Below are 245,678 nucleotides of genomic sequence, written 5' to 3' on the forward strand. Positions count from 1 at the left end.
CATTTACCTAGTAAGCAAGAGCTTCAAGCCTTAGTTTAGCTATACAAATTTAATATTTTATACATTTTAAACTACAAACTAATGGTGGTTTTGTCAAAATTTGAACTTTAAATGCTTAGGTATAAAAAATAATCGTGACCTATGTATCGTTAATATTTTTAGATAGCAACAATAATATAATAAAATTAGTTTAACTTGTATTACATTTTTATGCTTTTTGACCGAACAAATATTTTTTTATTGACGTTTTTAGAAAAAAAAACTAAAGTTAATCAGATACGATCCAAACGAAGACGGCCGACCGGATCAAAGGCTCGAACAAAGGTTACTAAACAGTTTTAACAAATTTGTATTTATTGATTTTTTCAAAAAATACTGATAATTTAAATCTGACCTCTAAACGTCACAACTAGATCCAATTTTCTTTTAAAAACCTCCATCGAAGTTTATGATTAGAGCATTTTTTTACTAGAATAGTTGAGAAGTTTTCAAATACCTCACCTAAACGTCTAACATTATTAGACTGGAAAAATAAAAATAAAATTGTAGGTAATTGTTTTTCAAGCCCCCCCCCCCCTCTACTGAAATAATATTGATTAAAATACGTATTATAAAGATTTTAAATTTTAAACCGCTCTGTTGTACAGTAGTTGTCGAGCATGTCATTATAATGGATGTATTATATTTTAATTAAATGATAAATCATTGATTACAAAAAATGATTTTAAGCGGAGATGTTGTGTTATCCTAAACAATTAAGAAAAATGAAACATCTTATGGCTATACATACTTTCCGGTAAACTTGTTTTTTTATTAAAGGTAGACAAATTAGTGGGGAAGGAATCTTTTATTAAAATTCCCGATGTTAGCTCTGGAAAGAAAAACTTTTATGAATTTCTAACTGAAAAATAATTTACAAAATTAAAATAAATTTATATGGATATAAATAGCTCAATACAAGTCAAAATAGTTTGTAAAATTTTACCATGTGTGGAAAATGATAACATAAATATTTTTTGAAAATGTCAAGTGTAGGTATACGGTTCTTCGTTTTTAAATTACAACAATATAATATGGAAAATCGATCGATAGGAATTCGTTAGGTACACCACTTGTATAAGTTTTAACTTTGCAATCTTATATTATTTTACAAAGAAAATCTTCTCTTCACCGTTTCGGTTGCTTAAATTGCAAAAATTAGACGGTATAGATTGTTAGAAACCACATTACCATGACATTGATAATTAGTAATACTACCAATTTGTCACTGATGAAATGATAATAATATAATTTATTATTGTAAATTATTTTAATAATTTAGCAAAAGATAAAAAATCTTATGTTTGTAAAAATTACATTTTAAAAGTAAGGCACCAGAAATGTTGGTATGGGCAGCTGCCCATACACTAGAACCGCCACTGTATGTAATGGTTGCGGTCGGGTATGTCCGCTCACGATTCGATCTCTGGTGTGTGGTTAATGCCCGGAACGGTAATGTACGGGCACTAGTCGTTCGATGATATTGGACTGTATAAGAATGGAAACTAGAAAAATTATTTCCAGCAATACAAATAGGTAAAAGGTGTATTATAGAGTTAAGACTCTTAACTCTATAATACACCTTTTAGGGACTGGAACCTTTTCAAATTACCAGTACCAGTGCCGGTACTGGTTCTTTAAAAATAAAATAACTGTTACGGTTCGGTTTTGTTTTTTTGATAAAACAAAACAAAGGTACCGGTTCCAGATAATTTAGGTACCGTAAAGTATAATAATTTTAAATACCTATCCAGAATGCGAGTTTAATTAATAGTATGAGAAATATCAGAAACATCATATTATGATTATACATAGGTAGTTTATACACAAAACAGTAGTACCATTAAATTATGATAAATAAAACTATTTTATTTTGAACCTAAACTAACCTATTTAATGTAGAAATTCCGGTTCCGTCCTGGTTCTTTATTTATTGAAATAAAGGTTTCGTTTCCAGTTCCAGTTCTTAATATTTTAAAGGTTCCTGTTCTAGAACCGGTTCTTTTAGGCTCGGTTCCAGTTTCTGGCTTAAGACAGACGGATACAATACAAAATAAATAACTGTAACACGATCTTTCGATAGTACAAGTACGATAGTAATTCAAAATTATAATATAATTATAATTAATAAGATTATTAATTAAGTAATTTAGTGTAGAGTAAAACACCAAAACCAAAATATATATTATAATTTATAATCGAATATTGTATTATAGTAATCAGACTATCTATTCTGTATTGTTTGGAACAACAACATTCGTATTTTTAGACGAAAAACTAGCTGATTGTAATAAATTGGGTATTAATTTATTAGGTACGTAATATTTACCTACTACTATTAGTAACTACTGACTTCTATTTTAATATTAGTTAGGTTTTGGAACTTGTGCCTAGTGGTGTACTGATGTAAGCTGGTAACTGTTTAGTTATTTGCTTCTTTATTGTTTAAACAATAAAAATATATGTGTTATGGTGAATGACGACATTTGGTGAATGTTGACATTCACTGCTGTTTTTGGTGAATGTCAACATTTTGAATGAATATTAAAAATTTGCCAACAGTCACCGGTGAATGTCAACATTCGCAACGATTATCGGTGAGTGTTGACATTCACAATTGAGTTTTGGTGAATGTTAGACATTTTTAGTTAAAATTGGAGTATAGACGTTATCGTGTCAGTAAATGTTTATAGATATGATATTGTTCACACAATATTTAATCGAACGGTGTTTAATGATCTATATAATATTATATCATAGACATTTAGGCATTTAACGTTACGGTATGTGTCTGTCTGCCTGTACCCACTACCTATCTCTCTCTCTCACACACACACCAAGCTTTTGCTTAATCGCATAATTGGCGATACGTCAGTCATCGTACCTAATTTAGTAGTGATGAAAAATACGTTTATATCGACCAGTGTCGACGTATTTCATTTACCTTGCTTACACGAACGAAAAGGTAGACTGTTGTGACTGATTGAATTTGTGATACGTTCGAGTTACCTACTAATTGTTCACGTGTATAATGGAGAACATACGAGAAGTTTTTTACGAAAAATTTAACGCTATATTAAGTACAAAAAGAGAAGACAACAATTTTATTTGAGTACTGAAAAATATAACAAATGTGTTGAAGACGTTCTCAAGTTTAAGGGGAAAGTCTAACCTAACTTATGGTTAATTAATTTGTAAAAATTATTTTATCACTAGGTATTCATCTTTTTTTACAACATGTTAACATTCACCAAAAACAGATGGTGCATGTCAACATTCACCAGTGAATGTCTACATCTAAGAAGAGATTGACATTCACCAGAAATTTCGGTGAATGTCAACATTCACCAAATGTCGTCATTCACTTTAACATATATAAATATTGATGTAGTTATTGATAAACTAATCACCAAAGAAAATAAACTTGATTTTTTACTGTATTAGACCTAACAAAAATCATAAATAGGATATACTAAAAATAAGAATTAATTGTGTCAGTTGGTATTCAATGTAGAATTTTGTGTGCACGAGGGGAGACTGGCTTGATATGACATACTTACTAGTGAAATATGACACTTTGATGTTTCGATAAGAAATATTGATATTTAAGGCTGTTGCGTCCTAAAGATATCTACGAAAAAAAGTATAATCCTAATTGCAGCCCGAGTTTATTTTGGGTACAGACGAGTTGCGGCACGGGTATTTTTTAGGTAATTTAAGTATTTAATCTACGAATTTTACTAAATTATACTAACATTTTTAACTAAAAATATTATATACGTTTTTACCAGTGCCAACATTTTTTAATAAAAACAAAACATTTTAATATTAGATTTTAATGTCAAAAAACATTTATATCCTTAAAAATATCATAATATACGTTTTACCAGAGCCAAATTTTCTTTTAATCTACTAACAGTATCTACTGATGCTACAGACGGTCCTAAGTCTGAATAAAAATGAGAAGGAAAATGTAGCTTTTTCAATTTTAATCAACATATTTCAATTAATTTAATTTTAAATTTCGGACCGCAATTCGTATGCACCCCAAAAAAATCCCGGCCGCAATTTGGAAGACATTTTTACCGCAGGATGCAATTAGTAGCCACCCATATTTAAGATCCAATAACTCACCAATTAGATACCTATATGACTTATAACCTCATATCCTTGATCTTACATATGTTACCTTTATGTTTGTACCTGTGGTATACATTATTTTTTTTCGTCAATCTAAATACTTAATTTTTAGATATTGCATTTTGTCGTTCTTAAGGTATGTATATTATTTTAAGTTGTATAAAAAAAGTGAGCTATAGTATAGGTCTGTTATAACTTATAAATAAGCCTTAAATTTGCATTAAGAGACTTAAATAAAACTATTGTAGGTACTACCTCGGGAAAAATGACGTAGCGATAATTTACTTTTATTAACTTTATTCTTTACTACTCATGTAAACCCGGGTAAAATTATATAGTTCATATTTTTTTTTAAAAGTGAACTCAATGGTCTGCAGTACAATAAATTTATTATTTTAGTGCAGAAGAGTATGCATATTATTAGTACTAATATGCAGATATATTTTTAGGTGTTAACTAATAAAACTATATATAACTTTATATTACCATTTACAAAAATACGGTATGGCATATTGTCATATTAATAGCCAGTATCCTCTATACTGTAGAGCAGTGGTCAGCAACCAGCGTCTATTGTAAACGGCCCGCTTTAAATTCTACAACGACAACATTTAATTGAATATCATATCAAAATAATCATATTGTAAAAAATATATAATTGAACGTTGCAATGGACTGAATTATAGACAATTTCAAAGTTTTTTGCTTGAAATTAAAGCAGACTACGGCGATGTATTGTACTACCTACTGGCTTTTTGTGTTGATATATTGAAGTATATAAATGAAATTACATAAAACTACAAGGTAAAAATCAACTTATTCCTGATATGTGGTTTCATGCTAAATCTGTTGAAATAAAGTTGAAACTATTGTGGTCCCACAATGAAAAAAAATAAATTAACACATTTTCCTAAAAATAGTAAAAAACTATTTGAGTTATCAGAATTTTCACCATCAACAGTTAAATTTGTTGAAGCTATTTCGACACTCCATCAGGAATTTAATAATAGATTTCAAGATTTCAAACGGCATTCACAATATTTTCTAATATTTTATTTTTGTCTGGCCCGCGAACTTTTTTTTATTTGTGAACGTGGCCCGGGAGTCCAAAAAGGTTGCTCACCATTGCTGTAGAGGTTCTTAAACTGTGCTCCGTGGAACCCTATGGCTCTTCGATACTGCAATAGCCCTAAGCCCTAAGGGTTCCCTGGACATATCTAAATTAAATTTAAAAAACAAATTTGGTTTATCATAATATTCATTTTATTAATAATAGCCCACATATTTTGTTTTGTAGTCGAAAACGATGATAGATACGAGTTGGTTGAACAATATAATATTGTTTTATCGTTTATGTAATTTATGATTATAATATTATTACGAAACAAATAATAAGTAAATATATTTTATGCATAATTTTTCTTGAGATGTATAATATATTAAGATTTTACGAGAATTCAAAATGTTTGAGGCTCAGAATCTTCTTAACGACATAAGGGTTCTACGGAGAAACACGTTTGAGGACGTTTGATATTTAGCAGCAAAGTATCAGAAACCCAAATCGGAAGGAGAGGTGTGGGGGGGAAATGCCCCCATTTTCACGTTTATGATTCAATGCTTTTTTCCTTTCCCTTAAACAATTCCTAATTAAGACGCTGCGGCCTTACATCATTACACTGACGCACGGCATCGGTCGGACTATTATAATATTATAGTGATAGGCAGCTGGTATTACAGAAGCAGGTATTACCATGTATTAGTTACCTATGTGCTATATTATAAATATTTATTGAAATAATATATTTTAATTTATACCATTTATACAATTTTTAAATTATTCCAAAAATATTATTTTATTTTTACAATTTATACCGAGATCATAATATATTATACCATAATTTTATTTAGAACATAATATTATGCAACATAAAATTTTATAATATATATAGATAGGTAGGTCCTCTGCTGTCGGTTCAAACGGAAAAAAAAAAAAAAAGGTAGGTATGTATAATTTAATTATAAAATTTGAATTCTAATAAATATTAGATATTAAAAAAATGGAATGAACATACTAACATTTTATATTCGGGACTTAATTTACCAATCCCGGAAATATATTATGCTTCCGGCCCGTATAGTATTTATAATAGATAAGGTATTAACTTTTGTTTCTAAAAAAACTTGATTCATTCAAAATTAAAATAGGTGTATAAATTGTAATGTTATTTAGTAAATTATTTAAAAGTAAATACCAGCTATAATATTGTAAAAATAATTTTTATCTTAAGACATTTTTTTTTCAATTTGAAGAAAAGTTGGTAATTATTGTTGAAAAAACTCGAAATATTAAAAATAAGATTAAAAATAGCAGTAATATGTGTTGAAAAATATTTATTTTGTTTACAATAATCGGTACAGCAACAATTACAAATCATTTTTCCTTTAGCTGGGATCTTAAACATTGGAGCCAGTGTATTGGTTGTAGCTATTGGTCCTGGTGTTGTAGTTGTTGAAGTTGTCTGTTGTTATATTGCTGATGATCTTTATTAATTCTATTATGTGTACATAATAATCGGTTTATCTCTGCTAGTTCTGTAAACATAGTAATAATAAATTATTCTACTACTTATTGCAGTATAGAGTCGAAGCCAAAAGTATGTGTAGTTGGTGACTTGGTCAATATTGAAACATTTTAGGTAACGTTCACAAACCAACAGCTCGCGAATTTCAAATGTATATTGAATAAGACAATTTATGTATATATATTATATTATTTATAAATATTCATTTATTCATATAATAAGTACCTAAGTAAAATTATTTCTCAAATTGTAAATTTCCCGCCAACAGCTGTACTTGATATCTTTTGTGATATCCTCTCGCGGTAGCTGGAGTCACCAACCACACATAGTATACGTTTGTCCCAGATTATAAATATAGTGATTAATGTACGATATATAATCTAATTATTAAAAAATAAATGTAAATCGGTATTATTTGTAAATAAGTACCTACTAACCTAAATTTCTTTAAATTTTATTAAATATTGTACAATATATATATATTTTTTAATAATAGGATAATAGAATTTTCGTTTGAATTCACTCAGGCGTGTAAAATAGGGCACGGGTGCTACACAATTTAAAGGGCAAATAACAAAAATTGTTGGGGAAAATTTAACACATGTAGATTATTTATAAAATATTAATATATTTTATTTTGTTTTAAAAAAATATTGAATGTACGTTAAAAATGTAAATAAGTACCAAGTTACAACCAACTTTCAATCATAATTGTACAATATTATAGATTCCTAGTAATTGTAAGTTGGTAACAATCTGCTGTTCATTAGGTGTCTAGAGTCTTTAAATATATAATAAATAATATTAGGCAATTATATTTTAGGGCAAGGGATGCTATAGCATCCCTGCATCCCAGTCAGTCCGCGCCTGAATTCACTTATCCGTGCCACACTATTCCGCAGAGTATACTGTACCAATAAAATATATTATGCTTAATTATTATGTATTATTGTGCATTGCCATTCAACAGGTTTAAAATTAGGTATTTTAGTATTCAATTTATGAACAAGGCATAGAAACTAATTTTAGTTCAAATAAACAGGTACTTTATACCTTATGCAAAGATCAATTGAATAATGTTCAATCTTCTAAAATTAAAACTTTGAAAATAAAATAATTAACAAAAAATTTTATAATTTACCTATATTTGAATAGGTACATCAAAAATTTTGAAAATGTTACTACTTCTGATTGTGTAACTTAACATATTATTATAGGTACCTACCTAATTAAATTAAAACTATTAAAAAACACTAGATATGGGTGATGCAAATATCTCCGTTGTTGAAAATGTAGGGGTTTTTTTTTATTGAACTATGGCCATTAGCAGTCTTGTTTTTTTTAAAGTGGGGGGGGGGGGGAGTCGGTTGGTTGAAACACGTTTTAAGGTTTGTCAGAATTTAAAGTTGGATACCCGTAGGTTTCTGCCATGCCCGGGTGGGGGAGGCGACATCTCTCTCCGGACACCGTGACTGTCCGTAGAAAAATGCCGCCCGTGGCCGGGTTCAAACCGGCGTCGGTCCAAGTCGAAATCGACGCCTTAGTCCGCTCGGCCACTCCGTTCCCCAAATGTAGGTTTATATATTATACTTATAATGTACCTATATCTAAATAAAAGCTTTTATTATTTAAAAAATTTGTGTATTCATTTAAATTGAATTGGACCAATATTTACTTACATTAAAATAACTTAAAAATGTTTTATTACTGATGAATGTTAAAACTTTTTTCTAAAATAACTATTTTATATTAATTTATTAGTATTAAAAATTGAAAAGTTGTGTTATTATAATGTAAAATGACGAGCTCTTAAAGTTATTTGTCACCTTAAAAACAATAATTTATACCTACCCCCACCCGTGAAATAAAATCACTAAAATAAAATAACATAAATTACTTTTCGAGATCCTCATGGCAATAGGATTGCATGTAAGTTAGGGTGCAAGCAGCCTTACAGCAGTCGTCGACGATATTGCGCCGTACTCGATGATTAGTATCTGAAATGAACAACATAAATAATCATTTTATACTGGTAAAGGTATTATTCTTATTAGTTATTACTATAATAGCTATAGTGTTTTAAATAAGGTTATTTACGAGTAGCCTAATTAACTTCAGCCTTCTCTTTGATAATAATTTGTATTTTGAACATTTAAAAATTATAAATCATTCTCATAATCCAAATACCAACCTATATTATCATATTATACCTATTATAATATATCGATAATATATTATTAAAAAAAGTATAGGTTTCATTGTCCTTAGATTACCAAATTAACGATGTGTTAAAAATAGGAGTAATTACCAGTGTTCGGAATAGATAACTAAAAAATTATCTAGATGAAAATAAAGATAACATAAATGGAATTTATCTTTTTTTTCTATTTTAGATTCTGAGCGGAGCGAGGCATCCTGTGGTTTTAAAATGGTGTTTATTTTTTATTTTTTTTTTATCCTGTATACAACATTTCTAACAGAAAGAGTGCTTCAATTTCAACATATTGTTTCTTATATTTTAGAAAATTGGATCAAGGTGGTACTTTAAAGAGGTCATTTTTCGATTTTATCAATAACAATTTTATGCTACGGGAAAAACCACCGAAAAATTACAAAAAACCACTAAAAATGGGGTTTTAATTTCTAACGCTTTGTTTATCACTATAGAAACGAATAAAAAAAAATAATATTATAATATCAATGCAACTTACAGGCTATAATAAAAAATAACAATATAAAATATCCAGACTGACAAGCTGTCTCCGCTCAGAATCGTTTTTCTTATACAATGATATTATATAATTGGGTTCAAGTTTAATACAATCCGTTATACATGACCCACTTGTAACCTATTGTACATCCACTAACCCACTTTTTTTTAAATATTAATCGAGTTGTAAATTGCCTATGTACCTATGCATTAAAATATAGCCACTTGTAAATCATATTAAACTAATTACCAATAATGAAGTTACTGACATTCTCCTTATCAAATATAAAAAATCTAATGGTCTAACGATTAAGATGCTCATGCCTTAGTAGTTCTTGTTTGTAAAATAATACTGTAGGTAATTAAAAAATATTTATAATTGTTCATTAATATAATTTTTGTAGAGGCACATTTTATATTAAAATTTCTAGATACATTTATCTAAATATGCCAATTTTTAGGGATCCGTACGGTAAAATGGGACCCTATTACTAAGGCTCCACATCGCCCGTCTGTCCCCAGGCTATATCTCATGAACCATGAAAGTTAGCAAGTTGAAATGTTCACAGATTATGTATTTCTATTGCCGCTATAACAACAAATCCTAAGAATATATAATATAAGCAGTGTTGCCAACATGTTTATAGATGATGGTACGGAACCCTTCGTACGCGAGTCGGACTCGCACTTGGCTGGTTTTTTTTATTTAAGCTAAACATTAGATAAACCGTAACATAATTATTTAGATACTTTGAAAGATAATTTATTTAAAAAAATGTTATCCATATAATTCCCAACACTGGTAGTTACTCAACTAGAGTTCTGATTTAATGTTTAAAGTATCCAACAAAACAATATAATTCAAATGAAGATGCGATTATTAATTATACCGCTTTACGGGCTTACCTTCAACCTGTTTAGGAAGGATACGCTCGGGGACTCTGCAAATCAGCCCCATAATAATCGGGATGGCTGAACCGCAAAAGTGATTTTGGGTGCCCCATTCTATAGTTTCAGGGACCCTTGGTGCGCAGTTTACCATCAGATTGAATGTTAATATCATAACTACCACATTCTTATAACACCTGAAATACAAATACTTTGAAACTGACTATATATATAAACATCAATACGTTAGGTAGGTATACATAGGTTATAGGTACCTATAACCTAATCTATGATAAGTAATAATAATATTATGTTTTACTATTTAATGATTTACTTATAGACTTATACAATTTCGAGAAATTAAGATTGGTAAACAAGAATTTGGTTATAGAAATCGTACAAGATTATAATTTTGTGTAACGCTAATAAAGTAAACGCTACCTGTGGTGGCTCGAATGATGCTCAATATCTAATGGTGAAGTGCAGTGCATTTTTTAATAACAAACAAATTAACGAATCACATAACTTTGAAGTGCCGGTGATTCGAAATTGATTAAATTCACAATTTATTTTTGTCATTTACATTAAAAAAGATATAGTGAAAAAAATTGACGAATAACGAAATTATTGAAACACTTTTAGAAATATTTTGATGATGAATAATTTCAAACCTAAATATTATTGTCATAATTGTACATCGATAATACAAGCATAACTTGCAGTATCACAAAAACTACTGGTGGTTCACATACCTATCACAGTTATTGTACCAAATGTGAAATAATCCCTAGCTATTTTGTGTCAGTTGATACATTACACAGAAATTACTAACATAGTTATTCCTTATTACCTACACCTAATTTAGCGCACAGGGAACGGGTATGTAAAATATAGGTAGATAGGTACATGGTGTAATAGATTTTAATATAAAATACAGGGTAATAATGTATTTAGTACCAGAGACTGGTACCGGAACCTTTAAAATATTAAGAACCGGAACCGGAACCGAAACCTTTATTTTAATAAATAAAGTACCTACCGGGACCGAACCGGAATTTTTACATTAAATAGGTTTTTTTAGGTTCAAAATAAAATAATTGTATTTATAGAGAACCAGTACCATACCGATACCGATAAATTCAAAAGGTTCCAGTCCTTATAATTACTAGTTAGTACAAAACACAGTATTATCACCCAATGGAAATTTTATATCTGAATTAATGATATTATACTACTTATAAGACTTTATAGAAATATTATGCACTGTTCTCTTACCAAAAAATATTTAAATAAAAACACAAACAAATATAATATGAAACTATTAATTAAAATTTTAATTATTTACTCTTCTGAAATCAATAATTTTGGTATTTATTGTAAAAATGCAATGACTATTATGAATACAAAAAGATATAGGTAGGTATTAAATAAATATTGAGCATTTTACTTACATCATAGTTTATACATTTAATGAATGGATATCGTCGTTCAAAACTGTAACCTATAAAATTAAAGTCGACAAATTAATTCAAAGATTAATTATCATTACAATCTTCTGAAATCATCGTATAATTAGTGAAAACATGCAATATTTAAAATCATATGATTTTTGTTCGAGATTTTGTAAACACTCGAGTATTTGTATAATACATTAGTAATATAAATTACTTGGATTATTAATTATAAAAAAGAATATTATATTTAAAAATGCATGACGATGGTTCTACACCTAAATTAGCTATAATATTGTTGATAAAATTTTAAGATTTGGGCTAAATATTACAAGAAAGTCTACAGTTAAATTTTTATGAGCGTTTGATGTTCATATTTTTACAACATTGCATATTCACTCGATTTCTCATGTAGTATTTTTCTTATTTTGTTGTAATTCAAAAACGAATAACCGGAATAACTGTAAATACATGAAAACTTCACTGAATATTTAAATTTGTATTTTCTAAACACCATACAATTTCTAAAATAATATGTTAAATAGTTTTGAGTTGTGTACAGTTAATTTCAAATTTCAAATTTCAAGTTTTTTTCTTTTTTTTTTCTATAAATGTCAATACAATTTCATTGGTTGGGTTAAAATGCGTGAACAATTAAGACAAGGCTCCTGATGTACTGTTACAATAGCAGATGAAAAATATTAATAATCCATTGGCACGCTTTTTTTTTATAATTATTTCGTAGTTAAAAATGTATAAAATGTTTAACTTTTATAGCTAAAGATAAAATATTGAAAACCAAGTTCTACGTAAATAGGTTAAATATAAAATAATTTATTCATAATAATAACATCATAAAATATACTTAATAATATCATAGGCTGACTATATACTATATCTTTGAATTCAAATTTAACACAATCCATTACAGTGACCCACTTATAACCTACTGTACAGCAGAGCGACACCCACTTGCCCACCTTTTTTATTAGATACACCTGTTATTTGTATAATAGCAACATTTTTTACTGAAATTAACTACCTATATAATTGTCGAAAAATTATAGTTGGAATAAAAATTGTTGACCAGAATGAATACATTGTATCACTAACCGTTCTGAGCTGTGTTTGGACAAACTTCTTGACTTGACGATGATTTTGTAGGTGAACGTGGTGGTGGAGAGGATACTTGCACAGATACGACAGCTGCCGGCAGACTAATATCGTATCTGTAATATTGACCCGGTCTTTACCCCAAATGAAGATGGTAGGGACGACCCAAAACACGACAGGTAGTGTGGTAGGGGGTGGCTAACGTCGGCCTTGCCAAGGGACGTTTGAAAGGAGGGGGTGGACCAATACTGCCTATATCCTGGTCAATTTTTCATAATAATGATATTATTTGTTTTGGGAATTATTGGCCTTGTTACTATTTAATTACAATGGAAATAAGTCATTAATCCACGAATTGGGTAACCAGAACTGTTCAATCGTCTTTAAACATGACGTGCCGATATTTTACAACATATTGCCAATTATTTGTTACAGTTTTCTCAATGGCTGGGCGTGACAAATTGTTTGATTATGGCCAAATTCGTAGCTACCTGAATCAGTGTACCTAATCATCCAAGATAAATCATTTTTCGTTCGACTAAAACTTTGAAAATTTAATACAATGTTCCTTGTACCAGTTACCGATTATACTATCTCTTTATATTATACATATGTTGTTTTTTTATCTCATAATTGAATCATTTTTTTTTCAATAGTTTTCATCGCATTGCTTTTACTACTTATTAACCAACATTTTACATAGCTACTTGGTATAAAACTAAATTAGTGAGTGAACCGACACATTGTGTTAATAAAAATGATGATATTATAATATGTTTAGGCGTTAATGTATTTATTTTCTATGTAACTATATTATTCCTAGCACTAATACTTCTTTCACATTCAGAAAGAGGAATTTCTATTGTATTAATTTAAATTATTAATCATATTAATGAATGAACTAGACAGTGAAAATGTATTTGTGTCCTTGAATTCGTGAACGAAAGCTTCTAACGGTAGACACTTTTACCGGATGTTTCATCTACTTGAAATTGTATACTCCAATATCCGATAAATGTTTGAAATACTTGTACTTATATATGAGCTTATGCTATTAAATTTAAATTAATTGAAAATGTTGCAGATGATTAATTTGTCTTTTTATATTAGACACAAAATTAGTAGGTACCACCTACCTACTTAGGTACAAACAATATACGACATGAATTATACGATGTACTCTTTATAGTTTTTTTTTAAGTAAATGCCTGTGAAAAAAAAATATTACCTATCAGTTATCAATCTTGTTTTTTAAATTCAGATAAGAATGATTTTAATTATAACATAGAAAAAAAATTGTAATCCGTGGATAAATGTGAAATTTGGTTTGATAAAAAATAATAATATTAATTTTTTCAAATATTTATTTCGGAGCAAGTAAAGAGATGCACTTAATATATTATATTGAATTGTAATGTGTAATATTATATGAGCTAAATTGTGCGTGTATCACTACCGGCGACATATAGTTAAGTCAAAATATTAAAACATCTAAAATATTAAAATATCTAAAATACTAAAATATCTAAAATATTTAAATATTTATTTTATGTTAGTAATTCAAATAGACAATAGTAAATACCTGATCGAAGCGATGTAGTCAGATGTCGAACAAAATAATTTTGAATATTGATAAATGTAGGTGTTCTGTGTTCGTTGTTAACACGAAGAGTGCCCGTAGTAAGTTACGCGCATTGATTATGTAGCCTTTTTTTTAAGCTGTATCAAGATTATTTTCGTAGTTCGTTACAAAATACTAATATAAATTTCGATAATAATTAATTAACGAAAGCAATACAACACTATTATACTATGTTATAGGCCAGTGGTTTTCAAACTGGGTGCCGCAGGTTAGGTTTCAACTATTCATCCAAAAATAAAAATATAATTAATGCAAATTTGTTAGCCCATCAAGCCCACATTTCTCATTAAATGTATACGCGTATAATCAAAAACAATTTTGTTCGTCTAATTATTAAGTGGGAAAAAAAGGTCGGTGTGTCGTGAACATTTTTGAGGAGCACGGCGTGCCGTGTTTAATAAAAGTTTGTCAACCACTGTTATAGGCTATAGTAATGTTGTGTACCGTTATCGGTCGTCGCCGACGATAAACAATTTTCCAAGTACTTACGAGCTACCATTGATTATAAACTCTACTGATTAATTTTTCTTATAATTAAATGAAGAATATTATAAAATATGTTTGAGTATTTTCAAGCCACTGAGTAAAATGTAAAATATTATGTATAATATTGCTACTGTTTAACTATACTCCAAAACTGACCTCGTAGGAAGAGACACCTACTAATGGATAGCTACTAACAGATACGTAGGTATGAAACTTTGACTTTGGGTGGTGTAATGGCAGAAAGCCAAGTCAAAGTTTGGTACGAGCGTCAAAGGAAACGGCGAACGGAAAGCACAATGGCTGCATGCCGTGGACTATGACCATGCACTTTTCAACGCCTATCACTGGTGTCTCCCGATATAAAATAATGGAAACACTATTGTTTTATTACTATAACTATTGATCTGGCCGGATCCCTATCGAACGCGATAGCAGCAATGTGAAGAGGAAAATACTATTTATTCTAGAACATTGTCCTATGCGCTGCCGCATGCAAAACGGCTGATGGACGCCGTAATAGAAAACGAGACAAGGTTAAACATTTTTTTTTTTTCATCCCCCAGAGTATATACCAAATAAATTCACTTTCCCGTCAAAACAGATGCTGAAGTAGAACGTAGGAAAATCATTTTTACTGCCCCAAAAGGTGATGACAGACACGACGAATAAAAGTAAAAATAATAAAAAACACATATTATGTACATTGTTGTAAAATTAATATACATTCATTGCTCTTTATCCATGGATATTAAATTGTGAACGTGAATGTGTACAATTTTTCAGTAAAAATCAGTCAACATTTTACTGACAAACAACATATTATATTTAAAACAATCATTGTTTAAATTACGTGCAAGAGATTTCTGGTATTTTGACATTGATACCATTATTTATTTAAATAGGTCGTTAATAATTTAAGCAGTGATCTTTAATATTATAATATTGTCATGGTTTAAATTTTATTACCTAGCCGATTTTGGATTTGGGTATATTAGGCGTATAACGTATATATATATATATATATTATATATATTACACATGTTTTCGTAGAAGGTTGTAGAATTTAATGCCCTGAATACCATAATATACGGTGTAGAGGTACCTAAATTATTTTTATTTTTTTTTTACTAGAAAGGTTATCAATATATTTGTAGGCATTGCTTTTTTTTATCGGCCACACATTTTGTCTAAAATTAAATTATTACCGAATCTTTAACTACACCTATCGGTTAGGTTAAATAATATATAATATATAATAAAATATACTGATTAAATTTATCAGTTCCACATGGTATAATAATATTATAATATAACGTCTATATTATATTTATCATTAATAAAAAAAATACATATATAATATGTGAAATTGTGTTTTTCAGCAAATGATTTAGGTATTGGATTTACTCACACAATGTAACGAATCATGTTATTAAGTTTACCGTGGTTACAATAATATGGGACAGGTAGTCGGAAAGATGGAAATTCGGTCGTATGTGAAGGGGGGGGGGATATAATGGCCGTTGTTGGCCACCGGCGAAACTAGTCCCTAACTGTTATATAGACAGACGCTGACAATGTTGACATGCTACACTATCTCACAAGTTATTATTCTACTATCGAGGTAGTGTCTCGTAGTTGTGTTGGGTACTTTAATGTACTCATATAAGTCCCATTTGGTAACCAATCACCTACGCATGAAAATTAAAATGTCGTACCTACCAAATTATACTAACAAACACAAGGAATAGCCCTTTCATTTAGGCCAACAATGACCATAGATAATCTAACAGTCAAATTTGCATGAATGCGTGGTTTACCGGCAGGTAGTGCATGTCCTATAGTACCTACATATTAATATATTATGTGGGTTGACGGTAGGTATGTTATAATATAATACACTCATACCTGGTAGGGATATTATTTTACTAACTAGTTTAGTGGACCGGGAGCAGTAAAATTTCTGTATCAATTTTACACTATATGCAATTTGACTACCATCATCAGAATTCTTACCTACTTGTTGGATAATAAATAAATTGTTCATTGTAAATTTTAAAGAATTTGAATACATCAACTAGGTAAGTAGGTAAGTATAACTAAAACTATCATGATTTAAAAGTTACTATATAATATCAATGGCGTGCACCGGCATTTTCAATGAAGGACGGGTTAGTATTAGTTCCTTTTGTTTAAATTCACACTTTTACAAGACACCGATTCATTACAAATACAAAACCAATACCTAGCATACTTCGGGTAACTAAATATACTTAGCAACAAAATATTTATAACTATAGATAACTATTAAAACTGTTAACATTGATATTTTCATGTTTTAATTTATAAAAATATCTAATGATAGAGAAGTAACTACCAAGATCATATGAACGCCTATTGTGTTCCTATTATGTCATCGAACTTCCAAAAATATATTCAACTTTTCCTTAACATTTTTGTCCATTTTCATTCTGAGTCCTTGGTGCCAATTTTTTAAATGGAATTGTTGTTTCGTACACATACGACATACATCATTCATTTTCCTATACTAAAATCAATTATTTATGGTAAATGTTATAAAAAATTTAATAGTTTACCATAAAAACATTTTATATTTTAGTGTTAATTAAAAACACCTGTTTTGAGAAATATTCCCCACTTAACGTCATAACCAGATATTCTTCTATATATTCTTTTAGAACTAGGTTTACTTAATATTATAATAGTAACTAGTAATAGCCATTCACAACGATAATCAATGTATATTATTTTCCGATCGACAAGGATAATATTATTATTATTAAAACCAATAGCAACCATATTTTGTAGACAAAAAAATCTTAATTTTTAAATCTCTTGTTTGAGAACCTATCCGGGTTGGACACTTGGACCTCTTATTTACATTTTTTCGCGACAAAATGTAGCCCACCTTCTTCCCAATGTCTCATTTATTTCTGTACCAAATGTCATCGCAATCGGATGAACAGTTTAGGAACGCATAGAGGTCATAGAAAACATTTTTTGTCTTTCACATATATAGATTCGAAATTCTCGTAACATATTACATAATATTATATAATACATTATATTATTATGTTGTTACAACTAACAACTGACTTATCATATTATTACATTATTCGTTATCGCAATCTAATATTACCTATATGTTTTAATTAAAATGTAATATTTCACTCAATATGGTGTTTGGCTCTTTTGCTCATAATTAAAATATAGGTACTGTTACAAGTAAAATTTTGTGCTTTTAACTCAGTACCAAAGATTGTATGAACAGCATTAGCTTCATATAAATATTTTCTACCTACCAACATAATATATTTTGAAAAAATAAGAAAATCAAGTATAAATATATTATATAGCTACAATTTTTATTTAACTTCAAAAGTGGTTTTCTATCAACAGTACACTCAAAAAATTCCTGGGAAACAATTGGTAACCGAAAGTATTCTATTATGTCAGTTAAATGTTTATTACGATTATCTCTATCATACTTGATCCATTTCATTAGAGATTTATACACGTCCTATTCATAGGCGAAACTACCGGTCAGGTCAGTCAGGCCATAGCCTGACCTAATACTGACTAAAAATTTGTATATATTTTAATAATTATTTAGGCAATATAAATAATAATATTTTTATATTTATACAATATGTCGACGTATACATTTGTACGTTGTATATAATACCACTCGTACCTATTATTATAAGTGTACAAATATGTGGACTTGATATGATTTCTCAAATTAAATTGTACACACTACACAATGAACATAATAAAAACATTTATTTTTAACATTGATTATGGAAATATGGAGTCACATAGTCTATTGAATAATATATAGACTCTATTGTCTCTATTCTATGTACTTGAATAATTGATTTTATCAGTTATTGTTTAATTTAAACATTTTACGTTTATTTTTATACTATAGCAAGTCATAGTTAATTTTACATAACAAATCGCCAATCGGTAATGTTGTTACCCGTAGAAAATTATTATTGTCGATTCTACGTACTATTCTACGTATTATTTCTTTTAGACTTTAGTATAAATTCTTGTTTTGTCGTTGACCGGCGATTGTTCACAAATCACAAGATTCTTACATTACAAAATCATGGAGAGGTAATTATTAATTAGAATATTTTTTTATAGATAGAAGATAAGTTAAATATTTTAATTATTATTTAAAATATAATACCATATTAGTTATTATTATTATACACATTAGTATACATCACCAAATTATTTATTTATTAGGTATTAGCCCCCCCCCGCCCCCGTCGCATCGCTGTCTAAAAGAAAAATATAAAATTAATTTTTGTTTAGATATATTGTTTAATATACCGTAATGAATAAAAATAATATTTTATTATAATTAATAGATTTATCTATTTTATACTTATTTATAATTTTAAAATAAAAACTAATATTATTAATTATTACTTAATAATTAATTATTAATTATAGGACTCCAATTAATAATTGGAACATTATTTAGTTTTGGTCAAGCCGTTTCGGAGGAGTTCAATAACAAACACTATGACACGATATGTTTATAGATTATACTATACTTATACTATATCTACCTACTTGATATGCTGTCGCACATTGTCCGCGATAGTCGGATTGCCTACCAGGGTGGCTGAATTGCACTTACTGTTGCGAGTTACATCCAAAAGGATTTGAACAACCGCAATTTTTTAAAGGGTTGTCACTTTTTAAAGGCCACGAAGTGCACAGGGTCAGCTAGTATATTATATAATATATTATATTATTATGTTGTTACAACTAACAACTGACTTATCATATTATTACATTATTCGTTATCGAAATCTAATAGTACCTATCCATATGTTTTAATTAAAATGTAATATTCTGCTCATTATATTTTGTAACTGAAAAACTTAATAAAAATGTTAAAATATATAAAATCGAAATAATAGGGACATATCATAGGCAATCTCTAAATAAAGTCCCGCCTTCTCAATACCATATTATTAAGAAGAAAAAATCAGTTTGACAGAGACTTGATTTATTGTCCTTCACTTGTGTAGTGAGGGTGGTCGTGATTATAATATATTGTACATAGTGGGTGGTCGGGTCGAATCAATGGTTGCATGATGTTGGTTAGGGATGTAAGTAAGGCCACCTGCAAAACCGGTCCATATGCTGCTACAATGTATTATTCGATTTTCGTGCTTATACTACCATAATAATATATTACATTTTACTGAACCATTTTAACCTACAACGTACATCAATGTTATAAAAGTAATTTTATATCTACTCGCTGAAGAGATAAGAAACCTTTTATACTGGTGTTTTTAATAAATCATTTTTAATTTATTATTATTATTTTATTTTCGGTATAGCTAAATCGATAATTAGTGATTACATATAGATGGATGCTGCATGTTTTTCAAACGTTTTAAGTGTTCAGATCCGTAAACATTTTTATTTTAAATGTATTACATTACCATCCATAAAATATTTGATTTATGCTACGTAGAATAAATATACAAATTTTAATTTTGATTTTTAGTGTTTTTTATTTTCGTTTAAACATAACAATTTGACTATCAAATTTACTTTTTAATAAATAATGTTTAATGTTAAAAAGAAAAGAATATATAACTGCTCTGTTAAGACCAAGGAGAGCCCAGAAAAAAAGAACAATTTAATATTTTATAACAAATTAATAACAATTAATGAAATAGTCGTAGTAGCCGCTGATTAATATTAAATTAAAGAATTAAATCAAAAACCAGTACGTCATATAATAGGTTTCAAATAAAAATTTGTTAAGTTATTTTTTTTAATGAGTTAAAACATCCTAACGTTTATAATGTTACAATTCATTCCATTGCACTACTCGGTCACGATCAATGGTGTCCGCAGTGGGAGGACTCCCTTCCACCTGTCCATATTATGATATTTTATTTTAAAAAATAAATGCGCATTCTTGACTTTTGTATTCGTCCCTCTCCGCTCAAAATTGTATGTTTCAATATAATAATGTACTTAACATAATTATAATTATATTATAATATTTCTGCGGACTCCCTTGGTCACGACTCACGATAACAATCACATAATTAAAATGTAATATGTTAGGACATTAGGTATATAAGTAGGTACAGTATGTTCATTATAGCTGTACACGCTCAATGTCTTAGCATAGAGTGACAGTTTAAAAATACTAAAGAATATTCATATTAGTTTTATTCAGTGATGGGAAAGAACGCGTTTATAATGTGTGAACTTGACGAATTAATTTAAGTTCTTATTTATTATGATTTTGATTTTTGAGCGTTTTTGGTTCGTTCATTAACAAATTAATGTTCATAGACCGTAGTTATATTATTTATAACGTTTAATAAGTTCAATTCATATTAATAATATTACATAAGGAGGAGAAACTAAAGAAACTTTAAATTTCATGCAAAGACTTTTTATTACCAGAGAAAAAAATCTTACTTACAAATAAAATTCTTTTATCAACGGTTGTCGGTTGTGTAATCGATTATTCGTTTATTTTATCTAGAATTCTAGTATTTATAGCAGTTGGTAGAGTTAATTAACAAAAAAACAACATATTAAAATATATTACTATTTAGCATGGGTATAGTCACCTATAGATAACACAAAATCATAGACGAACCATATTTAATTAGTAAATACTTTTATATACGGCTGTTTTTAAAAATGAAAACTGACAAAGTGAAAACATCTCAACGGAATAAAGACCAAGTAATATTTATGCCTCGTTCTGCTGTGCATTCATATTTATAATTAACAGTGATAACTGTAGAGACCGTACGCCTGAAAATTACTAAAAAATCACACCCAACTAAAAAACCAAATTCAAATTTGACGAACTTGAATTATAGTTTATTTTTAAAACGAAATTGAACTAGTTCGTTTTAAAAACTATAAACTATAATTTGAACTAGTTCATATTTAATGTTTTGAACTTGAACTTGAACTAGCTCATTTTTAAAAAGAACTTTCTCATCACTGCACTCTTATTTTACCTCTGTGATGGTTCTGGATAATTGTATACTATCATACTTTTAGTGAAATATTAATGATTTTATTTTCGATTTCCATAAACTATTAATCACGTTATATCAGTATAGGGGTCTTACATTCGAAAAATGAAAATCCTAGAAGTAAATTTGTTGATTTTGTAGTATCACTCAATCTGGAATGTAGGTAGCTACCGTAAGACCAAATTACTATCGATATAGTCCTCTCGGCCTTCGAACGTATGCGGCTTACTGCTATGATGTACATAAACTCTGATATTAGGCAGGTGCACGCTCACAATCACAAAGGATATTGTTACACGGCAGGTGATTGTATGTATAAAGTATTCGTGTATTGTATCTTGTAACTATATATGACAAGGAGCACCTGTAAACCACTACCCAATCCACGTTACCCCAGACTACAGTTTCTGAATAGGTAGGTTAGGTTTATGGTCTCCACGGACGGCTCTAAAACGATTTACCACTCGTAAATCAAAAATGCACATAACTTCAAATAGGTACTATACATAATTTAACAGAAGGAACTGACAAAGAAATATTTCGTATATAGTTAGTAAACATATAGTTATCACTTATCAATAGTTTTACTAGAGTATGGACATATTTATATAATACACATTATTGCTGAGTTTGGATATGCTCATAAGTCATAACTAATAAAAATATTAGGTACCTAACACTCAGCACGTACATAATAAGTAATAACTATTAATAAAATAATATTAACATACTACCTCTATTAACTATACTCTAGATTCTATATTATGACTAATTTTTATTTTTTAGGTCTATATAGATGTTGTATTCTACTGTTGGTCTGTATAACTTTTTAAAGTATAACTCAATTTTAGTTTTTACTATTAAGCTAAAAATAAATTATACATATAAAGCAGTCGCCAAAGTAAGAAATCTAATTCACATACCTACGTAATAATGGGATGGATGCTTACCTATATTTTTATGAAAATGGTTAACTATAATCTTAGTAAAAAATCTGCGTTTAACTAATTGCTTTAGGTTCCTTATAATGTACCTTTTAATGAGAATTTTCAATAAGATATATTATTGTTGTTATAAATAATGTAAGGTTTTTTCCTTTTATCTATTAACGAGATTTGGCATAGTATAATTAGTAAATAGTTATATAACATGTTATGTTATTTTACATATCAGTGATGAGACGCAAACAGCTCATTAAAATTTGATTATTTAATATAGAACTTTTATTCAAGAGTTTAGATTGCATGTTAATAGACTTAATTTACTATAGAATAAATTATAATAAATTATATTAACAATTTATATATAACAATATTAACAAAAAACTATTGTACATAATATAAATGTGTATGGCTATAATATTACCTTAAATTAAACGAAATCTTTTAACTACCTACAGATTTTTACTTTCGACAAGTTCTTACAACACCTCAAAAAAAGGTGTAGCTTTTAAGAGGTTTAATCAACCAACGGATGAATGGGAAAAAAGTAACGGAACAATTCTTAAATAAAATAGTTTTATACATTTCTAAATATTAAATCATTATAGACTGTTATATAAAAATAAAAATTTATATTAGTTCGACGTATAAAAACAAATTAAATTTATGAGGGTAATAATAATGATAATGATGAAGATTTACTTAAATTTGAAAATTACCATGTAGAAAATGTTGTATTTTTACTTTCCAAATTAATGAGTTTCTTACACTCTTATTTCTTACTCCACAAGACATTTGACATTTGAAAATATCGGTATTTAAAAATAAAAAAAGGTAGGCAAGTGGGTGTCGCTCTGCTGTACAGTAGGTTCCAAGTGGGTAACTGTAATGGATGGTGTTAAATTTGAATTCAATGTTATAATATCATTGTATAAGAAAAAATATTCTGATCGAAAACGGTCGGTCAGTCTATGATATAGCTAAGTATATTTGATAATATTTTTGTGAAAAAAGTAATTTATATATAACCTATTTAAATGGAATCATGTTTTAAATTTTCAATCATTAGCTATAAAGTTGAACATTTCATACAATTTTAACTACAAAATAACTATTAAAATTAAAATTTGATAAATTTAGTTAAAATTTGAACATTAAATGCTTATAAAAAAAAACTGTGCCTTTGTATTTTTAATATTTTTAAACTGCTATTGTAACAGTATATCAGGAGCCGTGCATTACATTTTCACGCTTTTTTACCAAACAAATAAAGTATTATGACATTCATAGAAAACAAACCTAAAAAAGTTGGAAACTGAGTATGTACACAACTCAAAACAAGTCAAAATATTTTGAACATTTTTTCATGTATAAAAAAGGCTATTATAAACATTCAGTAAAAATGTCATGTATTTGCGGTCATTTGTTTTAGAGTTACACCAAAAGCTAAAATCTATTTTGTCAAACACCGATTTTGCGTAAAAATTTACATTTTTCCTTAATTTATATTTTGTTTTTCCGGGCGCTTTTGTAAAATGATGGGAATTTTTAATTTTGACCTCCTTAAAGTACCAACTAGATTCACATTCCTATCGAACAAGATACTGAAGTTGAATATCGAAGTATTATTTCGACTACTAATCTTGTACACAGACACAAAAATTAAAAAATTAAAAAATTAAAAAAAAACACACATCATTGTAAAACCAATACACTCATCGCTCCGCTCAGAATCTAAAATAAAATGTTGTACCATACGCCCTTACGTGATACATGTGGCGTATAAATTATACGAAAAAGAATTTTAAAAATGTATTTCATTTTTAAGTTTTTTGTGTTACACCCCATAAATTATAATATAATATCATATAATGTTTAGAAAAATGTATGTATTGTGTACCTACCTGTCTATACGAAAGGTTCACACACAGATAAGAAGTAACAATATAGCACGCAGGTGCACATTAAATACAATAGGTAACCTAAGTAACAATCACTACCTTAGGCCCTCTGGAACCCTGCTGTGTGAACAATGCATTCCACCAGTGGCGAAGCCAGGCATTTTTTATGGGCGAGGGAGGCTAAGTATACAAATACAATATATCTTTTATTTACATTTTTTATTTTTTTATTTATCTTGTTAAAATTCTTAGATCAACACGATCAATGGGGTGGCTATCCCGGCTATAGCCCCCTTAGCCACTCCCCCTGGCTACGCCACTGCATTCCAGAATAAATAACATGTACCTACATACTATAATAATTATTGTTCACTATCAAAAACATCTTTCTTGTAAAAAAAAAGTAATGTCATTTTTCTCGTGTACATGCGCTAACAATAAAATAACATACTATACGGATGGGTTAGAGCAAATACAGCACAACATTGTCATAAGGAAATATAAGTTTCGTTTTTCCTTGTACAACCGGCACATCATACGACAACAAAAATAAATTAACAAAAATTAATCTAAATAAAAAAAAGGTGGATAAGTGGATGTCGCTCTGCTGTACAGTAGGTTACAAGTGGGTCACTGTAATGGATGGTGTTAAATTTGAATTCAATGATATAGTATCATTGTATAAGAAAAACGATTCTGAGCGAAAACGGTCAGTCAGCCTATGATTTTACCAAGTATATTTGATGATATTATTGTGAATAAAGTAATTTATATATAACCTATTTACGTGGAGCCTTGTTTTAAATTTTCAATCTTTAGCCATAAAAGTTAAATATTTTATACATTTTTAACCACAAAATAATTAATAAATTATAAATTTAATAAATGTTGTCAAAATTTGAACTTCAAATGCTTATAAAAAAAAATTGTGCCTATGTATTTTTAATATTTTTCAACTTCTATTAGAACGATATATCAGGAGCCTTATATTAAATTTTCACGCTTTTTTACCCAACAAATAAAAATTTATTGATATTTATAGAAAAAAAAACTAAAAAAATTGAAAACTGACAATGTCCGTAAACAGCTCAAAAAGAGTCAAAATATTTTCAACATTTTATGGTGTATAGAAAATGCTAATATGAACATTCAGTGAAATTTTCAAGTATCTACAGTCATTCGTTTTTTAATTACAATAAAATAAGAAAATTGTTACATGAGAAATCAAGTAAATATCAAATGTTGTAAAAATATAAATTTCAGACGCTCATAAAAATTTAATTTAAGTTTCTTCTAGACATTTTTTTTTTGATAAAGGTAGACAAACTTATGAGTAATCTTATATTACATTTTCAAATCTTAGATTTAAAAAGAAAAATTTTTATGAATTCTCAACTCAAAATAATTTGCTATTTTTCGTGATTTTTCCGTATTTTGTCAAAATTTGAACTTTAAATGCTTATAATTAAAAACTGTGACTAAGGATTTTTAATATTTTTCATCTGCCTTTGAAACAATAACCTAGGAGCCTTCTATTAAATTTTCAAGCTTTTTTAATCAACAGATATAATTTTATTGATATTTATAGAAAAAAAAACTAAAAAAATTTAAAACTTACAACGTCCGTAAACAGCTCAAAAAGAGTCAAAATATTTTCAAAATTTTATCGTGTATAGAAAATGCTAATATAAACATTCAGTCAAAATTTCATGTCCCTACGGTCATTTGTTTTAGAGTTACACAAAAAACCAAAATCGATTTTCTCGAAAACAGATTTTGCGTAAAAATTCCCGTTTTTCCTTAATTTTTCTTTTGTTTTTCACGTCGCTTGTGAAAACTACTGGGAAATTTTTACTTTTGACCCCCCAAAGTACCAACTAGATTCACTTTCCTATCAGAAAAGTTACTATTGAAGAAAATCCAAGCACTTCTACTGTCCTAAAAGGTGATGACAGACACAAAAATAAAAAAATAAAATAAAAAATAAAACACACATCATTGTAGAATCAATACATTCATCGCTTCGCTCAGAATCTAAAAGGTGGGCAAGTGGGTGTCGCAAGTTTGTGATTTTTCAGTATCTTGTCAAATTTCGAACTTTAAATGCTTATGAAAAAAAATTGAAGCAACCGGACACGGTACTCGCATTTACGATAAACGATAAGTAAAGTCGTTGGTAATAGGCGATACCCAATTTTGTTTATTTTTATCATTTTTCCTATTTCACGTTGGGCATTATACATAATACTAGGCAAAGCTCGTATTATGTATATTTCCGAGTGATTTTTTGTATTTTATATAATGCCTAGGTATTTTGCTTAATACAGGATTATCCATTATATAGCCGGTAACATCGATGATTATTCACATAAACCAGACATTGTATAAAATGACCAGTACTGAAAGTACCAAGTGAACACCATACATACATTATTGACAATTAAAATTGCATTTAATATGTATTTAAGACAATTTATGGGCATATTGAAAATACCCATGAAAATTCACTATTATCTATACTAATGACCCAATTGGTAAAACGTATCGTAACCTATAGGACGCAGTGCCTAATTTCGTTTTAAAGTAAAAAAATTAAATGCCTTAACATAAAATGTTCCGTACTTCCTTTTGATTACGTTGTTAGATATTTTGAACATTTAGAAGCTTTAGAAGATTTCCTTTTACAGAGAACTGGAATCTGATTTATCATGAAAACTTGACTATTTTGAAGAAACAAAGGGTTGGTAAAATGGACAGAAATTGGAATAGAAAAAATCCAAAATTTTCAATTACAATTTGAAATTAATTTAAATTCATGGCTTGAAACCGATATTGAATACCAGTTAAAACCGTTAAAAACTGATTGAAAATCAAAACGAAATCGGAAAGTATAAATACCAATATTCAAAACTGAAATCAAAATCGGAAAAAATAAATTTTTATAACCGAAACCGAAATCGAAATAGGAAAAAATATTTTCAGTTTTTAAAGCCTTGGCTTTAATAGTAGAACATTTGAGGAATATAATATATCAGGGATAGCTCATAAGTCATAACTAATACCTTGTTATTTTCACATACCTATTATATTATTATTTTTTCATAATTTATAGTTATTTGTATACAACCCTATTATTTTTTCATAATCTGTATACAATTTGACACAGGTATTTTTAAATTTTTTTACATAATACCTTACCATATCATTAACGACAAATTTAACACGACTGTACCCCGTACTACCCAACATTGGAATGTGTGTTAAGTTGCATATCGATTGGAAATAGATGCTGTCATAATGTCGTTGCCTGGAACTCAAACAGGCATGTAAAATTGGTTGCCTTCCCTGACGCCTTCAATATTTTATTTTCGGTAGAGGCACTTGCTACAAGTTTACCCTATATAATGGTAATTCGAAATAATAAATGACAGGAGTTACTGTCACGTCCGTAAAGTCGACTCAAAATCTTCACCAATAATTTGCGAGTTAATTGCAAGAATTTGCGAGTTCACTTTCAGAATTTGCGAGTTAGCCGTTTTTTAGCTGCAAATAAAATAAGAATGGGTGGGCCAAGTTCTCTTAGCCTCAAAAATTTTGAAATTTATACCAAAAGTTGCGTCGACATTTGCAAGAATTTGCGAGTTCACTTTCAAAATTTGAGAGTCAACTCTTTACCCGCAAATCTAAATTTTCGACCGTGAAGTTGGCCCACCCATATTGTCCTATAACTTCGAAATTTATAGCAAACAATAGCGTGTTATTTGCGAGAATTTGCGAGTCCACTTTTAAAATTTGTGAGTCACCCTTTTTATCACCAAACTCATTTCCACAATTCTTTATAAGAATTGAAATTTGGTATTTACCATCAGGTAATTTGCGGGTATTATAATAGTTATAATACAAAAATAAAAAACACTTTTCTCTAGTACTATAATATTATACCGTGTTTTAAAAAAATATTCTTAATATAATTATAATTAAATTCACAAACACTATCTACGAACAGTCATAATAATATTTTGTCATAACAGTTCAACACACTAAAATGGCTCATATATAATATTATTATTACTATTAATTAGTATTTTATATAATGTTTTTTGTTATGCTGTACAATACTTGAACCTCATAAAGTTAGCAGCACAACTACGACAGGAAATACATTCAACAAAATTGTTGGACATTGTTGAACTTTAGTTTGGCCGTTAGAGCTTTAGACACTTTTGTGCTGCCAACTATATTCAAACAGCACAACTTTACGTTAGCGAAATTTCACCCTGATAAATAATGTTCATCTTGATTTGTTGGACACAGTTAGACCACTCTTTAAATTTGTTGGACATTATTTGGACAAGTGCATATTTAACTTGCCCTTGATCAAACAATTCATTTCAGTTCAGTTTCGTATACATTGTATAATATTTTATAGCATTGAATTCAAAGTTAACATATCCATTATATAGACCCTTCTAGACATCTATTGTACCACAGATTGGCATCCACTTTCCATTTTTTTTTAAATTGATATACATATTAATATATCATTATGTATCTTATAAATTATTCAATTTAAATTAATTTAAACTAATATTATTAACAATATTCAAGATATTTCTGAATAGTACAACTTTAATTGTTTTTTTAGTTCAATAATTTTTATTGCATACATTATATGTAATTATTAAAATAGTATTAGTTGCATAGTCCTATTATAATTGAAATAGGAAATATTTGGATTTTTTTTCACAAATGTATATCTTTTTTAATATCATTAAGTGATAAATATATTATGATCCAAATTATGTACCTATAGTATAGGGTTTGGTTTAATAGTATATACACAGTACGTAAAACGATTCTGAGTGAAGACAACCTATATCAGTATATATTACTAAGTATATTTTATGATATTATTGCTATTAAAGTAATTAGTTTAATAACTAACTGACTAATATTAAACTATTTATACTGTGTTCAAAATCAGAAAAGCCTGCAGCGGCTACCAGGTTTAGTCACCGACGGTCAATCGATTAATTTAATTGTCTAAATAAAGAGCAGACTTTTCTGCATTGAAGATATAACTAGATGTAGTAACTAGTGGTACCTACTTTTATATGTAGACTTTTTTGTGTAGGAACTTGACCCTTTTATTCCGGTTAGTTTTTTGTTGGATGTCATTTATTTTTACTGGATTCAGGCTGAATTGGGATTAGGTATTTTGAATTCTTCTTCTTGGGTTTAGTCATAATAATATGCAGGAGACCATTAGAACCCGTTTTTGCTATACTTCACGGTCATCGATTCAATCAGTGGCAACATTTTGAGAAAATTGCAATTTTTAGATTTTTTTCTTTACATATAGTAGTGTAAAATGTCACGTCCCTACTGCTGTGTGCTCAGATAATTATATTGATATCATTACTCATTAGAAAAATCAAATTTGCAACCTCTAATATCTGTTGAATAACATTAGGTAAATTATAAAAACTAGAGGTTGAACTACGTTATAGATTCATAGTAATGACTAAATATGTATTAACATGTAACGTACAATGGTTTTTGTCCTGGTTTTCAAACCTAGATATCTGATACTTAGAACTGTGACATTTCAGCATTTTTAGGGGCTTAGTTTCAATTTCAATTATGTAGTTTTTTCACGTCATACACATATACCTCCTATATGAACGTGTATATCATCATAGTAAAATAATAATTTCTTATTTTTATGTATAAAAATGTGTTATTATCAGGGACTGGAACCTTTTGAATTTATCGGCATCGGTTACGGTGCTGGTTCTCTAAAAATAAAATAACTGTTCCGGTTCGGTTCTGGTTTTTTGATAAAGCAAAATAAAGGTGTCGGTTCCAAATAATACCTATCCGGAATGTGGGTTTAATTATTAGTATGAGAAATCGAGAAATATTAGAAAAGTCATATTTTCATACATAGTTTATATACAAAACAGTAATACTATTGAAAATTCCGGTTCGGTCCCGGTACTTTATTTATTAAAATAAAGGTTTCTGTTCCGGTTCCGATTCTTAATATTTTAAAGGTTCCGGTTACAGAACCGGTTCTTTTAGGTTCGGTTCCAATCCCTGGTTATTATACTTGATAGTGGATAAACAAAATACTATTGTTAGTACGTCGTTTGTGTAATAGAAGTATATAAATCATGATAAGTATTATGTGATTAAAAAACCCCAAGGGCGCTGTATCTTTAGCAAGTCCTGGGTGACGTGGTCAGACAAAAAATCGCTTTAAATGATCACGGACGACGAATCTGTGGATGAACACGGCGCCGTTGGCTTCCATCGGCAACGCGCACCACGCGAAGAACACGATCTTGGCGAGGAAGTAAAACGGTATGATCAGCAGCAAGTCGCCGCACAGCTGCTGCACGATGAGCACGGCCGCAAACGTTATCCAGTACGTGAGCCACCGGGTGGCCGGCGTAACAGGCGCGTTGCGTCCGGTCCGTTCGGTGGGTACCGGCGGCGACGGAGTCTCAGGCTGGACGTCTTCCTGCACCATCAGATCGATGGTCGCGTACATGGGATACACGAACCCCAGCAGGTTGCTGATCAGCATGACCATCCGGCCGGACGCGATGACGAACGCCAAAGTGGCCAACATGCTGCCCACTAACAGTGTCATGTGGCCGATTCCGGTCCGATCCTCGAGCCATACGAATGGCGCCATCCACGGTCGGGTTCTGTCCCGCAACGCAGAGTCGATCGCGTTGTAGACGTTCTTGATGGCCATGCTGTGTCCCTCCTCTCTTGATCCCTTTGGTTATCCTATTATTATGGTTAAACAGACAATTACTATATTATTATATTGTTACATGGGAGGCGCCTGCGTTAACTTACCACCCTCCTCAACGCAGTCGTAAACCGAAGGTGAAATCTTTTTCGATAACGATAATTTTACAATACGAATTACCATTAATATATTGTATTTATAATAATATTAACAGTGATCGTTGGCAAGTGTTGATCGTATACAGTTTCCATGACAAATTTACGACGACAAAAAAAAAATGCTGCCAAATCGTCCGGACATGGTTGTTAGACCGTGGACAGTGTTTAGTATCTAAATTGTGTAGATAGCTACTTTTAATTTATCTTATTTATTTTCAGCCAGCGACTATTCCTTACTAAAAAAGGTATAGGTTTACAATTTACACATTTTTTTAAATTAAAATTTATGTTAAAAAATTCACACAATATATCTTTATACATTGTAGCCTATATGTTATTCTGATGTATAAGATATATTATTGTAAAGTTTCATTAAAATCCATTCAGTAGTTTTTACGTGAAAGAGTAACAATTATACTTACAAACTTTTACGTTTATAATATTAGTAAGATAGACGCTTGCGCATCTAATAAAAACTTTTGTATGTTTACTTTTATAAACAGAAAATACAAATTTTGAATTTGGATAAACATTTTTTTGGAAAAATTCAAAATAGCCAATTTATAAAGAAACTGAAAAAATAATTTTAATGTTTACAGTATTTAATTTGAGTTATCTATTTGCGACCTATGAACGTTTAAATATTCGTTCAACTTTTTATTACTGGGCAATTTATCAAAACCAGTCGTCAAAACCAAATGTTATCTTTAGTTAACGATAATCGATAATATGTATATAATATAATATAATATACCTAATATATACAATAGTAATCATATTAATTTAACTTTTCTGTCTTGTACATAATATTATCGGTTATAGTTAACTATATGTAACATATAAATTAATTGTTAAATTAAGTAAGTTTATTATTGGACTTTTCAATAATGTCATATTTTATGAGACAACCGTTGAACTGTAGGAATAGGTAACAATTAACCAGTATTTAAATATAGGCACTCAACAGGTGCTGACTTTAGCAAAAGTTTTTCTTGATGAGTATTTGTTTAATTAATTTTGAGTTGTAGATAATACAAAATACAATTACTATTGTATGAAATACGAATACACAAGGTATTTGCCTATTATATAATATAATATACGTGCCAATACAGAAGTATTTCGGTACATAAAAATTGAATTTAGGATAAGTATAGTTTATGTGAGTTTTGGAGTTATAAGTTCTAAATTTGTAATGTATAATATTTAGACTTAAATAAAAACACGGGATAACTAATAAACGACGGGCCATGTGGAATGCAATTTATTACAATAACCAACGCATATGAGGTTAGTGATTATGTTATATACAATATATTATTACAACATAGACAATGTAAATAACATTAGATAGGTATAACACAGTAGTAGAACTATACCTTACGCATACACATTTTTAAAGAAAAAACGGTTTTATAACTGTTCTGTTAACACATACACACGTATGCCCATCAAAGGGGCAAATTGCGTTGAGGGTTTGGGGAGGGGGGGGGAGGGTGGCTAAAGCCTTACTTTGATAATATTGAATATTAAGAGGATGTCACACCCGCATGTGTTGTCTCCGTCTTGCACACGTATGTTATAGCAAATTTTCGTTCGCTAGTTTCAATAGGGTGCTGTCATTTTTGATTTTAGAGTGAATTGACCTATTATCAAACTTTTAGGTAATAGCATTATCTATGCCCTCTCGTTTTTTTTTTACAATTTTTAATTTTTAAACGAGTTAAGAGCATTTTCAAACATTAATATTTTACATACTGATAGCTCACTTAAAAATTAAAATATCGTAAAAACCAAAAAACCAACGGGAGGGCACAGATAATTTTGTTACCTAAAAGTTTTATAATAGGTCAATTCACTCTAAAATCAAAAATGGTAGCACCCTATTGAAACTATTGAAGGAAAATTATTTTTCGTACGTGTGTAAGACAGAGACAACACAGTGGGTGCGACGTCCTCTTAAGCTTAAAACAAAATGTAGGAAATGTTTGGGGAGTGGGGTTAGCCCCTAAAGGTCCCTTTATTTGCGCCTATGATGACCATAGTCCCTCTTAGATTAATATAATATATAAGTCTATGCTTGTCGGGTATGTATAAGTTTTCTATATTATTAACTTAACTGAACGAGTTTAAAACAAATAGTTTACCTGCCCAGCATTGTATATTTAATAATAATTTACCTACTATAAATTATACCTAATTTATAAAAGTTTTGCTCCGAACCTTAGGTTTATACAAATAGGTAGGTATATCGTTACAAATTTTTAAGCAAATTCAATCATAAATTTCGTTTTCTGTCTGTCACCTAACGATGCGCAGGTAGAGTTTTTCCTAACTCTAAAACGGATATTGATAGGTACGAGCCTGCCCCCCACACTAAAACGGAAATTGTGGAGCACCGAGTGATTTGCAAATTCTGAAAATAAGTTTGCAAATTATTGCAAACTATTTGCAAAATATTGGCATTGACCGAGATCGATCGGATGATGTTGGGAGACTACGTGAAGTTGGTCCCCCTAATTTTGAAATAATTCCCACACCTAAAGTTGAAGTTTGCAAATTCTAAAAATAGTTTTTCAAATTATTGCAAAGTATTTGCAAAATATTATTGCAGGTTTGAAATTGATCAGATAAAGTTGGGAGGCCAACTTCACTGACATATCGCTGGTCGGGTCATTGAACGATCTTATCTCTGAAAGACTCATCCGGTCTCACCCGCTAAATCCCTCTCCTATTATAACGAGTCAACGACCACAAATCATATTATTACACATTTACACGTCGTCATAGCCCCTTACTACACTATTTTCTGTTATTTTCATTCTACTACAAAGTTTTTAAAGTTTTGATGAGTAGTGTGAAATGGTATATTACGTGGTTATCGCAAAATGTTGGTCCACTACTCTGCTTATAAAGCTAAATTCGAAATTTTTATGTATATAAATCGGAAATACTTAGAAAAATATTCTGTTTTGGAATGTAAAATTAAAACTTTATGCTGTGATTTAAACAAGTAAAAAACTTGATTAATGTTGAGGATAATAAATGTCAATTTGTTAACAAACATTGTTTTAACCGACTAGAAATAATGTGATTTTTTTTAAAAAAAAATCCAATTTTTTGATATAATTAGTGTTTAATGATAAAAGATTCACCTGATATTATAGAATTATGTTTGATCGTTTTATTATTAATTTTTTATGTCTTAAATATTATGAAATAAATAAGATATAACTATGTGTAAACTTAAAATACTCCGTAAAAAGTTAATAGTAATAAATTAGTAGGTACTAGGTAACCACTATAACCACTCTGCTGTAAATTAGATGTCGAGTGTAACTATCAATGAGTAAGCCATTTTAATGTATGTGTTAAATCTAAATTCAATGATAAATCATTGTATTTTAAAATTTTAAATACCTTTTCAAAGTATATGTTTTTAAAATCAAATACTTTTAGTTTCAAATAATTTTTTTTTTTAGTTTATATATTAATTTCTATTTTCAATTTAATATTTCAATCACATAAAATAAAAATAAAAATATTGACAATTAGAATAATAATATAATAGTATTATATTTTATGTGACTTACTCACAACCGAAAATTAAAATACCTTGACGTAAAAAACAAACGAGTAATTTGAGGTTACAATAAATTAATACCTATAATTACTTATAATTTTTAAAATACTCAATAAAATATTAGTGTACATTTTTATAAACTGTGATATTATATTCATATTTTACATTGATTCTAAATTCAAACTTACATTTTAAAATGTAATTATTACTAATTAGTTTTACTATAAAAATTTTAATAGGTACTCATATTTACCTACGTAAAAATATACCTTTGCTCCCTAACAAAATGAATCGAAATTGTTCAAACTTGTATTATTGTGTTCCAATCTAATAACTAGGTACCTGCTATCTTTACACTCGATAAACATTGCAATCATTACTAATTTAATTTACATTAAACACATACTAACCTAGACTACCTTTAAATAATGCAAATGTATTCTCTTTTTATAGAGCAATGTCATTTTTAATGCTTTTTTAAATATCATTACACATGGTTTGTGTAAATTAAATACCGAAGCAATAATTATCTGCATTGTAAATCAAGGATATAACAGATGTAATTAAAAGTCTCCAAATCTAATTTAAACGAGCTAACATATTTCGAACAATCTGTTATGTATTCAACATTCATGTCTTCAGTGTCAAGCAGATACCTAGATTACCAACAAAATATGGAAATCGTTACATGAGAAATCGAGTGAATATCAAATGTAGTAAAAATATGAATTTCAAACGCTCATAAATATTTAATTTGACTTTCTTGTAGACATTTTTTTTTTTTTTTTGATAAAGGTAGACAAACTTATAAGGAATCTTGTGTTACGTTTTAAAATCTCAGATTTAAAAATTAAACATTTTTTATGAATTTCTAACTCAAAATAATTTGGAAATTTACGTCATTTTTACGTATTTTGTCAATATTTGAACTTTAAATGCATATGAAAAAATATGATAAATATGGGCTTTTAATATATTTCATTTATTTTTGAAACAATGTATTAGGAGCCTCTTATTAAATTTTAAGCTTTTGTATCCAACAAATGACATTTTATTGATATTTATAGAATACAAAACTAAAAAAGTTGGAAACTGAAAATGACCGTAAACAGCTCAAAATAAGCCAAAATATTTTTTAAAAGGCATGGTGTATAGAAAATGCTAATATAAATAATTAGTAAAAATTTCATATATTTGTGGTCATTTGTTTTAGAGTTACACCAAAAACCAAAATCGATTTTGTGGAAAACAAAAATAGTCTTTTTTTCTACGAATGACAATAAAATTTTATTTGTTGGGTAAAAAAGCTTGACAATTTAATACAAGGCTCCTACTATATTGTTACAATGCTATTTAAAAAAATATTAAAAATCCTTAGTCACAGTTTTTATTTATAAGCATTTAAATTTCAAATTTTGACAAAATACGAAAAAATCACGAAAATTAGCAATTTATTTTAAGTTAGAAATTCATAAAAAATGTTTTTTTTAAATTTAAGATTTGAAAATGTAACACAAGATTCTCCATCCATTCCTCATAATTTTGTCTACTTTTATCAAAAAAAAAATCTCTACAAGCAAATCAAATTAAATGTTTTTGTGCGTTTGAAGTTCATATTTTTACAATATTGAATATTCAATCGAAATTTTTTTTGTTATTTTATTGTAATTCAAAAACGAATAACTGTAGATACACGAAAATTTAACTGAATGTTTATATTTTCATTTTCTATATATCATACGATTTTGAAAATATTTTGATTCTTTTTAGGCTGTTTACGGACAGTGTCAGACAATGTCAGTTTTAAATTTATTTGTTGGGTAAAAAGCGTAAAAATGTAATGCAAGCCTGGTATATTGTTACAATATCAGTCGAAAAATAGTAAAAATACATAGGCACAATTTGTCAAATTTAAAATTTAATAATTATTTTGTAGTTTAAAATTTATAAAATGTTCAACTTTTATAGCTAAGGATTGAAAATTTAAAACAAGGTTCTACGTAAATAGGTAAATATATAAATTACTTTATTCACAATAATATCATCAAATACTGAGTAATACTAGTAATACTTAGTATACTTAGTAATACTATAGGCTGACTGATAGTGATGATCAAAATTGGTCTTGGTCTTACGGTCTCGTAAGACTCTTGCTTCAAGACCAAGACCAAGACCAAAATGGTACTGATCTAGCAAGACAAAGGCCAAAACAAGACCATCACTGCAAGACTCTTGTAGTCTTGCAAATTTTTTTTCCCCGAAAGCACATTAGTGTATCTAGATTTCATTAACTAATAAATTATAATGAAAATAATAAGAAATTATCTGTACCTATCGTTATTAAATTTAATCAGTATTCGAGGAAATGTCAAATTAGTGAAAAAAAGATTAGAAATAATTGGAATTAATATTACAAAATAACATAGTTGTTTCATACTAATAAGCACGCACTGAAAAATAATTTTACTTTTCCAAAATTGATATGATGGTTAATTGCCAATAAGTAACTTAAATATTAAGTACCTACTACTGTACTGGACACTAATGAATAAAAAAAAAAAGATAAAAGTTTAATTATAAATAATAAATATTATCATTATAAAAATATAATTATTAAGAGGACGTAATACCCGCTGTGTTGTCTCCGTCTTAAAAGTGCATAATATAGCAAATTTTCCGCTCAGCGAAAAATGAGTAGCACGAGGTTATTTAGATAATAATCTTACCTTTAGATTTGATAAGATCAATTCACTCTAATTTTTAAATCAACAGAGCTAACGTGTTTTTCTGAGCGTAGAATTTGTTATGTTACGCACTTGTAAGACGGAGACAATACATACGTGTATCACGTCCTCTTAAGCAATTTAATATTTGGAACAAACCATACAGTTTTTTTAATATTATTATTTGTTAAAGTGAACATTAATAAAACAACAATTTAATTTTTATAAACATTATTTTGGTCAATAATTACTAATTAGTAATTAGTTATAACTTATTGATATTTATTATAAATATAATAGGAACTTACCAAGTTAATTACGCTGGTAAATTGATTCGTCAAATACAAATACAAGTAAAATAATATAAGCATAATTTAAAATGCAAAGTTTTAAACGAGTATAATAAAAATTAAATTGTTTGACTTGTTTTAAGTGTCAATATTTGAATTATTAACTACTATAAAATATGCTGGACTTAAGTTTCATCTTAAAGATCATAGTAAAAAACCTACACATACATAGGCGTGAATTGGGGGGGGGGGCTAAGCCCCCCTACCCACAAAAAAAACCTAGGACATCCAATTTAAAAATGCTATGTTGCAATAGTCTGCTTGTTTTAATATATTCTACCCCCCCCCCCCCTGTCAAAAATTGAAATTGCGCCATGTACACACAGATATAACAGGTATTTAGTTTTTTTTATATATATTTTGTGAAAATGACAAGAGTCTTGCAAGAGTGTTTCGCAAGACTAAGACCGAGATTTTGAAAGTCTGGTTTTGATCATCACTAGTGACTGACCGTTTTCGCTCAGAATCGTCTTTCTTATACAATGATATTATATTATCATTGAATTCAATTTTAACACTATCCATTACAGTGACCCACTTGTAACCTACTGTACAGCAGAGTGACATCCACTTACCCACTTTTATTATATTGCTATTATAGTAATTATTTTTTGTTATTTATGAAATATATGTAGTGGTTGAATTCATTTTAGCAAAATGATTGTGTTATGAATAATTAGTTATTATAATAGTAGGTAACATAAGTATCCATTCCGATGATACCCGGGCGAAAGATTTGTCTTTTAATATATGTCATCTGTTTTTGAAACAATATATTAGGAGCCTCCTATTAAATTTTCAAGCTTTTGTATCCAACAAATAACATTTTATTGATAATTATAGAATACAAAACTAAAAAAATTGGAAACTGAAAATGACCGTAAACATCTCAAAATAAGCCAAAATATTTTTTAAAAGGCATGGTGTATAGAAAATGCTAATACAAATATTTAGTAAAAATTTTATATATTTGTGGTCATTTGTTTTAGAGTTACACCAAAAACCAAAATCGATTTTGTGGAAAACCGAATTTGAGTAAAAATTCCAGGTTTTTAATTGTTATGTTGTTTTTCCCGGCGCTTTTGAAAACTATTGGAAATTTTAATTTTTAATCTCCCCAATGCACCAACAATATACTTTCACATCGAACAAGATACTAAAGTTGAAAATCGAAGCATTATTTCGACAACTTATCAAAAGCGCCGGAAAAAACAACATAACAATTAAGGAATAACGATAATTTTTACAAAAAATTGGTTTTCCACAAAATCAATATTGGTTTTTGGTGGAACTCTAAAACAAATGAATCTAGATTCATGACATTTTCATTTGTCGTTATATTTACATTTTCTGTACATGATATAATTTTCAAAACATTTTGATTTGTTTTGAACTGTTTAGGAATATTTTCTGTTTCCAATTTTATTAGTCTTTTTTTCTATGAATGTCAATAAAATTTTATTTGTTGGGTAAAAAAGCTTGACAATTTAATACAAGGCTTCTACTATATTGTTACAATGCTATTTAGAAAAATATTAAAAATCCTTAGTCACAGTTTTTATTTATAAGCATTTAAATTTCAAATTTTGACAAAATACGAAAAAATCACGAAAATTAGCAAATTATTTTAAGTTAGAAATTCATAAAAAATGTTCTTTTTAAATTTATGATTTGAAAATGTAACACAAGATTATCCATAAATTTGTCTACTTTATTCAAAAAAAAAAAATGTCTACAAGAAAATCATATTACATTTTTATGAGCGTTTGAAAGTCATATTTTTACAACATTTAATATTCACTCGATTTCTCATGTAACAATTTTCTTATTTTATTGTAATTAAAAAATGAATGACTGTAGATACTTGACAATTTCACTGAATGTTTATGTTTGCATTTTCTATACACTATAAAATTACTATTAATATTTTGATATGTTTTGAGCTGTTTAGGAATATTTTCTGTTTCTAATTTTTTTAGTTTTTTTTTCTATAAATATCAATAAAATTGTATTTGTTGCGTAAAAAAGCGTGAAAATTTAATACATGACTCCTGATATATCGTTCCAATAGCAGTTGAAAAATTTTAAAAATACATAGGCACGATTTTTTTTTATAAGCTATAATAAAACTATAAAGTTCGAAATCTGACAAAATGTAGCAAATTTAAAATTTAATAACTATTTAGTAGTTAAAAATGTATAAAATGTTCAAATTTTATAGCTAAGGATTGAAAATTTAAAATAAAGGTCCACGTGAATAGGTAAATATATAAACTACTTTATTCACAATAATATCGCATCAATATACTTGGTAATATCATAGGCTGATTGACCGTTTTCGTTCAGAATCGTTTTTCTTATACAATGATATTCTATTATCATTGAATTCAAATTTAGAACCATCCATTACAGTGACCCACTTGTAACCTACTGTACAGAAGAGCGACATCCACTTGCCAAACTTTTTTTATAGTTATTTTATTTTCAAATTTCGACGTAATTAAATATTTAAGCGAAGAAGAACGATTTGTGTTATATTTAAAAAATAGTATTCGTGGCTACTTAAAACTTCTAAAGTACATTATTATATACAAATATGATAATAAACAAATAATAATAATTCGACTTAACCGGCTACTGTATTAATAGTAACAATGTAATAAATAAAGGTAATATAAAATATCGTTGGCTGACAAACGGTCACCACTCAGAATCGTTTTTCGTATACAATGGTATTATTATGTCATTGAATTAAGAGTTAACACCATCCATTACCCACTACCCACTTGTAACTATACACCGGAGCGACACACACTTAACCGCTTTTTTAAACTTAAAAATGAATTTTCTGAAATTAATGTTATATACTAATAATTAATATGTGTTATATTAAACTTTGTACAACAGGAATATTTTTATTTATGTGTCTATAAATAAATTATACCTACGATATATATACCTATTATTCCGGTGACATAAAGTATATTATATTATACTCATATTATATACTTATATTATATTATACTCATTGAATGAAATTTTTGTCAATTGACATTTTTTTCGACAACATGACGAAAATCATGATCTCTAATTAAAACTCATTTAGGTACTTGTTCGATGTAATTAAAAGCACAATCAAAGTAATTTATTCGTATACTCTAGTGATATTATAGACGACCTGACTCCGAAGGCCCTGCAACACACAAATATATTTTAAAATGAATATTTTCAGGACAAAAGTTAAATAAATTACCGAATAATTAGTTGCATTCCAACAAATCTCGTTTTACTCTATAATCATTAGATATGACGGCATTGGGATTTTGCACATGAACCTATAACCTTGGGAGGTAATGTAACAATATAATAGGTAAAATGAATAACTGAATATTAAAATACCATAATAACAAAATATGTACATACGATAGGCAAACAATATAGTTTAACTGAACGTAATAATGTTATACAAGGTGATCATTTAAGTGTCTACATGACTACATTCATTGTTTTTAAAAGTTTTTTTTATTGACAACATACATTTTAATTTCATATTTCAGGATAGAATATTTTTTGGCGTGTTTCGGTACAAGGAAATAAACATCAAAGTAAAATAATAATATTTTTTTCAAGAAAGTTACATCAAAATAATGAGTGTAGAATATTGAATTGATCGGCTTGTATAATATTATGTCGTATTCGCCGATTAGTTCAGAAGTACATAAATAAACGAATAAATAATATTACAAGCACTTTTATCAACAGCATTAGCGTCTAATGGTAATCGCGTCACACGATTACTACACCTGACCTTCTTTCTGTCTTCACATATTTATCTTTTATATATTAATGTTTTGATCAGGATTATATACATATATATATTTTCTTGACATTATGTACATTTAAAAAATATTTAAGCTATATTTAAGCTAATAAAATGTTCAATGGTTTTCAACTTTGACATCTTTTCTGATAGAAAAGTGAATCTACTTATTAGTACTTTTGTGAGGTCAAATTTGAAAGTTCACTGCGGGAGTTTTCACGCAAAACCAGTTTTTGACAAAATCTTTTTTAAACTTATAACCGTAAAATATACTTTACATTTTCACTGGATATTTATTTTATTATTTCCCATATACTATTCAATTTTCTAAATATTTTGTCTATTTTTCAGCTAATTATTATAGGCACCAACATTTTTTTGCTCCATCAAAGTACTTGTAAATTAAATACAAAGTTCCTCATAAGTTGCTGTTAGTGAAAATTAAAAAAGAAGTTGAGCTTAAATCCAAACATTTTTTTATGAGAGAGAAAGGTAGAATTTTGATAAAATTCGTAAAAATCATGAACATTTTCAAATTATTTTGATTTACCTATAAATTCAAATTTTTTTTTCTATTTCTATATAATATTTTAAAAAGAAATATCCTTATTTCTCATAAGGTTTTCTAATTTTTACAAAAACAAAGTTTACTGGAAAGTCAAACAATTTTTTTATGAAAGTTTGTAACTTAGATTTTCTCGACATTGCAGGATTTTTAGCGGTAAATTAACGAATTCTCATTTAACGATATTCTTACTTTGTTATAATTCGAAAATGAATAACTGTAGACATATTTATTTTGTTATTTTTTATTATACATGATAACATTTTTAAAATATTTTGACTCGTTTTGAGTTATTTATAAACATTTTTATTTAAACAATTTATATTTTTCTATAAATATCGGTAAAGATATTAAAGATACATCGGCATAATTTTGCCTACTGTTTTGTAATTAAAAATGTAAGTATAAAATGTTCAGTTTTTTAGCTTGGTTATTTAAAACAAGGTGTCTCATAAGTAGCTCATATTGTCACAAAAAAGTCTAAATATATATATATAAACACAGTTTTTTATTGCCATTTTAAGTTCAAGTTTAGATTAAATTAGATATTTAAATGAAGAATTACGATCTTAGTTATTTGAATCGTCATTTTTAAGTATAATTATAAAATAGGCCAACTGGCGACTGGACAGACCTCTCCTGGTTATTGGTGGCCATTGCTTATATAGGTATTATATTACTATTATAATTAGAAGAAATATGGCATATATGCAGATCTGTTTATACTTTATAAATATAGGTATTTAAGAAAAATTTAAATCTTACGCACGAGTATCATCGGAATGGATACTTATGTTACCTACTATTATAATAACTAATTATTCATAATACAATCATTTTGCTAAAATGAATTCAGCCACTACATATATTTCATAAATAACAAAAAATAATTACTATAATAGCAATATAATTAAAGTGGGTAAGTGGATGTCACTCTGCTGTACAGTAGGTTACAAGTGGGTCACTGTAATGGATAGTGTTAAAATTGAATTCAACGTTAATATAATATCATTGTATAAGAAAAACGATTCTGAGCGAAAACGGTCAGTCACTAGTGATGATCAAAACAAGACTTTCAAAATCTCGGTCTTAGTCTTGCGCAAGACTTGCAAGACTCTTGTCATTTTCACAAAATATATAAAAAAAAACTAAATACCTGTTATAGCTGTGTGTACATGGCGCAATTTCAATTTTTGACAGGGGGGGGGGCTGAATATATTAAAGCAAGAGGACTATTGCAATATAGCATTTTTAAATTGGATGTCCTAGGTTTTTTTGTGGGTAGGGGGGCATAGCCCCCCTCCCAATTCACGCCTATGTATGTGTAGGTTTTTTACTATGATCTTTAAGATGAAACTTAAGTCCAGCATATTTTATAGTAGTTAATAATTCAAACATTGACACTTAAAACAAGTCAAACAATTTAATTTTTATTATACTCGTTTAAAACTTTGCATTTTAAATTATGCTTATATTATTTTACTTGTATTTGTATTTGACGAATCAATTTACCAGCGTAATTAACTTGGTAAGTTCCTATTATATTTATAATAAATATCAATAAGTTATAACTAATTACTAATTAGTAATTATTGACCAAAATAATGTTTATAAAAATTAAATTGTTGTTTTTTTAATGTTCACTTTAACAAATAATAATATTAAAAAAACTGTATGGTTTGTTCCAAATATTAAATTGCTTAAGAGGACGTGATACACGTATGTATTGTCTCCGTCTTACAAGTGCGTAACATAACAAATTCTACGCTCAGAAAAACACGTTAGCTCTGTTGATTTAAAAATTAGAGTGAATTGGTCTTATCAAATCTAAAGGTAAGATTATTATCTAAATAACCTCGTGCTACTCATTTTTCGCTGAGCGGAAAATTTGCTATATTATGCACTTGTAAGACGGAGACAACACAGCGGGTATCACGTCCTCTTAATAATTATATTTTTATAATGATAATATTTATTATTTATAATTAAACTTTTATCTTTTTTTTTTTTATTCATTAGTGTCCAGTACAGTAGTAGGTACTTAATATTTAAGTTACTTATTGGCAATTAACCATCATATCAATTTTGGAAAAGTAAAATTATTTTTCAGTATGTGCTTATTAGTATGAAACAACTATGTTATTTTGTAATATTAATTCCAATTATTTCTAATCTTTTTTTCACTAATTTGACATTTCCTCGAATACTGATTAAATTTAATAACGATAGGTACAGATAATTTCTTATTATTTTCATTATAATTTATTAGTTAATGAAATCTAGATACACTAATGTGCTTTCGGGGAAAAAAAATTTGCAAGACTACAAGAGTCTTGCAGTGATGGTCTTGTTTTGGCCTTTGTCTTGCTAGATCAGTACCATTTTGGTCTTGGTCTTGGTCTTGAAGCAAGAGTCTTACGAGACCGTAAGACCAAGACCAATTTTGATCATCACTATCAGTCAGCCTATAGTATTACTAAGTATACTAAGTATTACTAGTATTACTCAGTATTTGATGATATTATTGTGAATAAAGTAATTTATATATTTACCTATTTACGTAGAACCTTGTTTTAAATTTTCAATCCTTAGCTATAAAAGTTGAACATTTTATAAATTTTAAACTACAAAATAATTATTAAATTTTAAATTTGACAAATTGTGCCTATGTATTTTTACTATTTTTCGACTGATATTGTAACAATATACCAGGCTTGCATTAAATTTTTACGCTTTTTACCCAACAAATAAATTTAAAACTGACATTGTCTGACACTGTCCGTAAACAGCCTAAAAAGAATCAAAATATTTTCAAAATCGTATGATATATAGAAAATGAAAATATAAACATTCAGTTAAATTTTCGTGTATCTACAGTTATTCGTTTTTGAATTACAATAAAATAACAAAACCGCTACATGATAAATCGATTGAATATCCAATATTGTAAAAATATGAACTTCAAACGCTCATAAGAATTTAATTTGATTTGCTTGTAGAGATTTTTTTTGATAAAAGTAGACAAAATTACGAGGAATGGATCTTGTGTTACATTTTCAAATCTTAAATTTAAAAAGAAAATTTTTTATGAATTTCTAACTCAAAATAATTTGCTAATTTTCGTGATTTTTTCGTATTTTGTCAAAATTTGAAATTTAAATGCTTATAAATAAAAATTGTGACTAATTATTTTTAATATTTTCAAATGGTATTGTAACAATATAGTATAGGAGCCTTGTATTACATTTTCAAGCTTTTTTACCCAAGAAATAAAGTTTTAATCATAGTAAAATTTTAAGACTAGTAAAATTGGGAACAGAAATATTTCCTAATCAGTTCAAAACAAATCAAAATATTTTGAAAATTTTATAGTGTATAGAAAATGCAAATATAAACGACGAGAGAAAATTGCATGTAAAAACCAAAATCGATTTTGTGAAAAACCTATTTTGCGTAAAAATTCCCGGTTTTTAATTTTTATGTTGTTATGCCTGGCGCTTTTGAAAACAGACACACACAAAAAAAATAAAAACACAGCATTGTAAAATCAATATACATTCATCGTTCCACTCAGAATCTAATATATCATAAAATATTATAGCCAATGGGTACTAAGTTATCAGTCGTGTAAAAGATACTTTTTAAAAGTATTCAAGTATAGATACAGACGAAACTTTTTTTGAAAAGTATTTATAATCTCGGTAAAAAGTAGATATTTAATGCAGAAGGACAAATACTTACCAATTTTTTTACAAACAATTTTCTTTATCTTTTTTCATGACTCAAGAAAATGTATAATTTTGTAGTACCTATGGATATTTTATGTATAGAAGAAACCTACTATTAATTTTTAAATTACAAAACAACATACTATGATAATATTATTATGTTCCTATATAGGTGAACGTGCAGGCCCAGAATGTAATTTGCTTAACATATTTATATTTTGCGGTTCAGTGTACTTCATCAGTGCAGTTGACTTTAATTCTTTTTCCTATACTTAGATAGGACTACTACTATACACCCAAAATATACGATTTAAGACATTTTGTGTAACATAATGTTTTAATATTACAAAAATCATTTAGTCATCTAGTGCTTGCATGGAGTTTTCTCAACTCACATCCGCTGGAATATATTTTTTATTATACCTACCTATGTATCGACATGCGATCTAGGCACCGCCCACTTCCGTCCGCTTATACAGCACGTCGTATTGGTCTGGCGAGAACCTTGTAAGACACATAATATTTTTCACGACAGACTGAGCGTCCTTAGGAGCGCGACGACATGGCGCGTACCATGTGCCGTCTCATTGGTAGCGGTACGTCTCCCGCTCTTGACGCGTAGATAAGTAATTTACATAATAAGAATATTATAACATAGACAGCTCACCATGTACAGTGAAAGACCGGAGATGACCGTCGTATTATGGTTTAAAATTTTTGTTTTTTTTCGAATAGGTATCTATCCTAGTGGTGCCCCAAATATTTTAATACCTACATTCTCCATAAAATGCAATTTAATAAAATATAAACATTTTGTACTAAAAACGTCAAAATATTTCGTATTTCACTTTTAACCAACCATTTCTTAAGCCAATTATTAACCACGCCCCGGTAATAAAAACCAAACCCTAGCACTTCTCCCACGAATACGGCTAGCACACAGTTCTATTATGTGCATGTATGATAACATAATAAACAGGGTGATCCATTCAACGACAGTAATTATTTCGGAAAACACTATATTAATGGTTTCAAAAACAAATCTTTTACATAATTTTATCTCATTGTAAATCAACATTTTTGGAAAAAATAAATATTTCTTGCTATATTTTTTATTATTATAATTTTGTAATTATAAAAATATAATAATAGTAATTTACTCATATATTCTGCGCGGTAGGTACTCCGCGTATCAAAACTTTAGATACTCACAACTCATATAAACCACTCGTTTAAAATTCGACTTTTATATATAAAAGTAATCCAAAATATTCTACTTTGGAATAAGCCGATAAGGAATTAAAAATGCACTTCGCCAATTAAAAAAATATAAGGATTAAAACTGATGGTGATAAAAAATGATACTTTTTACGAAATTGTTTTTATCTAGGTACCCGTACCTACTTAAGATTCTATTATAATATGTAAAAGAAAAATATTTTCAAAAACTTTATATAATGAGAGTGTTAATGGATCACCCGATATATATATATATATATATAATATATAATAATGCGTATACATATTTTATGGACAGCGATAGAAATGTGTGCGGTGACAGCTGAATCGGTTCGACGAACTCACGATATCGGTCCCCTCTGCAGCATTAAAAAAACCACACATTCACACACACACACACACACACACACACACACACACACACACACACACACACACGTGCGAGTTCACACCTCGCGGAGCCGGCGGCGCTATTTTCCCGGAAGTCGGATCTCCCGGACACAATAGTCGCGCGCACTTCCGGATTCGTGCGTGGATGTCGGTCCAAGGACAGTGGATATTCACCCGTGGAGATCCCGGGCGCCTGCCGCACAGTTCACAGCGTCCGCCGATCTTTTAGCTCCGCGCCGTCGATCCGATCGGTTGTGTTTTTCAGTCGTCCGACACTCGACCACCCGAGTACATACGCCGCGCGAGTCTCCCGAATATAATTAATAATAGTTTTTCGTTTGATTTCCGCGGACATCGACGGCGCATCGAACGTATTTTCTGTAACGGTTTCAAGATAGTTTTCGATTTCCCCCCCCCATCATATTTTTTATTTATTCGATTATACATCAGATCCGCGCCGAACACGACTCCACATCTATACTAGCACGGGACGCCGTCAAACACTTGTTGTTCGTTGTGTCGGACACTCGGAACATGTGCTAGCACTTTTCAATTTGTGATTTACGCGAAAATGACATCAACAAATTGTTTACCAAATATGGTTCAAGCTATCACGGTTCTCACTGTTCTAAAAATGTTAACAAACGGTATGTTATAATTATATTTCCATACCTATTTATTATATCATTACGATAAATTTATTCCAGTATTACTATTTACTATAATATAGAAACCCAAAATTATTAATAATTTTGTGCACACGGGTCGTACCTATTATAAGCAACTGCAAGTGATCACGTTTTAATAAAGTAATAACATTTGTTATAAAAACTGCGCAATACCTACAAACTCCACGCGGTAAAAGTTTTTTTTATTAGATATTATGAAATTAGAAATATTACGGAAACGGATTTCGTTTCAATCGCTGATATCGCTATTATTATCGTTTACAACATATTTTAACAGCGTATCCTGCAGGTATAAACTCGGGTACCTAGTTATACGGTGTGGTCAAAATATCGTTAACTTGGATGTTTTTTTTTTTAAGTCTGATCTCACCCTCACCCTCAGCACATCACCCAAAGTATGTGTTGCAATTTCGCGGAATATACGCGCTGAATTCGGGGGGGGGGGGGCTGTATACTGGTCAACAATAGTAATTAGTCCTTCCGGCCGGTGCAGTCACAGTGGTTGCGCACACAATGCAAACTCAGGGTCCAATGGCCCTGTAATTAAATCACCAAACGATCCGTGGAATTCGAATAGAACAAAAAACGTACAATATCGTTCCCATATACTCATTACACGATTTTATGGCTCGTACATACAGAGTTTTAATCATTATAATTATTAATTTGTCTGTGATTTCACAACGATCGACGCGTTTGGGCGAAAGATTTGACGGGATGACGCGTACCTCCGTATCTGTGGCTATATATATATTTTTTAAATACAATATACAATAATTGTCCTTTTTTACGCATGCCTGTACGATTTTTTACTGGGCTGGCCACGACAGTGGGCTTAGTGAACCGGTAACAGGAAAAAAAATGCAATTAGGGATGTAACGTGGTCCTTGACACAAATACTAATATAAGCAAGTTAATGTTCACTCTAACTTGGGTCATTGTTTCTGCTGTAATTATTGTATCATTTTTATTAAATTGTTATTAGATTTAAAAAAAAAGTATTATTGGCTGTCAATTTGGTTGCAAAATGTGAGTCGTGTTTGCAATTTATGAATTTGTATTATAACACGTGAATTCAAATAATGCCTAGAATAAGGTACAATTTACTTTTGTGTTGAAAAGGTTTTTTTGCCCATTTTTTGAATTGAGCACATATTTACCAAACATAATAATTTATAAGTCTATTAAGCTTTTTAACTTAGATGAAATTAAAACTATGTTGTACTTCAAAAAAACAAATATAATTTTTTAACAAAAACGTTGTTTTGTAACGACTAGGAACCATGTAAAAGAAAAAAATTTCCAAAAACATTTATACGTTTTGAATAATGAGTGTCTCACGTTAAAATAATCACCCTGTTATGCATGATAGTAGTGCATTTTCATTACACTACTATCTACTTATTAAATTATATTCAAAGTATTTGAAACAATGTATGATTTTAGTAATAGCTAACCTACAAACCTGTAATATTGTTTTGTTTTTTTTTCACCTTTATAAGAATACCCGTAGGTATAAATAAGGAGAATAATCAATTTTTTACTTTTGCTTTTGCTTTCGTTGACTAATAATACAAATAAATTATTATAAGCTATTATTATGTATTATTAAAGCTATGATCCTTATAAATCCAATGGTTCTATATAGGTACGATTAATATTATAATATTTATCTATGCTATAAAATCATATAAATTCAATTTACTTTTGTAGTTTGGTCGTCTTCAAAGACTTTTATAAATTATTTTTTTGGTATATGTAAAATTACTCTTTTCTTCACAATAAGTTTTGCATAACTGTAAAAATTCTATAATTGGGTCTTATACCAATACTTACTTCTGAAAGGCATAACATAATAATTAGATGTTATGCAGTGAAATAATAGAACGACAATGAATTAACTATATGTAATGCAGCATAATATATAGGTATATAAAGGAGTTAAATTATCTCTCATTTTTAGTCTCTTAGATCAACCAAAAAGACGGCCATCGCACAAACTAGGTGTTCAGTGGTATATCATGCTGAGGTGGTAATGTTTTTTTATAACTTTAAATTATATTCAGTATATAAATTCACTGTCCCCAGTAAGGTTTTTGGACACAAGTTTGACACAGTTTTTGAACACTAAATTATATTTAGATTTTAGATAAAACATTTTCGCTTTGGAACTTGTTTCCTAGGCATCATCCATCGGCAAACTATTGAAATGGACTATCTCATAACCATTACGTGATATATATTTATATAATATACACTGTTAGTAAAATTAAAATTAAATTTGTTTTTCAATAGATATGAATTATAAAGGTGTGTTGAACTAATTTTCGCCCAAAACAAATATAGGTAGCATATTTATAACGATGTAAAATATGTTAATGTTAAATATATATTGTAGTGTATAGGTAAATATTATACATAATCATTATAAAATTAGTTCATTGAATATTACTAACTGTTACTAACTTATTAGTACCTATGAAAACGTAATATAATTGAAGATTTAAATGCGAATAGTTGATCATAATAATATACAAAATGGTTATAGCTTAAGTCCCTACGAACAATATTCTTTAAATTACGATGTTTAGTTATCAAATTTCGTAAAAACTAGAAATCTGTATAAAAAAACTACAAAATGATTTGAAAATTTTCATGGTTTGACGTATTTTGGCAAAATTTTAACTTCAAAGATTATAAAAAAAACTGTTCATATTATAATATGTACATTCAATATTTTCAAATTGCTATGAGTGCAACTCATATAATATCTTTTTTTAAGTTTTCAAGTATTTTGACATAGACATTTTTACTATACATCGACATTTATAGAAAAATAAACTAACAAAAATTCAAAAATTTTAAATGCCTATAAGGTTATAATTAGTTTAAAGTTAATCTAAATATTATTTAAATATTTTAATGTGTATAAAAATTATCTTTCAAGTATTAGTGGAATGTTTCAACAAATAATAATTATTTTTTGAATTACAACAAAACAACAATAATTGTTTAAACTACGAACACTATAAAAAACGTATGTCAGTTTAGTCTAGTTTTTTTTAAATTGCATAAAAAAATTGCTTAGTATTTTATTTAATTTTCAAGTCTTATATGTTAATAAGTTAAACATTTTATGAATTTTCTAATTTTGAACAGTTATAAAAAAAAAATTCACAATAGTTACGTGTTTTAATTGCGGTAAGCAAAAACTTATCAGGAACCCAGTCTTATAATTGTCAAACCTTTTCTCTCACAAACAAAATGTTTTCATTCATAAATTATAAAATATCAAAATTCTATAAATCGCTCATAAAAAGTCAACATTATATTTTTAAAATTGTATTAACATGTGTAGAAAAATGGCAAATTGCAATAAAAATATTTGGTGAAAAATGTACAAAAAATGCCCACTGGTGCAGATATGGGCACCATATTATTATTGCGGAGTAAATAATATCAATAGCGATCGAAATTAAATTGTTGCGAACGGTGAATACCTACGCGTCATTATAATATCATCCATAAAATATGTGACGGCCAATAATAGAGCATTGTGGCAAATGTAATTGTGTAAATTATTTAGATTTCTAGCCCCGCGTATTATAATAGAGGACATAATTTTATTGTGAATCAGTCCTGACTTTGCGAACGTTCCATGGCCGTCGAGAGTGCGTATCCTAGATCGAAGCGATAACACCCCGCGCGGTTCGTTGCACTCTTTTGTCGTATAGATCCGAACTCCATAAGTTATTGCATGAGTGATTCGCAATAGCCAACAAGTGTTAAAGGACCAAATTATTATAATAAGCACTTCACATAATACTACACACATTATAGTTTGTGTATTGTGTGTGTGTGTGTGTCTGTATTTTTACGATTTTATTGTGTCAATCGAAGAGGAGATTTTATACATTACATAACAATTAAATAATTATGTATATACATAATTTCATTTTAGAATTAACTTAATATATAGGTTTAAAGTTTAAGCTTGTCTAGACATCGATAGCGAATGAAAATCCATATCATAATATACTTTATGAAGTCATTGAATTCACACGAATTCCATATTATTGACTACGAATCGCCTCTTACTGTTTATCGACAACTTCATAACCTCAAAATATCTTTCTCATTGATTCACTGGAAACGAGGAGCAACATTAAGTCATTTATTGTAGTGTCTAAAGTTTAGATTTTTATAATTTTATTACTGATTAGCGATTCATCATCGACATTTGCCACACGACGAACAAATCGCAAAAATAACTTCGCGAAGTTAACAATAATCAAAACTAATAATATTAAAAATGGATAATTAGTATTTATGATATATTATGAGTATAAAATAGGTAGGTACCTACAAAATTTTATAAATTCAAAATGTCAAGAATTTCTAAAAATACTGGTATAGTTTAAACACGGTTTATTATTTCTGAATCAAAACCAATTATATTATAACAATATGGTTTCATTGATGTAGGTACCCAGAATAAATTTTTTTTGTATATTTTTCATCTAGTTTCTGTAAAGGTTAGAACACACCAATAATAATTAATGATTACTTAATATAATCCTTTTTTTTCATAAACACAACTGATGTTTTTTAGCAAACAATTTTCTAAGTATGTGATAAAACAGCCAACGAGCATCGTGATAGTTAGGAAACATAATAGTTTATTATCTACAGCCTACGCCAATGTTGCCAAGAAACTAGCGAGAATACATTTATTTTATTTATCAAATAATATGATAGTCGCCGAGGTTTGACGAAACCGTGGTCCACAATAAAAATATATTTTGTCATAAAACGGCCGGTTCTGTGATATAACCTTGGTATAAAAATTATTGGTTACCTATTATAAGTATATTTGGTTAATCGTTATACGATTTCTGTGGAATTTATAAAATTATAAATGATATTATTGTAATGATGATAATAACAATAATAGTATACAATATTTATCTTGTGCAAATACATATTACACTGACGAATGAAATTGTTTTTCATCATCGATTCACCTTGTAGGTTCTTAATGATGTCAAGTACTGCAGGAGTTGTACTTCTATGGCACAAACTAAAACAATTTTATATTTTAATGAAATCATAAAGAGTACTTGGAACATGCACCGATAGCGTGTGAATAAAGTACAGTGTTTAAAATATAAATAATAATTTATCATATTGTTTTGTATTTTTTTGTATAGTTTTGATTAAAATTCATTTGGAACTATTTTGCATATTATTAAAAAAATCGTCCTCGTCGTTTCGTTCTCGTGTCCTGAAAAGAGTCAAAACGTTCACTCCGACGAGGACCTAACGATCGTATAGGGTCTTGCAAGATCTCAAATTCCGTTCCGTTGTCTTTGATAATCGTTAGCAGTCGCGAAATTCAAACACCGCACACAATACGTATCATTATTGTGACACGTTATTGTGAGTAACCGGATTAACACATGGTTATGGTGGACTTTTGTGCACAGTAACGGATTTCGGGCATTGTGCTTTTTTTTTCGACCAACGCTAATGGACCTGGCAAACTGTGTCAAATAACAATCGAACGTTGACCGGCGGTCTGCTGCGCAGGAAGTCACGGCGAGTTTTCCTTGTTTCCGGTCCTGTTACCGCTGGGTTTACCAACCTCTGCAAGCAGACGTTTCCCCTCGTCTCCGCCATTGACCTAGCCCAAAAAAATTTAATCAAGTTAAATAATCATTGTGTAATATTATAATGAAAAAAATTACGATTTTTTTATAGCATCGTTGCTGCTTTACGATAATGGGATAATCGCTGCAATATTATGATTATTATAGATCTTGAACGTCTCGAACGAAGAAAGTCGTCGTAGTCCAGCGCGTATCACATTTGCCTATTCGATACGCCGTCTTAAAAAATCAAAACGGTTGTAAAATAATATATTGTAGTCATCTATATAATATGCATTAGCATTTTTTAAGTTAACGAACGTAACTTTTAACAAAATAAATAACTATCTATAATCATCAAAACAATATTATTGATAAAAATTAAAGAAAAATGTTTTGAATGTTCTTAGAAAATGTATAATATAAAGAGAACGTAAGTTCGTACCTACATACTTCATAAAACGTTATCATTAATTATTTGTATATTGTAATTTTCGTCGACACGTTTATAAGATGACTGACAGAGAAATATTTTAAGTTAGCTCACTGTCGTCACTTGTGTTACGTAATATTATGTTGCTCGTTGTTATTTTATTACATAATAATATAGAACATATTTTACTGACATTTTGTCATTTTTTGTAAATTTATCAGTACTGATTGTCTGTCAGTATATTAATAACTTAAATATAATTATGTTTATTAAAAAAAAACCAAAACTGTTGATAACGTCAGACAAAAATAATATTAATTTTAACAGTAGAAATAATAATATTATAATATGTTATTATAATTTAATGCCGATTTGATAATTTTTATTTAATGAGTAATTACAACGTTAATTTAAACATAATATTAATTACCTATATTTTGTATTACAGTGCAATAATAATAATAATAATAATAATAATAATATATTCTATTGCATTAAAATTATTTACAGTTTCAGTAATAATGACAATCGCAGTATAGCATTAGTTTTAAAAAACGCATTTATCGATAGTTTAATTGATAAATGTACTTGACACAAATTAATAAACCCCTACCCACTGAAACCCACACCATAACTGACACGTATGATTTGCATTTATTTGTCTTTTCATACTATTGGAATTTCCTATAGCTAAACACATTATACCAAACCATAACTAGTTCTCATCACACCGCGACGACGAAAACATTATTTACTGTTTTTAGATTTCATATTATATTATTATCATGTATCGATCCTACATTTATTATTATATTATAATATTATGTTCCTAAACCGTTAATACTCGTACTGCTCCAGCAGTATATTTCTTCATCGTTACAAACAATTATCCGTTCGAAATTCCATAAGTCTTTCATATTTGTTTTAATTTCAATACAGATCTGCGTGCACGCAGATTTGATCTAATAACCAAACCTTTAACGTCCACGATAGCTAAAATGAAACTAACTCATTACTTGCCGTACGTGGCGAGTTTCGTGGTGTTTTCAGCAACATACTCCGCCGGTAATAATAATATGACTTCTGTACAAACGAGCGATTTCGTTTTTTATTCGATTTTAGAGGCACAGCAAAATATAACGGATGAATCCGTATTTTTATAAATTAAAACGTTTATAATCATATTATATGTAGCTGAGAATGTTGTAATATTATACTCGATAATTCGTTTTTTCCAGCACAAACAACGTGCAACCAAGGCATCGGCCGAATCGTTTACGAAAGACTACCAGACCAACAGTTACAAGGATTCGACGACGACGTAGTGAGTATATTTTTTTAGTAAATCGACTATCACCCACGTCGTTTATGTGAGCTTGGCATGGTTCCTCTTTAATTTTTACTAGTGATCGATGTTTAGACAATTCAATTTTTTTTTTGAAATTCGTCGATAAACCGATTTTTGCAACAATCTTTGTTAAAAAACTTAAACTATAAACGATTGTACGTCTTTAGTTTTTAAAACTTTCGTATAATATTATGATAACTGACTAGGTTTCAAATTTCAAATAATCGTATATAATATTATGTACATTTTTTGAGATCTTCACTGTTGACCTGCAATTTTTCTATCAAATTATTAAATTTCTAAATATATTCGTAATTTGTGCGTCATACGAGATTACAAATCATAAATTATTATAAATAATTTTACTAGTATAAAGTTCAATATATTTTAAATTCATAATTTTTTTTTAAAAATAATATTATATAAATGTTATTACAAAAATGTTTACACTAAAATATAAAATAACCAACTATTCAGAAAATTAAGAATAATTACAGTGATTTTATATGTTGAAGCCCTGGCCTTTTAAAAGTAACATTTTCTTTGTTTATTAGTTCATTACGTTGAATTGGTTAGTGTAAATTAATTTTACAAGCATAATATCATTATAGCTATCGCAACACACAGATTATTTGGTGGGTATAGATTTAATGTAATGTAGTTGGCATAATAATTTACAACGGGAACAACTATAGAACCAGATTAGAATTGTAATTTTTATATAAATAACATTTTGTTTGAATTTACAAATTAAATTTACATAGATACGCAATTGATATATTTGAAAACGAAAATGTCTTTAAAAATTACTTAAACAATATTGTTTGATAACGTACATTAAATTTTAATCGTACTTTGCAAGGATTATTTAAATTACATATTATTATATTTTAGTACCTAAAATCCTGAATGATTTAACTGAAAAAAAATATTCACAATGACTGTATTTCAACATAACTAAATAAACTCGTTAAGATTTTAAAAATGTTTGTTGGTAAATTTCACATCTCTTTTTATTATAAAAAAAAGTCAAACATCTTTTTGTCGTTATAAAATGTTACAAGTCCCCCCCCCCTTCCCACTCAAGTTTTAAAGTGTAATCTCGATCGAGTTGGACAATATTCTAAACTCGGCTCCTTACACACCATAATACGGATTTGCCGTGTACGTAATAAATGTATACTTATATATTACATAGGTGCGCGACACGGCTCCGCCATTCCGGGTACTGGAAAAATGCCAAGAGCTGTGTCTTCGTGACCGCACGGCTACCAACAACCTGGTAAGGACATGCACGTCGTTCGACTTCCAGCCAGGCAGCAGGATCGCGTCGTTTAGTGGCACTGTGGAGTACGAAGAGTCCACATGCTATTTGACCAGGGAACAGGCGCACCCCGAAGGCATTGGCGTCCTGGTACTAGTGCCCAATAGCGTGCACTACACCGAAGTCTGTCTGTCGTGTAAGTACAATGATGCTCAGTGTGATATTGAGTTTTATTTTGTTTTTTATCGTTAAGTATAGTATCTTACGCATAACTCCAAAACGTGGTGAGTGCCGAAGTCGCATGAATATCGGTACTTATAAAATTATAACCGATCAATCTAGATATTATAATATTTATTTAAAAGTGTTACGGCCAGACTTTTCTTTTTTTAAATATCGATTGACAAAATTATCATGACCATGCACCTACAGTATTAAACAATAACAAAAATAAACGAGGAACAGTGGCTAGACGTAAGTTTGATGAGGGAGAACAACTTTTATTTAAAATATTATAAAACTGCCTGTTTAACAGGTTGCCGCTACAATGGTGACACAGTATACACAGACATTATAATATTATGTTATCGGTAGAAATACAATTCGTGGAGTTTAAAGACAAATAAATATATAGTTGAATATGGTAACACGGAATAAAATATAAAACACAATATGATAAATAGTGCTAACTTAATGCTAATCATAAATAATTAATCATACATAGTGTACAGATGTCTATGTGTTATATATTTAAATGTGTCTTTCATTAGTTTCGAGCACAACATTCTTAGGTCTTTTTAGAGAAAATAATGGGTTTAATAGACAAGCCTCGATTGACGGCTAAGGGGATATAATTGGCCAAATTGTCAGTGGGATATGAAAAAGAACAGTGTTTCAGGTTTGACGTATAGGGATTTCGATGCTATAACGTCAGCTATAGGTAGGTACCTAGTGAATAAGAGGAATCAATAGAATTAGAAAGGGGTTTGGAGAGAAATTTACGATCGGAAAAACTAGATAAACAAAGCACTTGACCGATCGGCTCCTAGTCACGGGGAGGGAATAATATTGTTAATTATGATAGTCATGCAAATTGACATTGGACGAGATCTACTGTAGATTTCGTAGATATTATTCGTTTAATCTATAATTTCAACAGCTGATATAATATAAATGTGTTCGTTCGATATATTATGAAAAAATAAGATAGATCATATAATATGTTTAACATGAAGAACTGTCATTTTAGGTTTAACGGGTTTCTATTGTTAATTCCTACCTATGATGATAATCATTTTTTTGAACAATGGCAATGGCCATTTTATATTTTTCTTTTTTTAGAATGGAATGAACTGTATGGTGGTGAATAGGAAGGTATTCAAAGTTAATTAATTTTTTTTTCCATATAAATGTCAAACATTTTCACAAATGTTCAATAAATTAATTTTTGACAATTCAACATACAGAATAGTTAGCTGCATAGAAATGTAAAAGTTATTTTTGTTTTTCAGAACCTTTCAAAAAGTGAAAGTGAAAATATATTTACATATTAATTTACTTGCTTAGAAATCGTATTCCATTTGAATTTTTTATTTGAAATCGCATAATGTGCATCATAAATAAATAAATAATACCTTAGTACATTGAGTATGAATAAAATAAAATAAAATCAGAACAATTATATCCGTATTGTATAATATTTTATAAATCATATTATATTGACACTAGGCGAATAATATTTAATTTATTATTATATTTCAATTTTGTTGTCGTCAGGTTTTCGTGATTCCCTTAGTAATATAATACTAATAATAATATACTATTATTGATACGCTTAGGTTTTCGTGAAAAAATAAATAACCTCTTAAAAGAAGCCATTCACACTCAATTTCCTATTCTCTATATTCTACATAAGAGTCGTTTGGGCCTATCCTAACCTAACTCAGGACACCCATAAAAGTATTTTCACAAAAATATCATAAACAACTTCATTAAGTTAACATATATATGAACTATGTATATATCAGCATTTAAACTTGTTATTTAATCTTTTTAGGTAGGTATTAGATTGATAGATTTTTTCTTTTATACTAATATATTATCATGTCATTGGTTAGACTGAAGAATTAAAGTGTGCATCAGTGCAAAATACTCCCCACTGATCGCAAATTGACCGTATTGTAAATGTGACTAAGCTCCTTTACAATTATTCTTTCAATAACATTAAGTCAAACGTCATGACTATAAACGGTGTAAAAATAAAAAAAGATAGTAGATAATTTTTCCTTTTTGTTTGCAATTTAATATTATATAGTAACTATATCTACATAATATGTATCTGGCTACCGAAATTCCTTGGAATTGCGTGTCCGCTACGATTGAAATTTCTTACGCACAACGGCATAGGTAATAATTATTATAAAGAAAAATCTAAATACCGGACACACTGGGTCATTGAAATTTTGTCCACTATTCGGAGATGTCGAATATTCAGAGGGTTCAGTTTTTAGAAAGTGTTCTCTAAAATAACGATCGCTATTTGGAAGTGCCCTATTTTCTATTCAGACGTGTTCGTTGGGGGAATTCATTGTATTATATTGGCAGCAGAATTAGGTATATTTTATCTAATAAATATATTTATTATAAATAAATACATATAACGATATTATAAGCAATTAACGGTTAATACCCAACTATACGATGATTTTATGTAAGAAAAAGCTGCTTTCGCTCCATAATACATTACATCCTGTGACCTATAAATTTGTTTCCTGACAATTCGGTTTTCAATCATTAGACAATTTCCACTTACCTATTATTGAAATAAGAAAATAAATCCTAAATAGGTATATATATTATTTTGTTTCACTCGGTGTATGTACCGATCGATTATAATTATTAATTTAGTGCACTGTTTTAAACTCAACGTGTAGACTAAATAATCAAGGCTTTCATGTCAATAGTGGAGGACGATGTTACATATAGATATACAATATTTATAATGTATAAATAAATTTTCACCTATCCCGGCTCATTAGACACGTCCATCCATAGAGGTTCGATTATAAATAATTGATAGATATTGTACTAGTTTACCTATCGCCGATGATCGATTCCATATTATAATATCGTTGGGTTATAGATTTTTGTCATTTGATTCGTATAAAGTTTTAACTCAATAATTCGTTTTATTATAAAGTCTTACAACTATTAAGGGCGTTGGAGGTGGTGTGTTTTATTGTACAAAAACATGTCTTACAGGAAAATCTCTCACGCCCTGTAGATTAGTCTGATTTTGTTAATTTTTTTTTTTTCAAAAAAGAAAACATTTTTTTGGATTAAAACCCGATTTTCAAAATCATCATAATTATAGAAGCTAAAATATGCATTTGAATAATGCACAATAATTAATGTTTTTTTTCAAACGTATTTTTCTACCACTGTTTAAAGTAAAATAAAATTTCCGACCTGAAAAATGTTCTCTTCTTTTAAATTAAAATAAAATAACAAAATCCAACTATTCTACAGACCGTGAGAGTTTTTCCTGTGAAGTAATTTTCGTTGATTTAATACACCGTACCCCCCTCCCCCCTCCTAAATAAGTATCGAGCTGTAGATTAGTAGAAAAGTATTATAATTAAGGAAGTAACTAAAATATAAAATAGAATATCAAATCGTATAGAATTTCGGAAAATTGGAAAAACCGGCACTGACACCCTTCATAGGTTAATACAGCTCAATATTATACTTTTGGTTTTAATATTGCAATGTTAAAATGTTCTAATTTATTAGTCATAGACACTAATAGTAGGTAGGGGGTTGAAACATTAAATACATGTTATAAAATCATTTTAAATGTTTAAATATTTTATCACAATATATTTTCTAATCAGCAGGCACAATACATTTTAAAATATAAAATATGTTGACAATTTATTTTGTTATTGTTATTTTTTTTCATTCAAAACTGTGTTGTTTAATGCCTACTTAATTAACCAAACATTTTGACTTCAAAATATGGTATGAAATACATTATTATTAAAATTATTTTTTGCTCGCTGTAAATTGTCATGAGAGGTTGTGTTTTTGTGCTCAATGATCACCCAGAGATGTCACTGGCACGCTTAATGCCTAGTCTCGCGAAGTTACTGCATGCGATGTCGCATTGTAACTTCCATGCGCAATCAGGTTCAGATCCATGGGTCTAGCCATTTTCATCACACTGACTTCGCATAGAGTGCACATGCAAAGTGAATATCCGGAAAAAAAACAGGGAATACCAATTTCAACAGATTTGAACCTGATACCCCTAAATTATTTGACCTACGCCTAACCTATTTGGACACGCTACTGAGATACTATCTCATTTGTACTGTAGTGTATTTAGAGAAGAATAATCGGTTTTTGTGATGTGTATGCGACTTCTCAGAGAGATAAATGATTATTAATTAAACCATGTAACTTCTATATAAAGTCACAAAAGTATTATCTCGGGGATTTTTTACCGCGAGTTCTTTGGGACATCAACAATTAATTATAATTATATGCAGTCTATTTACGGTACATAGAAGTTCAAACGTGCACTTACATTTTATATCACTTTTGGTCGTAGCATAGATGTAAACCTCGCGTTATTGCTCATAGGGTGTCACCACTCCATCGAAAAGTTAGGTCCACCATTAAATGTCATTCTAGTGGATATCGATTTAATTTTTACGATAGAATAATGTTCATTTTAAACTTTATTCAGAGTAGTACCTAATGTTATTATATTCACTGCAATGAACTTTTAAAGGTGAAAATATTAAACTCTTTAAATTATTGGTGCGCGTTCACAAATAATATAACTATGAATATAGAATATATCGTAAATTGCAATATTTCAAAATTCTAATGTCGGTACGAGATGTTTGTTTAATAAATAAAATAGACCTTCAGAAAGTCATATTGTCCTAAAGTATTTGGCTTTTAAACATTATATTAAATTACTGTGTACCTACGAGTATTTTATTCGGCCCTTTAGTCTTGGAAGTATATATTTTGATATTACGTTTTTTCTTACGTAGGTACCTATTATTATTTCCAATTTCATCCACAGATAGGTTTACAGTATATTTTTAACTGTTATATACAAAATGACAAAAAAACTGACAGTTCATATTTTTATACACATATTACCTATGCTATTACGATAAAATATAATATTTATCGTTTTCCCGAAGACATTTTAAGTATAATAATATGAACGTAAATAATTTACATGCAATAATATAATATAATATGCATTTGGATCCACTGATATCCTATTGTATTCCAAAAGGTCTGTTTTTATTTTTTACACTGGCCTCGATTAACGTACAAATTATCTTTGTTCTGGACAATAATAATCACCCCCGGTCAAACACACTGTGTGCAACCAACCATAATGTTGCGTTATGTGATCGACATGAGGTTAATGACCTCATGTGATACCGATCGCGATTTAAATTGATGGGAAATTAAATTTAGTTCATTATTTTCGAATATGCATGTAAAGTTTTTTTTTTTACCGACATAATAATTATGATTCATAATTACATAATTTGAATTGAATAAAATTATTGTTTGGAAACGCATCTAATACCTATATGTATAATATGCGTATAATATAGCAAAATATACGATTGTTACTGCATACAAAAAAATTTTTAACACACTAAAAGCACTACATAATACATAATACATCGTTATAATACATTATTATAATTTCGTCTCATTTTTGTATTTTCGCATTCATAATAAAAAGAGAGAATAAAAAGTTAGATGGTAAAGATAACTATTGTTCATTATACGGTAGTTATACCTATTATATAGGTACTTACTATACATCAACAATACTTTTAAAAAGACGGTTAATTATGTCAATATCAAGAGCGCAAATTGTACTTGAAACCATTCAATGAAAAATCTAATTTTTTTTCTAAATTGTTTTTGACTATTGTGTTATTTTTTTCCCAACAAGTTCCTTCAATTTACAACTATTTCAACGGTGTCCATCATACTTAACAGTAGAAAGAGCTAAAATTAAAAAAAAATTAGTCTATTTGAGATGTCTACGGTCAATATTGTATATATTAGTTTATTTGCTTTTATGATCTTTATATCCTTTAAGACTAGGTAACTTTTAGTCGAACTCTTTTCGCATTCATATGGCCATATATGGGTATAACTTATATTATTGTTTTTGTTGTTTTGTTTAAAATATATTCATTTATAATATGTAACCGTCGCATATATTGGCATTGCAGCATTTGGCTTATCATTTTCTCAATTTGTTATGTAACATTATATTTGTGTAAGTAGGTTACATTGTATATTTCTACCATTATATGCCCATAAGATTTTTTATCATATTTATTCTAATATATTACCTATCCACATCATCAAATTATCGACATAAAATATTGGATCAGCATATTATTATATCGACAGTTATTATCAGGGCTAGGAGTTGTATGCTAATAAAAACAATGAAAATAAATATGCGATTTTTCCCTTCGCTTGTGCAAACAACTATGCGTTTTATTATTTTCAAAATACACATAAAATGTATTTATTAATCGATATTAATCGAAATGATTCACTGATCGTTTTAGTATAAAATATAATTTACATTAAACATTTTTAATTATTTATTTCTTTATTTTTATTCATATTTATCATTAAATTTATATTTCCTATTCAACAGTGGAAATATGCGCGTATTATACGCGACGACGACCACATATTTTTGAAAATAAATGGTTGGGGATTGGATCGTAGTATTAATTTATATTGGCTGAAGCTTTTTTTCACATCACACGATGTAGTTTGGTGTTTAATTAAAGATATTTTTCCTGGTGTTAAAATATTATATTGGTACCTACTCTTATGATAACTACTTGTGTTCTCCGTCAAACTATTCACCGTATATTATTACTCTTTTAACGTACCTATATCGTAACATAGCTAGGGTACAGATCAAGGCTGGTCATTAACGAGTTAAAAAGTTTAAGTTAAGTTAAAAAGTTAATTTTATTTTAACTTTTTAACTTAACTAGTTACTTTTGGCTTTTCATTAACTTAACTGTTAACTTACTAAATGTCTTTCTTAATTAATGTGAAATTAACAAGTTAATTTTTCGTTTTAAGAAATAAGTTAATTAATTTTGTTTTTAATTTTATAATATTTCATTATTTCAGTCTATTTCGTTTTCATGTCAAAAAATATGTATCGTAAATTGTTTAAAGTTAAAAATTTATATCATTCGAATCTAACTTATATATCCTGTATATCTGTATTAATACTATATCCTATAATTTAGTTTTGGGTTGGAAAAAAATTAAGTATGCTAGCGTTGTATAAACAAATTAACTTTTTTTTAACTTAATAAAAAGTTAACAAAAAGTGTGTATTAACTTTTAACTTACCTAAACTAATTTAACTTAACTAACCTAGAGTTAAATTAACTTTTAACTTTTAATTTTTTGTTATTGGTGCAAATTATTTTAACTTAACTGCGTTAAAAAAATCATTAACTTGTCCAGCCTTGGTACAGATTGTACATATTGTTTAAAAATAAAGATAACACTTATTGTTATCATTGACGTTTCAGTAAAGTGTTTTATATAAAGTTTACAGGTGTTTTAAAATTTAAAATGTAATATTTCATTTCAAAAATTCATTCCACATTCATTAGGCATGTTTATAAAAAATATAATTACATATAGTTGATAACAGTTGTAATGACATTTAAAACGTTTAAATAAAAAAATATAATTAGTGTTAATACACATACATAATGATAAACGAACAATTATTATAATCTAAGATTTTTGGTACACAGGTAGCGATTACTAAGACTTATAGACTAAGAGACTGGGGACTGAATTAATTAGATACATTGTCCTTTGTATTGAAATCCGTTTTTGGCTTCCCCCACCCACACCAAATTTGTGATGAAAATAAGCTAACCTTCCATTCAATATGCATTTTTTTATAATTTTTTTTTTTATAAAATGTCAACATTATAATTATTTGTGATAACTTTAAACTTATAAAATATTGTAAGATACCGACCTACGTTACATTATACATTTTTATTAATATTGGTAATACATTTTAAATATACACGGTTTTATAATTCGTGGTCATTACTACTACTACTACTACTACTACTACTACTTCTTACTAAATATTTCATGCTCCACAAAGTGTGTGCTCTTGCACATAACTTTAGTCCTAGGGTGGACACAACGAAGTCCAACAAAGTTAATGTTATTTGTTTTGTTTACAGCTAGTAGAATTGAAAGAGAATGTCCGAACAGACATTATGTTTTCGAAAGACACACCAGGAAGAAACTTAAGTTACCACCTAGTGAATACAAGGAAATGATAGCAGCCAATCGGACAGATTGCGAAGACAAGTGTTTGAATGAATTTACGTTTGTTTGCCGATCGGCTACTTACGACTCAGCATCCAAGACTTGTTGGCTAAGCAGGTTCACCAGAAGATCGCATCCGGAATTGTTAGAAGAAGATCCTAGTTCCGATTATTTAGAAAACACGTGTCTCAATGGTAATAAGCGAAATCTTCTAAGAAATAATAAAATGATTATAACTGTAATATTTTCTTTAATATTATTTACTAAACCATTATATAACGATATTTGTATATTATTCACAGTTGAAAGACGTTGTGATGGACCGGTTATATTTGTAAAAGAAGAAAATAAGCGGTTGGGTGGACCTTTTGAAGTGGACATATTTGCTAATCTATCGTTGATTGAATGTCAAGCGCAGTGTTTACGAGCTGAAAAGTGAAAATAATTTTAAAAATTTAACAACCTATTAAAGTAAAAATAAAATACAACAATTGCTTGTTTTATTGTGCATTTAGATATTTTTGTCGGTCAGTCGAGTATGACGAGCAAATTCGTCGGTGTATTATATTTGAAGAGGATTCGATGTCACAGAAGGATGACCTAAGAGTGAGCAGTAGTCCGACACATGACCTATACGACCTAGTCTGTCTAGACAACCGTAAGTCTTTATGATTTGTTTAAGACACCCCCCTTTTATCATAATATATCACCTACCCAAAGTGTGTGCGCAAATCTCTAACGAAATATCAGGTGGTGATTTGCTTACAGCCAAAGGCAACGAGTTCTCAGACAACACGTTGACGTCACACCTTTTCGCCGACGGACGAAGACCAGACACAGCGTTTCAACGGTACCGGAACAGCAGACTCGGTGGCGAATTTCATTCAGAAATCACTGGACGGTCGTTGAGTGAATGTCTGGACGAATGTCTGCGACAAGTGAGCTTCCAATGTCGGTCGGCCGTCTATAGCGAACGTTTTAGAATTTGCCGGCTCAGCCGTTTTAACCAGAGGGATGGGCATCGTGTGATATACGACGCAGATTATGATTACTACGAAAACTTAATGAGTGAGTGGAATAAATTTATAAATTTAAAATTAGTTAAAATATTACTTCATTTGTATATTATGTATAATTCTCGTATAACTCTAGTATAATTATATTCAGCGATAGCACAAACAACTATCGTTGAATGTTGAGAAATATTTAATTTTACGATAAATAAATAAAAAACTTTTATATGCATACATATATTTTTAGTATTTTTACATACAAAAATTTACTAAAATGTAATTTTAGACGGGGGTGCTACTTCACCACCGTTCACAAGACCTGATCCTTTGGGACAAGGATCGAATTTTCTAGGTAGTGGTAAACCACCTTATCCCACACCTGGGAAACCAATAGGTAAGTTTTATTATTAGAGTATAAAATAGTAAAGCCACATGAATAATTATAACCATAATAACAGGAGGTGGATTTGGTGGCGTTTATGGAGGAGGATCGTATCCTGGTTATTCCAGTACTTCTGGAAGTGGAATAGGCGGAGGAGGTGGTGGAGGAGGAGGAGGAGGTTTAAGTTCAAGTATCGGGCCCTATCCTAGTGAAGCACCTGGAGGATATTGGGGCCATGTTGGAGGTCATGGAGCGGACATACCTCCTTTTCTGGGACAAGGAGGTGGAGGAATGGGTGTCAATAATTATGGATTTGGATCAACACCAGCTGTTATTGGGTCGTCAATACCACCCTACACACCTTCGGCTATACCAGGTGGACTACCACCGATTGGAGGACCACCTCTTGGACCTCCTTTAGGCATACCATCTGTGCCAGGATATTATGGCGGAGGTGTTGGTGGCATTGGAGGAATTGGTGGAAATGGAATTGATGCTAATAGACCGTTCAACATAAGATGTGACGAATCTGATGGATTTAAACAGGTTACATTCCAAAATAAATAAAATTGAAATCGAATGTGTATTAATATATTTCCCGATACATTAAAAGATGGGTGTGCGAATGCGAATGGCAAGAGGACTGATTAAGCGTTTTATAACTGCACCTACATTATCACATTGTGAACGTGAATGCTCGATGGTCAGAGACTTCAACTGCCGATCATTCAATTACAGGTGAGCGATGTGTTTTTTTATTGAATTCAATGATTTCTATTGATCCAATTATACTTGTTAAAACGTTTCCCATAAAATAAAATGAACAAATAAATAATAGTGAACCAAAATATAATTGAAAAACGGTCTATATATATTTCAATAAAACCGTTGGACCGGAATATTCGATATTGAAAAATAATTTTGTATTGAACTCTGTAAATAGGTTATTAATTTTATATTGCCATTCACAGAACCGCACCATACGGGACGCAGAGAGAAAATTGCGAGTTGAGCGACCAGGAAACACGATTTGTCGACATGGGAAATCCGGCATTCTTCGAGAACGCGCCGGAATACGATTTTTACGAAAAATCCGCTATGGGCAGTAGAATCAGTCAAGAGTGTTTGGACGGTACGTATTTTATTCACGACGTCTGATGAAAATAACAAAATGTCTTCGAGCCAATTCACGTTGTTCACGATATTCATTCGTTTTCCTATACGGTTTCCAGTGACCCAAGTGTGCAGCGAAGACGGAATGGAATTTACGCTGCGTACACCAGAAGGATTCTTAGGGCGAATATATACGCATGGATTTTACGACAGATGTTTCTACAGGGGTAATGGTGGAACCGCAAACGTTTTACGGATTAGTGGTGCTCAGGGATATCCAGATTGTGGAACTCAGCGGGTAATATTATTGTGATGGATTTAATTACGCTTAGTTATAAACAAATTGTACCTATACCGTGAAGCCAAAGAGCGAGTGGGGATGTGCGAACACAAGCACTAAATTAATGTTGTCTACTGCAGTGTAGTTGTCGTATATTGGACATAATTAGAATAATTAGAATACAATTAAAGTTATAAATATAATTTACTGCGTACAACACACGAATTATAAATTTTTAAATTATGATTATTTTTCATAATACTATACAACTGATAGGCGTTTATCAACAATATATTATCTGCATCTGCATCTGCATCTCGATGTTTTCATAGAAGTATTATAACTTTAAATGAAATACTCCTTATACGACTTAACGATAGTAAGAATACAATAATATATTATAGGTAACTACATAGTAATATATTTTATTTATATGAAATTGTGCATTTTACTCGAAGTGGGCACCTATAAAATTATTTCGATTCAAAATGTTATACAATATTCAAAGACCATATTTTCAATAAAACCCTAACGAGGTGTATATTATTATTATTGACTAGTATGGAGATACAATGACCAACATAGTCGTGGTACAGTTCAGCGATTACGTGCAGACTAGCCGAGATAAGCGATACAACCTGACATGTTTATTTCGAGGCCCAGGGGAGGCTGTCGTCACTTCGAGCTACATGACCGCAAAGTAAGTGGCGTATACGGCGAGCATGTTGATCATCGGCATCTGTGTACTTTGGGTGCTTAACACTTGATTTCCGCTTACAGTTCTGGAAGCCCGATTCCTATCGAATACTTACCGGCCGAGAACTCACTGAGTTCGCGTGTGCGGCTGATGATACTGTTCCAGGGCCGGCCTACGCAAACCATTGCTGTGGGAGACCCGTTGACATTCCGACTGGAGGCTCAAGACGGATACAACTACGCCAGTGACATTTTCGCCACCAACGTCATTGCTAGGGATCCGTACAGTGGTAGAAGTGTACAGTTGATAGATCGTTACGGGTAAGTCAGAAAATGGTCCTTTCGACGGAGTTGGTTTCATTAACTGTGAAAATATTTCAACGAATACGAAATAATTGTTTCTGATCTTTATTCTCAGATGTCCCGTGGATAACTTTGTATTTCCCGGGCTGGATAAGGCTCGGGAGGGTGATGGCTTAGAAGCGAGATTTAACGCTTTTAAAATCCCAGAATCGAATTTCTTGGTGTTTGAAGCGACCGTCAGGACATGTCGGGACGGGTGTCAACCGGTAATAATACTTAAGTTATACTGTCGTCGACGTTCATGATCGTTTATTTAATCTCTACAGGCGTATTGTACATTGCACGCCGGAAGAACGGAACCGTCGTTGGGCAGACGTCGCAGGGACGTGGGTGGTATCGATAAAAACGAAACGACGGTAGAAAAACAAAAAGAATCAGCAGAAACAACACCCGGCGAAGAAGAGAAAGTGCGGCAAGTCATCGAGGTAATTTTAGAGAAACCGTTATAACCGTCAGCCGCCATAATGCACTGTTTACCCGATGGTTCTATTTTCCAGGTGTACGAAAGTCGATACGACATGCCTTTGGAACAACTTCTGACCTCAGAACCGGCACCTCAGAGCGTCTGTTTGACGAGCAGGGAATATTACAGTATGGTATTTTCACTGTTCATGTTTTTGGTACTCTTGATCACCGTATCCATGTCAGCTGGAATATACTACAAGTAAGCGAATTACACTGATCGCTGTAATTGTTTTATTAGCGTAGTATGGCCAATGGTCGACGCGAACATAATAATATGCCGTCCCTACTTAATACACCAAATAAAACAGTAGGGACATTGCTCTAGGTACATGCCCGATGTATTACACCTTAAGACATATTATTACCACAAACTAAAAAATATTTCATAGCTCATTATACTTAGGTACCCACTTTAAAAGTTTCGACTACACGCGTGCGCGTAGGTAGTAGACCTTGCAGGCAATTGAGGTAATATAAGTGATAGGTAAACTGGTATTTTTTTGTTGGATCAAAAATAAAGTAAAGTCTTAAATATTATAATAATATTAGTTATTAATAGCATTATATTATATTAACTCTATATTAAATGTATAATATATTATCTTGTCTAAAATGCTTAAAATCAGTCTCAAATTATAACTATTACAAGAAACATATAAATACTAATCTATCACTGCAGGATATGCTTTACCATTAAAGGTCTAATGAGATTAACAAAGTATATTCAACACTTTAAACAAAACATTTTATATTAATCTAATGAACTCAATAATTTAGAATATTTTTCATTCGTACTACCTATTAGGAATATTTAATATTCTTAGGCTTTTAGTCTTTTATCGTTCATGGTCATGAGGTTGTATATTTATCCACAACCGTGGTAACTTATCACTTTACAGGTACCCACAATGTTGACACGTTATCATTACATAGTTACCATGTATCACTATATTAGATATCAACGATCAACACTTACATACATGTTGTAAACAGTTTTTATTAAAAATTAACTTTGTAATTTTGTAAAAATTCAAAGTAAAATTAAGGTACACTTAAATAATATCTGAATATTTAGTAAGTCTTCCTGCCTCCTTTCCACAAATCAGCACTATATATTTTGACCGATGGTTTCTCGTTCAGTGTCAAACTCACAAACATAAAAACTAATAATACAATGAAATACAATGTACATTTTTATCACATACCTAGGTATGCGGAAAATCTCTGATCGAAAATAATAACCGATTAAAACTGTACCTGTAATAATAATAATTTATTCATTTGAATAAATATCAGCCCAATTTGTATTATTTTGTAATAATGCAGATGATACATGATATATTTAAATTAAATCCAAAAAACAAATAAACAGAATAAAATATATATATATAAAAGAAACATAATAATATGTTACCATAAAGTAAAACGCAAACAAGTACGTTACATTTCTTGTACAGGTTATTGCATCTGTCTCGTTCTTGCAAATATATGCAATATACCTATATAGGTACGTAATTTTTTTTCTTTATCAAATATTATCTCAACTAGATTTTTGATGGAAATGGCTTTGTCTAATTTTTGCAAGGACTCCTTCACAAATGTATAGAGGACTTATCATAACTTTAAGCTGTTATATTATATTTAAATGATCAGAGAAGAAATCAATTTCAGGACAATAATAATATTATGTGTACCTACTGTGGTACCTATCTTGTGTAAATTATTATTATCGACTCACTTACTCACGAGTGACACGTGACATTGTTCTTACAGGCGTTATTGGCTGTTGGCGACTAAAAATGAATTGGCGAACAACAGTTGTCTGGGCAGCACGGCCAACTGTAGCAGCGGATCGACAGGGAGGATGTCGTTTTCGGGCCGTAGCTTTTTCTCGAACATGTCGTTTGGAAAACGCAAACCGTTCCTGAATATAAGGTTGGTGCCTATAAAGTTAAGGAGAAATATTTGTTTGCGTCTCTGCAGGCCACGGTCATTGAGTCTGGACGCAATTTATTTTTATCACGCGATAGTATTAAATACGTATGACTTGATTAAGCATAACACTATATTATAATACTAATCTGTAGTAGTAGTAGTGTTCACACAGATCCTCCTCTGCTGTCGGTTCAAACGGAAAAAAAAAAAAAATACTTATCTGCAACCAAATTTGTTATTCAGAATATTATGTTAAAAGTTTATTTGTTTTTCAAACGACGGGCAGCTTAGTAAGCATAATCTTGAAATGTTTCATAACGTGATAATATTCACTACTCGTCTTTTGGACGTAGCACATCAGGGTTATTGCTCTGCGACGCGTTTTTAACTGCTGCAGCATTGTACATACAAATCGTATCCATCAAAATCGTTTTTACGCGCCCTAAAGTTTTTTTTTTTTTTTAAATCAAAATACAGTACCTACTAAGTATGTATAGAATCATAAGAAGGAAAATGTGTGTACCGTTTTCTATTTTAAAAATTTCCGTTTTCATGCCTACCGAGTCTCGTTTGATGGCGTATTTTTTTTTAAAAAACATTTATAAATTCAGGGCTTGTATTTGAAAAAAATTCTGTTTATGTTATTTACAATTAAAACGTCACACAATTTTTGCGTTTATCGTTACTTAGAATTAAAACGTTATTCAACTTTTGCGTTTATCATTATTCAGAATTAAAACGTTATCTAAGTTTTGCGCTTATCGTTATTTAGAACTAAAATGTTATACAAGTTTTGCGTTTATCGTTATTTAAAATAGTGTTAATACTTATTAGATTTAAAAATGATAACTAGGTAATGGCCCGGATACGGAATATAATATAATCGATTCTTAGATTGTTTGCATGAAATAAATGTTTCTACGAAACCAATAGACCTTTTAAATAAATAGATTTTAAAATATTTCGTTTTGCGACATTTTTCGTTCAATGAAATTCTATAAATAAAGTTTTGCGTTATTTTTCGTTTAATGATATTCTATAAATAAAGTTTTGCGTTATTTTTCGTTTAATGATATTCTATAAATAATAACGTTTCGCGTTATGTTTTGTTTAATGATGTATAATATATTTTGTTAATCGTTATGTTTTGTTTTGCGGTATATTTAATTATTTTTTTTATCGCTTTCCGTTATAATTACGTTTACAAATTACAATCGTTTTTTGTCAAATATAACGTTATTGTCATAACGTTGTTATAACGTTTGCAAGTCCTGTTTATAATAATTGCTTTTTATTTAATCTTCTCACCCCGCAGAGCTCCTGTGGAAACGATGGAAACGGGATCGGCCAATCCAACGGCAATGGTAGTTGGCGGCGGAGGTGGAGGTGGCGGCAAAGGATTCGAAGACCCGAGCGAACCTATTTACACGGACCCGTCGCTGTTCGAGCGATCCCGAAGCCTGCGCAGCATTGCGTACTCGTCGGCCGGTCAAAACGTGTTCAAAAATGAAGCCTTCTGTCACTGATGCCGATTCCATCCAAGATTTTTATAGATTTATGCCTACAAATTATTGTTATGTATCATCCAATGCGTCCAAAATATCAGATAAAACGTTACCGGTAAACGTGACGAAATAATAATATTATCATACCTCCATTCGAGTTTCGCCGAGCCCGTCACCACAACAGTGCAACACGCGTACCTACTATGATATTCCAAATATTATGATAATAATAATATTATGTTGTATTGTCCTTCCTTGCCTATCTAATTGTAATCGAATGTAATTTTTTTTTTTTGTGTGTGTTTTTGTCGATAAATTACCTATATTAATTTATTATCGATCTTAGGATTAAAATTTAAAATCGCACAAGCCGTTTTGCTACGGCACTAAGTTTACTCGAGCAATTTTTATTTTTAGATTTTTTTCTCGGTAGTAGGTTAGAATATAATATTACAATATGATATAAGTACCTACACAGTTTGAATTCAACTTACACATGTTCGTTATCACGTTTTTTTTTTTAGTTATCGTCTCTATTGAAATTGAAGCTTCCATTGTAATTTAAAATACATAAAGCCCAATTTTAGTGGCACGCGTTGAAGAATAATATAAACTATACTATTGTATAGACACAATAGCGGATTTAACCGATGCATTATCTTCGACGTCGTTTATCCGTATCATCATTTTTTTATTTACTTATTTATTATTTTTCACAATCAATTATTTTTCGTATTATTTTAGTTTTATTAAGGTGGACGTCGGGTGTCTCAGTCAAAAGTACATCGTGAATAGATTTTATTAAAAAAATACTTACTTAATTTTATATACTTACATTTCATTATTCCGTTAACGATTTATTTTCCTAAATATATTGAATACCTGATGTATTATTTTTTCTAATCAAAGCAAACATATTATTTTAATGTCTGTAAACAGTTTTATGACGCTTCACGCGTAGGTATATTGGTAATATTATAAATATATGCTTAACTTGTACTACACGACTGCTCTTCGCTGAGGTACTTGGGTGTTATTACTTTTTATAATATTGTTTTTTACATAAATATTACCATAATTTATAACTATTATTATTATTGTTATTAATACAACTTACTATATTATAATTGTTTATCCATCATAGGTTATTTATTTTATGAATACTTTAGTTAACCGTCACAGTTATTAATGCCAATAAAATATATCTTTAATAAATTATTGACTATCGTATAATTTGTTTACACACAATAACCATGGGTAGGTATTAATCGACATTTTTTGAACTAGTCTGTTAGACTTAAAAATTGATATTATGAGTGGCAAAGTAAATTAAACGAGATGAGAATAATTTTTTTTTTCACAATAAAAGTCATAAGAAGATTTTAAATTGTGCAGTCCTCCAAAACTTTTTTTTACACTTAATAAAAAATATTTATTGGTTCAAAACTTGTTTAAAATCAAAAAAAAAAATAAGTGCATTTTATACATGCATTGTTTTGATTTTTTAGGGCATATGAACATTTTTTTTTAAGGCATTAATCCATTACATTCTCAGATTCTTTACAATGCATATTATTATTATTGTAAATTAAAAACGGCAAAATGGTCTATGTTCAAGTGAGCAACGAAATCTTCTCATCTCGAGAATCAAACCTTTTTTAATAATATTTAATTTTATGTATCATAATTCATTTATGGTATCAACATTAGGCATAGGATGTTTATGACTTTTTCATATTTCTTCTTTCTTTTGGAATTTCTAGCATTCATGCACATTGCGGACTAAGTTATAAGTTCGTTTTGTATGACATCTAATCAAATACATAAAATGTTATATCACGTATTTTAGCATATTTAAGGGTTAATAGGAATAAATGCATTTTATTGCATATAGGATAGCCAGTGTTGTAAAAATTTGAATTTCTCATAAAAATTTTATTTTACTTTCCAGTAGAAATTTTTTTTTGATAAAAATATTCAACTATTTGAGGAATCTTGTATTAAGTTTTCAAATCTGAGGTATAAAAATAAAAACTTTTATAAATTTCTAACTCAAAATTGTCTGCGAATTTTCATGATTTTATGAATTTTTTCCAAATTTGAACTTTTAGACGCTCATAAAAAATATTGTGGATTAACTCTCAACTTTTTTTTTTAATTTCCACTAATACAATTTTACGAGGAACTTTGTATTACCTTTTCATGTTTTTTGACTGGTCGAAAATATTAATTTTAAAGAAAAATTAATAATAATCGAACATTTTATATGGCCATAAACAGCTCAACATTAGTCAAAATATTTTGAAAATTGCATGGCTTATAGTAAATGCTGATATTAACATTCAATGAAAAACGGTGGCTATATATTACGGTCACTATATTAAAACGTTATCTATTGCTGATAGTGGACGACTGCAGATTATTAGGTACCAAAAGAGGGATTTGGATGATAGAAAAGACAATTAATAGTTATACCGAGTAAATTACGTCTATTGAAATAAAATATAAATAATAAGAAATTATTTTACTTTACCGATGACTTGGTAGCATCATACTCCAACGCGTCTGGAATATATTATGTTTATTATAATGTATAATATTATGATAAGGGAAACGTGGGTAAGACGAGGACTAGAGCTAAACGGGTCATCGTTGTATCTCGGAAACTATTGAGTTTTTGGAAAAAATGTTTTAACAAAAAAAGTAGGATGTTGGTCACACCATATTAATATTATTTGATATCAACAAATAATTCAAGTGATACGGTGCACGGTTGCTTTGAATTTAACGGCTATATGCGATGTAACATTTTGCGAACATCAAATAATGAATAAGTTATTAAATAATTGTTTATTCTTAGTTACTATTGTATAACGTTTAATGGCTAGTCTTGTCAGGTTTCGATTAATGTGACTTTAGTAGAGTTTATCCTTATTTTAAGAATAATAGATACGTTAAATTAAAATATTACTATTTGGGGTAAGACGGGAAAAATACAATGGAGCAAGATGAACCATGTCCTATATTATTATTTATTTTATTTAAACTTTTAAATTCGGATTTATGTTTATCCTGTTGTATGAATATACCTAGTATACTAAAGAAAAGGTTTTATAAGCAAATATGACTATAGGCATTATTATTTAGACATTAGATATGAAACTTAATACTATAACTATCATTTTCCTTCGCATTTTCCTGAGAAATAACAAATAAAAACAAATATTTTAAGCTTGAATAACATTTTATCACCTATATCAGGGATGGCGAACCTTTTTGTACCAGCGTGTCAAATAAAAATGTTGGTTGGATTTTGTTTTCCTTGCGTGTCAACTAGTTTGATAATCCTTCTTTAAACTTAAAAATTCCTACATCTATGGTTTGAATGATAAAAACACAAGTCAAATATTATATTATCAAATAATTTAAATATATTAGATACCAAAAGTACAAGTAACACGTAAGTATGTAAAAAAATTTAATTTATAAAAAATAAAAAATATTGAAACGTTAAAAAATACAATTTTTATACATGCATTTTTAATGAGAAATTTGTTGCTGCATTTTATTGGCTAATGAATCAATTTTTGTACTGTAACTGGTTGATTTTAGTTGAACACACGCTTCACTTAAATCTGTTCCAAGACGATTCCTTACAGTTGACTTAATGAAATTCATTGAAGAAAAAAGCTGCTCACACGCATAAGTAGATCCAAACATTGTCAATAAAAAAAGAGCCAACCATATTTGGAACCCCGTCAGAAGTTATTGAAACAATATTTTGAATATTGATTTTTAAATTTATAAACTCTTTATGTACTTCATCCATAATATCACGACCAGTTGTTTTAGTAGAAATTGTTATTAATTTTATTAATTCTTCTTTCATAATATTAACATTAATAAATCGAACAAAAACTACTAAACGAGCCTGAGAAGTTACATCTGTACTTTCATTAAGACAAATCGAAAAAAAGTCTGCCGAAGCTAAATCAGTTTGAAGCTGATTTGATATATCACCACTCATACATAAAATTCGTTCTTTAACAGTATTTTACTAATAGGTAAATATTGAATACGTTTTATTATTTCATTTTTATTCGCAAAATCTTGAAATAAAGTATTTGATTGACAATAATATACGGAAAAATCACGAAAATTAGCAAATTATTTTGAGTCCTCATAAATTTGTCTACCTTTATCAAAAAAAAAAATTATCTACAAGAATGTCAAAATTAATATGTATGACCGTTTGAAATTAATATTTTTACAACATTTGATATTCACTCGATTTCTCATGTAACGATTTCCTTATTTTGTTGTAATCAAAAAACGAATGACCGTAGATACTTGAAAATTTTACTGAATGTTTATATACGGAAGTTGAAGGACTATTAGAGCTGACGTTAAATTTCCAATAGTTTCCAAAAGCGCCGGAAAAAACAAAATAAAAATTAAGAAAAAACGGGAATTTTTACGCAAATTCGGTTTTCCACAAAATCGATTTTGGTTTTTGGTGTAACTTTAAACCAAAGAACGTATACACGTGAAATTTTCACTGGTCATTTAAATTAGCATTTTCTATACTCGATAAAATTTTCAAAATTTTCAAAATACAGTCATACGTTTTTAATTACAACAAAATAAGAAAATCGTTACATGAGAAATCGAGTGAATATCAAATGTTGTTTTAATATAAAATATGAATTTCAAACGCTTATAAAAATTTAATTTGACTTTCTTGTAGACATTTTTTTTTTGATAAAGGTAGACAAACTTATGAATAATTTTGTATTACATTTTCAAATCTTAGATTTAAAAAGAAAAAAATTTATGAATTCTCAACTCAAAATAATTTGCTAATTTTCGTGATTTTTCCGTATTTTGTCAATATTTGAAGTTTAAATGCTTATAAATAAAAATTGTGACTAAGGATTTTTAATATTTTTCAAATATCATAGTAACAATACAGCAGGAGCCTTGTATTAAATTTTTATATTTTATTATTATAACATTAAATATTAATATTATTGGGAAACGTGTGTAAGATGGGTCACCTAACTTTAATTGTATTTAAAATGTTTATTTTATTTAATTGAAAAAACAAAGACCCTTTTTTATGTAAAGGTATGTGTAGTTACTAAATTTCTAATCAGTTTTCATATAGGACCTATATATATAAAAAACTGATTAGAAATTTAGTAACTACACATACTTTATAATCATATATTAATTTTTAAATTTGATAAATTTTACCAAAATTTGAACTTTAAATGCTTATAAAAAAAAATTGTGCTTATGTATTTTTAATATTTTTCTACTGCTATTAGAACGATATATCAGGAGCTTTATATTAAATTTTCACGCTTTTTTTTACCCAACAAATAAAATGTTAGATATTTATAGAAAAAAAAAACTAAAAAAATTGAGAACTGACAATGTCCGTAAACAGCTCAAAATAAGTCAAAATATTTTCATTATTAATATTAATATACCCTATTTACGTGGAACCTTTTTTTACATTTTCAATCCTGAGATATAAAATTTGAATATTTTATACATTTTTAACTACAAAATAATTATTAAGTTTTAAATTTGATACATTTTGTATCAAAATTCGAACTTTAAACGCTTATAAAAACATTTGTGCCTATGTTTTTTTAACATTTTTCAACTGCTATTTTAACAATATACTATCAAGAGCCTTCTATTAAATTTTCAAGCTTTTATACCCAACAAATAAAATTGTATTGACATTCATAGAAAAAAAAATAAAAAAATTGACAGTTGATAATGTCCATTAACAGCTCAAAATAAGTCAAAATATTTTGAAAATGTCATGGTATATAGAAAATGCTAATATAAAAATTCAGTGAAAATGTCATGTGTTTTCGTTCATTTGTTTTAAAGTTACACTAAGAACCAAAATCGAGTTAGCGTTAAAATTACTGTTAGTTGTATGTAATATTTATATAGCGTTTAGAATAAAATATAATAAACGTGGCTTGGCGAAGCTAACCTGCTGCGGGTTAACCTATGCTGCTACCATAGTCACGCAATGCGATTGAGAGCTATTAACGCCCGTTGCTACTATAGCTCTCGGATGGGTGACCACCCGGGTCTGTAGTAGTAAAAACCTTACCACGTGTTTGCTTACCTACCGTACCAACACCTCACCGTACCAACCTTACGAAAAATAAATAAATAACAATGATTTACAAACGTCAAACATGTATCAATAATCAGTATTATATAATTGATGTATATAGGTAAGTACATAGGTGATAATACTATAAAATGCCACGACTCGTCTGTTAACATTAATATTATTGTTATATTCGTAGTAAAACCTACCTACCACCAGCGTACACATTTCCCATTTATAATAATATAGCACCTCAGCAAGGTGCCTAGTGAATTTGGATGTAAAAGTGATATACGTAACGATGTATTATTATTATTATGCGTGTCGCGTGTGCGCAATTAATATTATTGTTTATCGCGAGACCATCAGAAAAACGACACTTCGTCGCACTCGTTGAAACCGGTGTGATAGCCGCCGTACCGGACCATGAACTTGTTGCGCACTTCGTAGTGGATGCGGCTCTTGTTCTTCTTGACGAATAAATGGTGATTGGTGCCATGCGACGCCGTGCAGTCTACTGCATCTGAGTACAGATTTATTGTGCCGACGGACGCCGAGGACCGGATCTCGAACTTTTCGCACCCGTCTTTGATCACCCTACGTTAAACAAAAAAACAATCAATTCCCGATGTTACCCACATTGGTTCTACTTTGGTTTTACATGTTACCTACAAACAAACAAACATTAACAAATATTACAGACTAAAGAGAATATTTTTTTCTTGATATTTTTAACGCAGTTTTTAAAACTTGATATCGTTTTTATTGCATTTAAATGGCATTATTTTTTTTTCGAAAGCACACTTGTTTAACCACGCACTTATTACTGATGGGTAAGTACCGGGTATTTACTCATATTTTATTTTATTAACTATTTCAACGTTAAAAAATGAAATACAGAAATATAATAAGTACCTATATACATAAACTACCTATGTAACAACCTAGGTATTTAGGCTGCACCAAAAATAAGAAATACATTTTAATTAGAAATCAAAAATAATAAAACGAACTAAAGTTGTAATTTTTGTAGGTAATACTAATAAAATTATAAAAAAACTTGATATAATCTTAGCAGGCTGACCAACAGAATGCAATTTTGTATGACTCCCCCCCAGATCAGTAGTCTCTGGGAACCCGCCTCCTCCTACACCTCATTGCTCTCCTCTTTATCTGGTTTATAAAAGTATATTATTAAACCAATTTAATTTTAATCGATTATTTAAAATAATTCAGACGTCGATGGAAATTTCGTTTCAAAACCAAAACGAAAATTGGAAAACGATTGTTATTTTTACTATATATACCTGATGAATCCGTGAACGTTCTCTTGTACCACCGACACGTCGTACAGTTTCCATTCCGTACCAGTCTCGAGAACTGTGCTCTTGATGTCTGACAGCAAATCGTTGCACACGTTTACGTACATGGCCCCATGCCGGCAATCCTTATACAACACGTCCAACGTGATGTCCCTGTCCATGCGCATAAAGTTCTCCGAGAAGTTCGTCCTCACGCCCGCTTCGTCCACCAAGTACACCAGCGGGCTTTTGACGGCCTTGAAGTGGATTCCCGTTGATCTTATTTTTGCCAACCTCAACGGACGGTAATAAAACAAGAGTTAATCGCACAGGTGTCCGTGAGTCAGTTTTTTTTATTTTAGAGCATTATAAACTATCAGCTCTCTAAAAAAAAAGTTCAATGGGGGTCGGCGAACTTACAGGGCAGAATCTCTCAGTTATTGAACAATATTTAAGATTTTCTTAAAATGTATATAATAAATTTTAAAAATATTTCTACGAACAATTCCCGTGGACTACAAATTAATGAAATTATGACAGTAGGTTTAGTAAATGTTTAATCAATAAAAATTGATATATTTGTAAATGTGTATTTTTATTTTCTTATAGGTACCTAGCTACTTTTCATAATTTACTATATTATATTAAATATATTTAATTAATATTATAATACCTAACTATATAAACTCAAAAATTATAATTAAATACTTGTTAGTTATTTGGTATATTTTATTTTATGCACGTTAAGACTTATACTCGTATGTATAATTCATATTTTATTGTATTGGTAAATGGTAATTATTATATTTGATAATAGTTAAATGGATAGGTATGGAATGTGGACAATTTTGACTTATGACAGATACCAAACTAACCATATCACTAATGTTTCATTCATCGACTATCATGCAGATCAAACTAATGAGTGATAAATAAAGATGAAATTTCGAAAACAATTAATATATTATATAAAGTTTTCAAGGTTGATTAGAAATTGATTTTTCCACTAATTCGAATTATAACATAGGTATTATTATTTTAACCTCAGCTAAATTACTTTTTAAGGTCTAATATTAACATTTAGGTTAAGTACCTATTTTATGGATTTTATATGAAATGTAAATCGGAAAATAATATGTGAAAGTCGCTTTAAAAGTAAAGCATTAATGATGAATTAAACTCTGTTTTTCGGAATATTTTGGTCCAATAAACCGTAAAACCATTGGATATCATCGATATTTATGGCACTTAAATAATATTTTCATTAGAATAAAATTTACAACACGGGTGCTCTTACTTGTGATTTCCAAAGTTAATGTCATTCGCCTGTACGTGGACGATTTCGTCTTTTTTATACATAAAACCAACAGGGTGCATGACGGCCGATATGTTACCGGTTGCATTCACGGCTGCCACAGCGTTCGCCTTCAAAAGTTGGAATCCGAACGAATAAGTATTAGAGGTAGGTCGAACCCAACATTAATTAATGGACTCGAACCGAACTCAACATTAAATGGTCTCGAACCGAACTTCTTAGTCGTATGTTGAACCTAACAATTTAGTGTGATGTGGAACTCAAACCAAACATTTCGTTTAATACTGATCTAAATCAAGCTTTTTAATTAAATTCTGAATTTTTAGATTTATGTCAAACTGAAATATAAACATTTTTTCTATTCGAAACGGTTGACTAGTTTGAATTTTTTTTCGGAGTTCAATTTTAGATTTTTGAACTTTTTGTTCGAGTTCGGTTCGGTTCAGTTTTTTTAAAACTGTGTTCGACTTTCAATTTTTTGAACTTCGAACAGTTAGACCCACCTCTAATAAGTATTAAAATATTGTACATTTAGTTTCATTTTAATATCGTTTTTCAAGTAGGTACGAGAAGAATAATCACTAACTGTTTAGGTATATATTTTTATCTTTAACAATACCGTTTGATTGGCAACTCTGATCGATCCATCGAGAGTGATGTCTACGGAAATCCCGTTTTTAAATTGAAACGATATCGTACCCTGTTCGGTATTCTTAACAATGTCACCGTTATTACTGTTCTTCAATTTCTAAAAACGAAACATAAAACAACAAATTACGCTTAACCGTAAGTGACCAGCAGATATCTTGTCACGGTTTGTTGCTTACTATAGTTGTCGTCATCACACACAATTACTTGACAAATTTAATAACAAAAAGTATTTGAACGACGAATAAGGAACAATTTCAAAACGGTTTGTTGTGTGACTTTTATCACAAACGAACAATACAATACGTAACCACAACGATTAACAATCTATTAAGTAATAATTGATGCGCTAAACATTATAGCGACCGCAAAATAACCTGTATTTTTTGTAAAGCCCGCCACCGTGAATACTTTGAAACATATTATTATTAGAATAATTAACATTTTTTTAGATTTTCCAATGACTGACAGACCGTAAAGTCTTTATAGACTTGTAATACATTTTAAACCATACAAATAAAATGCAACAATTATATTATACATTTCAAATTTAAAAATAATATCGTGGTATTCAGTATTATATTATTGTAGATAGATATAAAACTTCAAAAGTGGTCATTACGATGAATCTTTTTAGTCTATTAAATGATTTATACTTATGAGTAAGTACTGTAAGTTATAACCGATGCCGATATTTACTGTAAAGCCAATAATTTCTAGCAAAACCACAGCCACCTACTGGGATTTCGTTGAAAGCCGACAGACTGTACAGAACGCGTCCACAGGTTGCGGATAATCGAACGCCCTGCAAAGGTCCGTCCCCGGCGTCGGCGGATGAGTCCAAGTCGGTCCGTCCCTGGAGGACAAGGGCGTCGGTAAGGGTAGAGCGGGAACACCTGAATACCGCTCCGTGGACAGCTACGATTATACTACGCCTATACTGACCCATAGGTTTGGACGAGATACCCATCGGGCGTCTCAGTATCAGTCAGATCTGTTCGTGTCTCCGGGGTACAGTCAGGCCTGCTTCTGTAACACGGCTCCTTAGAGTCACGAATTCGGTAGACGTGGGTGACCGTCGAACCATGTCCTACCTTTGACGGTTTGTAATTTTTTCCAAATATCTTGAAAATACTGCATCAATATTATATAGTGGTGTTATCTCTCGTTATAGATTCTGCTGGATTGTTTATCATATGTAAATTTATTGAATGTGTCCATAACGAAAGTTTTAAATGTCTCCGATTTCTTATCATTAAAATGTATGTTAAAGTCACCAAATTGTTATTATTTATAAATTATAATAATTATAAATTAATAATATGTAGACCTAATTACGCTGTTTCAAATCCTCACGCCTTTATACCGTTTTCTATTACCTAGTCTATACAAAAAGTGACGCACAAAAAAATGTAATTCGGCAATGGCAATGCACTGTGCAGGGATATATGCAACAATCAGATTATTCTAAGAAAACAATTTCGTAAAATAAAAATGTTTACGCGTCATGCAAGGAGGTAATAACTAATAACTGTATGTATGTAAGGTGTAACCAAAAGTTTATGTTTTGTAAGGACCGTGGTATAGATTCCTGCAGTGTCTGGTTGTGCAGGGAATACAGGTGATATGCGCACCCAGCACTTTTATGGATTTCCACTTAACATATACTTATTATTTATACATATTATTCATTATAATAATTATAAATGCATAATATACATAATGTTGTGATATATTACCAATAATTATATTGTCAATATTAGACGCAAGATATTTAAAATCAATCTATCGCGGACCGTCACTCCAACTTATCACTACCGCTTTTTTTTTTGTTCCATCCTACCGATCGATATAATAATGCGATAATATTTCAGAAAACTAATCTGAATTCGTTAGAATGTCTATTTGAGATCGGTTGGTCCACATTTTAGGTTTTATGATTTATGTTCCGAATAAATCCCAAATAATCAATGTTTGAAAATTCCGAAATTTCAAAATATTCAAGTTTAATGTTTAGATGTTTGGGGGGTGAAATTGGGAATAGTGTACTGACTAATCTCAAGTAGACATAATAACGAATTAAAATCAGTTTTAAAAAGTATTGTCGCATTACTAGATCGATCAGTATATGATTGAATACAAATTGGATGTTTTGGCTAAAATAACTGTTTAATTTATTATAAATTATAATATTTCGTCAGGAACGTTTTTTCCCGGCCGGCCCGCATCGTGCCATAAAAAACTTCGTTTCAAAAAATATGTAATATAAAAATTATATACTCTGAAAGTATTCAAAACAATAAATAAGTTTAAATTCGAATACTATACAATCATATGCTAACACGTTTTAAATCGTATGTATTTAGTTACGTCTTTAGTCGCCACTCGTTATTAGTCGGCCTTGTGTAAATATATAGTGGTTAAAACGTCCCATAAGGGAGTGTAAAATATTGTCCGTCCAATTGAAAAATAAAAACAAGTTGGTAAATACTTAATAGTAAAATTGTTTACTTTTAATTAAATTATATTTATTTTTAGGAGCACTTGTTTAAATTTTTAAATTTGATTATATACATTTTTTGGTTTGAATAAATGATAATTTAAACATTTACATAAATGTATATTATAAAGTATTATAGTAAAGACCTTTTTAGGGTCCTTTTTAAGTGTGCGGTTTTTGGTTACAATAATTAAAAAAATTGATTGGTTTTAACCTATTAAAAGTATGCGGTTTTGTCCTGTACTTTTACTAAGTGTAAGGTTTTAGGAGTCAACGATATAAATATAATATAGTATAGTACAGAACTATATTAGGCACTATATCAAAATACCTATAGGGCAATAAGAAGGGCTTAGTGAATATTAAATATTTTATAACTTTATTACCTACCTAACTATTATTTTCAAGTTTTTGATTGTTGTACACTATAAAATAAGACTAATAATTTACATGAAGAAAATAAATTCTATGCACACTGGGTATAATAATATACATTTTGTTCTTATAACTGTTTGGAAATTTTAGATAAGTACTTGGTAGTTTTGCAGGATAAGGGGGGTATCATTGAGACAAATATAAACCTTATTTCAACAAACTATATAATAATTAAATAAACCAAAATAAAGCTCCAACATATTATGTTATAAGGAGTATATTTAGGCAATCACCATGACATCAACATTTGGGCTATGTCTATGTGTGAGTAGTAATTAGTAAACTAAAATTAGTGTGTTCCCGAGAATCATTGTAAATCGCAATACTCGCGCACGCACACACATGTCAATAAAAATATTTGAATATCCATAAAACTGATATAAAACATACAAATTATTAAAATGTAATATCCATTTGAATTTTATTTAAAAAAGTAAATTATTTAAATTATAAATAAATTATTATAATTAGAATTTAAATATATTTTACTCTAACCAAACATTCACCTTCGTAGAATCACGTTCATAATGTTGGTACCCCCCCTCCCTTTGAGTTATCGATGACATCAAACCAATGCCAATATTTGGAACTAATTAGTAGGGCTTGGGTTAAAAATGCCCAAAAAACTTTCCAAAAATGATCTAAAAAATAGAAAAAAATTCCCTAAATGCATTTTAACACTTCTTGAGCAAATGAAAATTTGAAATTTACGAAATAAACGTGATTCAGATGTACTACCATTCACCAACTGTCCAATTATATTTTACTGGTTTGAGTCCTAGATAACAAAATGACCAAAAAATAATAACAAAAACACTCTAAAATCCCCAAAACTGCTAATATTGAAAAATAAACGTTTAAGTTTTAATTTATCTGATGTGTGAAACAGATTTGTTCTTGCAAAGCATTTCCTGGGGCTTCCTAAAAAATAATGCGTCCTGCTGATTAGTAATAATTTGGAACACCAAATTTTAGTTTCATAACACTAACTTTTCTCGGGAAGATCCAAACATTTTAGAAAGAGCTCAAAACGTTTGTTGCTCCATGCTCCTTTTTGCTATGGATTCAACCATAATTGACGATGCACTCCCACTTTATGCGGTCGACTGTAACCTGCCAAATGTTTGCAAATCAGTTTTAAAATATTTACACTGATTTGAAGTCGACAGCTTTAATTTGAGGGGGGGGGGGTATACTAACTTCACAAACGTCGTAGTATCGAATGTAGCTACGCAAAGTCCTGTACTTCCGTGGTGGATTCCTATTTTTTTGATCCGATGTTTTTTGTTCTTCGAGACTGAAAAGAGTTTACGTTAATTTCGACGAAACGATGATGCGATGTTGTCTCACCAGCGGACGGCAAACCGCCAAACTAGCTGGTCGTAATATAATACATCGTACTACACAGTGGTCGGTGGACGACCAACGCTCCATACACGGACCCTGACGTTTAGGCGTGGGCATTCCAACATGTCTTCCACGCTGTTGGGTGGGGGGGGGGGGGGTGTGTCAAGAAGAAATCAAAGAATTGGATAACTTAGATGTATTAAATTATGTAATAACACGTGAAATTGATGCACAGTGCGTTTGGCATATTACAAACCACTACTACAGTGTGCTGTAAATAATATCTATGCTTGGGTTAATGCAAAAAAAAGAACTTAGTTAAGAAAATGAATTTTAGAATTGTCCAATTAAAAAAATATTCATTATAACAATCGTTATGCATTTTGCGTTAGGGTTTTGGAATTCCAAACACTAAATTTGTTTTCTATTCTTAAGATATTTTTATTTTATTTTGCAGGAAAATATATTAACTTTATTTCGACATTGGCTTATTGATGGATTATAAATATTATTAGTATCTGACGACGTTAGTCAAAAATTAAAATAAATAAAAAAAAACCCTTTTTAACAATCAAACAACTAAATGTTTTTTATTACAACCTTATGGTAATATCAAATTATACTGCATAATATATTAGTAACTTATATTGATAAATTATCGATTTTTATCAAAATAGCAAATACATTTTTTCAGAAACTTATTCTGTTACTTGGTCAAAAGTAACTTAGGTACAATTTTTTTCACCCTATATATATACCTAGCAAATTAAAATGCGAATAAATATACAAGTATACGTGTAGAGTATGATTAACGTTTTTAATTATAAGTTTTAATAGCTCAACAGGTTTCCTCAAAACAGTCGCACACAAACAAAGTGCTTGAACATTTTTAGATTCTGAGCGAAGCGATGAATGTAATGATTTTACAATGATGTGTGTTTTTTTTTTTTTTTGTCTGTCATCAGTCATCACCTTTTAGGACAGTAAAAGTGCTTGGATTTCCTTCAACAGTAACTTTTCTGATAGGAAAGTGAATCTAGTTGGTACTTTGGGGGGTCAAAAGTAAAAATTTCCCAGTAGTTTTCAAAAGCGACGTGAAAAACAAAATAAAAATTAAGGAAAAACGGGAATTTTTACGCAAAATACTTAATTATAACTTAATTATTTATCCCGCCTTTGTAGTAAATTAAAACGACAATAAATATAGGTAAAATAAACATTAAATGCGTACCTATAGACAGAATAGTTCACGCCACATCCAAGTGAACATTTTTAGTTATAACGACTCAACAGGTTTCCACAAAGCAGTCGTACGCACGCGTCCATGTGCTATGTAGATTATAGAAGGCACAGCGAGCTATCAAAGACTTCTTATAGTAGCTGGGCCACGTTCTATAGAATATATTAACATCAAAGTATATACTCCATAATATTTTAATTTTAAATATTATACTGATTATAATAGTATTATAGTATTAATTACTGGGAAATATATTCAAGAAGAATATAATACAAATATAGACGTGATTTTCTTCAATCCCCGCCCCTCCCCCACCACACAATTACGAATTTATTTAATTCACAAATAATCAGTATAAATTAGAGTGATTTTATTCAGATTTTTTTCAATAACAGTTAAGAGGACGCAATACAGACATTATTTTTATCTCTGTCTTACAAGCGCGTAACATAGCAAATTTTATGCTCGGTAGATCACGTTTAGCTCCGTTAGTTGTTTAAAAATTCGAGTGCACTGACCTTTTATAAAATTTAAAGATAAGATTATTATCTATTGTATATCATAGGCTTTTTGTTAGATTTTAATTTTACAGGGAGTTATGTGTATTTTAAGATGTAGAAACAGTTTACAATCTATTTCCCATTATAATAATGCACAAAATTCAGTCATAAATGCACACTAATAATAATAGACTATATTTGATAAAAATTAAACTTTGTTTAATGTTCCAGCTGGAGAAATGTGTGAATTATTTAAAAAAAAACTGTTTTTGCTAGTAAACTGGTGCAAAAAAGTCTGTATTGATCCCACAAATCATCACAATTAACAATTAATGTATGTCTAGCAGAAATAATTTGTTTTTCCGTCGGGGGCCAGCCGCCAGGTTATATTTTATCAGCTTCAAGTAGTTTTTCGAATGTACTCTTAAACTGTTACCTATATTGAATATTCTGAAAAAAGACATGAAACTTAGGCATGCAGTCAGCACACTAATGGTTGTTACTTATCAGCAAAGATTTCGTTTTTTTTTTCGTTTTTAGGTATTTTTGTCACTTTTTAGGCCATCTTTATACCTTTTTTTTAAATAATTGAGAAAAAAATTACTATTTAATTATTTGTCATTAGTTACTATATATTATTTATATTTTCTACAAATCGAAAAATAAACACAAATTTAGTATGTCAACTCTACGTATGTTTTTAAATTGATATTATAATTTTAAAATCAATAAATAATTGTATTACTAACAGTTAGGTAGTTATGAGTATATTATAAGTATTTAGGTCATAACATATTTTTTAGAGCATTTTTTAGGCCATCAACATACAAGCTCTTATATTAATCATATTTTCTATTTTATCGACACTGTGCATAAGTAACAGTATATTAACTTAGTATATAAGTAAATAAATATAAATGTTCTGACTTTTGAATATAAAAATTAAAGGAAATGCTGTGTTAATTTTGATAAATTAATTTTAATTATTTATTAATTGTATTATGAATAATTAAATATTCATAATAATAATATGTACTGATACAGAACAATAGTTCCATTTTTAGTTATTATTCGAAAGAACTAAATTTGTCAAGAATTACTAATAAAAAAGATGTCTCTAAGAAATTCTATGATTTAACTTTAGATTCTATTTTACCATTTTTAGTTTTTACCACTTAATTGGTAAATTAACCAATATTTTTTTCTACATAAGTTCTCCATATCTATAATAATATATTATAGTCAATAACATTTTATTCATTTATGTAAGATAAATAAATGTAAATCATAACGTCATTGTAAAACTAATTGAATAAAAACCTTGCTCTACACACAATTTAAAAAAGTTATAGAAACGTACTATATGATACCTTGTTTAAAATAATTATCGTGGATCTTGGACTTTTATAATTTATTAACATTCATATTTTATTTTATTTTACTGTTAGATGCTCATCTTATTTATGCATTGGCTTATTTGTCATTATTTAAAAATGGAAATACATACATTGGTACCTACGTAGGTAGCAATAATACTAATGTAGTCCACTGAAACACATTGCGTAATTTAAAAGAAAATACCAACATCATACATTTTCTTTTCAAATGTCATCGATTAAGTTTAATTTTAGATGCCGAATATGACAATCGTAGAGCGATGAATGTATTACAATGATATGTGGTACTTTGGTCAAAATTAAAAATTCCTAGTGGTTTTCAATAGCGTCGGAAAAAACTAAAACAAAACTAAGGAAAATGGAAAAACGTGAATTTTTACGCAAAATAAGTTTTTGACAAAATCAATTTGGTGTAACTCAAAAGAAAAAATAATTATTTTGTATACATGCATTTTCTATACACCATACAATTTTCAGTATTACTATTTACTATTTACTATTACTATTTAGTGTTTATAGGAATGAGAAATTTTCGAATTAAAAATTAATTTCAATAAAAAATGTTTTGGTCAGTAAAAAAACTAGAAAATGTATTACTTACAATAGAGTCCTCAAAAAGCCACTATTTAAGGAAATTATTTCTATTTTTAATATATTAATATATTATAGAAATGTTTAATAATCATTAATAGCGTCGTTACGCGTTGTAGAGATACAAGAGATAGAAGGTATAATTATGCATCAAAAAACCTTGAAATATTTCACCTCATTCCAAACTATTACCTAATTTAAATAAGCAAATTTATGTTTAAGATTTACTCAACTATTTGTGTTATATGTTGTACAGTTGTACACTATAACCACACATAGCGTCATAGGTTTTTTTTTCGTAAGTAATAGGGAAATCATTATAAAGTACTTAGTAGATTTTTTTTAGAATAACTAAATAAAGAAAAATAAATGAACGAAGGTGAAAACGGTTTTATGCAAAAACGTATAAGTATACAATACTATAGTGGCTTGGCGTGGCGCGTTGGCTGCTACCAGTCGCGGAATGCGACTGGGAGTAAGTAACGGCCACAGCTACTAGCTCCCGGATGGGTGACCACCCGGGTTCATAGTAGTCATAAACCTTGCCACACATATACGTGTTTGATACCCACCGTAACAACCGTTAAAACAATCGTAAAATCAACCTACCGTATCAACCTTACCCCTACCACAGTTCATAACCCCTACAACAGCTAATGGCCATAGTCGCCGGGCTTAAGTTCAATAAAAAAAAAATAAATAAATAAAACACAATTTCTTTGAATAAACGAGTTGTTAAATTTATTCACATTTAGCATCAGCGTCCGTTTAATACATCAACAATAAAAATATACAAGTCCGTATTGTATTTTAGATTTTGAGCGGAGCGAGGAAGCTAGGGTTTTACAATGATGTTTATTTTTTATTTTATTTTTTTTTCATCCTGTATACAAAATTTCTACCACAAGGAGTGCTTTGATTTCATCATATAGTACCTTATCTTTTAGATAGGCTATTTTTAGATTTACTCAATAGTTATTTAATGATATGGGAAAAACTACCGACAAATTACGAAAAACCGCTAAAAATGGGATTTTAATTTCTAACGCTTTGTTTATCAGCATAGCAACGAATACTGGCAACTGGGGCATTTTTCCCAGTCTAGTATTTAAATCAACCTTAAGTCAGCACATTTACCACCTACTATTCTAACATCCGATTTTAATATAACTATCAACATGAGTCGTTTTTATATTCATCGTATTTTTACATTATAACAATTATATTATATTGACTCAAATGTAACCTACTGTACAGCAGAGCGACATCCACTTACTCGCTTTTCTAGATACCTATTTGTTAATAAAATCGTTTTGGAATCTATTTCGATTAGCCTCGCAGAGCGATATCAAACTAATATATTTCGATTTAAATAATTTAATATAATTCCCTATTCATACATAATACTATAATAATATTATGTCTAATTATTAATTATTATATTGAACGCTTTTTTTGCAAAGAGAAAAATAATAAATTAGTAACTTTACACATATTATGTACAGCCCCGCGCACGCTCATCATTATGACAGTTGGCATCGATGGTACTATACCTATATTATAGGCCACCGGCCTTAATCACATGTCGTATGCTATACCTATAATATAAAAATAATATAATAAATAATAATATATGTGCATATTACATAGGTACTGTCAGACACACACACACACATATATAAATTATAAACCTATTTTGAAACGGTCCGGCAGGCAGGTCGCTGGAGTGTGTGTTTCGAGACCATATTTGGCTGCGGCGGATTTGTAACGGTTAGACCTGGTGCAGTGTTCGGCATAATATTATAATTTATAATACACGTTCACATCGGTACAACACGTGTAATACTATATTGTAACATTCTGTACTGACGTATTATAAGTAAGTGGATGTTGTATTAGTAGTAGAACGTGCACAGAATTATGAGTAAAGTATATTTAAGTAAAGTTTAGTATATTATATTGTTGTTAGGTATACTTTTATTGGTACCAAATAGAATTTTAATACATTTCATCTAGAGTTTAATGATATATAAGTGTTGAATAATATAAATTTTAAATTGTTCCTTTTTTATTTATACTCTAACCATACATTATGTTATACCTATAAATATAAATTATAGAATAAAATTGCACTATTTCACATAACAGTAATAAATAATAATACAGCACTTTATTGATAAAAGTTAAGTCATTAAGACGATATTTATCACATAACACCTATCATCAAAATATAATAAATAATTATATATTGTTTTTATATCAACAAAATAAATGACTGGAATCAATCATTGGATATTTTTTAAATAATAAATTCTTAATAAAATGTGTATACCAAATGTAGTGTAGACTTCATGTAGGTAGTGCATTGTAGAGTTTTAGTACTATTTTATCGCATCCACATAGTGAAATATTGATAATTTTACGAAAATTACGAAAATTACGGTTTTATGAACTAATTGTTATATTTATACAGTTGTACCTAAATTTTTTTTTATTCTAAAATTCAATGTATGAGTACCTAATATTAAATTTAAAATTAAAGATAATTTAACTAAATATTTAGGTAGGTATAAGTGTATAACAATAACATAATACACAATATGGATAAAAAATAATTTTATCACAGGAAAAAAATAAAAATCCCTATTGCATAAAAAATCGTAATTTTCAAAAATTGGATAATATGGGTATAATATGTTTTATTGTACCTATTTAAGTGTTTCAAAATTGTTTTGTACCTAGAACTTAATGAACTTATCCTGCAGTATACCTATTACCTACAGTTAGTTTAACCTATCTTATTAAGTACGCAGGTATATCCTTAGAAACAAAAACTGATACATGTGTCCCTTCAAAATTGTTTTCCTTATACGATTTAGTTAATTTAGTTAATTTATACTATGGCGTTAAAACTCATGGATTTCACTCACTGTCTTACTTCTTACTATAGTATGTAAGTTTTACTCTAATCTTAATTTTACTCTAAATTTATAGTGAAAATACATGTATGTATCTCTGATTTTAAAATCGCATTGATTATAATATTATAAACGTACTTAATGAATTCAAATTTAACACATCCATTACACTCATTACAGTGGCCTAATGACTCCGTACGCACTCGAAATCTGTATTCAGTATACAGCTGAGCGAATTCCATTTTTTTTTCAATTTAACGGCATCAGATAATATTATATTGTTCAATTTGCTTCTAAAACTGTTAAAATATAAAATAATATACAGATTAATATTATATTATTATACATAAAAAAACTAGCTGATCCCGTGAACTTCTCTGTCCGTTAAATGTACCAACTCTATATGACTCAAACTTTGTTCAGTTCGTTATTTAATATTCGGTATTTCGGTGTATGGTGTTCAAAATGTATCTTAACTTTTTCGTTGCCCGGAATAAATATTTTGATTCGCAGCAGTATATTATCAGGTAGACAATCTACCTGCAGTAGATCGCGAACCCCTTGCTGTTAGTATATGATTTTACTCTAAAGTATCAAAGTTATACCAAGTTTGTCGTATTCCTCCTATGGATTAATATAATCAATTAATACAAAATCCTAACCGTACTAATATCAGATTAATAAAAAAACCAAATTTAACCATTTTTAAATTATCCTGTCTTCTTCTCAGAGGTCTAATCTACACACAAACATTCATTTATATATAATATATATATTGACAAAAAATAATAATACAAATCAACAAACGTGCCCGATTAACCAATAGCTACCAATATATTATAATACACTGTTGCGCCACTGTTGTATTTTTTACACCCAGATTTCCTACTTTTCCAGTGGATTTTCCTAAAATTTTCTTTCGTAAAAACCTTTTTCTGGCAATTACGAACATTTTAGAAAAAATTTAACTCCTGTCACGCATCGTAGGTACTTAAACTTAAGCTGTGTAAAAAACTATTTTTCAAAAACACTCACGAAATAAAACTAGGAAAATTAGTGTTGGTAACCTGTTAAGTGAATCTCCTCGTATATTGGAAACATAAAAATACTCTGCTATATAGTACCACCTACTGTCACAAAAATTCTACTAAAAATAATCCTGGAGAACGCACCCTGTGATATTGCACGTTCATGAAAAAATTGACACGGCACCGGTATAATGTCCCAACGACCAATTTACGGTAAAATTTGCGTCTCTGCCTGAGAATTGGACGCCAGCTCCACACCATCCTACTTTCTGTTCATAATATATCATGCAAATTATAATGTTTATATATATACCTACATTATTATTGTAAACATTACGCTGTGACGGTGGTCGTCCGTGGAATTGCGTCGAAAATTACGAGTATGCGTGTGTGTGTGTGAGTAAGTCTGTTTCTCGGTGTGATCCGTGCGCGTGCGCGTGTCGTCCCGTGAGAGCCACAGCCACAGCCGCCGCCGCGAAAGATTTATTTTTAAAATCTCCCGCCGCCTCCGTCTCGCGGTGGCCATCAAAACATCCCAAAGCCACGCGACTTTGGCGGGCCGACACGACAAACGTACACGGCCTATCGGCAGTGTCGCACCAGCAGCAGCTACAGCAACAACAAAAACGACTACGGCGGCGACACGGTACCACCAACTCACCGTTCTCGTCCAAAGACCATCGAAATATCAAAGACAATCTCGATCGCGATTTTCCCGCTCACCGTTACGACGACTTTTGCGCGTCGACGCCACACGAAATTACAACCGAATCTTATCCATTTCGTCGATACCTATTCAATTTGTTTCGATAAAATTTCACTTGAATCTGCAACGGTCGCGTGAACGACAATAATACTATAACTATAGATACGCGTTTATAAATTGTTGCGTCGGGCGCTTTCGACCGGATTTTATTAGCCGCAGCGTCACCGTCAGCAGCCGATCACAGACCTCTCCGCTCGTCTTGCCGATACGTACGTATATCATTATGATTAAATATACTCACTATTATGTTATTAAATACCTACTTATTAGTACGCCGAAACTGTACGCTAAACGATAATAATTGGAAAAAGTGGATTGCGACGGTGGAAATTGATTGGCTATTTATAGGTACCTACGGGTTGTCTGCTTAGGTGGTAAATCGCGGCTACATATCCGGTGATAATTATTGGCGGGGTGACTTAAAATAGCTACCTTAACACGATAATAATAAAAAGAAATGTATTACGTCATGTATGGTTTATTGGCCAATATTAAACATAATATTGCTTCTTAATATATTATGACGTGTCATTCGATTTAATATGATCAGCTGATTTCATCTCGCTGAACACATACTTCTCTCGGTGATTTTATTGTCTTACCCACATAATATTGTATACTCTCGTGTTCAAACGTTCTGTGCCCGCATAAAATCGTGAATTCATCGCTGCACGTTTTTCAACTGAAAATCCCAGGTTATAATATTATGATGGGTTTCGTGGTCTCCTATCTAGGCGGCAATATAATATATAATAGTGATATTATGACCTAAACGCTGAAGTTTTAATAATAGTTACAGTCTTGTAAGGTGGGCAAGTGGGTGTCACTCTGCTGTGCAGTAGGTTACAAGTGGGTAACTGTGGTGTTAAATTTGAATTCAATGATTTAATATCTTTGTATAAGAAAAACGATTCTGAGCGAAGACTGCCAGTCAACCAATGATATTACCAAGTATATTTGATGGTATTATTGTGAATAAAGTAATTGATATATAACCTATTTACGTGGAACCTTGTTTTAAATTTTCAATCCTTAGCTATATAATTTGAACATTTCATAAGTTTTTAACTACAAAATAGTTATTACATTTAAAAATTTTATAAATGTTAAAAAATCAAAATTCGAACTTTAAATGCTTGTAAAAAAAAATGTTCCCTATAAATTTTTAATATTTTTCAAATACCATAATAACAATAGGTATATCAGGAGCCTTGTATTACATTTCCACACATTTTTACCCAATAAATAAAATTTAATTGACAATTATAGAAAAAATACTAAAAAAAATGGATACTGAAAATGTCTGTTAACAGTTCAAAACAAATCAAAATATTTTGAAAATTTTATTGTATAGAAAATGCTTATATAAACAACCAGTGAAAATTGCAACAAAATAACAAAATCGCTACATGAGAAATCGAGTGAATATTCAATTTTATTAAAATATGAACTTCAAAGGCTCATAAAAATTTAATATGACAGAAAATTACTGGCAATTTTAAATTTTGACATTCCCGAGCACCTACTAGAATCACATTCCTATCGAACTAGACACTGAAGTCGAAAGTTGAAGCATTATTTCGACTTTTTATCGTGTACACAGACACTACAAAATATATAAAAAAAACACACATCATTGTAAAATCATCGCTCCGCTCAGAATCTAAAATTTAATACCCTACACCAACGTTAACACATTACTTTCGTCGATATACCTTCAGAATATATAAAAATATATACGAAATGTCTTATTATATTAATTTATCATATAGGTAGTCACCTACATAGTACCTATCTAACCTATACCTATTTATACCTAATAGCTACCTATAATGTCATATACTTACTGATTTATGTTGTATATTAATATACAATAATTATTGTATATAATAATATATTAACTATATAATATATAAACTATACAAGGCATAACAGTTTGACCTGACTAATAAAATAACTTTTGTTTTAACCAATATTTTAAAATATGTTTTTTATTTAATTTATAGACGCTTGCACTACAAATAGGTACAATATAAATTTGTTTTTATTTTTGTATTTTATTAAATTTATTCGAAACGTAATAATTTTTTTTGGATAATTTTCAGAATGGTAAGTACCTACATTTTAAATTATATATTATCCAAATTATTTTCATAATTATTTTCATACGATTAACTATGATTACATTTTCATTTGTCAGGTCTTTCTGTTCCACTTGTATTCTGAATGTTACATTGGTACAAATAGCGTACCTATCTTGTTTTCGGTATGTGTCATGGAAAAATTTGCTTTAAAACAAAACATGAAAAATTGCGAAACTTTTGATTCTTAAATAATTTAATTTGCATTTTATCTATATTACTATCGTACATTTAAATATATATCTACTCGTTAGTCGTTCTTTGCACACGCGTTAATCGTCATTATAGAAAAAAAGGTTATACCTACGTATTAGGAACTTATTTAAAACAGATAAGGAAAGAAATGTATGAAGAATGCGAGAATTATAATAATATAGTACCTATGCGGCTATGCTACTAACCAATTTTCAGCAGGTACCTACGTTAACGCGTGTTTTGATTTATCATATATTCATATTACATACAGGATGAATCGTAAACAGGGCAATATCAAATAAAAAACAAAGAATTTTTAAACGTTAAAACACAACTTACATTTTACTCTGCAGATAACCAAAAAAAAAATGTTTAAATAAAGCGTGTTTTTAAGGCTAAAAATATATATATTTAAATAATTATGCATGTGTCTTCTAAGACACGGTTATATAGTAGTATATGTAGTTATATTAATAGATACAAATGAACACCCTGTATGTTATATTTATATATTTTAATACTTTTACATTCAGCAGCAACCATATCGGTACGGACGGCGTGCGTGTTTTCTCCCGGAGGAATAATTATTATCTGCAGTACCCCATGTACCTATATAATATAATATTATTACCTATACATTAATACAGCATACGCGTACAATATAATAATATATTATATCGTCGACCTCGGATCACCAATAATACGAAACCATGAATAGACATATCATGACCAATATACGCTAAATATTGTACGCATATGGCATATTTGTTTAGGAGTTGACAAGACGTATTTGCGTCCATATATGGACAATAATATTATTATACACGAAACGCTTTATGGACTTAGTTGACGGTTTTACGCACTGCATGTTGCATCATGCATAATATATTTTCGTTTGGGCATATAAATAACATATAAACGACATTGTACGCGGCGGCGCCGTAGGTACACATTTTAGACTTTGAGTGGTGGGTGAGGTGTCGGGGAGATCGTCCTACACCATAAACATTATAACCCATAATAATTTTTTTGTTTAGATTAAGTTTTGTTTTTTAGTAATCAAAAAAAAAAAATCAATTACCTTATATTTTCATTCTTTTTCGGAATAATTAAAATTAAAAAAAATATTAACATAAATAACAGTTAATAATTTAATTCATATTATTATATTAATCTTATAATAATATGAAAATGCAATAGCATCCAGTGCCCATAGCATGAATACAAGTCGTGTGTACAATAAACAATAAACAAACATGATTTAAGTGGACGTTATACCCGCATGTGTTGTCTCCGTCTTACAAGTGCGTAACATAGCACATTTTACGCTCAGCAAAACACGTGTAGCTCCGTTAATTTAAAAATTAGAGTGAATTGACCTCTTATAAAATCTAAAGGTAAGATTATTATCTAGGCAACCTCATGAGCTTTTTAGTATATTTTAATTTTAAATTAAGTTATGAGTATTTTAAGATGTATAAAAATTTACAATTTTAAAATACTCATAACTCGCGTTAAAATTAAAATATAATAAAAAGCCTATGAGGTTGCCTAGATAATAATCTTACATTTAGACTTTTATAAGAGGTCAATTCGCTCTAATTTGTATACTAACGGAGCTACACGTGTTCTGCTGAGCGTAAAATTTGCTATGTTACGCACTTGTAAGACAGAGACAACACATGCGGTATACACGTCCTCTTAATATATTATATTGATGCACATAATATTTTCAGAGATTATAAATTCGCAATCATGGAGATATCAGATAACGGTCTAGGTATGTCCCTGTTCGTTCTACATAATATAATATTACAAAAATAATAAAATAAATGCACGTATATTGGTATTTCCTAAAATCCTATGATACATATTAACATAAAAATAAAAACTCACGTATGCACAACGTATAGGTGCAGAGAACCTACCTTCCTGTAGGCCATAATATAATATAATATATTATAATAAAATATTATTCTCCTATATGATTAACCAAAAAATTTTGATTTATGACGACTTAAAATTATGTAAAAGAAATATTTGCAAAAACTTTAGTCTTCTTTGAACTAGTACGAGTCTTTTACGTAAAAGTTGATCACTCCGTTTAATTATAATTTATAATATTAATTCGATGGTTAACGTTTCAATGTTTGAATACCACCCAGTGGTACAGTAACGAAATACAGTCATAAATTGTCGGAAGTCTTAAACGGTCAACACTTATCGTTATCATTCGTGTGGGATATATTTTTGTTTACGCTCACATATTAATTAATCACCGAATATATTTAAAACAAGATAAAATATACCTTTAAATGTTCACTTGTTTACACAATATGGTTGCTGTTTGTTTAACACGTGTTTGTGTTAAAGCGATTTCACGCCTTAAATATTTGTAATACTAAAAAAATATATCAATAAAAAATAGTGGTAACTTTTTGTTGTATTTTTTTTCTGTTTTATAGAGTCGTGTATAACGAACGTCGTGTATACGTTCTATTTACAAACACAATAATATTTTATTTATATATATTTTTTTAAAACTGACATTTATTTCGGCTGCCGGGTATAAGGGCGTTAGGCCTGTATAATATTATAATATGGGTGGGCATTGTAGGTTCGGGTGTGTATGTTAAGAGTTTTACGAACTCAATAGAAATTTATTGTGTAAACCGTTTTTATCGGTCTATAATAAAAAAAAAAATTGCAAACTTGTAATTTATGAGTTAACAAATATTAATGACATTAAGAATCAATTATTAAGAAAATTTTATTTTACGGTCGATTATATTATTACATAGGTACAATTTTACATGCGTAAATTAAACAAACAAACATATTTTTAGGATCCGAAACCCCTTAAATACAGTCATAATAATTTCCAGATGAACTGAACTTGTGTACCTTCAATGTGCAATCAAAAGAGTGGTTACCAAATAAAAACAAATCGTTGTTAGGTGGTATTTTAATATGATTTGTTTTCTACTATTCAAATATTGCTCACAACTATAAAAACTGTATGAAATTGGGGACTACTCAGGTTCTGTAATTGGTTATAATCAAAAGGCCCGAAAGTTCATGCATTAAAAACTATAAAGATATGCGCATAAAATCACTAAAATATGCGCTAAATATCTAAATATACATTTAATTTTTTTTTTACGAAAGGTTTATTTAGTTTTTAGTAGAAATAATATTATTTAATTAATAATATGAAATATGTTATATTATAATATACCTTAGAAATTACATAATATTAAAGTACGGCCTAATTTTAAATAGGATTTTATTTTATATTGATGACGTTGGTATTATTAGGTTTTCACAAAAACATATTTTTCAACAAATATAATATTTTGAAATATACTCATAAGTCCGACATTTTTATATAACAAATAGGTAAAATAAAATTAATTTTAGAACACGTTAGGTTGTGATTGAAATATTCGTAGCTGATCCATTAACTTTTTGGTGTACTCGGTAAAAATATGTAAATGCATACATTTCCCTCTTATAAATAATATAATTTGTTAAACAGTTTTTCTTATAAACAACTATTATAGCTCTAGAAGTAAACTACAGTTTATAGCCTATATATTATATAGAATATAGATACTATCATGCAATTATTATATTGGATTTAGGTATGGATTTTATGGGACCCTGCAATTTTTATTATTTAAATTCGATGTGCACACTAGCAACATGTCTTGTCAATGACTTATGTGGTGATATTTATTGCTGATTTAATAATAAGGTGGGGGGTTAAAGTTCGTTCAGATATTGGTTTAATAGATGCAAAAGTTTTTGGACGGCCGTTGATTCATTATTGTGTATAATTTTGGGAGCATATAAAATTAAAACTCGAAAAACGAACGCAAAAAAATCCAAGTGTTATAAAAAAGCACACCAAATATATGGACATCGTGTATTCGACATTCATCAAAGTAAATTTATTGTCATCGATCACTGAAAGAGAATCCAGTGTCAGCAAAAATAAGTGTTCCAAATTTAAAAAAAATTTTGCGTTTTATAATATGAGTATAACAAAGTAGTGTTAACGATTTGAAATGTTGCCAAAACTCGCATTACCTTAACCTCCTTTGTCTCTTGAAATCTTGTGTTTCAAATTCATGAACGACTGTTGCTCTGAAACAAATTGACAACAAATGTCACGTTATATCAATAGCGTGAATCCAGGAATTTTAAATTTACTGTATTCGTAAATATAAGTTTATTCTTTGGTACGTTTACATTTGTGAATTTAATGTTTAGTCGATTTTTAGTTCTTAATGGTAACAAAATATAATATTATATTATAACGTTTGTTATAATGGTAACAAAATATTATTTAATGAATTAATAATAACAAAACAAATTATACAAATACTAACTACATTTTGAAGCAAAAAATCTAACAACTATAGAATAATATAATTATTATTATTATATATTATATATGTCAACCCTTTTAGAATATTATAATTTTGAGTTAGAATTGTTTAATTTCATTAAAACCAATTGCACGTCAAATTTCAAAGGTGGTAAACGTCGCTTCGTGTATTTGAGACGTATACGACACTGGTTAAGACAAGTATTGACAAGCGTATTCATCGTACCAATTGAGTTAGAATAAAAAAAATGCAAATACCGTCCATCAAGATCAAAATGTACATATAATTAACGATTATTATTATTATAACGTATAAATAACTATTTATACGTAACAATATTATTAACTTATTTATTAATATTATTAATTATTCGAATAATTAAAATCTGAATCTGAATATTCTTACAGTTGGAAACAGATCGATTTTAAGGAGTTTAATATAGGCAACATTACTTGCGTACGTGGGCGATGTGCTAGTGTGCATGTGGATGATACACAGACTTCTATTATAATATAGAAGCCTGTGAAAGGATGTGAATGTAACAAAATATATACAATTGAAACCTGGCTTATCAGAGACACCTGTATATAACTATAGATAATACATAAATGATAGCAAATTTGAAACCAAACCACATGCCAAAAGTGCTTCAAGGTAAACATAATGGTAATTGCATGGTTTAATTTGGTTACCCGACTTTATGACTTATGATTAGTAATAATATGATAATTTTTTATTCGTAACATAGATAACACGTCATAAATCCAAATTTGTTTTGTTTCAAAATTCTATAAATAATTAACTATTATACATTATAACCTATTTTTAACTGTTAATAATTGTTTGCACAATAGTAGACAAACATTATGCAGTTTTTAATTAAAAAAAACTATTTTGTTACCAGATAATTTCAGTTTGATACCACTATATAATGGTTTTAAGTTTTTACCTGAAAATATAATACGGTATGTCTGGGGCTCTTCTAGCACGCTATACCTCATATTCGATTAACATAGGTACCTACCTAGGCATATCCTATCCCTTATGTATTATTTATGCTTATATCCGACCTCTTTTAAAAGACAAAATGATAAGGTACTTGCGAAAATATATACCTATGTTTTATCGTATTTCGATAGATATAATTCCTTTTCATGGATACGCAGGTGGTATAAACGTTATTCAGGAATACGATTTAAAATTCACGTTAAAACAATAATTGAAGAAAGTTTTGAATCAGAGATACACTTCATCTGCCCCAATGCTGCCCATATTAATGGGATTGAAGTTTGATTTGAAATTTGAAATAATTTTAGAACAATTGATTTTGGATTATTGTATTCCGACCACTAATTTATTATAGCATACACAATAAAAACAATTTTGAATAATTCTGAACTCATCTTACACCATAATATATTGTTAAAAAAAAAGTATACCAGATGTGGAATTACGTTTGGGTTTTGTTCTTTCTCTAGAAAAAAATAGATTTTACGGTGTCGTAAAAACTATACAAACTATAAAGCCGACATTTACGAGATCACCGCCCACGAGTACGTTCTCCTACGATCGACTTGAAAACTATTAAACGTGAAATCAAATCACCTATTGTGAGTCTTGTTAGTATGTTTATTAATCAATATAGAAAAATATAGAGAAACATTTGAGTTAAAATGAACTCGTGCCCATATATTATAATATTATATAATTTTATAATATTTTAGAGCTCGGATTAAGGGTGTCGAGGAGTCAGCTATTCATTCCCAAAGTATGTTTCGTGGACCTAAGGGTTCCGTTGGACAATCTCAAGGGTTAATGATTAAGTGGTAAAAATCCGGGAAATTGTGCAGTATAAAACTAAAAATTAGTTACGCGAGCCACACTATAGGTAGTTAACGGAAAATTAAAATCAAAAACAAATTTGCATTAAAATAAAAGATCATGCCTCGTAAAGTAGTCGGATTTTTATCATTTTTTTTTTTTTTTGTAAGGTAAAACTTTATCGTTTATATTAATCTCAAATATTTTTATTAACTTTAAGCAAATCCAGAAAAATAAATTTTAACTCAAGAATGAATGATACGTATATTGACGTTTGTTATAACTTCCAAAATTAGTGTATTTAAAACTGAACTACACCTACCATTCAACCTGCATAAAAGTCTTCATTTTTTAAATGAAAAAAAATTCGAAATAATATGACGATTTCATGGGGTGCGAGTGCTATTATGAGGCAAGTTTTTATACTAAAACTGGTCGGCTCTGACACCCTAACTCAAAATATTTCTGCAGGGGAAGCACTATGATTTTTGGGAAAATTCAAGTCTCCCATACAATTGATAAAAAAAAAAACGAGGGAAGTAGTAGTCCCCTTACACACCCAACTACCAGCTTTATAGTTATCGGCTTACAGATACAAATTATATATAATTTACATTAAATAATACAAATACTTAGTTGGCAATACAATATTTTCTCACTATTTTGTCTACGGAAAATTCAACAATTCTTATCGTCAGTGTTTATATGGCATACCGAAAAATAAGATGGGCCAGGTTAGCCTACCACAAAAACAACTTTTTATTTAATTTTTTTTCAATATTGTTTAATTGGTCTAATTTTAAACTTGTAGAAAAAAAAATAATATTTACTATTAGTATTTACTTGATTTGGGGGAACTCGTTAGAGTTTATATATTTGTGACAATGCTATTGTCGAATCTACGTAATCAGTATGATTGTGAAGCTGCCAAATGCCAGTTGCCCTCGTCAGTTTTCATCATACAGCAGACGAACAGTGTTCTGTTGGTGCTCAATATGTTATATTTTTATGAACATAATTATTATGGTTCCTCACGTCGTAAACCGTTATTTTGGTATATCTCACAAAACAACACGCCATAACAATATGTACGAAATGGGTGCCAAACTTTTTATTATTATAAATATAGTTTAAAAAAATTAATATTGTTATGACCTTTACAAGTATACCTACCTATATAGGCTACAGTATAAACAAGACAAACAACAACAACTATCAACAATACTTTTTGCATACATTTAGGATTAAATATTAATTATACAAAATTATTACTATGTAAAATTATATAATTATTTAATATTTATAATTTTGTTACTGTAAGAAAAAAAATGAAAAAAGTGCAGTAAAAAAAAATAACTAGTCAGCATTATAATTTAAAATAATTGTTTTAAACAAAATATAATTATTACCTACGACGTATAATTTAATTTAAACTATTTAAGTAGGTATATAAATAATGTGTATAATAATTATTATATAATAATGTGTATAGGTACATCATAATATTTTAGTTGTATAAAGAGTAATATTATAATAATAATTAATATTTAATATTATATTGATTTTGTATCAGAATTTTATGATTTTGTATTAGGTACCAAGTAAACCTAAACTAGGTATTGTTTGTCCTGGTGTTATGGGCTGTTAAAATGAATAAAATATAAAACGGCAAAACCCTATGTATATACGAGTTAAAAATATATAGGTAGTTGTCTTTAAATATTAAAGTATATCACGGCACGCAAATTCGAGTTGATTGCTTAACTGGAGCCAATTTTAATGTCTACAAATACAAAAAATATAATATTTTAGGAAATAATAGTTTACGAGGAGGAGATTTAGACTCTCTCAGGGTTTTGTTTTGTGAAGAAGCCTAATAGCTAACCAGTAACAACAGCAAGCAAACACTTAAAAATAAATATTAAATATATTATAATATTAATTCCACCCGCGGTGGCGCGCCGTGACAGAGGACGTTACATGTTCATCGTGACGGTTTGTCGTCGCCGGCATTTAATTAATAAATACATTACAAGAAACGTCATTCTAATAATTTATGAATTATGAATAACACTCTTCGAAATTTCAGAAATTAAAATTTTTAATTTTAACAATATTATAATATATTATTGTGTCCTTAAATTATTATTTTTTAATTTAGTAGTCGGAAGGTTGCATGTTTCTTTGGGGGGGGGGGGGGGGGGGGGGAGATTATTAGATTTATTGTCAAATAAGCTTGAAACTAATTTCACGACACTACGAAAAACTATTAAAAGTTTATACTGTATAGTTTTGTATATTTAGTATGTTTGTAGTTTTAAAAGTATATTTCTCAATTTTACCATTTTTTTAGACCAAAATTATTTTGATAAATAATGATGTGTATTATAATATAATTTGAAAACTTGACAGTAAAAAAAAAAATTACTTTATAGCCTTATATTATGTAATGTATATTTTGAGAGTTTTCACCACATTGGCAATATAGATTTTCTCGTTTTTATTTGTAAATAATTAGTACGAATTATTAAATGTAAAATATTTGCATTTGTGAAAATTGTGTGTAAAAAAAAAGCGCATGCATAAATAGTACCTATAGGTACTTTTTATGGCATTTAGTTCTGAGTCCTATAATTATTATTAATAGGAGAGGAATTTCGATGTACTTAGGTTTTCAATTCTAGCTACGCATTGCTGTTTCTATAACATATATCTACCTACGTTTCATTTATTTTTGAATTAGAATAAAAAGTTATTATTTTGATTTTTTTTGCATTTTAAATTTTAAGGTTATTTAAAAAAAAAGTTAAAGAATTTAAGGTTTTTAGAGCATTTAACACTAAAATGCAGATTTTAAAAACTTTTTAAAAACATCGTTCTAATATTTTTATTCAAAAAGTAACTTTGTAACGTGCTAACAAGGTTTTTACCTAATCGAATACTTAACGATAGTATTAATCAAACAACTCCGTAAGACAAAATATTTTTTTGATTCAAACCTTTTGTTCCATTTGATTTCTTTTTCTATTTTAGGGCATCATATTATAGCATATAGGGCAACATATTATAATTATTAATAATTTTCGGTTATATTCGCAGGTACGCCACATACCGGCAGAGAGCGCGGTTCGCCCAGTCCAACGACGACTACGACCACCACCTCCACCATAGCCGCCGACCGACCGACGAGATAAACGTCCATCGATATCGTTTTTTTTTAACAAAATAATAATAATAATATAATATAATATTATTTATTTATTGTATACACCTACCTATATATTATTACTATCTGTTTCGTACATCGAAATATCGTAATCATATCGTACACACACACAGGCGCGCCCGTACACCCGCACACACCGCACACCGATATTAGCGCACGCGCACGCACACACCCGCGAAACCGGTATGTCAGCTGTGGCGGCGGCGGCGGCGTCGGCGGCGGCGACCGCGACGGACGACCCGGACGGATACGAAGCCGGCAGTCAGGAGGACGACATGGGAGCCGCCGAACGGGATTTGGCCGAGGACGCGCGCTGGAAGCTTATCCAGCAGAACACGTTCACACGATGGGCCAACGAGCACTTGAAGACGGCCGGCAAGGCCATCGGCAACCTGGAAACGGATCTAGGAGACGGGCTCCGGTTGATCGCTCTTATCGAAGTGCTCAGCGGCAAGCGGCTGCCCAAGCACAACAAGCGGCCCACGTTCCGGTCGCAGAAGCTGGAGAACGTGTCCGTGGCGCTCAAATTCCTGGACGACGAGAACATAAAACTGGTCAATATCGGTATGTACCTCGCTACTCGACAATAATAGTATGTCATTATATTCGACTTTGCCAAATTTGGCGGTCTGACTTAGTTTTAAAGTTACAGGATTACGTGTAATATAAATTATATTACACCTAATTATTAGTAGTTACACTATTGAGTAGGTACTTTATCATTACTGGTATTATACCTACATATTATATTATTATTATAACTACCCCGACGTAAATATTAGAATATTATTATTATTATATAGGTATAAAATATATTATGGTAACGTGGTAGGTAAATTTACTCGGATTTATATTTTTGGGTTAGGTAGGTGCGCGGAGAAGTGTATTATTGTATTAAACACATATTTCTTCATATTTTATACTTACGTGTTGTTCGTGATTGTTACGATGCATAGAAACGCTGCTACCGTCAGGGATATTAATTTGATGTTAACTTTATGTAAAATAACTAAAATTAAAAAAAATTAAAAATACGTAAGATATTTTAAAACGCCTACTTCACTGTGAATCGTTGTAAATAATAATAATAAGCGGGATAATAAGTAATATATACTAGTAGTACTGTAGTAGTAGGTTAGTGTACCTATACACTCTTCTACGACGGTAAATTATTTTCATATTTATGGTATAATAGCAGGTAACTATTCAATATCGTATGCACTCATAACAGTTATACTAAGAAAGTTAACATTCAAACAAATTTTTCATCGTAATATTATAACAAACAAAATAGTTAAATTGCTGATCACATATTAATATTATTATACATTTAACAGCAAGCTATTGACATTACAGCCTGGCACGTACAAACTCAATGTAGACAGTATTATTTTAATATTATAAATGGTTGTATGTGTATATAGCGAAATAATAATATATCGTAACAAGTTCAATTTAGACCAACGACCCTCTTTTAAATAAGTGTAAGTAGGTAGGTATATTGATCAGAATAATTCTGAATTATTTACTCAAAGTCTGACATTTGTACTCTGTATAGTGTATATAGATATTATTATAGCGTGTAATTATTTGCGTGGACTTCGATTCAAACGCGATAACAATTTTTGTCAAAAGTTCGGAGATATTGATTATACCTAGAAAACTAATCTACCTGTATAAAAATAGAATATATAAAATAAACGCACTTTTCATTTTAAAGTCATAACATGAAATTCGATATTATTATTGTGCATTGCCAAAAAACTTATCAAGTCTACGGTTAATTTTTTTTATTTACAACAATTAACAATTAAAATCAATATCATTATTTATTGTTACAGTATCCAATTTCGAAAAAAAATTTAATTGAAATGTATATAAAAAAAAAAAATGATCATGCCTAGAAAATGCTAGTATAAAATATGAATTTGTCAAAATGTTGGGTTTCGTAAATATTACCGTTTTCCAGTATTTTTCTTTTGTTTTTCTCGATTGTTATGAAAAGTATGGGGCATTTTAAGTATCAAATTTCTCGAAAAAAACATCCTCGAAGCCGAAGATTGAAGCATTTTTACTGTTTCAAAAGAACATACTAAAAAAAAAAACACATTCTATAACCAATACAAATTTGGACCGTTCAAAATCTAAAATATATTATTTACTAATATGCTAATACCATGTAAGCACTTATTACAAACGGTCTTGTCAAAAAATTCTCACAATCCCCGTAACTTCCCACGGCTATTATCAAACATAAACAGTATCGAGGTCTTATCAGTGCCTAATTATATAGTTGAATATAAGTATTTATATATTATAATATATACAAATTTAATAAAATAGAAAAATCAATACAAGATTGACATTAAGTGGCTGCACTCCTTAAAAATGGGTTGAGGTTTTTTTTGTGTTATCCCTATAATACTTTACACTTGATATTTGGTGTCTTTTCAGTGTGTAATATATTTAAATTATACGTGAATTTGAAAAAAAAAAACAATTTACTTGTATTTTGACAATTATTGCACCAACTGTTTAACTAGGTGGTATAATGGACTTTTTATATTTAATTGAAATAAATTATAGAGCAATGAATTTTGTACCTGTGCAATAAAGTTACAAATATACACAAAAAATTCCATCGACTATAGAGCAAATAGTTTATTTTTATATATTATTCAAACTATTTTACCAAAAAACTTTAGGAAATTATTTTGACTTTGGAATGTTATGTTTTCTTGATCAATAAGAACTTGAGTAAAACATTTAAAATCATACTTTTTGTTGTTCTTTGTTTATTTATTACGTAGATAATATTGTTTTCTGCCTTCTCAATAATCCACGATCGCAAAATATAAAGTAGATAATATATCTATCAAAATACACAATTTATTTTTAAAAAAATATTCGAATATCAGTATAGGTAAACAATTTAAATTTGAAAATTTCCTCAAATAAATTACGAGACACGTCTAACCTGATAAATACTAAACAAATATGCAAAAATAAGCAATTAAAATTTTCATTCACAACGTTTGTTATATGAATCGTATTTTGTGCGTGCTTATCCAGCACAATAATATACAATATACCGTTGACCAGAAAATATGCAAATGTCTACGAAAGTCCTTGCTCTAATTAATAACATAAGTGAATACACGTATATATTTGTTTGTGAACCAGTATCTATATATATTAGTAGACACACGTTGTTTAATGTTAATGAGTACACTAACCATACCACCTATTTTTTTCGAATTCGCTTAATATTTTTTTCTAAAAATCTATCTGGTACGAGGTTTTGGCATAATAATATTAATGTAATATGTCAGCCATCAGCCCGACGAATTACTTTTAGATTATGCAGGTCATATTAAGGGCGTTTTACAAATCAGTGGTGTTCAATGTTAACTTAAAATGTTTAACTCTGTTAAAACTACCCATCTTTGTTTTATATTTATATATATTAACAATTAACAATTATGCTTTTTAAATCTATCGACCAAATTCGACAGCGTTCTTTTATTTGCAATACTTTTAAATACGCATTAACGTGTTTATTGTTTTAATCAAAAGTTTAAATATTATTTTTTTAAACAAACCATAGTAGGAACACACATTATTATGTAGGTACCTTTATAATACATATTATTTATACATCACTCTACAACGCGGTGCAATATGTCTTTCCTGGTTCACAATCATAATAAGTGCGTGGGTTTATACAGGGCGTGATTTTGTGAACTCAAAACAATGGTTATCACAGTCATATTAATTTGTGTTTTAATATGAACATAATATAGTATAAAGAACTCGTAATAAAAAATCTTATTTTTTACCTCTTTTATTGCCTTATTAGGTTTTTTTATTTTGATGACGAGGTGAGTAAATTGTTATATAATATATAATATTATATATATTATATATATTATTATACCTATTCTATTCAATGTGATTTTATACCTCGATGAAAAACTTTTTTGTTTTGTTTTAAATGTCGACGTATACAGTATTTTAATAACGATTGCTGAATTATTAGAGTTTTTTTTTATTTTACAAGTATTTAATAAGTTTACATAAGACGCGTGAAGCGACCGTGTGGAATATTCTGCAGTTGTGCTCCGCTCGTCTAAACTATCTTATAGGTAGCTACCTAGTAAACCTAGTCACAACTTACCGTTTACTAGACAATTATTCGTTTAATATTCGTCATACGTACTTTGACATTTTTTTGAAAAGTATTCTGGTATTCTGAGCAGTAGTATTACTTCCAAGTTCATATAAAAACACAAAAATAGATGGTGATTGTTTTGTTTTCTAAAAAACCGTTCTGAACAATATGATAAAGGAACCATATATTTTAAGCCTTAAAAAAAACGTATAGTGACACACTAGAATAATTAACGATCAAAATAATATGTGTCGCTTATATATTGTTCAGTTTTGTTACTTTATATAGTATTTGCGTATACTTGCAGGGCTGATAAAATATAAAAAGTTAGAAAAGTTCTCTCTGCAAGCATGCTAAATTTCTAAACTTATTTCAATACAAAGCAATAAACTATATTTTCAAATACAATTTAAAAAGAATTTTGTATCATTAATATTTTGGTAGTATTTTTTTCAATACTTTAATATAAGTATTCATCTTAATATCGACAATCGTATGAATGTACTGGTAACTAACGGACGGACGGGCACAATAGGGACTCTAAATGTGCTCTAAATGTTTTATGTATAAAAATATAAAACGATTGAATGTTAAATGTAAAGCAGCTAGGGCGTGTTTCTGTAAGGTTTGACATGTTTACACTGAAAATGCATTTTATTAGATAGGTATAGGTACAAATTCTTCTATATACATGATCGATTTTACCCTCGAAGTTTTGCCAAAGTCATATAGTGGGTGGTACCTATATCATAAAGCACTCTAAAACATTTTGAGAAAACAAATCGATAACGAACAGCTATTAAAATTTAGCTTGTAAACCTCCGGTATCGTACCTATATCACTTGTTATAATATTATATTATGATGGTTTTTGTAGAACACATACGTAGGTAGTTTACACCAAGTTTGTTTAGTTTTTACGATATTTTACGATGTCATAAAATACAAACCACTCAGTGCACAAACATCGATATTATGTTTGGGTTGTATAAAATACAGTTCCTCGCCACTTGCGATGTCCTCTGCATACATGTATAGGTGTACGACGGATACTCAAGGAGGATAGGTACCTATCGGCAATACTGATATTGTGCGGTACATCGCAAATAAATATTTGCCTTTTTCGTAAAGTTCGTTGCAGGAGTGAATGTCGCGTCGTAAACGCCGCGGTAATAAATAATAATATACAAAATATAACAGTAGAAAATATTATGCATTTTCGTAAGTTATAAATATTATGTTTTAGAATCTTATGTTATGTATATACGTTTATACCTACTTTACATTATTCGGCGTGGTGTAGGTCGCCGTTCGAAGATTTTTTATTTTTACCACTTCTTTGGCACACGCTGTCTTATATTACATTTACGCTATTATATTATTATACACCGTAAGTATGGTTTTTATTATAATATTATTATTTTATACTTATCGTGGTTTTCAAATGAAAATTCCATATACGATAATACACCATATAATATACTATACTGCATATTATATGTCTATATTATTATTTTTATCGTATCTAGCGTTAATATTATCATTATGCATGCAAATCTCACGTTGTTATAAAACATTGAAATGTAAAAAGATAAAATCACAATATTATAGTTGTACACATTTAGAACGTTTCGATGTTTGAAATCGTGCATTGTCAGCTAGGTATAGGTAGGTTGCGATACGATTTACACTTCTTTGCAGATTGCCGGGTATGTAAGGGTAAATGCATGTGATACGTATTATTTATTATTAAACTGTTCAATGTTCATATTATTATAATACGATGCGAATCTTATTATATTATTATTATTATTATTATTATTATTATTATTATGGAGGCGGGTACGCGTCGTTTAGAGTCAGCAGGTGCAGGTCGGATATCTGACGATCCGAGACGGCGCGGCGGCGGCGCGATTGCCCGAAGTGTTCATACAATAATATTACTATTATCTACTATTTTGTTTTTCGTACATGAAATAATGTATAGCACCTGTAATCAGTGCACTGCAGGTTGACCCATTTACATCAATGTAGCTAAAATTTTAAGAAAAATATTATGTTTCTGGCTATCAAGTTAAACATAATAAACCCTTATAAACCACTATATTATATTATTATTATTATAGGTAGGTATTTTTATTTTATTTGTAAAAGTGTGGTGCTACAACGCTTAGTACATATAGAAGCTGTTAAATTTTCATAACGGATCACCTGAATGATATTATTGAAAAATCATTGATCGCGGCAGTATATGTATAACGTTTATTATATATTATATTAAGTGTATTATTATATTCAATTAAGGTAGCATATTAGCATAATACAATTATATTATAACTCTTGAAAAAATATATATGGATATATAAATTGTATAATATACAATACATACATGTAAAATAACTATTTAAGCTTTCTGATTATATAGTAATTATTGTGTATCTTAGTTTTTTATTCTAAATTGTAAGTACTTCTAAGCAACTTATATTTTATACTTATTTTTTTAATACTTGATTTGGATAGTTCTATGTACCTGTAATACAATAAGTATATCCATCTTGAGACTTCAAATTTAACCGGAATTTTTACGATGCTCCTCCCCTTACCCACCACGCTCCACTCTACTCGACTCATCTCAATTTTAAGTACTTATAACTCATAAACATTTGAACGCAGTGGCGTAGGTAAATGTGTTAAAACCCACGAGGCAGTAAATTAACCATCCCCTCTAACAAATATTATCTTTGTGAAAATTCAAAATATACACGTAATATTATGGGACCACTCACTGTCCCACTTTGCCCTATGATATCTGTTTTTATGTATCAAAATACTAATATATGGAATTAAAATTGTATGTTGTCATTCAAAAAACTAAAAAAATTAAAACAATGAATTAAAAAAATAAAACGCATTTTTAAAATATATATATATATTTAATATGTTTTTAACGACTAAATAGTAAAAACCAAGTACATTTTTTTATACTTATTGAAAAAATGAGTGTTTAATGCTAAAATAATCACCTGGATATCACGTAATTTGAGCTGTTGATTTGTTTTTTTCGGCCGCCTAAAATTCTCATCTCTTGTTTGACATTTACATAACAAGCACCACAGCTGTTGTAAGTTTGTTTCAGAATAAGTATCGTTCGTATTTTTTTTTCGCCAGCCGAATATTATGATAAAGTATTTTTATTTTCTAATTTTAGCTCATCATATTTTTACCCGAATTCCAAATAAAACGTCGCCAACTATTGAATGATTAAAAAAAATAGTTTATGCTGCAGTGCCTGCAAGCCCGTCTCAGAGTAGGTGGGCGCAATTTGTTATTGCCACTTTTTCTAGTTTCTTTAAAAAAAACGTGCGTGATCTCATGATTTATACGTCATACGATTAGCTTAAGATTATGACGTATTGCTCATAGTAATATTTTTATACTTGCAACTATATTATTGTTGTTGGGTACATGACACAACCAAACTATATGTAAAAATAACCAAAATCTAAAAAAAGACATAAAAGATTTTCATGCACCTTCTTGACTGTGAATCGTTGTATATTTGTATCTAATGATAATAATTATGTACTAGTAGTAGGTTTATAAGTACTTACGATCGTCTATGGCGGTAAATTATTGTCATATTTATGGTATATTTTAATAACTATTATGCGCTCATAATAGTATAGTTATACCAAGATATTATTATCGTCTTAACATTCAAACAAATGTTTCGTTATAATAAAAAAAAAAACAAATAACAATATTATTATATTGCTGCTCACATAGGTTTACTTAGTATATTTTCGGTAGGAACATTTAACAGCTCAACACATTAAAAGCCAAACTAAATATATTATTATCATAAAATATGTATGTATATTATAGGAATAGCATAATAATAATATTATTATATCGTAACAATTTAGACCAACAGTCTAGTGTTGAATGCCTTTCATGTTATTTTTTTTTTTTAATTAACTCACATTAAATTGATATTTAGCGTATAATTATTATAACTCGTATACTTATGTAGTAAATTGTTGGAAGTTAAGTAAACGAACACACAGGCATACGATCGCGGTTGGAGCAAATAGTTGGTGGAGGAGGGACAAATTTATCGGGGACTTATACCTAGGATTATGTTATACGTCTAACCTTCAATTACCAATCCTGAAGACCTGAACACTTCAACATTATTTTTTCGTCTCGTGTTTTGTTGATAATATATATCAAGTCCCAGAGGAAAATGTTTTAGTCCGTAATATTTGCTTTCTTGCACCCATGAACATCATAATATTACCTATAGGCTCTGCATCACATATTGTATATTATATTATGAAGTTGGTAGGTACTGTTTAATATGTAATAGATAGTTATGCAATACCGAATCTTGTTAAATCGACAATCGTATTATAATCGTCATCAATTTTCGAATTGTTTAATTCAACCATCGTCCCTAGAGTCGTAAACTCATATAACGCAAATACGTATACGAATTTAATAGCGTATTTCCGACCATTTCTATTTAATTCGCTATTAACCACACAATATTGGACATCCGCGAACGTGACGGATTTCTTAACAACCGTTGTAAAGTTTATTTGACCATATTCGGAATTCGCACTGTCGCGTCGGGGTCGTCAGTAATAACACGCACATAATATTTGCCAGTGACAATATATTATTATATTAATATGTTCGTCGCCAATTATTTTTAATTGGTGAAAGATAATAATATTGATTATTTGTGTTCATTTTAAACATTCGAGTTGGGTTCCTCGATAGTAAAACTTTCGTTTTTATTTCTTATTGTTTCGGCGATAAAATCCGTTTTCGTTTCGCCATTAATCGACTAGCCAAAATAGTGGCAGAAGATGAAAAATAATACAGTCATTAACTTGACGTATAGCTAAATCTCGAGTGACTTCCAAAATTTATATTATTTTAACCGAAACAAAAATGAATAGGTAGGTTTCTGAATAGAAAATTACTATATGGTTTTGGATAAACCATTTTCAAGAAAAATAGGGATATGTGAAAGCAGAAACGATAAATATTAAATAAACGATTTGTGTTTATAGTAAATATAATTGTTTTCCCCAAGTATGTACCTACCTAACCTACTCGCAACTATCTATTTTATACATATTTTTTTATTGTCGTTTTAAACTAGTTTATAATATTTATAGTCATTATACCTTCTATTACCGTATAAGAATAGAAACTATTAAAACGTCATCGCATAGTAAAAACTCAATAATAAATTTAATCGAAAGTTATTGTATTCAATATCGACGCGTTTTCTAAGATATCGAACTTTTTAGAGTCACTACAAAAACCTTAGCCCAGTGGAATAATAAATATTACACACTCGAGTCCCATTTCATACGCACGAGACTCGATCACGAATACCAGGTGATTATAATTTATAACATTGTGAAACGAGTACCGAACTTCCTCATAAATCATAAATCCGTCAAACGTAGGTATGTAAGTAGGTATAGATATGAAGTAACGACAAGTGGAATTATATATTATAATAATACATAAGAGTGTCAAATCGTCAATCTATATAATATGCTTATTCTTCGGATTTTCAAACACGGTTCCTCGGTCTTCGAGAGTCTCGATTTTTAATTCATCCAATCATCGTAAGTCGATTTAAAACTTAAGTCAGCTACTACTCACAATGAATACAATATTTCAAAGATTGGAGGTATAATAATATTAAATTATAGGCCACAGTGATGGATTATTTTGAGAATAAAACAATCTGTGGCCGAGCGACTATACTTCAACTCGCACGCCTAGTACGCTTCTTTAATCTTTTATTACGGTTCTACAATATTAAAATATAATTATATTAATTTAATATATCAAAACAGACAAGTCACTAGTATGCGGTACCATTTCGATTTACGAGATCCGCGTTAACGTGACTTTATAAATCTTTGCTGGAGTTTTTTTTCATCTCGAATAGACACTTTTTTAGTTTAGGTTAATTGTTAATGTTATAACAATATTAATATTTTACGATGGATTTCGGAAATTGCAGTTCATTATTCCCATTGACTTATTTTACATTTCAGAAAACTATTTTCTGAAGTTTTAATCTAAAGTAGGAGTACAGTGGATAATTTATTGAGATACTGATTTTTACGTGCGTTTACTATACCTACAGAGGCATATAATATGTATAGAGGCATGAAATATATACTTACACCAAGTAGGTTCGTAAATCTCTCTGTTGTTATAATATTGTACTGTTCACATTCTTTTTCTCGCAAAATAAACGTCCGTCTTTATGTAACACGTGCAATCGTATTTCGTCACGTTTTGAAATATGATTACGGTTTTTGTTCGCAAACCATTTCAATACGATATCGGAACAACAAATTATTTTCGTACAATGTCTGCACTACTCCCACAGTGCCACACGCACACACACACACACACATAAGTATATTATATCATAACAATAACCACGATAAATAACAATTCTCTTATTTATTCTCTTATTCTCTTATTTATTTTATAGTGCATTATCATAAATCATATTTAGAGCTATTATTTTTTAAGTTACGAAAAAAACGAAAATGTAATATTATTTATATCTGTATATTGTATATAAATATTTTATTTATGTAAAATATTACATTGTTAATACAAATTCGTATAACATATGATTGTATGACTAAGAGTTAAATATTTTGGAACGCAATCAAAATATACAAACGATAAAATAGTAAACGAAACTTGAGATATTTTCGTACTTATTCGTATATATAGTTAAATTTGAACGGATCAACTAAATTTGGTTCATTATAATATAATATATTCTGCTTTAGTAAAACCATGTTTTTCGTATTTTAAACGGCAAAAAAAAGAAGTACAAATTTTATAAAAATATACTTTTTAAATACGATTTTGATAACATATAATTTAAATATATTTTATTTAAACTCCAAAATTTTGGGATTTACAAGATTTATATATTTAACACTAGTAACCGCACTAGAAGATACAAAATTAAATATTTAGGACTGTTGAGTATGATAATATCAAAACCAAAAAACAGACATTTGTAAACAGTTGTGAATTTATTCGGGTTCCAATGATGTGCTGAAATGTGATAGACACATTTTCAATAAATTTAAAATAAAGTCACCTATGGTGGTTATCATGGCTGTTACGATACCTACCTATTAATCGGTGAACAATATAAATATATAATAATATAGTATCGGGTTATAATCGGGTTATAATCGGGCTTATAATCATGACGATTTATTTGTCGTAAAAAAAAACAACACCACCAACTGACATTAGTTATATAGAACCAAGTGTACTAGAAAATACGAGATTATAATAGTCATCTTAATTCTTGATAGCGCGTTGATGTAATATTTACAAAACAAGTAAGGCGCTGAGGTGGGAGGTATTATAATGTCGAGTTGTTCAGTAGGTATACTCGCGCCCTTGTAGGATAATAATACAGTATAATAATATAATATATTATTATATAGGTAGATACAAAATATATAGAGTATGATGTGTACGCCGATGAACGAATAAAATAAAATGTATATAATAATACATAGGTATTTTACCTGAAAACTATTAACCCGTGACCACCCGTACCGGCATAATATAATCGCAGAGTGGTGACGTGACGGAGAGAGAGCGAGAAGAGAGAGTGAGAAAGAAACAGCGATACCATAGGAAATACGAAACCCGATTTTTTTTATTTTCGTTATGGTTCACCGCAGTTTGTTGGTGGTTCACCAGCATAATATACATATATTATACATGTATATAGACCTATGTATACATATAGAGAGAGATTTTATAAACGTAAAATAAGACGTCCCTAGCTTATTTGCGATCTAAAACTTTCAATATCGTATGGTAAGGTGTAAAAATATTAATTTGTTTGGAACCCTATGGCAACGCCATCGTATGATATTAATCTAATCATATTGATATTCGAGTTGATGATTAAAAACAGTTTTTTGACCGTTCTGTTTACCAATATGGCAGTACTATTATTGATGACTTGAAACCGCATACGTAGTTAAATGTTTAATTTTATTAAACATTATTCAATATTATGTAATCTATATTAATATTATAGAGCTGAAGAGTTTATTTGTTTGGTTAAAATCTCAGGAAATATGGGTTCGAATTGAAAAATTATTTTTGTGTTGGATAGTTCATTTATCGAGGAAGGCTATAGGTAGGCTATATAATATCACGCTACGACCAATGGGAGCGGAGCATCAATGACAAATTATATTATAATATATAAAATATTTTGAGATTTACTTTTTTTGTTTATAAAAAGTTGCTATTGATTTTAATAATAATAATTATAAACCTGTGTTTTTTAGTATACATAATTCGAACCATGGTTTCGGTGGACCAATTTTTCGCATTTTAGATTCTGAGCGGAGCTAGGAAGCTAGTTTTTATACAATGGTGTTTTTTTTTATATTCTGTATACAAAACTTCTACCAGAATGAGTTCTTTGATTTCAAAATATAGTATCTTATCTTTTAGCAAATTGGATCAAGATGGTACTTTAGAAAGGTCATTTTTCGATTTTCTCAATAGTTATTTAATGTCACGGGAAAAATTACGAAAAATCGCTTAAAATAGGATTTTAATCTCTAATGATTTGCTTATCACCGTAGCAACGAATAAAAAATTATAATATTATAATATTAATTTAACTTAAAGGCTATAATAAATAAAACAAATTTAAAAAATCCAGACTGATAAACCGTCTCCGTTTAGAATCGTTTTTCTTATATAATGATATTTTATCATTGAATTCAAGTTTAATACAATCCATTATACATCGACTCACTTGTACAGCAGAGTGACATCCACATACCCGCTCTTTTTTGATACTGTAGATTTAAATTAAAATATAATATAATTTACACTTAAAAAGACATTGCTGTCACAGTGTGTTACACCCGAAAGGAGTTGAATAATCACAGAAATCTTTTAGCAATAGCAAGGCATTACCGTGTCAGCTAGTTATTAATATTATTATTCATCCATTTCGCTGAACCGATTTCTACTATGTTCGAGAGTAAAATATTATTTATTTTGTCGAAAGGAGGTACCTATATATTTTGAAGAGTACTCCGAAAATAACCATTGGCGAGATGGTCATAATATTTGCAAAGTTGTGCGGAGGAAAAAAAGTGCACTTGTGTAATTGCTGTGGACAAACACGACTCTGAGCGCTCAAAATATAAAATTTTTAATACGTTTTACTATAGTGTAACCGACGAGTGGAGTAGCTGTTCCAATAATCATCGTTATATTATAACTATGACAATGATGAGTAAATAACATACTATAATATGACATTATACATTAATACCATACGAATATCGATCAGTTTTAAATGATTATTTCTCCACGGAGCCTCGCATTATATTATTGCAGGTACGCGCTTAACGGGCTTTTAATGTCATCCGAATACCGCAGATGGGCGTTGTCCCTAAAATAATGCCATGATATTATACCTTAGTACTTTCCATCAAAACAATACGTTTTTTACGTATAATGTTTACAATTTATTTACATGATAATAATAATATCACATTCCACATATAGGTAAATATAATATAGAAGTAACTATTATTGTAAAAAAATATATACCAAAATAAATTTAATTAAATTAAGTATATATTATTATTAAAACAGTTGTTTTTAGTTCATTGGCGATCATTAATGGCACCATTGTTTATAAATTTAATCATATGGTATTGTTTCACAACTGACTAGTTAAAGTTTCAGATAATGTTGGCTTATCAAAGATCTTTAAGTTTTGCTTTTAATATATGAAGTTTTGAAAATATTTATTCACACTTAACATGTGTCGTGGGATTCACGGAAGTATAAAAACGTATTTGAATGCTATCCATAATGTGTTAAGTAAACCAGACTTTGTCATTAGTTCAAAAATAATTTGAAATGTCTGAGTCGTGACTCACAATTGATATAAATATATATTTCCCATTTGGAAAACTTCCCACTTGGGCCATTTGAGCCCACAGTATAAAAAATGGGCACCCAGTGGGCCAAACTGGCAGACTGACACAGAATATTGGTCTTTTTTTCATCCTTTTGTCCGCAAAAACGATTTACCACCTGTACAATTAAGAATTTTCATTGAACATTTTTTTTTTTTTTTAATAAATTGTTTTACAATTCGTTTTCTGGCTACCAGTTGCTCTGCAGGGATTTCTTGGTTTATCCGTTCATAATAATATTATCAATTAATAAATAATTAATTTTTCTACGTTAATATAGGCTAAAAATAAATTAAGCACAAATGATTATAACCTACGTACTATAATTTGGACAGAATGTTTGATGCTTAATACTTGCACGTTTTTACAGCGGTGTCTAATATTATAATACATACTATGTAATATGTGTTTATATTTTGGTCGAGAACAGTGGCGCAACCAGGAATTTTTCATGGGGGGGGGTCTGACAAAATAAACCATCTTAATTTTTATAAACAATATTCTTATGTTTTTATTAACAATACATTTTTTAAATTTTATTATTATTTTAAATATTAAATAAGTACTAAACTAATTAAGAGGATGCTACCCATGCATGTATGGGTAGCGTCCTCTTAAGACATAATTTTACAATGAAAAATCTAAGCGGCGATTTATTGAAGCTAATATTTCAATTACTTCATCTTCTGTAACTGGAACTTCTCGGTGTATGTTAAGAACCGCTAATCCATGTAACCTGGTTGATAAATCAGATATCAAGAACCATAGTTTACTCTATGTCTAGAACCATGGTCATGATAATAATTATTAAGGTCACAAATAACATGTAAACATGATAGTATTAAATTATTGGTTATTGCACTGTAGCAGTGTAGCCACAACACTACTTAATTGATGTAGTCGAAAAATCAATTTATATTTATAAATTTAATTTTTATTCAAGTTTATTGAGAAAATGAAATTAATTTTTTATTATACGTGCCAAGGGGGGGGTCCAGACCCGGAGTCCACCCCCCTGGTTGCGCCACTGGTCGAGAATATGTATATTCTAATGTGATTTTTAGTTCTGTGTAAGTTCTTCTGAACCGTTATCCTGCTGCAGTATATCTACGGACGGACAATACCTCAGCTCGTATGTGTAGTCGCATCGAGTGCACATAATATTATAATATAGGCAGAGACGTTGTCGCCCTCAGGTCGGATTCCTTCAGCCTCACGACTTTATAATAATATAATGTTACAGTTGTATAGGTAGCCGGCGCGCCGGTATAGTTATATAGGTACACAATAAAATGATAACATATTATTATTATTATTATTATTATTATTATTATTCAGCTAGCATAGCGTGTGGCCACGCGTATTTGCAGTTGAAATCGCTTTTTTTTTAAAAAAATTTACATTGGTCGTATTGACGGCTGCAGGTCACCGCGCTGAACAACTTTTTATTTTTCTTACATTTTCGATCTTTTGCCTTCTGCCGTGTCGAGTGACGGCTCCGACTATTATTCAGCTGTACGCCAAACTAATTAGGTATCGTGTTATTATTATTATTACATGTTAGGAGGTTACCTATTACCTATTATTATTGCGGGTCGGAAGATTTTTCTATTTCGTTCTCCTCCGCGCCCCGTTGCCCTCGCGAAACAAAACAACTAATCGTTTCTATTGTACACTGTGCCAGAGCTATATCGAGAAGCTGTCTACCACGCACGCGGGTGTGCTGGTCTTTTGGGAAACGAGGGGGGGGGGGAAGAAAGTTTCTAGTCAATTAGACGCACGCGTATATACACATAATACTCGTATTATTATTGTGTGTTTTTTAACAGTCATGGCCCACAAGTGCATGTATATTATTATTATTATTATTATTGTGGTCGGCATGTTGTTGTAGCTCTTTAAGAGACTCAGCAATGTACCTATATGTACTATAAAAAAGCTTTAAATGCTCAAAAATCAAAATGTAAATAATTTTAAAAAAACACTACTTGAGTACTACCTAAATAATTGTACGATTTTACACTTTGAAATAATAAAAAATTATATATATATGTATAGTTTATACTATACCGTAAAATAAAATCAATATAGAATTTTCAAATTACCATATTATATAGTATACTACTACTTACCTACCAAATAATACCAAATAGTATACCAAATAATTGGCAGGTGGTTTAAATTTTATTTTATATGATTCGAGTATATTATGTCCAATTTTGGATGTGTAATAATGCTGAGTAAGGCGCTTGGGCTTGGTGGCAATGTGGCATAAACGAAAGCGATCAAGGATCATAACATTGTATTGTCGTATCACTGTTCGTGTGATAGTTGTAAATTGTAATAATAGTTTACATAATTATGTCGTGAGCTCATGACAAGATTCGTTGTTATGTCGCGTGGGTGGCAGTAAGTGTGTAATTTTTTAGTTGGAAAATTGGATCGCGTTCACAATAATAGCATCGTGAATAACATCGTGAATAGCATGTTTCAAAATATTCAAAATACCATAGTTGTTAATATTCATACGAACTGTAACAAAAAAAAAAATCTAGTCGGATGCCTTTATAGATAATTTATATTATATTATGTACATACACCACCGAGTAGTAAATCATATTAATATTGTTGTAATGGATATGTTAGCTACGAATAACCATCGCTTTCAAAAAAATTTACTAGGGTCAAGATTCGAGTTCAGTATAGGTTTAGTCAAATTGCTTGACAGTCTGTCTTAGTTCTCTCTTACTCTCCAAGAAATGTATTATATTATAGTAACTACTAAAAATAAAATAGGTACCAACGATGTATTCAACTCAAAACATAACCGTTTCGGTTTCAGCAAAGGTTTTTAAATTTTCCTCTTTTGGTTTTGGTTTTTGTTTGGGCCATAATATGATTGGTTTTGAACATTTATAATTTTTGGATTTTGTGAACATTTTTTAAAATCTTTTATTTTCGGTTGCAAGCTATGTTTCAAACATTTATTTTTTTTGATTTGTTGGACAAAACAATTGGTTTTTAGAATGGTTGCGATGTGTTGTTATGTGTGCGTTCAAACATTATCCACGATTAATAAACTGTCAATACTTTTAAAGTTTATAATTTTAAACATTAAATATTTATATATTGTATCAAATTAAAAAAACCGCGTTGGAATTGATAGGTAGATATTATAGGCTGTGGTAGAATGTTCGTGGTTGTGAAAATTCTTCTATGTTATGGACAGTTGTGTGACTGCTGATGAGGATTTTTCTCTGTGAATTATTAAAAAAATACATAATTTTAATGATACGTCTACACGATGTTAAATTAATTAGGTAAACACGATTGACGCTCGGATGTTGAGTAAAAACCCGAATTTTAATGAAACTATAACTAAGATTTAACTTTTAACTAGCCGTCCGCCAAGCAGTAAACCATTCGGCGGATAAATATTATATGTAGTACTATACAAATCGACTGAGTACATTTTGTACGTACCGAATTACCTAGGTAGGTATATGATAAATATCGCGTCTTGCTGCGAAGTTTCTACATTATCATTAGGCAATGATTGTTGTATTTAATTTGTTATTTCGTAAATTTGGACAATGGAAATTACTAATTAGTGTGTACAAGTGAAATGATAAATAATAAAAAAAAACAATTGTACGAAGTTCTCTCGTGAGAGAAATCAAGCTTTCGTACGGTCATCAAGTTGAGTTACGACTTCAGTAGATATAATCACGTATTATTGATATTATAAAAGACAGATATGAATATTCGGTGACCATACAATTTCACTAACCAGCGCTGTAATCACGTGTATTTAAACCACTTCGTCTCCACTTACCCTAGTAATTGGTATTTGGGACGTACGCGAGAAGTACTTTGGTCGCGCCACGGCCTGCGAGGGCAAATATTTTGCTATAAAAACGACGATAATTTTATATTTATTATTTTCTTATGATGTATTAAACTCCATTTTTTTATTTTATTCCATTAATGGTATAAAATAATTTGTAAAAAAAAGGTTAAAATTGTCTAATTTTTAAATACACATTATAATGTTTGAGATTAAAATATTAAAAAACGGAGATCAATGTGGCCTGTAGAATATTACCCTCTAATAGTTAAAAAAAAAAATCATCAAATTTGGTTTATTCTATAGGCCGGGATCATTATTCTTGTAGGGTGTATTTTTGTGGACACAATTATATTGGAACCTGGGTACCAGCCAGCCAAAGATTTCTTTCATTTGGCCTAATGACTTGTCAATAGACCACTGTCACTAAGGTTCACGACTTTTAAATACTATGTCCATGTAAAAATAAATCTCATACGTATTTATGTGATTAACGATGTACAATATAATATGACATGGCGTACAATCTACGTCTTTGTCTCCGCCTTTATTCGTTTTAAACATTTTAATTTTCTTAAATTAAAAATAATGACAACCAACTTCAACTTTTGAACTGCTTATAGTAATCATGCGAACATTGACAACGGTCAGATAATGAAAATCATTGATTCAACACTACTTATTTAAAATTTACATATATTATAATGTTATAGTTTATTATATTGTAGACCAAATATTTAAGATAAAATATGAGTATTGTTCGAAATTCCTTCAACACATTTTTATGGACGCAATTATATGCACCTTGAGCAATATATTATAATAGTAGGTATTTTAACCTACACAATAATATATTAATATATAATAATAATAATATTATATTATTATTGTATATTAAATGTCGATTCGACCTGGGTATCTATTGCCATATTTTTTTAAAATTTTTTTGGTTTTTTTGAAAATAAATTTTCTTTTTATATTTTGCAGTAAAGTAAGTAATTACTCAAATACTCTTAAAATAAAGTATTTAAAATACCACCCAAATACTATAAATAGTAAAGTATTTGAAATAATTTTAAATACAAAAAAAAAATTCTTTTTACTTTTTAGTTCTGAAATATAATTGTTATAATCAAAAATTTGTTTATTGCATTGTAAAACACGATTCGTTTAATAATCAAAATTCTGATAAATAATGTTAGTTGCAACACAACAATGAATTTTTCTCTACAGAGTTATATATTAATTTAAAGCTCATATACGACGACGATAAACGATAATGATAATTATTATTATTGATAAAAAATTTCTTGGTAAATAGGTAGTAGGTACTAATAATTAGTAATAATATTTTCGTATAATTAAATAATTATAAAGTATAATAGCCGTTAAGCAGAAGCTTTTTACATATTATACATTTTGTTATTGAAAATAGTGATAACGATTACAGATGTATCTTTTCGATTTTCGTCGACAATAAACTGTCTCCTGGAGAAAAAAACATTTAATCGACGAAAACCGATACCAAATTGTCTGTAAGGCATAAATTATAAATACATAATATTATACTGTTATAATGTTAAAGCAAAACCACAACGGCATGGTATTTTTATTTAACAAGAATATAATTATTATAAGTAGGAACAAATTAAGAATAAAAAGAATAAAAAAAAGTATTCAATAGTAAAAAAAAGTTTTTGAATATTTTTACTGAAATACTTTACAACACTGCTAATATGAAGAAGGAAATTGCAAAGTGGACATGCTCGTCGTATTTTATAAATTTTCTTCGACTCTTTGAGTTATATTGCTCTACCGTTTGAAATCGAAATAACGTGTTTTGCTCGACGACGAAAATAAAATATGGAAGCCGGGTTTGAGCGGGAACGATGCTCAGTGCTCGTATGAGAGCGAAAGTGAATACCACGACCTTGCAGCAGGCCGCACGAATATTGTTATACGATTTTATGACATAATTTATTATTCGCATAATGTCCCGCTGACCTCGAGAATTTTTTTTTCCCATTTCGCTATGTCCAGCCGTCTGCAGCGCACTAATCGAGGTATATATTATTATATTATCACAATATATTTCGTCTAATCACATCACATTTTCGGCATTTCAACTCATTAGTCTCGCGGACACAGACTCATTATTGGTATGTATAATATAAACGTTTGTTTATATCGCACAAGGCACATGGCGTTGCACATAATATTATAGTAAAATATCTGCACCACATCCACCGTGAAAGTGCACGAAAACGACATTTTCTGGTGGCAAGGAGGGGATGGAGAGGAAAACTGTGGCTGCGACTACAAAATATAATATAATATTTATTTTTTCTTCTCCGTCTCGGCCGTGTGAAATCGCCATTGCCCATATATACCCGTACAACACACAAGTATACCTGTAGGAATACCTGTGATATTATTTATATCGTACAGATCACACCACGGCGATTCGGTCGTAGCAGTAGATTTTTTTTTATTTCGTTTCACTTGGACGACCGATACCGGTCCGGCTGAGGTAGGTAAATGTGTAATAGATACGCGTGTACACTGACCAAAAATGGCAATCGTCGGGTATGATGTATTAAGATCCGCACTATTCCAGGTAAACGTGACGAGAACGTCGTAGTCGCCGTTGATGGACTTCGCCTCGTCTGTAATTATAGCTGGTTGTCATCTATAATATGTAAGCCGTAATATTTATGTGACACGTGTCGCCGCTGCATCGTACGGCGATGGTCGTGTCCCAGATTATCGGTATCGGCTAATACGTGGTGAATACATGGGCGTGACTATGATTTAATATAGTTATAGAGGCTAGAGTCCCAAAGAAAACCAAAAAAAACAAAGAAGCCGCGGTAGGCAATATGAAAACCGTCCTTCCAACAACAGCGGCCCTATAGTCTAGTGGTCACAGAGAGTTGTATGTAAAATCAAAGTTGAAAATAAACAATTAGCATTTCCTATACCCCCGTCATTAAAAATAAAATAAGTATAATATATACGCCTATATATTTAGATCTAAATTTTTATAGGTACAATATATATCATAATCGATTTTTTTTTGGATAGTTGTTAACTACGGGTGTTCCCGCGGGTCAACCTGATGTATGTTTTGAAATTCATTATATTAAAATCGTACATAGTACCAACATCCACAATTATTTTACATATTGAACCGCCATCATTGTTTTTCTTATGTAAGGATTTAGATTTTAAAATAACCTAACCTAACCTAACCAGGGAGGGCTGAAAAGTATATGAAAATGGCTGAGCCCCCTAGCCCCTGAGTTACGTAAAACGGTGGACCACGTCTGTATCTATATAACCAAGCCAAGGCTTTCCATGGCGTTCGAGACTGGGGGACTTTACTGAGCATTGAGAAAAGCATAGCATTATATGTACCCCCTCAACCGAGGCCACTTAAAAAAAAAAAAATAATAAAAACGTATTAAAAAGCTAACTACATTATACTGTTAATTTTTAAATGTAGGTATTCGATGATTCTGTAACTGCATATTTAAACTGTCTTATTATTTATTTACACCTCGGGGTTGTTAATTTATGAAAAAAAATAATAAACAAGAAGTATTATACTAAAATATCAAAATAATCACTAATAAAAAATGTATAACATAATAATATTATGTTATATTATATTATTTTTTATGTATACCTACATTAATAAATGGTATTTTATGTAAATTATTTTTATAAATACGAGACCTACTGTATTTAGTTACCCATTATTATTTTAAATACACTAATAGGTACTAGGTATTAAAAGTTACATTAATACCTGCCGAATCATGAATAATTGTTCAATAAAATTGGTATATAAAATTAAAATGTAGTATATAATACATATGGATGGTTGGGATTGTTACGATGTATAATTTCCGTCAAGCCTAAACATTCGTTTCTCCGTTTCTTTTTTTTAAATAAATTTTTATGATTATTATTCAATGGTAGCGCTATTATAATATTATGTATGAGACTTAAGGTGTAGCCGCAGACTTGTGTAAATAAATTTAAAAAGTGTTTGGAATAAATACTCGAATTATTATGAAAAATAGAATTTAAAATACTAAAAAAGTATTCCAAATACTTTTAGAAAAATGTTTTGTTTAAGTTATTAAAAAAAATGATTATTCTCTTCGGGAATTTTTGAAATTATAGCTAATGTTGAAATATATTGTATTTCTATAAGGGGATAATTTATGATTTACAATACATAGCAATAAAAATTAAATTATAATGTCATATTATATTAAATTTAAAAATTTAATTTTGACTTGTGTTTATATCACTATTATTTGCTAGCTCGTCAAAAGAAATTGGTGTGCTCGTGCGGGTGGCCGCTGATTTAACCGTTTATATGTATATGTATATTATATTATTGAACGTCCTGTCACTTATTTTTTACCATCTTGGATTAATTTGGGTCAGAATACAGTGACGTGTTTACCGCCGTCAATATTTGTTTACAACCACTGGGGATGTGCATCTTAGTGTGAATATTAATATAATAATATTATTGTATTTATATTATGTACTTAAATACATTTTTTTTTATTATTGATCATCAAGCCCGGAAACTATGGCCATTAGCTGTTTTGTTTGTTTGTAAGGGAGGGTACTATAGGTTGGTAAACACGTGTGTTCGGTTTTGGCAGAATTTCAAATTGGGTACCCCTAAGTTTTCTGTCATACCCGGTTGGGGGATGGTGGCCTCTTTCTCTAGACAATTTCTATTGCCCAGAGAGAAAAGCAGCCCGTGGTCGAGATTCGAACCGGAGACGGTACGCGTTGGAACTGTTATTTTAATATTGGTTAAGAACTTAAATTTTGACTTGCTTCGAAATCATTTGATATTTTGTTCCATTAGATATTAATTTCAATTGTTACCATTTTTGAGTTATCAATTATAATAGTAAATAAATGGTAAACATTGGTATTGGTAACAATAACAACTGATCGATCGGACGTACAGACGCATCTGCGTGGATATTAGCATTTACTGTATTATATGCTCAATGATATTAGGTATTTAAGTCTAGAAACAATCATTATTAGAGCTTAGTTCAAAATCTAAAAATGTGATGATATTATATCATATTGATTGTGCCAGTAGTAAAATATGTATTATTTAATTGGTATTTCAGTGGTAAGCAATAATAGTACAATTAGTGTAAGTAGGCTTGTATTCATAAAGCTAAATCGGCCGACACCCAATCTTATTTGAACGACAGTTTTTAAATGGCAATGCATTAAAAAATAATAACTATTAATATTGTACATAACTGGACGTAGATACTATTTCATTTTTACAAAAAGATCGATTGTACCTCTGCTCGAACCAATAATATCTCATCAATATACTATATTTCAATTTATTAATGTTAAAGAAAACTTAGGTGTATTATACGGAAGCGGAACTCGTAAACTATTCAAAAATGACTCGACGATGTTGATTTCTATCAAACATATTTCAAAACGATATAATATATAACATATTTAAGTTTGTTTTACATAATAATATTATATATAATTTTAATACGAATTCACAGTATATTTCGTTAATATTGATCTCGAATATCTACGCAGTTTCACAGCCAGTTTGGTCCTCGATTCTTTTCCAACTCATAATATTACGTGATTGTTAATTTCTAATGTTTGTTTTTTTTATTATTATTTACTAGAAAATTGAATGCGCCTGTTCGGGTAGTTTTCTCATATATATGGGAATTACATCTTCGTGAGGCTAATACATAATCGAATCAAGTACCTACATAATATTATATACTGCAATTTTATCATTATTATTTTTATTACTTTATTATTCTGCACCGTATTTGTAAATGATATAATATATACGCGTATTATGTGTTCAGCCATATAAGCATTAAGCAGTATTTCCTTTTACGATAGGTACGTCAATATCAAATGGGACCGCGAGTTAAATTCTTACGATTACATAAACACACGCATCAATTATAAAATATTATTGTAATATTTGTATTCTATATATTATGTTTTATAAAATAATATTGAAGTTGACCGTTTTCTACCACAAATATTATTTAAAATTTACATATTGTTAAACCTATATAAGTTCAATAGTAGTTGTCTATTTATAATATTCATGTTTATAACAATGTAGGTTTAGGTAGATATATCACCTGTGATGACATCGTTTTTGGGTCTAAAAAAACAACAAACCATTTCGAGTTTCAGGTTACCATTACACGTGCATAAGAGTATACCAAATTAAACCACGCGGGTTTACTGAAAGAAAAAACTTATCTATATAGTTCTGCACAAAACACAATGTTGTGTCAGTTGCGACCTTGCACGAATCCAAGCAACCTCCTAATTTTAATGACGTGCCAAAAACAACGAGTTTTATCTATCCGATATAATATTTAACGAAGTATGAGTATATATTATAATAGAAGTATCTATATACATGAATAGGCGTGCGTATACAATGGACACGTATTTTTTTCTTCGTATTATTTGATTTTAAAATTTCTGATTACTTCATAATAATATATTATAGAAATGTCGTTGAAATCGAACACTTTATAATTTTATATAACTAGGTAGGTATAATAATGCTAAAGAACTGTACGCTTATCAACGCGCATTATAATGTGATCTGCCCTTGTTGAAAAAAAATATATTATATTATTATTATGATATATAATTTATTTATCATTTTTATTTTTTTCGGTGTCATAGCAGGAAGGTACACGCCGTATACAGAATTATTATAATGTACAAAGATACTTCCAGTGTCTTACGCATAAAAGAGTGGTTTTTGGTTACAACCACTATCTCACCGATATGTCAGATTATGATATAGTATCATATAATATACTTCCACTTTTTTTGGTCCTAAACGAGAACACTACGTTTACGTATGTTTTTCGATAAAAAGTAAAAACTAACCCAATACTCTGACCTATCGTTACGTCCGACAGACTATCTAATCAAACCTGCCCAAAAGTCTACCTACCTTAAAATTTGACGTGAGTTAATGTCTGCTGTTGGAAATAACACGTCATATTAGGAGGTACCTACGTATATGCGATTACGCAATAAGTGTCGATCCCGGTTGAGTAAACGATGTTCGATACATTTCATTCTCCTGAAGTATAAGGCAATTATTCTATATATTATGTGCTGTAATTCCGTAATGGTCGCAGCTATTTTCCCTAAAAAATTAAACAAGAACCATGTTTTTTCAACAAATAAAAAAAATCTGAAAAAAAAAATCTAAAAAAGGTGGTCACTGTAATGGATGGTGTTAAATTTGAATTCAATAATATAATATCATTGTATAAGAAAAACGATTCTGAGCGAAAACAGTCCGTCAGATTATGATATTACCAAGTATATTTGATGATATTATTGTGAATAAAGTAATTTATATATAACCTATTTACGTAGAACCTTGTTTTAAATATTCAATCCTTAGCTACAAAAGTTTTACAACATTTTATAAATTTTTAACGACAAAATAATTATTACAATTTAAATTTGATACATTTTGTCAAAATTTGAACTTTAAATGCTTATAAAAAATTTTAATTGATGCCTATGTATTTTCAATATTTTTCAACTGCTATTGTAACAATATATCAGGAGCCTTGCATTAAATTTTCATGCTTTTCTACCCAACAAATAAAATTTAATTGATATTTATAGAAAAAAAAAACTAAAAAAATTGAAAACTGACAATGTCCGTAAACAGCTCAAAAAGAGTCAAATTTTATCGTGTATAGAAAATGCTAATATGAACATTCAGTGGAATTTTCAAGTATCTACAGTCATACGTTTTTTAATTACAACAAAATAAGAAAATCGTTACACGAGAAATCGAGTGAATATCAAATGTTGTAAAAATCTGAATTTCAAACGCTCATAAGAATTTAATTTGACTTTCTTGTAGACATTTTTTTTTTTGATATAGGTAGATAAACTTATGGATAATCTTGTGTTACATTTCAAATCTTAGATTGAAAAAGAAAAATTTTTATGAATTCTCAACCCAAAATAAGCTGCTAATTTTCGTGATTTTTTCGTATTTTGTCAATATTTGAACTTTAAATGCTTATGAATAAAAACTGTCACTAAGGGTTTTTAATATTTTTCAAATGTCATTGTAACAATATAGTAGTAGCCTTGTGTTAAATTTTCAAGCTTTTTTACAAATAAAATTTTATTGATATTCATAGAAAAAAAAACTAAAATAAATGGAAACTTAAAATGTCCGTAAACAGCTCAAAATAAGTCAAAATATTTGAAAAATGTTATGGTGTATAGAAAATGCTAATATAAACATTCAGTTAACATTTCATGTACCTACGGTCATTTGTTTTAGAGTTGCACCAAAAACCAAAATCGATTTTCTCAAAAACAGATTTTGCGTAAAAATTCCCGTTTTTCCTTAATTTTTCTTTTGTTTTTCATGTTGCTTTTGAAAATTACTTGGAAATTTTCACTTTTGACCCGCTAAAGTACCAACTAGATTCGGTTTCCTGTCAGAAAAGTTACTGTTGAAGAAAATCCAAGCACTTTTACTGTCCTAAAAGGTGATGACAGGCACAAAAAAAAAAAAAAGAAAAAACATCATTGTAAAATTAATACATTCATCGCTTCGCTCAGAATCTAAAATCTAGATAATTCCCGCCACTGTCAATCCACTTTGGAAATAATAAATTATCACCCTCTAGTTAATTCCAGTCGGTACAACCTATCATTTATTGACCAAGAATATTATATTGTTCTAAATATTTTTTGTAACTACAGATAAACATCAAATATGAAATAAATTAAAATTAAAAACCATTGAGATAAAATATGGCAATATTTACTCATAATAATCAATAATTATAACTATAATAACTTATTATTGATATTTCTTATAATTACATACATTTAATATTAAAAATAAATATCTATTTGATTATAATATTTGGAGGAAAATAGACACGACTATAGTTTAAAAAAATGTGTGGAGAAAAATGGAAACGTTTCTTTTCTTTTTTTGCAATATTATGTTCGCTATAATATATTATGTACGCATGAGTATTAGTTAAATTATTATAGCAGAATGTGTATCACAACGTGTTCCCTAAACTTTATATTTTAATATTCACAGTTCACGATTTCACACCACGATGACAGTTTGGCGTAGTTATTTTCAACTAGGTATGTTAAGCGGTCGTTCACTTGACCCTTACAATATTATTATTATCATTCGTTTTATTTTTTATCTCATATTGTAATATGTTACACACACTTTAACGCAAACGAAGTACCGCAGGGTATAATACACTTATACTTCCAACGAGTATAGCACCATATACCTAGTATAGTTTAATACATCTGAAAATATTAATCACAGCGATAACAATGTGTCGTTAAATTCGGTTTATGGTCATATAAATATATAGTGAAATTGAACGTTCATAAAACGTTTTATTTTTGTTTACCCGATCTGCACGCACGCAAGCGTAAAAATAAGTGTATAAATAGAGGTTTACGCACAGAGTGATTCACCAAACATGCTCGCCCTCATTTTTAAATTTTTTTAAATTTATTGAATTTATTTGAATGTCCTGATATTTGTTAAATTTCAAGTACTACTTAAGGATCATATTTTCAAATACTCAGATTTTTCACACTATTTTAGTAGTGATGTGTGATGATACAAACAGCTTTTTACTATAAACTATATAGCAGATGATTTTCATGAAAGTGTTTATGTATTCGAATAGAAATTCAAAACAATAGTTTTCGAGTTGTCTAAACTTGTGTACTGAGGATAATAATGAATAGGTCAATGATGTTGGTTAGAAAAATTTGAGTGCTATGATGATTCAAGAATTATAGTAAGTATCTAATTTATATTAATCTATCAAGATATTTTTATATTTTGAAAAAGTAGATTTAATGAATAATGATCGTATTTGAAAAAAGAAATGTATATGGAGCCGTAAGAAATTCCGATATAATAAGAATTTTAATACATTTATCATTAAATGCAAAAATGAGTATGAGTATGCTTGGTGAAACATTCTGTATAATAAACAGTCATTCTTATTTCCTATAGGTACAGTAACATTCCGCCGATCTGTAGCCTGTCATTGTTAATTTTTTTTTTTTAAATATTTTAAACTGACCGTTTCTTTTATATAATATTCAATGTACTCAATATTCGATATTGTTATGTCTGAGGCCAGATAAAAATAACGAGCAACTATTAGAAATAAAAACGTACCTAATATTATAACCTGCATCGATTATTTATTATATTTTTAAAAATTATTTTTCATTTGATTAATAAAACGGGCGGAGAGCACTGCAATAGTACGATAACTTTAAAATATTATTACCCATACGCATCATGCGGTCAATCGGTTGGTGTAGGTACCTATATCGTAGTTGGTAGTTAGTACTGTGCAAAGGAACAACAATTATAACGATTTTATCATTATATAGGTAATACGTTGATAAATGATAATGAATCCGTTTCAATTTCTTCGTTGAAACGTAAAACATGATTTAGTTATGTATCGACGTTACATTTTATTAGTTATTATCCACATAGTTATGAATAGTGATGTGGTACGATGAAATCATTTCGTTGTTACCAGGTCGTTGGTGTATCGAGTTGGGTTAGGTTAGGTATTTACCATGAAATCGTGTACCCGAATACAAGGCTAACATATAAATAGGCAATAATACAGAGAAATCGTCTGATGTTATCGCGTAGGTCATGGCGGTGGTGACATGACATTTTTACTGTTTTCTTTTCTAGTTTTTCCGTCTCAAACTCAAACTTTTTATCAACGTCGACCATAATCGCCTAGGTAAACAACAATTTTGGTGTTTTGAAATACGCGTAGAACAGCACCGGGACCACGAGACACACTACACGTCGGTGTGGTTTATTATAATATTCATAATATTATATGTTTTTTCTTCGCCGTTGCTGTCACCGCCTCATGGTTTCACTTTTCCATGGTGACCTTGATTTTTTTCCATACCGATCTATTGTCCAAATTATACACGTACCTACAACATAATATTATCATACCTATATAGGTAGGTACGTTCAAATCGGGATGTCAGATAATCGTTTTACAACGAAACGTTTTTATTTTTTTTTACATTAATAATCCAACCAAACTGCACAGAGGTACCGGGTGATCCATTTAACGTAAGAAGCAAAATTTTATTTTTTACATAATTTTAAGTCGCTTAAACTTTAAACAACATTTTTTTCAAAACAATATATTTTTACCATTTTCTTATCGATGTCATATTTTAATGTGTTTTTGATTTTAGAATTTATATAAAAAAAATATTTTTTTCCGAAAACGTTTTCATGTAACGTTATTCAATAGAAATATTTTCAAAAACTTTATGTTTTTTGAAATAATAATAGTAGCTTCTTTAAATGGATCATCCAGTATATTACCACCGTCGTCCCACTAATAGGTGGTAATTATGCAGCGATATAATAATAATAATAATAATAATATCATATTCGAACACAAAGGGTGTCCTCGCGCGCTGTTGAGATATTTATAACACTTATTATAGGTAGCAACGGCTGAGTATTATTGGCTTGGGCACGCGTATATAATATTGGACAACCGATTGAGAGTTTCGATTTTTTTTCCACACCTGTACACACATGCGCGTGACGACTGTGTCCGCAGCCAGTGAACGGCAATCCTGCTAATAATATTTAAGATTAGATCATCGTTTATTTCTGGTGGCCAACTCGTGAGTCGCGATGACTAATGTAATATTTCAACAGATATTTCAATGATAAATCTCACAAACGGCTAAAACTGCAATCTACGGCGAGCGCCGGTGCAGCCGATAACCGAATAAGCTTTCCGACGATAATATTATATTAATATTTGAATAAACTTACCACGAGCGCGCGATATCGTTTAAACGGACTTTGTGCCATAAATACACACACCTGTAAAAGTCACGTGACCTAATAACATTAATCGTAATTTGCAGAATTGCATTGCAAGTCACATAATTTAGTTATATCAGTTTAAAATGTAGCTACTATTAGTCCATTCCCAAACTGTCGAGGACGTATATAAAAAAATTGTTTATATCTATTTATAAGGAGTATTGTATGGTGATACAAACTTTTGTTTTTAAAATGGCAATTCCCTTTTTTTGCTGCAAACGAGAAGTTTTTCAGTCATTAAAATGGTAATATTATGAAGTATAATAGTCCTTGAAAATGGTATTACAAACATATTAAGACGTATAATAGTATATTGTATAATATTGGATCTAGTATTTATAGGTATACAGGTATATACTTACAAGTACAAGTATATACATGTATTTACTTGATCATTCCTTATATAAATGTATAATGTTGAATAGTATTAATCACTAAAATGTTCAAATCACCATGATAACTGATAAGCCCTAAAGCCCCCTTATCTGCCAAACCAATTATCCTTACTATAGTCAGTACACAAAGATAAATAACTCAAAAACTAGGTACTCATTTGAATTTTGAGTCTGATACTTCAACGTTTTTGAAAAAATTATCCACTAAATAATATACAGTAGAAAAGGTGGTGACTCCATAAAAAGTACGAACAAATCTCAAGAATTTGAAAACATGGTATTTAAGTACCTAGGTATATTTGATAATTATTCAATTGAATTCGAAGTATGTATTACATTTTTGCGTAGGGTTCTGCCCGTTAATAAAGATAAATAAATAAATATTGAGAGCATGCTTAGTGAATCGCCTTATATAATAATATATTAACTACTATTTTTTGTCTAAAATTCCGAACATATCGATGTGGTTTATAAACTATAATGGATTGACGACGACGATATTTAACTCGACTTTGACACTGGCTGCCCGTTATCATCGTAGTAATATTATGAACTATGCTTTGACGGTAATATTATTTATTGTATATACACACGATCGGTTGTTATACTATTATGGTCGTCGGTCGATAAGTCAGACAAAAAACAAATACAAAAGCGACATGGCGCGGCGCCGCAAGCCGTACTTAAACCGTCAAAACGTTTTTTGTTGTTTGTAGAATACATCACTATAATATAATAATATTATAGTCTAATTACAAATATTAGTATAGTACCTGCATTAGTCGCGCTTATTGAACCCGTTCGCCTGTTGGACTCAAACAGGTCGCGGTCCCTATTTACACGTATGCTATCACATGGGAAAAAATTCGTCTATCGAATTCACTAAAAGTGTGTATTTTTAAGGTCATAATAAAATATTTTAATATTTTTAGTTCATTATTCCCAATTTTATTGCGTGTTATAATATTATGACGATTAATACAATATCCTCGAATCACCATTATCAAAAATTATTAGATTTGAAGTGATTACAAAATAAAATTATTGAAAAATGCACTTAAATTCGCATGTTAGAATTTCGAGTATTTTTGCCACCAGATTATGAACGATAATATTATATTTTGTAAGAACTATTATTTTATTGTGATTTTACTGAAAATGGACGCGCGTCACGTTACGTTGTTTTTACTAGGTTTTCCTTGGATTTTTCAAACCTATCCTTACATATATTATAATAATATGTAAGTAAAATAAATTCTAATTTATGAATATAACGACCGTTGGGTGTAGAAACTGTTCCTATAGAGAATCTCCGTGAATAATATTATAGTAAGTTGAATTTGTGCATCTTACCTTGACGCCATCTGTCGCGTTATAGTTTTCAGAAAACGACCAGGACACGTTTTACCATTGCACAGCACTATTATAATATTATATTACACTCTCGCAAACGGTGACGCGGTTTGTTATTACTAGTTCACCGCTGAAATGTTTTTGCACTCGAAAAACATTGAAAAATAATTATTGTTTACTTAGGTGAAGCTTTTTGGGCACCGATAAAACCGATCGCTCTCCATATTATTATCTCAAAAAAGCCCACTTTTCAATAAGACTATCTGTTTTTTTCTAACCCTGCAGATTATAATGTGGACCAAGCAGGGATTCCTTGGCCAAATGTAAACTTCTACTCGGGCCTTTTTACTTGGCTACTCAAGTTTCAAATGGCTCAAAAAGCTCGGCCTTTATTCTTTAATGGTAGTAAATATAATTCTAAACACGTAGTGAACACTTTTGAAGAGATTTTGAGAACATTATATATTTGAAAAATTTAGTAAACATAGTAATAATTTGAATTGTATATTATGTTGTTTTTGTATATAATTCAAAAAAGTATAACCGTAGAGACTTGCTATGTTTACCCAACATTTAATTAACTTTTTTCTGAACACCTTATAATCATAAAAATATTTTGGCTTTTTTCTGCTATTATTATTATTATTTGAAGCTTGCACATTTTTCAGTTTATGTTGATAAAATGTTTTTTTCTTAGTAAATAGCTTTAAAATGTAATACAATAGGTTCCTCATAAGTTATTCTTAGGGCAATACCAATATTTCGATATAGTCATATCATTAATATTATGTAGTAACAATTTGTTTTCAACTATTTTTTTTCAATATTATTATTGTTTTTTATTTTTATTTATATAACTGCATTTTTTTAAAAAAATTTTAAGTATCTATCATAATTATAAGACTGATATTTTTTTTTTAAATAATATATGACTGTCTTTTTTCAAACTTTCATAAATTTAACAAAATCGTATATAGGTAGTTGCTTACCATTAAAAATTTACTACTTTAAGTTGGAACTTACCAATTGCCGATTCATTCGTTATTGAACAAATATTATATACGCAATCGTATTCCCACAAAGTTAAAACGTACATAATTGGGTTCTACACTAAAAACACTAAAAAAAAAATAACTACACGAAAATAAGTAATTCAAAATACTTTTAAGAATAGAACGTTTAGAACAAACCTTGAATACCTACCTAAAAAGTATTTTATTACATCATGTGAGTACTATTTAAATTCCATATCTAAATATGCTGTAATGTTTCTTATGATTTTTTTTACGTATAAAGTTATTCATATTTTAACGCATACTACGAAATATTGTATGCGTTGGTACCTATTATTATTATACCTACTATAGTATCAAAAGTTATTATTTTTTAAGTTTTTAACATTATTTTTTAGGATATCTTGCGGGTTAAGGGTATTAAAATTTAGATTTTAGTACCTATTGTGCAAAAAACATTTTTCTATTTATTATTTTTCTTACCATAATATTTTATAATAAGGTAATACTCGTACTTTCTGATACTGTAAATTATATAAGTCTATCAATATAACCACGTAGGGGGGGGGGCATACATGTTATTTAAATTGCGAAATTCAATAGACATAATATTATATTATGGTAAATAATAAACAAATGTCATAATACATTTATGCTAAAATGCGCAAAACATGCAGTTATATCTACAGTTTTTCATAAATATTATAAATAATACGATGGTTCATTTTTGGTTTGAATAATCCATAAAAAATAATAATATTATTCGTTTATTTTAGCGTTCCCGAATCTGGAGCAGACCAACCTCTAATAACGATATCGACTGATACTCCAAGACGGTTTATACTTCAAACCACAACCCATAAAAAAACTCCGGAAAAATGTAAAACCATAACAGAATCCGAATATAAATTAATATCGGAATCGTTAATGTCACGACAACATACTTCAAAAAGGATTCAACTATCGTCCAGTAAAAGTTTGGTAGTCCAAGTCCAAGGTAGTTCTAAGACTAGATTTTCGGTCGGGAAACTGTACATTTATAACATTAGGTCTTAACTATGAATAAAATCCCCCCTCCCCCATATTTTCTTTGTGAAATATTTATACAACAAGCCCATGAATACTTAATAATATTAGCAGTGGATACATAATTTAATTTTTCAATATGGGGCACAAGACATTTCGAAACCACCTTGCGGCTATATGACATAGCGCAAAAGGTGTATAAATCACATATTATTTGCACCAATATAAAATTATACTCAATATATGTAAAAAGCTTTCCAGAGATATAATAATATTTGTAGCTATATAATAATAATTTTGGCGCTTTTGTACGATACGATTAATTGTTTGCGTATGTCTTCCAACGCTGCTCGCACGCTAGAACCACGTCAGTTGTAGGCCTACGAGCATAATAAGGCATCACGTTCACGTAATAAAAAACAATTTGTGTCCGGTGTTCGCGCCCGTGATTATTAACTTTTATATTATATGGACTAATCGTGGTTACTTTATGGTTATTCAATGACACCGTGTCAGCAAAATGTTCTTATCCAAGCACATTTCTTCTGTTTGTTGCTATTGGCATGTGACGTCAGTCGTTGTGGAATGTATACCTTCGGGTCTGCTGAAAAAATATTGATAATAATGTGTATAGTCGGTACGCATATATAACACGATCTGAAATAAATAGAATTTTACTCTACCAGTACGAATTATAACGACAATAGTACCTACTAAATATCACATTTTTCATGAAATACGTGTGGATTCAAAATACAATTTATTATTAATATTAATAATATTGCTTATAATTATTATAGTCCCAGAACTTTATGCCCTTAAAATGTATATATTTTTACCGTAAATATTCTATAAATTAATATCATACAAAAAAAATATTTTAGATTAATTGATTTTTATGAGCAAATTCGGAGATTGGATTAGAAAATTAAGCTGTTATAGGTACTCAAAAATTTTCACTGGAAAAAACTATTTGGTCATTCCGATTATATAGAAAACGTGTATATGACCAAATAATATCAAAAGATAACCGTAACGCATAAAATTCCATAAAAACGCAAAATAAAAATTGCGTCATTAGATTCTATATATTCCATGAATCTAAATTAGCTACTTAGCTATTAGAGAAAAAAAATGTTCTTACCCATTTATAAAATACACCTACAAGTTCTAGATCTTATTTATAACTTAAAATATACATTTGCGACCTGCGAAAATTAATATCTACGTTTGTTAATAGTATAATATATTTTACAATTAAAAGATTGTATTCTACCCGACCTGAGTATAATTCTCGGCTACCTATAAAGTGATAAAACGTAAAAATTCATATTTTTGATAATTATATATTTATATTTTAGATGTTTGTATAATTTTGTTGGAGAAAATCCAAGGTATTCTGTTCGTTTGAAATTAAGACACAGATATCAATTTTTCTTTATATATTTTCACTGCTACAGACGTACTATTACGTTCCTTTGTCCATAAAAAAAAAATACACGCGGGTTATCTGCATATTGGTGGTTATACCGAAATATACAGAAAAAAATAACTAATTAATACATTTTTGTGACAATTATTTTAATATACCTAAATGTTTGTATAATTTTGTTACAGATAATCTAATGACTAATTATTCTGTTCGATCAAAATTAAGACACAAAAATCATTTTTATATGTTTTAATGGTTTTTATGGTTTTTTTTTTTTGTATATATAATTTCACTGCTACAGACGTACTATTATGTTTCTTTGTCCATAAAAAAATACGTGGGTTATCAGATTGGTGATTATATCGAAAAATACAGAAAGAAATACAACATCTTATGTTGAAAAAAAACGTTTCTATGTTAATTTTGGTGGGAATGTTGCAGATTATAAATCATTGTTATTTTTAGTATTACCACATACTAAATACTACTTCTAATGATTGTAAATTTGATAGGAGCTGTGATTGGTTAGCCTGGTCGTATCAATTTAGCACTTAAAACTCGTGTCAATGTAATTTTTTTTCATCAAACCTATACAAAATATTATTTCTCAATATAGGCAACTAAATTTATCATTTTAGAATATTAAAAACTGGAAGCAAATCACCAGAGATGGGTATTTTACGGAGAGAACTTAGCAGTGGAAAGGTTGACAGTTGAAACTGGTACCTATAGCTTATAGGTATATTCAATTAATCAAACACAGCCTTTACTCATGCGATAGATTTTGTAACTTGTTTTACTACATAGTGTAAACGAGTAATGGAAAAGTCACCCTTTCGGCGTAGGTTCTACTATAATTATTGAACTAGACTCGTTTTCCGGTTGCCCGACGGTTACTGATTTGACTCGGTTTCCGCCTATAGGTTAGGTTATGGTTAGGTTATACACGCCACGAAAAAACTTTACATGGGTGTATGTGTGACATACAAAAACATAATGCGTTAGACGAACGTAAAATCTGACGCGGATCTTTCGAATGATTTCAGTCGTAAGATAAACGTGGCCGGGATGAAATAAAAAAGTAAAAAACGGAGTTGTCTAATATAATATTATTACTACCACATTGTTGTGGGATACAGTTTCTGGTTTGGCGGTAAAAGGAATAATAGAGAACGAGACGAAGAATTAGAAGACGAAGAAGAAGAAGAAGATGGATAAAAAGAGGGGAAAAAAATGAAAACCTGTTATCCGTAGCGCATTCGTACCCCTTAGGCAATTTTTATATCCTCGCCATCGAGAGCGGTCAGACGAGAATTATCTCATTTAAAACATCTAGACGTTCCTACCAACTATATAGTATTATAAACGTACCTCTAAACATGATTGTATTTTATTTGTAAACGGAACTACTATTTTATTTTCATTATTTTGCGTAACCGCGTGTTTGACGAAAATATTTATATCGACAAGACTATGTTAATGATATTATATTGTATTAATATATACAATCATACTATTATAATAGTTTATAACCCACAACATTTCGATGTGCATTTTTTTTTTTTTTTTTTGGAATGTCATACAATATATTATACCCGATGAGCGAACTGAAAGAATATAATGTTTTATTTTAACGATATAATACTAGTGTCCGTTTAATATATTTTTGTCAGATGCTGAATTAATATGATATATATCTATTTATTATTATTAATGATTTCACTTTTTGGTAAAAAATATTCTAATGTTTATCTACCAAATGATTGTTGGAACGACTCAGTTATCGAGTAAAATAGTAATTAGTAGTGATTATAGTGTATGAACATTTCAAACGTTATAATATGTATTATGATTTCAATTATAATTTTTAATAGGAAACAATCAAAGTTCCTGCTACGTGATTTAAATATTAGAACCTTTTATTATTAATAATATGTATTATTATGGCGGTGCCGCGGCCAACGGTGTTCTGACATAAATAATACCGTAGTGAAATATTAAATCTTAATTAAATACTAAACTTTTCTTTTCACTAGAATTTGGAACCGTTTCGTGGCCCTTTGATGTACATACTAGACAATATTTGTAAATTTATCGGAAATTCGTAAAATGTATCTATAGAGAGATCAGAGATACATTGGAATTTGACAAATGTAATTGAAGCAGCGGATTATTGCGAATTGAATAAAATAACTTCCAAGTTTACAAAATGATGTCAATTTGAAGCATTTTATTCATTAAATTATGTGAAGTCTAAGCTTGCAATCTTCGACGTTCGTGTTTTAGCGTTTTATTATACAATATATTGATATAATTATAAATGTAACAGAGGTTCTAGAAAAAAATTGCATATAAATGTTAATAAGTAAGAATGATATTTTATCAACAATGAATTTTAATTTCCGAGGTTTTTAAATTGTATTCATATTTCGTTCTAGAAAGAAAGAGTTCAATTATTTTTATGCAACCCGATAATGATTTCCCTTTTAGAAATAAAACTTGGCATAAAACAGTTAATTAAATTTAAATATAATTTATGAACTTTGTGTTTAAGTAATATATTATCAAGTATTTATTTACATCATTTTGATCGGCAAAATGCCATCGAAATGTTAAGGTAATCATATTGGGTTACGTTTTACGTAACAAAACTTATTATGCTGGCTTAATTATTTTGATATTTCATGGAATACGACTATAAGGTCTCTTGGGACTAATATTCAAGGTTCAAATTAAAATTGTTAGGTGTATTTTTTTCACATGTATAACACATTTCTAAAAGTATGTCAAATAAGAAGTACATTTTAAAATAATTGTCATTGACTAACAAATAATAAAATTGTTGGATTTAATTTATTAAAAATAAAAATAAAATCAATTGGTACCAATATATAGTCAATATTCAAACAAAAAGTTGCAGTTAATTCGAAAAAAAATGTAAATATTTGTCAATATCAAATTTGTATATAAGTTGAAATATTCAAAATAATTAGGGTAAAAAACAAAAAAACAATTTAATTAATTGATATTTTAAAACAATTTGAAAATTTAACTAAGGTTAATACCTGCGTAATGAGTTCTAACCTATTACAATTAATAGATACAATGGATATTCGGTCGGATGCGTAAGGGCCTTTGACACTTTTACCAATTATTAAAATCAAGCTGTAACCTTCAGCTTGAAAGTTGAGTGGCTGCTTACATTTTGTCCTCAAATATGTATAAGTGTATATAAATGGAAATAAAGTAAATAAATAAACACATAATAAGTGAATGAGTGATAATATTATGTTCATTGTAATATTATGTTATGTTATAAATCTTCAAGTATGACGTATACGTGTTGAGGAAAACGCCTGAAGAGGGATAACCACCTTGAGCCTAGCCCCCCCCCCCCCCCCCAATAATTATCAACAGTGGTTCCAGCGGTTATTATAGAAAGAATAGATTTATCGAATTTCCCGAAAGACATAAAAACGACAATAACACGATCAAGGGATATAATATTATAAGCAATCACATGGTATTAACCAAATCTTGACCTACCTATATATACATCGGGATGTAAGTAATTTAATATTATAATTAAACAATTTTAATGGGACTATATTATTTTTATTTAACTGCAGTCCGTTGCGCACAACTCAATAACTGGAAGGCGTGTATTTTTGTAATGAAGAATGACTGTATGGCGTATGCACTTAAATCAGTTATTCAATGCCGTTTGACGAAAATGCGTTCATTATGCCTGGAAACGACCGTCCGGCGTCCACACAACAACACACACAAGTCTCCGCCAAAATAATTTATATTCGTAATCACTCAATCCAAACATAACTACTATAATATTAATGACCATTACTTATTGGCTATTGATAAACGAAGTAAACTATTTCTCGTTTCAACATGTAAACAAAAATCGATTGTCGAAAGAAAAATATCATTATATTATATATCTGCCAGGGAACTGATTGCCAGTGTTGAGTTTATCTAGATAAATATTCTTTTATCTTATATAGATAAATAGAGGTTATTAATTTACATAGTTATCTAACATAAAAATCACCGTTATCTAGATGAATTTATTCAGATAGTTTAATTTATTAAACGGCTTTTATTTATTATAATTTATAGGTAGACAATTAAGTAATTTATTAAGTAGGTAGTATTTACTAATAACTATCAACATTTTTGATAACATACTATTTAGTTATTCTATATTGCTACGAGCTTACGAAGAGTGCCATAAACCAATAAAAAAAAATTATCCGATGATTTATCTAGATAAAAAAAAATTTTTTTCATCTTTATCTAGATAAATAAATAATTTAGTTATGTTTATCTTTATCTAGATAACATTATTATAATTTATCGTTATCTAGATAAAATTATATTTATCTCGGCTCAACACTGCTGATTGCAGGTTGACAAGTCTGCAAGTGGGCGAAATGCTGTGGGTTAGGCACTATTGGACCTACATAATAGTATCTGCTTATGCGCATGCTTGTGAATGCTTCTCACAGTGTTTGTCTTTTTTCAAGCTAACTTATATAGCTAAAATAAATATTAATGCTTACTGCCAGCAAATAATTCAAAATTTTAAATATTTACATAAATTAAACAAAAGTTTCAATTTTACCAATATTAAGCTACTAAAACGTACTATGGCCAAAATACTGATTTCTCAGTAGAAGAGATTTTCTGTATCTTAATATTTTCAATGAAAACAAACCATATTTTATAAATTGACAAATCATTTTGAAGATAAGGTATTTTTTTAAATTATTTAATAATAGGTATATTATTATTTATATTTAAAACGATTCTATTCTATTTTATGATTATAATTTTAGTAATTTTAAATTAATTAAAACTTTTAAAATTAAATTTTAGTATGTTTTGGATTAACTATTTTACTTCCCTATGCCTGCAACACGGATAATAAATAATAATATGTTTTGGCATAACATAAAAAGGTAGTTTTGGAAACAGTTCGTTTTTAAATAGTCAACGATTGGTGCCTATTCTTTTAACACGTAAAATAGTACGTTTTGACGTAAAACTGGAAAAAGTAAGTTTTGAGGTACGACTGTATTTACTGATCGTGGCAAGCATACGATAATTTCCAATTATTTTTTAAAATAACATTTCAAAAATATTAATGTGAATAAATTATTGGCTGTCACCGAACTATTTACTCGTCTTATATATAATAATAAATTATAATAATATTAGGTATGTAAAGTGTTCACATTCCGTTTTGTTCGTGCCTTGCTAAAAGTTATAAGTTATGACCATAGTTAAGCACATAGATTTTAGATGGACTTTTCTTAGAATTCATATTGTAGTGATTACAATTGTACATTCATCAGCTTACCTTAGTTCAGACGTAATAATACGCGAGAATATTATTACCATGCATTTTTTATGTGGCGTATAAAACAAACGATTGTCAAATGACAAAATAACCGGAATGGTTATCATCTGTCAGACGATAATGACGACGACTACGAAAATGGCATTTGTAATTTAAAATTTAAGTTACCGTTAATTTAATTGGCTTAGCGCGTTTCGGCATTTTTACCGGTTCGGTGTTCAAAATTCACACGACGTTTGTGCACACAATATCACTAAAAAGTAAAAACTAAAAAGATATAACGTTTGGACATTAAAATTACAGAAGTTTATACCTTCTTTCAATAATTATAATGAGTCAAATACCTACATTTTTTTTTTTAAAAGACGACAAGTATAATTTTATACTAGGTAGTAGGTACCTATTATAGATAAAATATACTTTTCAAAATCATGACAAATTTGTCAATAACAAATATAAATGTATAACTTATAAGTGTAGTAGTTATAAGAGGACGTTGAGCACTATTTGTTATTTTCTCTCTCTCTCTCTCTCTCTCTCTTCTCACTATCTCTCTATCTCTTTATTTCTCTCTTTGACCAACGTCCAACATAGGAACTTTGTGTTCGGCAAAACCAATTCTAGCGTTGCTTTAATATCAGAGTGAATTGACCTATTATCAAACTCAAAGTTAGGGATGTTATGCTATAATGGTTATACAATGTATGGTACAATGGTTTTTTTTACAATATTTTAATTTGTACGCTATTTTTAGCGGGTATAATATATTTTTAAAAATGTTCACATTTATTGCAGAAATAAATTATTGAAAAGTCATAAAAATTCCAATACCTATACAAGCACATATAATGTTTTCAACCATAAGTTTTATACTAAGTCGATTCGCTCTATTAAGGTAACTTAAAAAGGTACTAGGAAAAAACTCAGACCATAAAATTACTACCATGGAAAGAGTGTCCGTGGACTGTTATAAAACCTACAGCAATAGATGGTAAGGTAATTAAGATAGCAAAATTATAATATGTATTATAAATCATAAATACTCAACATATTAATTTAATATCTAGTATAAGTCTATAGTATAGTTTAATTACTATATGAATAATCTATTAACATTTAAAACTATCTACGTTATTCCTGATACTATGTTTAAAAAAATTTAAATATGAAATTTAAATTAAAAATAATCCTAATTTAACTAAAGTTAAATAATTATTGTAACGGGTAGTTTCTAGTGTAATATAAAACCGATGACGGATAACGAATGATAAATCTACCTAGTAGTTATCCAATCTTGAAATTATTCGTATCGAAATGGAAGTAGTGATTTTTATATTTCAAAAAAAAAAAATTGTTGTTAACAATCTGTATCTTTTGACAAGCGCGCATCCACCGGATATTCTCTCAAAAAATATCTAAAACAAATTCCTAGTGGTTTGATTACTTTTACAATACTATAGGTAAATAATAATAAATACATTAGGTATGTCGTGCATTAGTTTATATATGTATAACTATAATTATAAATTACATTTCAATATTATTAATTGTAATTCTATTTTAAATGATATCGTTATCATTGCTTATATCATTATCAAGACTTATCAAGAAAAAAATTAAATCGGAATATTTTTTGTGTGCTTTTTTCCCTGTGCACGGTAGCTCAGTATACACAGTACACACATTACATGACGTCGTGGTACACCATCGCGGGAGTATATTATTATTATATTATTTTTTACTTGCGAGGATGAATGCGTCTTAAACACCGGTGTGTGATATTATTATTATTAGAGGTATTAACACGATATTATGAGGCATCACTGTATCAGGTATACCTATTTATGTTATTGTAATACATTATACTGTTATGTCCCGGTAAAACATATTATTATTGTTTTAGCGTAGGTAGGCGAATAATTTGCCTACGACTGCGTGGCGGCTATTAGGTACCTATAGGGTACACGAAACACACCGAGTTTTACATTATTTTCGTTTGTTGCTGCACCGCTGCTGCTGCAATGCCATTAGTCACCGGATTCTTTTCGGTGACTATACCGGAACAATAATAATAATAATATATTATGCACACACACAGCACGTTTTGTACGCACACATATTATTATCATGTACCTACCGATAGTACGCGTGCGCGGGTCTAAAACTATATATATACCTATGTGGCTATGAAAAGTAACTATGCGTCGTCCGACAATAAATTACCATAATAATATTATATTATTATACTGTTTGAGGTCCGAAAGCCGAACTCATAGGTAGTACCCGTATGATTAAAAAAAAAATAATATTATTATTATTCTGTACCTACCTATACCTACATAATATCGTAAAATCATATTATTATTATTATTACTAGGGCTCGGATTTAAAAGCCCTTAAAAATATCAAAACACGCCTTTTCAAAAAATGCATTTATGGCCTGAACACTCTAAAAAATTCTCTGAAATTTACCTAGGACTTCTTTGAAAATCAAGATCAATTTGAAAACCGGATATTGTATTTATTATTTTTTTTCAAAATATTACTAGAAATAGGTCAAAAAATTACCTAAATTAAAGATAAAAACCTCGAAAAATTCTAAATATGCCCCGAAAAAAGTTCGTTGTTAGCATAGTGTACGTATACATGAAACACATTTGTATCTTGGAAACAATCGTGTCAACCATTCCAAAAAATATATGTAAATTCGTGGAAATCCTAGTCCTAAAAGTATTATTATCATTAATATTATTTTCTCACGCAAGTCGTACCTGAAGGATTTACCGAGCTCACATTAGTTATAACACATAAAACGTGAATAAATAAACTTGGCGACTATTAATAAAATTAACAATTGTCAATTGACAATGAATATTATACCTAATATTCTTGATATTACATATTTTATTATTAACTGAAATATTACTAATTTATAAAAAAAGGACGTAGTACTTACCTATACAATTACAAAAAGCTTACATTTTAATTTTACTTTATGTGTATAATAATGTATCAAATCTCGATTAAAATGAACTTGATTGATGAATAAAATTCAATATAAGAATAAGTTTTAAAAAAAAATTTTATTAATTATTTTAGTGCTTAATATTGTAATACTTAATATTGTAATACTTAATATTGTAATATTAAATATTGATAATGTGAAAACTGGCGCAAATTACCGAAATGTATTTTTAGTTGTGGGACAAATTCAATTTTTTTTGTTTTTGGCGCCTATACGCCCATACGCCTCATACGCCCATACATGAAGTCTTCACTACTTATAGATATCTGTTAACTAGAATTATCTGATATTTACTCGTTAAAAAACAAAATTTAATTTGACCTATAATATAGTTATTGAGTTCAAATGTTTGAATCGACTCAACTCTGGCTAAACGAGTATATAGGTACTCGGAATTCGGTTGGTTGCGATTTTTTTGATACGGTTAACTAGGATTTTTTAAAAATTTTTTTTTTATATCGCTGGCATTACCAAACTGCCAACCGGTCACATTTTGCAGTATAACAGTGGAATGCAGTTAGACCGAAAATAAAGATACCTCTTATTATATATATATATATATGTATTAGGTACACGTCTGTGATATCGCGTATAGGGACCTATATTTACAGCGAAAGAGATATTTTTCATTGGCTCATTGTGATTCAATTTTCGTCACATTATAAATCTATTATTAAGAAGCTTAATACAAAGAATGTATTTTTTTTTTTTAAATGTCCAACGATGTGGGTACCTATAAGTATAACATTGTCGGACCTGCTGTCGTTTGATGTCTGCAGCAGCTGATGTACCTGCAGTACAGTTTTATATTGTTATGATAATAATTAGAGATAAAATCGAAAAGACGCATATTATTTCTACAAGTAAAAATTATAATATAATAATTTGCATATCAATATATATTTTATTCCTGGACCTAAGACGTTACAGCGGACTTTGATGTCGGCGTATCGATCATCTGGCAACTTGTTGCACCTACAAACTCATATTATTATACCTGTTGCTAACAATAACATTTCGAGGAATACATAAAATACGATACACGGACGTCGCGACGACGATGACTCGTTCGGCCGTTAAAAAAAATATATCATATATCTATGTTGTTAGCGCGTAATTGCATTTTTCTTATGGTTTCTGGTATATTATGCTTGTTAATATATAAAACTCTTTTAGTCTCTTGCGCGGTATTTCATCTTGTTTATCTCACATATGATTTATATCACTCATTTATCAAGACGGCTTCAACCCACAGCTTCTGTCTTCTTTTTAGCTGGGTTTTATAGATATTATGCTGAATTCAAATTATTATTCTCTTGTTTCTTGTTCGGTAATATAATATAAATATATAGCTATAGTACAAAGCCCGAATCGTTGAACACACAATCGTATTCATCTGATGGTGATATTATATAGACATACAGTTCACCGGTGTCCGGTTTCATAAAAATTGTCCAAATGTTGTCGTCTAAACTTTAAGACCCACGCATATCTATTTGAACACTGGCCATCTTATACATAAATAAAAACGTTTTTTTTTTAGTTCAGACAAATCAAAAATTATTACATAATATGAATTGCAATAATCGCTGTGGCTCGTAAGTAATAATTAAGTAATAGTTTTAAAAGCAGAAAACCTTTACCGAAGGCGACAAACTGCATCGCAATCTAGATTGAGCTTAAGCTTAAGCTTTATACAGCTAGTTTATGGTGTGCTCGTTATTGTTAGGTACGGAGCGCGATCTTTATTCGAAACCGATTAAAATTGACTTAGAAGATTGCATTTTTAAATTATTTTTCGTTTTAAAGAAATATATGCTTTGAATTGATAACGATCATTATTCATTATATTATAACGAATTATAAAGTCTTGACGAAAATTTGAGTACCTAACTACCTGGCTAAATCTAAATTTGAATTGAACATATTAATACAATTGTATAAACCGTGATCGATCGCCACATTAAGATAAGCTACAGTTTCTAGTGTATAATAATTATAAACCAAACATTATAATATTTAGGTACATGTATAAAGCGGAATCAATGTACATATATATAACTAATATATAAGTACCTATGCGCTGTTTTTAATGAGCCACGGTCTGACGTTCGATTTACTATTAATTTGAAAGCGATCGCAATTCGCAATATTATAATTATTTGGCGTTCTAATAACGATAGATAATAATTTCTTTAATAAAACCGTCTCTTTTATTTCAGTAAACGCCGTGTTATTAAATCTGCTGCTATCCATGCAATTTATTTACATATTATAATAGGTATATGACAGTTTTTCGGAATCGTTTCGATACTATGTCCTATAGATCGTGTTTTTTTTTAAAAAAAATGTTTCACATAGGTACAAACTTTGACTTAACGATCACCTCTTGTAATACATATATAGTGAGTCCTACATCTATCGTTATAATATCTACTAAGAATCCACAGGATAAGGACTGTACCTCGTTTCGTGCGCTAGAGTGAGAGACCAGAAAATTATGTAAAAATAACCTTTTTATTACGGTATCTTAATATTATATAACATTGTACAAATATTTTAAATTTTATATTATTGTTCAACGTAAAACCTTGAGTAAACGATGCGGATTATTGCAGCGTTATTAAAACAAATAATCTGCACGTGTTTTGTTTTATAGGTACCTTGTTATTTAGGTACAGTTATCTAGACGCAACGGTATATAAAATAAACTTATCGCCTTATCGCTAAAATTTCGTACGGTCTGCACCTATACTGCAGATATTATTATGGTCGTATAGATAAAATGTATACATTATTATTTATTAGTATTATTGTTGCCGTATGGGGTGCTTCGTCTGAAACGATTCCAAATGCTTCGATACGAGTGTTGCGTAACAATGTTTTCATCGCGGTTTTCATTACACATACGACATACCTATATAATAATAATAATAATAAAATAATCACACGTAGTAATATACATAAGTACCTGCAGAACTTCAGTTGCATACTAGTAGGTATAAAGATAAAATATATATTGCGTGCCTTAAACACAATACGATTTCTTCCCAAACGTCTACAATTAATATATTATAATACCCACTATGCGCAAGACAATGTAATTTTGCAATAATTTTTCTGCATGGTTGTTCTACCAAAATCTACATGGGCAAGTTAATGATAATTTTTAATTGGGTTAAGTTGAGTTGATAGAAATCATTGTAAAAAGTGTATTAAGTGTAGGTAGTTAATAGTTACCTATCTTAATTTTTTAACTCAGTTAAGTTAATAGTTATATATGGTAACTTAAAAATATCTTATTAACTTAAATTGAGTTATTTATTATTATTTTTTTAAATAGTAAAAAGTAAATGTCTATGCAATATGTATTATTAGTAATAATTGTATTATATTTATTACCAAACAGTTTTTATGACTTCTAAAAAATCTGTAAGTCTTACAATTTTTTAGGTTTTTTAATGACCACCTACATATTATATAATATTATTATATTTTAATTTAAAGTATTCAAACTTTAAAATTCAGATTAGATTGGCACTTCACCCATCCTCCTGTCTGACGTGTAAATGCATTATTAAAAAAATATCAAAAATTAGTTATTAGTTATATTATATTATTATATTTGTCATTTAAACGACAAAGCTTGTATAGATTATTATCTGGTTCGGCACAAAAAAACTTAAAAACAAAAAATTGGTTGTCGTCGAGTAAAATATCATTGATTGCAAAAAACGAATACAACGTATGAACGAATGAACTAATTATCGTAGTGTTATATTATGTCAAACAATATTATAAATTATAATATATACGTAGGAAAGGCGTATATACTTCGAACATTATTGCGGCCTCCAATAATTATTATGTTATTATTTATTTTCCCGAAATCGATGCGTTCACAATCTACAAAGAGGACTTGAGCAACGAGTGTAGGATAGGTCTGCCTCTGCAGGTGTCAGATAAGCGGATCGCCCAGTAGGCCCGGTAGGTGCGGTATAAGTCTGGTAGATACTTAAATATAATATTATAATACAAGGTACGCGTATGGTTTCGTTGTTTTATATAATATATTTATAATATACCTTAACGTGCGCAATATGTATATAGGTACATGGTAAAAATTATCAGGTAGGTACCTGTACAAGTGTACACGCACACACAATCGCGCGTTACGCTTTATGCTCCAGATACCAGAGCATCGAATTCTATACCGTATACGCGGTATGTATAGGTATAGATACAATAGGTACATAGACTTTTTATTTTTTTAACCCACACTGAACCGTCATCGAACCGATTATGATGTCATGCCGCTGTTGGCGTTGTCTCATTAGTGTTATACCTATATAGGTTAGGGATGACATATTGTCCTAACTGTGTATGTTTTTAAACAATTATTATTATATTGCATAATTATTATTATAGGTACGTATCAATGTACTATTAGGTATTATTATTCGCAATTTGTCGATATTTATTTAAATTCTGTTAGTTTTCTATTATAGTATTTTTTTGTGTAAGCACTTTTTCGATGCCTCTTACGGTGACGTCTAATGTCTATGATAATACGATACACCATAGTTGGGTTTTGTGTCTAATAGAAGTGTCTGTATAGGATTGGAAGATTGGTATGCAATTTAAATGAAAACCAACTTTGGATAATTACGCATATAAATTGCAATAAATGGATTTTTTTGATGTAGACGATAAATTATGTTTTATGTGTTTTGCATTGATTTGGAGAACCGTGTAATAACTATGTGTTAAATGTCATCAGCTAACGGTCTTTTTTGTAATGGTTACCTATACCACACGGTTACTATCACGTAAAATATAAAATAAAAATATATACCTAAATTATATATTTAACTGTTTTTTTTTGTTGTTCAAGTCAATATTGTACTTTGTACTTACGGTTTACAGTTTATTTTTTGTTTTCTATAACATAAATATATGTTAAAATTATTAGTATAGTCGTCGATCATATTATTTTGACAATTTCTTTAAATTTTTAATAACATTATTTTATCTCTTTTGATATTTTATGCGTTCCACCAATAATAATAATAATAATAATAATAATAATAATGCGTACACCGATAATAATTACGCGCATAGGTAGGTACAGAGTAGACTGTCTACATCATTATAAAGTCCATCAACGAAAATGACTTTCGATATTGCATTATTGTCATATATTTTATATTTGAAACACGAACATTATTTATCATTGTTCGCACAATTAACTATAATTGCACGATGCTGAATGTGATTGGTATAATATTAAGGAATTACCAAGATTTCGTGTGTCTATGCCGTCATACACAAAATATAATTATATAAAAATATAATATTATCATATTATTATTATTATTGACATTGCCGTTAAATATATTTTACGGTATTAAACCGTGATTATGTGTTTGACATTTCTTGCTTTTATACTATGCGTTTATCGCTACATTAAAAACGAAATGACGTTTAACACGGACTCGTGCGCATTTTTTACACCGAATACTATTACCCATTTTTTATTTCCTTAACCGTAAATTAATTTAATGTCGATTTTAATAACGTTACTTATATTTTTATGCACGGCAAGTCTTAAACGGGAAATTCAAGTTCACCGACGATATAACTAAATTCGTATGCATAATATATAGGTACCTACTATAATACATAATTTATACATTACAATACACATTATACAGTGATTTATAGGCGTTTATTAATAATCTCATTAAGTTATTATGTATGTAGAGTGTATAGACTTATATTTTTCCTAAAAAAATATTTGGTTGTAAAAAGTGTTTCTGTAAGATTTTAATGTATTATATATTGTCGTTGAAGTGTTTCTTCGCTTGCCACATTATTATTTTAATATTATAACCTTCGGTCATAAACTTTTCTGAATCGATGACATTAAATATGTAAAACAAAAAAAAGTCGTACTAATTTGAAAACACTTCTTAACACTTAGTACATTTTTAATGAATCGCAGAAAATCCACAACAATATAGTTAAAGATAATGTATTCATTGAAATAAGGATTATTTAGTTGTGACAAATTTTCTAAAAATTCTCGCTTGAAAATCATCACATATTTGATACACAAAGCAATAGAGTATTAGAGTAATGTAGACAAATTGCTACCAATCCTCAATCATAAAAATTTTTAAGAAATTTAAACGTATCATGAAGTTTTATTTAAAAATTAAGTACAACCTACCCATGTTTGGGTGCATTAAATCAAAATTTTAGGAAACAATTGAGTATTTGGATGTTTCCCGATAAATGGTATTTTCTGTACATATCATATTAATATTATAAATTATAAATCATTTGAAAAGACACTTTATATGTAAAAAAAAAAATCATTATTTTAAATATTGAAACAATTTGCTTAGCTTAATGATAATAATATTATTATTTTGTAATTATTTTACAGATTCTTCCGATATTGTTGATTGTAAATTGAAATTGATTTTGGGATTAATATGGACGTTGATTTTACATTATTCTATATCGATGCCAATGTGGGATGGCGAATTTGGTGGCGAGCAAGTACCAAACGAAAAAGGAGCAACACCGAAACAAAGGTAATACACAGTTTAATAAGATAAATAAATAACACATTATTATTATCGACTTGAAAAAATAGGTCTGTGCTTTGAAAAATAAAAATAATCAATGTTTTCCCCAACACATACCTTTCTTATTATTGTTGATCAAAGTTTGAACCGCGTGTGTCAATTCTATTTGGAAATTTTTTTTTCGTTGCATTTCGTTCTATTTTTATCGACCCGCGTCTACAGTAATATTGTACGATAAAAAAAAAACCGAACAATAATAAAAAAACGAGGTTTTATTTGGAAGAAAGAAACGGAAATGTATAATATTTTTTTAAATACACAATATTTTATTATGCCACAACTGCAGTAGTTGTAGAGTTAAGGGCGCAGACGGTGTGGAATGTTAAGTAGGTAGGTAGTGTACCCGACGAATAAGAATGCATACAGTCGAAGGGTGTTGTGTAGAGCATAAGATGAAATAGGATTAAATCATTGTTGTCTGCTTCGGCTAAATAATAATATAAATTCAAACCCTAGTATCGTTTTTTTTTTTTGTACACTTTAAACGTCAAAAAAACACATAATGGACGAAACAAAATGGATAAAAAAAAAATAACCGATTTAATGCGTTTTCCGTGTAAGACGCGGGAGGTACCTGGGACATTATAATACGTGCAGGGGCACTGTAGCTGAGATTAAATCTAACAAAGGATTAAAAATAATATATAATACGATGGTAGCGACGGATCGACGAATTTTCGTTTTCTGGCTACCTACCTACCTATAATAATATTGTGTGCGTAAAATAAATATTAAAATACTGAGATCTACGTGCCGTTTAGATTGCTGAACTGGATCCAGAGTAAGGTTCCCGATATACCGATTTCGAATTTCACTACAGACTGGAACGACGGAAAGGCCGTCGGCGCTTTGGTCGATGCCGTGGCTCCGGGTAATATTATAAGACCTGCAACGTCATGGTTTTGCCAAAGAAATATTCAACGGCTGTTTAATTTGAAAATTATAATTTATATTTGTAGGCTTATGTCCGGATTGGCAGGACTGGAAATCTAACAACGCACTTAAAAATGCATCGGAAGCCATGGGCTTGGCTGACGATTGGCTTAACATCAAACAAGTAATAATAATATTGTCTCGACGGTGTTCGGACGAACGCAACAACAATCATTAATCGTTATAAACTATGTTTTCAGCTCATCAAACCCGAAGAATTGGTCAGTCCCAACATGGACGAACAATCCATGATGACCTATTTGTCTCAGTACCCGAACGCAAAGTTGAAACAAGGAGCACCGATTAGATCGAAAACCAACCCGAGCCGGTATATTATACAATACTATTATTATATTTCAATAGTGTAAAACTGAGTATCTAGCTCAACAGTTCAACATGTTCTGACTGCATATTAATATAATAATCGTTTTTGTGTTTCGTTTAGCGTTCGCGTTTATGGTCCCGGAATCGAACCCTCTGGACCAGCCGTGGGAGCCAAAACGAATTTCACGGTTGAAACGTTTTCCGCCGGCAAAGGCACAGTCAATGTGTCTGTGGAAAACCCCAAAGGAAAAGCTGAACCGGTAAGCACCTCACTGACAATGAGTGATTCTTCATTGTCAAATGGTTTTTTTTTTCAATTTTTAGGTTGATTTGGTTTTCAACAACGACCGAAGTCAAACTTATACGGCCACGTACAAACCGGTCGTCGAAGGACCGCATAAAGTGCACGTGAACTTCTCAGGGGTACCGACTCCGAAATCTCCGTATCACGTTAACGTGGATGCGTCGGCTGGCGACCCAAACAAAGTAAATGTCTTCGGGCCAGGTATACAGCCCGAAGGTGTGTTCACGAACCGACCAACTTATTTCGAAATCCATACGAAAGGTATTTATATTATTTACTTGGGAGATCGTTCACCAAATCTGAACACCGTTTTTCTATTTTTTTAAGATGCCGGAAAAGGTGTTCCTGAGGTGATAATTCTCGATCCTGCTGGCCGAGAGAACACAATACCGGTGAAACTCAAGAAAGAACCTAACGGAGTGTATATATGCGATTACACGCCGGTCGTCCAGGGAGTGCACTCTGTCAATGTTTTCTTCGCAAATCAACCTGTGCCGTTGAGCCCATTTGCTGTCGGCATATCGAATGGTATGACATAACACATTCACAATGGAATATTATTGTTTTTTTTAAAAAATTTAATTGAAACACGTGGCATTATTTTTGTACAGCATCTGACGCTAAACGCGTAAGAGCCTTTGGACGAGGTATACAACCACACGGCCTTAGAGTCCAAGATGAAGCAAAGTTCAAAATTGTCACCGAGGGAGCAGGCGAAGGCGTTCCAGATGTGAACGTAATCGGACCGGGTAAAAATCCTTATCAGTGTTTATGTTACAACGATCCCCGTTTATCGGATATAGTCCACATAACCCGTGGGTTAGATTAACCAGGAAAATAAATTTTAATATATAATTATTAATTACTAGGGCTAGGAATTTTGTAACAAAATAAATGGTTAAACAATTTGTATAATTGCCAAAAAAGCTTATAAAATATAAAAATATACTGTGGAACCACATAATATGACCAAAAAAGCATTTCCTACCAACTACTAACTAATTATTTCTTTATCAACCAATTATTATTTTTTGTCGATAAATTTATTATAATATGTCGTTTCTTGTAAAAATATAATATTATATACTTATAGAAATGAGTGGAATTTTTGCTAAAACTAGCAAAACACATCGTTATGAAAAAAAATACAAAATTAGGTATACTTCGTTATAGTCAGAATGATACAAAACGTAATTTTACATGAGAATTATCTTTCTAGTTTCTATCACACTCCCTCCCACCACTTCCTACCATAAAATTCAAACATAGTAATAATATTTCCCGGGTACCTACCTTGTCATAACTGTAACTAGGAGCTATTGGGTAAAGTCGATAGAAAAAATAGATGATTTATTATAATGAAAGATAAAAATAATCTTAATGAATATAATCAAGCATTTATTTAAAATGTGTACAACTAGTAAATTAATAGTTATTCAGACAAATTCATAAAAAAAAATATAGGTATAATGACATTGGAAGTAATATAGGTTAGGTTAGGTACACAATGTAAATTATAATATGTTAAAGCAATATACGTTTGTTTTTATATATTTATTAATAATAATGATTGAAAGCATTAAAAACATCGTAGAGTTTTATAATGTTTCAAAGCTTCCGTTAACGGATATACCATTTTTATTTCATTATTTATAGTACCTACTACTATGTTCATCCTTAATATAAATAACAAATAAAATATGTTTGGTGTTAACAACATCAGATATCGAAACTCATAGTAAAACACATTATTGAAGGCTATTTTATAGATATTAGAAAATTTACTATAAAAATTGTAAACATTTTAAAAACACACTTTTCATCATTTCTCAAGCGCCAATTATGATTCTTAAATTACCCCGGGATTATGTGAAAAAAAAACAAAATGATTTTGTCTTTGAACTGAACCGGCTAATGTTGACTTTACTTTAAAATAGTGTGGAAACACTATTTTATTTCTTGCTTTTCATTATTATTACAATAAACATATACGAACAGGTTGTGGTTAATAATATAAAATGATTTATTTTCGTGTAGGTGGAGTCAAAGAACCCGTAAACATGAAAAAACTCGACGCACACACGTATGAAGCAACGTACTATCCCAGGAAAGTCGGTCGACACGTGGTGATGGTGACGTTTGGAGGGGTGGAAATCCCTAAAGCACCGTTCGAAGTGCACGTCAACCCATTCAAGGAGACTTTGATTCGTGCTTACGGACCTGGACTTACCGGAGGTGTAGTTTCGCATCCAGCGATGTTCACTGTTGAAACTAACGGAGAAACCGGTTCGCTAGGCAAGTAAAAACCGTAATGCAGTGTGCCAGGTGTGGTGTACGACACTCTCGCGAATACTAAATTTATTTTTGAGAGAAGTTTGGCAAGTGTCCTTATGGTTTTGATGTTTATCAGAATTAGCTAACGTCCCATATCATGTTTAACAATATTATCCTTAGGTACCGGTCAATATAATAATTTTCAAATATTTTATTTTGATGTTTGCGTTTTATTTATTTTTTATAATAATATAAATTTAAAAATCAAAATTATCGATCGTGTAAGACAAATATGAAAACGTAAAATGTACTTAAGTAAACAACCAACTATAGAGTCCAGGATTACCGTTTTTGTACCTGTAAAAGATATCTCCAAGGATTCTTTTATAACCTCAAAGCCAAACTTCCAGGGGCCGACTTTCGAGCTAAGCGCAACTGAGGTTGTTGTAGATGGTAAACTAAATCAGCACCACATTTTTTTATGTTAGGCAAATAACCATATTTCTAGAAAAAACTTACTAAAAGTCTATTTTCCCGTCCCAAGTCTATGAAATATTACCGAATAACACGTGATAAAAAGAACAGGACATAAATCTTTTAGGTTATGACGAACTGGGTATAATAGTTATTACTTATTAGTGTCATAATTTCAGGTCATTTCTTTTTATAAATCTTCCTATTTGTGAGTTGACTGGCGCATTACCTACTAACCGGTTAACCTAAAATAATAAATAAATATATATTTCTCGATTGATATAATAATATAAAATTAATATAATTTAATAACATAATAAGAGAATATCAACTATCATTAAATACTTGGAATCAAAATATCGTGGTTCCGAATAAATAATAATCAGTGAACAGAGCTTTGTACTGTTATTAAATATTAATAAATATGTATATATACACTAAGTAATAAATGATTTGCCAATTTATTTCGGACATAATTTTATCAATTTTTGTTGTGATAAAAACCGTTACGTTTACAGGATTCAGTATCGAAGGGCCGTCAAAGGCGAAAATCGATTGCCAAGACAACGGCGACGGATCGGCGGACGTCAGGTACTATCCGATGGCGCCAGGAGAGTATGCTGTGCATATATTATGCGATAACGAGGACATACCTAAGTCACCCTACATGGCCAACGTTGTGCCCAGTTCGGATTTCTATCCCGACAAGGTAAGGATATATTTCACGCAACGGTTATCGTTGATAACAATCATAAATAATTATGTGCTTACGAATTATGCTTTTAGGTGAACTGTTACGGCAGTGGACTGCAACCGAATGGCGTCATACAAGGAAAACCGGCTGAATTCGTGGTGGACACGAAAAAGGCCGGAGTAGCTCCACTTGACGTAAAGGTAACATCAGAATAGGAGAAAAATAGCGTGTCTTGACTTTTTATATTTTAATAATTATGTACACGTGGTGTGTCGCGATGATGTTTTCATTTAGCTTTCCTTCTATCGATTGGTCTATCGCTAAAATATACTTACTAGCCTATATACTTCTGACAAATTTGTCATACAAAATTCATACTGCTACCTTTAGGAATGATTACCTAGGTACAAAATAAGCAAAATTGAATCAAATCTAATTAATTGATCGATTAATTTAAACTTAACTTATAAGTGATATTTAAAAAAATGTAAGCCGGTTACAATTATTAACTCACTATCAGGCTGCCAGTCTTATTCCAAGAATTTTAACTTATTGTACAAAGTAGATAAATAAGATCTGCGATACCACAATTTTTTTCTCGTATATACAGAACCATATTTTTATGTTCTCGGCTATATTATGTGGGTAGGTAGATACTTATTTACATTTTATTAACGATATAAAAATAAGACTCGAACTGCCAATAATATTTAAAACTTATGTCCGCCCATAGCACATTTCAATAAGATATTTAGTAATCACCACGTTACTCTTCAAATATAATCTTTGTAAGTTTGATAAGAATATTATAATAATATTGTAATATTTGACATTTAAGCGTACGACAGTGTTATATTCATAGTCATCGTCTTCGTTGTTTTAAAATCAGCAATAAAATACTAGATAACTGTTAACATGTCGATTAAAAAATAATTAAATTTCGCCTTCACAGGTCATCGATTCGGGTGGCAACTTTGTAGAACCCATGTTGAAAGACAACAAAGACGGTACATTTTCTTGCAAGTACGTCCCGAAGTCGATAGGCAAACACACGTTACAGGTAAATCACGAAAAACACAACAACTGCCCACCCTGTTGAACCCTGAAAATATTATACTTGTGAAAAAATAACTCTATCGCTTTTATCTTGTTTCCATATTATATAGGTCAGTTACGGAGGCGTCGCTGTACCAAAAAGTCCGTTCCGCGTGTTCGTGTCACAGCCGTTGAACGCCAACAAAGTACAAATATTTGGACCCGGTATCGAATCCGGCGTCAAGACCAACAAACCCAATCATTTCACCATCGATTGTTCCGATGCCGGAATCGGTAAATTTGTGCATAGATCATAATAATATTAAATAATACGCATTATTTTTTTTACAATGAATTAATGTGTCTAGGACTCCGAATTTTGATGCATTGTTATAATGACGTGATCCCTAATAATATTATTTAATGTTTTCTTAAATATTTTGTTCAACATTTTTATTATTTCGGACGGACTAAAAACAAATTGACAACAAATCACATTGATTGAGATTTTTGATTGTCATTAATGTTTATTAAACGATATAAAATACAATGCAGATTAAAAAAAGAAAAGAAGAAGCTCAGATGAAATTAATTGTATAGATCAATTATTAAGTTATTTCTTTTTAACGCATAAAAATATTTTTTAAATACGATAAATTCCGAATGAATAACAAACTTTCAACTGAGGAAGTATTTAAGTACCTATAATATTATACAAATACGTATATATTTTAACTACAATTTTTCACACTGGAAAATTTAATGAAAACGCTACAGACATAGTACTATTAGCGATTTTCATTAAAAATGTTTTACAACATCTTTTAATTTCTCTCAAAAGTTAATAAAATTGCCTTTTATGTATCCCTTAAAAATATGTTCTGTGCTTTCGTTTTACTAGAAACTTTTCAAGTGAAACGTATAATATCATTGATTAGGTTGTAAAAACCATATATACGGTTTTTTGTAAATAATAACTTTATCTAAAATTAATACAAATAAATATTATAGGTATTATATATTTTATAGATTATTAAGAGACTTACAAAAATAAATTTCTGGAATAATGTATCTGATAAAAGAATTGATAAAAAAAATTCTACCTCTACTGACAAATACGTGTATACGTGTTTATGTAATAATATTATATAAAACGAAATAAATAATAATATGACATATGCTTTGCTTTTAAATTAAAAACAAAGATTACACATTGTGAGAATTAGTATTTATTGTTATTTGTTGTACCACTTCGAGCCAGAAAACACACATTTGAGACTTTAGTGCCAAGCAGGTTAGCATAAGTAAACCTCAGATTGTTATGGAGCAGTCGCGATGCAATTTTAAATAACTAAAAATAATACGAAAACACATTTTAAAATAAAACATTAATAATTACGTTCACGCATAATTTATTATACACTTGCACCAAGGTCGACGGCCCTAGCCCGCAAAACTTTTTTCGCGTTGGTCTCATAAAAATCTATTTTTATAAATAATTGAAAATATGACTCAATAAATTATGTCTTTTCTGAGTCATTATAATTTATATAATAATCGTGTTATTGTCAATCTATACCTGGTGATTATATTGCTAGTCGACTTGATAAATCTAGTTGGAAACAATTATTTTGAATCTTTAATTAAAGCTTATATAGGTAATATGTATGTCGGTTTGTTAATGATCTAAAATATAGTGGCCACAGAAACAATAAGTTTATAATTGACTATAATATTATCACGTTAAATGATAATCAAAACCACGGGTTTTGACATAATTATTAATATGCAACCTATTTAAAAATGAAGTAGTTTTTGTTTAGTTCTTAAAATTATAATTAAAATTATTTAATATTTTTCAAAATTGAAATTTTTAATTGCTTTTATACTTCCTAAATATTTTTAACTACTGCCTATGTCCAAGCCAATTAATTTTTTTCGGTACATTTACATATTTTATAATTTTCAAATATTAATTTGATTCAAAATAATGTACAAATAGATTAATAATCGTATCTTCAATGGAATTTATTTAAATCTGATCTTCATGTATAACTATCACTAACTTAAACAATATTTTTAGTATTAAGTCGAAAATAAAATATATTTTGTATTGGAAAAGTGTACAGTAAGTATCATATTATACCAAATTTCCATTATAAATTATAATGAAAAAAGTTATAAATAATATCGATTTTGGGAGGAAAAAGTCTTTAGTTGATTTTAAGTGGGTATAGTTTTAAGATATGTCAATGCACATAAGATAATGGTAGTTAATTGGTATCTCACAGGCGAGCTGAACGTGAATCTGGTAAACGATAAAGGAGTCAACGTGCCATTGCAGGTCAACGATAACGAAGACGGTTCGTTCCTCATTGACTACGTCCCGACCAACTCGGGCGTTCACAATTTGAATTGCACTTACGGTGGAGTCAAGGTGCCTGATTGCCCGATCAAAATCAACGTACAGTCTCCGGTGGACTTGTCCAAAGTCAAAGTGGATGGTCTCGAAACGCGTAAGTTTTTCAAAAAATATTAAACGCTCGTCGTAGTGATAACATTAAGTGTAATATTATTTTGAGATCTGTATCGATGAATTTATTTAAAAAACTGTCCAAGAATTTTAGCGTTTATTGCTCGATAATTGCTGTACAGTAGGTACCTAACTATCGTACCTATACCACTATTGTTATACCAAGTAGATAACATTATTTTAATTTTGGTACGATTATCGACATTCGTGTTTGACGGAAAATGAACAAATTAGACAGCAATGAACGTAATGCAACGCAATGCAACAATGCAGCAATGCAGTATACGTAAATTATAATTAGGGCTTGGAATATTATATTATAACAGCAAAAATATATTTTTTAAAAGTTTTAATATAATATATTATATAATTTTTATGTCGGGATGGGGTTTGTACAGACAAAAAAGTGATCAAAGATATTTGATAGTTTTAAAAATAATTGGTATAGGTGTGTATGCATCATACCTACATTTTAATTTAAAAAAAAAATTTTATCGGCGTTTAAAAAAAATAATACCTAATTATAATAATAATTATTATAGTTTTATGATTTAAATCAACTAAATAAAGTTTCTAAGAATCCACCTTTTTTGTCTTTAATAAAAACTATTATAATCGGGTAATAGTCATAATATTAGTTATTACCATTCAACGATACTAGAAATGTATTGCCTTAATTTAGCCCCTTAATAAATAGTGCTTCGACACAGAAAATACAAGGAAAAGCGTTTTTTTAAAGTATTTGAAAATATTTCAGGGGTTAAAGAATATTTAATTTCTTTCTTCTAAAATAATAATCGTGAATAGATATTATTTATGGGGTTTTATGTAAGTATTGTAAATACTAAATTGTAGATTGTTGAAGAGTTGGTTCCAATATTTCTGGATTTTAATAGGAATTAAAATATATATAATTATATACATAACTACCTAAATAATTCTCTATAAGAAATTTTAACCAAACATGAGTATTTACAAATTACACATAAACAAAACCACCTGTTTGACGTTTAAATCTATAAAAAAAATGAGCTAAGTTAAAAATAAACATCTAAATAATCTATAACAATAACATCATGCAAGGATTCTCTCATTGAATAAAGGCCTCCCTTTATCTTATAATATACCAATTGTAATTTTAAATTTTAAATATTAGTTAAATACAAAATAAAAGTAACGATTTAATATTTAAACTTAACTTACGTTTTTCTATAATATAACTTGACGAGTTAGAAAATTAGTTAGCTCACCCAACCCGCCTACAGATAATACATAATAGGTATTATGGTTATTTTAATAATTCTATACTAAGAGACGATAACAGGCTTACCCAACTTCCAAGTCCTAAATCGATCCTAACGATGCCATGGTGCAGATAAATTATTATTACCATTATTACTATCATATTATTATTATTATTATTCGCTCTCGGCGGACCACGCAGTGGCTCCGGTCAACAGTCTGCAGCAGTTCCGGGTGATGACGCGGGAAGCCGGTAGGGCGGAATTCGCGGTGGTGATCACAGGCCCGTCCGGTGGTTCGGTGACGGCGCACGTGGTGCCCGTCGCCGATGGTTACGTAGTGAACTTCACGCCAACCGAGGTGGGCGAGTACCGACTGAGCGTGACTCTGGGTGGCGAACAGGCGGGACGGCCGTACCGTATGACGTGCACGCGGGCCAGCGACCCGGGCAAGGTGACGGCCCATGGGCCGGGCCTGGCTGGTGGCCCGGTCAACCGGCCTGCTGAGTTCACCATCGACACGAAACGCGCTGGCCAGGGTGGCCTGGGCGTGACGGTCGAGGGCCCGTGCGAGGCGGCCATCAATTGTCGAGACAACGGGGACGGCACGTGCTCGGTGGCATACATGCCCGTCGAGGCCGGTCACTACGTCGTCAACATCACATTCGATGACCACCCGATTCCTGGGTCGCCGTTCAACGCGCTGGTCGGTGGTCGGGCGGCCGGCGATGCGCCGCGGCCGCCCAACAACGTCAAGGCGTCCGGCAACGGTCTGCTGGCCAATGGTAAACCGCTACCACCCGTCGCTGCAGCTACCAAGTGTCCCGAGCGTGTTGCCGTGTGACAGTGATGTGTTTCGAGCGTGTTCGCGTGTTCCGCGTGATTTGTTGTGCGGTTTTACTTTTGATTTTCGACCGGCTTTCTGAATTAACAGCCTATAGCAATTATACGCCAGGCTGACCAACAATCAATTATTGTTATTAACACGTATTTTAGTTATTTATTAATCGTTTATTACCATTTGTTCTAATTATTTGTTTATACTATTTGTTGTATACCTACTTACTTTCTGTAGGCGTGCGCAGGCTTTAGTTGCAAGGTATGAGGGAGGCTGATGACATGTGCTCTCAAAAAATATAATATATTATGCCTCTAAATGCTAATACTATTGCCTTAAAAATAATAGGTTTTTTGTAATTTTTTTTTTTTTTTGGGGTTTAAAACATTTTTTATAAGACGCGTGTTTATGATAAATTATATATACTTACCTAATTTAATTTTTCGACTTGACTTGAATTCGGCTTGTATATTATATGATACAAATTCAATACGTTTTTGAAACTATCCAAAAACATTCTTTTATATTCATTTGGATCATTTACAACCATAAGGTAAATTAAAGTTAATTAAACATTTAAACGCATCAACAATATTTAATTGTCTATGATATTTCCGATAAATTCCTGGTCTTGAGTATATCTCTTTCTCGAAAGTGTCATGTTTTTCATAAAAATTATTACGTTCCCTAAAAAGTGTCTGCCCTCACACCCTGTGTGCACGCCTATATATGGACTTATATCTAAGCCAAAGATGACCACAATCTCGTGCCCATCTACGGCATAGGTAGACTCGAAAACTGTTTAGCAAACTAAACTATTACTGCTGTTTATTCTACTGCCACTATAAACATTACATTGTATTGCAAACGTACCTATAAGCTGCATAATATGATAAAATACGTGATACGTATGATCACTACTTTTTCAGCGATATTAGACCTTTCGGCAGTTAATTTTATCTAATAAAGTGTGTTATTTTCCATTCTGTTTAATATAACTACTCCTGCGAGTGTATATTATTATTATTATCATAGATTAACAATCACACTACATATAGGTAACCCAGATGCAATTATTTATCACTTAATACATTTGGATTTGAGTCAACTATAATAAGTGGCGTCAATTGTGGTAGAATGAGTTGGGAAGTATCTTCTCGCCTACTGCCACATGCGACACTACTATATAACGAGTCAAATCCAAATAATTAGTGACAAATTATTGCGTTGGCCCATCTAATATAGTGTTAATGTATAACATAAATATAAATTATATCATTTTATAAATTAAATGTTAATCTATGATATTATTTTAGTTGATTTTGACGTTTTGTTTGATTTTGTAGTACTGTCGTTTGTGATGGATTTTAGTTGGATTTTGAAAGCCAGTAATTTATTATTATTTACATTTAATTTAGGTGTTTTATTGGGATCACCGACTGACTTCTCCGTGGACTCACGAGCAGTCGCAAAGTACGGCCAAGGGGTCGTTACGTGCACGGTAACTAATCCATCTGGCACCAGGACAGAAACGTTCATAACGCCTCAAAGCGACGGAACATATAAAATCAGTTACACTCCGTTCGAAGCAGGTAATATTTTCGTCTTGATGGCCTCTGCCCATAACGCTTATAAAACTATTCGTGTCTTTGGTGCGTTATTTTATCGTAGTCGGTTATCTAGGGTGGTCCCCATTTTACCGAAAATATATAATATTAATTATATTATATTATGCATATGAACCGATGGAAAACAATTATGTTTTTACCATTTTTTGTTGTCAACATTTATTTAAATTTTTACTCTTTTGAATTACAACACATTTTCAATTTCATATCCTGAAGCAGTGTTTTATTTGAAGTATTTCGATCTACAAACTTCTAATTTTGGTAAACTAGTTTATTACTTAGGTATCAATGTATTACTTACTAATCATAATTATTTAAAGTTTAGATGAGCGAATTAGTGAACCACATTTTTCAGGGTACCCTTCTACCACTCCACTCTTCTAAACTTTAAATAATTTTAACTCATTAACTATTCGTACAAAAGTGTAATGTATCGTACTCCGAAAAATATTCTATTTATTCGACTTTAAATTAGGTATTATATAAAAAAATATATTGTTATAAATGTTAATAGTTCTTGGAATACTGAGTATCAAACTGGTATAATATAATGTTTATTTAATTATTTATTTTTTTTATAGGACCACACACCATCGACATTTATTACGATGGTGTGCCTATAGTCGGCTCACCGTTTTCTGTGAACGTGAGACGAGGAACTGACGCGAGCAAGTGCAGAGCTTTTGGACCGGGTGTGAGCCATGGAATTATCCACAAAGTTAATACTTTCACCGTCGAAACAAAAGGTATAGGACGTCTCTAAGGGCTTTTATCGGAAATTAATAAATGTATAGTCTTTACAATTTTAATTTTAATTTAGATTATTAAAATATATTTAAATAGAAATTAAAAATGTATGATTTGGTGGTCACATTATGTCATTTCCGCTGTTGGTTGTTGTGTGATACCAAAATTATATAGAAAATGCATAACATGTATATTTTAGAGCTCAAACACGTCATATACGATTAAGAATATATTAAGAAAATGCTATCTTGGAGAAAATATTGACTGATTTATTTTTTAATATTTTTATTATATATTTTACAACTAGAGGTACCAACAATTATTTTTTGGTTTTTTCAAGTATAATATTTAAATTATTTGTTATGCTTTAACTTGAAGAAAAGATATCATGTTAATATGTTATTATTTCCAAAATATTATTTACTTGAAAATTTTAAATTGTGTTATTATAATGTTACATTTAAATATAAATTATACGCTATTGTCATCTTAGTATGATGATATTATTATACTTTAATTCAATACGATATTACCCTAACCTAAATAATAGCAAATACCTACTGGTAAATCTTACGAATAATTACATTCTATATAGTGACAAACATTTCATAAGATCATCGTTATTAAGAAATTTCCTTTTTTTGAAATTTAAAAATTACCTAATTATTTCAAGTTATATTTTTTGCCGGTGTTATATTAAAGTACAAATTATAATATAAACTATAAGTATAAGTAGAAGTTTTACTCTCCACGCATTAGGTATAATATGAACGCATTTGTCCTTTCATTTGAATTTAATTTTACTATCTATATGCAAATCTGGGGCATAAATGAGTTAAAATTTAAAGTTAAGTTAATTTTAACTTTTTAACTTGACTTATTTTAATTGATATAAACTTAATAAATAACGAGTTACTTTTAATCAAATTCAAGTTAAGTTAATTTATAAATAATTAAATAATAAATATAAAAATATTATTGATGTTGCATATTACATAACCATTTACTAGAATAGGAAATTAGAAATATAGTTAAATTAATTTCTTGTTCCATTAACCAGAATTCTTCAAGAAAGATAACTTAATTAAATAATAAATACATATTATAGCAATAGCCATTTAGGTATATATTATATTATAATATACATAATATAGGGGTATCGTATATATAAAGATTAAAATTTAAAGATATACCATACCATACTGCGGGCATATTGTAATAATAATAATTAATAAATACTAATAAATAATAAGTAATATGATATTATCTTATTATATCGATATAGATACAAATCACAAATGAACAATTCTCAAGAACATATAATTATAAAATATTTTCACCATAAATAAGTTATTTATTTATTTATAAATCAAAAGATTGTATTTATTTCGGTATTTTCAATTTCGTATGCTTTTTGCACCTATTACATAATTCTATTAATTCAGTACCTAATAATTTAAATCTATGTATGGAAAAGCTATTGGCTATTTCCTATGTTTAGTAATATTTATGATTTTTATTATTTTAAACCAATATATTAGTTTTAATATATAGATATTAAAAAAAAATAAAAATAATAACTTAACTTAAGTTAATAAGTTAATTGAAAATGTTCATATAACGTTTAACTAAACTGAGTTTAAAAAAAAACTAAGTTAACTGTTAACTTTAAACTTTTTAAAATGTTTTCCATCAACTTAACGTAACTCAGTTAAAAATTATCATTAACTTGCCCAGGCTTGCCTATATGTATGTATTAATTATTATCACCAATTTCCCGTGCTGTCGTCCGTTTGCGTCATCTGATTTCTAACTATAGGTCGCCCCACTGGCCACTGAGAGTGAAGACCGCATATGTCTCCTCTTGGAGAAGGGGATAGTATCATGCATATAGTGATACATACATAGATAAATAGATCACATCATCTCCCTACTACCCACTTGTGATAAGCATTGATAAAGACCTATTGAGGTCATTTCAATGAACAAATACAGAAAAAAATAAAATGTATTATTTATAATTCTTTTAGAATGTTTAATCAATATTGTAACTATATAGTTGTGTACTTATGTATATTTTATCGTGATACACTTTTTATTCAATTACATAACTTTTTAAAAATATAAACTATTAATAAAATACACATAAACATAAAGACATTTAAACGTTGGGGACTTGATTTTCATATTAACTTTACCAAACATACCGATTTAGGAACACAAACCGTTGAGAAATCGCACGTTAAAAAACAATATTTTCAAACTTTAACACAACATTTTTATAATTTTACAGGAGCTGGCACTGGCAGCTTAGGTTTGGCCATCGAAGGACCTTCCGAGGCGAAAATGACGTGCGTTGACAATCGCGATGGTTCTTGTACGATCGAATACATGCCTACAGAATCTGGTGTTTACGATGTGAGCATTCAGTTCGCTGAAACACACATTCCCGGATCACCGTTTAAGGTATTATTCAAATTATCGTAACTAGTTATATTATATTTTACAAACTGACGTTAAAGTCATTATTTGAACCATTTTGATCTCCATTTAAATGGCGTGAGTCTTACGTTGACCAAACCACTAGACATTTCCTGATCATAAAAACTATTTAGCTACCTATCTATGCGTATGTGCATATTGTTGCGTAATGGCGTGTCAGATATAGACTTTTTCGAGCTGACCTCAGGCAACTGGAATTTTAAAATGATTTCCTCGAATTTGTACTCAACGCTGTTCTCGCTCAGGTTATGATAACTAGGTACTCTGGTGTAGCAGAAACTGATATATCAATATTTTACTCTCTCACCGAGTTTACCGTTGAGTATCTCCTTAATCCGCATATGTGTCCACGTAAAGTTGCTATACTATGATGTTCATTCTGTATATTATTTTGTTATCATACTTACTTGTTGCACTCGATTTCGTATAAATTATTTATGCTTGTGAAAACTTTATGGCGATGCTACAACTAGGTTATACATTCTTTTAATATTTTATTGTACTACCTTCGGTACGTATTATTTTCATTAAATCACTCTTTCTTAGTGGCGTATTTAGTAATCTTTTATGGAGGGGGTCCAGCTAATTTTCCAAACACATTTAAGAGGTGGATTTCGCTAAAGAATATATATTTATAAATATATTAGATATTTGGATAGGTATTTTTGGAGGCCAATGGGAGGGGGAGGTAGGGTCAGACCCATGGACCCCACCAAATACGCCACTGATCTTTCTTAACAAGTATCTATGTTAATTTAAATATATTAGGTGAACTATAAATACCATAGTACCTATTTATACCTATTATTATATTAACTGTAAATTTGACTCCAGCCTGCGTTTGCGATTAAAATAAATAATATAATACCTAATAAAACAAAAATCTATTGAATTACAGGTCCAAGTCGATTGTCCTGATCGTCCTGCAACCACCAATGACATCAAGGTGAGTGGGCCAGGCATCAACCCAAAATATATCAGGGCCAACACGCCCATCACGTTCAAAGTGGACGCTTCGAAATCTGCTAAAGGACACGTAGACGTGAAAATAGGAAACGACAAAGGTAAAAAGGCTTTGATTGTTTATTTTTTTAAACGTATAATGTTAAATATTTGTTTAAACGGTCGTTGAGAATACAATGTGTGAATACAATGAATGTTGACACCACAGACATTTGGTTATTATTGATGACTATAATTTAGCTGCAGGTGTTAACTAAAGACAATGCTTTTTGTTAGTTGTTACCGTAGTTGGATGTTTAAAAAATGTTTTTAGTTAAACAGTTGTACCTACCTATATGCATTAACTAATTTATAAATCTGATTTCATTATTTATTAGAGATAGGATAAACTTAATTTTGTTCTTGCAGTGTCTGAACTCAAACTTAAATCTTATTAGGGTTTTTTCTTATGCCTCCGTTGCTGACTTCAATAATATCTTATTACGTAATACTTCTATAATCAAGAAATTGTTATCCAAATTTTCGGGATCAATTATTCTCTCCATTCCCTCCCGACCGTGGTAGTGGTACTATTCACTAACTACCTATATATTATCCGATTCTTATAAAATTTCACCAGCGTACCTACGTACCTATTTATTTTTAAGTATATTTTTAACTAACTGTTAAACGTGTATCAGCTTAACTTACATTTTAGTGTCATATTAGTTTTTTTTCACATCATCATGTAACAATATATAATATCCTATTTATTCATCAGGTGTGTTACAACCGAAACAACCAATTATTCGAGACAATGAAGACGGTACCTATGATGTTACTTACACTCCTAATCCAGAAGGCGCTCTACTTGTGGCCAACGTATTGTACAACGGACATCATGTACCAAATAGGTAAATATGAAGATATAAATATTAAAAAACCTGCATTTTAGATATAAATAATATTTAATTTGATACTATAAAGCCATATATTTATCTCTACTTATATTCCAAGCGTCACAACACAAATTTAATAATTAATAGTTAAATAAAATAAAATAAATTGTAAATTAATGAATCCAAAGCTGCCTCGTAGTAAAAATTATGATTTTAAGTAAACACTGAACGTATTGGAAATGTGGAGTGTCGCCGGATTATAATAACAATTGACTGATAATGTAAAATTGTGATTTTTTTTAAATTATAAATTATGTATATTATTATATATTATATTGTATATTATATTAGCAATCAAATGTGCACAAGACCATTTTATGACAGACGACCGTTTCCTTTTTTTTTCTTTTTTTATTTAGTCCTTTTAAACTCAGAGTTCGGCCTAAGTTCGAATTGGATAAAATCAAGATCGAAGGCCCCGGCGTATCCGACTCTCGAGGTATCAAGGCTTCTGTTCCCACGTATTTCGTCGTGGACGCTACTGACGCTGGTTCCGGAAAATTGGACTTGAGAATTATGGTAACTTATATTGGGAAATACTATGTTCTCAGACTTTCTTATGAGATGTTGTAAAAATATGACGATGACACCGTTCTATCTGCTGCAGGGACCCGATGGTTTTCCCAGGCAGGTGGACATCGAAAAGAAGGACAATTTATACAAAATCAAGTATACTCCGGATGACTGCGGTCGGTACACGATCGAAGCGCTATATGATGGCAAACCATTACCGCAATCGCCGATTCAAGTACAGGCGTACTCCACTGGAAATGTAAGTTCACTATGTTGCACGATCATTATTCTAAAATTCAAACGCTTGAACGGCTTACGCTTATATGCAGAAATCAGAGGACTAATCACCCCAAATATTCCATCACCCCCCCCCCCAAAAAAAAAAAAAAACCAGACAATTTATTAGTTGTGAAGAGTCAAAGCTCCTACCGCTCACATTGATGTTAAAAATATTACTTGTTACACCTCGCCCCCCCCCCCCCCCCTGAAATTGTAATGGATTTTCGCCTATGTTATACGCTTCATATAATAATAATACATCGTATAAAACTATTAGCACACGCGTGCATTATTGTTGTATATTATAATATATGTAGTGGCGTTCCCATTGAGTATACTCCAGATTATAATCAAAAGACTTTTTTTTTTTAAATCATAAATGGAATTTAAGTCTCAAAGAATTTGTGAATAAAAAAATAGTTAGTGTTTTTATAGTGCTGGGCGTTTCGTTTCCTTATTGAAAACCAGAAAAAATAATGAAAATGAAAATGTATTTGTTATCATCAACAATCCTCCAGACTACCCTTATTATACCAATGTTATAGTTTGGGACATAATTTTGGTGTATGGTGTAAGGCATTTATTAGGACCCTAAACTTTTTCATTGAAATTGTTAACCTTTTACAAATTTGATGGGAACATCACTGCTTATATTACGTTACAATTACAGTATTATTATAAGTGCTGCTTAATACTAACACATTTTCCATACAACTTAAGTGCAGTTGATATAGTCACGCGCTGGAAATTTTTAGAATGGCGTTTTGCAACCATTTAATATTATGTTAAGTAAGTACGTTGTATTATTTTCGTACAAAAATAACAACTAATGTCCGTTGTATCGTTTATTACGAGTGATATTATAAAGTTAGTTTGGCAAGCACGCGTAGGTGATCCATCGTTATATTGTCCGTTGACGTTTTCGCACACAACGTTAAATATTATTCTAAATATTTTGGGGGGATTTCATAATAATTTTAAATAACAGTTTATAATAATGACATTATGAACTTAAGTATAATATGAAGAGTAAACACCGCAAATACTATTAAAAATATCTTCATAACGGGTTTAATTATTCGGTGTCGCGAGCATGTTTCGGACGCAAGAATTTATCTATTTATCACGTAAAAAGGAATATTACGATAATCGAAGAAGAAATAACTAATATTGAAATTAAAATACCATGGATAATAGAACGCATTTGATTTGTTCGGTATTATTGGAAGACGGACACCGGCGAGTATATAAGTAAGGATGCGGCGAGAAGAAACGGACGATTTGAGTCTCAACATAATAGTGTCCATCACTTGGGAAATTTTGGAAATACCAAACGGTTTATATAACTGAAAGCGAACGCCGACCGAAACGTTTCATTCAGAATTCGATACATTATACAAGTACGCGCAGGGTTTCAGTCGTATTATTGTTATAAAACACGAGTGTTGTACCCAATATTATACCAGTAACCATACATATACTGTGCATCAGATTATACCATGAAATATCTAGAATTATTAACAAGTTGTATATACCAATATTAGATTGGTATAATATTACCTCCCTAATCAGTATAAGAATATCATATTATCATACAATATTTATAGTCCAACGTTTTCGTTTACGCTTCGTTGCGCTTGTTTGATTTGATTTGTTTAAATGTTTGTTGTACTATTTTACTAATGTTTTGAATTCGATTGATCTCAGTTCATCGACGACAGATATTATAACAATATAATATAGCAAACAAATTTACGATCGGTATTTTGTTTATTACTCGTCTTTTATTATAATATGTAATCTTATATAATTTTAGCAGTTGAAGTATTTTTAAAAAATAGCGATTAAAACGATCTCACAAAAAAAATTAAACGCTTCGAGTTGTGTGTTGTCGATTGTTGTGGACAATTCGTCCAGACGAGTGTTGTGCATACTAAAATCTTTAATTAGACTTTTAATTAGTTTTCTTCAGTTTTCTTTGAACTCGTCATGCTATTTCGTAGCATAATAATCAAACTATTATGTTATAAAATAGACTGATATGGCAGAGGTGACCGGTAAAATTAACTTCAAAAAATATCTCCAATATGATATCATAACAATATCTCATTGATAAGAAGAAATCTTCTTTCTTTTCAGTTGAAAAACGTCTTCAAAACATTTTCAAAATGATAACGTTAAAAATCAATACATTTTATATATTAATAAGAATACAATATTATAATAACAATTTAAATATCCACAACTTTGTTTTTATTCTTAAAGATTATTAGCAAGGCCTCTCTTATTAATAGTTCTTACTAATCAGTAATTTAACCTAAATGTTCATTAGGAATATGTATACATTATCGACAATTTATAAATAAACAATGATCAGAGGGGCTTCTTGATATTTGGACTAGGACCTAAGTTTTCGGAGATATTTGGGGTGCACATGTCCATAGTTGTATAACTTATTTTCAATCTTGGGTAGTATTCCGAATACTTTTATAATACTATTTCCAAAAATATTTTGTGATGTATTCTGAATACTTTATTCGGAATACTTTTATAGTATGAAAATTAAATTGTTTGATTCGCATGTTATTCCCTTAAAACAAAAATACAAAATTCATATTTTATGAGTTGGAAATTTGGAATCAATAATATCTATTAATATCATACAATATCAAAATTATAACTGGTATCGTTTCATATTATGTTTATCAAAAATATTTTTAAGTATTCGGAATACTTTTATAGTATTCCAAATACTTTATTCGGAATATTATATTTATCAAGTATTCGAATACATATTCGGAATACTATTTTTCATATAAGTATTCAAGTATTTATTCCAAATACTTTTCAAAAGCATTTTACCCAAGACTGCTTATTTTCAAATTTATGTATGACGCAGGAAAATACAATTTTATTCAAAAACATGCAACATTTTATTTTATTTTTGAACTCGGACAACTAAGTAAAAATATAGAAATGCATGAACTTCTAGACCCTATGGTTATAACTTATAAAGTATTATTCAATAATATCTATCAAAAATATTTTAAATGAATGTCCAACAGTGATACTATAGTGCAGTGTCAATATACTATAAACCAACCTACAATTTTATCGATAAAATAATAGGTTCGTACATCATATAATTTGGGGACGACATGTTTTTTAATTAAAATAATACCCAAAGCCCTATAAATTAAGATACAAGCTACTTAGAGACTGTTGTCTCTAGTCGCTCCTAGTTGTTACAATATAATTTCAAGCGACACTAATTTTTTTTTTTTCAAATATTAGTGTTTTTTCATTTCCGTGAATGCCATTGCTGCACATGATCAGCTCCAATTATAGGTGCACTGTTATATTACCTACCTAAATGTGCAACAATAACTTTCAACTATTTTTTCTTCATAGGGTGTAACAGAACGACCAGCAAAAAAAATTATACTAGATAAACTTATGACAACAAAATATGAAAATTTTATGGATAAAAAATATATTCATGTTAGGAAATTTCCAAAATGAATATTTTGAAAAAAATCATTACGTTTCAAATTGGTTTACTCCAAATAAATATCCATATTAAAAAAAAAAAAAACTACTTGACTTAAATAAAACCTTTTACGATAAAAATTTGTCTAAAAATAAGATATAAAAATTAGATATTTTTAAATTTATCAAAAAAATGTAGGCATTAAATTTAAATTTTAAATTGTTGGTATTAAAAAAAATTATATTATACTGTGATTGTTGTACATGTGCCTTAAAATTATTAAAAAAAGAAATATTTAAATATTGATTAAAACAAAAGTTAATTAATTTGTCAGGTCTTTCTGTTTTAACCCGTATACCACGAGGGTATATATTTTTTACTCGAGATATTTATTGGACTGGAGGTATTTTTTCGGAGTTATTTTCACCCGGAACATAATAATATAATATACATTATTATGACGACGGTGTAGTTGTAGTCGTTCTCATTTCATTTAATTTTGTTTATATTTGTTTTTATTTTCCGTGTAACCGTCCGAAGGCGGACAATTGTCGTATCACGGGGAACGTAGAGAGCCGAATACTGACGGGTAAAAACCACAGCATCGTCGTGAACGCCAGGAGCTGCGGTGACGGGAACTTGACGTGCCGGATAAGACCGGTGGACGGGCAGTAAGTCTCGACACATCAACGTGTACAAATAGCATAGACATATTAAGAAATGGACTGCGTACGAGGGAGAAAACCGGTTTGATCATTGAGTAAGAGAGATAGACAACAACTTACTCCAAGCATGGAAGAAAAATTATCGATCACTTATTTCTGCAAGGGAATTAGGTGCTATAATTTATGATATAGGTAGTGCTATCATAATTCACAGCAATTACAAGTTTCGAATTTTGAATTTTTGCAATTTTAAAATATTTGGATTGGTATAATGAGTTCAACACATAGTCTATTCCTTAATATGTCTATGGTCATCAACACACGTTTATACTAAATTCAAGGCTCGGAACTTTAAGTGCTAAAAAGTACTGAAATATTATGTAGGTATATACATGAGTTAAAAAAAAACTTTGAAATTGGGATGATATGCAAACATATTATGCAATTTATTTTTTGAACTCTGAAGGAGAAAAACGGAGAAAATTTCTTTTATCGGATATTTTTGGTATACAGGATATTTCGGCACAAGATCAAATAATGTTGGGGATCATTTGTCGCCGGGAATTAATTACAGGACTAAATGACGGGTCACCAAACAAGTTAGGAAAGCTCACTCTGTGGCTGTGCTAAATTTCTGGTTTATAAACGTACCGATTTTAATACTGCTCCATAAACTATATAGTTCCATAGGTATATTTAATTTAAAAATAATTTGTTGAACTTTAGATTTCGGTACCTATTTTTTTAATTAATATTGGCTAGTTCTAAACTAAAGTTTAGAAACCAAAAACTAAATAATTAATAAATACCTACTTTCGAAAATTGATCTTAAAAAAAAATGTATTTAATGTGCATATGTGGGACGTAGATACCTACCTATTTGTATTAATTTCTTATTTTTCGTGTATACTTTCGTCAAACATCAATCTTATTGTCTTCCTACTAAACTAAGTACTGAACGGTAAAGCTGATTAACGTGCCTATTGTCACTATATGGTCACTATTAAAGGTCACTTATCGAGTTTTCGGAAGTATTATGAGCAGTGGTGTCCGCAGGGGGGGGGGCTAACGGGTTTAAGCCCCCCTCCCATTTCCCGTATTATAACTTAAAAAAAATAAATATTTATCAAGTCTCAACTGTCAACTATAGTAAACTATAGTCAATTATATAGTAAGCAAGACGTAAATTTAATATACGTCTTACCAGAATAAATTCATTTTTGAAAAAACATTTATTTGCATACCAATTTTCCTAAATTCTCCTTTAAGCTTTTTGACCAGATAAATAATTTTTTATTGAAATTTATAGAAAAAAAAATTTTAATTAATTCTCAACTTGGATTTTCATTTTTTTTCTCCAATTATTTTTAAAAAAACATTGAGAATTTTCAATTTTGACCTCTAAAAGTACAGTTTGCTTTCAAAAATATACATCGGGCGTCAAAGTTTATGATCAGAGCATTTTGTCTACCAAAAAAGTTGAGAAGTTACAAACATTTTAAAATACCTCAAATAAACGTCTGAAATTATTAGACTGGACAAAATAAAAATAAAATTGTAACTAATTTTCAAGCCCCCCTCCTCCCCCCATTGTAAAATCCTGCTTACGCCACTGATTATGGGAATATCATAATTTACGCATATGGTTTCTTCACAATAAATCAAATACCTTTTAATGAATTCACATTCCAAACAATATCATATAATACTAAAATAATACTTTGGCAGTTTTATAATTGTTTTTGATATTCGACTATTTTTTTATACGAATTTGTTTTTCTTGTCGAATCGATAAAATATACAATTATGTACGATCTTAAACCTAATATCAGAAAGTTTACAAAAATTTCGAAATATCTGAAACTATGCGATAGAAATGTTTACTTAATTAGAAATAAGGGAAGGCAGGTAGGTATACTATTGTGAAATAAAATATGACGAATAATATCAAACCAGAATATCAGTACCTTCGCAATTTCCAAACAAATATGCCTTAAGTTCCGATCCTTGAATTAATAGTAAAAACAACAATAATTAATTATTGACTATTGTTATCGCGTCGGTACAATATTATACTACATACTTCTCCCATTCGATATCATACATAATCCAAATGTATGCAAACATACCTAACACTTCGACCAGTGGCGGATAAGGAATTATTTTTTTATTTTTTGGAGGGAGCCACAATTTTCAAAAATATATTGAATACATATTTAGAAAAAACAATCTTATTAGTTATTACTTGTTAGCTTAGAGGAATTGTATATTATAATATGTACAACAAGTGTACTTATACTTATAAGTAATACAAGTTTAAAAGTATTTGTATAATTATTTACTCATACGTTTTATGTAACGACTATATTTAGTATTACATAATATAGCACAGCAAATGGGCCACGGAGAGGCCCAGACCCATCTGCCCCTCCCCTCAAATCCGCCACTGGCTACGACTTTATGTAGTTATATAGCATTATATTGTGTGGTTGCGAATCATTTCGCGAAGTATATATTTAAGTGACGTCGTGTGTGCGTGCGTCTGTGTTATTTCAGTTTCTTCGTAAACACAGAAGTTGTGCCGAAAAACGATGGCACTTACGTGGTCAACTATTCGGTAAAAGAGCCCGGGGACTACACGTTGACGATGAAGTTCGGCGGTCAGCCAGTCAAAGACGGGTTTTACAAATTTACGGTAACGCCATGAACAAACGAAACATTTATATATTTTCAAAAATAAAAAAATAATAATCATAATCATATAATAATATTGTTCATTATTATATCGAACAAAATATAATTTATTATAATAACGTAGTCGGAGGGTCAACGATAATATTGGATCACTTCGTGTGGAGGGTGTTGTATTCATATTAATATTATATTATTATTATTATTATTATTATTATTATTATTATTATTATTATTATTACTTTTTATCATTATATATCATTATTAATAACCGGAGCACGCAGCACCATACATTTGTTACAATAATAATATTATTAACATCGATTTATGTGCATGTATAAATTACATATTATTATATTTTCTTTTACCCATAATATCACCGTCTGGTGTAGGTAATAATAATATTGTTGATAATCAACACGGTATTGATGTACGATATGATAATATTATTAAACACAGTTAATAAAGTTTAGTCATTGTAAGCATTACCCATTTTTTTTTCTACTCAACACAAACGTTTTCACATTTTTTTTTAAATAAAACCACAGTGTACGAACGGCTTTTTGGGTTTTGGGATTTTTCCTATCGCAAAACTGTTTGTGAATCCATGAAGACCACTGGTAAATAGTTACACTCTTTATCAAAAGGAAAATTACGACAAACAGTTTCAGCATAATATTATTATGTAGTAAAGTAGCACTCAAATTATAACTAATGATATTTTTAGATTCTGAGCGAAGCTAGAAAGCTAGCGGATTTACAATGGTGTTTATTTTTTTTTTATATCCTGTATACAAAAGTTCTACCAGAAGGAGTTCTTTGATTTCAACATACATAGCACCTTATCTTTTAGCAAATTGGATCAAGATCTTTTTCTTATAAAATGATATTATATCATTGAATTTAAGTTTAATGCAATCCATTATACATTGACCCACTTGTAATCTAATGTACAGCAGAACGATATCTACTTACCCGCTTTTTATAAATACATTTTCACGATATTTTCGTTAAAATTGTAAAAATATTTACCTAAAGAAATTAACTTTACAAAACAGCTTGGGTGCTTACATAAAAACAGATTAATATTATTTTATAAACTTGACACACAATATTATAATGTTGTCATTGGCGGCGATTTACTTGTGTTTTAAAACAAAATTGTAGGTTTACCTATAGAGTATTATTATTAAATACTTAAACACTATACTTACTTAATTGACATGTAGTATATACAAAAAAATAGTTTAATAAAAATGGTTTCACAAGAAAAAAAACAATTCAGTCTGTCATTTTATAAAATATCCAGTCTCAGAAGAAACCAAATTTAATCTCTACCTACAGAATCCAATTTTATTTTCTGTGTCCATTTATATATTATATTTTTGATATGCATAAATCAGTTATTATTGTCTTACAATTCGTTATTCTTATGTTTAAAAAAATAAATAAATTTGGACACAAAAAATAATATTGACGTATCGTGTATAAATTAGATTTCTTATCAATGACTCCACCTAACTATTATACAGTCATAGTTAGTATGTAGCCGAGTGGTTATTTTTCGCGAGTTATCTATATTATTTCGTGATTACGAACATCTACCATAATAGCACTGAAATGGTCAAACCACTTGTTTAGTTACCTGCAATATGTTTTAAGTATGTTAAGAATTTATAATTTTATTTTTTTTTAAATTTCACTAAAATGTGTACAAACCCCTTGAAATGTGAGTTTGTATAATGCACAAATAAATCTATTTTTCTCTACTTATTTACCTATTCGTAGAACCTAGAAAAAAAAAAAAGAAAAAATTATAAAATGATGTAATGTGTGGTCTTAAAGAGAAATGTCAAGTGCTCATCCGTAACTTGAACGTATCGCCTGGAAAACATATTTAAAACGAACACATTTACTCTCCGAACGACATATGATCAGGTCAGTTTGAGGTGGTATATATATATCTATATTTCTTCAGTACTGTGTTGACTGATTATGACTAACTTTTGTTTCGCTTATGTATAGTGGTGTGGAGACTAAACATATCGTAGGTATTGTCCGATTGTAAATTGTATTTTTTTTTATTATTTTTACGCGTTCTATTGTTATATAATAATATAATTTTATTATAATGATATATTTTATATTAAATACTCACTGATAGAGGACTTTTGTGTACTAAAACAAAATTAAATCAAATTCGAAAAATATACCAACTATAATTTTGATAGGTGAATAATTCTGTACATACAAAACATAAAATTAGTTTTATCTACGTACCTATTTAATTTTTATGATACGATGTAGGTACAAGTTATAACACACATAATTACTGTATAACCACTGATTGAATTCTAGACTTTGATTTATGTCACGTTTGAACTTAATATTTTAAACTCACATCTTAAAATTGTACCTTCCATTCGTCCATAATGGTCTGCTGTGTGTCATTTTAATAATAATTAATAAGTAATAATTTGACCGGGTCGAAAAGTGTTGGGTGTGTATAATATTTTGTATATTAGTCAATTGAAAAGTGTGTGTTTAGTGTATAATATATATATAGGGTGTAATGAATGTTACAGTATTCGAATTTCACCGCTGCATATTTTGATTTAATAGTAACAGCTCTAACAAAATAAAATAGTAAGCTTTGTCGACAATAATGTCTACCCACAAAAATGTTATTACAATAATTATTAGTTATTATCAAACATTAAATAAAAATATTTTTGTATAATATCCAGCTTAATCCAGCATATCATAGTTGATTATTATTTAATTTAAATTTAGGTTATTTTATCATGAATGTTAATGACATTATAAAATTCCAATGTAAATGCTCTGTGCACGAACAAAGAAGGCACATTTTTTTTTTAAATGTTATTTTTTTCTATTAGTTTTAGATAGAATTGAAGAAAATTACAATTTCATTTATAACTCAATTATTTATGAAATGTATTTGATCAACAATAATTTGTAAAAATACCTAATTGATATATGACATTGATTAACATAATGATTACCTAATATAATGAATATAATAGTAATTATTGATTCTTTTAATTTTGTTCGATATTCCCGGCTATTTTGCGGGAATTCTCGCCAAGTTAAGTTCTCAGTATGTGCCCAATTTTAAAAAATTATACGTATTTTTAAATAATTTTTTAATGTATAAAACCAGACGACCTTATAGTAATTTGTTGAAAATAACAATCAGTGATTATTTTTCCTATGATTCAACCAGTTCACTATAATAATTGTGATGAACTATCGTTTGAACCGTTTAAATAGCTATTTTCAAATATTAATTGAAAACTAATAGGATATTGTTTCACATAATATTATTGTTCCCTGCAAAATACCAAAACCACGTCGTGAATATTTTGGATCTTCTGCACAAAAGTCCTAGCAGGCGTGCAATAATCGCCGTGTTGCATACAATTATTACGAGTACCTAATCAATATTGTTTATTTTATTTGTATTATTAGTTATTAAATAGGTATTTATATCAATTAAAACAAAATCGCAGTTTGATTTATTTTTTACTTATAATTTAACAACTATAAGGTGTCATAATTTAATGAAACACTTTGAATACCCAACTGAAATATTATGCTAATTAACATAATGATTAATAGAGGTGACTTATACTAAATTGTAAATAGATATACATTGTGAATTTGTTCGCTATTCCCTGACATTCTGCGAAATGACTCTAAGTTACGTTTCCTAAAATTACCCAACTTTACACAAATTCACAAATTTGAAATTATAATTGATTTTACAATGATTTTTAATTTTTTAATTTTTATGTGTCCGTCATCACCTTTTAGGACAGTAAAAATACTTAATTTTTCTTCAACAATATCTTTTCTGATAGGTAAGGAAAGTAGTTTTCAAAAGCGCCGTGAAAAACAAAACAAAAATTAAGGAAAACCGGAAATTTTTACGCAAAATCTGTTTTTGGAAAAATCGATATTGGTTTTTGGTGCAACTCTTAAACAAATGACCGTAGGCACATGAAGTTTTAACTGAATGTTTATATTAGCAGTTTCTATACACCATAACATTTTCCTAATATTTCGACTTATTTTGAGCTGTTTAGGGACATTTTCAGTTTCCATTTTTTTAGTTTTTTTTTCTATAAATATCAATAAAATTTTATTTGTTGCTTAAAAAAGCTTGAAAATTTAATAGAAAGCTCCTATAGTATTTTATTTTAATGGCAGATGAAAAAAAACAAAAATCCATAGCCATAATTTTTTTATATAAGCATTTAAAGTTCAAATATTGACAAAATACGTAAAAATTACGAACATTTGCAAATTAATTTGAGTTAGAAATTCATAAAAGAATTTTCTTTTTAAATCTAAGATTTGAAAATGTAATACAAGATTTGTCATAAATTTGTCTACTTTTATCAAAAATAAAAATGTCGTAGATTACTGATGAGATATTGTTTTAAAATATTATTATTCTGAGCAAAATACCAAAACCAGTTGAAAAATTCCATTAATTTATACAGGGTGTATCTTATATCAATGTACGCGGGGGTTTTTAACAATTATGGATCAATGACATCGAATTTTGTTAAACGAAAAAAGACATTTCTTTATTTTAACAGGCAATTTTTTTGTAACAATTTCAAAATTTTTAAACATGTAGGCGTACCAATAGCACAATCAACTTTATTTTTTCCAATGGTAACTACTATATTTTTTAATGGATTCTGGTAAATCCTTTTTTTCTGAAAATGTTGATAGTCAAAATATCAATTTTTGTTTTTCTAGTTTATAAACTATGGTCCTCTAAAGTTAAGTAAAATAAGCATTAATACTTTTAATTGAAATAATTGATATAGGTTTAATTTACAAGAGCTAAATATTTTTTTCTTATAACTAACTTTTTACACTTAAGTAGTTTAACCGGTAATCTAATGACAGTCAAAAAAAACAAAATTGTTGGCAAACATAGTTCATTATTTTTATTTTAATAAACAATCATCACAATCAATATTATTATTTAAATTTGTTATCATAGGTAATCGTAATTAATTATTTCACAGTTACTTTTCTTATAATATCATAAATTTGGATTCTTTATTAGGTGGCTTAGGTAATACCTAATGGTATTTGATTCTTGTTATAATAATATTGGAAATCTGTAATTAACTCAGATTAAAAGTAAGGCACAAACCTATATTGAGATTGACTATTTATCTTAATATCTTGCAAATAGTTTATTATAAATCACGATTATTAAATAATTCTTAAAGAATTTCAATTGCTAAATTCATACTTTGCATAAGATACTAGCGTACCGTAATTGATGTTTTGACTATCAACATTTTCAGAAAAAAAGTTTTACCAGAATCCATTAAAAAATATAGAAGTTACCGTTTGAAAAAATAATGTTGATTTTGCTATTGGTACACCTGCGTGTTTAAAAATTTTGAAATTGTTATAAAAAAATTGCCTGTTAAATAAAAAAATACATCTTTTTTCGTTTTAACGAAATTCTATGTCATTGATCCATAATCGTTAAAAACCCCCTCGTACAATGACATAAGATACACTCTGTATATAAGTATTTTTGATTCTAGTACATTTTTCTATATTCCTGACCTAATGATTTTTTTTTTTTTTAATGTATTAAACCTGATGATGTTATTTGATCCAATATTCGCAAAGCTGGGCAAGTTAACTATTTTTTTTAACTAGTTAAAGTTAAGTTATCCTAAAATAAAAATAACTAAGCTAAGTTAAAGTTAGTTTAAAAAAGTTACTGAATTTAAGTAACTAAGTTAAGTTACAAATTTTCATGAAAATAATTACTAAGTTAAGTTACAAGTTAAGTTACTTTTTTTTTTAAATACCTTTAACTTACTTCTAAAGGTTTTTTTTTTATCTCATCGTAGGAAAATAACTAGTTTTGGTATAAAGTAAAACAAACGCTCAAATGATTACATTGACGAATGACTAAATTCACTCTTGGAACTTGGAACCCTTTTAGTCACACACTCACACCAGTTGACACACGCTACTACATAAGTTGATACTTGATATTATATAATATAGAGACTTATAAATTGACACCAATTAATTCTTATATATTATTTTATTTATATGCCAATATAATATTGTAGGAATGTAGAGTGTAGTTTGTACGGAATAAGATCACCGTATCAGAAATTACTTATTAGGTCCGTTCTGGAAATTTAATTATTACCTATCAATGTACACAGTACACTAGTAGCAATGTAAAATACATCTTAACCGTTGTCATTTCATAGAAAATATAAACTTCCTAGTTATATTTCAAATAAGTAATAAATAAATATTAATAACCACTATTCAGTATTCACTATAATACTACTAATTAGTAATTACCATGGATAAATATATATAAATATATAAAAATATGTCTATATTATTATATCTATATTATAGTAAATAGTAATAAATATAATATTTTACAGTTCATAAATCATAATAGGAAAATTTTTGTAAATAACTTTTTACAAATTACTATTAGTTTAACAAAATAACTAAGTTAAGTTACAGTTATTTATAAAAAGAAATAACTTAGTTATTAACAAAGTTATTTTATACATTCAATTTCTTTTAACTAGTTAAGTTAAAAGTTATCAATAAAAGTAACTTTTAACTTAACTTTTAACTTTTTAACTAGTTATTGCCCAGTTTTGAATATTCGTAATATTAGTCGAGAACTGATGATATATTGTTTTAAATTTAATTATTCCATGTAAAATACCCAAACAACGTCGTAAATATTTTCGAACTTGTACACAAAAATCCTATATCCCGATGTGTTATTATCGCCGTGTCATACTTATTACATATTATTACGAGTATTGTTTGTTTTATTTATATAATTAGTTTTAAATCGATTGCAATAAATTCACAATTTACTTGGGTATTCACTCCTTATTTATATGTAGGTAGTATTATATAGGTCTCATTTTAATCAACAAATTTGTTATTTAAACTATTATTGATTCTAGTGCATTTTTCTATACTCCCGACCTTTACGGGAATTCCCTTTACCTATGTTACGTTTCCGGAACTGCCTTACATTATGCACACTCATTTTTTTTTTTAATGTATTATACCAGATGATGTTACTTATCACTTATTTCTTAAAAATTACTATGGTTTACTGATTTTTAATCCAATATTAGTGATATTAATTCAGAACAAGAGCATGCATTTGTATAAAAAATTCCGTTTTTTGTTATTTACAATATTAAAATGTTACATAATGTTTGCGTTTATCGTTATTAAGAATTAAAACATTGTTCAACTTTTGCGTTTATCGTTATACAGGATTAAAACTTTATCCAAGTTTTGCGTTCATCGTTATTTAAAATAGTGTTATGACCTTTTAAATTTAAAAATATTAACTATTGTGGGTAGGTAATGGCCCGGATTCGGAGTATAATATAATCAATTTTTAGATTGTTTCCATGAAATAAATGTTTCTACGAAACCAATAGACCTTTTAAATAAACAGATTTTAAAATATTTTGTTTTGCGTTATTTTTTATTCAATGATATTCCATAAATTATGTTTTGCGTTATTTTTCGTTTAATTAATGATATTCTATAAATTACGTTTTGTGTTATGTTTTGTTTAATGATATATAATAATATATTTTGGGGGACGGAGTGGCCGAGCGGACTAAGGCGTCGGCTGTGACGCAGCCGACCCGAGTTCGATTCCTCGGCCATGGGTGGCATTTTTCTTCGGACAAGTCACGGTGTCCGGAGAACAAGTGCCGCCATCCCCCACCCAGGCATGGCAGATACCCACGGGTGCCCACTTGAAAATCTGCCAAAAACTACACACACGTGTTTACCAACCAACAGTATCCTCCCCTACAAATAAACAAACAAACAGCTAATGGCCATAGTTGCCGGGCTTAATGATCAAAAAAAAAAAAAAATAATATACAGTGTGTCCCGTTTTAAATGTACCACTAAATATCTCAGCCCGATAATCTTAGATTGAAATACGGTTTGCTGCAATAGCTTAGGGGTACTGAAGTACACATTTAAGGACAAATTTCAAATTTTTAACTCTTGTAGTATGCGCATGCGCAATACAAATTTTTTTTTTAAATTGCAACACCTATTTTTGTCACCGGATATGGATAGATTATTTTATTCTAAGTAATTTTCATCCATTGACCATAGTTCTAAACCAAAAATTGAATGAGTTACACCTTTTGGAAATTTTAAAATAATTAAATTTTTTCGATTTTTTTCGAAAAAAAATAAACATAAGTCAAAACAATGTAACGGAGTATTTTTTATTTAATTTCCTACTTCACATTCTTTATTAAAATCTATGAAAAAATCACTCAATTCAAATTTAAAACAATAAATGTTTTTGGTAAAATCGAAAAAATTTAATTATTTTAAAATTTCCAAAAGGTGTAACTCATTCAATTTTTGGTTTAGAACTATGGTCAATGGATGAAAATTACTTAGAATAAAATAATCTATCCATATCCGGTGACAAAAATAGGTGTTGCAATTTAAAAAAAAAAATTTGTATTGCGCATGCGCATATTACAAGAGTTAAAAATTTGAAATTTGTCCTTAAATGTGTACTTCAGTACCCCTAAGCTATTGCAGCAAACCGTATTTCAATCTAAGATTATCGGGCTGAGATATTTAGTGGTACATTTAAAACGGGACACACTGTATTTTGTTAATCGTTATGTTTTGTTTTGCGGTATTTAATTATTATTGATTATCGATTTCTGTTATGATTACGTTTACAAATTTAATACGTTTTTTGTCAAATATAACGCTGTATTCACAATATATTATTATGTTATTATAACGTTTGGATGCCCTGTTGAGAATTGATGAGATATTGTTTTAAATGTTATAATTCCGTGCAAAATACCCAAACCACGTCGTAAATATTTTCGAACTGTTGTACACAAAAGTCCTATATATCCCGGTGCGTGATTATCGCCGTGTCATACTTGCTATTATTACGCGTTGTCGCGGGCGTGCGTTTTCTTTTCGACGTCCGTCCGGACGAATAAATAATCGCCGTCGGAAAAACTAAACTCTAGCGAAAACGGACAAAACGGTATTTACAGTGGTCGTCGCCGTACTTTTATATCATTATTAATAATTATTATAGTCGACCGCGATAGTTTCCGACACCCAGACGTAATTAATTATAATTTTTATTCGAACCGTCGTCTTCGCCGGCTGCCGAGTTGCGTCGAAACAGTTATGTCTGAAATATTCTCTCGAATAGTTTTCTTTTTTTTTTCATATTACAGTCAGGCGAATATTATTACCACCGAGTAGGTAGTCATGTAAGGTTTTTAACTTTTTGGATCCGCCATAGATTAAAGTTTCGGGAACGACGTGGCCGTTCCCATTTATAATAATAATAATAATGATTTAACAGTCGGTGGCCCGAAAAGCATGACATATTTATACGTTTTAACACCATCGTCGATTTAATTCGCATTTTATTATTAGCGACCTTTCGCGCGGCTATTTGATGGTATTTCGTTCCTATGAAATGTTTCTCAGTTACATATTTTACAAGACCGTTCATTAACGAATTAATAATTAGGTCACGTTGGGGTAATTTTGATAAAAAATACTAGGTGAGCTTAATTTCGTGAATACAAAATACACATAAATTTAAAATCCCTATTTAGGTAGATATATTTTGAATTTAACTTCCAAATAATGGTAAATCAATTTAAATTAAAAAAGCAATTTTTTATTTTAAATGTTTTTTCCATAAATTTAAATTTCACTAAATCAATGTTTATTTTTTCCCATAATGCAGAATTGTAAATAATTGTATATTTTATGTAGTTAAGTATTGAACGTTTAACTTTAAAATAGTACCTACCTAATGTCAAGTACCTAAAATCGTTTATTGTTTACTTACTTTTACAGCGGAATAGCGGATAATAAATTGTGAAATAAACCTAGAGAAATATACTTTATACTAAGAGTTAAATAAATCAATATATAAATGTTTGACAAATAAGAATAATAGTGGACATTTCGAAGAATAAAGCAACATAATACATACTATTATAATATAATATGCATATACAGGGTGATTCTTTTATCACGAAACACTCATTATTTCAAAAAATATTAATGTTTTTAAAAATATTTTTTTATATAGTTTCAAGTTGTTAAAAATCAACGTTTTTATTAAAACATTATATTTTTAATATTTTTTATCCTTACATTTTTTTAAGTTTTTTACTTTTTTGAATGACAACATAGAGTTTTAATTGCATATTCCAAAGTAGAATATTTTTCTAAGTATTTTGATTCATAAAGTTAATAGTATATGAGTTATCAGTATTTAAAATTTAGATGGGTGGAGTGGAGATGTACGTGGTCACCCCGCACAATGTTTGTCCACTACTCCGCTTGTCTAAACTTTAAATACTTATAAGTTATAAGTTATAACTCATAAACTACTCGTCCTAAATTCGATTTGTATGTATCAAAATACTTAGAAAATATTCTGCTATGGAATATGAAATTAAAACTTTGTTGTCATTCAAAAAAGTAGAAAACTTAAAAAATTATTTAAAAATATGATTTTTTAATAAAAACGTTGTTTTTTTAACAACTTGAAACTATGTAAGAAATTGTTTTCAAAAACAAATACTTTTTGAAATAATGAGTGTTTTATGATAAAAGAATCATCTTGTATGCATATTAAAATACCAACATATTTTTTTATGATACTGATACGTGGTTTTTCTTATGGCAATTTCGAATTCCAGTAAAGAGTATAAATTATAAATTTAGTTTTTGTGATTGATTTTTTTTCATTTACATTTTATATGGGTACCTACATTAAATGATTTATTTGTTAGACCTTATATTATTATGACAATATTAAATTATGAGACTATCACGTTACGTAGGGTGACTTTGTATAACTATAGAATAAATTATATTAATACATTTACCAACCGGGTTTACTTTTTTACTAAACCCTGAGTGAGTACGCGACACTTCAGTACGCGGGTTTTGAGCTTTTTGACTAATATTTTAACGATGATTTTATATCACTGTACTTGTTTTGTAGTTGTACATATTATATTAACACGTGCAATAGGATGGCTGTATTTGTTCCAACCAACGTTTTCCATCGTAAACATTACGTGCGGATCGCGATTATGATTTCTATATTTAAAAAACTATCGCAAATTATGGAGAAAAAACACGTGTTAAATATTTCACAGAAACGGTTAAAAATGTATTTTATTTCGTAGTAATTTGAACCACAGTGCATACGAATATCTAAAAATAACAACCGATATATTTTTTCACCACATTTGGGCTGTGGTTACTATAATAATAATATGCGATTTTTAGCATGCCATTCTTCGCGTCTCACGAGTTACCACGTTTACCTACTGTTTCTGAGGTTCTACGCGATAGTGCGGTTTGTATGGATTAAATAAAAATGATAAAACAGTGAAACCTCAGTACAGTGTTCCAGAAACTCTCGGTTATTGACATTTTGTCCGCTACTTAGAGGTGTCCATTAGGGGAGGTTTTGCTGTAGTATGATGCGCCTATAGGTACACAGTTTCATTGTAAATTTTATTGTTCCGTTGATTTTGGTGCGGTTGAGTGTTGACATAATATTATTAGGTGTTGGGGCAGCTATCGAGGTATATTACGTATTTTAAATTTATTTTATATAGGTAATAATATCGTGCGTCATTTTTTTCGCTACTATTTTTCTAACTTTTAAAGAGTATTGAACAAATTATTTATTGGACAGTTAGTTGTAGTTAATGAGTTGAATATATTACCTACATTAAACATCTGTAGTGTTCTTGATTTAGGTATAAATTCGTTGTAGGTACTTACTTAACGTTGTCGTGTATAACAAATATATTATCTACTTAAATTAAAACGTTTTGTGTACTCCGACATTAGTCCACTAGGAATGAACATTTCTGATTTTACGCAAGAACACATAATATTATTCTGCAAATAAACAACATAAACATGTCTTAGTTTAATTTATTTATTTAATACTCTGAATTATATTGTTAAACATATGCGTTCGTTGAATAAACCTTAGATGATAATAATAAGACGCTGTACAAAATACACAATTTAAATTGTTCATTTTTTCTTGGCATACTAAACCGTAATTAAAAACGTGTGTCAGCTATTACGCTTGGTTTACCTTACGTGAAAATAATTTGTTTCTACGATGTTTTTATAATAATTATTTTTTTTAACACGGAAGACGTTAATGAAAAATTAAAAGGTGCCCAGACACCATCACCTCAATCCCGAATATCTGTTAAAATTCTATTACATATTAATATAATAGTTTTATTCATCGCGTAAACGTCATCGACGTGAGTCGTTTATCAGCCAATAATTTCCGTTACACAATTTATAAATTACAGTACCTAAGTAGCGAGTGCCTAGCTCAGAGTTTGGCATGAATCCTACAATATGTTATTATACCATATGATACCACTCTACTGTCTGACGTCTACATATCTTGCTGCAGCCGTCGTTTGATCGAAATGTTATGAAAAATTAAAAACTTTGTGTACATAACTGCTGCACGCTGAAAATAATATGCCACCTAGTTCCAAAAAAACTTCTGACAGGATTAGACGGATTACACTCTTCTTAATTATTACATATATAGTTCACCAAGTTCGGAATAGTGATGTACCTATATTGTCATTTTCTATTCATTTTTTGACGAGTTATTTTGGGACCTAGTCCGCCAAAAATGCCTTTCACGTTTTGCCACTATAATATGGCTCCTCGATTAAAACACTCTTAGCCGTATACGAAACTTAAACCCTCTGTGTAAAACTGACATCGTTTTTATATTATAAAAGCTTATCGGCAGCACTCCCTCTAAGTCTTTACCCTGGACTCATTACGTTTCATAATTTATTCAAAGCCAGCTTTCTTACATTTCTGCCAATTCATATGCAATATTCTATAAAATCAGCTCCTTGCACGTAGTTATTGCCAAATATTTTTAATTTCGGTTTTTAAACTTTTTATGAAATTACATTGAACATAAACATGTTGCTGAAAAATATAAACTGATCACATAATCTCATAAACGCAAAATAATGAGTAAATCCACCCTGGCGTACAATTTTCCTTTTAAATTTACAACTATTCTTTTTTACACCTCGAGAGATTAATATTAAAAATCTAAAACATTATCCCTTAAAATACAAATTGAAGAATCATCCCCAATCGACATGAATAGGGCTGGGAAAGCTGTAGCTTTAAATACATAACAATAATTAATATTCCATTCTTGTGATCTACAACCTACAAATATACGTGATTAGGGGTATGGCAGTTGGGCGCTCCCGGGAAGACAAACGGCTTAAATTTTCATTCTCTCCCACCCCTCGCAACAATAGGTTTTTTATAATTTTAAAATATTTTATCGTAGTAATAGCCAATATGGCATAATAATTATAAAACACAACTTTAAACTTACAATAATAATGTAGTTAAAAAATAAACCACGTGGAGGGGTGCTAATTTAAGAGACCAGGGTGCTAACCACCCACTTTCACCCCGTATGAACAAGACAATGATGTGAAAGTCGTATTGTACAGAGAGGTTAGGAATAGGACGTAAGGTAAGACACCTTATATATTTTACATTAATATCGTAGTTCATAATAAACGTGTGGGGAGTTAGTTCATTTAAGACAACAGGCACACCCCTGGCACCCCCCCCCCCCCCACCCCACAATGAGCACCCACGGCACTGACCACCAGAAGTCGTAATATGTACAGAGAGAACGGGGGCCGTGCTGGAATCGCACTTATAGCCGTCTTGATGTGTAAAAATAATAATTCGTCGGACCACGAACGTTTGGACAATTGCCCGCGGCGTTCTGCACGGGCCGCCGCCGACGACGTATCCTTCTCGACAATAATAATAATAATAATAATTTAATCTCGCGACACCCACTACAACCAGGCTGCAACTGCGTAACCACCCACCCCGCGGTCGTCCCCACCCAGCCCGGATCATTAACACCACCCGCGGGCCCTCCCCCCACGCCACCGACGGATAAGACGACGTATCCATCTCGATGGGTCACATTATATATATACACACGATAATGTACAATAATATAATATTATAAAAATATCACACGCACAACAATATAATAAAACGCTGACTCGCGGTGGTACTCCGAGCCAGCAAGCTCCTCCGAGCCGTGTACAGTATTATTTATATAAATAAATCGCGTCCAGCTTTCCGCCGATTTCGTCGTATTTTCTTCTACTCGTCGTTTATTTCTTTTTTGCGCCTCTGATTCCGTTCCTTTCTTTCGGTCTGGTTTTCATTCGATCGACTGCCCCCTATAACAGTCGCCGTGAACCCGTAACCGAGCACGTCGTCGTCGTCGTCGTCGTATTATAATATTATTCTGCTGCACTCGCCGGTCGCCGCACAGCAAAAAACGAAATAATAATAATATTAATAAACAGCCGACGACGACGCCGCCACCGCCGCCACGTAACTCCATCCGGAAGAACCACCGAGTCGTGAGTCCGTCCGCCGCGCGTACACCGTCTACTTGTATAAAATATTATTATAATAATTGTTGTACACCGCAGAGACCGAATTTTCTGCGAATTTTCCGCACCGGCCGATAACATATAATATTGCCATCACCGCCGTCACTGCACTATAGGAGGTGAATATTAATAATTATAATATTATTACATCGTTTTTTTTTTGTGCTCCGAAAAACCGTCACATGACTCGGTGAAGTAACCTTAAATAATAATATAACAGTAGTGTAAGATAACACTACAAAATATTTTATTGAAATAGATCGGATATTATATTGGATTATTAAAATATTATATCATTCTTGCAACAGTTGTGTAGTTAGCCCTCACTAACCGTACACGAGTTTAATTTTGAGCTTTTGTAATGTTTATTTGTTTATTTATTTTTTGTATTTCGCAATCGTATTGTGGGTGAATAATATTAGATTAAGTAGAGAGACCGGAATTATGTACACGCATAATAAAAACGATAATATGCACAAAAGCTTATATGAAATATGCAGTAGGCACATTGTGCATTAAAAATCCGTACCAAATAAATACAAATAATTAGGTAATAAACTTTGATAACAATAAAAGTATACCAGTTCTAACCTGGTATCTTTGATAGCACTAAAAGCAAATCTCTCTGCAATAATTTAAAATTAGTTTTCGAACGCCATATTAGTTCTCGTCTTCTTTGTAAAGAGGAAACAGTTTATTTATTTATTATAAGAGTGTATAAAATGTGCCTTAACGCTTCAAATACGCATCGATATAATATGTAGTTAATGAAATGAGCCTGACTTCCATCCCTCATGCATATAATTCCGGTTTCTAAATGTACCTATATGCAAAGAGCTTGTAATTATTTCCAGTCGACATCATAATTTATTACATAATAATGTTGTTAATCGAATCGTAACCTCCTCAGGCTATGTAACCTCCTCAGGTCCCGTGGCGTCCAAGCATAATATCCCTGCTTGTGGTTTGTTTTTTTGCTCATTGGTTTTGAAATCTGAAAATGTGTTTTTTTCCCGTTTACCGACAGGTCACCGAAGATACGGTCGGAGTAAAAAGGTTGCCCAGAGACTTTGCCGAGCAACTGCGCTTCGACGAGTACGCGCAACAGACGATCACCACTACCTCCAAGACCACCTCCACCACCACCGACGAGTATAGGCCCGTGGCTTTGGACAAGATACCGGTACCTTCGTGCGGCGGACATTTGACAGGTGAGAATTGAATTAATAATACTAATCTTAGCGTATATAGCAACCAATAGCCAATATCAATATATTGGCTATTGGTATTTTAAATGCGCACGAAACATCGATTAGCTTCTATTTAACTATTATATTTATTCGGTTGTGACGCAAATCGAGCAATATACGAGTGGAGGAGCACCGCTAATGAAGTAAATGAGACTAATGGCATTCTCGCGATTTTCGCGATCTACTTGCGGAGGCGAATATGTAACGATTTATCAACGTACGCCGCACATAAATATTTTTATTTCTGTCTTGTTTTATATTATTTTATACCTCCGTCCGAGTCCCCGTGCACTATTAATCTTGTGATGCGACCTATCTTTCTCTCCCGAAAAAAATAAACATAATTTATAATATTACCGCAGTGAGATAAATCATCAGTAATAATAGTATGTATGTAGGTACATCGCAAGGGTCTTTCGACCTACTACAATTTTTTTATCTATTTAAAAGACTCGAAAATTGTTCTAAAGTGGAAATTTCGAGGTCGGTACCCAAAATCTCTTGAAAAAACTTTATGACAACAATCTTTTATGAATTTTTATGTTAAAATATGTTTTGTTAATTGAAGAATAATTTAAGAATACAATTGATTAATAAAATGTAAATATAGGTTTATAATACCTATAAATATTGAGTGTTAACTATTTGAAATAAAGTTAAAACTAATGAAATATATTTTTAACTTTCATAATACTACTGGACCAAAAAGTATTAAGGTTGTATTTAAAATTAAAAATCAAATTTTTAAATTACATGATATTATGCTTACATTTTAGAAATGTCTTAAAATTTCCGAAATTTAACGTCTCTATTCGCAGACAATGCGTATACAAATATATTGTATTCGGGCGAAACACCCACTAAATCATAATAGCGAGAGTTGGCACATGAAATCGCGTATCGTTTTCGAATCGGAACAGCCTCGTGTTCGTCATAATTTATTAAATTGTATAAAATTATTATTAGCCGTGATGGGAAACTCGTGTATGTGAAACATTTAGCAGCTCTCGTTTACACGCAGAGCAGCGACATTTGGCCACATCTTCCGGCGCGACAATATATCTATATAATAATAACTATTATTTTCCATATTTTGAAAGAGAAATAGGCAAAATAGGTAAGATAATATTTTATTGGCCAAAAATAAGATAGTTTAAATAAATACAATAATTAATTACACATAGTTTGGCCCAATTCACCACTAAGGTAGTACCTTGTGTTGGTGATATTGGAGTTTCTAGATCATAATATAATATAATAAATAATACATTTAATTAGGAGAGAAAACAGACGCAGAGTAAACAAAAAAGAATATAAAAATAAAGCAGAATAAAACAGAGAATAATTAAATACAATGATATAATAATAAAAATGATAATAATAGTATTAATAATGGGCATAATAGAGGAGTTGTTTATTGTAGGCATGTCTTATCAACCATAATATATTATAATAAGTTGTTTGTATTAAATACAATAAATTTTATTATAGTTTTTGCGGTTTATTATAGATTGTGGTATAGTATTTAGTAAGTCAAGACCTATTTTGACAAAGTGTCGACTTGCTTTTAAAGTTTTATAAGTTTGTAATTTTATATTTTTTTCCTGGCGTGTATTGTGGGTTTTTGGTATAATGTTGACCAAGTTCAATTTGTAGACGTAGTATATTGAATTTCGTGTGTTAAGGTGTGTGAGAGGTTGCCCTATGATGCAAGTTTTTGCACTAAAAACGCGTTTGCTTCAACTGCCCTAATTTATTATTAAATCATATATTTCAAAGTTACGATAAGAGAAAAAAAAAATTAATTTAGACATTCCAATATTATACATTTAATTAAATAGAAAGATATACCCCTGCATTTTTTGTGTAAAGACTCACTTCGTCTAACCTTAAGTAAGCCTTCGTTTTCCCAAAGGTAAAACATGATCTATATGATTTATAGTGGACAATATTTTGTAGATAATATATATTATAATTCAGTTTAGTGCGTAACAAAATAGTTACAGCAGTTTAAAAAAGTAAAAAAATGATTTTTAAATTGTATAATAGATATAAAATTTAAAAGGCATTTTATACCGTCCATTTTTTTTGACAAAAACAAACATATATTTTGTCCTTTGTACAGATAAAAACTAATAATTATACTATAAAATAATATAATATAATATAATATATATGTTTATAAAATCATGTTACTCAAAACTTATTAAGAAACAATAACTTGAGTATGTAATATGTAAGTATTTTTTCACATGGTATAATTACATTATTTACCTAATTTTAATGAATTCTTCAATGACGGATCCGGCATTTTACTTAAATATTTTTATAAGAATTGACTAATCATAGTTGTAATCATATTTAAAAATAATCCAAGATTAGGCCCTAGTGGGAGAAAGTGACTGCTATATTATCCTCCCTTAAATTTCCCTCTGGTTAGCGCATGCCTGTGTGTGTGAGGACCCAGACATCTATTTTATTTTAGACGCACTAACAATCATACACATTCACACGGCATGCACTTAGAAAGTTGCCTAAATTAAGTCCCTTAGAAAACGGTGGTTTTAGAACAGCCTTTGTCTTACACAATAATATACCTTCATTGCGCTACACGAAATTTATTTAATTTGTTGTTTTTTCCGTTTAAAAGTATCAATATTTTGCCAGTACACTGTCATATTGATATTAACTTATAGTAATCCGCGCAACATTTTTGAAATCAAATTTAAGTTCGTCCTAATCAATTTTACTTTAAAAAGGTTTGCTTACATATTTTATTTAAATTACATGTTTGAGTTAAATATTATTTTTTCATTTTTAATATTTAGTTTGGGTATAAGGGTATAATAGTTGAAATTTAAATTTTCTAAAGTCGTTTTTAAGGTATAGTCTTCCTTTTTTGTGACTGTAGACAGTCTGTACTATATTGGCATGTGATAGATATTTTTTGGGAGAAATCATAACAGATCGATTCCCTTTAAACAAAAATAGATCTGTAGGTATGTCCTTTCTCCAAAATTATTTTATAATAATTTATTGTTTTAAATTTAAAATTACACTGAAATAGTAATAGTCGATCTGCGTCCATATTAGCATACATTAATGTATTTTCAATTGGATTTTGTGATTATACGCAACGATAACGAAATAGAACAACTTGTAATAATTAATTTGAATTTTGGTATTGATATGTATACATTTTAAATTTCTTTAAAATTATCTATGTCTATATCTTGACTGTCGATAAATATTTAGTTTTGTCCGTAAACGTAAACCATTCCATGACTGGGAAAATATGAGAAGCAGATTCAAAAGTTGATGTTTATAAAATACACAAAAGTATCCATCCTACAATTAAAACCAAGTTCGGCAACATTTGTTTAAAAAAACATCCAATATTTCTTGAAATGATTTTACGAGTAGGTACCTATAATAATACATTCCGATTGGATATTTAGAACAACTTATATGAATATATCTATTGGTTTCTAATTTATTACCTTTGTGGCTTTGTGTGTGATTCACAAATTAATTCCCATCGTATAAGGCTATAAAGGTGACAAAGTGATAACGATGCGAGACTAGTGTTCGTCTAACATCCGGTATTTGTTTCCTGTCCTGTTTTCATTTCTTTTTTCGCCTTTTCCTATGAAATTCATAAAATAATTACGAATACCAGTTCAAACTGTTCAATGTACTTACAATTTTGATTTCGATTTTCAATCTATTGAAATCTATAGAATTAATTCTAAGTCGTCCTCACATCACTGTAATTTAGACTCAATGAATATTAAACTATTACACTCAATGATTTATCGGCATTAATAAGAGATAAGTAATATATATTTATCACTTAAAAATAAGATCATTTAGAAGGTTAGATTATTAGGTTAGTTTTATAGAGGGATATTATGGGATGTTTGAAAAATTGTATTTTTGTAAATTAATATTGCAGCAGTACCTAACTAAATTACAAATTGTTGCTGCAATAATGGCCAACCGTATTATAATAAATTTACCTAAAGGGCTTTTACTCTGCTCCGTTGCCGTTGAATTGACAAACATTTAGATTTCACACGAAAATCTACTAATTATTCGAAACCAACCTACTCGTATAATTATTGTTATGTGCGTCGCTGCACCATTACGTAGACGGTCGAGATTAATAAACAGTCAAAAATTTGATTACATTCCAAATCATATATATGTATACGAAAGAACAATTCACAAATAGTCAAGTTTCGAGGTTGTTCTATTTTAAAAAGCATTCTTCCCTAAAAAGTTTGGAATATTTAAATGAAATTAGATACCTACTTATTACCTATCTGATGTGTCTTCACATATCTTATAAAAACCTCGAATGAAATTGCAGTTAATTATAATATTGTGACGATCTCGCTTTTTGTCTGAAATCATTTATATAATATACCTACTATTGATTGATACATCTATTGAATATCTCCATGGTAAAAAGTACTCATGCTAAGAACGTAAAACAATTTTCAATAGTTATTGGTTTTTATTTTGATATTTTGCTACCGGCCTCCGCAACTCAATTTTCGACTTCATAGATTTCAAACTGTACGATACGGGGTACGATATGCCACCAAAAATCAATTAAAAACACAAATAATTAGCTATATGATTTATTATACAATTAATATGCATGTCAATTAGGGTTTTAAAATTTCATGAAATTTATTTTCTTGAAATAGTTTATGAATTTTTCATGAAATATTTCATTTCCATGAAAAATAAAAATGAAATGCTTATTATATCTAAACGTTTATAGTTGTCTACTTCCAAGTGAACATTTTTAAAAGTTGGATTATTGTATGTAACAAAGAATATATGTAACACATTTACATATAATTTATAAGTTGTTTAACAAATCTATAATGTAACAAATTTAAACATTGCCTTTTAACTATGAAGTTACAAACTCATAAACCAACTCAGCGTCACATGATAAAATCATATAACATCATATAAAATAATATATTTTTCTTTATTTCTTTTCTTTTTCAACATTAAGTAATTAGCATATTAAATAGTTAATATTTGATACTTAATACTGAATAGTAAATCCTAAATAGTAATGAAAACAAGATAAAAAAAATATTAATGCTTTTTTTGTGTTAAAACAAAAACAAAATGTATCAACTGACTGATACAGTGATATGCTATGTGCATATTAAATATTAAAAATATAGCAATTTGTAAACTTTATGTTAAGAGTAATTAATAACTATTAAATTTAAAACTTTAATGTTTCATCATTGAAACTTGTAAAAATAAACCATCGTCATCAGTTCCTTGAGGTATTTCAATGTCATAATTTGTAGATATCGCAGTAATTGTTGTGCTGATCTCATTTTGACTAATAAGTGTGGACAATGGTGCATCAGTATCACAGTCTAATGTGCATTTAGGGCTTTTTTTGGATGTGTCTTTTTAAAATCTAAATAATAAAAATTTTAAAATTTTAAAACAGTTGTGAATTTGTACTTATAAAAACAACGAAACAATATTATTTTAGACATTTTATTTAGATATTTTATAAAATAATAAATTAATGATTACCTGTAAATTATGTTTAATGAACACCAGTTTAGCAGCTCTTTCATTTAGAAGTCTATTTTTTTTTTTGAACTGTGAACATCTTTATATGTAGGTACTAAAAGTACGTTCTACAACAGCTGAGGTTGCAGGCAAAGACAATATTTTTAAAGCTATTTTACCAAGTTCTGTATCATTATAAAAGTCTGTCCAGTCTCTTCTGCAGCAACCCAAAGATATTCTTTGGTTTTTGAAAATGGTCCGGGTTTGTTTTTGAAGTTTGCAAAATCAGAAACTACCTTACTTTTATCAATTTCTATATTATCCAAGTGCTTAGATAACTGATAAATAAATTCTACTGCTTCATCGTGGTCATTTGAATCAAAATATTTACCAAAGTATTTTGGGTCAAGTATGTTTGCAGCATTATGGATTTTAGATTGACAAAATTCTCTTCTTTGATCAAGAGCTTCCATAATATCAGTTTTTCACCGTGTTTTAAAATGTTATTATTTTTAAATATCTCTTCAAATGATTTTTTTTATTTCTATAAATATTATAGGTACAATCCTTAGTTGTGGTGTATCACCTTCAGTTTTTGCAATCCATTTTGCTACTGGATTCAGTAAATTATAAAAATGTTAAACTTTTTTCCAGAAATTTAAACAGCTTATAGTTTTTTTATATCTGGCTTCAGTTCTTTTTCAACAATTTCATCAACATTCATTGAGCGGATAATTTGTTTATTAACCAACAGTGATTTAAAAAAAAACCACTTCTGATCCCTAGTTACAACTGGTAAGAAAAGTGCCATAGACATAGAACTATTTGCATTTCTTTTATCTCGAAATGCTGCACTAGTTATGTGTTCCCTTTTTATATTATTGACTATATCTTTTCCATCGTTAATAATCTCTTTTAATGAATTCCTTTTAATTATATCATTGATCAGTAAATTTAGGCCATGTGCAACACATCCATACAAAGCGGTGTGAGGATACTTCTCAGTTATAAGAGTCCAAGCTTTTTTAATATGTTTAGCATTATCCGTAACAACACCAAATACTTTACGTGGACCAATATCTTCAATTACAGAAATAATATGTTCAGCTATATTTTCTCCAGTATGGTGATAAACTCCCAGTAGCTAATGACTTATAGAAAATTGGTTTAGGAGTTGTAACTGCAAAATGTATAATACTTTCATTTTGAATGTTAGACCAGCCATCACACATAAGATCAAGTGCGACCGAATCAGCAATACAAATTGTGGTATGATCTTTAACTTTACAGAACTCATCGTCTAGAAGTTTATTTGAAACCGAATGACTAGTAGGTTTCGCCTATGCTGGGAAAAGTGCTTTAAAAAATTCTATCCAATAAGAGTTATCCACTAAATTCAATGGAGCTGCTGTAGTATAAACTACATGGGCCAAAAGAACACCAATATTTTTCTTTTCATTGACATTCATTTTATCACAGTATTTAAGAATAGTACTCGTTTTATTGGAATTACCAAAAGGTACATTTGTAAATGTACTAGATACAGTACTTTGGTTAAAACTAAATGATGTAGTTGTTGTTGAACTATATAAAATGTCATCATGTTCCTTTTGATTGATAGTACTTGGTGTAGATAATAACGAGGAATTTATTGTGGGTTCTTGGTTTACTTCTAAAAGATCATCAACATCATTATCGTTTATATTTCCTTCAATACAATGATTGCCTAAAATTAAAATTAAAATATAATTTTATATAATATTTCATATATTTTATAAGAAAGAAATATAGAATATAGGTACAACTAGTACATAATATGCATGTCAAATACCTATTAATTATTATTATATTTATTTATTAAAGAGAAAAAAAAAATAATAAAAATATTCCAAATGTATAAATTTTCCTATAAATGAACCATAACTAATAAAAAATTATTTATTTATATTTTAAAGTTAAGCTTGATTCAATCATAATAGTATATTTTATAACTATCCAAATGAATAATTTGTATTTAAATATAATATGTATATAAGTAGTACTTATGTAAGTACTTTTCTAATTTAAACTAGGTACTAGTGAACATTTCTGATTTTAAAGCATGGCCATGCTCATGTTGTAATGTAAAAGTTCTTACTAAATAGCAGTTGTCTTTATATATCTCTAAAAGTGTCATAATTTAACATAAATTAACTTTAAGAGATTTTTAATCAAATTATAAAAAACTGACTACCTAGTTATAAGTGGATAAGTATAACTGTTATGAGCTTATAACTATAGTTTATGAGTTATATAGATTATTAAATTTATAAATTTACAATAAACTCACTTACCTACTTAAAGAAGAAGATTTTTCAATATATTTCTGAAGGTGTCTAAAATTCTTTTTCACATCAGAAGGACAGCTAGTGAAACTCAAAATATGTTTAAGTTGTCGCGTAGCATTTGGAAATGTTGACCAAGAACAAAAGTTACATATTTTTTTTATTCCCTTGTTTTAAATGTTCATCACGAAAACATTTGTGAATATCGTGCCTTTTTTTCCCATATTTCCTAATAAGTTAAAATAAATTGTGCTGCAATATTAGTATTTATTTAAAGTTTATGGCAATATAGGTAATAATGTGCTACCTAATAAATAATAATTATGACTTACCTACAAATTAAGTATAGCGGTATAGCTATAAATTAGGTATCTGGTGACTGGTATACAGTTATAACTTTGAACTTACAGCTAACTTGGTAACGTCCAAGAATCAATATGAAAAATGAAATGGCTCCAAAAAATATGACGAATAATAATAATTTAATAGCCATTGATAAGTGATAACCAATAATATAAAACTGTTAATACAATTAAACCATAATTTATACAGTTACAAACTTAATTTATAGTTTATAATAATTATAAGTATTTATAACCATTGACCATTAGCATATTGTAGTAATTCTTAAATCTTGGTTGATAAGTGAAAAATTATAACCATGGTTGTAATATATACCGTGATTATAACTGATAAGTTGTTTATTCTCAATCAGGGACTAAGATATTATAATGGGCTGGAAACGACTTGGTTGCCGTTGGTCGGGGTACGGCCACGAAAAGGTGTCACTTAGCTGATAAGAATATTGATCTTGAAGTTTTCAGCGCTACCGGTGGTTTTATTTGACTTCACAATTTGTATCTTAGTACGTGTTTTTTACTGAAGGCGCTGTAAATTCTAGGAACACATTTCGACCCCCAGCACTTTGCCTCTTGTACATATATTCGTGGCCGTGATAAGCTGCTCGTTACCAGTCCATTATATCTTAGTCCGTGTTCTCAATGTTTTCAGTGTGTAATCAATATATTATTTCTAATCATTTATAACCGAACACGTTCAAAAGAAAAAAAAAATTATGATTTCATTGAAATATTTCAAGAAGAGTGATATTTTTAATTTTGAAATATTTCAAATTCAGAACCCTAATGACCATAAATCCTTTTGAAAACCTTCATATACATACCACATACATAAATTATGTTACCCACATAAATAAAATCTTATCAATCTTAATAATAATTTAGGTAGGTATTTGGCATTATAATATGGACCCTATTCAGATTTTATGAAAAACTGTTCCTGTTCCATGGCCGTAATACTCTAAAGTTCATCTTGAGTTCTCATATCGTTACGATTTTATGTCCGGTTATTCAATTTTAGAAAATAATTAAAAAAAAAAAACCTAAATGAGCTTTATTTTTAAATTCTAAAGAAACTCGATTTAAAAATAATAAATACTATACTATAGATGTATATTTTGTCATTACAATATAATATGAACTATTGATTCAGATTTTACGAAAAACTGTTACCCCAACGACCGCAGTAAATTAAAATTTGTCTTAATTCTATTGACGATTAATATTGATTCGATTGTATATCGAATAAGGAATACGTCACACGAGAAAATTGTAAGTAATTATGAAAAAAAAATCTGAATTAAATTCTCAAGAATTTTGGTTCAGAGAAATAAAATAAAGTATTAAAATGTATTATTAATTTTTTTTAAATATATCATTTTAATTTTGATCGAATGAATGGACAATTTCAGAAATAAATAATAATTTCTATTAGTCAGTCAAATTAAACAAAAATAATAAAAGAGAAAATTAAAATTATTTTTAAGTTGGATCGTCTTGAAATATTTCTCTAGTCGTTTGCCGAAATATAACATTAAAGAACGTGTCATGATATCTATCTTCAGTAGGTGGCTTATAATATTATTAGTATATTATATTTTTTTTATTTGAGTTGGACAAATGTCTGATTAAGATAATATCAGATTAAATGTAACGTTCCTTGTTAATTTCAGTTGGAACAAATGAGCCTTAAACGAGTCATTATTAGTAGATATAATATTTTCAGTGATTATGAATACGAATGTATTGTGTAGGTAAATGGTTTGTTATTACTCGACTTACAAGTAATATTATAATATTATATTTAAAAAATAGCTTTTACCCACATGTTTTAAAGTGTAATGTTTACGAGTGTATTTTTTTTTTTAATTTCTTAAACAATATTATCATTTATGAAAAAAAATAGCTAAAACGTGAAATAAACTAAATACAATAATTACAATAAAACGGTTATAATTATTATTTTATTCATTTGTAGGTAGGTACACTTTACACAAACACGCACATTTAAATTTCTTACACGACATTGTCTGGTTATACATTATATTATTATTTTAATAGAATACGCGTGTTATGAACTGCGTTTTAGCGTTTACCTTTGATTGCCATGCCAAGAATTTTTTTATATTTATCATTAATCTGAACGCTTTTTTTTTTTACCGTTTTTTATGAGGTAGTTTTAAAAATAATGTTTTCTTTGTGACAAAAAAAATAAATATATGTTTCATTAAAATATTATAAACATCTTACAATTTTATTTTTACAAATGTTATGTATATTTTGTTCGTGTAATCTATTTAATATTACCTAATAAGGTATAATATTTTTGATAGGAAGATTATGATTTTTTTTTATAGCGTTTCCGCTATTTATTTTTGAACTGTGATGTTATATATATAGGCTACATCTACATGACATGGTCTTGTTTGCCATTTTACAACGGACATTGGGCGTGTGTCGTGCATACTATTATATTTAAATTAAAACAAATACATTTGACAAAATATCTAAGACATTTTTAATATTAAAATATAACAATAATAACTGTTTATACAATTTAAAAAAAACTGATATAAATTATTTAAAACCTAATTTAATTTTTAAAATTGGCGTAGGCACATCAAATTCATCTATAAATGTATTTATCGATAGCAATTATTTGTTATATTATTAGTTATACTCTTATACAGTTCTACCTATCATAATTATTAACTATAGATATAGATATAAAACAGATTGCTAAGTAAATTTGTTTGTATTTGTAAATAATAACATGCTCTTGAAAAATATGCTTCATTCCTATGTTGGTTGAATACTTACTGTTATTGACGAATACGAGTATATAATACATAATCTTTTAATTGAATTTTGAGATATATTCTTTTATCCAGTTTTGAAATTGTTTTAAGATCACATTTTAAAGTTTGAAAAATAATATTTTAGCAACTGCTAGTCCGATTAATCAAAAAATGGGCTTGCATAAAAACAAAATTGTGATCTGTTATTTCAAAAATGTACTATGAATTTATTCAAAACCTATATTTGTTTACAAGCATATCAAAGTAAAATACTCAATAATTATTTATGTTTACTTTGAAATGAGTGATTTGACATAGAATCTGTCAACAAATAGTTAAATAATCTTTTTCAACTTTACTTTCAATAGTAGTTGTACCAAAAAAAATGCAATTAATATTATTTCAGTAGGTATAAATTAATTTGTATTTTGGAATTTATAGGACCTTAACTTAATACTATGTGCTTGCATTATTTATACCAATACCAATTCTATAAAAATGACTAATTAAAATAATAATTAAGGGTCATTCATTGGGTTGCATACCTACTTGTTTAATTATTATATTGTGTTTAATTTTAGGCATACTACTTAATACACTTATTTGTTGTTAGCTATATAAAATCGACGCAATATTATTATAAAATTGATTATTATTTATTTATCATATAATTTATTATTATTATACATTAGTATCGTACAACCATACAATTTTATCGTACCGGTGCACACACTATTTTTGAATATAGAACTTTGTCGAACAATGGTCTGTATAACAAGACGTCAAGACAGAACCTTCTGAATGCAATCGATTGTAAACGAATACATAAAATAAAAAAAAATTATAAGTGTTTAAACGTCGTCGCCGTCGTCTCGGTGATTCAATTATTGCTATATTATCATAACACTTGGGTGTTCCGTTATTTGTTCCGCTCTGAGATTTGGCATCCATCTAACCATTGACGTTATGATAATGGCTGGTTTCATGCGTAATACCAATAGGAAAGTTTTTATCTACTTCACTGTGGTGGTCGTCGTCTTTTTTTTTTATTCCCATTACACGAATATTAAATTTTATACGTTTCAGAAATGTTTAACGAGCGATGAAAACATCAACGGACATTAAAAAGTTGCTCTGACATCGTTGTAACTATCCATCGAGACCAACAACTTTCATTTGGAATTGGTGTACATATAATTATATTATGTATTGGCGGTATTATGTAATCATTCTGTTCAGATCGATTACAAATAGCGACAATATTATTAGAATACGGATAGACTTACAAAATAAAATTGTTGGTATTTAAAACTATAGTATTGATTAGAATTTTATCCGTTTTATTCCACATGATTTGTGCAGTATTTTACTTTGAAGTGAAAGACAATATTAAAACCAGGGCTTGAAACCGAAAATATTTTTTTCTGTTTCGATTTCAGTTTCGGTTGTTGCTATTTATTTTTTCTTATTTCTTTTTTTGTTTTGAATACCAGTTTTTTTTTTTCCTAAATGAATTTTGATTTTTTTCGATTTTGTTTTCAGTTTTAGTTTTTAACGATTTTAACCGGTATTTAAAATATGTATTCAATATCGGTTTCAATCCCTGATTATAACCTATATATTATTTTATTATAAGAGTTATGGATCATAATATAATATGTTCATAGATTGGAGTTGGGTTAAACTGTTGGAAAGTCGAACTAAGTTTTAAATAAACCAAACTGAACTCAACTCAAGTAAAAAAGTTCAAAATTCTATAATAAATCTGGACTCTAAAAAGAATCGAACACGTTAAGAGGACGCTACCCAGTACCCATACATTTGTTGTCTCCGTCTTACACCCGCACGACATAGCAAATTATCGTTCATTAGTTTCATTAGTGTGCTGTTAGTTTTGATACTACAGTGAATTGGCCTATTATAAAACTTTTATGTAAAAACATTATATGTGCTTGAGCGTCACAAATTTTTCAAAATTTTCATTTTCAAGCAAGATATGGGTATGTGAAATATCAAACATTAAAAATGCTCATATCTGGCTTGAAAATTAAAATATCGAATAAAAGCCATCGATTAAGCACAGATAATGTTATTATTTAAAAAATTGATAATAAGTCAAATCACTCTAATATAAAAACTAACAGCACACTATTGAAACTAGTGAACGAAAATTTGCTATATCGTACGTGTGCAAGTGAGACAAAAAATGTTTTCGGTGTTTTTACTATTTCCAAATAATAAAAACTAAGTACCTATAAATACGTTATACGCTATTTTTCGAAATGAAATTATTGAAAACCTCGATAAATCCTTCTGGCAAAATTTAATTCAAAAATAGTAAAACTACACCTATGTCTCAATCACCTGCAAATTAAAAGCTTAGTATGACTTCTTGTATAGTTTTTGGTACAAATGAAGCACTATCAATCACCCGCAGTGTTATTTTTGTTTTTACGAAAGCAACTCTAATTGGATGTGAATTGGTGGTATATCAATAATTATCTCCAGCAACAGCACCAAATTAAAAGCCACTATTGTATCTTTTTGTAAAGCTTTTGGTATAAACGATTAAATTACTGGTACAAACGAAGCACAACCGATCGGTTGGTGTTTTTTATTTTCTGTTTTTACAAAAGCTCGAAGTGATGGGGGGGGGGGGGGAGGGGAGGGACATGAAGCCCAGCAAACGTCCGTGCCGCACGGTTCATTAAGCACGCGCGCTTGCGTTGCCGAATATAAATTATCATTATTATTTTTATCGTCTCCGCGGTCGTCGTTATCGTTATGATTATAAAAATATAAATTTTACACGCCCGGTCGTATATTCATTCGGACGTAAAAAATAAAAGATCCTCTCCGCCTCTTTCTCACTCCGCCCGTCTCTCGCACGCTCTCACTCTCGCTCTCTCGGCCGATGCGACATCGTTTTAAAATTAGACCACTTTCGCCGGGGCACACTTCATATTATTATTATAATATGTCTTGGATAGGTGTGCGTGTGCGATGCGATATACGCAATTATCCCTATTAATATGTCGACCGCGACCCCCTCTCCCGTTTTCCCCTTTTTTCCTCGTCGTTTTTTGCGCCGAAAAAAAATAATAGTAATAGTAATAATAAATTTAAATTAATATCCCGACGCTGCCGCCGCCGCCGTTGCTGCAGTCGCCATTGGCTTTTGGCCCGCCGAATTCCCGGCGTGACCCTCCTTTTGATGTGCCCGCCGACCCTTCGAGATAAGGCGATAATCCGGCCCAGATATCAGTCGCACCGCGGACACGCTTTTACACGCTTCGCAGACTTCCGTCACCGTCGTACCGTCCCTGTACCGCGCGGTCCAACTACATTGTACCACATTATATCGCGTACCGTCGTCGCGTCACCACGTTAACAACATGGTGTACCTGTTCCACTTCGAACTCCCCGTGGACCGTGGAGGAGGCCACGTGGACGTCCCTGGCCACCGCTTACTGGCCGTACCTCAAGAGCCTGACCGTCAGCGAAGTGGATGCGTGCGCCGCGTCTGTGATGCACCTATCCCGGGCCTACGATGCCGTGGGGGCCGCGGCTTGAGCCGTCCGGGGGTAGTGATGAGGGTGGCGGCGCAGGGTCCGAGACCGTTTGTAATGGCGCCGACGACGGCCATTCCGAAATCTCCTTTTTGACGTTTTACTACGTCAACACCAAAAAAGGTATAATCGCGTGCGGCAGTTTTGCGCCCTTCGTCGGTTCGTTTGATTGTTTGTTAATTTGTTTGTTTGTGTGACGCACACATGTGACTGTCGACATGGAAAACTTTCGTTCGGTAGTTCCAATTTTGTGTCGTTAGTTTATCTATTAGCTTATCAAATTATTAAACTTAAGGATATCTGTTTTTTAACGTCTTTAGCTGTGTAATTTTCATTTTAAAGCGAAAGGATTCGATCATTCATAAATTTTGATAATTCAAATTCACGCTAAAATTAAAATATCGCAAAGAAATGGACTTACAATTACAGTTAATGTAATAATCTAATGGACAACGCTTTCCATATCGCCCAAAAAAACGCAAAGTGAATCGTGAATAAATTAGGTACTACAATTTGATTCTTTCTTTCGCCAACCACAATATTAATATCGCAGCCCCCTAGGACCATGTAAATCGTATCAATCAATAATCAATAATAATGAAGGAACCTACTTTTGAAATATCAATAATAATTAGCCACTAATATAGGTAATATTAATTTTATCGTAACATATATTTTTATTAGGCCGTTGAAACTCACAGTACTTTATTTCTTTCTGTATCCTCCATAATCAACCATACATATAATACGTCCATAGCATTGTGTCATCAATATTTCAATCGTCAATAATCAATAATTTTAATCACGTACAATGTACATGTCCCCAACCTCACTGACTTAACTTTACGCAATGTTTTTTTTTTTTGAACAATTTTATTAATAGGTAGGCCTAACTCCATTCCTACGAAAACATTTCGCCAGCAAAATAAGATTTTCTACGGTTGGGCCTGGAGCAAACACTCGTTTTTCCACCTCCACCCATGGCTAATAATAGGGTTTCAAAATATTATATTAATCGGTGAACCTCACTGAAAAAATGTATTATTATTAGCTACTATATAAACGATTTTCGGCTGTACCATACTTTGTCTTTTTCTCTGTCTGTCTGTCTGTCTTCGCTCTCTCACTGTCTCTCTCTCTATTCCTCTGAGCGCTGTCTATGAGTTTATAGGTGTACGTACGTTCTTCTTACCTCTAAGTTTGACGATTCGCTCTGATATCAAAACTAACGCTGTACGTTTTTTTTGTAAGACGGAGACGACACACGCGGGCGTGGCACGTCCCCTATCTCAGATGCAGTCGACGACGTTTGGCCATCTGCCGGTTGTGCAGATCGCGAAACGCGCGCGCGACGAAACCATCAATCGTTGGGCGATTATGATGGTGGCGATGAATACAATATAATATAATGTTATTTTAATGGCGGCGATGAGATGATCTCGTGATATTCCCTGAATCACGTCCGTTTTCGTATGAACCGATAATAATTCACTGAGACGGGATCCGACGGCACACGAAGAAACTTTGGCCAGACACTATTTTATCAAAAAGGTCGTCACAAGACTGAGTGAAATAATCGATGCACCTGGTGATAATGATGATGCACTAACGCCAATAATAATGATAATAATCATCGAGTTAACGAAAACGTCGTCAGTTTTCAAAGTTGTACAGCACATCATGTGTGTTTTAAGTATACTCAAGACACACATATACTCAATATACAACGCTTCACTTTCCTTGGCCGTCTAATTAATATAATTTTTTGAATCGTTACGATTATTTACACTTTGTTATAGCACTATAAAAATTATTACATCTACAGAACCGCGTAAATCATATTATTTCGGTCTTCGATTTCCGACTTTTGAATATCATATTTTGTCAGTTCAATGTGCATATTATTTTCATATTCCAAGCTCAATTTTCTTCTTGATTTTTTCTTTATTTTCGGTATCCGAGTATTACAGAGAGAGAGCTTTTGCTGTATAATTGTTTTAAATATTTTTTTTCGAAATTGGAAGTTCTATAAAAGTTTCATTATAATATGTTTTATTGTATAGCAAATCATCTATGAAAATTATCAAATGGTTGAAGTGGTTTATTGTTGTTAAAGATAGTTCTTGAAATTTATCTTAAGATTTATATACACAATCACGGGTAACTAAGAAACGATTAAAATAGAAATAGACATAACCAATAATATAGCGTCGCTCAAAATTATTTCTAAATTCAAAAGGGATTTGATTTCCAGTTTTTAGAAACAATAATAATATAATAATAGAAAAATAACAAATAACCAATAAAATTTCCTAATATGCGTATGCCCTATCTTAAAAAAAAAAAAAAATACCTAATAATATTTATTAATAATATTGGCGTTTTTATTTCAGCATTTTATTTTTGTTATTGGTCAATTCCAATGTTCAAAAACATATTTCCAAAAACAAATTTTTTTTTTTAACATGTTTCTATTATTGTTTATTAGAAATTATTATTTGAAATAAGTTATTTATAGTAAATATATCATAATGAATTATGTTTATGGTCCAGTTAAATATAACAATCAACCGATGTATAACGATTTATTTTCACTTAACTATTTGAATTCATTATTCACCAACAAATTAATAACTGAACAATATCCAAAAAAATCTAAACAAGTTCCTGGCGTAACCTCAAAATCACACGTTTGTATATTCAATACAATAATAATAGAAACATAATAGATTTTTTTTCTCATAGGTATATAATATAATATATATATATCTTTTCCTCTTGTTGGGTTACGTATAGATACTGTCGTTTATTAAGCACTTGGAAATTTTAGTACCTACAACATATTCATGTATGCAGATAATGTGACAGTATATACTGTTTAGTGTGTCTTGAGCTCTCAACCTGGTCATTGGAAACGTTTTTTTTAGCCATTCCTTAGGTGTCCAATGTTGCCGTGCCCAACGTAAATGCGTCCGATGCGTCGAAAAACAAAACGGTTTGTATCCGACGCATCGGACGCAATCGGAACAGCGTGGTCAGATTAGAAATCGTTTGCATTCGCCGAAATTACGTTGGACACCGCGTTATCAACAGACATCGTTTCCCATCAGTCTACAGATGTCGGCCAATATCGTCGACTTTGGCTATATTATAATTTTTTAGTTCAGTATCGATAAATCAAATCTCGAGGAGATTAAAAATAAATTTTACTTATGTATTTTTCGTGTTATATAAGTACCTCAATCACAACTTAAAATACTTCAAGAAGCAAGAAAAATAATTCGATTTATCGGGGATTTCAAGTTATTGTGGTTCTTGTTATCAAACCTCGAGTGTAATAATTAAATTTAATATTAATGTCAGTAATAGTATAGAACAACATTCGTATTAATCAATCTAGTCATGTGAAACATGCTTTCGTCTATGTAAAACATAATTTTGCCTGCAATGTGTACGTGCTGACAAACCTAAAAATAAAATTTTCAAGCCTCTAACGTTGACACATCGGTATGGAGCTATTTGTCATTCCCACACCGACCAGATAATAATAAATATAAGTAAACTATATTTTATTCACATAACAAACAGGGAAAAAATACAATTTTAATTTTATAATGATATGAATATTTCACCCTCGGATGTCTTAAAGTATCTCATATTAATATCTATATATATAAAAGCCAAATACCAACTCACACTCATCCATATTTCCCAGAAACATAACAAAACGTATAAACTTGATATTTTGAATATTTTGGTTCCTAAAATGCTCTAGATGTGCAATAAGAAGAGATTTAAAAAATTTTAAAGGTGGGCTTACATAAGAATTTTATTTTTCAAACGGAAATCTTATATTTTTTTTATATATTATTTTTTTTGGTTGCCGTTATTTGCTAGTTGTTACAGAAAATAAAATAGTTTTTATGATTGTATATAATTTTCAATATTGTATAATGTATTATATATTTTATAACTGCCACGAATACTTTATATAAATACCTATAGTTGGTGGATATTTATTTGGAAAACCATTGATTTCCTAACGGGTTTTGGTAATATGTCGGCTGTTACGGAAAATTGACTGAGGCATGCTTGGTGAATCACTCTGCATATGTGCCAACAATACTTACAAGTATTATGCTTGGGTATTTGTCGAGTGATGTTTTGAAATTATTCAAAATATAATTAAATGTAGGTATACAAGACAGATACAAGTATACGTACATTTAGACTTAAGTCTATATATAATTTAAAACCATACATTTGAAAAATAATAATTTTGGAAAGCAGTGGTCTATATTTAATATCAGCTACCTAGTATTTAAATAATAATATATATATATATTACAAAAAAAAAAATTGAAAATTTTTAATTTTTTTCAGCTGATATTGCGATGCCGAGCGGTAAACGAGACCAACCGTCCGTCGAGGATAATCACGATGGAACAGTCTCACTTAAATACGATCCCAAGGAAGAGGGCTTGCATGAGTTGTTCGTTAAGTACAACGGAGAAAACGTTCAAGGTAAATTCATTATCCGTCACAAGTGTATTATAATTATTTTCGTCGTAGGTACAAAGACAACATAGATTATAATAATATTATGGTTCGGTTGTATAAGCCTCTGCATTACAATTGTGTGAATTTCGAAAAAGTTGCATAAAAATCCAATTTTAGATATTGCATTTCTTGAAAATGCTTGGCTGTTGAAGGTTTTCAATTCTATTTCGATTTCATACAAAAATACTTTACGCATAATATTGTGTGACAAAAACTAAAAAAAAAAAAAAAATGTATATATATTTTACACACGTTAGATTCTCGCAGAGAATTATAACCAACGTCCCCTACACTTTACGTCATTAGTTTTTATTATAATGGTCACTCGCTGCGAACAAAAATAAACTTTGTATTCTCCATCCGATCGCAATAATTATTATGTATATACATCAGCCTTCTGTGGCTTAATATCAGTGTTATTCGGCAAAAAGATTCTGTAGTGCTCGTTGCCAATTTTTAACGTTTGCTTATGAATATCAGAAATGCCATTGAAAAAAAATGTTATATAGAATATTTTATAATTTTAGAATGTATGATGGAACTAATTAAAATTAATATTTTTCACCTGAGTATTATTTTACATGTATTTATGGAACTCAGATGTGAATATCCCGAAATGCCACTTTTTTTTTTTTAAAAAAAAAAGGAAAATAAAGTATAATTTATTATGATATGCAATCTTGACTAATTGAGTTTATTTTTATCGTTAAACGTACTATGTACAACCTCGTATTTGTAACCGTTTTATTTACAAGACAAATGTAAAAAAACATGTTTTTCTGAAATCACCTAAGTATTAAATTGGGCGATTTATTTAGCGTGTTAAGTTTTTGACTGCAGAGGCCAATATACTACTGGCAATACAGTCGCTATAATGTAAAAGATCACAAAAAAAAACACATACACAACATTTTTAGGAATTCATCTGTGTCACCACAAATTGAACATAAAAGCTAAAAATATGTGACAGCCAAATTTTTATATTTTTTTTATGATTTTTCTGTCTTTTAAACTTGACGATCATGACTTGGGAAAGAAAGTATGGATATCTATAAAAAAATTAAATGTTATTATAATCACAAGTAATTCGTTTTTATCATATTCCCGGTACTAGTGATCAGAAAAAATAATGTTATAATTATTCATACCCATAATAACCTACTCATTAAAGTGGTAACTTTATTTTCTTGGTAAATTCGAAAAAAAAATTGTAACAAAATAGCTGCATCTCGTGTGAAATTGTTTTTTTACGATTATTTCATAGGTCTAGAAACTAAAACGGCATTGAAACAACAAAAATATTAAAAATTCAAACACTTTATAATATTATTGTATTATAATCAGACAATCAGTTCGTTTTTAATGTCCATTTCAATATTAAAAAAATAAAAAACGCTTTTATAGACGTTGCACTTTATTGCGAAATACAATGTTCGTACAATGTAAACTTCCGCGGAAAACTCACAAAAAATGAGCGGTTAGAGCGATCCGAATGTAGTAATAATATACAACAAACGTTGTTTTTGCCATCAAACAGGTTCGCCATTCAAATTCCACGTCGACTCCATCACCAGCGGCCACATCACAGCTTACGGGCCGGGGCTCATGCACGGCGTCAGCGGAGAACCGTCCGACTTCACCATATACACGAAAGGAGCCGGAGCCGGTGCGTACATCAACATTTTATAATGATTATTATATTTTATTTATATAGATTACCGTTTTCTGTCACTGCACCATATGGACCAGTGGTAGATTTCAGTGGGTGGCGATCATGCCCATAATACCTAACCCGACCTAGCCAGTCACAGTAGTTGTAACTGAAAACAAATTTTTTTTTTGGTGGGAGGGAGGAGGTGTGGAGTCCGACATTTTTTAAATATCTAGACTCCGGACACTTATCATTTTTACGTTTAAAATATAAAAACTATTTATTCTCGTTATTATTGATTTAACTAAAATATTATAAGACTATTCTTTATACAATAGATACCTATAGTCAATAAACAATTGTTCACTGCTAAAATGTCTCTACTTTAAAAAATGTCCAGTGGAGGATTTCTGGACCCCCAGACCTCCCCTCTCCAATTACGGCATTAATCATACACAAAATCTAACGAAACTTAACCAGTCACGGGCGTAACTAAAAACAAATTACAGTGGGTCCAATATTGGTATTATAATATAGATCTGGACACCTATCATTTTTACATTCAATGTAATGGTTTAAAGTGATGGTTAGAAATAAGTAATAGCTATTAATGGAATCGTCCAAAACAATCAAAACAAGTTATCTGTATGACATTAAATACCTATAAATAATAATATAATATGGATAATAGAAAAACGTAGTTTTGATAAAAGCATTTTATTTTTTAGTTGAAATTATTCTTTTAAATTTTGTTTTACATAAAGTAAGTAACTTACTGAAATTAAAATATAAGAAAGCTGAAATATTGGAGGAAAAATATACAAGTAAGGATCCTTATAAAGAAAAATGTAAAATAGAAAGGAAATTTGAGTTTAAGTTATTAATTCAAAACGTTATTATGTAAAAATGAAGAATACAAAATTCTAAGGCCAGATGAAAGATTAAAATGAGTAGATAATACAATTATTGGAACCAACAAACTAATATTACAACCGGCAAAAACAATAACTATAAACAATACTATTAAGTGTTTATTATTGCGTTATTAAGTGCAATTTGGTATACATTTCGCAGCCATATTACACTTAACATCTGATAATTTTTTTTTTAATTTTGTTAGTTGTTCTGCTTGATGTTTACCTAGTTTCTTAAGCTCACACTGTTCTTGATGTTTTGATTCTAATTTCCTCTCGAAATTTTGTTTATCTTTATCATATTTTTCTAGCTGTGTCGTTATCATCTCTGCTGTTGACTCTGTAGCCTCTTTGATCTTTTTCACTTCTTGTTGTAGCTTTTCTTTCACTGGTTCTAATTGCTTAATCGACTCATTATGATCTGTTAATTGGCAATTGAGCTTTGTAGTCTCCATTTGTGCATCACAAAGTTTTGAATTAATACATTTGAGATTTGATGCAGTTGACTTAACCTCGACTCTAAGTTTTTCAATTTCCTTGTCTATTTTACATTTCTCTTTACAATGTTCCACTTGAAAACAGTTAAGTTCTTCCTTTAATTGTATCGCTCGATTTTTTTGCTCCAATAGTTCAGTTTGCTTATCTTTTAATTTCAGTTTGAGCATACATAACTCGTTCGATTTTTCATTAAATTTACATCGAATTTCAGTCATCTCGGCCTGCAATGTCTTAGAAATGTTTTCACTTTTCATTTTTAATTCACATATTGACGACTGTAAACACTCATAACGGTCTTGCTCGATATTATTTTTTTTCTCCATTTCAGTGATCTGTGTTATTTGTTCGGTTAGAGCTTTTTGTATGCATATAATGTCCTGTTCCATATCTTGCACTTCCGATTGCGATAATTGCTGCTTATCTTGTAACTTGTTTGTGATTTCCATAACTTCTGAAAGTTTCTTTTCTAGTATTTGCTTCTCCTCCAAAAGTGTTGAACTGATACAATTAACCTTTTCTAACTTTATCTGATAGTCATCTAGTTTATTTAGTATTTGTTCGTTTTCGCATTGCAAAGAATTATTTTCTTCTTGAATATCTATCAAATGTTCTTCTTTCATATTATATTTACAATTTAATTCTTTGGTTTCACGTAATAACTCGTTTAAAATGTTTGATTTTTCGAATTTAATAGAATTCAACATTGCTTGACCTTTTGTGAGCTCGGATCTAAGATAATTGGTTTGAGCAACAACATCTTCGTAATCACAAAGCTGATACTCGAGTTCGTCATTGTAATTTTCGGTTTCTTCTATTTTATTTTCAATTTGACTTGTATTACTCATAATTTATTGATTTGTATGTAAGTAAATTTTGAAATAAATATTTGTGTGAAGTTTTTTATTTAGAAAACAAAATGTTGTACCTAGTTACAATAATTTACGTAATTAATATTTTAACTTAATGATATTGAAATACATAAGCCAAAACATTATTTTTTTTTCATATAGAATAAAACATGAACAATTATAATATTGTAGGTAATTATATTCGTGTATATCTTTTTGTCTTTTGATACCATTTTCATATCCTTTCTCGTTCCAAAATAAGGCCAGTAGAAGTATACTTGTGTAAAAAAAATTTTATTTAAAATGTATACTTATTTTATTGAAATTGTATAAGGTCATGCAGTAAGAATTCAAACTTTTTAGACAATGATTTAAAATATATTGTACACATATATAATATGTGAAGTAACTACTGTAATAGTAGTTACTTCACTCACAATTAGCAATTAAAAATAAAATCTTAATAATTCAACTTAGGTTGGCTATTTAAATACACTTGATTGTCTGAATCACCGAATCACAACAACACTTTAAGACGTTATTGTTTTCTTATACTTAGCGCAAGTCTAGTAAACCGGACTCCAAGTTAAATTATTTAAAAATTAGAAAAAACGGATGCTTGAATGTAAAAAATAGTTTTACGTACCTAGTATATAAAAAAAAAAAATCGGATCCCCTCAAATTTGGTCTTAGCTACAGGTTAACCTACAATGTCTATACCTGTATAATGTATATTATGACATATACATGTAGTTCGTAACCCAACTTAAATACGCTTGTGATCCTCCCCACAACCGATACAAATATTGATTTAATCGTCTCTCCGTCTACTGCAGGTGGTCTTTCGTTGGCAGTGGAAGGTCCCAGTAAAGCGGATATCAGTTGTCACGATAACAAGGACGGCACAGTGTCTGTCACTTACCTGCCGACAGCACCCGGCGAATACAGGATTTCCGTCAAGTTTGAGGACAAGCACATCAAAGGAAGCCCGTACAATACAAAAGTCACAGGTTCGTGGTCTCTTTTGCGTAAGACTCGGACCCCTCGAATACGCGTTTATTTGCACGCGCGTTTGCTCATAATAATATTAGCATCGTTATACCGCTTTATATATTATCATACTTACGTGAAAACGGATATTTTTATTTTTTTATCCTTATATAGGCGAAGGCCGAAAGAGGAACCAGATATCCGTGGGCTCATGCAGCGAGGTATCGTTGCCCGGCAAAGTGCTGGACAAGGACTTCCGGCTGTTGAACGCATCGATTCAAGCCCCGAGTGGTCTGGAAGAACCTTGCTTCTTGAAACGCCTGGTAAACGGCAACTTGGGTACGTAGTTTTTCGGATTCGAGACTCGGGGAGAATGCGCTTTACACTTAATATTTAAACGTTCATGTTTCCAGGTATTTCATTCACACCTAGGGAAATCGGCCAGCACGTGGTGTCTGTAAAAAGAATGGGCCAGCATATCGTCAACTCGCCGTTCAAGATAACGGTGGGTGAGCGAGAAGTCGGTGATGCAAAAAAGGTGAAAGTCACCGGCAACGGGTTGAAAGAAGGCAAAACGCACGTGGAGAATTTGTTCACGGTGGACACTAGGAGCGCCGGTGAGTGATAATAATATAGTAATATAATAATATATTAATAATATTAATATTCCTAATATTGTTGGGATAATTATTTTAGCATAGTATTATCTTTATATATAAATGTGAAAATGAAAACCTTTGATGTTCTCGGAAACTACTGAACCGATCGTTAAAATTGTTTTTTTTTAAATTGAAGAGCTCATCTCATTGCGGAGAAGGTTTATGGCATTTGATCGATTCTCTAACTTAATAAACAAAGGAGCTTTCAATTATTATAAATTATGGCCTGTTACGTAATAATAAATAATAATAATAAATCAGTATTATTCTCAACTCCTATAACCCATAGCAACCATTAATAAACAACAATTTCTATCATAAATCTTAAAATACTGTTTGAGAACCTACCAGGGGTGATAAATTACCTTTTTAAATTATTCAATGACACTCACAAAGAATGTAGCTTTCTATTGGTGAAAAAATTTTCGAAATTAGTTCAGTAGTTCCAGAGATTACCCTCAACAATGGTAACTAACAACTTTACTCCTCTTTTTAGTATAGACTAGCTAATCCCGTGCACTTCGTTGCCCGTTAAATGTATCAACTCTATATGACTCAAACTTTGTTCAATTCGTTATTTAATATTTGGTGTAAAGTATTCAAAATTTATCTTAACTTTTCCGTTCACCGGAATAAAAATTCTGATACGCAGCAGTACATTATTAGGTAGGCAATCTACCTGCGGTAGATCGCGGACCCCATGCTGTTTGTACGTATGATTTAACTCTAAAGTATCAAAGTTATACCAAGTTTGTCGTTTTCACTTAATATAATCAATTTATACAAAATCCTATCCTAACCTAACCGTACTAAAATTCGATGAATGAAATAAAAAACAAATTTAACCCTTTGTAAATACTAACCTATCTTCTTCCAAGAGGTCTAATCTACCAACTAACTAGATAAATACACAGTCTATAACTATACAAACTAAACTCTGGAACTACTTATCAGATCTTATATGTATATTGACAAAAGACAATAATACAAATCAACAAATATGCCCGATTAACCAATAGCAACCAATGTATTATACACAGGTGGATTTTCCTAAAATTTTCTTTTATATAAACCTTCTCCGTGAAATACTCTTTTGTTTAAAAAAATAATCAAGACATTTGTAATATATACAAGAAGATCTGATAAGTATTAAATTAATAATTAATTATATTAATCCACTGTAGGTGGAATTAAGTAAAAACGACAAACTTGGTACAACTTTAATACTTTAGAGTTATACACTATAGTAATACACTTACGCACAAACAGCACGGGGTCCGCGATCTACCGCAGGTAGATTTCCTACCTGATAATGTACTGTTGTGAATCAGAATTTTTATTCCGGGCAATGGAAAAGTTAAGATAAATTTTGAACACCATACACTGAATATTAAATAACGAATTAAACAAAGTTTGAGTCATATAGAGTTGATAAATTTAATAGGCAACGTAGTGCTCGGGATCAGCTAGTAATATAATATAATAATTATATTGGCGTGTATTATTACATTATGTAGTTTAAGGTTACTAACAGGTTAGAACATAAAGATCAGGATCTGATATCCTCGCCAGTATGTCCGTCCGTTAATTACCTGTACTATGATTGTTGATATTTATTTTCACACTTAAGTTCGTAGTTATTTTACATAGTAACAAATTTACAATTATTTTTATCAATCATAGATAATTAATTATTGTGTAACTATTAAGTTTTTAAGATCGATTCAAAAAACTATTTAAAATATAATACCAAAATAATAAGGTTAGGTGAGTACCAAATTATTTTTAAATTGTATTTGGAATTATAGGTTATTGCTTTATATTATAGGGATAATACCATTGATTATAAATAGTTGGTATTTATAATCAATGATAATACGTTTGGAAAGTAGAAATTTAGCACACTTGCTTTCTTAACTTGTTTTTTTTTTAAACCAATGACAATATATTTTTTATTCGTTGTTTTTTCAATATTAAAATAGTACAAACAAACAAAACAAAATATCTATTTTTTATTATTTTTTTTTTTTATTAGTAAAGTTTTGCCAAATTCAGGCTAATAACAGTTATTTTCCAAATCGTTCAAACATAAATAAAACTATACGTAACAACAAAATGCTTATCTAAATCTTAAACATTTAATAGGTACTGTTATAATTAAATGAGTGATTTAAACCTGGGTAAGTTATCATAGAAAAAATCAAAGTTGTTTATTGAATTACCTGAAATAAACATTATTTTTGATCGAATCGAATAGACTATAATTTTTGAGTAGATAGAACGTTTTGACACACGAGTAACGAGTTTGAAGGACGTTTAAAAGTATTAAGTAATTCAGAACATATAACTAACGAATTAAGTATAATTTGTACAATCAAGTCACATCATGTAGTTTTCTTCTTTTTTCGAGCTGCTCGATGCTATACAACCTAGCTAGATGCTCAAGTGCATATTATTATATAATATCGCATATGACTGTATAATCTGAAAGGAATTGACTATAATCATTTATGTAGTACTTACATCTATAATAATATTAAAAAGACGATAAAATGTTTTAAAATAAAAAGTTTCCTATAAATATTTTTTAAACATTTTTGACAATCAACTTAATTTACCATTCGTTTACTTAGGTTCCCATTTTGTTTTTGTGTACCTACCATAAATTAATTAAATTGATTATGCCTATTTACCATCATAAATAATATAATTAATTACCTACTAATTAATAATCATAATTACAGAAATCTCTTTACCGGAGTACCTATGGATTTATCTACAGTAGAATATTTTGTATTATTTCAAATGGTATAAAAGAAAAAATAAACATAAACAGAATATGTGGCTACGATAGTGCAATGTAATTGTATTGGTAATATCATGAATTCATAACTTAATCATTAATCATATTCAATATCAGTTCCTGTTTAGGTATTTTATATTGTTCATTTTTATACCGTTTCGAAACAATTAAAATGGTCGGAAATAATTTCAACTACCTACGCAGTGCAAGAATCTTAAAAATTGATTTAATATTTTTATAATATTGGTTTGGAGTCGTTTACGATAGAATTGTTTTTACTTGAATTCATATAAACGTATTAATACTGTTTATGTTATTCATTACGTATCATCAATAATCATTCTAGATTTAACTATTTCTGTACAGCGTCTGCATAATCATATTATATTGCCATATTATATAGGTTATGGTGGATTATCGCTTTCTATTGAAGGCCCCAGCAAAGCAGAGATCCAGTGTAAGGACAATGAAGACGGTACATTGACCATATCATACAGGCCCACGGAACCGGGATACTATATCGTGAATCTGAAGTTCGCCGACCATCATGTCGACGGTTCGCCGTTCACCGTTAAAGTCACCGGCGAAGGAAGCAACTGTCAGCGTGAGAAGATCGAACGAAGGCGGGAAGCCGTACCTCTCACGGAGGTGGGTAGCAACTGCAAACTCACGTTCAAGATGCCAGGTAAGATAAAATATATAATTTTTTTTTTTTTAAAGCTTTAAGGGGTTTTCAGTTTTATAAGGACATAAGTAACTACTCTTATTTCAAAGACCCAAAATAGCTATCTAGATATCTATTCTAAAATTTTTAACCAGTGGTGTAGAACATACCCATCTCAGAATGGCCAAGTTGAAAAACTTGATAAACTTCAAAGTTGATTTACTTATATGTTTGGGTAGACAACGGGTTTCACAATTTTTGAAATTGCTAACCACATTGGCTTAGTCTCTTTAGATAAGCGACGTCCTGGCATTCAACTCAACTCAAGAAACAATATTCCTGTTTCCGTATCCCCTTCACCACTAAAAATATAGCCCGTTACGTCGCTTTCTAAGTCATGAAATGAATTAGAGAATTTTTATATTAATTATCATCCAATTTCTAAATTGTAAATATTTATTTTCAAATGAATGTAAATAATTGTAAATTTGTGTGTTAATTTGTATTACTTTAATATTCTATAGCAAAACTGCTGTATCTTTAACCCTTGCTGGTGTTAAACCATTAAATAAATAAATAATTAATTCAAACAGTCGTCAAATATTTGTCCATGATACCACAGACGAGTGAACAGCGTATTCATTATTATGTATGCGCGATTTTCCTGTCTCTAATTTTGTTTCATCTGAAAATTGTAGGTGTGTTGCCATATGATTTGTCGTCGACGGTGACATCGCCATGTGGCATCACGGAAGACGCCGAAATCAACGAAATCGAAGACGGCCTCTACGCTGTACACTTTGTCCCGAAGGAATTGGGCGTTCACACAGTATCGGTCCGGTACAAGGAAGTCCACATACCTGGTAAATGTGAACTGCGGTTGCAGTGATTTTAAATACGACCCACATTGACTGTCCATCTTGTTTCTGTAGGATCGCCGTTCCAATTTACCGTCGGTCCTATGAGCGATGGCGGAGCTCACCGCGTACACGCTGGAGGTTCTGGTCTGGAACGTGGAGAACAAGGACAACCATGCGAGTTTAACGTGTGGACCAGAGAGGCCGGTCCGGGCTCACTAGCCATATCGGTCGAAGGTCCTAGCAAGGCGGAAATCGATTTCAAAGACCGCAAGGACGGCTCATGTTATGTCAGTTACGTCGTAGGCGAACCAGGTTCGTCAATAGTTTTGATAATGTACCTATAACAACAAGGGTGTGAGTTTTTAAGGGTGTTTAATCAATCCCTGATATAAATAGTTAAGGGGATCGTAGCACTCGTATTTTTCATACGTATTAGACCAATAACTGATGGTAATTTGCACATACTTTAGAATGTCCGATTCAAATTGTGTATACATGTATGAACTCTTTGACAAAATATTTAGGCATTTTAGGAAGTCGATTTTCAATATTCAATTTTAAAGAACCCAAAAATTAAGATTTTTTCAAAATCCCTTGAAATAATCGTATTACATTTGTATTTATTTTGGGCACATCTGATTTGAAATCAAAAAAGTGATTGCTAAAGAGCATATTCTAGCTTATAAATTCAACCATTTTTTGAAATTACAAGCGAACTTCAGGAAGTATGTTTAATTTACTAACATTTTTAGTAGTTATGCAAACAAGAATATATTTAATTTTTCACAAAGTATGGACATGTACGTGGGTGTGCAAGAGTTGCATCCAGCAGTGGTTGCCTGATGCGGCATTAGAGTGATTCTCGAAAACACAAACTCTAATATTATAAAGTTAATTTACTACTTCCACATAGACATAGCCCAAATAATGAACAAGTCATGTGAATTGCCTAAATATTACTCCTTAAAACATGATACGATGGATAGGTCTTTCGCATAAGACTGGTTGGTTATATAAAAATGATATATAATTTTTCCAAAAATAATTCAACAAAAATGAAATTAAAAAGTAAAATAATTGAGTGAACTATTTTTTAGTTACTTTCCAAAGTTATAAAGTATGTCAATTGAATTGTACTATGTTTGCTTTTTCACTCTAATTAATGGACATTAATGCATGTATTAACGATTTTAGGACTTGGTACTCTGCCACGGACCCCAAATTACATTTTATGTGGTCTAAAAGTGTATAGAGTTGAAATAGGAGAAACAAATTATTTTTAAAATACATTTCAATCGTTAAACTCTTTTAAATACGGTGTTGGTTCAAAGCTTCATAAGCAAATGCAAATGGTACATTTTATTTATTTAAAACGCATCCAAATTTACAATTAGTGCTTTAACTTACTACATTGACGCGTGTTAGATGAAATTTCGAAAGTTCATTTAACGGCGTCCTTAGTCCAATGCTACATAAAAAAAATCATATTACATTCCATTTGTGCATTTGTTTTAATTATTTAATTAAAAAAGATTAATTATATTTCATTACAGCACACTCCTTAAATTGCATAAAAAATCTAAATATTTGAAATTATGGTCCTTAAATATCGTTAAAAATTCTAAAAATCAGAAATTGAATAATTTCATTATTAAAAGAAAAATTGTTGGCAAGACTGCTTGGTCAATCACATCTATTACATGTGATTATTGTGTATGCATTTATACCTTAATGATAAAGATAAATTATAAAAATTAATATTTGTTTCCCTACCTGATTTTTTAGTTGGTAAGACTTCTCTAAGTTATTCAAAATATAGAATATTAATTTTTAAGTTAAAAAGTACAATTATATTAAAAATAAACCAAAATAAGATTTGTTCCAAGGCGTGTAATCAAATAAAATAAAGTATTATGAGTTGTAACATGACTAATTCGTATAGATTAAAGTAGGTATTAAAAAAATAAAATCTCAACAAGTATTAGCGTATGAAAACCTGCAAAACCTTGAATTTGTACCATACATTTTACGGACGCTTTCTGCGATAACCCTTCGAGGTCTTAATATTATAATAACAATATAATGTTATACCATCTATAAATTGAATTTTCAAAACGTCTGTCGGTTGTACAGGAGAATACCGAATCGGTATTAAGTTTAACGACCAGCACATACCGGACTCGCCGTACAAGCTGTTTATGTCACCAGCAATGGGTGACGCGCACAAGCTTGAAGTGGCGCAATTCCCGACGTCTGGAGTCCAAGCCGATTACCCAGCTCAATTCATGGTTCGTAAGAACGGTGCTGTCGGTCAACTGGACGCCAAGGTATTTATACGAGTGATAATATTATTATATTTATTCATTAAGATCGTCGTGAGATCAAAACTATGATAATTAGGGCGGGGTATATGATGCAATTTGAATTTTTTTTCTAGCTATGAGATACTTGTCTTATAGGTTATATCTACTTATCATGTATTTTTGAATCAAAAGAAGATCATTTTTCTTATTTCAGTTTTTGCATTTATTGACAATTTTCAATTTGAATATAATTCTTCTCATTGTTTAGATAATTTTTAGATTTTCGGGGCATTCGACTCTAAAATCTAGTTTTTAAATGTAAATTAAATATTTAATGTACAAACAAGGTTTTTACTTAATTGAATATTATTGTAACGTTTCCTCATCACCTTTAGCTCGCACCCCTCTTTAGGTGTCGTTCTGTTCATATTAACGAGGTCTCGGAGACTCGACCTCGGTGTGTGATATTATTACTAGGAATCAGGGTTACCTTATGAGAAGCAAAGTACTCAACGTATATATATATATTTGTATCTGTTATTAAATATTAATGTATTATTATTACTACAACATCGAATCTTATAATATATCGAACATCAAATAATATGTATTAGGTACCTATACTTATAAGTTATAACTGAGGGTTACCGATCGGGTCATGGTGTGTCGTGGGCGCCTATATCCAATGTGGGTTGAGCGTGGGTCATCCTCTTCAGGTTGTTGTCACCCATCGACTACCACTATCGACCATCCACTATGACTATTGACTCTCGTCTTTCGACTATAAAACTATCAACTTCCGACCATGGACTGCCTCCATCGACTACCTAACTGTAGACTGTCAGAAGTCCCGTTTGGTTATTAACACGACGCGTGCTAAACATCGCATAAGCATAATATATATTGCACAACTTGTGGATATATTGCATACATATATACACATTTGCCATTAATAACACATATTAGCCGTGCTCAACGTAGGGAGTAATGTACGATGTCAATGACGACAATCATTACATTATTAATCGTAATTTTTCGAATCAAAATTCGAGTGTACGACTGACGATGAAAAATTAAATGAGAATAATTGTTTTTCAGTTTGAAAATCAACGTAAAGCACTTGTACAGTTCTGCAAAACTATTTTTTTAATTTAATAAAAAATATTTTTTCGGTTCAAAGTTTGTTAAAATAAAAAAAAAACTAAGTGCATTTTTTTAATTCAGGGCACATATTATGCATTTTTTTTTAAGGCATGACATATTTAGAATTGTAATTTGTCCTTAATAATAATTTTTATGACACGTTAAAAATATTTATATTTCTTATTTTCGTCGACGCATTATTATACCTAATAACTGACTGCGATAATTTATTGTTTTGACAAGTGCGTGCGTGATGGATATTTTTCAGGTGGTGTCGCCGTCCGGTGCGGAAGACGACTGTTTCATCCAATCAATCGATCAAGACATGTACTCTGTCCGTTTCATGCCCCGCGATAATGGCGTTCACAACATACACGTCAAGTTCAACGGGGTTCACATTCCAGGATCACCGTACCGCCTGAAGGTTGGCAAAGGAGACGCCGACCCTGCTGCCGTGCACGCCACGGGCAGTGGTCTGGGAGACGTCAAGACAGGTAATTAATAAAAAATAATAATTAATAACCTATGCCTGACAAAATACGGTACCAGAATCACGTTATACCTGAAACATCACAAACATCATTCAGTTTAAAACCATTTAAACCATTGAAAATCGGTTTCTTATAAGTTTTTATAACCGATTTTTTTTTTTTTTGATTTTCCCAATCAACAAGTAATATTATGATAAACTAGATTCAAAAACATCGATATTTATTTACAAAATCTCGACCATTTGAACCGAGCTCTTTTGTCACTACTGCTAATTTAATTAAATCACGACTTCGTCTTGCTCCGAGGTGAGTAAAGCACGATGGTAGGTGGTAAAATTGTAGAATTTGGATTAAACATTTAAACGTATATTATATTATTGGTTTTATAATAAACACGTTTTTATTTCTTTAATTTTCACAAAGTATCATTTTCTGCGAACATTGTTTTGCGTTACCGCTGCCAGTTTTTTTAAAAAACATAATTATTTCAATTCCAAGATAAAATGAATATAACGAATTGTGGATTTATTGTCGAGAAGTGGTCATTTAAAATGCATTACCGGTAAATATTTCAGGACACAAGACGGATTTCATTGTGGACACTTGCAACGCGGGTGCCGGTACATTGGCTGTAACCATTGACGGACCAAGTAAGGTTTCTATGGACTGTACCGAAGTCGAAGAGGGCTACAAAGTCAGGTACACGCCGCTGGTGCCAGGCGAATATTACATCAGTTTGAAATACAATGGATATCATATTGTTGGTTCACCGTTCAAAGTCACTTGTACTGGTACGTTATGTGTAATTAGGTTTATAATATTGAAACAAGGAATAAAAAAGATTTGGTTGTTGGTTTAAACCAGAATACGACTCCCCATAACCAAGATGTATGGTTTTGCTCACAGTGATGACTAATGGTAGGATTTAAGTTCTTACATACTATAAAATAATATATTGTTTTGTAAACAGTTTAGCTTTTCGAGAATTGTTCTTATTGACAAGATGCTTTGTAGCATTTACCAATATATTATTTTCAATTTTGTATTCACAATACTAAAACCAGATTTTTTTGTATAGAAGCATTATAGTACTTACAGAATTTCATTCTTACAAAGTCTGATTTAAGTATATTACCGACCTGCCACCAATTGTCTCTACGACCGACGACCGACTAACGCCATACCGTCGGTTTTCGTAGGTGTACCACCAGGCTCCTACAATAAGGCGGTTGGCCTAGGATGGTTATAAAATAATGTTTACCCCAGAGATCTTTCATATAAGGAACTGGACGAAATTAATAACACAAGTATGTAGGTTAAAGCACCGTCGTGCGACAATAAATATAATATTAATAAATGAACAAATACTCGGTGCAAATACCGTACAATAGTATAAAATAATAAATAAAGCGGGCGCCCAATAAAATATTACAAGTACATAATAATTATGCCGAATAATAAATAATAAATAATACGGCGAGATCACGCTTTACCACGGCGATAATCCGATGATAATAATTATGATGATAATTGAGAAGTGATAACGTTACGGTTGAAGCAGGGACCAGTGTGACCACTCCAGCAGTTGACAATAATGAAGCACCGTTGAAAGCTGGTGTCAGCTGGCAGGTCACTGGCCTCCGACAATATGACAATAATTATAGACGCCGATTCGTAACTGCGGCTGATTACTGACTACCGGTGTGCGAATATGCTCAAGTCTGAATCTCTTCAGTGGTAGCACCAAAGGCAATGTCGCACGATATAATACTATTTGAATGCAAAATAACTCAATAATGGCACACTTACGACCGACTGGTCGCGAAATGCTATTCGTACGAACGCACACTGCAGTAAAGCGATATTTTCATTTATCACTGACGTCGTTGAAAGAACACACGAGTCTTGGTAATGGACGGACGCGTAAAACGGTCGACGGCAAAGGCCAAGTCGACTGGCTGAACGGTGCAAAGAAAAACACCCACAGAGAGAACGTTAGAAAACACGTGCTTATTAGCACTGTTACTACAAGAAGAGCAACGGCGACAACGTCTCATATTATGGTCACGATAGACCACAACGCACTGTCATATTCAATATTGTTTGTCGGTGGATAAGAGCCGACCGTCACACACCGGCAAGAGAAGGGAGAACGCTGGTGGACCCCCACGGACTTATCGTGGGCAAAGGTCACAAGTTCCGGGCGCGAGATAACTGAGCCAGTGGATAATATATCTTGAACAGTAGGTACTAGTTCTATTTCGTTCCTGCCGCCTACGAAGATGTACCTACAGGCGTTCAGTCTGTTATCATTATTATATTTCATGTTTTTCCATCAAAATATGAAGTAACGGCAGCTTAAGTCTTCCCCAGCCGATGTCTCCGCGAAAAAAGTTGATGAAAAGGACGATCAGAAAGGAGTCCGATCCCTTTTGATATAACTATATTATTATTATTTGGTGTATCCGGCCGGTAGTCGGTACAACATTTACGTTTACCTTGATTTATTATTACTATGTATATTATTCATGATGACCGGTAACCGTCCAGAGGAGTCGTTCGTATCATACTATATTATTATTCAAATATATTCTGTTTGTCTTGTCGTCTGACTATTATAATATTATAATGTATTATTATTGTCTCTGGTTCTGTTTCTCAAAGTCCGAGTTTTACGCCCGCTTAGTTTTCTCGGCACCAACTTGATAGACCTACTCAAATGATTAGCTAAATATTAACAATATACAATTACACAATTGTCATGAGTTTTTATTACTATTATTACTAATACACCTATTGTTTCATAATTCTGTCCCGGGATATCTCATTGTATTATCACAACTACAAAAATCCATGATGCTCCGACCCCTTCGGGTCTCGAATCGTGGTTAGGGACCTTGCTCGAAGCGGCGGTCGGCCACAATATGACGTTCGGCCTACGAGTAGTCTTTTGGCAAATATTGTTCAAATTGTCACTTGTTCCAGTCTCGTCCGTCAAAAAATGGCAGACATTCTAATGTAGATAGGTCTTATTCGTATTGCGATGAATTAAATAAATTATTTACAAAATAATTTAAATAACTTCAATAATCCCAAAAATATTCGAAACAATATTGTACTATTGTGTCTAAAATAATTAATCCGTTATTGAAAAACATAATTGTTGATGAACAACATGGATTTATATCGTCTACGATTCCAAACATGTATTTATCAAACTTAAATCTCGGATACCTGTACATTTAAATCAGGTGACCAGGTCAACGTTGTATTTACGAATTTTTCAAAAACGTTTGACACACGATCGATCTTAATGTTCTTGTTACTAAATTATATATCATTATATTATTGTCTAGGAACCCTTATATATCTCTCTAGTTGGTGTAAGTGTGTAACAATAATACATTTTATCTATATATTTCTAAATGTGAAGTAGCTACATAACGACGAAATTCTCGAAAAAAAACGATCCTTATGTATTCATAAATATTGTTTAAACGATCTTGAACTTACTCGCATCTCACGAAAATTGTTCACGTGCATGTTCAATATATTGTTAATTCAAAATAGGTTCACATAACATTAAAATCTTCTTTTTCCTAACATTATTGATTCAAAATAGGTTTACATAACATTAAAATATTATTTTTTCCTTACACTATTAACATGGCCGGATTTACGCCTAGGTCCGTGAGGCTCGAGCCTAGGGCGACAAATTTTTGGAAGCGACACATTTTGTAAGAAATTGAAAAAAAAATGATTAAAAATGTATTATTGTTTATTAGAATTTATAATTACTTGTTTTGTTTATAATATCTATTGACCTATTTGTTTATAGTGAAATAAATTTATTAGGAAAAAATACTATTTTTTTCTTGGGGCAGAGACGGCATATTTAAAAGGGCCTAAAGCGGCACCTGTTTTAAATCCGACACTGTTTATTAATTCAAAATAGGTATACATGGCTAACAATAAATTCAAATGTCAACAAATTAGGACTTATAATCATAGACATTGGACTTTAGCGCGATTTAAAATAGTATTGTTCATCATTTATTGGCATTTGGCACAAACGCGATGTTCTTGCTTGTCAGTTATTTTTTGAAATTATAAAGATAATTCCCCATGATTAGGTGTGGGTAGATAGGTGCGACGGATATAACAGTAAACAAATAGGCAGTAGTGGTTCAATTACAATTAGTATGACAAAACATATTTATTAATGGTACCTACAATGGTTATCTTTTAACTTAAACAAAATATTATACTGTACAGAATGTTAAACTCCTGGTCTTTATACACAAAATATGAAGGTACATGTAGTATTTAAATTTGCAATTGAAAATTGTATGCAACACCACAAAGATAATCAATTATTGTACAGTTATTATAATCTGCACATATTTTTTTTACATTTTCACTTGATCACACTGATAATTTTTTTTTGATGGTGGTTCTTGGCCCACAACACTAAGTATAGGTACTATTACTGTCCATACAATTAATTTTCGGGATCTTACATGCGTCCGTAAATATGTAAACTAACAAGATTCTCTATTATAAAAAATGTGTTACTTTAATATTAATTTTAAATAAAAGTAAACATATTACACAATAATATTGTTAATATTATATACAATGAGTAATGACGTGGCTTAAGCAAATTCCCAGAACTTCGTTTTCTTTTTTTTTTCTCCTTCTCAATTAATTTTATTTTATTCTTTATCCATTTTTCATGATATTTAAGGTACACATAAACTACCTGTACATTTCGATAGCTGCAGTTTGTATTATCCGATCCATCTGTGGCATACTTAAAAGAGCCAATTCCATATTGCAAATTTTTGCAAATCAACGGACCTCCACTGTCCCCTTCACAGGTTCTTGAATCACCCGCCATCACACATAAATGTTGTTCCCATGCTTTTTTAATTAATCTATTTGATATATAGATTATAGGTATAGCAGTTTATAAATTATATTATATAGGTACGTAAATATTACAGAGAGGGTTTTAAACAAGCTTTTTCACCATGTAAGACATCAACGGTGGTGATCCTACCAAACAAACCATTATCAGATGAGCTATACCGGGCATCAGCTATTGAACCAAATCCAATTATTGTACAACTCAACTTTTTGCCATAGGCAAAATCATTAGGCGAACCACCAAATTTCGAAAATTTCGCGATATTCGGAAATGTTTTTGCTACCTAAATTAAAATTTATGTATAACTAACTATGAATTATAATTATAGTGACCAGATATTTAAAAAAAAAAAGTACAAAGCCCATAGGTCTTAGAATACAACATATTATTATAGTATGTATAGATATAAAATATAATACAAATTAAACAACCTTTATTCATTTTCAATCATAAGACTAACACAACATTTCATAAATAAAATTTGTAATCTTATTATTATTTGAAAAATGCACCTATTTATTCTTTGACTTAAATATTGTGACTTTCATAACAAAACAATTGAATAAATAATAAAATTTTAATAGAGAAAACATTCAAAAACTTTTTTACATATTATCATCTTTTAACCCACAAATTTAACTTATCTACTTAATAAGAAATACAATTTAATAGGTATATTTAATAACTAATTTATAAAAAGAACAAATAATTTTGAGATCTATGCATATCTTTAAGTACATATTTTGATCCGTTTTAAAATTATTAAACAGTTAATAACACATTTCGTCATAAAAAAAATTTAAAAACTTGAGTATTTTCGACATATTATCACATTTTAACCCTACTAAATGTTAAATAAAATTTAATATATTTAAAAACAATTAACTTATAAAAGGAACAAATATCAATATTTTTCATATTTTCTAGATTAATTAAAAATATTAAAAATGTTATGAATTTAATAAGTTAGGTTATTTTTAAATTTCTATTTGGAATTGTTACATCTTTTAAAATAAGTACTTTTTGGTGTTCTTCTTCAATTTATTTAGGACAATAGGACATGTCTTCAAAAATAAGTACTGTCCTTTAAAATAAATACCATAATTATAATACCCATATATTAATACTGAAATCTACGAATATGTATGAAGTTTAGTTCCTAGTTTAGATTAAGATACTTTATAATAGACTAAAAAACAATATAGTGTCTTATTATAGATTATTTACGGAAAATAAACAATTTGTAAAAAATTAAAATTAAATTATTTGGTTTCATGAACAACAATTTAAATCTGACAATATTTATATAGCAATTACTTATTTCTACAAATTTATTACTACAAATTAGGAGTTTGAGCATAGGTGTAACTATAATTGTTTTGATTAGTGGGGGGTTGAGTGTTCTGATGAACTTAATTGAACAATTTGCATTATGGGATGGTTAGGAGTTACACTTGACTCTGCTTGCAAAAGTAACAAAATTGGTGTCATTTAAATTAAAAAAGATACATAGGAATAATCTTAGTTTAACAAAAATATGTAGGTAATAGATGCATACTTTTAACAAACAGATGTCATCATGTTCAGGTTCTTGGTTATGTATAGCTGGATCATATTTTTTGTGTACGTACATTTTGGAAACATTATGCCAGTCAGTTTCGTGATCATAGTTTTGATCCTTATACCTTGATCCTCGACATAACTATTTTGACATTTATAAATTAGTTGCTTAAGGATTGAAATGTTTTTGTAGGTAATTAAATACAATTGAAATTCAACGAAGTCATACCTACTTGTATTTTATTAGCTTTGTGTCTATAACAACAATGACCAGCTGTCAATACCAAAAATTTGTTTAGCAATGAGCCAGTACAAATAGTATAGTCTATGTCTTTTTGTAGCTTTATTCGTATAGACACTACGTACGGATAATCTTTGGGAATAAGTTGTATATAAGTCTATTATGGATGTATACAGTTGAGTTATGTCAAATAATGCCACCATAATCAACAATAATAAGATTTTTGAGAAAGTCATTGTTTCTTAAAATAATTAAAATACTTTGCATTCATATTATTAATATTTTTGTACCTCAAAAGGTTGTATTATAAATATTTATAGTTGTCAATTATCATGACAACTACACAGCTGTATTGAAAATGTATAATAACAGATTGTTAGTCGCTAGGTAGAAATACTTACCTTTTAGAAAAGGTGACTCCGAAATCCATTGCGGTTTGTGGATACACTCATGAGTCATAAGTCATGACCAAACGCAATGTTGTAAGAATATTTGATCCAGTCGGCAGTATTTCTCCAGCAGTTTAAGTGATATCCCATATTTTTAAGTTGCAACATGGTCAAATATGGGTGTGTGGGGGCTTATGGTTGGAACACGTGTGGAAGGATTCTTCACTAAGAACTTGGGATATCACCCATCCGGGAGCCATCGACGATGGATGATGCTTGACTGCAGCACACATTAGTTGCTCACCACATTACCACACACCAGGCCCAAATTAAAAGATAAATTTTGAAACTATACAATAAATGTATTCACATACTTACTGATATTACTTTATTGTTTCGTTGAATACCATCTGAATATTTTTTTTCGTGCACAATATCAACGATAAGACTAATGAAATATTTCCAACGCCGATCAAAACAATAAATTAAAAGGTGTTTGATCGTTTTTACAGGTGAGGATTTGGCTGAGCGCGGGCCACAAGAAACAAGCTCGGTGGTTGTGGAAACCGTACACAAAGTGTCTAAAGCTCACAAGGGAGGGGCTGGTGTTGTTCTGCCGCACTTTAAGTCAAACGCCACACTCGTCACCAGCAAAGGAATGGGCTTGAAGAAAGCGTATGTGGGGAAACAAAATCTGTTCAGCATAAGCGCTTCTGACGCCGGTAAGTTATCATAGCGTTATAGTAGGGTTCTGAATTTCAAATTTATTAAAATTTCAAATTTCACTTTCCTTGAAATATTCCAATGAAAATATTTTATTTTCTTATAAATGTTTTCGGTTATAGATGATTAGAAATGATTATTTTTATCATACACAAAAAATATAAATAATGAATGAGTATTGAGTAATGACCAAGATTTACGAATGTTAATTGTTAATTTAATTGTATTATATTTATTTTTATTCAGCCAAAACAATGACACTAATTACAATTAATTACATTGATAATAGCTGATACGTATACCAACTGAGCTATAAGCTCGTATCTGGAATATTTTCAATTATTATCAATTTCCACTTCTAAAAATATTCTCTTGCTGTTGGTTCATGGCTACAAGCTTGTAGACATAATAAACAATTTTATTTATTTTTTACACAAATTAAATATTTCATAAAAGTTTCATGAAATTTTAAAACTTTATTAGTATGACGTGTACTGCGACAAGATTGGAAACGTAATATAGGCTAATAATATGACTTTGAGAAATAACGAGTAAGATTTTTGACTCTCGGCAGACTATATTGAGAAAGGAAATTCTGTTCCCATGAGTCAACTATTTTGATCTCTGGAGCCATTGGTAAAGGAAGGATATTATAAATACTAAACACATTATGTCAAGTAAATATTATATGGTCAATGATCAGAATATCTAATGAGTTAACTAATGGATCTTTCTAATGAAACTATTTTTGCTAATCAGCTCTATCTTTATTATAATATTACCTATATTGTTTTATTAATCAATTTCTGGTCTGTTGTTATATAAGATTTGGAAGGGTTTTTTCTCATTTACTAATATTATAATTGTAGACTCATTTTTAAATCCACTAAAACGTTATATTTTTATGTTTTACAGGTAACAATATATTATTCGTTGGTATTTACGGACCCAAGGGACCGTGTGAAGAGATATTTATCAAACACATGAAACAGAACAACTACCAAGTGAGCTATATCGTCCGAGAACGTGGCGAATACATTCTACTGGTCAAGTGGGGTGATGATCACATACCTGGCTCACCATTCAAAATCGATACCTAAATCTAATGAAAAAAAATAAAAACATTAAAAAAAAAATAATTAAAATAAAAAATCCAATATTTCGAAGCTAGAAGACATCGATTTAATCAATCTAGGGTGAACAGGTGGACACATATCATTATCATTACCATAGTCAAAAAAAAATAAGAAGAAACGTGCAACAGGTGTCCATCTGTCAGGATAAAAATACGGCTCTACCAGATTTATGCTGTAATTATTTATTATTTCTCGCTTCCGACTTTATATTATTGTCATTTACTAGTAATACCTACTAAAAAAGAAAAAAAAACAGTTTCATTTTTAGCTAATAATTATTTACGTTTATTCGAATTTTGAATCTTACATTATTTATTTTATATACTACTCATCGTGACTATATATTACATACATTTTATAATGTTCGTTAGTCAGAATATTAATCATTTAATTAATTTATATTATATTATTATTATTATTATTATTATTAAACATGAAATAAGTTAGTGTTCAACGAAACGTTCCGTAAAATGTAATAATGATTTGCCTGAAACATAATTATCTAATATTATATATATCTACTTCGAAATAGTCAATAGCGTCCGTCGTCTAACTAATTATTAAACAACGTTCAGCGTGGTATAAGGTATACTTAACTTATGGCTAACCACTTCATATCTTCGTTATTTGTACTGATTCAATATGATTTTATACAATATACATTAATATTATATCTAAATATATTTATACAAAATGGGATGCCTGTAAATAAAGATTCTATATCATTACGTTACATGCCGTATTATTGTGTCAGTGTATAGCACTGCATCTCAACCTTTTTTTTTACAACGACACCTTAATATAGATAAAAATGGCAACACATGGATCACAATTATTGTTTTCTCAGCTGTGGTATAACGTTTTACCGCCACAATAATGTCATATTATATTTATACTTTGAACATTTAAAATATAAAAAAAAATAACAATTACTTTGGCCACACACTACTGTGACTAGAGTATACACCGGTTGAGAATTACCGATAGTATACTGTACTCCGACCCACGAGAAAAGTATATTATAATCACACACTTGCCTGCTAAAATGTGACCAGGGCTTATTGACCTGCCAATTTTAAAATCTATTTTAAATATCGATACAAAACGTTAAAAAAACACATAAGGAATCAAACGTAAAATCAAAATCAAAATTTTTTAATGATAATTAGATCGAAGTAAATGTAAATCCATAATTTATACGTCAATAATAATGATTTTATAATTTTATTTTTGTTTAAAAATTGACTTAAAATGTTTAAAAATATTTAAAACTGTTATATGTTATACTGTTTTTTGGTTCTTATAAGTAGGTAATAATTAATAACTAATATTTCGCTTGCATAGGCCCGATTCACATTTAACGATAACGTTTATGGAACGCGTGAACGACGAGGGGTTTTTCGAAGTTAGAAACTAAAATAATAAAACTGTACAATTTATATTTTAAATCAAAAAAAAAGAAGAAATATTATGTTAAAAACCATAAAATAATTAAATTTATATTTTTCAACAACTAAAATACCATAAAATTATACATTTAATATATTATTTTAAATTTAAATCAGAATAAAACAAATAGGTATTGATAAGTAAAATAGAAAACTTTTTTTTCGATTTAAATCCCTGCATTTGACTAACCAACAACGTTTACATCTCTCGTTACCTAACCTAACCGGAATTGTATAGGTATATGTAGGTCAAGATCAATGAACTCACAGCAGACCAATGATACCACACTACCAATTGTATTAAATATTATCCAAAATAAAGATAATTTTCATGATAGAAAAAAACTTTAAACGATTGTAATCCATCGTAGGCTAAATAAACCTTGTATTTGAAACTTTTGAAAAAAAAACTTAAAATACTATATCCCTGAATGGAAGCACTATATCCTAGTCTATAACTATAACCTAACCTAAGTATTATCTGTGTTGTCTAAATAGTAGAAATTCTACAACTGGAAATGCCTTGTGTCCGAAGGCAGAGTATAGTATAATATGTAAATGTTCAGATACAAAATTATATCTTTTATTGTTTTTATACATACTATTATGATATTATTTTTCTAGTATTACAATACGGTGAGAACGTTGGAATTAAATATATTATGGTTCATATAAAAATGTATAGTTATTTTATTCTAAACTGCCCACATCTGTACTTCCGTCAAAAGCCACTAAGCAGTAACAACAGAAACGTAGTTTACCCGAAGAAAAAAAACAGTCTTCAACACTAAATTAGTCCGTGAAGTTAAAATAATAATTGTTTAGACATTAAAATTATAGAAGGTTAGGTTAGGTTATTAGGTATAATATGTTGTAAAAAAAGAAACTATTGAACACAAAAAAAAAGTTTTCTCGTAATTGTTAATGTGTTTTAAATGAACTTGTTGGCTCATTTCTTATATGAACCAGAAGACTAAAAATCATTAAGTACATTTTTATTTGGATTTAACTGCACAATTATGCCTTCTGATATCATAGGCATTTGTGTAAATAAATGGATGTACTTAATGGCTGTTATACAGTTTTAGATATATAATTAAGTTGTAATCACATGTACATTTTAATATTAGATTAACTTAAATGTATTTATGTTAAAATGTACATGTGAATATGTGATATCAATATAATATCATCTAATTTTAAAAAAAACTGCGTCAGCCTGTTGAAGTAGGTACCTACATATAATGCCTATTATGTTCACAGATATTTGGTAATATAATAACTGTTAATAATTTATAATATGCACTACTACTAGGTAAAGAACCAGTGTGATATAAATATAACAAACTATAATAAGGGGGTAGAGTGGCCAAACGGACTAAGCACCGTCGCTGGTTCGAATATCGGCCTCGGGCGGCACTTCTCTTCATGCAGTCACAGTGTCTGGAAAAAGAGGCCGCCATCCCCCACCTGGGAATGGCAAATATCTACAGGTGCCCACTGGAAATTAAAATCTCTGTACAGGCTAAACTCTGGAACTACTTATCAGATCTTCTTGAAAATTAATTAATTTTAAATAAAATATTTTATTATTATCAGTATCGTATGCAGTCATATAACATAATATTCAACATTATATTTGTATTAAAACCTAATTTTATTGATATTTTTTTATCTAAACTACCGTTCCATAATAAAATAATTGCATTATGGTTATTAATATTATTATATTAATATAGTTTTTTTTTAAATAATTTAAAGTTAAGTTTGAAGTTTTTGTTTTCCTAGCTAAATTGAATTCATTTAGTTTAACTTGATGTTGATCTGGTTTCTTTTCCTCTCCTACAAGTGTATTATTTTTTAACATGAAATGTTTTATTTATAGTTAGTATTTGAGATTATTTATAAAAATATACAAACCATCATCAGTGATGTCAAAGAGTCGAATGCACATGTGTTGCTCAATATATATCTTTTCAATTTTTGTTTTTAGTACTCTTTAATATTCTTCAATGCGAGATCCGTTTTTTAATATAGATAAGGACTGTTTGTTCCTTAAATTGCTTATATGTAAATGACGTAATTGGGGATTTGGAACCAGATAAGAGTTACTTTTTCACTCTTTATTGCTTCCTGTTCCAACTTTCTCTTGCCTTATTTTCTTGGTCACGTAGTGTACGAGAGTGTACGTATAAGAAATAATTATAAAATATTTTCTATTTTTAAACTATTATAAATATATTATATAATGTTTCAAGGCTGGGCATTAACGAGTTAAAAAGGTCATTTAATTTTAACTTTTTAACTTAACTAGTTACTTTTGGCTTTTCATTAACTTAACTGTTAACTTACTAAATTTCTTTCTAAATTAACGTGAAATTAACGAGTTAATTTTTCGTTTTAAGAAGTAAGTTAAGTTAATTTATTTTGTTTTTAATTTTATAATATTTCACTATTTCAGTCTATTTTGTTTTCATGTCAAAAAATATGTATCGTAAATTAATTAAAGTTAAAAATGTATATCATTCGAAACTAACTTATATGGAAATACTGTATGAAGTATTAATACTATATCCTAAAATTTAGTTTTGGGTTGGAAAAAAATTAAGTACGCTAGCGTTGTATAAAAAAATTAACTATTTTTTAACTTAATAAAAAGTTAACAAAAAGTGTGGATTAACTTTTAACTTAACTGAGTTTACCTATAGTTAAATTAACTTTTAACTTATAACTTTTTGTTATTGGTGCATATTAACTTAACTTAACTCAGTTAAAAAAAATCATTAACTTGCCCAGCCTTGTATTTTATATTCAAAATGTGGTTTTTATTTCAATTTTATTTTTAGAATTCAAATTACAATAATTATTGGGGAAGAAGAACTCGGGGTGGTGCTAACGAAACGCCCAAATTTATGGGGATGACATTGCACGGAAGTAACGAACGTGCGGATTTTGGGGATAGTCGTGCAAATTCATGCTAAATGCGTGTAAATGATGGAGTAGTTCAATTTTAGAAATTTGAAACATTTCAATCTGGGGCGGTGCTGGCAAAACGCGCAAATTATTGCGGATGACATTGCACGGAAGTTACGAACGTGCGGATTTCGGGGATAGTCGTGCTAATTCATGCTAAATGCGTGCTAAATGAATGTTAAGTAAATATAAAAAAAATTCCTTTTTTAAT

General features: G+C 29.8%; 5 protein-coding genes across 11 annotated transcripts; 2 read left to right on the forward strand and 3 right to left on the reverse strand.

Moving 5' to 3' along the window:
* Nucleotides 1-6,553: 6,553 nt before the first annotated feature.
* Nucleotides 6,554-14,612, reverse strand: LOC132936478 (insulin-like growth factor II). 2 transcript variants are annotated; one of them, XM_061003209.1, is made up of 5 exons: nucleotides 14,506-14,612; nucleotides 11,811-11,860; nucleotides 10,378-10,556; nucleotides 8,659-8,758; nucleotides 6,554-6,771 (listed from the first exon to the last, which is right to left on the reverse strand). In XM_061003209.1, the coding sequence occupies exons 2-5, from the start codon at nucleotides 11,813-11,815 to the stop codon at nucleotides 6,735-6,737; spliced, it is 321 nt and encodes a 106-aa protein (XP_060859192.1). In that variant the 5' UTR covers nucleotides 11,816-11,860; nucleotides 14,506-14,612; the 3' UTR covers nucleotides 6,554-6,734. The 2 variants fall into 2 exon arrangements, with proteins under 2 accessions (XP_060859192.1, XP_060859193.1); XM_061003210.1 differs by lacking the exon at nucleotides 14,506-14,612 and adding an exon at nucleotides 12,924-13,027.
* Nucleotides 14,613-31,207: 16,595 nt separating this feature from the next.
* On the reverse strand, nucleotides 31,208-31,729 carry LOC132934154 (receptor expression-enhancing protein 5-like). The gene has a single exon (XM_061000429.1). It carries the CDS (start codon nucleotides 31,727-31,729, stop codon nucleotides 31,208-31,210), a length of 522 nt encoding a protein of 173 aa, XP_060856412.1.
* A 16,760-nt stretch (nucleotides 31,730-48,489) lies between these two features.
* LOC132935720 (uncharacterized) lies at nucleotides 48,490-75,038 on the forward strand. 2 transcript variants are annotated; one of them, XM_061002335.1, is made up of 19 exons: nucleotides 48,490-48,932; nucleotides 56,294-56,379; nucleotides 57,602-57,863; nucleotides 65,983-66,264; nucleotides 66,373-66,505; nucleotides 66,586-66,728; nucleotides 66,821-67,138; nucleotides 67,370-67,477; nucleotides 67,542-68,011; nucleotides 68,079-68,203; nucleotides 68,437-68,597; nucleotides 68,698-68,876; nucleotides 69,419-69,558; nucleotides 69,639-69,875; nucleotides 69,973-70,123; nucleotides 70,184-70,342; nucleotides 70,415-70,581; nucleotides 72,156-72,317; nucleotides 73,633-75,038. In XM_061002335.1, exons 1-19 carry the CDS (start codon nucleotides 48,857-48,859, stop codon nucleotides 73,841-73,843), a joined length of 3,570 nt encoding a protein of 1,189 aa, XP_060858318.1. In that variant the 5' UTR covers nucleotides 48,490-48,856; the 3' UTR covers nucleotides 73,844-75,038. The 2 variants fall into 2 exon arrangements, with proteins under 2 accessions (XP_060858318.1, XP_060858319.1); XM_061002336.1 differs by having other exon boundaries at nucleotides 66,839-67,138.
* A 5,294-nt stretch (nucleotides 75,039-80,332) lies between these two features.
* Nucleotides 80,333-83,425, reverse strand: LOC132933518 (uncharacterized). Its single transcript, XM_060999793.1, has 5 exons — nucleotides 83,411-83,425; nucleotides 83,203-83,331; nucleotides 82,566-82,693; nucleotides 81,275-81,562; nucleotides 80,333-80,564 (listed from the first exon to the last, which is right to left on the reverse strand). The coding sequence occupies exons 1-5, from the start codon at nucleotides 83,423-83,425 to the stop codon at nucleotides 80,333-80,335; spliced, it is 792 nt and encodes a 263-aa protein (XP_060855776.1).
* A 12,344-nt stretch (nucleotides 83,426-95,769) lies between these two features.
* On the forward strand, nucleotides 95,770-241,779 carry LOC132933927 (filamin-A). Of its 5 annotated transcripts, XM_061000205.1 has the most exons (40): nucleotides 95,770-96,162; nucleotides 107,604-108,294; nucleotides 157,897-158,047; nucleotides 158,863-158,972; nucleotides 159,061-159,158; nucleotides 159,235-159,362; nucleotides 159,480-159,618; nucleotides 159,683-159,923; nucleotides 159,990-160,190; nucleotides 160,274-160,411; nucleotides 161,700-161,957; nucleotides 162,929-163,119; nucleotides 163,197-163,304; nucleotides 164,057-164,164; nucleotides 164,271-164,433; nucleotides 166,431-166,655; nucleotides 168,117-168,698; nucleotides 170,170-170,343; nucleotides 170,961-171,125; nucleotides 173,420-173,592; nucleotides 174,527-174,692; nucleotides 175,352-175,484; nucleotides 175,889-176,048; nucleotides 176,137-176,301; nucleotides 180,352-180,482; nucleotides 183,033-183,171; nucleotides 198,849-199,032; nucleotides 218,067-218,207; nucleotides 219,781-219,909; nucleotides 222,991-223,164; nucleotides 223,319-223,483; nucleotides 223,558-223,761; nucleotides 227,010-227,291; nucleotides 227,969-228,133; nucleotides 228,203-228,442; nucleotides 230,264-230,457; nucleotides 231,845-232,070; nucleotides 232,643-232,858; nucleotides 239,700-239,909; nucleotides 240,826-241,779. In XM_061000205.1, exons 2-40 carry the CDS (start codon nucleotides 107,916-107,918, stop codon nucleotides 241,008-241,010), a joined length of 7,341 nt encoding a protein of 2,446 aa, XP_060856188.1. In that variant the 5' UTR covers nucleotides 95,770-96,162; nucleotides 107,604-107,915; the 3' UTR covers nucleotides 241,011-241,779. The 5 variants fall into 5 exon arrangements, with proteins under 5 accessions (XP_060856188.1, XP_060856189.1, XP_060856190.1 ...); XM_061000207.1 differs by lacking the exon at nucleotides 168,117-168,698 and having other exon boundaries at nucleotides 95,771-96,162; XM_061000206.1 differs by lacking the exons at nucleotides 180,352-180,482; nucleotides 183,033-183,171.
* Nucleotides 241,780-245,678: the final 3,899 nt, after the last annotated feature.

Source organism: Metopolophium dirhodum, chromosome 1 (genome assembly GCF_019925205.1).
Source record: "Metopolophium dirhodum isolate CAU chromosome 1, ASM1992520v1, whole genome shotgun sequence".
Taxonomy (NCBI): Eukaryota; Metazoa; Arthropoda; class Insecta; order Hemiptera; family Aphididae; genus Metopolophium; species Metopolophium dirhodum.

Excerpts from the sequence above, each read along its gene's own strand:
- LOC132934154 (XM_061000429.1), bottom strand. The coding sequence starts at position 31,729 with ATGGCCATCAAGAACGTCTACAACGCGATCGACTCTGCGTTGCGGGAC.
- LOC132936478 (XM_061003209.1), bottom strand. Across the intron at positions 8,759-10,377 it reads CCTTCCTAAACAGGTTGAAG|ATACTAATCATCGAGTACGG; the intron begins GTAAGCCCGTAA and ends TGTTCATTTCAG. Across the intron at positions 6,772-8,658 it reads TGCCATGAGGATCTCGAAAA|AACTAGCAGAGATAAACCGA; the intron begins GTAATTTATGTT and ends CTATGTTTACAG.
- LOC132935720 (XM_061002335.1), top strand. The coding sequence starts at position 48,857 with ATGACATCAACAAATTGTTTACCAAATATGGTTCAAGCTATCACGGTT. Across the intron at positions 66,506-66,585 it reads CAGTGTTTACGAGCTGAAAA|ATATTTTTGTCGGTCAGTCG; the intron begins GTGAAAATAATT and ends TTGTGCATTTAG. Across the intron at positions 68,877-69,418 it reads CAGATTGTGGAACTCAGCGG|TATGGAGATACAATGACCAA; the intron begins GTAATATTATTG and ends ATTATTGACTAG.
- LOC132933518 (XM_060999793.1), bottom strand. Across the intron at positions 82,694-83,202 it reads TCAGAGTTGCCAATCAAACG|GCGAACGCTGTGGCAGCCGT; the intron begins GTATTGTTAAAG and ends CAACTTTTGAAG. Across the intron at positions 80,565-81,274 it reads AACGTTCACGGATTCATCAG|GGTGATCAAAGACGGGTGCG; the intron begins GTATATATAGTA and ends TGTTTAACGTAG.
- LOC132933927 (XM_061000205.1), top strand. The coding sequence starts at position 107,916 with ATGTCAGCTGTGGCGGCGGCGGCGGCGTCGGCGGCGGCGACCGCGACG. Across the intron at positions 227,292-227,968 it reads ACTCACGTTCAAGATGCCAG|GTGTGTTGCCATATGATTTG; the intron begins GTAAGATAAAAT and ends TGAAAATTGTAG. Across the intron at positions 232,071-232,642 it reads TCTGGGAGACGTCAAGACAG|GACACAAGACGGATTTCATT; the intron begins GTAATTAATAAA and ends TAAATATTTCAG.